At 45.8% G+C, this 253,288-nt stretch overlaps 5 protein-coding genes across 5 annotated transcripts; 2 read left to right on the forward strand and 3 right to left on the reverse strand.

Moving 5' to 3' along the window:
- Positions 1-28,084: 28,084 nt before the first annotated feature.
- On the reverse strand, positions 28,085-50,922 carry LOC137675865 (unconventional myosin-VIIa-like). Its single transcript, XM_068422119.1, has 17 exons — positions 50,806-50,922; positions 50,658-50,723; positions 50,444-50,574; positions 47,045-47,147; positions 43,300-43,402; positions 42,683-42,839; positions 42,235-42,337; positions 41,840-41,968; positions 40,490-40,598; positions 39,179-39,295; positions 38,639-38,739; positions 38,100-38,186; positions 37,860-37,925; positions 37,416-37,529; positions 33,522-33,587; positions 33,123-33,242; positions 28,085-28,195 (listed from the first exon to the last, which is right to left on the reverse strand). Exons 1-17 carry the CDS (start codon positions 50,920-50,922, stop codon positions 28,085-28,087), a joined length of 1,800 nt encoding a protein of 599 aa, XP_068278220.1.
- Positions 50,923-52,931: 2,009 nt separating this feature from the next.
- Positions 52,932-63,936, forward strand: ARHGEF39 (Rho guanine nucleotide exchange factor 39). The gene is made up of 7 exons (XM_068423973.1): positions 52,932-53,078; positions 53,667-53,761; positions 56,212-56,332; positions 57,384-57,502; positions 59,101-59,171; positions 59,966-60,094; positions 63,644-63,936. The coding sequence occupies exons 1-7, from the start codon at positions 52,932-52,934 to the stop codon at positions 63,934-63,936; spliced, it is 975 nt and encodes a 324-aa protein (XP_068280074.1).
- A 2,755-nt stretch (positions 63,937-66,691) lies between these two features.
- On the reverse strand, positions 66,692-67,690 carry MRPL17 (mitochondrial ribosomal protein L17). Its single transcript, XM_068423473.1, has 3 exons — positions 67,484-67,690; positions 67,335-67,403; positions 66,692-67,253 (listed from the first exon to the last, which is right to left on the reverse strand). The coding sequence occupies exons 1-3, from the start codon at positions 67,655-67,657 to the stop codon at positions 66,981-66,983; spliced, it is 516 nt and encodes a 171-aa protein (XP_068279574.1). The 5' UTR covers positions 67,658-67,690; the 3' UTR covers positions 66,692-66,980.
- Positions 67,691-72,056: 4,366 nt separating this feature from the next.
- Positions 72,057-173,933, reverse strand: CCBE1 (collagen and calcium binding EGF domains 1). The gene is made up of 11 exons (XM_068423582.1): positions 173,833-173,933; positions 173,628-173,708; positions 96,860-96,912; positions 88,860-88,994; positions 87,963-88,100; positions 82,618-82,724; positions 76,896-77,016; positions 74,804-74,943; positions 74,676-74,711; positions 74,077-74,112; positions 72,057-72,774 (listed from the first exon to the last, which is right to left on the reverse strand). The coding sequence occupies exons 1-11, from the start codon at positions 173,931-173,933 to the stop codon at positions 72,541-72,543; spliced, it is 1,182 nt and encodes a 393-aa protein (XP_068279683.1). The 3' UTR covers positions 72,057-72,540.
- A 65,790-nt stretch (positions 173,934-239,723) lies between these two features.
- On the forward strand, positions 239,724-240,440 carry LOC137676840 (phorbol-12-myristate-13-acetate-induced protein 1-like). The gene is made up of 2 exons (XM_068423907.1): positions 239,724-239,801; positions 240,141-240,440. Exons 1-2 carry the CDS (start codon positions 239,750-239,752, stop codon positions 240,251-240,253), a joined length of 165 nt encoding a protein of 54 aa, XP_068280008.1. The 5' UTR covers positions 239,724-239,749; the 3' UTR covers positions 240,254-240,440.
- The last annotated feature ends 12,848 nt before the right edge of the window (positions 240,441-253,288 follow it).

Here is a 253,288-nt window from a genome sequence, read left to right on the forward strand (position 1 = left end):
GTGTCCCCTGCCCTCAGCAGTGGGTGAGGGACCCCTCAGCAGTGGCCGTCCCTTCTCCTCACCAATGGGTGAAGGATCCCTCAGTGGTGGGTGTCCCCTCTCCTCAGCAGTGGGTGAGGGACACCTCAATGGTGGGTATTCCTTCTTCTCAGCAATGGGTGAAGGATCCCTCAGCGGTGGGTGTCCCCTCTCCTCATCAATGAGTGAGGGACCCCCTTGGCCATGGCTATTCCCTGCCCTCAGCGGTGGGTAAGGGACCCCTCAGCAGTGGGTGTCCCCTCTCCTCACCAAAGTCTGAAGGGTCCCTCAGCAGTGGCTGTCCCCTCTCCTCACCAAAGGGTGAAGGATCCCTCAGTGGTGGGTGTCCCCTCTCCTTAGTGCTGGGGTTGGGATCTCTCAGTCATGGCTGTCCCCTCTCCTCAGCAATGGGACACCTCAATGGTCGGTATCCCTTCTTCTCAGCAATGTGTGAAGGATCCCTCAGTGGTGGGTGTCCCCTCTGCTTAGTGCTGGGGTTGGGATCTCTCAGTGGTGGGTGTCTCCTCTCCTCAGCAGTGAGTGAGGGACACCTCAATGGTGGGTGTCCTTTCTTCTCAGCAATGTGTGAAGGATCCCTCAGTGGTGGGTGTCTCCTCTCCTCAGCAGTGAGTGAGTGACACCTCAATGGTGGGTATCCCTTCTTCTCAGCAATGGGTGAAAGATCCCTCAGTGGTGGGTGTCTCCTCTCCTCAGCAGTGGGTGACGGACACCTCAGTGGTGGTTGTCCCTTCTTCTCAGCAATGGGTGAAGGATCCTTCGGTGGTGGGTGTCCTCTCTCCTCAGTGATGGGTGAGGGACACCTCAGTGGTGGGTGTCCCCTCCTCTTGATGCACAGTTAAGAAAAGTATTTCTTTCTATTGAGGCTAGAGGATGACACAACTCCACCCTGGGCAGAAGTCTTGCCTTTCTGCTGCTCCTCAGAGGTGGCGGGAAGCATGTGGGTGCAGCTCAGTGTGTGTACATAGTGCACCTGGATCCCAAAAAGCTTTCAATAAGGTCCTGCACCAAATGTCCCTAGTCTGTCTCATGCTATAAGATGCCGGACTCCATGGCTAAGCAGACAGGCAATGGAAGGTAGGATGGTAGGTCAGTTTTCAAGGGGGAGGGAAGTACCAGAGATACCTTCCTCAGGAGCTGCACTAGGGCTTGTGCTTTTCAGCGCTTGTGCTTTTCAGCATCTTCATAAATTGTCTGAAAAAACACACAAGCAGCGATGGGACAGAATTACCTGCAACACTACTTCAGGGCAGTAAAGGACTGAAGCTGCCTTGAAGAGTTCAAGGGGGCAACAGTGGTGCTGAGTGACCAGGCACATCAACAGCAGATTGCAGTCCATGTTGGTAGATGCAAAGTGATGCACAGGTGGTGTAATCAAGGATGCAGGGCACGAGGGTGGACTTAATTTAGCTAATGCAACTCAGGGAAGAGATCAGAGAGTCATGGTGATGTCAGCTCACTGCTTGCCAAGAAAAAAGTGAAGTAAACATCAGGGATTATCAAGAAAGAAACAAAAAACAAAACAAAACAAAAACCCTTCTGCTGTTGTATAAATCTTGGATGAAACCTCCTCTCAGTTATTGCCCACAGTTTGTTTGTCCCATCACAAAAGGGTCAGAATCAGAAACAGCATGTATGGGGCCCCAGGGCTGTTCGGGGGCAGGGGTGGTTTCCACGCAAGGAAGGAGCAAAGCAGGCATGGCTGCCCAGCCTGGTCAAGTGAAGTCTGTGCCCATAGTGTCCCAGCTTGTACGGGATTGAGGAGCAGGGAATGAGCACTTACTCTCTCGGAATAGTGGATTTACGGCACAATCAACTGAAATCACCAAGCAGGAAGTTTGAGTCCAACCACCAAGATATTCTTTCATGCGCTGCAGAAGGGGATGAGGGAACTCCTTTTCCCAAATATTCAATCTGTGCACACGCCAAGAAGGTACTGGACAAGTTAATGGACTCCTCGCTCTGTGGTGCTGCCAGAGTCCCAGCTCTGTGCCGTGCCCCATGGGCCCCACGCCTCTGCTAAACCAGTTTGCCCAGCTGTTTCCCAGCCCAAATCACTGGTCATCCCAGCACCTTCCTTTATGAGTGTGCTCAGTGTCGCCCGTGTGAATACATCTGCATCCACGGACTTGCCAATCACTGCAAGAGGGCTTGAGACCTGTCAAGCTGTACAGAAGATCCTGCTGGGGCTGGATTTTGTGCAGAGCAGAAGGAACCTCTCCCAAAACCCTGGCAGCTGGGAACACAAGCTGCTGACCCTTGGCAACCTGGCACTGTGGGCTCCTGCCCTCTGCTGTGCCAGAGATGTTCCCTCACACCTGGCCTCTCCAGAGAGCCTTGTATCTGGTGGTGACCTGCAGGTAGGATCAATGCACTCCTACCCTGCAGACTTTATCCTGATTCACCTCGGTCCTTCCAACACCAGATAAACTCAACCATCAGATAAGAAGACATTTATCAAGACTCGAGGAAACAGGACTGTGGGGGGAAAACAAACCATAAAACACAATTCCAGTGCTCTTTCCTTCTCCTGTTCCTGTGGTTTATCTTGTTAATGGTCTTTATCCTGAATGAAAAGGAAGGAGGCAGCAGGATATGGCAGAGGGAGGACAGGCTCAGTCTATCCCTTTTTCAGGACAAGCCCCACGTGGTTCCCACTTCGCACCTGAGTATATCCCTTCTGTTCGCTTCCCCAGAGAGGCTGCCCTCCGTTCCCTGCTTCCACTCTGCCCAGATGGAGTAGTTGTGGAGCCGTCACCTCTGCTGCCCTGTCTTAGGTTTCATTGCCCTCCCTCTTCATTGCTCTTTGAGGTGGAGCGTATCATATCACAGAAGCTGTAATCGCACGTGTCTTCTTTCCACCTGTGATCCTTTATACTTTGTCAGCCTTTTTTTGTAGAGATGATACTCGGCAGCTGGGGACACTGTTAGAATGAAAGGTCACTCCATCATCAGGGCACTGTGTCTGGATGTGCCTTCTGGGAACGCCGGTGGTTGTGGATCACAGCCCCATCCCACGAGCCTTTCAGGCCAAGTGGAAGAGCACAGACTTTGTCCTCCTGTACAAGGTTCACACCAATGTAATATGCTCACCAAAAGGTGTCCCCTGGACTTATGTGGTAGCCTTATGTCAGAGGAGATCTGCTCAGCTGGATTCCAGCCCCTGTAAGCAGCCCAGCTCTGTTCCCTTCTTTGCTATGGAGTATCTTGAAATGCACAGCATCAAACCTCTGCTCAGCTCAGCATGGATCCAGCCTGAGGTACAAAGCACTGACGTACCAGGGAGCTTCTCTGATCTTCAGCAGCACAAGATGCACTGGGCTGAGCTGGAGTGGATGCACTTCTGGAAACACTGGCTGGTGTTGTTTTAGCTACAGCGCTGTGGGGAGGGATGGCCTCTAAATGCTTGTAAAGGGTTTATTCTCAGGAAAAAGACGTCATTCCCAGGAAAAATAACTCATGCTAAGGAAAGGCTTGGTTGTCTAGAAGAACTTGGGGACTCTGGGCCTGGTTCAAATTTGTACTAGTAATCCTTTGCCATGGAATATACTAATGAATTCCTGAGGTCTTTTGCAGGCTTATTGTCTGCTATTTTAATGCAGCAGCAACAGGCACTAGTTCGTCAGTGCTGTTGTTGTTCCTGTTCACGATTTAGAAGTTCCCTGGATGACTTCCAAACAAAACCAGGCTGTTCTATGCCATTCACTGAGGTGAATCCCAGACACTGGCACCTGCAGTTTGTATTTCGTTACTGAGATTTGGTTAGAATTGACTAAATAATTATCTTTCCTTCAAGGTTTGCAATTGCAGAAGTTGCATGAAATGTCTCCTACCAATTGTTCTTGTTTTCATCTCTGTAGCTGTACGTTCGTTGTGCTGGTGCCGTCAGCCACCCAAGCCCTATACCACTACAGTGCATAGCTTATCTCCAGCAAATAGCCAACTTGCAGTGCCTGAAGGTAGGATGGCAAGGAATATTTTGAGGCCAGAGTGTTAATTAGATTGTTGCTGTCCCTTGATTTTCTAGCATAATAGTTCCTAATTTCAGAGTAACCCCAGCACCTGTGTTATGGGGCTCTAGACGCAGCCTGGCCAGATCCTGGTCTGCTCTTCTCTGTAACCAAACAGTAGGAAGCAAGTAGCCAGAGGAGCCAGTTGGCCTGGGAGCTCCTGGACCAGAGCCACCCCTATGGTATGGCAGCTGCTTCGGAGCTATGAATTCTAGCAGCTCTAGTAGGGATGGTTATAAATTGTACATTTTTGTGTTTCTATATGCAATTATAATGTGTAATATTTACACATCCATTGTTACCTATTGGTAAAAACTAAAAAAAAGAGAAAATGAGTAATGAGAAATGGAGTTTTATTTTAATTTTAAGAAATTTGCTTCCAAATATGAGTTTCAAAATATCAAAACTTCTGGAAACTAGAATGTCTGACTTCAGACAAGGTCTACATAGGAGCCTCTGGATCCCTGTGTCAGTCTGTTCCAGGTAGGCTAGCAACCTCCCCAGCAGCTGCTGGCAAACACCAGCTATAGCGTTGTCCCAGCAGGATAAAAATGTGGAGACTCGGAGCTGGCAAACACTTCCAAGAGCACTGAACTGCACCACAATCTCTCTCAAGCAGTGAATATGTCAATCTTCTTAATTACAGCAAACAGAACAAGATTTTACGTATAGCTATGTGCAAATTAGGACTGACAGCACTTGCCTGGGCACCGAGTCTGATCCCCCTTTGATAAAAAGCAACTACGTGGCCTCCTGCACGACTTGATCAAGCTGCATGTGGAAAGCAGTGGTCCTCCTCCTGCCCTGTACTTCCTTGGGCTTATTACAAAACCTCAGTGTTTGTGAATCTTCTTTTTTTTTCCATTAAAATGTATTTATTTGTTCCTATGTGAAGGCTGCCCTTTTGGTAGCTTTTATTCCCTGATATATTTATAAGCAGCAACTCTATCCCTTCTCAAACTGGGTTTTGAAAGGTTAGACAGAAGTCCGCAAGATCTTAGTTTATGAGACAATAAATGCCCCTTCTTCTCCCGATCACGTTAACCCTCTGCACCTCTTCCAAATTTTAATTAACCTTTTCTGAATGTACACACGCTAAATTATACATTTAACCTATATGGAAAATACTTCTGCTACATGTGGAACTGCTCATACTGAGCACACGATCAGGTGGTTTGCCTGCTCTTCTTTTTCATTTTCCTGCCGTGGTTTATACCTGGAGTTCTCATTAGCAGCTCGTGAGCGCTCAGGAATACGAGGTTTCGTGCTACTTACAGTCTTCACAACCCTGCTGCAACAGCTTGATATTCAACTGCAATGGCAGTGTTTCCCAGCTTCATGTCACCGACACATTCTTGCACTTTATGAAGGTCCCTAATGACAATATTTATGAAAGTGGGTCCCAAAACCCACTTCAGTGCGTTTCAGTAATATCTTCTTTACCGCACAGTGCCTCTTTTCTTGAGATGACCTATTATTTTTCCCTGTTTTATTGAATCTTTACAGTCCTTATCCTCTTCACTTTAATTAATACTCACACTTGAAATTACATTAAATAACTTATTGAAATCCTGGTAGAGTAACCCAGAACAATTCCTTTGTCCAGACAGATACTAGATTAGTTCGGTACAAAAAAAATTTAGCAAATATGTATTCCATTTTATCCTTCCTCCTGCTTATTCTTTAACTTCCCTCCTTCTGAAGATATCCAGATCCCTTTTCTCCACTTGAAGTGAGGTACGTTTATTAGTCTCTCGTGTGGCACCACCTCCAGCTGGACACCAGACCTGCAAGCTGATGGTTGCTTCTTTCAGCTCTCAGGTTCTGAACTCCAAGCCATTTGAATACCTTAATCTCCGAGCTTTATTCTAGATGGGGTGGCCTGTCCTTATACTTGCTTTTTTGTTGGGTCCTCTGCTTCTATTCCTACGTCTAACAGGGAGGTGGCAGATACTTGTTCAGTTGTGGCGTCACAACTAATGTTTAATTTTTAATCTTTACATAGGGGCCATCTCTCCTCTGTTGTTCCCTCAATCTCCTTCAAATACTACTAAAGACCCTTTTGTGGAATATTAGAGTTCCCTCTGCAGGGTCTCAACTGGGAGCAATTCTCATGTTTTCCATGGGGATCTTCATCTCCAAGCCACAGCATCCTTTGCTGATTCACTGCTTTTACTACTGCTGGCACGTTTTTTGTTCATTCTCAGTATCAATCACCATAGTCATACAACTACTGAGGGCTGGAGTTGCCTCCTAAAACATTTACACATTATGCAGGACAAAAGTTTCAGACAGCTTTTCTACTGAGTGAACAAAAAATTCCATGCCACTCTTTATTCCATGCCAAGTCCTCGTGCTTCTCAATCCATGTGACTTCATTAACTGGTTTCTGTAATTTATTTCTCTAGCTGCTGTCCTTGAAATTAAGAATCATGACTGTAAACATTTTTAACCTTCTACTTTGTGTAATTAAAATTTTATCACTCAATATAAGGTTATTTTCTCTAACCAGCTTGTATACAATAATTTCGCCACATCTAAGCAACAATGTTAATGACCATCAACTCAGGCTAGTTCCCTGGATGTTTAAATTGAGCAAGCAGTGGCTGGTGTTAGAAGCCACTAGCAAACCCTGCGTTGTGTTATAGTCACAGGAAACTACCAAGCTACTCCCCTGTCTGTTGCCACAGTGTGAAGTGGCATTAGGGAAAGAGAAACGACGTCTCAATGAATAAGAGATGAGCAGAGTTGATGATCTTGTCTGTAATTTACAGAAAGTTGTGAAATGCTTTCTGGTAATCATTTTCCCAGAACTGCGAACTCCATACCCCTAGAAACCAAACACGTTTCACTACTTAGAAGATACTCGGTGCTGGTTAGAGCTACTCAGATCACTGGCATCAGCAGTGACTGCGTGGTGTCCTGTGTGGTGACTTTTTCTTCCTTAAGAGCTTCTCCAAAAAGGGAAACGGACTAACAAAGCCTCTGTTGGGGCTGTAAGACCACAAGCCAGATATCTAAAGGAAGGGGAATTCGTGGGACAGCAAGTTAAAAATAACCACTCTGAATTCCTGTGACAGTGTCTTATTGACCTAAAGCAGTTAAAACAAAATAGAGAGTACCTGGGATGGGGGATTGGATACCCCCATGGCAGAAAAAGCAGAGGAGTTTGTGGTTACAGCCTTAGAGCTGTGAAAAGACTCACTAGACCATTCTGCCTGGCTATGCATCACCTTACACCGTCACCCCTGGCACTGAGCCCAGCAGCTTGTGCATGATTCAATCTTTGCTTCTGGAAAACACATGGTGTGATCAGAAACTTTCAAACGACAGAGCTCCAAAAACTTAAGATTTCCCTTAGGAATCTCCTCCGATGGATGATGAAATGACGTGCTTTGTCTCTGTTTTTCATTAGTCTGATCATAACCCTGTGCTGCTCGTTCTCCTTCTCCTGTGCTGTTCGTCCAGGATTCTGAATAGTCCCTGTGTAGTCTCCCATATCCTACTTGAAGAACCTCTCAATAGCAATCTTAATAAATTAATCAGATGAATCCCTTTAAATTTCTTTCTGGAGGGCATCTTCCCAGCCTTACAGCAGTCTGTAATTTTTTCCTGTACCCTCTCCAATTTTCCATCAAAGTTATTTCAAATATGTGGACACCAGAACAGGACCCTTTATGTCAGTCACAGCCTCACCAAAACTGCTCATGGAGGAAGAATCGCTTCCCTCTTCCCCCTTACTGGTCCATGCTTGGCTGGAAAAGCATTGGCTCCTCCTGGCACAGCATCCTGGTAGGAATTCATACCATTCTGCTTATAGGACTCAAGACCGTGTTCCAGTTGCAGTAAAAGCTCCTTCGTTTCCTAAGGCTGTCCTGCTACCTGCCTGCATGCTTGGCTTTCATGGGCCATGCTTTCGAAGAGATCCAGGCCACTCAGGCCTCACAGTAAATCCTCTCTTTACCAGCCTTTGAGCGGAGGGGACCCTGGTATTAACCTGCAAAACAGAGATTACCCCCACCTAGAGCCAGTCTCCGCAGAACTCCCGACAGTCAGCTCGGCAGGGCACTTCGCAAGGGGAAGGACCTGTTCAGCTGTCGAACATCTCCAGAAGCTGAGCTCTGGCGCTCAGATGCCCTGAGCATCTCTGGTGCTGCTTGTGTGGAAGCCAGCAGACAGAAAATAGGAGAGCAGGGTACTGTAGGGTCAGGGTACTGCAGGGCCAGGGGAGATCCGGTATGCACTTTCATCTCTGTTCTTAATCACCACCCTCTTCAGAGATGAGCTGGCAAAACAGGCTGAAGAAAAGGAAGTTGAATTCACCAGTGATGCTTGCAGGGTTGTGACAGAGGAGTGGAGAGCCAAGAGTGCAGTCAGAAAGCCGCACAGAAATCTTGAGACTCTGCCATAAGCCGAGCAGGCTTCCCCGAGGCAGCGTGCTAGCGCAGCCCGGCACAGCCCAGTGCTCCAGCCCCGCGGGGTGCCTGGCTCCAGCCTGGCACCCAGCACCCATCCTGCCCGTGCCTTAGTGCCAGCTGCAGACGCGCAGCCACGGGATGGACGCTGCATCTTTCACCGAAGGGCACTGGTCACATGCAGGGAGCTGCAGCACACAAACAAAAGAGATTTTACTCATGCCCCCCTGGCTTAATTGCCCGAACCAGGCTTATAAAAAGCTAATGGGTCTTAAGTCCCGTCAGCACATGCTACCCTTGATCTCCTGCAGCCCGTGCCTGGGGGCCAGGCCCTCCTGCGTGCAGTGGCAGGCAGCAGGAGAGAAGGCAGGCAGGGATCTCGGGAGGGATTTGCAGCCAGAGCTCCCACTGGCAGGACTCGCTGCAACGCGACGGTTACCGGGCAAAGCCCACACCCATGACTGCTGCACAACAGTGCAAACATACAAGCGCGACAGATCAAACAAGCCAAACGGCTCTGCCCAGCACAGTGGAGCTGGCGGGGCACACCATGTCCACCATCACAACGGGATGAAACTTTATTCATCTTGCCGGATTCAGGGGTGAGGAGAAGGGGGAGGTGAGCCTGCCCATCACAGCCACAAAGCATCGCGTTCTACCACGCAACCCAGTGTGGGCACCACAGGTCTGCCCTGCACAACACCCGTGGCCAGTGTCCAAGCACACATCAGCTGGAAATAAAATCACCCTGGAGAAGGGCTGGGAAAGCGCTTCCACCAGGCAGCAGCCCCAGGGCCAGCCTTGCCTCCTGAGAGGGCTCTGTGATATTGCTGGGTGGCAAACTCAGCTGCGAGGGGCCGTCGTAGAAACATATTTCTTAGAACACAAGCAGTATAGCCAACAAAATGGTCTCCTGGGCTGAAAGGACCAGTGCCCTGCTTTGCAAACACTGTACCCTCACTCACCTCCTCTTCAGACCATTTCAGATTTTATAAGCCCCAGGCCAGTCCTGGCCAAGGCTCTGTGGCAGCCTTACACCACCATGGAAAGATCCCAGACGTTTCTATCTTCTCTGGTTTCTGTCTGCTGCTACCTCCTGGCACGTGGCAATGCTTCGCCTCTCACCTGAAGTGACGCAGCTCTTTAGGAGACAGGAGAGCCCAGCACCTCTGGGGTGAAGCCCCTGGGGAGCCGGCAGGACTGCACAGCCAGACCGTGCCTGCATCAGTTGCATGACACTGGGGCACTGTTCTAATTCAAAATGGATTAGGCTTTGTTTTCTTTCTAGCACAATAACATTGCACGCATTGTTGGGCGATAAAGCCCACAGATAACTGTGCCAGTGGGGTGTTGGGGTGGACGTGATCAGCAGCACAGTATAAGCTGAGATGGCGAAGAGCAGGGGGGGAAAGCCTATAGAAATGTGCTGCTGCTAGCAAAGACAGCAGCTCCTGGGGAGGCCCTTGCACAACCCCAAATAGCTCCTTCCTGAAAGAGGGTGGAGGGGCCCGCTGCCCAGAACTGGGGTGACAGCTGGAGCAGGACACGGGGTGCAAGGCAGCAGGGACGCGTGCGAGCCGGCTGTGCCTTGTGCCACTCCTACTCGCAGCCATGCGACGGTGATGGCACTGATGACTCCTGGGAGGATACAGGGAAGAGGTGCGGGTGTCTCAATTCACCACAGCATCTATTACTAAATTGCTGTTTTTCCCGAGCTGGTTCTGCCCCTCCCTGCCTGCCCTCCTCCTGATTTTCCTGGGCTTAAGCTCTGCGTTTAGTGCTGGCATAGAAGGGAAGCACTAACCGACCAAGGTGCTCTGGCAAAATCATCTTGTTTCCCAGGCTTCTTGGCAGGACCTTGGTATCACATGCACCAGGTTCCTGCGCTGCCCTAATCCGTGCCTTTTGGCTGGCAGCAGCGCAAGGCAGAAGGGATGTTACACAGCAGCGCTGACCCTCAGCTGCAGGAAGCACTCCCCGAGCACAAGGGCTTTGGGGTGCCCCTGGGCCACACAGCTCAGTTTGGGGACACCTATACCCCACCATTGTGTTAGAGACCTGCCGGTATTTCTGCCTCCTGCAGAATCAGAGGACTCCCTAACAAATCCTCCTACAGCCCCATTAGCTCACCACAGCAGTGCTGTCCACCAAGCTGGCCCTTGCAGGTCTCTGACCCAGTTGTGCCTGGATCTCCTCTTCAGTCACGTTGACTCCCGGCACATGTGATGCCCGAGGAAGCTAATGCTGCCAGCAAAATGCAGTAAGAGTGCTCCCACAATGCTCATATAGCCCCTGGGGACCAGCCCCTGTGCAGCTCTCTGCACAGTATTCTCCCAGTACTTTCTCACCTGAAACCCTTCATAACCTCTCATGGCTATTTTTAGCATCAGTTTTGCTGCTGACGTGCTCCAGACCAGGCACCCCTTGCTTCAAATGCTAACAGAAGGCACCGGGCTCCCCTGGGATGTTTTGTCACTGCTAGAGGGACTGCATCTCCATGCGGGCAAGGACAACAGGAGCTCCTGTGGACATGGTTGGGGCTTAGGGCATGCTGCAACATACTGTGGTAAGCATAACCAATGCTGCTCCCCAAGGCAGAAATGCAAGTCGGAGGGAGTCGGGCAGCATGAGAAGACCCACAGACCCACACGACACCCGTGTCCATCTGCCCTGACCTGCCAGGCAAGGGGAAAAGCCCAAGAGAGCAAGACTGCAAGTCTGTGCAGGCACTGTAGTAATGTGCTCCCAGGAAAGAGAGGGGCATGGGTGGTACCAGCAGGCAGCCGCAGCTGGCAGGAGCACAGCTGCCCAGAGGAGCAGAAGTAGGGCAGATGCCCTGCACAGTGCAGGTAGGAGCAACCAGTTCCCACAGCTGCTCAAGTGATGCCAGGACAGCCCAGAGCCACCACAGCAAGAGACTGTCCCTGCGTGGGGAGGTGGCCCAGGGCACTTGGCATAGGCAGTTGCACCACCAAAGCCTCAAGTGGGCAGTCCGAGAAGACAGAATAATGAGCTGGCATAAGCCACCAGTGATCAGCAGCAGAGCCAGCATGCGCCCCGGGTCCTCCTGAGCCCTGGGAGGAGGCCTTGCACGATGTGGTGAGGACTGCATGAAAGCCTTCCCCTGGACCGTTTGAGAGGTCTGGCCAGGTGATCCTGTGGTCTCTTGGGGGCTTAATACACCATGAATTCACAAGCCCTTTCCTGGTGGCAATTTAATTAGACCTTCTTGTTATGCAGAGACTCTTCTCTAGCAGGTATAATTACAGCAGGAATGCAGAGAGTACAGCTTTAGTTCCATCAGATGCTGGTAATTCCCTCCTCCCACAATCAGTCTTCCAGCATTTTATTTGTCTGACACATCAGTTCCCGTTTTCTTAGAGGGAAAAAGAGTTAGCAAAACACTTAGCAATAACAAATTAAGTGTCATTAAGTCAGGCAATGACATAGCCGAGACTTACTGCCCTAATTTATCTAGCTCTTCCTGCAGAAGATCTCCTCGGTGCTATATCCAGCTGTTGTTGCTGACGGACATTATATGCATCCAACACTTGAGAGCAATGGAGACACTTTGCATTTGATCTGGACTGACACTGTCCCTTCCAAGGAGCTCCAGACCTTTCAGGTCCTACCAGAGATAGGACTCTGCCAAGCCAAAGCTCATGCTACCAATTCAAACCTAACGAAAGTCCCCAACTGCTGAAAAAAAACCCTCTGCAAATAGTAGATTCTCCCTTGCTACCCAAGTCCAACTAGATGAACCATCTCCTTTGGCAGCAGTCCCTACAGAAAGGGATACAGTTTACACAAAGGGGACAAAGGAAGATCAACTGGGCTGTTTTGGACTGGGGAGAGGCAGGGAGGGAGTTATAAGTGCTAATTGCTCTTGCACACAGTATAACAAATTGGCATGAACACAGTGAGAACATAGAATTAAACAAAGATGTTAAACACTGAAACTTAGAACACAGAGCTATATGACTATTTTACATATATACGTGTATATACATGAGAAGAGGAAGCAGGAAAGATCTGTAGAACACATCACACTGAGTCTGGCCAGTGCAGGCAGAATGCTCCAGGTGTTAAGTACAAAACCTGGACAACTGCAAAGCCATCTGCACACGCCACACGGAAACTTAGGCCATTTATTATTCAACTGCAGACCAGCCACTTTCTCAAACTGTATCTTCTACAGAGGATAAAAATCAGTCACAGAGAAACTGAAGTTAGCAAACCCCAGCAAAACAAGGAGGAAGCCCCATCCCAGAGGCAGGACTCACAGGTTCCTGTGAGGTGTCTGTGGGCAGGGCAGCCTTGGCACTGCTGTCCTTGCTGTGCTGCCCGCTGCCTGGGGCCAGCCGTGGAGCCCACTGAGCGCCCAGCTCAGCGGGGACCCGGCCCCGGCCTCTCGCTCCCGCTGCAGCAGAACCACGAGGGGATCAAAACGGGATCAAAAGAGCAGTAACGAGCTCTGGGAACTTGTCAGACAAATGTGTTTTTAACCGAATCCCAAATGAGCCGCTGAAGGGGAGCATTAGTGCTGTCACGTGGAGCACATGATTTTGGAATTCATTAAGCCTTTGATGCAGGGTTAGCACCGCGGTCCCCTGTCCCGGCCGTTAGCCATCTGGCTGAAAAGGGGCCAAGTTTCCTTCACCCCAGGATGGGAGGAATGGCCTGCGTTTGCAGCAGGTCACAGGAGCTACAGAGCTAGAGGACGAACACACTAGACAGGCTGATTGCACCAGTCTTGAGAAAAAATGGTACCTCTTCACGGAGCCCTTGGCACAAACACGCCACTGCCCGTGTCCTCTGAGGCTTCTTCAGAGAAACCAGATGCTTCCAGAGAAGCTTCCTTTCTTCTTTTTCTGAGACAGGTTACAGAGGAATGAAAAATTTAGTTATGGAGAAGTGGAACTAGAGCTGGAAGTCCTGCATTTAGTTACTGAGAACCGGAACAGAAACATGTCAATTTGGATGAAACCAGAACAGAACTGCAATTGAAAGCTAAAGGCAAATGTTACTGTGTGTTGCTGGCTATGGCACAGCATCATGTTTTGCAGCACTATCTCAAATACAAAGTCCTCTCTGAAACTCCAACTCTCCCTTGTTTGAGGACAGTTTGTAGATTAACCATGCTGTGGATGTGAAGACACAGAAGTGGCTCCATCCATAGCTAAGACATAGTAAACATCTTTATAGTTTGCTTTCCAGGCTAGAAAAAGCTCAGCCGCTTTTTCACAAGAGCTGAAGTAAGTATCTGTGCAGTTCCACCTCAGAGCACTGGGGATTGTGCACCAAGACACCTTGGTGTCTTGCACGTCTGTGCAGAGACATGTGGTGCCCCACGCTCCTGACCGATGTAAGCAGTGTGGTGCAGAGCTGGCTTGGAACTGGAGAGGCACCCATGATAATACCCCCACGCCTGGTACAATTTTCATAGAATCATATCTTAGACTCACAGAATGGTTTGGGTTGGAAGGGACCTTAAAGATCATCTAGTTCCAACCCCCCTGCCATGGGCAGGGACACCTTCCACTAGACCAGGTTGCTCAAAGCCTCATCCAGCCTGGCCTTGAACACTGCCAGGGAGGGGGCAGCCACAGCTTCTCTGGGCAACCTGGGCCAGTGTCTCACCACCCTCACAGGAAAGAATTTGTTCCTAATATCTAATCTAAATCTCCCCTCTTTCAGTTTAAAACTGTTACCCCTTGTCCTGTCACTCCATGCCCTTGTAAAAAGCCCCTCTCCAGCTTTCCTGTAGGCCCCCTTCAGGTACTGGAAGGCTGCTAGAAGGTCTCCCTGGAGCCTTCTCTTCTCCAGGCTGAACAGCCCCAACTCTCTCAGCCCGTCTTCATAGCAGACGTCCTCCAGCCCTCTGATCATCTTTGTGGCCTCCTCTGGATTCACTCCAACAGGTCCATGTCCTTCTTATGTTGGGGGCCCCAGAGATGGACACAGTACTGCAGGTGGGGTCTGATGAGAGCGGAGTAGAGGGGGAGAATCCCCTCCCTCGACCTGCTGGCCACGCTGCTTTTGATGCCGCCAAGGATACCGTTGGCCTTCCGGGCTGCAAGCGCACACTGCTGGCTCATGTTGAGCTTCTCATCAACCATCACCCCTGAGACCTTCTCCTCAGGACTGCTCTCAATCCATTCTCCACCCATCCTGTATTTGTGCTTGGGATTGCCCTGATCCACATGCAGGACCTTGCACTTGGCTTTGTTGAACTTCTTGTGGTTTGCACAGGCCCACCTCTCAAGCCTGCCAAGGTCCCTCTGGATGGCATCCCTTCCCTCCAGCATGTTGACCACAGTACACAGCTTGGTGTCATTGGCAAACTTGCTGACGGCGCACTCAATCCCACTGTCCATGTTGCCAATAAAGATTTTAAACTTTGGCATTAGGGAGCACAGTGGGCACATTAAAACAGCTCTGCAGGAAACAGCTAGTGGTGGGTGTAATAGCTCTGGATCAGGGGTGACCATGCCGAATCTGGGCTCGCTTCTGCAGAAGTGTTTCTGTGTCCTTGTGCTGACCAATACTTGCCATTACCTAACCCACTGGGATTGCAGCCCATTCCCTCACTCCCCATCCAGGATAACAGCAAACTTGTAGCCGTACAAATACACAAGTTATAGAGATATATACAGACTTAAAATAGAGTGGTAACTGCCTCCTCCTGACTGGGATCTGCATGGTGTCACGGCCTCCGTTCCTCCAGAGGAGCCACCACGCTGTCCTTGGGCTGTGCAGAGCTCCTGCAGTACCTGCCACCTTCCCCCCACTCTCCTTCCAGCACAGTGCATGCAGCAGGGTGAGGCTGGTGCAGCCTCAGCTTGGCAGGCCCTTGCTGTGCAATCTCTGTCATTCCACCCCAGACAGGATTTGGGTGAGATGATGCCTTTGGCAGAGACTCAGCAGCTCCGCTGATGCCTGCTACACAAGCCGCAGCAGGGTTCAGTTGCTGGCGGACACCTGCAAGGCACAAAAGCAGCAGGAGAAACCCTTTGAAAAGCTCTCCCAGCTCTCCTGACACTGTGAAGTGGTTTTTCTTCCTAATTTTCCAACATCCTAACTTGCCAAATCTTTTTGCTTGACTGGAAGCCAAGCACAGCTTTGGGAACAAATCTGTGGTGCAACAGGGGTTCCCCCGGCTGTCAGCTGCCAGGATCTGTGATGCTAAGAGCTGACCCCAGACACGGCAAGCTTGATGCACAGACCAAAACGCAAGTTGAAAACCCTCCAGCCTGGCCTGCCCTGTCCAGAACGGCTGTGAGCCTCAGAAACACCCTGCTTTCTCCAGGGACCCTGCTGTGAACATGCCCCCGCAGTCAGCAGCATCCCAAAACGCCATGAGAGCGGGGTCAGTAACTGCCCAGAGCGTCATTAAAGTGTGAATGTATCGCAGAAGGAGCTAAAGACTGGCCATAACTCTGTGGCTGGACTCACGTCCATAGTGCGGCTTTGGGCTTTAATCCTGCACCTTCTCTTGATGCTTCATGTCCCAACCTCCTCCAAAGCATCTCTAAAGGAGCTCAAGGTGAAACTGCTGAAATCTCAAGTGATGTGTAACCTCCTGTGTAAATTTGGCTGTGAGAAGAATCAAATTAACATGCAAAAGGATAAATAAGACATATTGGAAGAGACAATGCACCCTTTGTCATACCTCAAAACCTCCTGTAATTCTCTGAAGGAGAGTAACCACAATAAATTAAATGGAAAACCATAACAGAGTCCTTTAGAGTGATAAGCTGAAAAACTGAAAAAAAACCCCACCAAACCACCCCAAAACAAATTTTCACACTGGAAGCTTGCCATAAAGTGAACAGGTAACAGAGGTGTGAAGGACCATTCAGAGAAGACAGAGGCCCAGCAGAAAAGCACAATGAGTTATCCACACTAGCAAGGACTGAAGGGAAATTCTCATGCTGCAACCTCCTTTTGAAGGGATGAATGAGACAACCTGTTTTAAGTGAAACCATCAGCAGGGTATGTTTCAAAACTAATTTATAACACAAACAGTAAATGATGTAGATGGCATTTATCTAAGAGCTCTGGAAGAACCCCAACACAGATCTCTCAGCTGCTATGGGACATGCAACCTGTTGCTTAATTCAGCCTGAAACCAGAGGAATGACTGGAGGCAAATGAGATGCCGGGGTTGGGCTTTTGTTTTTTTAAGACCTTTGGGTAAATCTGTGGACCTATGACTTGTGAATCTGAGTTCCACACTGGGAATTAGCAATAGCATTCCTGGGCACGTAGAGAAATGGGATTAAAGGGGAAGAAACAACCCCACTCTAGCAGAAGGGACTCATGTCTCACTCCTTAAAGGAGTGAGGAATCCTGTTTCATGAATGAGGCTGGAAAGATGGATGTACTTGGATGCCTAAAACACTTTCAGCAAGGTCCCACACCACATGTCCTTAATAGCTCTTCTCCACAACATGTTTATTTCCATGGTTAATAACAAGGCAGAAGATAGTGAATGGAAAATGGTCAGTGTTTAAGACAGAGGAACAGACTAGTGCTGTCCCACCAGGATCTGTGCTAGGGCTTTGCTGTATTCATAAATGGTCTGGGAAAGGGTGTGAGCAGCGATGGGGCAGACTTTGCCGGTGAGGCTGAGGTATGCAGTGTAGTGAAAATGAGCACTCAATGCAGAGTTCAAGAAAGATCTCGCAATGAGTGGCTGGATGATAAAATGACAAATTAAATTCAGTGTTGGTAGATGTAATTTACAAGGAGAAGCTCTACCTGCACAAAGCGAGAGTTCAGACCAGTTATCCCCACTCAGGGAAGTGGCCTGGGCGTCGGCTCTGTGTTATCTCCCTTCCCTCTCAGAGAAGATACAGTGGAATTAAGAAGAGGCAGAAAAGCGGAAAAGGAAAATCAAATGCATACGACAGAGAAGACGGCCAAGGGGGAGAAATGATGTATATCAAATCATGTGCGAGGTGTTTTGGAAACGATTGCTTGTGATGTTTTATTGTGTAGAAACAAGGGCATATTGCTTAAATAATGACACAGCAGGTTAAAGACCAAACAAATTTAAGTTCTTCACTATGCATCCTAAGTCTGAGAATTTAATCGCCTAGGGTTGCTATGGAGGCAAAATAATCAAATGCTTTTATGGAAGAGCAACCCAGCAAGGACTGCTCTTCAGTCTGCTCTAAGCATATCCCACTGGTCACCTTCGCAGACAGGATCCTGTGCTGGTTTGCCCCCTTCATCTCAGACAGTAGTTTCTATGCTCTTGTGATACACCAGGAGGAGCAAGTTGATAAGCAAAGCCCTGGTTAAGTAGCCTGTCCTAAATGTTTCTGCAAAGGAATGGCACATCTTGCAAGTATTTGGTGTGGACAACAAAGTTAACTAGAAGATAGAAAAGATGGTATCTCAGAGATGCTGTTACAACACTCCACAGTCACCTGACATAGGCTGGAGTGAGGCTAAGAGCAGCGTGGAGAGCCTTGTCTGGGCTGAGGGCCAAACAGGTCTTTAAAACACATTTGAGGAAGGAAACATGTCAACATACACCATAACATTGCCCAGGAAGAAAGCAAACACCACGAGGGCTGCCAGCATTGTGAAAAGAGATTAAGAGCCATACTGGTGATGCTAAGATCTGCTGGAGCGTAGGAAGGCCCTACAGAGGGATTTGGACAGGTTAGATAGATGGGCCGAGACCAACAGCATGAGGTTCAACAAGAACAAGTGCCGGGTCTTACACTTCGGCCACAACAACCCCATGCAGCACTACAGGCTGGGGGAAGAGTGGTTAGAAAGCGGCCCGGCGGAAAGAGACCTGGGGGTGCTGATTGACAGCCGGCTAAACATGAGCCAGCAGTGTGACCAGGTGGCCAAGAAGGCCAATGGCATCCTGGCCTCTATTAGGAATAGTGTAGCCAGCCGGTCTAGGGAAGCGATCGTCCCTCTCTACTCGGCACTGGTGAGGCCGCACCTTGAATACTGTGTCCAGTTCTGGGCCCCGCACTTCAAGAAAGATGTTGAGGTGTTGGAGCGAGTGCAGAGGAGGGCGACCAAGCTGGTGAAGGGTCTGGAGGGTCTGACCTATGAGGAACGGCTGAGGGAGCTGGAGTTGTTTAGCCTGAAGAAGAGGCTCAGAGGTGACCTTATTGCAATCTACAACTACCTGAAGGGAGGTTGTAGTGAAGTGGGAGTTGGCCTCTTCTCCCGGGCAACTAGCCATAGGACAAGAGGGCACAGTCTCAAGCTTCGCCAGGGGAGGTTCAGGTTGGACATCAGGAAGAATTTCTTTACAGAAAGGGTCATTAGACATTGGAATGGGCTGCCCAGGGAGGTGGTGGAGTCGCCATCTCTGGATGTGTTTAAGAAAAGACTGGACATGGCACTTAGTGCCATGGTCTAGTTGACAGGGTGGTGCCAGGGCAACGGTTGGACTCGATGATCCTTGACGTCTCTTCCAACCTAGTTGATTCTGTGATTCTGTGGTCCTTGGGTCACAGGTTCATGTTCCTAAACCTCAAGTCTACATCCAAGATGATGGCCAGACTGAGGAGAGGAAAAAGCAGAGCTGGGAAAAAGGGGAACAAGGAGGGTTGAGAACGGAAGGAGAGGAGAAGGAAAATTTCTGTTTTAGCCAGGCTGACGGGGAATTGCTGGCCAAATACCTCAAGGGCCAAATGCAAGGCAGAGCTCAATTTCGGACAGAACGAGACTGATCTGGAGCAGGTCTTAGCCTAGAGGTGATTAGCTAAAATGTTTGCAGTCAAGATTGTTCAGATGGAAAGCATGGAGGGAGATAAGAAAGGGACATAAAACCCTTCTGCAAAAACAGGGAAGCAGGTTAGGGAAGTTCTCTACAGGATGCGCTGAAGCACCAGTTGAAGGGATGGAGTGGAGGGGGATGACGAGGAAGGCATAGATTATGAAATAAAATTCCTCCCAAGCCTCCAAGCCCACAGGTCCCTCTAGCACTTCCAGTTCCCACTCCTGTGGACTGCAGATCGTTCCCGCTGCTCTTCCTACCTGCCTGGGTGCCGGCTCTGCCCAGCTCCCCACGCCTGGGCTTCTTTTCATAGCCTTCCTCTCAGAGCTCAGCTGAAGTCCCATGGGGCATGAAATGCAGCACTCAGGGGATCTGCAGCTGTCAGGCCCTCTTCTGGGTGCTGCCCCTGCTGATGCAGCCTGATACAGCCCGGTATTTGCCTTTTATGTGAGTACATCCCATTCAGTTCATCACACAGCAGCTGAAGTGTAACATGATGTAACATGAATGGCCTTCCCGCTTTGGCGTACGCTATTTGCTCTCTGCTTTTTCTAAGACATAACTTTCTCAGTGCCACAAGGCAAGCTGCTGCTGTACAAAATGAGGTAGGGCTGCTTGTGTAGCTGCTCCTCTTCAATGGATATAATCTTTAGGGAGAAGATGAAAGAAATGCTTAGATAACTCATGCTTTCACACAGAGCTGAAGCTCCAGTGCCTGACTTCGGCCATGAGCTGGAAGCATGAAGGCAAAGACCACGCTAGAGATGTCAAATCTGTATTTTATTCTCCAGCAGCCTATTGTATTCCCAGATCTTTTCACAGCTTTTTCCCATTGCTGGCACACATTTCTCCCCCCGACAGCCCAGCACTAGCCAGACTGCTCTCTAGAAGCTTGACTAGACCTTGAATATAGGCAGAGCATTGAGTGTTTGCTAATGCTTCTGCAAACCAGAGCCTTGCAGAAATCATGCCAATGCCTCCCGCACTGCATAACCTCCTCAGCCTAGCAGCTTCTCACCCTCCTCTTCCCCTGGTTTCCTCTTGCCATGTCACAGAAACAGCAGAAGTAGCAGACATGGAAGAAACCTGACCTGCCAGCACAAGCATGCTGCCCAGGTTCATGCCAGGCTCCTGGCTGCCCACATTGTGATTCTACTTCCCACCCATTGAATCAGGGGTGAAAGAAATCTGTGGTTGATGTGCCCTGGTTTTGGGAAGCTTGCCAGGAGATGTGCTATGCACACCCACCAGAGAATTGTCCTGACCCTCCCCCGATGTCGTTCCCTGCAGGGTCACTTGTGAGCTGTGCCTGCAGCAGCACCCAGGAGGTACCAGAGGTGGCTGCTGGGGGGAAAGCTCTTCACCACCCTGCTTGGTTCAGCATTATCCCTGCCAGGCTACAGGAGCGAAGAGTGTTTTGCAGCTGGATCTTAACCCTGGGCTTACACCCACAGGAACTAGGGAAGAGTTAGAGAGCAGCTCCGTTACTAAAATGCATTTCTCATACATGTCCCTGTTCTGTGCATTTGTGGGTCCTTAGAAATGTTTTGGCCATGAAGTGTTCTACGTGCTCCCCCAAAGACAGGCTTTCCTACTGCCCAGCTCCCCAGGGAGAACACTGGCACAGAGGCTAAGGCTGCCCAGCAAAACGCCCCCGGGCTTAGCCAGGAAGACTCTGCAAACAGCAGCCTTTGACTGCCCGGACTGGTTCTGTCCTGAACAGCCTCAAAGCAGCTGCCAAAACCCAGCACGAGGAAGAGAAATGTGTGTTAACGCTGCAAGGCAGCGCTGGGGAGAACCAGGACGTCAGGCTGGAACAGGTCCATGTCCTTCTTATGTTGGGGGCCCCAGAGATGGACACAGTACTGCAGGTGGGGTCTGATGAGGGTGGGGTAGAGGGGGAGAATCCCCTCCCTCAACCTGCTGGCCACGCTGCTTTTGACGCAGCTCAGGATACGGTTGGCCTTCTGGGCTGCAAGCACACACTGCTGGCTCATGTTGAGCTTCTCATCAGCCATCACCCCCAAGTCCTTCTCCTCAGGGCTGCTCTCAATCCGTTCTCCTCCCAGCCTGTATTTGTGCTTGGGATTGCCCCGACCCACATGCAGGACCTTGCACTTGGCCTTGTTGAACTTCACATAGTTTGTACAGACCCAACTCTCCAGCCTGTCAAGGTCCCTCTGGATGGCATCCCTTCCCTCCAGCGTGTCAACCACACCACACAGCTTGGTGTCATTGTCAAACTGGCTGAGGGCGCACTCAATCCCACTATGTCGCCGACAAAGATATTAAACAGCACCGGTCCCAGTACCAACCCCTGAGGAACGCCACTCGTCACTGGTGTCCACGTGGACATCGAGCCATTGACCGCACCTCTTTGAGTGCGACCATCCAGCCAATTCCTTATCCACTGAGTATAATACATAACAAGTAGCATGGTCCTGTATGTTCAAAACCCTCTACCCTCAGTGTAAAGTAGCATGTTGTCCAGCCCGGACTTGTAGTGATTCCAATCAGGATGAACAAGAGGGTTTCACCAATGATTCCCTGACTTGAGCTTTGTCTAAGGACTCGGCAGCAGCATGCCAGCACACTGATGCAAGGGCAGGAAATTCCCTCTGCAGAAAGATCTTCTTGTCCCTTGTCTCAGCCCCTGTCCAAATGCTCCTGCACTTAACAAGAAGGATGCACCAGTTTTATTGCTTACTTCCCAAGCCCAAGCCCAGCTTCCCTTGGCACCCAGAGAGGTGGATACACAGGACCAAAACAGAGACAGAGGACTTCAAGAGAAAGAGGTAGGAAATCAGTACAGGTATCTGTGAGAGAACAGGTTGTTGGGAGATACCCAGTTTGTGACTATTAACAGTTTGAGGTGAGGGGTCTCCAGGCACTGTCAGGCACTGTGGGTCTGTGCAGAGTGTGACTGTTTCCATCCCCTCCCCTCTGCCAGAACAAGACTGGTCCAGATACTGCAGTCTCAGCCACTGAGACCAGCTGAGTGCTGATGAAAGTTCATTTCTGCAGCAGTCCTGTCTAAGGCACAGCGCCAGCTGAGTGCAGCAAAAAACAAAAAACAAAAAAAAAAAGAAAAAAGGCTGCTGTATGTCTGGATATGTTCACCCAGTTAGGCAAGGCCCAGCAGCGCTGGAAGAGGATGGGGCTGAGCCACTTTGACCTGCAAGAAAGTCAAGAAACACAACTCAGTGGAGGACATAAAAGGAGGGCTGCGTTCAGCAATCCCAGTACAACACGCTTGCAGTTATCTATGCAGATCCCACAGGTTTTGTCTTTCTTCTGCCTAACTTCAGACACAAGGAGCGTCCCCTGGATACATCAATACCCACATAGGGGAATGGAGCAACTTAGTCAAACACTTCAGGGAGAGGATTTTCTCCGCCATTAAGAGGGAGACAAGAGAGGCCCCAGCTAAAAAGCTTTGCTCCAACATGAATTCCTGGGAGCAGAACCACACAGGGAACTCAACAATCCGGTGCAGGGCTGCAAGCCCCACAGTGGGTCTGCAGCCAACAGCATGGTCCTCTGACCCCTCTCCACTTCCAGCTGATACAAATCCAGGCTTTTCCAGAGGTGTACAACAGCACCATTACTGCTTCTTCCTGCCTTCAACAATGGAATGGGACAGGGATTTACCCACTGGCTGCACAGGGGAGCTGCGCATCCATTAGATGCTTCAGACAATTAATGCATGGGGCATAGCTAGCTGTGTCAGAAGACCCTTCCTGCCCTACTCCATATACTCCTATAACCCACCCCGTATATTACAGCCTCAGTAACCAGCTGGGTTTCCAGCTGCTGAGACCTTGTTTGAAGTCCTCACAGACTGCTGCCTTTTCCTACATCCTCAGCCTTGCCTTCAGTTCATTGCCTCTGCTACCCCCCAGGGCTCTCTGCCCAGCACCCACTTCTGATATGTGCCTCTCTCCACAACATTAAGCCACTGCAGCTGACTATTGTGGCGTGTGGGTATGCTTTCCGATAGTACTTGTCCTTCCAGCCCCAGGCCTCTAACAAACTGGGAGCTCCCTCCAGCAGCCTTGTTATTGTACTGCAAGCACACTGTGCACCACAGGTGCCGAGAATCCAACCTTATGCTGATTTTTGCCATTTTTCCTGGTCTCTTTGCAGTCCTAGAATGGAACCTGGCCACTGCCCTCTGTTTTTCCTGCTCTATTTCTAGGTAGTTGGTGGCCAAGAGATGCTCCAGGTGGAGCATGAAGGGAAAAGCCCCTTTACTCCTCCACTTCCCAGGAAGCTGCAAGTGCTGTCTGCCTCCCTGTGTGCTGCCTCCTCTTACCGTGTCACTTGGGCTCTCCGTCCTCACTGCTGAGCGCTTGACAGCAGCTCCGTAGAGAGGTGTTCAAGGGGTTGGAAGAGAACTGCAGCAAGAAGCAGAGAGACAGCATTAGGGGACCAGCGACTGGGATGCTGGCCACATCACAATGCCTTCTGTTGTGGACTTTTCTTTGGGCATCTCAGCAAGCCTCTCCCAGGGTCTCTCCCAGTGCAGCACTTCCAACGAACACAGTCTTGACCTAAGATCACCAAATAAAACCTATGATCCAGGAGCTAGGAAACTGGGCGCTACTTGTGGAAGCCTCCTCTCTCCTGCCCCTGGGTAGGGCAGCTCCACGTGTCCCACAGTGGCTGTGGGTGGTAAGGCTTGGCAGAGGATATGCCCCAGCTTACCTGCTGGATTTCCTGCATGGCCAGGCGTATGGAAGAGTGGAGGCGAGGAAAGGCTCGTTGGCTGTCTCTCTCCTTGCTTGAGCTTGGCTTTGTCTTACTCTTCTCTGAGCTCTGTTGCTTTATGCAATTCTTGGTCCTTGGGAACCACACACGTCTGAGAACCGAGGCTGCTCCTGACTGCAGAGCAGGTCTGCTGATGGAAGGCCTGGAGGGGCAGAGCTGCTCCTCTGGAGGGGTCTCCTCCTCTGCTGCTGGTGGACCCAGCCTGAGGCACTCCAGACTTTCATAATCCAAACTCTCACTACGTTTCTGGGGGGGGGTGGGGGGAAAAGAGTGGATTCAGCAGTGGCTTGCAGACCCTCCACACAGCCCAAACAGCACAACAAAGAGGAATACCCTGCTGTGCCCGCTGCTGACATTCAGGGGGCAGGGGCGTGTCATCCACCTACCAGGGCCTCTCCCCCACCCCAGGACTACCCAGTGCCCAGCTAGTAGTATTTCCCAGTGCATGCAGAAGAGGACAAGCTGTTTGGCCAGAATGGGACACCCTCAGCAGGAATACAAAAGAGACAATGCTCTATCAGCTCAGGGCACAGTCCACATCCCATCCCCTTTTCTGGCTGCAGATCCTCGACATTCACCTGCCCACAGGGAACAGTCAGTATCTCCACGAAAGGCTGGATGCCCACACTCTGGTGATACCGAACCAGTTCGGTCAGTGAGGCATGAGCCCGGTCTTCCCCCAGGATGACATAGCGTGCATTGGGCTGCACCTGGATCATGTAGTGTCTGCAGCGGCCTTCGCCCCTGGGGAGATGGACAGACAGAAACAGTCATGGCATGGGGCTGCAAAGTCTCTCCAGAATCCAGTCATCGCTCTCTGCACTTCTTGTTTCAAAATGCCAGAATTGATCAGGGGCTACTGTAAAAAATATCACAAAGATGCAGGAGATACACCATGCTGGAGTGTCACACACTGTACTAGTAGGTGCTGGAGGAGCAGCAATTTCCCCAAAGTCAGTGACAGGAGAACTCCAGCAGCCGGATCCAAACCCCAGCAAACTGTACCACCTCCCACTCCTGTTGTCCACATTAAAACTCTGCCCTACCCCTTGCCTGAGGCTGTACAAACACCATGTCATTATAGCACTGTGATTGTCTCTCCTCAAGCCCTCCTCTAGACTCACCTCTTCTGCTCCAGCCAAAGCTTCTTCCAACCTGGTTTGCCCCCTCAGCCATATAGCACAGCCCAAGCAGGACGTGCACCCATGGAGCTGCAGCACCCCACCCACAAACAGATCTAGTTTTTGGCATGACACAGACTCCACAGTGTCCTGTCCGCTACTCCAAACTGCCTGAGGCACCCACAACAGGAGAGGCTGAGTATCATCTTCACTGGATGGAGATTAACTCCTCCAGCCATGCATTTAGGCTCAATTTAAGACCTTCTTTCTCCTTCTCTGCAAGGCTTACTACCTACCTGTACGTCAAGATGTAGCCCGGTTGGCTCTGGCTGATCCGAACAAGGAAGCAACCCAAAGGCTTGTCAATCAGCAAGTTTTCGGCTTCCCTGGAAGGAGGAAAGAGTTTTTTAGTGGACAGCGAGAAGCTGCCTCTGTGCAGGGATTCCCATCCTATCTCACGTGCTACCACGGTAGTGCTTCTGGTCCACAGGGAGGCCAGCACCTGCCCCATATGTTCCTAGCTAGAGGTTTCCAGATTCAGGCTTGCTGATGCAAGCAGACACTAGCAGGCTGAGGAGGCACAATACTCTCAGCCAAAGCCTCTCCAAGCAGGGCTGCTCCAAACCTGCTTCAGCGGTCTAACTAGTGCAATAGCAACAGCTACCTTCCAGCACAGAACACATTACAAAGCATTGCTGAGATGAGGAGGCTCTGCAGACATGTACTTCCTATGCTCCAGGGCTGACTGAAGAAGTCAGGATGCTGTGGGGTAGTGGTGCCCAGCACAAGGTAAGCCCAGTGCCTTGGAAAAACACCAACTTGGATTACATCAGTCTAGCTCTCTAAAATTCCTGCTGGAAGGGGGTCTTCCCCCTCTCTGCCCAATAGACAAAGCACCCCTTTGTGCTTGTCATGTGCCCTGCTCCAGGCTAAAGGTGACTGCAAATCACCAGTGCAGTTTGGGATTGCTCTGGCTGCTCTGTTACATGAGGCTGAGCTTACACTGCTGCATGGAGACTTAAATCCAGCAACAGGAAGCACCACTTCAAAAGTATCTAATCGTTAGTGTCTTTGGGAAGGATCTGCTATGTCCTTCATTGTGAAGTGCTCATGGCTAGCCTATATTCGAATTCAGTTAGTTTTGTCTTCCAGGTGCTAGTTCCTCTCCTGCATTCTTGGATCTGTAGACAAAAGCATTAATGCAGGTGGGGGCCTTGTTAATTATCTTAAAAATAGAAAAACACGCAGCTACCAGGGAGCTGACAGCTATTGTAGTGTCCTTTACTAAGCTAACGTGCTGTATAATGTGTTTGAGTAACATTCACACTGATAAACTGGCAAAATCCAGGAACTTGTGATCTAATAAGACTGAAGGAGACTTGCAGCTTTAACAGAAAAAAGTTACAAACTGGAACAAGATGATAAGGGTGTTCAAATGACAGTCACGCTTGGCAGCAATGCCCACACACAAGTCCCACCAAATAAGGGACACTGGCAGTTAGCAAGCATGCAGCACCACAGATTAATTTGCACACAGGGGAGACTACAGCTAGAAATTCTGATGTCTATCTGCTAACCCCACTGTCTTGCTCCTATCCGATCACTGGCATAATCAGCATTTCTGTGATTATCACGCTGCTTGGAAAGTAGTGCTTGGCTCAGCCAAGAGAGAGAAGTGCAAGGCGTCCCCAGTAGCAAAATTTCAAGCATTTAAATAAAGGTTTTCCCAAAAAAAGCTTGAGAGTTCACAATCTTGTAAACAGCTCCATAAGGCAGGGCTTTGTGGATGTCTCTCCCAGCCTGAAGGAATCTAAATTTCACCTATGCTGCATGTTCCTTAGATGGGCAGAGGCATCAACAAAAAGCCTTCCTTTTCCCATCTCTGTGGGATTTAGGGGAATCTTGCTATTGGGTATCACTAAAGCCCCTCTTAATACTCTTTTAAAATAAATGTACACTGAATTCTATATCCTCTTGCTGTAAACTGAGGTCTCCTCCTGACCTAAGCTGAGAGATATGAGAACAGTCATAATGAGTCAGACCAAAAGTCCATTGTCATTCCATATCACGTCTCTGCAAACGGTCCACAACAGGGTAAACACATGCATGTATTTCCTCTTCAAGTACTTGCCAAGCCTGCCCCTCCTGCACAGGATCTGTATTCAGGAACCTGCAGTGGACTTCTTTCCTATAAGTTTCAACAGTCTTTCCCAGGACCCATGTAAAGTTTCAGCATTTGCATCCTGTGGTGGGGAGCTCCAAGCCTCCTCCTAAGGGTTTGAAGCTCACAGACTAAAAGTGAAAGGTTTTGCAGGTCACTCCCATTCCTTAAGGAGGCAAATCCTGGCATATCCAACCTATGCAGTCCTCCTAAGGACACAGCAGCTTCTGCCTGCCTGCCACAGCCCAAGCTGCAGCCACTGTGTCCAGCCTGCTCACCTTCGGCTGATCATTCCATGCAGCCAGCTTGGAAAGGCCCCATCATCCTGCATGACCTTCTGGGCCTGTGTCTCTTTGAACCAGCGAAGAGTTGCTCCTCTCTTGAGTTTCCTCATTTTTGCCTCTTCTCCAGTCTGTTCGTCTGTCCCCAGAACAGGGCGAGTTGCAGAAGGGTCCAAGAAGTTATCGAAAGGAGTGGACTGAAAGTGGGGAGAAGGGGAAAGTGGGCTTGAACGCAAGGTCAAAGGCAGGGGACCTTGGAAGGGATCATTTTGGTAGTGACCCCATTCCTGAGTCCTTTAGGACAAGATCAGTTGCATACTAGCAAATACTGCTTTCAGTTCCTCAAAGGTCCTGACCACACTTTTCTAACTAACCACAGTAGGAAAGGACTCTCTCACTTCTCATAATAAGAACGACAGTGTTCTCCTGGGACCACATGCAGGAGAACATGTGCATGCAGAAGGTGGAAGGAGCAGGGAACCAGCACAACTGTCTGAGGGGCTCCAAGCAGAGCCAATACCACTACCTCTGTTAGTTTGCTGCGTGGCCGTGGCACTGGTGGCTGTGGTAGTTTATCAGGAGGATGGGGATGAGGCTGAGGGCGCCTCTTTCGCGGCATGGGGACTGGAAGGGAGATTCTTTCTGCAACAAGAGGAAAGAAGTAGATGAAATCCAGTGTCCAAGATCCACGAGATCCATTCTCCATGTGCCCAGGATAGGGAAAGGCTCTGCTGCATGAAGTGTGTGGGAAAGACACAGCTTGGCACTCCTCCCAACACAGCCAGGCAAACGACCTTCCCCACGCTGCTTCTGCTCCCCACAGAAAAAGCCACGCTTTCAAAAGGCAGAAACACCGGCACCTCCCTGCCCACCAGATCGGTGGAGCCTCCAGCCCCAGGAAAGCCGAGGGCAGGCCATCATCACCTGGAGCTTACAGCACTTCGAGGTGAGTGGCCACACACAGGGGCAGTGGGAGTGGGAACAACTCACTCTGTGCCTCTGCTTCCACCGCCAGCTGCCGGCTTCTTTCTCTCTCTGCCTCCTCTTGTAGTCGCTGTGCCTGAGCTCTCAGCTCAGCCACCAGTTTTAGGTACCTCTTCCTGTATCTGAATCCCCTGAAAACTGTTCAGAGAAAAGCTGTAGTTAGAAAAAAAATGCTCATCATGCCTTTGTCACTCCCTGGGGGAAGCACACTGCGTGATATTCCTTCACCCAGTGGAAAACCCTCAACACTTCAATCACGTTAATAAAGAGCAATGCAGACTCTGCTTGAGCAGGCAGTCAAAACCACGTGAGAACTGTCTTCTACTCTCTAAGCTGCCAGATCATGGATTTAAAAAAATCAAATTACAGATCTAAGCTCTCCTCTCTAATGCCAAAGCACGGGATACCTAAAAGCCAAAGTCTCACAGAAAGGCGTCTGTTAATCATCTATCTCCCCAGTAGCCTTCAGACACTACTCAGTAAAAACAAAGCTCTTCCGTGCAGGAGACGGGATTTCCTTGGCATCAGCCCACAGGATAACCTTTCCTATAAGCAGCCATCACAGGGTTCATCAGGAGCTTTAGAGACATTGCAGTATCCCGCCTACTCTACCAGGTACTAAAGCACATGAACTGAAAGCCGCACTCCCTCATTTCCCACTACCCACACATCTTCCCCACTGATGAGAACAAGGCACAGCATGTGACAGTCTGATGTTTGTCATACTGCACGGTGCATAGCTGGAAGCTGCTCAGATGCTTCAGCAGTGCAACAACCCATACAGAAGAGAAGTACAACAGAGAGGCACCACGCAGGGTGACAGTCTCCTCCTCCTGGTTGAACAGTCCTCATGGAGCCTGTGCAGAGGGAAGTACCAAACTGCCCACAGTGCCTGCTCTGGAGAAACAGGCTGTCAGAGCAGACACTACCTGGAAAGCAGTATCCAAAACACATCAAAACAAAACTTTATCCCCTTCTGCCTGTCTCTGAAAGTAGGGATGAGATCTGCCTCACTTTTCTTTTTGTTCTCCTCAGTTCAACACTACTCACAAACAAGCCCTCACTTCAGAGGATGGTTACCCAGATCTTCAGGATACAGCCAAATCATATGCCTGCCCTACTCAGCTCAGATCTCGTGTGCACGTGCTTTCCCTTTCCAAGGCTCACACTGCCTGATGGCTCTCCCTGATTGAGGATGAGCACTGAGGAGGTGGACATTTGCAATAAGCACTCTGACCCCGCAGGACCTTGACATGGAGGTGGCGCCTGGACTGCCTTTCTGTCATCTGCAAAGGTGCAATGGTGGAGCAGGGACAGGAGAAAAGTTTTTCCTTGCCCTGGTATGAGATCAGAGTTGAAGAACTGTTCTGCCCCAGTGCTCACCTTTCTGTATGACAACTGCTGCTCTTTCCAGTCGCTCCACATACTTTGCCAACTGTTCCTGGTGCCAATATTTGAAGAAAAGTCGTGACTTCCTGAGAAGTTGGAGAGAAAAAGAAGCACTGAGAAACAGTTTGTCTAAACTTGCATCCATTCATCCTTTGGACAGGCCTTTCCTACAGCCAGAAAGTTCTCCCTGAACAGAACCAGAAAACAGTCTACACGTACAAAGTCTCTGCAGTTCAGACCCCTCATTCCCAGCAACACTGATCCACACCTACCCACATATCCAGCCTGTCAGCTCTGTACTTTGCAGTATCTCCAAGCAGCTGAAAGAGAGGAAAAAAATGAAATAAATAATTTTCCACCCAAAGTGAACACCAGGCAGCCAGTGGTTTTAGGTGCAGAAAGTGCCTCAATGATTCTGCATTACACTCTCTGTCCCCTGTCACCCGATCACATTCAGTAACTGGCTGTCACTCTGTAGTGCTCCCTGAGGTACAGCTAGGATCACACTCGGGAACATCAGCAAACCATTTTCCTAGAGGCAGATTTCCCTCCAACTCCCTGGAAGGCAATTCTGCAGAGCCCGTTTTATTCTCAGAACTGCTTTTTCTCATTTCATTTCCAAGCTCTTTGGAGCACACAAGTTGCAAGATCAGCACAGCAAGACTTCCGGGAGAAAGTCTGTTTTCCAATTCCAGTTTCATTTTGCAGACTCTAGTGATAAAATTTGGGTCATTCAGAAAGATTCACCAACACTTGGAACTGAAAGCAATACTCTAGCTGCATCACACAGACAGCTTCCTCCCTCTGCCTGCAAATCCAGGCTGTGAAACCATAGTGGCACTTTTTGCTAATACCTCACATTGAAGGAAAACCACTTCTGCTTTGCTGTCTCAGCCAGCTTCCACTGTGCCAGAATCTATATCCAAGGTAATTCTTTTCTCAAAAGCATCCTATGATTTTTGTGTCTGAAAACACACCGTGCTGCCTGTCTACCATCATCTTTCTTTCACCCATGAGATTGTCTGTTGACTTGGGTCTCAACTGGGTTCGCACTGCTTATAATTCAGTATCATCAGTAACTTCAAGGAAGCTCTGTGAAGGCTGGAGGAGCTACTGCCAGAAAAGAACTTTTCCAAGAGAACATTCAAATCCTTTTCTTAAGAGACACACACACACACAAAAACAGCTGGCTGCCCTACATGCTTCATTTTCACTATCAGTCACAATTGGCCATGGCAGGAAGGAGGGACTGGGGAAGTGGAAAAGCAGAGATGGGGAGTTGCTGCCCCAGATGTAGGAAGTAAAAAGCTGACAGGGAGAGACTGCAGAGCTGGAGGGACATTTATGTGTGTAAGGAACGGTCAGGATCTGAAAGTGCTGGGGGTATGTTATGCTAGTACATATAAAAAATTCTTGGACCAGGAACATCCTCTCTAGGCTGGGAGACATTCAGTGCTGGCTGCTTGCTCAGCATTGTCTTTACCTTCTTCTTCTCCCATGAGGCCATCAGGAAAAGCCTAGAGAGGCATCTGGCAACTGTGCTGAGCCCCTGCCATACTGAGTTCAGTGGACACCCTTGACCATTATTGTGACTCCCTAAACTGAGAACATTAGCCATTTCTCACTCTACAGCATAGCAAGGCTTTACAGTAATTGAATTGAATTGCTACATAGCAATCCAAGAAAGATTTCGTTCATCATTGTATCAAATGGGTTTTAAACACTAACTGTCCTTGCCTAGGGATTTGTGTTCCCCATCACCACAAAACAGTGGTGTTGGGTCAAAGGTTGGACTTGGTGATCCCAGAGGTCTCTTCCAATCTAGCTGATTCTGTGATTCTGTGAAAATCAGAGAATTTCACAGAAATTCTCTGTGAAGAATTTTGTTCCTTTTAATCAGTTTGCTATGCTACTCTGAGAGCAAAAGTCTCTGAAGAACAAACCGGACTGCATGTAACAAAGGAAGGGTTCCTACCTTTCTTTTGTGAGGGAAACATCTGGTTTAACTAGAAGAATTCCATATCTGTGAAAAACAAACCAATACAGCAAGGTAAGAGCCACATCCTTGGTGTGCTGAGCTGATCCATGTCACCCTTACAGCAAACAACAATAAATCACTGTCTTTCCCACTCTGCCTCCCACAGCAAACAACCCCATGATCTCAGGCACATGAACATTAAAGAGGCTGTTTCACTCCTTCCCCATAAGTGGTCACCAGGGTTGCTTCCCTAGCAATATCTAACAAGGAACATACAGAGGTTTTAACAAACCTTTCAGCAAATTCCTCAAATGAGGGTCTCCAGGAAAAACCATCTCTTCGGATACGGATTGTCTCCAGCAGTCCATTGTACCGGAGCTGAAGCAGCACCACAAAGAGGATCAGAGAAACAAACAGAAACAGGTCATTAGGACATCAGTTTGTTCCTCTGCAGCCAGAAATGCCTTCATTCAGGCCTAAACTTCTCTAGTTCAAAATGAAAAAGATTCTTTCTGAAAATGCTTCCTTGGTTAAAGACTGAATTTACCACATCCTGTAACTCTGATGATTAACCACTCTCAGTTAGAACTTGGAAACCATAAAACCCAATGACTGAAATAACTTCGCCTTCCAACCATGGGTACTGTTTTGCCTCTGTCTCTTAGGGAATAGCCTTTTACTTCCAAATCTGGACAAAGAAGTACTCTGAGGCACAGATGAACTTTCTTCTTAATCCTATCCTTCCTTATATACATTAAACAGGCCACAGAACTTTCTGAACTCTTCTAATAATTTTCAGTATTCTTTAAAGCGTCTGGATCTCAGACCTGACACAATATCCAAAGACATATCAGCACATTTCAGCTCCTATCAAAGTGATCCCATCTTGGCTCCTATTCAGAGTTGCCCTGGCTGATGGGTGAGAACAGTCTCTTCCAGGAAGCATCATTTTTTTCTGGAGTATTGTCTGTACCAGTCCCCATCCAGGAGATCCTAGTGCTCGACAAGCAGATCTCTCTTGAAAGAGAACTAGGATTGCAAAACCTGGACCTATCAGTCTGTGACACAAAACCAACGAAGTACCCAGAACTTTCGCATGCACAAAAAGTGTGCCCACTCTTTCTCTTGCAAGGAGAGACTCAGACCAGTCACCTTTCAGCTCTCCCCACATGGGCAGACGTGGCAGAATTACCTGTAAAGGACACTGCTGTTCCTCACCTGCAGCAGCACCACCTGGTTGTCCACCACACCTGGCTCCTTCTGGCTGTTGGGCTTTATACAGCGCACAAAGTGCGGGTTGGCAGAATACATTCTCTCCATGAGCACCATCAGGGAATGCTGGCAAGGGCAGAGAAAGATCAACAGTCCAGCAAGCCAAAGCACTGTCAGGAGCCCAGCATACAATATCCTGCAGCAAGAACTGTTTTCCCACCCCACAGCAACTTCTGAGGCTCTGATAACGACTGGGTCACTCCCACTGTGACCAGCTGCTCTTGGCACCCAGAAAAAACTCTGTCTACATGCTGGATGCTTTACTTATGCTTAGCAGCCTGGAAGCTCTCACTAAAATATCACTGCACTCATCTCAAGGGGCACTGCAGGGCAGCAATACTTTACCCGGAACTGAGCTCCGACAGACTGTTTTCGAGTGCTGTTGAACTTGTCATCTGCTCCTGGTATGACCTGAAACCAGACCCAAACAAAAGATCACCCCTGGAAGAAGTGCTTGATTGCCATCCAAAGAGCTCTGCTGGAAGGCAGATGGCAAAAAGGCGAGAGAATGCATTTCACAGGAGGGAAGACAAGTTAAACGTATCAGCAGAAGCAAGCAGAAAAGCCGGTAAAAAACAACGGAGAAATTGTTGCAAGCAGATTGCTGTCTGCTCTTATTTTGAACTGATTTCTGTCTGCTCTCATTTTCAGCCTGTTTCTCAAATAATAAATATCAGGTAACTATGCCATCATTTATCAATTGCCATGTGGACCTGAAGTGCAATACCTTGGCTTTCACATGAGGCATCAGTGTCCCTGTCCTGGAGACAGTGGCTGGAAGAACAGAGACAATAGTTAATTTTGTACCTTTACCTGCAAGCAACCATATCTAAACATTCAAACTGCCCCGCACTTCAAGAAAGATGTTGAGGTGTTGGAGAGAGTCCAGAGGAGGGTGACCAAGCTGGTGAAGGGTCTGGAGGGTCTGTCCTACAAGGAACGGCTGAAGGAGCTGGGGTTGTTTAGCCTGGAGAAGAGGAGGCTCAGAGGTGACCTTATTGCAGTCTACAACTACCTGAAGGGAGGTTGTAGTGAAGTGGGAGTCGGCCTCTTCTCCCGGGCAACCAGCGATAGGACAACAGGACACAGCCTCAAGCTTCGCCAGGGGAGGTTCAGGTTGGACATCAGGAAGAATTTCTTTACAGAAAGGGTCATTAGACATTGGAATGGGCTGCCCAGGGAGGTAGTGGAGTCACCATCTCTGGATGTGTTTAAGAAAAGACTGGACATGGCACTTAGTGCCATGGTCTAGTTGACAGGGTGGTGTCAGGGCAAGGGTTGGACTCTATGATCGCAACAGTTGGACTCGATGATCCCTGAGGTCTCTTCCAACCTGGCTGATTCTGTGTGAAACCTCGCTTCACACACAAGTCTGCCTAAAAAATACTGAATCATAGACAGAGCGTTCAGTTTCACCATGTGGAAATACAAGGAAAGAGCTAAGGAAAGGGAGCAGAAAATGCAAATATATGAAGCATACAATGCAGGCAATATTATTTTCTGCCACTGAGAAGACAAGGCAATCAGGTTATTGAGCAACCTTAAATGACCTTCAAAAGAAATATCATCAATGGGCACCTAACAACACAGAAAAGTAGTAGAGATAGCAAATGGGAAGCTCACCTACAGCAGTCAAGACGGGAGGCTATATAAAGTCAGACAGCTTAAAACTAATTCAGTGACAAGATGAAAAGTTCACCATGAGCCAAAAATGTGCCCTTGTGGCCAGGAAGGCCAGTGGTATCCTAGGGTGCATTAGGAAGAGTGTGGCCAGCAGGCCGAGGGAGGTTCTCCTCCCCCTTTACACTGCCCTAGTGAGGCCACACCTGGAGTACTGTGTGCAGTTCTGGGCCCCCCAGTTCAAGAAAGATAAGGAACTACTGGAGAGAGTCCAGCAGAGGGGTACAAAGATGATCAGAGGACTGGAGCATCTCTTATGAGGAATGGCTGAGGGAGCTGGGGCTGTTTAGCCTGGAGAAGAGAAGACTGAGGGGGGATCTTATCAACACTTAGAAATACCTTAACTGCGGGTGTCAAGGGGATGGGGCCAGACTCTCCTCAGTGGTGCCCAGCGACAGGACAGGGGGCAACGGGCACAAACTGAAACATGGGAAGTTCCATCTGAATATGAGAAAAAATCACTTTACTTTGAGGGTGACAGAGCACTGGAACAGGCTGCCCAGGGAGGGTGTGGAGTCTCCTTCTCTGGAGATATTCAAAACCCGCCTGGACACGACCCTGTGCAACGTGCTCTGGGTGACCCTGCTTTGGCAGGGGGTTGAACTAGATGATCTCCAGAGGTCCCTTCCAACCCCAACCATTCTGTGATTCCGTGAAATTCAGGGGAGTTGAATTTGCTGAAGGATCTAATGACAGTCTTGCACACCCTTGATGTAACAGTCTCATGTTAATTACAGAATGGTTGAGGTTGGAAGGGACCTTTGTAGGTCATCTGGGCCAACCCCTTGGCTCAGCAGGGCCACCTAGAGCCACATGCCCAGGACTGGACAAGCAATCTGAGAACAGGTTATCTCTGCTGTTCATGAACCTTCAAAGGGTTGGGACTAGACTAAGTACCTTCAGTAATACTGTGGAAGTAGTAATGAAGAAAGATACTCCTGAGCAGAAGAGCTGAAAAACACAGTGGAGAACAGAAATGAAATTCATCAGTTACTTGTAAATCCCAGAAAGTGGCACGGACTGAACAGGACAAAAAAAAAAAATTCTGCACCAGAAGCACTGTGTTCAGACAGACAGATTCCAAGGAAGCATCCACCTGACTTTTCTTTAAATGTTTACTTTCATAGAAGCCTGGGAGACTCTGAGGGCTTATCAATAACTGCAAAAAAGGGAGTGTAGTGGTGGAAGAGAAATAATGCATGACCATAACAAGTTGTACCTGAAAAACAAAATATGTTTGAAAAGGATAATCTCTACACTCATTGCTTGTGGCTTTACAGCACTCTGTTTTCAGTGTGAAGAGCTAGAAGCTATGACCTTGTCCAGCTTCATTTCTAGATGGGAACAGAGCATATGGAAAGGGCCAGTGGAGACAGTCCTGCACTGGCTCTGGAGAAGATGGGCTATCTGATCTGAGGGAAGACATCTGAGCAGTGGCTAATTCTCTGGAAGAGGATACAACCTGCCTTGCTTTCCAGAGGGGAATGAACAGCTCTGACAGCTCTGTATATGCCAGCAGCCCCACTCCAGGGTGCACCCTTCCCAGAATCTCTCTGGGGCTGCTAGCTGTGAAACACATTCATAGCACACGAGCCTCATCCCCACACCTAACTCTTGCCAAGGTGGGCCTTGAGTCATGTGGGATGCCCTATTATAGCAGAAGGACTTACCTGTGAACAGCACACTGAGCAAGGGGGTGACACTGTTGATGAAAAGCCCACGGACATTGGCTGGCAAGGTGTCTCTGTTCTTCTCTAGAAAGCCCCCAGCAGTATATTGTACCTAGCCAAAAGGGCAAGTCACTAAGGCCAGCAGTGATCATAAGCTCCCTTCCTTTCTCATCTCCAGCCTGCCACTCTCCTTTCTATGTTAGGTGCTAATTTTTGTAACAAAGAATGTCACAAGTAACAACTTAGTCAACAGTGGTGAGACGAGATTACTAAACTGCATATTACAATGATCTGAATCATCATGTCTGCTCCTGCTCCACAAATTATCTCAAATTAATTCAACCTATTTGGGCCAATGCTTTCAAAATTGGTGGCAGTAAGGTTACATGCAATAGTCCTGAACTCCAAGCTGCTTAGATACCATTTGAATGTATAAATAAGTGCCTCCACTTTCAAAACATTCATTACCTGGCTGCTCTCACTGTGTTTCTCAGTGTTTGCAATAAAATAGTCACTGCTATGCTCTAGAATCCAATAGGTAAAGGTAAAACCTCTAGACTGTCCTTTGGTGCTGCACAGTGGGTGCAGAGCTTTTATTTCATAAAGGACTATTTTAAGACTAGAGCTGCAATAGAATGATGATGAGTACAGTGAATTCTTCTAATAGCCTTTGCTTCCCAGAGGTAGCCCCACGTGCCTCAGGGGTCTTCTCTTCCTATACCTTCCACTGAAATTCCAGGGAATCCTAGAAAGCAACTGCCTGGGAACACATCGCTTCTGTTATACCATCATTGGACCATACACTCCTTAACATCAAAGCCTTATTTGTCAAGCAACACATTTCACTCCTCCTACACACAATAGCATTCTTCCTGCAAACAGTACATACTTTCCCAGCATAGTGAATGATGCTGAAGCCCAAAACACGGCCTCGGCTTGGCTGGAATTGTAAATTCCCCTTGAAGCTGCTGTTCAGTTTATCCACAAAAGTCTTATCAGTTGCCTGCAAGAAAGCAGATTTCATAATCAAACGATAAGTCTGCAACAGAGACCTGATCAGGGCACATGGAAGCAAAACAAAGTGCTGGAAGTGTCCTTGGCTGTGCAACAGTTTTGTACTGTACTCTCTCCCTGACTCTCCACGGGGATGCCAGTTTCACTAGACTGTCCCTGATGTGGGTGTCCTGTCTCATTAGTCACACATGGGGACACCTCTGTTCATCCTGCTCTTTAAAGTCACACTCCAACATAAGAGCTCTCTCTGCAACCCAGGTATTTATCGCTACATCCCGCCCCCCCCCGCCATTTTCTCTGCCCTTGATCTTGTGCATACCTGAGGGAATGCACTCTGCTCATCCAGAAGAGACAGGAGCCCAAGTGGCTTGGCCAGGAGCAGATTCTGCAGGAAAGGATACACATTACACATATCGAAAGCAGTACAGGGCATCCACTCTCAGCTAAGCCACCCTTTGAAGAGGTTCTTCCCAGGTGCCCCTCCTCCCCATGACAGAAAGAGCAAGACTCCTCTCTTGGCTGGATGGAGCACTTTTCTTCTGTCAGTCCTCTCACTCACCAGAATGGGTTCATTATTGTTGAATGTGATGGTCTCCCAAGGCAGCTCTTCTTCCTTATAGGCAGCCTGCTCCAGCTGGAAAATGTGCTGCAACAGAGAAAAAAAGAGGTTGGAGCAACCAGACGACTTGGTTAGACCACCCTGAACATCTTCCTTCCCACCCTGAACAGGGGACAGAGGCCTGGCTCTCTCACCCATGGCATAAGAGGGCCGAGATGGTACTGCTGTTCTGCATGCTCATCTGTAAGCCTGTCCCTCACTCATGCTGGCACATAAAGAAGGAACACTTTTCAGAGTGTAAGTGTCCCTGCTCTGCCAACTTTGGTTACCGCTTGACCCTTCTACTTCTTCCTTCCCTGCCCTAGTGGCTCCCCTGCCACAGCAGAGAAGGTTGCTGCTCTCTACCCTGCTTCACTAATCACCATTTCTGTCCTGCCAGGCAATAGACCTGTTTTTCCCCAAGCTCTCCTTCATACACCACATAGATCAGTGCTCTGCTTTCTCCACCCCACAAGGTGAGATCACTCACAGAGACTTACATGGTTGAAGAAGTGCTGCAGTTGCTCATTGGCCAAGTTTATGCAAAGCTGTTCAAAACGATTCACTGCAAAGTTTTCAAACCCAAAAATATCCAAGATACCTAAAAGAGGGAAGATGAGCACATCATGGACCTGCAGACCATCCCTGCAGATAGCTGCATACCCCAAAACACAACTAAATCTCCTGTGATCCAGCTCTTGTGGCACAGGGAAATCCCAGTCAAGTCACCAGTGGTACCTCTCCCATAACTCCCCTTGGAGAACTGGCTAGGAGAAGCCCCACTCCCACCCCTGGCTCCTCTACAACGCCAGAGTGCCCCAAAATTACAGCCTCACAGTTGCTTAAGACCAACCAACTGCTCAGAGCTAGCCAAGGCCCTACAGACTTCATGATGCTGACTAGTATATCCAACATGATTATGTCTTTGATGATGGATCCCTGCATGCAATCTCTGTGAAACCTCATATTGTGCCTTTCCTTGTTGTGGTTGAGGGATGCACATCTGAGGACAGGATAGGAGCAAGGCAGGCAGAACTCACCTATCTCCCTCAGTTCCACCTGAGGATCCACGTTCTCAGCCAGCAGCTCATTGATCTTGCAAACGATCCAGCCAAATACTCGGCCATATGCCACCTTTGCAATGGAGTCCCGAGCATCTGTACAGAGAGAACAACAGCAGCTCACTGAAGGGCTCAAAGGAGAGTAGGGAACACAGCACACAAGCTGGCTTAATACATTCACCTCTAGCAACAGTGTCTACTGGTTTATGAAGCTATTTTAAAGACCAGATGAACATTAGATATCTGTCTGATCATCCCTACCCTCTCCACGCTCACACAGAGGATTTCATTCTGAAATCTTCACATTCTTTCTACAAGATCAGATATGGCATACTAGGGCACTTGTGAGACCACCTAAAATGGAAAATGTCATTTCCAAAAAAGTCCAGCCACTTTTTAGAATATCCAGAAACTTCTTTCCCCTCTGCAGGTCTACTGAGTATGGATACCCTCACTGATAAACCAAGAAAGAGGCTCCAAGTTATACTTGGGAAATTGAGTGGTTCTATTCCTCCCAGCCCACAGCTGCAAAGTGTTTAAATGCTGTAGGCAAGAGCAGGATGCAGCTGATGGAAGGAGACCAAATCAACATGACCTAATGCATGATGGGAGATATATATTTTATTGTCCAGAGAGACGCAAGAGAAGACATTTGGGAAACAGAACTAGCTAATTCCCCATTTTCAGGTTTTTCTTTCATTTATTTTAAGCAACAATCTAGAAATCCTGGTATTTCAAGGTTTTTTAATTTATTTTTAAAATCTTTTATTTTAACTGAACCTTTTTGTGCAGATTATCTTGGATTATTTTCTTTTCTCATTGAAAGGGAAGATAACACCTTGTGCTTGCTACTTCAACACACTCCGCTTTCATCTCACTCCTTCCCTGATACTGTGCTATCTCAGTCATTCTCTCAGTTATTTCTCTATCTACTACCTGGAGCTCTGCACACTGCCAGCACTCTGCAACAGGAGCCTTCCCCTCTTTTGTGCAAATAACTAGAGCTTCCTTCTAGGCTGGACTGAGGGAGAAAGCAAAACTAATTCCTCGGTTTCTCATTTGATCCCTGGAGTCTCCTGGAGATCAAACAAAAGCAGCATTCATGGTCCTACATGTCAGTAAGAGACTAAAGAGATAAACTTTGATATACTTGCTTCTGTGCAAGAGGAATGAAGCGGCACAGACAGACATCTTTGTTCCCAACAAGACGCACATGTGTGGACATACCCTTCCATCAAATACGTGTCAGTCTTTCTAGCCAGCACATCTGCGGTTCATTATGTTTCTTACCTTCTGCCTGCTGCTGAGTGTGAAAACGCTGAATCTGCTCGCCTCGGGTCACCGACATCGTACAAATAAGGCATTTTAAAAGTTCATCTTCTTGGACTCCAAACTGACCCTGGGAGAGAGGAGATAGATGAGGACAGTCAATAGTCAACCCTTATTCTGCTTGTGGGGATTGTATCTCCTTGCGTCTTGACACACCCAGTGTAATGGGGTCATGATTCAGATTAAGGCCTTTGAGCTCCGCTGTAAGGTAAGTATGACTGTTAACATCTCGCAGAGCTGGAGTCAGATGTGGGCTCTGAGATCTGCATTCTTGCACTGTCTCTGAAATACCTTCTGTTTTGCTCTCCCAGTGCTGCCACCTTTCACCTTCTTTGGGAGCCACACCAGTCCCTGCTGAGTGGTTTAATGACTAACTGAACAGCACCACACCGAGGTGACTGTGCAGGTGCTGAGACATCTGAGCTTCAGAAGACACCACAGTCACATGAACCCACAAGAGACAGGAAACCAAGGGAGTTCAGACACAGCTGAACCCCTCAGTGGTTGCTTTAACAGGAATTCCCCTCCCGTGGGCAAAAAACAAGGAGCAGACTTTAAGAAGTAAGACAAAAAGAAGTTGGCTGCTGAACAGATGTAGGTGGTTGTTTCAGGTATGGTGTAGGAGGGAAACAGGCAAAGAGATGGGATTGAAACCAAAAACCAAAGGTGGTGGGATTTCAAATAGGTCAAAATAAAAAGACACAGAAAAGGCAGAAATACGTTATACTTCCCTGTTCTGTACTGTTAAAAAAAACACAGGATAATGTATCATCACATGTAATAAAAATGCAATGATCCTGGGGAATATATACTTCTTAATCTGTGATAATTCCATGTGAAATAGTAGAACATTTAGTTCCTGATAACCAACCAAAATTGATAGCAGTTCAGGTGGTATCCTTGGACAAGATCTGTTGAAAACACAGAACTAGCGTTCAGATACTGCACACCTGAATTTCTCCAAGGCATCATCACACTTAGTAATGTATAATGCTTGATATTAAAAAGATTGCATTATATGATGACAACAAGGCACATGTGATATCACCATATGCAAGACACTGGTTCTAGACACACAAGAAAGAGAAGCTGGGAAGTATCTCTTTGGGCTTGAATAGTAGTGAACACAAATGCAGTCATGGGGTCATACTGTGCATTTCTGGAAAAAACTCCTTGCTCTTCAGGAGTCTTCACACTCTGAGGCAGAAACGTCCTCTGCCATCTCTGGCAGGAGAAGCTCCTGCAGTCACACTGTCAGTGAGAATCAGCATGACATCCGTAAGGTTTTTTTCAGCTCTTCTTGTGACTCACCGCTGCAGCCTTCAGCCATCCCCGGGAGGCTTCACTCACTTTTACAGATCCATTGCTCTCCTCAGGCTCAAAGGTCACATTGCCCAGAGACAACACACCAGCCAAGATAGCCTGCATGTCCACTTGCTCCTAAAACACACAAGAAGAGTGACTGAAAACCTATCAGCGTGTAACACAGACAACACGGAGGCCCCAGAAGTCGGAGAGGTGAGGGAAAGGCACAGGCAGCCTGTGGAAAAAGGCTCTACACAAAGTCTGACAGACTCAGGTGGTTTGGAAGCAACATGGAAAATCCAGAGAGGCGAGAGATAGGACTGAGCCTCAAAACAGCAGCCAGAAAGAAACCCTATGCCTGCAGGAAGCAGAGATGGAAATTAAATGACCCTAGAACTGACCTGTTCTTGGAAGCCCACCATGTCAAGGGCATTGCACACCTCTTGGTATTTGTGCTTCCAGCGCTGAGCTACATCCTGTGTACCAAATCGTCCGCTTATGTACCTGAGAAAGTGTACATCCCATACAAAACTGTCACACGATCAGCACAGCAAGTCAGTCCTACCCCAAAGGAACAAAACAGATAAGCAGCAGTGGAGACATGAAGGGGAAAGAAACTTTTCCAAGGTAATGCAACAAAGAAGAGACTCCAGACCTCCCAGCTTCCATGATGACCCATAGAGTCTCTTCATGTAGCTCCCTTCAGGTCCCACTCCAGCTTCCATTCATTTATTTACCTGTACCAGGCTCCACAGGTAGAGCCACAGGACAGAGGCATAGGCTCCATTATGCTGCTTTCCCCTCCACCCCCTATCATGAAGACTAAACTAGGGTCTGCCTTTGAAGTACCTGTAGAGTGAAGGATCCAATAGCCCATACATCTCCTTTTGCTCTGAAGAGAGTCCAGCAAACATGTAGTAGAAGATATGGAAATTCCTCTCCCCGGTATCTTGTTGCACTACCCGTGACTTCTCTAACAGGTACTCACTCAGCTTTGCACCTCGCACTGCACACAAGAAGGTGACAGGTTAAACTTTCCACCTGGGGACATGAAGCTGACTGAGCTGTCCCACATCTCTTATTTGGTGATAGGAGCACGGAACTGTCAAAAATAACTTTCTTGTGTGCAACACCCTCTAGGCTGCCCAGCACCCTGGAAATGGCCTTCTTCATGCTTCCCATCATCTTAGAGATGTCTGCTCACCTCCTTTAGCAGCAACCAAGGCTTCTGGCACCACAGAGTATCACTGATACTTCACTTGCATTGTCACCCCCATATCCTTCCTGTACTCCCACACCGTTCAAACCCAGGCCTTATCCTACAGCTGTTAAGATTCTACTTAATTGCACACCCTTCCCACAGAGAGTCAGGTGTCAAAATTTCACCCTCCACAAGTTCTGGCTACTCAGTCCACTCTCTCCGGTGCCTAACCATCCCCCAAACTAGTAACTGCCCTTGACTTTACCTGTATTCTTCTGGAAACGCAGCTGTATGTATTTTCCAAAGCGGCTGCTGTTGTCATTCATCACAGTCTGGGCATTGCCAAAAGCTTCAAGCAATGGATTTACCTAAAACAAGTGAGCAACCAGAACAAGCATTCTTCAAATTAAGTGATCCAATCTAAATTACTTGGAAAAGTTTAAACTTTAAATAGCATTTACTATTCATCATTCAGCTGGAATAGGAACCTCTCCATGAGCACCCAAGAGCACCTATTTTAACATACCCTGGATAAAGGAACTGAAAGAGACAAATATAACAAGGAGTAAGCAGCATGAGATTACTGAAAATAAGCACAATCGAAGTGATTTGACCTCAGTAAGATCATTGACTCATTTGTTAAAAGATAAGGTTGATATAACAGATTTCCACAAAGCATCTGACATGGTATCACTAGATTGTTTCACTGCTATGCTACAAAAATAAACAAGGTAAACACGGCACTCAGTATATGTAAACATGGTAACTTAGCTACTGAAATTTGTAGACAGCATAAGGCTCAGGACAGTGAATTACAAAGAAACTAACAGAATGATTAGACCAGCTTGGTAAAAACTGGATGCAAACAAGGTGAAATGACAATTTTTCGGTATTTGAGCAAAGCATGCCTGCTGACTGGAAGAACAATGCCTTAGGGTACATGCTGGGCAGCCTGCTGAACATAGCTTTACAGCATGACACTGTAATCCCAAATGAGCTAACTTAGCCCTTGAATATATCTACAGGAACCAAATAAGATGACTATTATTTCCTCCATCACCTCTAGGTTTTCCAAGGGCAGCTCACCTGGATTGAATTGAACTTCCAACGGAGGCATTGCAGGCTGGCTACAAGCATTGCCAGTCAAGTCTTTCAGGGTCCATTAGGCCAGGCACTATGCTGAGCAAACACAGCTATCCTGCTTCCTCAACCTGCTCAGGTTAGAAGCAGCTTGGCGGTGCAGCCCAAGACAGCTCTAAGCAGAGCCAGCAAGTATATCAATGCCACATTCCCACAATGGAGCACAGGCAATCACCTCGGATCCACCGTGGATGATACCACACTGAAATAACGTGCCATTCCAGAGCCCAAAGCATAGCAGTGTATTAGGTTTGTATAGCAAGGTTTTGGTAGCGGCGGGGGCTATAGGGGTGGGTTCTGTGAGAGGATGCCAGAAGCTTGCCCCGTGTCCGACAGAGCCAGTGCCAGCTGGACCCAAGACAGACCCACCGATGGCCAAAGCTGAGCCCATTGGCAAGACTGGCAGCACCTCTGTGATAACATATTTAAGAAAAGGTAAAAACCGCTGCTCAACAGCCGCTAGGGAGAGGAGTGAGAATATGTGAAAGAAATAACTCTGCAGACACCAAGGTCGGTGGAGAAGGAGGGGGAGGAGGTGCTCCAGGTGCTGGAGCAGAGATTCCCCTGCAGCCCATGGTGAAGACCACGGTGAGGCAGGCTGTACCCCTGCAGCCCATGGAGGTCCATGGTGGAGCAGATATCCACCTGCAGCCTGTTGAGGTCCCCACAATGGAGCAGGTGGAAGCCCAAAGGAGGCTGTGACCCCATAGGAAGCCCGCCCCAGAGCAGGCTCCTGGCAGGACCTGTGGACCCGTGGAGAGAGGAGCCCACGTTGGAACAGGTTTTCTGTCACCTTGCAGGGCTCACACTGGAGCAGTCTGTCCCTGAAGGACTGCACCCCGTGGAAGGGACCCATGGTGGAGCAGTTCATGAAGAACTGCAGCCTGTGGGAAGGAGTCATGTTGGAGAAGTTCGTGGAGGACTCTCTCCTGTGGGAGGGACCCCACAATGGAGCAAGGGAAGAATGTGAGGAGGAAAGAGCAGCAGAGACGTGTGATTAATTGACTGCAACCCCCATTCCCCCATTTCAGAAAAATGCCCTAATCCCTTGTCACAGAGAACATGATAATGATTGCAGTAGCTTTCTATCATTTCTATCACTGTAGGAGAAGATCAGGTTCGAGACCATCTAAGGAACCTGAAGGCACACAAGTCCATGGGACCTGATGAGGGAACTGGTGGATGAAGTTGCTAAGCCACTATCCATCATATTTGAGAAGCTGTGGCAGTCCGGTAAAGTCCCCACTGACTGGAAAAGGGGAAACATAACCCTCATTTTTAAAAAGGGAAAAAGAGGAAGACCCAGGAACAACAGGTCAGTCAGTCTCACCTCTGTGCCTGGCAAGATCATGCAGCAGATCCTTCTGGAAACTATGCTAAGGCACATGGAAAATAAGGTGATTGGTGACAGCCAACATGGCTTCACTAAGGGCAAATCATGCCTGACAAATTTGGTGGCCTTCTAAGACAGGGTTACAGCATTGGTGGATAAGGGAAGAGTGACTGACGTCATCTACCTGGACTTCTCCAAAGCATTTGACACTGTCCCACACGACATCCTTGTCTCTAAATCAGAGAGACATGGACTTGATGGGTGGATCACTTGGTGGATAAGGAATTGTCTGGATGGTCGCACTCAAAGAGCTGCGGTCAATGGCTTAATGTCCAAGAGGACACCAGTGACGAGTGGCATTCCTCAGGGGTTGGTACTGGGACCGGTCCTGTTATAACATCTTTGTCGGGGACATGGACAGTGGGATTGAGTGCACCCTCAGCAAGTTTGCCAATGACACCAAGCTGTGTGGTGTGGTCGACACACTGGAGGGAAGGGATGCCATTCAGAGGGACCTTGACAGGCTGGAGAAGTGGGCCCGTGTGAACCACAAAAAGTTCTACACGGCCAAGTGCAAGGTCCTGCACACAGGTCGGAACAATCCCAAGCACAAATACAGGCTGGGCAGAGAATGGATTGAGAGCAGCCCTGAGGAGAAGGACTTGGGGGTGTTGGTTGATGAGAAGCTCAACATGAGCCAGCAATGTGCGCTTGCAACCCAGAAAGCCAACCCTATCCTGGGCTGCATCAAAAGCAGCGTGGCCAGCGGGTCGAGGAGGGGCTTCTGCCCCTCTACTCTGCTCTCATGAGAACCCACGTGGAATACTGCGTCCAGCTCTGGGGCCCCCAACAGAAGAAGGACATGGAGCTGTTGGAGTGAATCCAGAGGAGGCCACGAAGATGATCAGAGGGCTGGAGCACCTCTCCTGTGAAGACAGGTTGAGAGTTGGGGCTGTTCAGCCTGGAGAAGAGAAGGCTCTGGGGAGACCTTCTAGCAGCCTTCCAGTACCTGAAGGGCCTACAGGAAAGCTGGAGAGGGGCTTTTTACAAGGGCATGGAGTGACAGGACAAGGGGTAACAGTTTTAAACTGAAAGAGGGGAGATTTAGATTAGATATTAGGAACAAATTCTTTCCTGTGAGGGTGGTGAGACACTGGCACAGGCTGCCCAGAGAAGTTGTGGATGCCCTCTCCCTGGCAGTGTTCAAGGCCAGGCTGGATGGGGCTTTGAGCAACCTGGTCTAGTGGAAGGTGTCCCTGCCCATGGCAGGGGGCTGGAACTAGATGATCTTTAAGGTCCCTTCCAACCCAAACCATTCTGTGATTCTATGATTTAAGATACCACTACATTCCCAGCAAACAGAATTACTGACATATCAATGCTTCTAATTTCTGGGCAGCTATTTCACCATCCTTACCCACTATTTTCTTATGCGTCTTATGTTTTGCTCCCTGACTTCCAGTGGTGATACATCAGCAGGCTTCCTGAGCAGCAGTGTTGCTTCTGCATCTTCAAGTACCACCCTGTAATGACCTACCTGAAGGATCTGCTGCTCCAGCTGCGAGTTGCCTTTGCATAGGTTCATTATGTGCTGCAACAATAGCTTCGTACTCTCTGTTTTCCCTGCACCGCTCTCTCCACTGCCAAGAAAAAGCAAAGGAAATTCCAGCAGCTGTAAAGTATAGTTGTTCTGTCCTTTATGCCCTAGTGTCCCATCACTTGAGAGTGCTCTCCTGTCCAAGAGTTTCACAACTTGTTCATCTAAACTGCATGTGTGAGTACAAACTCACACTGCAGCTTTACACAGTGGGTCCCATGAGGTCCTGATCCCTCCCCAGGGGAATTTTTCCCTATCTGCAAGGGAGTACATCTGTACTCCGAGCTGTCACTTCTGGATGGGGTGCACTGGACAGACCATTTGCTCTGCTTCTTAAGAAAAAATATATCTAACTTGTGGAAGACAACCTCCTTCAAAAGTTATCTGATACATCAACTCCCTCACATATGCTGGAGTCGACAGCTTCCTCTTTCTTCAAAGAGATTTGCCCCATCCATCTCATATCCACAACGGAGTACTGGTCTCAAGACACTGCGGCAATCTCAAATCTCAGGCACTTCACACATTCACATGCATCAGCCGGTTGAGAACGTGGCCACACCACCACAGAGCTGCGCACACACCCCAGCGGCAGTGCACGTCACTCTGCTGTCATGCGTGCCCAGCACCTCCACCTCCAAGTCAAACAAGCAGCACTTGGAAAGCGCACTTTCCCCAGTCCTGGGAGGGGGAACGTACAATCAGTGAGACAACATGTCCTTGACTGACATCATCATACCAGCAGAGAACTTCAGCGTATGCATAGAAAAAAAAATTGCAGGAAATGCAGAAGGTATACTTGAGGGCAGGTCTCCGTTTGCACACCCGACCTTTGAGCATCTGGTGTGGCTTTACTGCTTTGTAGCTCCCAGTGGCTCCGTGCATGGGATCAAGTATGTGTCATGGGTGGCTAAATACCTCAAATAGTACAATGGATACCTGATCTCAAGAACAGATCAGGCCATCGCCATCTGAATATGCACAAACGAAATAAGACCATTTTGCCAGTCAAGAACATGCTATCCAGACAGTGCCCCTGCTCAGTATATAAGATTGGGGTTTTTTTGTTTTCAGTGACTTCCTTCCTCCACAAAAGCACTATCAGTCAGCTTGTCCTTGTACCCACGGTTCAAGCTTGTCCTTGTACCCTCCAACAAGCACAACAGCTTCACCAGGTCCTGCAAACACTATCCAGCTGCAGGTGTGTAACTGCCCCAGGCTGTGAAGAAAAGCAAAGTCATCTCCAGGAGACCCAGGTGCTGTACCACAGCATACCCAGGCTGTGATTAACATCTGCTGGGATTTGGAAGGCAAGAGGAGCCAGTAGAATTTACAGCACAGGACAACTTGATTGCAACAAGCATTTATCACATGGCGGCAGCTGCCGCATTCAATATCAGCCTCTAAAACATGCCATCCAGAGCCCCCAGACTAAGCTAGAGAGACTAAAGAGACCACAAAGACTAGTAGAGCCTGGTGCATTCCCATGTTGATCTGATGAACTGTGGTCTAACAGGAGTGACTTCCTCCTCCCTCTCTGCCCCAACTTTGCTCGTGCCTCTTATTAATGAGCATTTCACCACTCACAGAGAGCAAAACCATGAACTTCCCATGAGAGCAACACACAGACCAGTTAATAGGGTTGCAAGATGCACAGAGGTAGGTCAGACTCTCACCTCAGGGACCACAAACTGCTAGCAGAAAACAATCAGACCACTGACTTCTTGGGAAATGCCCACAGGTTACTCTTTCTTGTTTTCCATCTCCCAAGACAAATACTATGACTGTTCTCCACCCTAAGAGCCCTACCAGCAGCACCTCTTCTACCTGCTGACTCCATGGCCACCACTTTATGAAAAGCACAGGCACTGACAACTTGCAGGCTAGAGAAATAAGTGGGGCTCGAGTGACCCTCAGGATCAGCTCCCAGTCCCACCAGAACACTCAGCAGTGATTCAGCAAGTCACCTCCACACCATGTAGACTGAAAATACTGACAAAATGATCAGAAGGCCAATATACAGAAGGAAATATTAAATCAAACAAGCTGGCAATTAACATTTCAACTGATGCGACATTTAAACTGTTCTCTACAATACCCAGAACAGGCAGTCAGTGGTTTGAGGCTTTCTCCTCAATGCTGTTGGAGGCTTTCTCTGCTATTTGATGCTTTTTGAGGCTTTCTGTACTAGTTGATGCTATCTGCTGCCCTGCACAGTTTCAGCAGAACAGCAGTGACATCATGGAGTGAAATGCTCATGAGACTGGTACGTTCTTTGGTTACACGAGCCCATTTTTTTTCCCTTCTAGTGCACAGAATTTCCCATAACAATAAGATTTTCCCTGACCAGATTCCCAAAGGTCTTGGGCAAAAAAAGCTTCTGTTTTTCTTTCTGCTGCTCTTTGGTTATACATGGGAAACTCCACTTTGGGAAAAGAGGTTCCTTTCATTATTTATCACACTTATCACAGCAGTTACAGTGGGAGTTGTTTTGCCAAAGAAGAGCACCCTACGGCTTTCCCCCGAGCTGGTTAAATCTTTTCAATGCCACATCTCTCCAGGAGCAAACCCAACATATTTAGCTGTGTTACCAGAACTGGCAGCCGAGCTGCTCCACAAAAGCCAGCTTTGTTTGCCACAACACCTCAGTTCACAATCTGCCCGCTCTCCTGTCTGAAAAGGGGACAGTTTGGGAAGAGCGATGCATTGCCAGCTGTCCCGGTTTTGCAGGGATAAAATTTATAGAATCAATCTTCTGTTACATTTTGTTTCAGTTTGTGGACAGATGTGGTATGGTGACCAAGGCCATTAGCAGTAAGCCAGGGCAGCTGACCCAGGCTGGCCCATAGGTGTATTCTGTAACATCAACATCACGTTCACCATAAATGGGAAAGCTTGCTGGGGATCTGGGGCTCTTTGCTCTGCTCTCCTCTGCCTCCCTCTCCTCAATGATTTCTATCCCTAGAGTAACTTGCCACCATTCTACAAACCAAGTATAATCTTGTGTTTTTTGTATTAGTATCAATATTGGTTTTCTTGTTTTATGAAATCTGTTTAAATTTCAGCCCATGAGTCTCCCTCCTTTTCTCAATTCCCTTTCTCAGCCGGGGAGGGGTCTTGGGTGATAGAACAACCGGTTATTCTTTAGCCCTTGGTGCGGGCTAAATGGAGACACAAGTGCAGCTGGGTTTTGGCTCACCAACAGCACTGGAGATGAGCTTCGCCTGAAACTTCAGCGGGGAGAGCCCAGCGAGAGCTCGCTGGCCGCCCCCGGGACCCCCACCTCTGCCTGGCTCTGGTGAGCCCCCAGCCCGGCCCGGCCGCCCGCCCAGCCCTCACCTGATGACAATACACTGGTTCTGGGGCCCACCGCCCCGGCGGCCCAGCATGGCGTGGTAGGCCCGGCTGGCCACGGCGAAGATGTGGGGCGGCAGCGTGCCGGTCTCGTGGCACCGGTACCGCTCGGAGACCTGCGGGGAAGCGGTGGCGGAGAGGTGGCGAGGGGGCTGTGGGAGCAGCGGGGCCCGGCCGGCGGGGGCCCGCGGGGACTCACCTCTCTCCCGTACAGCGGCAGGGGCTGGAAGGGGTTCACGGCGATGAGGATGTCCCCGACGTCGGTCTGGCGGCGAGGGGGAGAGCCCGTCAGCCCAGCGCCCGCCGCCGCCCCCCGCCCCGGCCCGGCCCCGGCCCCCGGCACTCACGTAGACCTGCTGCCCCAAGAACCGCTCCCGCAGCCCGCCCAGCAGCGCTGCCTCGTCCAGCTCCGCCAGCGCCGCCAGGTCCCCGGGCGGCGGGCGACGCTCCCCCACCGACACCATGTCAGACCGCTCCCAGCGCCCGCACCGCCGCGCGGCCCGCCCGCCTCCCCGGCCTCTGCCGCTCCGCCCCGGGACCGCCCGCCGGGGCGGGGCCGCCGTTTGAACGCGGGGCGGCGGCGGGGACCAGCAGGTAACGGGCGGCGGGGGGCAGGAGGCGGCCCTGCCTCTGGTCTGGTGGCCGGGGGGGCACCCCGGAGCGGCATCGAGCCGCCCCCCGGGTGTCGGGCCGCCCGGCCGCGGTGGTGGGGCAGGGGGGTGGCATGAGGGAAAAGCCGCCCTGGGGCCTCTTTCACAGCGTCCTCAGAGCGGGGACGTGGAGCTGTGCGGGCCTCGGAGCTGGCCCACGAGGTGGTTACCGCTGCTGGGACACCAGGAGTGTCTCTGCTGCGAGAATAAAGGGAGGTTTTGGAGGATATTCAAAGTAGGAAATTTAGAAACGTTGCAGGGAATATTGCTGATGGGGCATCGTGTGGTATTAACTGTACAGGAAGCGTTCAGTGGTCTCTGTTCTGAGTCTGAGAAGACAAGGCAGCTGGAGAGCTGCTGTCACCTGTAGGTGAAGTGTTTTCTAGTCTCCAGACAACTCACCCTACAGACCTGAGACAGAATGTAATACACTTTGGAATAATGAGAGCATTTACACCGCTTTATATGAGCAGATGGTCAAACCTGGCTTAAGTTTTTTCTTTTTGTCTCTATTTTTTCTTTTAATTATTATTTCTTAAAAGAAATTGGGCTGCAAAATGAAACTCATGACTGCAGCCTAGCCTGGCTAAAGGCGCTCTGCGCATGGTAGCATTTTAGTCTATTGTTGCTGAGTACTTTGCAACTGCACGCTAATGCTAAGCTCTTGCACTGTATTCCCTGCAGTGCTGCCTCTCCATCCACAGGCATGCCAGGTCTGCCCTGTTTGACCAAGACATGGCCTCGGCTAGGTTTGTGGTTGTGTCGTGAGTGAATATGAGGATAAACCTCTGGAGAAGCTCCTGCTAGTATAAAACACTGCACGTGTGCCTCAGCTATCTGGACTTCTGCTAACTCATTAAATGAGTCTTGGTACTCAACTCGATGTGAAACTTTTGTTTCAGACATTGATATAGATCTCTGAAATGTCTCTGTAAGACTGTATTTGACAAATTCCCTTCTCTATGATGATACATCTTTCTGTATTAGTGTAGCTTGTCCATGTGGGAGACAGAATTTTTGTAGAGGCAGCTCAGCTTCCAGAGAAACGGCAGACTTCATGCCATGGCAAGTGTACAACAGCCTGCACTGCCTTTCGATCAAAAGGCAGAGCAATACTTAATGAGCACTGTGCTAAAACGTGCCCCTTTCTCTGAGAGAGAAGGTGATAAAAGAGGGAGTGTTTTTCTCTGTAACAAAACCATGATGCTCTTGCAGAAGAGAAGAGCAGCAGCGAAGGTGATTAATAAGTGGATAGTGTGTTTCACAGCAGTTGCTCAGGCTCTCTCACCTCTGAAACCACAAACTACTCTTAGAAAACAAGAATGCAAACCGCTTGCTTCTTAGGAACCTCCATGGGAAAACAAGCAAGAGTGCGTTCTCTGTCTCTCCACCTGCCCCCCCTTCTTATGGCTGTTTTCTACTCCTACCCGCAGTACCTCTTCCACCCACTAACTTCCTTGGGCTTATTGAGAATTTTGCACAGAGAATGGGGCAAAACACAGGAAGTAGTGGTTTGTGAGTGGGATTGTACACTTGAGATTTGCTTACAGATGTATCATAACATATTGCTTTTGCTTTCACGGTCTGGTCCGTCTAACACTGTTCCTCTGGCTGATGCAGGGCTCCTGTACTTGTGGGCAGGAATGCAGAAGGAAACTGTTAATAACAGTTGCTGGCAGCTGACTTCCCTTCTTTCATAGTAAAGTGTAGAGTTTGTAGCTCGGAATCCTACCCTGCAGCATACGTTATTCTTCTGTTGTGTGTCCGTCTCTCTTGGCTCTTCAGGATCGGTTACCTTTCTGTATATCAGCCCCGAGGCCGCCATGAATGACTCGTCCCTGATGTTTATGGCTGGAGCAAACACTGTGGAAGAGCAGAGGGCTCGCTGGGAGAGAAAGCGCAGCCGGACAGCCAAGGAGCTGCTGGAAACCGAACACAAATACCTTGAGCAACTGGATTTGGTGGTCACAGTGAGTGTTTTGGCCCCTTCTGCTATGTGGATACCTTCAGGCAGCACATACTTGCTTTTGTTGTCATGGGGAAGGGTGAAGAGCAAGACTTTGATATGTCCCTACTGCATGGGACAAGTACTGGGGCTGAAAGGTTTCTTTATTGTTTTTCTTTTGCCTCCCCTGTAATATCTGATAGCTTGTGGTTTTGGCCCCTTGGTTTTGGTCCATACACAGACGTAAATCACTAAGTTTTGATTGTATAGGGGACTCGCCTTAAGATGCCTGATGTGTATTAAACGTAGGGGCACAGACAAGGCAAAGATGGATTATGAACAAGGTGGTGAAAAACAGATGTGTCTAGGAGTACTGAAATAGACTCTATCAGTGCTGTAGTGCTGTTCCACATGTTTACAGTTACGGTCAAAGTTGCCAAGAAGGCTTACATCTGATGATAGCTATCTTAGGTAGGCATTCACAATATTTTATATCCTTTTGAGCTAAAGAGTGTGCAGGCTGCAACTTCTCGCTTCTGCTGTGTGCCACGAATAACCTTTGAGCAACCTGTGAATTTTACCTGTTTGAAATTCTCTCTTTTTTCCTCCTTAGTTCTTTGTGACAATTTTAAAGGCCAAAGGGACGCTGAAACCTGCTGTGTTGGAAACCATATTTGGGCCCCTGGAATCCATATATTCAGCCAGCCAGTAAGTGAACACACCGATGTGATTCCTGTAATTGTATGGGGAGGACCCTATTGATGAGAAAGTAAGATTTCAGGAAATAAAGCTAACACCTTGTAAAAGAGGCATTCACTTCACAGAATCACAGAATCACAGAATCACAGAATCAACCAGGTTGGAAGAGACGTCAGGGATCATCGAGTCCAACCGTTGCCCTGGCACCACCCTGTCAACTAGACCATGGCACTAAGTGCCATGTCCAGTCTTTTCTTAAACACATCCAGAGATGGTGACTCCACCATCTCCCTGGGCAGCCCATTCCAATGTCTAATAACCCTTGCTGAAAAGAAATTCTTCCTAATGTCCAACCTGAACCTCCCCTGGCGAAGCTTGAGGCTGTGTCCTCTTGTCCTATAGCTAGTTGCTCGGGAGAAGAGGCCGACTCCCACTTCACTACAACCTCCCTTCAGGTAGTTGTAGACTGCAATAAGGTCACCTCTGAGCCTCCTCTTCTCCAGGCTAAATAACCCCAGCTCCCTCAGCCATTCCTCATATGTCAGACCCTCTAGACCCTTCACCAGCTTGGTCGCCCTCCTCTGCACTCGCTCCAACACCTCAATGTCTTTCTTGAAGTGCGGGGCCCAGAACTGAACACAGTATTCAAGGTGCGGCCTCACCAGTGCCGAGTAGAGAGGGACGATCACTTCCCTAGACTGGCTGGCTACACTGTTCCTAATAGAGGCCAGGATGCCATTGGCCTTCTTGGCCACCTGGGCACACTGCTGGCTCATGTTTAGCCGGCTGTCGATCAGCACCCCCAGGTCTCTTTCCGCCGGGCCGCTTTCTAACCACTCTTCCCCCAGCCTGTAGTGCTGCAGGGGGTTGTTGGGGCCGAAGTGTAAGACCCGGCACTTGTTCTTGTTGAATCTCATGCCGTTGGTCTCGGCCCATCTATCTAACCTGTCCAGATCCCTCTGTAGGGCCTTCCTGCCCTCCAGCAAATCGACACTCCCACCCAGCTTGGTGTCATCTGCAAATTTACTGAGGGTGCACTCAATCCCTACGTCTAGATCATCTATAAAGATATTGAACAGCACCGGCCCCAGAACTGAGTCCTGGGGAACACCGCTAGTGACCGGACGCCAGGTGGACTTTGCCCCATTCACCACGACTCTCTGGGCTCGGCCATCCAGCCAGTTTTTAACCCATTTAAGAGTCCACACATCCAAGCCCCAGGCAGCCAGTTTGTCTAGGAGGATGCTGTGGGAGACAGTGTCGAATGCCTTACTGAAGTCTAGATAGACTACATCCACAGCCCTGCCCTCATCTACTAAGCGGGTCACTTGGTCATAGAAGGAGACCAGGTTGGTCAAGCAGGACCTGCCTTTCATGAATCCATGTTGGCTGGCCCCGATGCCCCAATTGTCCTGCATGTGCCGTGTAATGGCACTCAGGATGATCTGTTCCATCACCTTGCCTGGCACCGAGGTCAGGCTAACAGGCCTATAGTTCCCTGGATCATCCTTCCAACCCTTCTTGTAGATGGGCGTTACATTTGCTAATTTCCAGTCAGCTGGAACTTCTCCAGTTAACCAGGACTGCCGGTAGATAATCGAGAGTGGTTTGGCAAGTTCATTTGCCAGTTCCTTCATCACTCTGGGGTGAATCCCATCCGGGCCCATAGCCTTGTGGGTGTCCAACTGGCACAGCAGGTCACTAACCGTCTCCTCCTGGATCATGGGAGGTTCACACAGCCCCCCGTCCCTAACTTCAGGCTCTGGCGGCCGAGTCTCCTGAGGACAACTGGTCTTGACATTAAAGACCGAGGCAAAGAAGGCACCTCTGCCTTTTCCTCGTCCCCTGACACTACACTACCCTCCTCATTCAGCACGTGGTGGAGGCTCTCCTTGACCCTCTTTTTGCTGTTAATGTATTTGTAAAAGCTTTTTTTGTTATCTTTGACCGTAGCAGCCAAATCAAGCTCTAATTGAGCTTTGGCCCTTCTAATCTTCTCTCTACACGACCTGGCCACGTCCCTGTAGACCTCCCAAGTTACCCGACCCTTCTTCCAGAGCAAGTAGACTCTCTTTTTTTCCTTAAGTTCTAGCCTAAGTTCTCTGTTTAACCAGGCCGGTCTTTTTCCGCGATGGCTTGTCTTTCTAAAAGACTTCTAGCACTGCTAGCCTTGGTGGCACTTGCAGGCATACCCAGGAAACTGCTGATCTGTATCCATGGATCTGGATGCCCAGTTGCTCTTGGGATAGTGGTTTAAACCCAGTAAGTCTGCTCACGGTATTTTTAAGGGATATTTTCTGTAGCTTACTCTGTGACCACCAAGCATGTGTTTGGCACAGAAACTGGATGTGAGGTGGGGACTGACAAAGGAAGGCCCGCATAGGAGTGAACCAGAGGGAGCTGTGAAAATGCCATCAGTAATGTACCCCTCACAAGCTGCCTTTACTCCTTGTGCACAGTGTGCTGTCGCTTCACCTGGAGAGAGGGAATTTGGGACCAGGACTGGAACACTTCTGTCAGAATCTAGAGCTTTATGGCCACTATGCTGAGAATTTGGAGCAGGCAAAGGAAACCTTAAAGGTAAGTATCTCCTTTATTCTTCATGTTCTTTCTTCCTTCTTTCTCCATTCTGTGAAACAGATACATCCTTCCCCTTTTCTTCTGTTTCTGGAGTGATCAGTTTTCTTCTTTTTTCTGGGCTGCTGCTATTTTCTCAGTCTTTCTTCCATAATAGAATGGTGAAAACTTCTCTACTTATTTCAAGTAGAGAAATTCAAATTTTTGAAGCTTGTTTCAGGTGTTTGTGTATGTATGTGCATATGCTGAGCACAGCTTTCTCAAACAGAGTTCTGTATTTACTCCCACTCTCCTTGGCTGGCAAGCCTGGAGAGTTTGCAGTGGGAACACTAGGGGACAGTGATCTCTTTCTAGAGAATTATCATGTCTTCTAGTCTTTCCCACTACCACTAACTGTATCCTAACAGTGGGATTTCCTTTTCCTTCCCGTTTTCTTTTCTGTGATAGAAGAAGAATTTTTCATTCCCACTTACCTCTCCAAATACAACTTATCTTCCAAGAAATTTCAGAAGGGTATATTTTTATTTCAGTCCTGACAGCTGTATCTGGAATTGAAACCACCCGACTTCCAGTTTTTGTCTGTGCTTGTTCCCAGCTGCAGGATGTACTGGGATGTTTCCCTTTTGTTCTGTTTGCATGCATACATTCACACTTTTGATTTCCCAAGAGAAAAAGCCATTTTGGATACTTGCCTTGAGGTGATGGGAATGTGGGGCTGCATTGCTTTGTCTTGAAATGAGTGGCAAAAAGCCATAGGTGGACTCCTTGTTCTCCTATCTGAGTCAACCTCCCTTTTTTTATTTCCATTTGCTGAATATACTAGTTTTATACTGCTGTGCATGTACGAAGAGGGGATATCACTTCCGTTACCCGCTGTGAAATGGTGATCAGGAGAAAGGAATTACTTGCCAATGGCCACAAAGAAGTTGTTGATGCTTGCATTTAGGACTGGAGTCTTAAACTCTAAGTTTAAGAGTTCCAAGCTCTGGTGCAGACTAGAGCACATATTTCTTTCTACAGTCTCAAAGCTATACATCTTTTCTGCTGCACACAGGAACAATTGAGGAAAAACAAGTCATTCCGACGGTTTAAGAAACTCCAGGAGACCCGACCTCAGTTTCAAGGGAGGAAGCTAGAAGATCTGCTTCCTTTGCCTCTGCAGAGGTTGCACCAGTAAGTAAGCAATTCTGAGTCTTAAAGGTGTTAGTATGAGAGGGAAAATGGAACATAACAGAGTCTTGGTTGCTGTGGGAGGTAAAGATACTTAATGTGTCTCAAAATCAGAGCATATAGACAGCAATGAAACAGACCTGAAGACGTGCCTGTAAAGTGGAATCAGTGTACATGGATGGGAGACGATGGGGAGAGGTAGCTTCATTTAGCCCTGGCTCCTAAGCCTTTCAACGAGCTCTCAGGTAGAATTGAAGTGGAGGCTTTCTGTTGTCTTGGTAAGCTACTGAAGTTAGGCCCTGAACAAAAGCAAGCTGTCTGAAGTGCTGCACAAGTTGTGCTCTCTGCCAGAGATGGTCTCACTCCACTTTTGTGCAGGTTGCTGACCTGGAGAATTGTGACTGTCCTCTCTTGTAGATGGTTGCTTTTGGAGAGAGGTGAGGTTAATAAACGCGGAGGAGCTTTTCTCCCCTGTCTGGTTATCAGGGCCGTATGCTTTCCTCAGATTTGGTGCCTGTCGCAGTTGTCTGAGCCTGGACACATCCAGTATGGATTGCTGCATTCCTCCCTTGAGGCATCACCTCCCTTTTGAAGAGGCAGGCTGACTGCACAAGGCGAGTCCTGCATGCACTCAAGGGCTGCCCTTTCTTGAGGGGGTATGTAAGTAATACAAAACACAGGTAGTTTGCTGGGAACCCAGCTGCTGCTGCTACGATAGATCAAGTAGCTGCTCTTCAGCCATGGTCTTATCCATGCTAAAGCAAATCTGAGAGACTTAAAGCCTCATTTCTTTGAAAATAACTCGGAGTGGGCACACCACAGTCTTTCAGGTAGCTTTATGTAATCATTTTTATCAGCTTGGCAGATATAAATGTAAGCTTTTTTTTACTGCAATTCTTTGTATCGTTCCTTTAAATTTGTAAAATAACAGTATATTTGTTGCTGTCCAACTGTTTGGAAAAATGGTGGCTTTTTAACAGAAGGTCTAATTTTTTCATTAATCATCTCTTTCCTGTTCAAGTTTCTCCGAAACTCTTGTTACCTCTACTGTAGATCATATGGCTTCTGCCATTTCGTGAATCTATTCAATGTGATATTTCTTCTGTCATTTCAGACTGAAAATAGTTTGACTCTATTGAGAGAAAGCATTTGCAGAGATCTGATCCTTTCTGGTAAAGAGTGGAGAGGAAAAAAGAAAAAAGAGCCTTATAGTCTTGTGTGGGCAGGAAACATATGGTATGAATGCTACCATTCAGACACAAAAAAACCAAACAGTTCAAAGAGAAATCTATTACTGAAGGCATTTTTATATGAATGCTAAGAGAGTCTCATGAACTTAAGTAATATGTGAGGTTGCTTTTATCAGATCTTCAGGAAATGCCAAACGCTTTCAAATGTATAAAATACTTGGGTTAATTTAGTTGATAAATTTGAAGATAAAATGAATGTGATCAAAGCATTGTGACCAAAAGCTGCTTGGTTAGGCTTAGAGGTGTGTACTCCACCTCATGGTGGCGTGTTGTTCATCATTCAGTCACTAATAGGAGATGCTGCTGTTCCTGGTGTCTTTTTGTGAAATAAACTTGCGCTCTCTATCTTAGGTACAAGCATTTCCTCAGAGACCTGCTGGAGAACACCAGCCCAGACAGTGCTGAGTACCAGAAACTTGCAAGTATGTTTCCACCTTTAGATGCTGGCACTTTCATCAGTGCTAGCATCCTTGCTAATAGTACTTGGATTCTCATCTTATGTCTACTTCCACAGGAATAAAAATCTTCCTCTCTCTGGGGTTCTAGTGGATTACTATTTCCCTTCTCCATCTTGATCAGGATGTCCCTGAGAACACACTGGGAATAAAAATGTAGAGTAACTGATTGGGAAAGTGGCCTAGGGGTTAGGTCAGAGAAATGGCAGCTCTATTTTTTACAATGATGGTGGTGAGACACTGGAACAGGTTGCTGAGGGAAGTTGTCGGTGCCCCATCACTGAAAGTGTTCAAGGTCAGGTTGGATGGGCTTTGAGCAACCTGATCTAGTGAAAAATGCTTCTGCCCTTGGCAGGGGAGTTGGACTAGATGATCTTTAAAGGTTCTCTCCAACCCAAACCATTCTATGACTCTGTTGGTCACGTGCCTCAAATTTCTAGGATAATTCATGTCCGTCATGCCGTACTTACTAGTGGTTGACACCACTTGTGGGGGTATTTTTCCTGTTTTTGCTTCCAACTCCAGGAAATTATTCCTCTGTCTAATGTTTCATTGGCAAATAAATGTTTTCTAGAACCACAGAAGTGTTGGTTGGAGAGAGGCCTCTGGAGGTCATCTAGTCTGCTCTCCTGCTGAAACTACTGAATAGATCTGTGGTTGATACCTGGTCTTAATTTCATCTTATCTTTTCACAGCAACATAGATAAAGCCTAATACATACTAATTTGTGATAACCTCGGAATATGCTGCTATAATTTCAGAGGCTGTGAAATCTGTTTCTGAGGTATCTCGATGGGTCCAAGACATCATTCGTAAGAGAGAGAACTCATTGCAGCTACTTCGGGTTCAGAAACTGCTCAAAGGACAGAGGACCCAGGTTTTGACTCCAGGTGGGTCTTAATGACAGCTCTGTTTTTCTTCTATTGGGCTGAGCTAACTGGAGATACGCTCACCTTCATCTCTGACTCAATTTATATTAACCAGTTTTCCCCTTCTGCCCAAATTCCATAGATAGGTGGTGAAGGAACATAACTAGTAATTCAAGAACTTTTTTTTTTTAATTAAGAATTTTTGAGTAAGGATAAGCAGCAGCTTAATTGCCTGACATTCAGATCAGAGGAGCTGATCACATGTAGTTAGAAAGTTAGTAACAGGAACCTAAGGAAGTCGGGAGTATATGTCTTGGGTGAGAATGAAAGACAGACATTAAACAATTTTGGAAGAGTGTAAGTGGTGGTATTGTTCCTACTCCATTGCAGGAACCATAGATTTCTGAGTGTCAAGGGCCCAAGGACCGTGGTGTTTTTTTACCTTAAGCTACAAGCTTCATGGACTTCTGCTCACACCCTTCACAAGAAGAATCTTCTTTTATCTGCATGGTTAAACTGTGCCAGAAATCAGAGTATTTATATTGATAGCTGAGATATATGAAATCACAGTCACTGGCAAGTAAGATCATCTGATTGGGTAACAGGTTTCTTTGTGAACTCTTGTGTGACTGGGTGCTCTCCATGCTCAGAGCACACCCCAAGCTATGTATGGAATATTGTGAGAAATGTTCCAGTCTGGGCAATTATGAAATGATCACTTGGGGCTTCACCTGTGCCCTCACTAAACACTGCTATTGCAGAGGTCATCTAACAACAGTGCTGCAGCTGGAGAGGAGTGTTAAAGTCATTGCATGTAAAGGTCTCTAAGGCATACGTCCAGGTACTTGTGAATGTGGTTGTAATTCATACATGTGGATTTTTGGGTGAAAAAAAAGTCACCTGGTGGGATGGAGGAGAGAATCGAAAGGGTAAAAGTAAGAAAACCCATGGGTTGAGATAAAGACAGTTCAATAGGTAAAGCAAAAGCTGCACGCACAAGCAAAGCAAAACAAGGAATCCATTCACCCCTTCCCATGGGCAGGCAGGTGTTCAGCCATCTCCAGGACAGCAGGGCTCCATCACACGTAACAGTTACTTGGGAAGACAAACGCCATCACTCTGAACGTCCCCCTTCCTTCTTCTTCCCCCAGCTTTATATGCCGGGCATGATGTCATATGGCATGGGACATCCCTTTGGTCAGTTGGGGTCAGCTGTCCCAGCTGTGTCCCCTCCCAACTTCTTGTGCACCCCCAGCCTACTCACTGGTGGGGTGGGAAGCTGAAAAGGCCTTGGTGCTGAGCAGTGCTTACACAGCAATAATGAAAACATCCCCGTATTGTCAATGCTGTTTTCAGTACAAATCCAAAACACAGCCCCATACCAGCTACTGTGAAGAAAATTAACTCTATCCCAGCTGAACTAGAACAGGTAGGAAAAGAGGTTATTTATCAGAGGTTATCATTCTCGAAGATGCTCAGTCAATGGGCAGATTAATTCTCAATTCTCATTTCCATTCTTAGAATCCTTTTGGTGATGCTAGCTGAAAGGGAGCTAACGCAGGTGTCCTCTGCTCATACTGAGCATGAGCATGTGTGGGGGTGCCTCGGCACATTGGGGTAGTGCATAAGAAAAAAGGTAAATCAGTTATCCTAAATGACAGAACTAATACAGTTACCCCATGACAAAAAAACCCTGCCCCAAAACAGTATCGTTAGACCAGAGATGGCCATCGTTTGAAAGCATTGGGCCCACTTTTTTTTTTTTTGTCTCCGAATATTCTGAGACAGGTAGCAGGACAAGTGTTGAGGGTCTATAGACACCTTTCCATTATCTAAGACAGAGGATTGTGATGGTCATGTTTTTCATTAGCTGGAATAAAATAGGTACTATTGGATGTGAGAAGCAGAAAAGTAAGAGGTAGCTGGGGCTTGCTAGTTTTGGGCCAGCTTTCCAGAAACAAGCTAGCTTTTGCAGAACTGTTAAGATCACATCCTGTTACTAGGAGGGAAGAGGTGAGAAAACATAATGCTATAGATTCAGAGAAAAGGGGTAGCTTTGGAGTTGGGCATCTCGTATTTGTCGGTGTCTCTGAGATGTACTGCTTCCAATGAAAAGAGACCCTGCTTTCCTTGCTTCCTTCCATATACAGGCAAATACTGTCTTAGCCAGAACAGCCTCCTTAACAAAGCACGCTCTTCTGTCATCCCTCGCTTCCCTACGAATATTTACTTGCCCTCCTTTCACAATCCTGGACATGGATCTACATCCCAAGACTTCCAGCACAGTCCAGATCAAACTGTATGCCAGGGAGTCTGATCACAGCTCAGCCTTAGGGGAATGGTTCCTAGTCCAGCCCCATGCTGCTGACACCTTCCTTCCATTTTTTTTTTTGAACTTGGACTAATTTTTGCACTTCACCTTTCTCTTTTTCAGTTTCTTATTCAGGTAAGAGGAGTTGTTCCTGTGGAGTAAGCTAAGCAGGAATTCACTTGCCTCTGTTTTGTGACTGCAGCATACTAAGACAGACATAATCCATAATTAAAACAAAATTATGTTGTTTTCCAAAAGGTACTTACTAGCTCAGCCAGAAGCTAAAGCACGAAAAACAGTGGCTGAAATTCTCTGGCAGGTGCTTCCCAGACCAGGCCAGATGGCAATACCTTGTTATGGCTTTAAATTTTTACAAATAATCTTCTTACTGGCAGGTGTCTTCATAATTCCCATGAGTTGATGGCTACCTTGTACAACAGTCCTTCTAGTTAGAGGCACTGCTTTAACTATTCCATTTTATGTAGATGCCATTTTTTTAATTGCTGCTTACACCTAGGTTTATCAAATTGTTTTGATATTTTTGCCTGCTGCTTTCTCTGCTGCCTTTTGTTTTATTGCAATGCATTCATGGGTAGATGACATTGGACCCTATTCTGTAAGACAAGGTTGATAAGGTTGCCTTTTCAGACCTTCCTCTTAATATGTTGTTTTCTATTCCCTTTGCTGTCTTCTCATTAGGTAATCTGCATGCTACAATCTGTTAACTACTGGAGGTCCATGTACAGTTAGATGACCTGTTGTTTTTTTTTTTTCATTGACATGCACAAGCAAACAAAACAAGGGAAAAATAATAAACGTTCAAAGTTTAGGCTATGTTCTGTTTCACCACTAATGACAAACAACTGGGCACCACAGTTCAAGATAGTTCATGGCATGTTTTCTGAAGGCTTATGTTAATTTAAAGGTATGCATACCACTTTCAAACCGTGTTTTTTGTTTTGGTCTCTTTAAACAGACTTGCATATCATAATACCCTCTTAATTTACACAGCAGATTTATAACAACTTCAGTCTGCTCCTCCTATACTAAAAGTTTTGGGCTGATTCCTGCTTCTGCACGGGTGCTATCAGTTCTGGTGAGCTGGCCCCAGTTGATAGTGCCTTCTAGTGGTTGGAATTGATGTAGAACCTGGTAACCTACAAGGATAGCTCACTACATTCCTGTTTTGTCTCATTACATCCTTTTATTTTCCTCCAATGATGATCTGACAACTGTCTTTATTTCCCTTGCATGCCTAGGGCGCTGGTATATCCGGGAAGGCTGGCTTTTGGTGGTGCCTTCAAAGGGAGAAGAACTGAAGCGCAGGATGTTCTTCCTTTTTTCTGATATCTTCATTGCAACAAAACCCTGCCACCCACTGCACCTGCTGAACTCGAACAAATTGGCGTGCCAGGCTGTCTACCCGCTTCACCAGTGTGTAGTGGATAAAGTGTTCGGCCACACGCAGAGCCAGGGAGGTCTCCTCAGTGTAAGTCTTCCCGCTTCTTCCTGTCAGAAGCATCAGTGGGGTCAGACTTGGAAAGGTGTCTAGCTGTCTCAGCAGCAGCAGGACTGAGACAGCGAAGAGTGGTGACAACGGTAAATCACAGAATCACAGAATGTTACGGATGGGAAGGGACCTCGAAAGATCATCTAGTCCAATCCCCCTGCCGGAGCAGGATTACCTAGATCATGTCACACAGGAACGTGTCCAGGCGGGTTTTGAATGTCTCCAGAGAAGGAGACTCCACAACCTCTCTGGGCAGTGAACTAGTCTGAGTTAGGGCAACCTTTCTCTTGGGTGATGTAGGTCCTTTTTCCTTCATGGTGTGGGCCCTCTTGTACCACTCTGGGTTACAGGCTGATGGTTGTTTCACTTAGCTCAGGTGAGGAGGGTCTGGTAAGACTCCGACATGCCCTCATCAGAGCCACATGTTTGGGGGGACAGCCCCACAGTCATGTGACAATGAATATGTACCATTACATTGACTGTGGATTGAGCTTACAGAAAACCCTGAAAAACAGAGAATGCAAAAATATGTGTATATTATCACAACAGATATTGCTTGTGCATCTAGCTCCCTGAGGGCTGCAGAGTCTTTGACTGGGACCGATGCCTTAGGTAGGGGTTTCAAGTTCAGGTCTTCCTAGATTGCAGTACCCTCCTTGTGAGCTACGACAAGGAAGACTCTGGGCAAGCTGTGATCTGTAGATGGTGGTAGTGGAAGGACCCCTAGGGGCAGCTTGGAGTACGGGAGAAAACTGGATGAAAAGCTGCTGGGAACTGTAATTGCCCACTTCCAAACACCCTATTAAGTTAAAGTGAGCTGTCATCTGTGGCTGGAAGGAATGGACAAGACCGGCACTTGCTCTGTACTGTCCAGCCTCAGGCTTCTCCCAGGGCCAATGCTAAATTTTTCTATCTGGGGGAAAAAATGGTGGAAATCAGCATGCAGGGCTGGGCTGAGTTCAGTGGTGATGGCTCTCCTTTTATCAGAGTTGCTACCTTGGCAAGAAATGCCACAGCGTGGCACCAGGTTGTTTCCCTTTCAGCTTTCCTTTCCACACAAGACACTGTTGTTGATGTCCAGCAACCAACAAGATATTGATGATTGGTATCGGAGTCTCACAGCTGCAGTCAGGTAGGCATCTATTTTCCAGAGGTGGAAGGGGCTGAGGGAAGGGAGCAGAACATAAAAATGGTCACATGGACCTGTATGTTTGCATGTATTACATGGTTATAAGGCTGATAAAGAAAAGCTGATTCTGGCAGCCAGGATACAAGGGAATAATAAGAACAGATTTCATGTATTAACATGTTTGTTTTCCTCTACAGGCAGCTGAAAGCCTGACCCACCTGAGTACAAGACAGACAGGCAGGACAATTGCCCCTCTTGGTGGAAGCCTACACAATCTTAGGAGATGTTCAAGGACATATAGTAGAATTGCATTTAGAGAAACTACACACCATGCCTGTGAACTTATGAATGCTTTGTCAGCTGCCCCAACATTAATATGGATATTGCAAAAAATAGGTATGCACGCTAAGGATTTGTATATAAAAAAAATCTGTATCAAGGTTCTTACCCAACTTAGCTTAGAAGCTTCTAGCTTTTCTACACTTATTTTCCTCAGATTATTAATTTAAGGGCAAGAATAAGACAGACTGATTTGCTTTCCCTCATTAAATGTTTTTATCCAACTCTAAACCAGTGTTTTAACATTTTTTTGTCTACATATATGTCTACCTGCTCTTGCTTCTGGGTCCTTTTATCAAAACCGATGTTTTGGATAACGGTAACGTGGGCGTAACACTGTATTTTTCAGCTACTGCTACAGGGCCACAGTCATCTTCCTCCCTTGACATACTTTTATCACTCATATCCTTGAGTTTTCTGCCATCTTGGTTCATCTCCTCTATTGCGGGGGGAAACATGTTTGAACAAGATGCTAGGTCAACTGCAAAGGGCAATTTCAAGGTCATTAGAAACATAAAGATTAAGGTCTGTCTGAACACTTGACTTTTTAGTAGTTTGACTGTTTTTTTCTTTAAACAGGACCACACATCTTTAATTTCTCATTGGAATTCATTAAAACAGGAGTGGTACTGTGTGAGATAAGTGTCCTGAAGAGAGAATTATCGAATTTTAAGTTAATATCACTTCATTGTTTTTTTCTTTCCATAGAGATAACTTGATACATAGGATCACTCATTTTTCTTGTGAAACTGGGGAGGGAGGAACCCAACATGTCTTGTGTTTCCCCATCTGTCCCCTCGCCGAAGCTACAGCTAGGACTTTCAAGTACTAGCTGTACTTGAAATCAAAGACAAAGCTAGCAATTTAAGTTTCTTATCTCTCCATAGTTGTATCATTCTCTGAAAAAGTTCTGCTACTATCCCTTTTTGTTCTAATACGGCAACACAGAGATTTCTTGCAACTCTATATGCGAGGCTGAGATGTCTACCAAGGTCTTTGTAGAAATGACTATTATTCCTGCCCACATTGCCTCCTGATTGTAACACAAGTCCCTTTGGTACTGCCTCTTTTAAGACTTATCTCACTGCTACCATCCTGTTTGCATTCAGTGCTTCTGAAACAGCAAAACTAACTTGATTTTTCACTGAATTTCCTGCTCTTAAAGGCTGCTCGCTGGCTTCTAGAAAACATTGTAGCTCTGTCACAGTGAAGTGGAGATGCTGCCCCAGAGAGCAGGGCTGTTGGACCAGAAGCTGTAACAAATCCTGTCTTTGCTGGAATAAGTTACTAACTCATGTACACAAGAATATAACCCAAATAGAAGCAAGCTCACTTTCTGAACAGAGTTTATTTACACAGAGAATATAAACCATTAGCGCTCCCAGCTTGATTTCCTTCTCTTGCCGAGTCTCTACTCAAACCCCAGGAAGACGCAAGTAAACCTTGAGCTTGTGCCCCCATCATGGCATTCAAGGCTAGTAATCAACCTTGAGACCTGCTGAGACATCTTCCATTCCTGTGCTCCAGGACAGCAACAAGCTGGCTTGTGCCTGGGCAGCTCACATCAAGCCCCATCCAGGTGCACGCACGGGGCCTCCCTCAGGGCAGAGGGGGATGCCTAGACAGGGGTGCTCTCGGGGGCCTGTGGGGCTGCTGCCCGCTGCATGTCTTCCCTGTAGCCCTTCAGGAGCTGGTTCAGCAGCGTCTTCTCACTGTCACGGTGTGGGCGTATGAGCGGTGGGAAGGGGTTCCCCTTGAGCTCGATGACCGCCATCTTCGCACGGTCAAGGCCATCCCGGTTGGGGATCTGCAGCAGGCGGGTGTAGCTGCCGGGGTGGGGCTGGAACCGCGGTGCCAACACCTTGAACAGCTTGTGGATGAGGTCCTTCTCCTGCGGGGCGGCACGCTCAGCTCCAGCAGTGGGGCTGTGGGGGGCAAGGAGGGAACTGCGGGGGGGGTGGGGCTTACTTACCGTCAGCCAGAAATTCGCCATGCGCATGGCGCGCTCGTTGGTGTCCCCCAGCTTGGCGTACTCGATGAGCTGCGGGGAGGAAGAAGGCAGCGCCGTTAGGGTCCCGCGGCCACCCCCAACCCCCGTCCCGGTGAGGCCCGGCCGCTCACCCGCTCTGCGTAGCCCCGCATCTCGTCGGCCCGCGCCCAGGGCGCCTCGATGCGCTCGTGCCGCACCAGCGCCGTCACCAGGTTGCGCAGCAGGTCGAGGCGCGAGCGCGGGCCCAGCCCCAACCGCCGGTACACGCGCCCGTGCGAGATGGCGGCCGCCACCGACAGCCTCATCCCGCCGCCCTCCCGCCCCGGCCGCCGCCACCGCCGCCGCCGCCGCCGCTGGGCACCATGGGAGGCACCTCCCGGCAGCCCCCGCGCGCCGCGCAGCACGCCGGGAGTTGTAGTTCGCGCCCACGCACGGGCCCGACACACAGCTGCTGCATAGAGCGGGTCAGACGGCCGCCGCCGGGACCGGCGGGGCGTGGAGCCCGGAGCCGCGCACCGAGGGGTCTGAACGGGGCAGGGAAGTCAGGCCTGGCCCCGCGGAAAGAGCCCAGCGGGCCCCCGGCCGCCTCGGGGGGGGCCTGCTCGCCGCACGTCAGTGACGGACGTAGTGCGCAGGCGGGAAGGAGTCGGCTCGCCCTGGGAGGGCATCCCGGGCGGGTGCGAGCCGCACGGCATGCCGGGAGATGTAGTTCTGCGGGGCCGGCCGCCATCTCCTGCTGCAGGCAGCCCCGCGGGATAACAGCCCCGCTGCCGTCTCCGCGGCGCCCCCGGAGCTAGCGTGGGTGCTGAGGGGAGGAAGGAGTGTGGCCGGCCTCCCTGCTGCCCCTCACCACAGCTAGAGCCGGGGTGGTGGGACACCAACCTCACAGGATGCTCCTGGGAGGAGCTGAGGCAGCCGCCAAAGGCGGGCGAGGCCTGCCAGAGCCTTTACCTTATTCCCCCTTTTCCCCAGTACCAGTGTCGGGATGACAGAGGAGCCTCGGACCGCCCTCTAGCACCCCAGGCTGCACAGAAGCTGCGTACACCTGAAGCACGGGGTAAGGCTGCTGGATCCAGCCTCCTGTGGCCCTCACAGGGTGCTGGAACCCCCACCCTAATAGTGGAGGTGGGTGCATGCCTTATTTCCACAAAGACAGAAACCTGCCCTATTCTGGAAGATGTCATGCTCCCATAGTCCTCCTGGCAGTGCGTATAATTCAGCTCCAAGAAAAATGCTAAAACGAAGCATTAGGAGGTTTCCCACTGCTTGTATCTTGCAGCCAACATTTCTGTATGTCAGAGAAAGGATGTGTAACAAAAGCAGCTACCAACAGCATAAGAAAAAATATCTTTGTTATTATGAATACATCATAAAATCACAATCATTTTATACACATTTTAGTATTTCATATATAAATAAAGTGAACAGTATAGTTATTGGAATGTGTAATAGGAACAAACATACAGATTTTAATGTGAAATTAACAAATTCTTGGACCCCACCCCCATCTTTTGTCCCTTCCGTGGGGCTTCATGTATTAACTCTGAAATACGTCTAGGAAGAAGGTTATTCAAGCTGTGATACCAACAATAACTCCAGGGATTACCTTAATTCCATTTACAATCAATTTTCCTCTCCTTTTCCTCGTTTAGCCTGACCGTATAGCAATTCTTCTGTGTTAGTATTTCAGCTTTGCAAGAAAGACTAATCCTGTATGTACTTGGCACAGTGTTGAAGGAAAACATTTTGCAAGCTTTACGATTTTGTTAAGGACAAAAGGACCCATTAACAATCAGCATATCCCCATCACTACACACTCTTGCAAATGTTTCCATTAAATATATTTCTAATATTAATAAAATAACAAACTCTTTATTATCCTATATATCCTATAACTTGATGTCTTAACATCAAAGTAATATTTCTTTCTAATAAAATTATACATAATATTTATATGAAACAAAGTTGTCATGTGCAGGAGCCTAGTATTGAAACTAGGCATGAGTGTAGATGTTTCTACATTCTTATTTTGGATTCTTGGCGGGGGGAGGGTGTTGTTCTTTTTGGGGCCACAGGGTAATAAATAATTTACAAGGTAATGACTTCCCTGGCTCCCCAGTAACCAAACTTAAAATTGGAAATTATTCTGGCTTTATAAAACTTCAGGTATGCTGAAGAAAACATCACTTTTCTACCTATCTTGATTGTCTGTATGTGTTTATCCAGAAATCTTAATGAAATACTTCTGATACAATGTGTTATGAAAGTTACCATAAAGTTAATCAGAAATAACATGAGAAAGGTCTGTGCAAAGATCTTAGCTGAATGCAGACAGAAGGCTGAACCTTCCCAGCCAGCTGTGCTCAGAGGTGCTCTCCCTGCTGGAGGAATTTCTGTGTCATGTTGGGTGGACTATCTTCACCATAGTGTCCCCTCCTTGCTGCTGGGATTCAGCCAACAGCTTTGGGGCAGGGGGTCTGGAAAGAGGAGGGTGAAGCACAAGGACAAACCCAAGGAGCACTTTCCTTCATCTTTTTTTATGGAGCAAGCATGTCTGTTGGAATCCCAGCTGTAGGCTGTGAAAACCAATGATGCAGACTCCAGAAAGGGAAGTTACTGAGGTTTCCATTCAGAAAGGCACGTAAACATATGCCACATTTTATGCTCAGGAGTCTGTAGGAAAGCTTTCTGTACTTACAGTGAGGCATGTATTTTACCTACTTTTCTGGTCCAGTCTCAGAATTTCCCTCCCCTGGATACTTAGGCACAGCAGGGTAAATTGTCACCTACCCCTGAATCTGATGGTCAGACTGTAGGAACTTCTCATTTGGTATTTGTCTACATTTAGAAAAAGAGCTTAGAACTAAAATAAACGCCTTTTTAAAAACACATCTTCCTGTGGGTAGGGGGCAATAGAATCTAGCTAGTATGCAGGAAGTCACTCATCTAACTCATTATTTACTATCTGATGGTCAAAAAAACCTGCAGCTACTAATTCTATAGTGGGAACCAACCTGATCCAGCAGGTGAGGGGGTGTGGTGGTAAACATATGCAAGAGTTACCTAATTTGCAAGAGTTACAAATAAAACATTTGACGTTTAACAAATTTACTTAAAATTGCATATTCTTGAATGATGTTATTTATACCTAGTTGCCTGCTTGAAATTAAGAAAGTAAGACATAAATGCCTCAGTTCGTGCTGTCCTACAGGTTTCTTTCAGCCTGCTGCATATAAGACCATCCCTCTTTTGGCCACAGGTTCCTTCCACAAATCTTACTGATTTCCCTGTTACCTAGTTCACAAGACTACTTGGATCTGCAGCTGCTGGCAGAGCTCCTCCCAGAGGAGAAGCCCACAAACCACAGGGTGAGAGCACTATCATTTTTTCTAAGCTATCCCAGTGGCTTAGTCATTGCTTTGTAAATATTGATATACATATAACATGAAGAGGAGTACAGAACATTAATGTTCTTAAAGCTAATGCCCTTCTTGTGGCATAGTGATAGAGAGGAGTTGGGAAACAATTACAGGAATGAACATATCCCCTTAAAATAATATACAAAAGATATGAAAGATATAGGTAGCCAGCTGTTAATAGAACATGACCTGTACCGGTGATGTAAGGATTACACCAACTATCTTTTGGCCCAGAGACTATGGAAGGGAATCCAAACCTTTACAGGTTATCTGAAAAGGGCCTGCTTATATTTTTACCTGTATTTATTCTATTAGAACATGCAAGCCCTGAAAAACATGGCAAAATAAGTTGTTTTTCTTTGCGTTTGTAACATGGACATGACCCAGCACTAAACATACTGTAGAAGTAGCAGCTACACAGATACAACATTGAAGTTTTGTGCTTAAAATATTCCTTTATCTTCTAAGCATGGTAAAGTCCTCAGCAGCTGTGGTAATCTGAAAGAAATGGTAACATACATCATCCATGAGGTATGGTCTAACTTGTGCATCCAATTTTCCAGTGTAAAAAAAAGGGCACTCCCTTTCATCCCTTTTCACAAATACAGGATCCCATGTGCAGTACCTCACCTTAGCCGTCCTCGTACCAGTTGAAATGTTTTGTCATGTGCACTCCTGCACCTACTCATACTCCTCATACACCCAGCCAAATACACCGCAGCTCTGTGTTCCAGTTCCATGCACGCCATTTAGGTCACTCTCACGCAGCAGATGAACAAAACAGATGGAATCTCTTTGCAAACATGACGCCTTTCTCTAGTCTCAATTTAACTTGGCCTTCAGCATTTCACCAAGGAAGACATGCACCTACAGGAGGTCAGAATCTGACTCTTTTTGCAAGGCTGGGATTGATTTTGTGCTTGCCAGTAAGCCTACTTGATTCACTTATGCTTGGCTTTCCTGCTTTATACATTCCCTGTTCTCTTGCTCATCTTTGTGTAACATAGCCAGCATTAATCTGTTAAGGTAGGGGACTGGCCTTCACACTGAGCAGTGAGAGAATGGTAAGGGAAAAGTAGTGTTAGTTTAGGACAAACACATCTTCTTGATTCTCTTTGAATGATACTCTAGCAACACAAAGACAAATAATTTCCAGATCAAGAAGCAGCACCCTTGTAGCACTGCTTCTTTGTATTTTTTCTTCCTTTTTCTGCCTTGGTGGGGCCTAATAGAAGAAGACATTTCACTTACAGCTGGCCTCTGCTGTGAAACAGGGATCCACTTTTCACACTCTCCTAAGCCTGGGGACAGTAGCTGGAGACTTGAGCTCAGTGGTGTATTTACATGTATGAAGTAACTGTGGACCAAGGTTTTCATTATTGATGTCATTCAGGGATGATGTTCAGCTACCCCTCTACCCCTGGCAAAATTTGGGTACTGGGTCATTTGGAAATAGAATGCAAGGTAGGCAGATGAAATGCTGTGATCTGCACCACTAGCTAGAGCGTGCCTTAATTGTATTATATACTAAGAAGGTTTTCTTGATAGACAGGTACAACGCACAGCACAGGCTTGACAGTATGGAGTTACTGTGAGGAGGCCACCATGAACTAGGAAAACTACAGTACAGGCAGCATGGTTGGAGAAAAGCAGAGAGAAAACTGGGAAATTTTATATATATATATATATATATATATATATGTGTAACATTATCAGTGCATTTTTATATTGAAGAACTCTAAAGGGGCTCTATTTTTCAGTAGGTGTAGCTAAGGATGGGCTGCCTTCTGTATCCTGGAGTCTCTGGGTGCCGCCCGTGGTTTGTAGTCTTCTCCAGATCCAAAATCTACTGTGTCGTGATAGTTTGTAAATTCCTGAGGTAATGGAAACTCCTCTGTTGATGAATGAGTCCTGTGTCCAAACACTCTCTCTTGCAGCTCAGCGATGTCATTTCTGATGTCTGCCATCATCAGCAATAGGAAATCAAATGAACCTGGTGGGCCCTGCAGTCACAAGGCATGGTCATTAATAATAATCCACTTCAACTCTTATAAGCAGGTTGATATGATTACTCATGCAGGGGTAACTCAGTAAAATACTGCTTCATATCAATTGCCAAAAGCTAACAGTCTCTTTTTCAATCAACCTGCTCAAGAATTTTCAAAAGAAGGCAAATGTTTTTGCAGACAGAGCATACATTTACCAAATGCTCAGCCCTTTTGTTACTTAACAATTCCTTTGCCATATCTGCCTCATAGAATCACAGAATCACAGAATGGTTAAGGGTTGGAAGGGTCCTCTGGAGATCATCTAGTCCAACCCCCCGCCCAAGCAGGTTCACCTAGAGCATTTTGCACAGGGTCGTGTCCAGGCAGGTTTTGAATATCCCCAGAGAAGGAAATTCCACAACCTCCCTGGGCAGCCTGTTCCAGTGCTCTGCCACCCTCAAAGAGTATCTTTGCCTCCTAAGAGTATCTTGACACTTCACGGAAATAGAGGAGATAAATCTTGGTTCCCTGTGTTCCTTCTTCTAAGGAAATTACATTCTTAGAATGACTAATCAACCAATAATCATTATTTATTTTTAAATTTTTCTCAAGAATGTTGGTATTTGGAAGACATCTTTTCAATATGGTAGCCTCGCTGCCATCCGTCACTTACTAAATATACATGTAATTACAATGCAGGGAGTATCCATCTAGTTTTATCTGATTTTAGAAAATCATAATTTCTTTTTAGCTGACTTCACACAGTAAAGTACACTGTTTAATACCAAGGACACCCTGCTGGACATGCTCTTAAAAATCCATGCCACCAATGAGAAAACACTGTAAGAAATAAATTTTTAAGCAATTTCACCTGAAAACTGATTGTAAATACCCATCCTTCTCCTGATGACTTGCTCAAAGCCTATAGCTTGCCAAATCTCAGAGAGAGACAAGGGGCAGGATTTTAAAAGGTTCCAGGAATCCAGCTCCCATTAGGAGCGGTGGCTGAACTGTACTAACTAGCACTCTGCATGGGATCTCATGCTACTGCCCTCTGAGGATGTCCCACAGCTGTTGTAGGGCTGAGGTGCACTTACTGCCTTCAGTGTCACACCCAGCAAGGGAGGAGGTGTGTAGGCAAAAATGCTTGGATGAAAACAGATAATTACTTTCTTTCCAATAACATTTTCTGTGCATGTAAAGTATCTTCCACTGTGCGGTTGACACAGGAGAGGTTTTTTTTTTCCTTTTGGCTGACGTGTTGTTAGTCGTCAGCATCACTCTGTTGTGGAAATTCCTCCTGTGAGCAATACTTACAGGTATCCCCTTTGGTCCTGGTGCGCCTCGCTCACCCTGTAATCAATACCACCTCCGTTAGTTTGCTGCGACTAAAGGAAACTAAAGAAGTCATAGTTTGCCTCTGCAGACTCCCTCACTTACTGTCCCCAGATCAAGAATCATCAGCTTACGCTTGCTCAGAAAAAGAAAAGGAAGTGAAGGAGGAATGCAAGGAAATTGCCACTGATTCTAGTGGGAGCAGAGTTGGGCACTTCTGATGTTTCTCCTAGACAGTAACAAGCAAATCAGTTAACAGAAGAAATTCACACAAGAGCAGTCTAATGAAATGGGCTAAAGCATCTACGTTTCTTCACGGAAAAGCTAAAAGAGGTGCAGAGAAAGGAAAGGAGGCTGCTTGACGGATAGCCTGGCAGGGCTATTTGCAAAACTTAAGGAATGGCATGCACAAAACAGCAGAAGGAAGACATGAAGGTACAGGACAACAGGACGTTTTCAGCTTAGCAAAGGAAATGAGATGGTAAAAGGGTGTGACTGCAAGTGTGTAGAGGGTCTGTCTAGCAAGCCTGCACTTCACATGTGCATGTGCCCACATTATGAAAAACAGTACCTCTCCTCACCTTGCTACCATCTCTCCCTGGTGCTCCTGGTGGGCCCTGCAAGAGAAAAGAAAGCGTTCATAAGGATGTGACAGGTTGTGGAGCTAAGGCCAATTGCGCAATGCATGACGGGAGGTGAGAATACTGACCACGGGACCCCGTCTGCCCTGCTTAATATGTGATATGTCTGGAGATGGGCCCATAGGTCCCATTGATCCACGAGGGCCTGGTTGTCCAGGAGGTCCAGGTGACCCAGGAACTCCTTGACTCCCTTTTGGTCCTGGAGCCCCTGCAATCGACAGCAAAGGTTACTGCCAGGGAAAGCCTTCAGGACATTTTATCAGTGCAAGCAGTACAGATGGACTATTTTTTGAACCACCCAATGAATTGGTTGCCTTAACACACCCAAATACACAACAACGCAACCAACACAGCAGTCATCTGAGACATTACTCCTTGTCACAGTGGCTACAAGAGATCTTCACAAAACAATCTGTGAGTACAAATTCTTGTGTATACGAAGAAGCCAAGACTGCCACTGCCAGGTGGTTAGGGACACAGACTGGGAATGAAAAGAAAAGCAGAAATGCCTCATTTTCACACAAAGAACTAAAACCCAAGTCACATCTGAGAAATATCTCATAAGAAGAAAACCTCAGAAAACTCATGGGAATGTTGGGTTGAAGGTATCTACATGACTGGCACAGAAGCAAGCCCTTTTCAGTGGTGGGTTGCACCTCTCTTTTGCGCAGTATGGTAGCCAATGTTTTAGGGGCAAAAAAGGCTTTGTTCTTCCATTTTGCTTTATAACCTTTTCAATTTCTGCTCATTGAGCAGAGAATGTTAGTTTTTAGGAAGCACACAGGCAACAAACCATATGTTTAGCTCAAGAGAAACACTATGAAAAGCAAAACAGAAAATCAGGCACCTGAAACAACACTTGCACAAAGTAAATACCATGGAAGTGTCACTAGCTGAATTGCTTTATAATTAGAGGGGAAAGCACTTTTCTTCATACTGAAGGCATGTGAAAGACATAGAAAATGAAAGGCAGAGAGTATAAAGGTTCAGGAGGACAGAATATGTACAGTTAGGGTTTTCAAAAAGAGTAAAATCAAGTTCAGTGATGAACATCTCGGGCTCCTCCTGAAGACCCAGCCGCACTGTTGCTAACGGCAGGGCAGAGGAGCAGGTGAGCAGGGATGGTTTTCAAGAGGAACAGACAGTTCTACAGTACCTTGGACAGCTCAGTCATGGGGAAACCAGATGGAAGACATGCAGAGTCAGGCCTACGTTAGAGAGATTGCAAGGCGGCGCACTGTACTTTTCAGAGTCTGACGCAGAATCTCTAACCACATTGTCCTTGCACTTATGATATACTGAAGACTGAAGATACTCATCCTCCAAGAAAATGAGATAAAGACTCAAAAACCAAAGCAAGACTGCAAAAGTGGGGATAAATGGGGGACAGTTCAGTAGGAAGTAAATCAAACTTCATAAGGAATATCTGCTAGCCCTCTGTAAGAATATTCCTGAAACCCAACACAATGCTAAAATTCCTTGGATTTATTGCTAACCCAAAATTAGATCTGCATTCAACAGAGTTTGCAAAATTTTTATCATCACTGGCTGCCACTTGCAAGGTGTCTGGCTTAATTTAGAGCTTTAGAAGCTCTCTGCTTTTCTCATTGTTTCAACCTATACCTTAGCAAAGAAGGTGTGAGTGGAGTTTTACTTTTCTTTTCAGATTCCTTTGAATCTGGAACACACATAAACCCAACAAATGAATCCTTGCAAAACCAGATGAGGAAAATTAAAACAGTTGGCACAAACCCCCGCAAACTGAAAGCACATTTTCTGTTCTAGTAATGACAGTGAGCTAAAGCAATAGGTATTCCTGAAATGAAATGGAGAGTGTTTTAAGACAGAGGTCAAATACAAGAAATGACAACTGAAGCAGGTGAGATATCCCAGGGAGAGGGAGAAATTTAACACATACAGGAAAAACACAGCTTGCACGCCAAGAAACACATGGAGCCTAAGACACAATGGATGATGTTAGACAGTTGGCAGAGGCTGACCATAATGACCAGAAAGTTTTTCAATTTAGTACAAATGCAAATATAATAATAACAATCAAAATATGAAACACATGAAATCCTGTCACACTAAAAGACTGAAGCTTATAATTTTTATTCATGGCACTATTGCACATTCACATCCCTCTGGTCTGTATCTTACCTGGAGGGCCTTGTTGTCCAGGCTGGCCTGGGGGCCCAGGGATATATGCATTAGATGCAAGCACTTTTTCACCAGTGATTTGCTTGCTAAGATCAGCAGCATTATTTGGTAGCAAAGCAACCTGCCAAAACCAAAAATCACTGTAAGCTCTTCATCGTTCACCTGAATAAATTACATTCTTGGATAAGCTTTCATGTGGACAAACAGCACATTTAAATAGTTCATTGAAATCATCAGAAAAGAGTGTGACTATGTTGAAGCCTGTGACAGCAGTTACTCCTAAGCTGGCCAACTTGATTCTTTTCAAGTATGGACAAGAAGATTGTTTGAAGCTCCTGCCTTGTTTTGTGGTCCCAAGGAAAACTGACTCCCTGACCCTGCAATGGGACATCCTTACAGGTAGTTGGAATCAGCTGGAAGGATGCCTGGGGACTCTTCTTCTCACCTGTACATCTTTCTGACCCACCACCTTGCAGAAATCTGATGAGGAAACATTGTCATGGAGAGTAACAGTCTACAATGCCTTTCCACAGGATGTTTTGGGTGACCCATGGAGACAAGTCAGGTTTTGCAGAAATGGTACCCTCCTCTGTCTTCCACACATGGGGTGCATCTGTGTGTGTGTAGTATGAGCTCTGGGTAGGGGATCCTAGAGATGATCCACACGTCAGGTATCATATACCCAGGAGGTTGCCCAGGCTTGAAAGATGCCACATAAAAAACATGACACCATTTTATTTTAAGGCATTTATTCATTCTGGTGCCTTCCTTTCCCTGGAACCAGCACCCTAGTAGGAACCTGGATGTTTCCTGTGAGGCTGGTCACCTTTCAAGTCACCATGGAAATACTCCAAGACAATTCAAATGGAAGGTAGGAGAAATTCAGGAGACACACAGCAACAAGTTGTCAAAAACTTAAGTCTCGTAACTGCTTGGATCTTCTCAGGAAACCTAGTTCTTCTTATTTGAATTTTCCTCTATTCATTTATTGCCCTTTCTCAGGCCAACATTTGCTCAGATACTTAAGTTCTCAATTGCTGCACAAGCCCCTAACTTTTCATAGGTTTCAGTGAGAGCCCCAAATCCTTTGTGGATCTCACCCTTTAACCATACTATTTAACCCAACAGATCTGGATCTGCATAGAGACACAAAGCTAAAGTAAGTGAGAATGTAAGAATAACTGCACACTATGGTTTAAAATGCCGTTATCCATTACATCAGATGTTTAATTATCCATTAAACACTATTTTTCTCAGATTGAATATATTTAATAATTACAAATATTTAGAAATATTCTGCAAACATTTAGTCTCTTCAGAGACAGCTGAGGGGAGACGACAAGCCAGGAGGCTGGTCTGCAGCGAGGAAAGAACTTTACTAGTGGTGAGTGGCTGCATGTAGAGTTGGGAATTTTGCTCTACCAAACAGAACTGAAGAGCTTTTTCAGCAATACCAGGGCAGATCTATCCCTGGGTCAGCTTTGTTGCTCACTGAATGAATTTGGCTCACTGGATAATTGGATACTGGATTCTGCAACACTTGTGTGGGAGAGCTGCATTAAATAAAATACATGATGACTCCTGCTATCTGACAATGCTTTTAATCAGCTATTTGGAATTCCCTGCACCGGACTGTTCTTAGGACTCCTGCTTGTGTAATTATTTGATATACACCCTCCTGCCCTTGGTGCAAACCTACTGTTTGCAATGCACAGAAAAAAATAATGCTATGCACTTGCAGTACATATTGTAACTGGGTAAATTTCTTTTGGCAAACAAGTTATTACTTATGGAATGCACTTTAAGGGCAGACAGTGCTGCTTGCAGTTTGGGGTTGGATGCACAGAACAGTTCCGAAGGAAGAAAAAGTGAGAAAAAATAAGTTAGAAATGCTGAAACAGTTCCTGGTGGCACTTCCGAAACACCAGTTTGATTTTTCAGACTGGAATTGAAATGCGATGACAGGAATACAAGGATTTATCAGCCATTTGTGACTCAGGTTTTGGAGAGCATTGCTGTTCCACAGACAAGATGACTGCACTAAAGGCAAATTAAGCAACATGATGTAAGTTTTAAAAGAATTTGGTAGATTCACTCCGCCCCCACAGAAATCGGTGGCTGGATGAGGTCAGCACTTCACAGAAGCCCCACAGGGTGTTTCGTACGTGCTTATTCCATGAATCTGCTCACATAGAAAATGGGGATCCAGCACACCTACTGGTGTGCCCTTGTGCTGTCATCTTTGGTTTTCCAAAGAAAAACATCTGCTTTGGTTACCAACGACTCTGCAGCTTTCTCAGACAACATCCTGGCCATTGCAGCACAGACCAACACATGGGATTGCTGAAGATAAAGGGCTACTCCATGGGTCACAGCACCTTACACCTGAGGCTGAAGAGGAAAGTTCAGTAGCTGGGGGCTCTCATAGCCACATTGGCCAGGGACCAGCACGAGAACGTCCACTGGCAAGCTCTGCTCAGCACACTGAGAAGTTTTGTTTCCTGGAGCTGTGTCCACCCTGTCCAGAGCAGGGTCCTGCCTGGATATGAATGGAAGGTTGCAATGACTGCCATGCTGCAAAACTCCCATTATGTGACACAAATCAACCAAGGGCTCTGCAGTGCCAATGCTGCCATGCTAAAATCGAGACACAGAGTTAAATCCTGTGACTACCTGAGAGCATTATATTTTTTGGGCAGTTTTTGTGAGAATATTTGCAGTGTCATCAGTGAGTGTTTCTCCTTAGGGGTGGCCACTGCTGAGTGACAGATTAATTGATGTCCTCTTTAGAGCTTGTACTTAAATTTCTGACCAGATCCTACTTTGGGGATCTATTGCTATCCCAGCTGATAGACATCACTTAGTATACAGTCCCTGCCATGAATACTCTTCCACTTATATTGCAAATGGCCAGGCTGGAGTGAAAAGGCGCATTTAGCGGCAAAGACTCATCATGAAGAAGATCTGGAAGTGTATTCTTTTCTGTTGCTTAAATAGTGACTTGTTCCTGCCAGCAAGGCTGTTTTAACGACTTAGTAAGTTAAAAGAAAAATCACATAGCTGCTGTGAAAGCAGCTACGTATGCTTCCCCACTGAGTCAGCTGGACTTGAAGCATACACTAGGAGTGCCAAAATACCCAGGCTCTCGTCTAGCTCACTGCTCTTTGGTATCTTCTGGCCAGAAAATGGTTGTTACATACACTGGGGCCAAACCATGTGGTTTTGATGTTGACTCACATCCTCTTAGGAACTGGCTATACTCACTGGCCTGATTTCTATTTCACCTTTTAACTGAACCAGGATCCTGGTCCAGAGCGACCTTGGCTTTCTCCATCCCCAGCTCCAATGGCCATTGGAAAATATGTTGTGTTGCATGCTGCATCTGGAGTTTTGGGTAGTTTCTAGGAGATCTGCGGTTTAGATGACTTTGACAGTGCTTCACAGGAGTGATGCGCAACATGGCTTTCTAATTAAGATGTTTAAACAAATCTGTGCAGTAGGATCCAGAAGTGCCCCAACTCCAAGTGCTGAATTGCTTACTTGATTTTTTTAAAATTGTTGGCTGTGTGTCAGATAGATTTCTCCTAGTTTTCTAGTTTTCCAGTTTTCCACTCTTCTTTCTTCCAGCAAGGTCAGAGAACAACCTAGGACTGCCCGCAGTCCCCTAGTATATGGGGACAGACCATGCATAATCATGCAAGGCGGCTTTCTGTTCCTGATCCAAGAACTACTCTGTCCTGGTCTGGAATGGATGTTGCAATCCTCCAAAAAAGGTATTGGTGCCATCACCAGAGGTAGCAGGACTTCAGTTCACCTTGTCCTTTCCTAGGGAGACACAAAACCACACCTCCCACTTCCAGAAGCATACCCCAATTCCCAGTTGTACTGTTTGCTGGATTGGATCCTGCACAGGGTCTTCTGCTAAACATAATTTTGCATAAAGTTCATAAAATCTCAAAGCCTTAACCACAAAACTAAAGACTCATTTCCATAAACTGTCTCTCTGGCAGACAGAAATGATTTTTTTCTGTACAAAACAGAACGACTTCTACCGCAGATACGGAAAGAAGTCCTCCCCAGAAGAACTTGGCCATGGGGAGCAGCTGGTGAAGCATGACGGTTCATGTCTCCCTAGGCAGAAAAGCAGCAGGAGGCCAGATCTCCTCTCAGTCTAGACAAAAGCTCTCCTCTCAGTGGGGTAAAAAATGCTGAGGCTATCAGGGGAACACCTCTTCCAGCTCTGTCTGTGTCAGGCACAACCCGGTGGGCTCCCTCTGAGGATGCCAAATAGATCAAGTCCCACTAGGAAGATACTTGGGGAAAATTTAGGCTATGGATCATGACAGGACTTAGCAGTGAGGCAAGAGTGAGCTGCTTAGTTTGGCTTCTGAACAACAAGTGCCCACAGCAATTGATGGTGTTAGTCTTCCAGGACTGTGTTAACACAGGCACCTAATAGTGGAAGTTACACACAGAAAACTTGCCATTAATTAAGGCCATTGGTTTCCATCAGTCCTTGCAGCAAATGACTTGGCCAACAGCATGACCCCAGATCACTCCTTGGGGGTCAGTGTGAACCTGCTCAGCATCACAGACTGCAGCTGGACAAACAGCCACTCAAAAACACAGGCCCTTTTTTAACCTGTTTGCTACTTTTTGTTTGAAAACCACAATTTCCATCACACATGAAATTCTGCCACTTCCACATTTATCTTCACACTAATTCAGAAGGAAAACATGACATTATGACATTTTTGTCATAAAGAGTATCTCAAACCTCATTGTATTTCATTTTAGTGAAGAAAGTTTCTTTTTTCCTAATATAAATGATATTGAATGAATTACATTGAATTACGTTAAAGTCAACAAGTGAATATACCAAATTGTGTTTTGACACGAAATTAAATGAGCACCCTGGGTGAAATAATTGCAGCCTGTCAACATGCATTTCTGCGAATATTCCTGCAGAACACTTCCATTTCAGAGAACCGGAATGCTCAAAAGAGGTGTCACCAGAAAAGGCATTACACCTGCACTTGACTCTCCAAATCCTGGGCTCAGTCTCTGGGTTATTTCAATCCTACCCAAGTGCAAAAGGAGGCCACCACATATAGGAGCAATTAAAGTTAAAGGCCAGGGGAAGTTTTTAAGCGCATTATTTTCTACTTGTAAGGACAAAGGTGAAAACAAATAAGATGGGGGCTGAGGGGCTGAGATTTTTTTATTTTTAAAAATCAAAGCTAATGTACCTGCTAGTGAAGTTTTTGTTTAGCCACACACCTCCTATTTGGCAAGAATCCTGAATCTGCACCCCATTAATGCAAAATCATGTTCTCCCACATTCCTGCATCTGCAGAATGTCTTGCACTTGCATACACTAAAGGTGGATCAAATCCAAAATCCTGTGCATTCAGAATGAATGAAAAGCTGAGGCCAGCATAGATTGCCAAGAAACCTGGGCTCAGACTGGGATGGGTGTTTGCCAGATTCTGTTACCAAGGGCCTGGTAACACAGCTCCAGGAGCTTGGTTAGCAACCTGCCTACAAGCAATACAGAAGCATAGGGAAGAGATGCCATTCCTAGATGGTTGTAAAATATGTTGCCGTCATCTTTATGGGCACAAGAGCCACATGGCAGTGACAGATCCAAACACTTAAACTTAACCTCAGTTGTCACAGAACATGCATGTCTGGTAAAAACATGACTGATCAATGTTCATACCTTTTGCTTCAGTTGTAAAACTGCCTGCTTTATTTGATGAAATTCCTTACAAGAGGCACAGCATGTCCCCGGTTTCGCTGCATTTTCAGATTTGTCAGGTAGCCCAGCTGAAAGAAAGCAGTTTCCAATACAAATATAAAGATCCAAAGGAAAGAAATTCATAAACTGATTGCAAAAGCAACTTGAAGGTTGTTACATTTCTCCAAACTGTGAAAAGAGGAGAGAATCTTGCCATTATTAATGCTTTGACTGCGAATTGGTATGTAAGGCTGAGAAACTTTGCAGGGACAGCTCTGAGCTCATTTTTAAAGCAGCTGTTTCCAGTTAACAATCCCCAAAGAATTTCTTTTTTTAATACCTGGAAAAGTTTACACCCCTTCTTTTATCTTTGTGTTTAGGGTAGACTAACACTATAGATCTGAATTGATTTACAGTCCCCTGAAGGGCAAATTTTCATATGCTATAAATTACAGTAAAATCCCTCATTTCATTCACTTTGCACAAACTGCTCTGTATCATCGCTGGCTGTTCCTCCATGTGATGTAATCAGCCTGAGCAGAGATGGGGATTGAGATTAATGACAGGGATTTAAATCCACACAAGAGAAAGGCTCACACCTGTTGATACTACGCATGAATGAGACCTTTTCAAGAATCCCATAAAATTATTCAAACTGTAAGAGATACCACAAATGTTATTTTTATCCTTTTCCCAGTCCCATACACACTGAAGCACTTCTGTACTGCAAACAAACAAGCATTGTTTTAAAAAATGTCCGCTTAAATAGAAATGTGGTTTCCAAAACACAGGGTGACACGTATTGACAAACTCTACGTGAGCTTTTTTCCTTCCACATATAGTTGTTGAGAAGCGTGAAGTGTACTGAGGCTATGCATATGATGTGTGGCCTTGTATGATGTTACCTGGAAGGGTTATTGGACATATTTGAACACTGCCCTTTCAGAGAATGTCCTGTAATGGAAAAACTCTGCAGGTGCTCCTGGTTAAAGCCAGCAAATCTTCAAAATCTTCGAAAAAGATCAACTACCATGCGCTTAGTTATTGTGTTATACTTCTCACTTGGACACACACTTTAATGTCCTTCATCTTTTCAGAAATGTGTACTGATTTTGAAAACATCTGCATCATTTTAAATAAACCCAGAAGTTTCTAATGCTAAAGATATTATGTGGTACTTGACTTTAAATGTTTTCAGGGTCCAGTAAGGAATATTGCATCCACCAGATGATTATCTATGGACCACCAATGCACAAATGTAGGAAAAACTGACTTTCAGTACGTTTAGTCCATTGGATATAATGCCACATCAGCTATGCTTTCTTTTAGAAGACAAAGATTTATTTCTCTTATCTTCTAATCAGGTAGGAGAGGGCTGTAAGGGCAAGATGCTGGAATGACCAGCAGCATTAAGACTGGTATTAGCACTGAACTGATCAGAAGATTAGAAGGTGAAGGCTTGGGGGTTTTCCCCACTCATCCGCTGCCTGCTCCCACAGCTGCACTCCAATAGCTTTACAATAACACACAAATTATTTAACGCTTTTATGGCAGTAAGCACACGGCTGTTTGACCTTCCCAGCCCTTCCTGATAGCACACAGCTTGCTAATACCTGAACAGCTTTCTGTACAGTGTTCAGATGGGTCAAAGATTTAAGGCTCAAAGATTTAAGGCCAAGTACTACTTGCGGTCTTCCAATGAACTCTGCATAAGATATAATAGAATTTCACCAAATCGCAGCTATGCTGGCTCCAAGACTATTCGCCCACAACACCTCTCAGAGGGACTCCAGCCTTTTGTGTCAAGATACCTGAATACACAGCATCTGCTGGTTTTCTTCCTCACTGCTGTATTTCTAATGCTAATCATTTTGCCTTTGACTCCTTCCAAAGCTTCTGTGCCCATAAGCCTTTCTCTGATAGATGAAAGAATCTGCACCATGCAGGGTTTTTTTCCCTTAATATGGAATTGATATGCTGTAATCAAGACACCTCTTGATATTTCTATAAGGTAAGTTTTCTCCTGACCACAAGTCAGTATTGTGGTTCTCTCATGGAGTTCTCCCTCCCTCTCCAATTTTTCAGCTTCCTTTAAAAAAATTAGTGTTTTGACATGCCTATTTTTGGACCTGTGTAGGATCTACAGATGCACATATATAGGGCCATTAGAAAAAATGCCTTTTTTTTTCAAACTCCAGTAAAGGTTGGGTTTGGTACTAGTCTTAACCAAAATTTCTTTTAATAGCTATCTTACCAAATGAGTTCCCTCATAACATGCACACATTGTGTTAAGAAATGTTGCTGAAAGCAACATACGGTCATAGGGAGAAACTGCCAGAGGTTCTGCTATTTGAAACCTAATGTAATCCCACTAGAATCAGTGGAATTATGTGCAGATTAAGAAGCGGTGAATTTGGCCTCATGTTTCATCACAAAATCCAGTTTATCTTCCAGAAGGATGTGGTACACGGGGCTGACAAGTATAGATAAAACCAGGCTGTAACAATCCATGGAGATGAATGCAAGGGCAGGGGAAGGGTGTCAGCTAATGTTTAGGAAATATCATACCAGTGAGATTTCTGCAAATCCAGTTGGATTGACTTGTTGGAAGAAGAAGTCCAACAGCATCACATAACCAAGTGTGAGCTGTGTCCCAGGAGAGGCATGGAATCCCCCTAACTCATACCAGACAGAGGTGATGATTTGCCCAGGGAAGGAGTCATCCATCAAATATTTGCTCTACACCCATCCAATCCTGTATCAGGACCAAACTATGAATAAAGCCAGAATAAAGCATGGATAAAGCCAGAAGCCACCTAGGACAGGCCAGAGAGGGCAGGAAGCAATTAGATGGAGCCACCCACGCACAGTTGCAGATATGAAGGTCACCTACCAGGGTCAGTTTGGCCAGCACTGAGCAAGGCACTTACATAGCCTATTTCCATTGCACGGACCTACACCAGGAAACTACAATTATTTCAGAAAAGGCTTAAGCCAGCCCCATTTTATGAAGACTTTCCAAAGCACGAAGTCTAGCTCACGTGTGACGCTGCTGTCCTGACAGGGGTCCTTTCATCTCGGTGAGACACCAGTGAGCCCCACAGCGCCTATCGATATGAGATCTGCTCGGCGCAGCAATGTGTTTTCTTTGCATGTGCTCGAAGGCTCTGTCTTGCTGATGCTGGAAGAGAAGGAGATGCTGGCGGGGGAGAGCTCTGCAGGGAGCTGTGCCGTGGGCGGTCTTCGCATGGAGACTGTTGAGTTGATCATCTGTGTTGTATTATCTGGGCTCATTCTGCTGAGATGGTTTCATTTGCCTACTTCAGTGCGGGTAGCTGTATTGTCTCCATCAAATGCAACATGACTGCGTATGCGGGAAAAATGCTCCCTGTTCTTGTGCCCCACTCACAAACCCAAAGCTCTCAGTCAAGGCCACTTACAGAGCCAAAAAAGTGCATGGATTGCAGCCTTCAGGCGTGGCACGACAAAAACGTGAATAATAATCCCCTGGGAAACGTGCAACATGGTTAAAGCTGGAAAGGGATCCATGTGTTTTCACGTCTCTCACATTAAACTTTAAAATAAAATTGAAGTGTTCCAGCTACCATGAAAAGCAAATAATGTGTTTTTTAGGTAGCAATTCCAGCGTGGATGCGGTGCTCTCCGGGGTGGTGCAGGGCTGGAGCTGACCACGGGGTGGTGCGTCGATACAGCCGGTTCCTCACAACTGCCAAAAAAACTTGGTTTTCTTTGGGATGAGTTACAGACACAAGCCTTGTGAAACAGCAATGACCAGCTCCTCTTCCATTTGCACCAGAGGTCTGGCAGCCAGTAACATTAACCTGGAGTATAGCAGGCTAACGGAGCAGAAAGTGTCCTTCTCTGCTTCACACAGCTGCTTTGGGAAATGTCTTGGTGGGTATTTCATTCCAGATTAACTACTGGCACTGGAATTTTTATGTGCCGTGTACATTCAGTGTAAAATTGGTGTTTTTCAAATATTAGAATTATTTCCACAGCCTTGAATATTTTGAATGGTCAGTTATCCTGGATGCTTTGAGCATTACCCTAGCCAGAGGAAAAGTTAACTAAAAAACCTATTTGCAAGGGGATTATATAGGTTATACCTCTGTCCTTTATGACTCCCACACACTTATAAGGAAAAAGAAAACATTTTAAAACTACAAGGAACAATTAAACTTAATGGAGTGGCTCCAGTTACACATTTTCAGAGGAAAATCAAAATTATAAATTATTCTGGCCATCCAGCAGGATTTGCAGCACCCAATGATATATGTGTTCAGGCATTAACTGATGAACCTATGGTAAGTCACCATTCATGAAAAGAAGTTGGTTTTTTTTTTCCAGAGCACTGGTTGTTCTCTTCCTCCTTTCTTTTTAAAGTTCCATATCAGTATTTAATGTGCAGTACTCTAAATGCTGTAATTTAATAACTGGGATGAGGTCAAAAACTTTAAAATCATTTATACACAGCAGACATATATACTTTGAAACCAACAGTGAAAAGCAAGAACAAGCCCTCACTTTTACCCCTTTCCCATCACATACTACTTTCATAAAAAAAAAGAAAAAAATCTGACTGCAGTCATGAGACAAACTAATTCCAGATCAGCAGAATTCAGTGTTACTCAACATAATTTAGCAATTGATTTAAGCAATGCTTGAAAGGTGTGTGGAATTCCCAGGCACACCTTTTCTGAGCCTCTGAGTGCCCAGAGGCACTAACCACCCAACCCAGGGACATTTGCTAAGCTCAGATGTTGGCATGTAAATACAAATTAAACTCACTGAAATTAATTTAATTAACAGATAAAATTAATGAAGGCTTATAAGAGTCAGCATCTGGCAGGTTTTTTTCCGATGTCTCCTGAGCTCTGGACTGCAAACTAGGTACAATACGGGTTGGTATGGGAGCAAAATATGGTTTTTAGCAGATGGATCAAGGAGAAATGGTCTAACCACAGCTTTAATGGCAAGTTTCACTGATCAGCCGCTCTGCCCCTCCAGGGAAAGATGCTTTCCACATCCTTCAGTGTACTTGTGCTCTTTCTTTATAGACGTGACTACTGATTTACTGCTGCGTGTGTGCAGCTCATAAACCAGGGAGAAGGAAAGCGTGTGGTAGGACTGCTCCACAGGTGCTCAGGTGCCCAGTGAACAACCCAGTCTCTCCATGGGCATCGCCTACACCCCAGCTTCAGACCCCCACCTGCAAATGTAGCGTGGGGAGCAGTTCCTCTTTATGACAGATCAACCTTTTAGACAGCACTTTGGCCCAGGACCTTTATCCCCCAACTAGCACATACCTTTATCTCCTTTGGTGCATGTCTTGCCGTCCTCCTCCCGGATATAGCCTTCACGACACTCGCACCTGTAGCTGCCCATGGTGTTGACACAGATCTGAGAGCACAGTGTCCCATTGCTCGTGGCACACTCGTCGATATCTGGAGAGGAGCAACAGCTGAAAATGTCCTAAAACCGGAGGTTTCAGACCTCAGATACAATAAAAGACTTCCTTTAAAGGCATCACAGGAGATTTTGTGGTTAAATAAATGAGTAATTGCAGCACCACTTGTGCTTTGGGCTGGATCTCTGTGCAAACTGCACTATTATTATTAACACACCTGGCATTTTAGCGGTGAACACCGTGTGACCGTTTCTTTGCATTGCAAAGCTTCCAAGCAAAGCTCGATCCTGCAGATCTTGGCTCCCTGGCACAGCAAACCAGGCAGGGCAGGACTATTGAATCAGGGGGGACTAGCCACACAGGGGCCACATTTAAGTGATCAGTCCTGAATTAGATACTGGCCACCTGAATCAAACCCCAAGGGTTTATTTTCATCATTAGGCATGGTTATAGTGCTTCAAGGGTTACTGTTAGAATCATCCCTCGTCTCAGGCCAAAACCCCAGATATGACTCAAAACCTGCAGGAGGAATTAATAAAGGGAAAATTACATCAGCCCCAAGACTTCAAAGTGTTTGGGTGCATATGTCTTGTTTTAGGTAACACCTCCTAATAATTTCAGGGGGATTTAGATCTCTTAGTTCTGGGAACCAATCCCCCACATAGTTAAACCCACATTTATTCTGTAATAGTAAAGAGAACAAGAAAGGTTTCAGATCTAAACTGACTCCTAAAAGACCTGAGGGAGCAGGATACCTCATTAACCAGAGATGAGCTCAACATGTACTTCTACCCACCCAGGCAATAAGGCTTCTCTCTGTTCCTGTGCCTCTCACGATCATAGCGGTACCCAGGGTAGCAAGTGCATAAGACTCTCCCAAAGTTATCTGTGCACTGCTGTTCGCAAGGAGCTTCGGCACAGACATCATAGTCTAGGGAGAGAAAAAATGTGGTTAGGAAAATACCGGTGGCAGTACCTGCAAGCTACTATGACAGGAAATATTTCACCTCTCTGCTAAGTAATAAAGTCAAGTTACATTATTTTTGAGGATTGAAGAAACCTGGAAATAACACATTTGTGAGACACAAGCAAAGAGTTATAGTAAAATTGTAGTTGCTAATTACAGCTTTACAGCAATTAGACTATGTCTTAAAGTTGGATTTTAAGCAAGGGGCACTTTCCCAGTTTGCAGAATTTAATTCTTCTTCTCACAGAAATATTAAATTACCTAAAAGCTTTCTGCTGTATTCTTCCACACATTTTTAAGCGCTGATAGCAACATTTCCTAAGCAAAATGCTGTGAAACACTGTGAGGCTAACGGCCAAAACTGGGCAGAAACTGTATCATAAGGAAAAGGTAATTAAAATAGCTCATAATTGTTCAAAGCCATATATAACCCTCGTAGCAAAGAAGACATTGTTACAAAACCATCATCAGTCTTAATAATAGCAATGTGAAGATTAGGGCATGGTAAGTCACTGGCTGGGCTTGAAATCCCAGAAGAATGAAGTCCCCATTTTAAACCTGAAGGCGGGTGAATCTGTTTCTGATTTCACTGCTATGTAGCAGCAGAGCTGCAGGCCAGGGAATGGACACGAGAGTGAAAAGGGGTCTGACCAAACCTAAGTGTTTCAGCTGAGTTCCCAGCAATGCACTGTGTTTCCATATATGCAGTACAAAATAATTAAAACCCAAAGTTGTTATTGACTCACAGTAACGACTTGCAGACATCTCTGGGTACGATGATTTTTCCAAACAATTAAAATGAACTAATAGCTGGTAAAGCAAGTGAAAACACATTTGCTGTGCAAAGTATATAAAGCACATGCGTAGCTCTGGGGGTAGAAGAGACAGTGTGCCAAGGTAAAGAGGAGCACCAAACGAGACTTAACAAGCTGCTGTATGTCACACCAGAGCCCCTTAGACCAAAAAAATACTATTGTAATGGTGCCAAGCATTTCCTCCCTTGTGCTGGTCACCTTTTGAATAGCAGGCGTCCTTTCTTTCCTCCTTACTTCATAGCTGTGTTGATTTTAACTCTTGAAGTCTGCCCACAGTGCTGTGTAGGTGAATGGCAGTGCCAGGACCCCCAGCAGTAGCCAGGCTTGAACAGTGCGGAGCCTTGCACAAGCGTGGAAGAAAAACATGGCCCTTGCCTTCAAACATGGTCAGCCTGGGGGCTAGTTTGGGCTTTTTAGGTGATGCTGGGGCTGTAGACTCCTGTTACATTTGGCACTACTAAATAGTCCCAAATATAAAGCATTGCTGGTGTTTTTCCTGGGCACGGTTGCAATTTTTCATTTTCCACTGAAATAAAATCAGGTGGAGAACAGGCTAGTATGCGCAGCACTGAGGTGAACATGCCCGCTCCTTAGCCAACATGCCCTCACAGATGCTGGATTTGGCCTGTGCCATGTTCAGCCTATTCAGAGCAGAGGCAAAATGAGCTCTGTCCACTTCACACTTCAATTAATAGATGTGCCTTAATAAAATAATAACAAACAGCGCTGGAAGGGACCAACATCCACCACAAGCAGGATTAGCTATGCATAAACCTTTCCTGACAGACATTCATCTAACCTATACCTAGAAATCCCTGAGGGATGGAGATGCCCCACCATTCAGTCTATTCCCAAGATTAAACATACTTGCAGATAGAAAGCTTTTTACTCATATCTAATCCAAACTCCCCTTATAGCTGTTTAAGCCCATTATTTTTGTCCTCTTCTTCTTGGCCGTGAAAAACTGTTTACCTTCCCCCTTGCAGCAAGCTTTCACATACTTAAAAGCTGTTATCACATCTTTACTCAGCCTCCTTTTCTCTAGACTAAACAACGCCAGTTCTTTTTAATCATCTCTCTTTTGCCATATTTCATGTAACTAGTCTTTAAATATGGTTTTCACATCCCTTAGCAGAGCTCCATCAAGACCATTGCTTCATTTACTCTCATTCAAAGCTAGGGGAGGGTCCAGGAGGTGGAAATCTCCTTGTTGGTGGTTCCCACACAGTCAGCTCAAATCACACAATGGCTGTGGACAGGTCCCATGTCACATAGCTGTGCGTCCCCAGGGCTTTGGTCCCAGGTAGCACAACTCCCTCAGGAACAGTCCTCTCAAATGGGATGAATCTGGGCAAAAGCTCCTGCACCGCTTTTGCGTGCTCTGCAGAACCGAGGGTGCATGTGCCCTCCCATGTTCAAGCCCCTTGTCTGCCAGCCCAGCCTAAGAACCATGGTTTGAGGATGAATCAAAGCCACACGCTGAGGATCAGGCTGTTCCAGAAAATACGAAAAAACAAGGCAGAGTAACAAATGTCTCTCTATATATTTCATACAATCATAGAATCATTTTGGTTGGAAAGTACCTTTAAGATCATCGAGTCCAACCATTAACCTCACACTGCCAAGCTCAACACTAAACCATGTCCCTAAGCACCACATCTACACATCTGTTAAATCCCTCCAGGGATGGTGACTCCACCACTTCCCTGGGCAGCCTGTTCCAGTGCTTGATAACCCTTTCTGTGGAGAAATTTTTCCTGATCTCTAATCTAAACCTCCCCTGGCACAACTTGAGGATGTTTCCTCTCATCCTATCACTTGTTAACTGGGAGAAGAGACCAACCCCCACCCCGCTACAACCTCTTTTCAGGTAGTTGTAGAGAGCAATAAGGTCTCCCCTGAGCCTCCTTTTCTCCAGGCTAAACAACCCCAGTTCCCTGAGCCGCTCCTCACGAGACTTGTTCTCCAGACCCTTCACCAGCTTTGTTGCCTTTCTTTGGACTCTCTCCAGCACCTCAATGTCTTTCTTGTAGTGAGGGGCCCAAAACTGCACACAGTATCCAAGGTGAAAACTCACCAGTGCCAAGTACAGGGGGACCATCACTTCCCTGGTGCTGCTGGCCACACTGTTTCTGATACAAGCCAGAATGCTGTTGGCTGTCTTGGCCACCTGGGCACACTGATGGCTCATATTCAGCTGGCCATCAATCAGCATCTCCAGGTCCTTTTCCACCAGGCATCTTTCCAGCCACTCTTCCCCAAGCCTGTAGCAGTGCATGGGGTTGTTGTGCCCCAGGTGCAGGACCTGACAATTGGCCTTGTTGAACTTCATACACTTGGCCTCGGCCCATCGATCCAACCTGTCCAGATCCCTCTGCAGAGCCTTCCTACCCTCAAGCAGATCAACATTCCCTCCCAACCTGGTGTCGTCTGCGAACTTACTGACGGTGCACTCGATCCCCTCGTCCGGATCATTGATACAGATATTAAAGAGAACTGGCCCCAGTACTGAGCCCTGGGGAAAACCACTTGTGACTGGCCGCCAACTGGATTTAACTCCATTCACCACAACTCTTTGGGCTCAGCCATCCAGTCAGTTTTTTACCCAGTGAAGCGTACACCCATCCAAGCCATGAGCAGTCAGTTTCTCCAGGAGAATGCTGTGGGAGATGGTGTCAAAGGCTTTACTGAAGTCTAGGTAGACAACATCCACAGCCTCTCCTTCATCCAGTAAGAGAGTCACCTTGTCATATAAGGAGATCAGGTTAGTCAAGCAGGACTTGCCTTCCATAAACCCGTGCTGACTGGGCCTGATCGCCTGCTTGTCCTGTACATGCCCCATGATGGCACTCAAGATGAACTGCTCCATAACCTTTCCTGGCACCGAGGTCAGACTGACAGGCCTGTAGTTCCCCGGATCCTCCTTCTGGCTCTTCTTGTAGATGGGTGCCACATTTGCTAATTTCTAGTCACCTGTGACCTCTCTGTTTAGCCAGGCCTGCTGATAAATGATGGTAAGTGGCTTGGTGAGCACTTCTGCCAGCTCCCTTAGTACCCTTGGGTGGATCCCATCCGGCCCCGTAGACTTGTGCATGTCTAAGTGGCGTAGCAGGTCACTAACCATTTCCCCTTGGATTATGGGGGCTTCATTCTGCTCCCCATCCCTGTCCTCCATCTCACGAGGCTGGGTACCCGGAGAACAACTGGTCTTACTACTAAAGACTGAGGCAAAGAAGGTATTAAGCACCTCAGCCTTTTCCTCATCCTTTGTCACTATGTCTCCTCCTGCATCCAGTAAAGGATGGAGATTCTCCTTGGCCTTCCTCTTGTGGCTAATGTATTTGTAGAAACATTTTTAATTGCCTTTTATGGCAGTGGCCAGATTAAGTTCTAGTTGGGCTTTGGCCCTTCTCATTTTTTCCCTCCATAGCCTCATGACATCCTTATAGTCCTCCTGAGTCGCCTGCCCCTTCTTCCAAAGCTCCTAAACTCTCCTTTTTTTCCCGAGTTCCAGCCAAAGCTCTGTTCAGCCAGGGTGGTCTTCTTCCCCACCAGCTCGTCTTCCAGCACATGGGGACAGCCTGCTCCTGCGCATTTAAGATTTCTTTCTTGAAGAGTGTCCAGTCTTCCTGGACTCCTTTGCCTTTCAGGACTGCCTCCCAAGTGACTCTGTCAACCAGGCTCCTAAAGAGGCCAAAGTTTGCCCTCCGAAAGTCCAGGGTAGCAGTTCTGTTGACCCCCTTCCTTACTTCTCCAAGAATCGAAAACTCTACCGTTTCACGAACTCAGGAATGACAACGCAGTACGGAAAATTGTATCAAAGAAATTTCTGAAACAGCATTAGTGAGGAAAAAGCAGATCTGATCAGTGTTTGCCTGTCATAGAGTATTTTGCTCTGAATTAATCCACAGCTAAGAAACTCAAGCAAGAAAGCCGTGGTAGGGAGGGTGCTCGCCAAAAGAAGCTGTTTCAGGTTACATCTGTCCCTGCTTTACTTTTTGTGACAACACAAGACAGGACCTTGTTGGAGCTGTGAGTCTCCAAAGCAAAGAGGAGATCATTCAGGAGAAATGGGTGAGGGGCTCTTTTTTGACTGGCTTCACTGGTCAGGTGGAGCAGGAAGAGGTGCTACAGGGGCAATCACACAAAGCAAATGCCTCTCAATGTTTCCTGAGGATCATTGCTCCCTGTTCCTGCAGCTGAAACCCAGAGCAAGAAGGTAAGTCCAAAGCAAATGAAATGCAGAACCTGGGGGCATGGACTCATACTGGACCGCACTGATTTCTGTTGCTTTCCAAGGGCAGACGAGAAATAACAGGACAGAAACCAAAGATGGACACGGACAAAGACACAACCCTTTGGGAAAGAGTCTGTTTAAATAACAGCTGTCCAAGAAGATCGGTGTCTTCCTGCGTCAGCCGTAAGAGGGTGGACAAGGGAGGGTCTATCCCTCTCCCAACCCTCCTCCCTGCAGCCACTGCTAAATCACGGAGAAGACAGGGCTGGAACTATTTCTCACGGCTTTGACTTGCCAGTACTGTATTAAAAGGTGCAGATGTGCTCTAATAAGCTCACATCTGTAATGTATTAATGTGCCTGTGTCGAGATACGCTTTTCATACAGCTACTCTGTCAAGATTATGCCAAAAAAATGTGTGAAGAGCCAAGTGATGTCTTGTGACAGAGTGAAATGAGTGCTTCACTGAATCATGTTTCTCATCCCTATACCAACAGCCCAAGATCGTCTCAGATGTTATAGCAATTGCTGTGGCCTCTGAAGTTCAAGGCAAAATATAGATTGAGCTGAAAAAGGAGGAATGGAGATACAAAGGGAGAGAAGCCACAGCTAGCAGAGAAATTCAGTTGGTGGCAGAAACTCTCAGGTTACTGAGGTGCAGTTAACAGACAGGATTAAGTGAAGTCTGCAAAATAAAAGCTGCTTTCATAATCACCTAAAACCTCAAGAGATGAAAATTAGAAGCCTAAAATACTATATTGCCAGGGCTCTCATTTTAGTTTTGCTCCTATTACTTCTGCTGTATCCATTATATTTCGTGAATAACCAGTGTATAAAATTGTTACAATCCATAGGAAAGCTGGGGGTGAGATTGTAGAGTCCCGACTTCTTTCCACCCCAAAAGGATTCAGGGCTTCTGCCTCCTACGCACACAACCACATTGTACCAACACAGCACAACTGCCTCCTCCAAGTGTCCGTCTCCCATTGGATCTGTCATCTCATGACACACACACCGAGACAAAACTCATTCAAAAACCATGGGACGAGGAACTCCTTGTGACCATCAATTTCACTCAAACACTACCCAGCTCCCCAGGGCTTGGGCTGGCATCATGAGCCATTTCTTCACAAGGAAGCAGCAAATGCACAATTTCTGCTTTGAGAAGATACGTGGGGTTTTCTTTTTTTTTTCCTTTTTTTCCCAAGCAGTGTTGTAGTATTTCCAGCCAGCAGCACGGAAGATAAAAATTATGAAAAAAGCAGCAGGATGAGAGTTTGGGTTACAATCCCTGTTGGCTGGAGACTGTAACTCAAAAACCAGCTGACTCTCTCCAGCATGTTAATTTGTCACTTTTCAAAACATCACCATCCCAAACTGGGAAAACTGTCAGGTCAGTTCGAGGCTTTCCACATGTCATCAAATAGAAGGGCACATTACCACAAACCAACTTTTTAACCTGCTTTTTGGAGCATACAAAGTTTATTGGCTTGTTGTCTCTGGCCATTTGCTTCTGCCTGACAGTTCCTCTTCTCCTGTAACTTCAGAGCCAATTTAATTCGAATCGGGCAAAGCGGTGAGAGCAACCAAAGAAGTCACATTACTACTGCTTGGTGAAGCCATCGGCTGGGTGGACCCAACAGAGGCCTCCCCCAAGGTTAAGGCAGGCAGAGCTCAGCCTTTTCCTAAAGGCTGAGGGAACTGGTGTTGTTTAGCCTGGAGAAAAGGAGGCTCAGGGGAGACCTTATCGCTGTCTACAACTACCTGAAAGGAGGTTGTTGCGAGGAGGGTGTCGGTCTCTTCTCACAGGTAACAAGTGATAGGACGAGAGGAAATGGCCTCAAGTAGTGCCAGGGGAGGTTTAGATTGTATATTAGGAAAAATTTCTTCACTGAAAGGGTTATCAAGCATTCAAACAGGCTGCCCAGGGAAGTGGTGGAGTCACCATCCCTGGAGGGATTTAACAGAAGTGTAGATGTGGTGCTTAGGGACATGGTTTAGTGGTGGACTTGGCAGTACTAGGTTAATAGTTGGACTCAATGATCTTAAAGGTCCTTTCTAACCAAATCAGTTCTATGATTCTATAAATGAGATCTTGTTGCAGCAGCCTCTGGCCATTGGGACCCCAGAACTGCCTTTGCAGAGCATATGGGCAGCTCCCCTCTGCCAGGAGGGGATAGTTTCCTTTTCACTACTGCATGAATTACCCCGAGTAATTCCCCATCTCCCTCTCCCCTGCTGACAAGGAAGCCATGCCCATGACTAGGAGAGGTGGTGGGAGAGAGATGCCATTTGGCAATGCTCTCCCCTCACTGACATCTTTGGGAAACAGGTAACTGAAGGCAGCACTAACTCACCTAGTCACCCACTCCCTGTGTACTTACAAACCAAATCAGCTGTGCCAGATGCAAGGGGTACATGGTGAAAGCCATCAGCCAGGAAGGGTGTGCTCCTGGGTGCACAGAGGGCTCTCATGTACCTAGCCAAGAGCAGAATGCATCCCTCTGTTTGCAGCAGGTCATGGTACAAGATCTGTGCAGCCATGTGTACTTAGGGAAGGATCAAGGCTTGGCACGCTAAGCAAAACTTTTGGAAGACGCTGATCTTTTTATTTCCCCAACAAGTTCTTGGAAACAGTTTCCCCACTGACACATAAGTTATGGCCGAGCCCACAGTCATATCAGGATGCTCTTCGAAACCGGCAGTCTGGAGAACAGGGCAAACAGGCAAAGAAAAATGCATGGGGACACGAGGGGTAAGAACAGTGAAATCACATACCTTCAGGGATGCACTGTCCAAGAACAAACTTATAACCCTTACAGCATTTTTTCCTGAAAAACAATAAAATAAATAAATGAATAAATAATGAAATAAATATTTCTCTAAATGTTGGTGCTGCCTTTAAAAACAGTCATGGGTAGATCATGGATGTGATGAACCAAACAAGATGAGGATCCTGAGCTTTACAGTTGGAGGTATCTCAGCTTTAAAGTACGCAACATGGAAACCCACCACTCAGTCCATGAGGCATTTTAAATGACAGCATGGTCAGCCACCTCAGAAGCCTGGGGCTAGGTACCCCAACGCTGACCCACTCAACATCCCAAGTAGTTTCTGAAAACCCAGCTCCCTTGTGTTGAAAGGATGCAGCACACCTCAGTGCTATCCATATACACAACTCAGGTCATAATTTTCATGATACAGTGAAGGGTGTTTTCAAAAATCCATCGTTACAATGTAAACTTGCAGAAAGGGGTAAGTCTCAGCAAGGAGTATGTGCAAGATAAACGTTTTCAGTCATTTCTCATCTTTTAATAAACCTGGAAGGTGATAAGTGAAATATATTGGGTATTTCAACTGGAGCAAGGGACAGTATCTTACACAGGCAGGGGGAAAAAACTGCAGTGAAGAGTCAATAGGATGAGATATTTTTTATGTGCCTATGATATGAACAAAGCCTGAGTGCTGAGAAATTAACATTTCTTACACACTGGCTTGTAATGACATTTAGGTGTTCAGCTATATCTGCTTGTTTTGCTTTCTAGGCAGCAAACCACATCAAGTCACCAGGACTCCCAGCAGTGCTGAGGAGCCTTGACAAAGGGCTGTGTCCCTTGTCACCCTCAGAGCTACTCGCTGCAGTGGCCAGGCGACCTTCAAAGGGTTCCAGGGTGGTGGCTACCAGGACTGCTGCAAGAGAAGCAAACTGCTGCTCAGTGCATGATTTTATCAAGTCTACATGAGTCTGAGTGGAAAAAAACCCTGTATTTTACAAATTCACAGTTCTTCATGCCTTGTGGACATGCTGAAATATCTGCAAAACTGGGAATCCATCCACTTACTCTTATCCTTCAATTCAATAACTGACGCAGAAGAGTGCTAAAGCCATGGCAGTCAATGACACAACACTCCCCTAGACAACACGCAGCCATCACAAATCATCATTATGTTGAATTTACATCAACTATCAGTTGCAACTGACCACTTTAAACAAACAATGCATTACTCCAAACTATGTAAAAACAAACTTTGGCTCCATATTTTACCCTCTTCCAAAGATTAGCTGGAATATAAATTATGCTTAATGAAGGTTGAACATCTGAAGAGGAAGCCTTGCTTTGTTATGCAAACACTGGTCCCTCATTAGACTTTTCTCCAAACACTGCTGTGAAGTTTTATCTGCAAGACAAACAAATGCAGGAGGAATGAGTTCAAAGGTGCATCGGGGAGGCTGTTCATATGCTGCAAGCCATGCTGATGGCTTTCCAAGTGCACATTCATCTCCTCCTGTCTGCGGAAGAAGGGAGGCTGATAAAGGTTTGCTTGTAGCTGCTCTTCAGAGGAAGATAAAGCCCAGCCTGAGAGAAGGCGGGGAGATGGGAAAGGAGAGGAGGGCATCCCTGCCATGAGATGCTGACCTGTGGGGTTGTGCCAGCCAGAACCAACCAGAAAGAGGGAGCAGCAGCTTTTCTAACACACATCTTTTCTAACCTTCTCCCTGGGAATTCCCACTTGATTTTCAAGCTTAGGACCCTTAGGACTCCCACCCTTGGAGTGGCTTGTGGCAGCAGATGCAAACCTCAGCCGGCAGAGCCTGCTCCTGGCTAAAGGCTTGCCTGCTGGGAACCTTGCAGAAGCTGCCTCTCTCCTCTCAGCTTGGCCAGTGATGGCTTTTGGCTGGGCTTGTTGGCTTTCTTGTGGTTAAACTGTGGTTTTATCTGCCTTCCTGGATTCACCTGATAGCCAAACCACTTGCCCTGATCAAACCCCTCTCCCACAGACACACACTGAGAACCCACCACACGCTGAGTTACAGCTATCAAACACTGCCCTGGCACCCCGAAGCAAGCGCAGCCTCGCATAGCGTTGCCGTGGGTTGCTCCAGTTAAAGCAATGGGAAAATCATGCTGTCGTGGCAGATATCCAAGCCCCTGCTGAAATCTGTCTCTTCACTGGCTTCTTGCAGCAAGGAGTTCCACAGCAGGATGAGACATTTTTGAAAAATAATTTCCTTGTTTTCAGTCTCCCTTTCAATTTTTGTTCAATTTTCCCAGGGTTTACTGGTAAGGAGATGTGGAAATATTTTGTCTAAATACTTGAAGATTTTTCCACATCATGAAAGCTTTAAATCACACCTGAAGAAGTGGCTTAGAGGAGGGATGCCCTGCTTTCAGGATCACACTCCAGAAAACAATTCCCCACGATAATTGGTTCCCAGTTCAAGATTAGAGCTCTCTGTACTAGCACAGCCCATACTCAACAGTAAGGCTGAGCCATCAGCCTGATGTTGCCAGAGAAACTGCTACTTTAGGGTTAATGCACAGGAAATACAATACAACAATACCCGTTTCTCTGAACTTTACATTGCAACCTTGGGATTCCTGCACGCTTTAGCTTTTTACATTCTTAAAAGAGAAATCTGTCAAAATGATGGACACATGAGTTGATCATTAGCAAAGGCATTTTAATAGAAACTCATTTTCAGATATCCAGCTCCAGGTTGACATGTCTAATCAACGTTGCACAGCAGCGATCTCGTTATACATAATGAGAGGTAAGAGGGGGTCCCCACTGATAATTTTAGCTACTGAATAACTTCCAGTGAGGCAGTTGCTATGCAGCTGTACATGTGAGCATGCATCAAACACAGACTGATACACAGCTGTGTAAGAAGCTGAACCAGTAAAATCTGGATCTAGGGGAAAATTAAGTTGATTCGTTAACTTTAAATCTGGTTTCCAAAAGGAGAAACTTCTGGCAGACTTATCTGTTACAGCTTTTAATGGGGTGCTTCAGCTATTAAAAATATAGCCACTTCTGATTCTCGTGCAGTCTTCACTCAGAAACACGCACAAGCCCAAATTCACAGAGGGTTTTGGGCACCATGATTTTGATCACTGCAATGTCTAGCTTTTGTGTTACCTGTAAGAAAATCCATAGTGATAGGGACTCTCTCAAAGCAAGGTCACCCTTTTTTTCTGACAGGTAGCAGCAGGAGAAGCAGGGAGATGTTGAGCTACTCGTCTCTGCTCTGGAGGTCGAGGTGCTCCTGGATCACCAAATGTCTGAAGATGGGATTTAGGGTCAAACCTTTGATACCAATAAACACATCCGTGACTAGGCAAGCAGCAGATCTGCCTTTGTCGCAGGCTTTTTTTGGCCCATCACCTTGCAGACAGAGAGAAGCTGAGCTTTCCAGGAGCAACTCCATGTCCCATCGCCCACCTGCTCCTGACCTACAGCGGTGCACCAGCACAGCACCCCCTGCCCCATCTTGCAAAGTGGTAGCTGCTTGATAGCATCTCCCCAGACAGGGAGGACAAAAGTCAAGATGCAAGGAATGTGGCTTAATTAAGCCACCACTTTATTAAGTTAGCTTATCTGGCAGCTATCAGCAGTAACTCATCCAGTGCAGACCACTTTTTTTTTCCCATAATTGTTTCCACCTGGTGCAGGGCTGACGTTGCCCCCAGCCCACCTCGTGCTCTGCACCAGGACACTGCAGCTGGCGGTGGTATCGAGGAGACCAGGGTGTGCTGAACAGAGAAAATACTTCACAGCAGCTGAAATGTTTTGGAAGTGCAAATAATAACAGGATAAAGATTTAATGTGAGAATTAACCTCTATCTGTCCGCAGAAACACAGCAGCGCTTGGTACATGGTGATGGCTGGCTTTGAGCTGCTTGATGCATTATTGAAGTTTTGGTTAACTTCAGCAAAGAGGCAACTCTGAAACTCTGTCATGACAATTATGTCCAAAAAGATATATGATGGCCATTTAATGATTAAAAAAAGGGAAGGCAAAGGAGAATTTTAAAGGGAAGGGTGAAAGAGGAGTTTTATACTGGTTTCAGATGAACATAGTATGTTAAGGAAACTCTTGCTCAAGATGTCAAAAGCAGAAAGAGAAGAGTCCACTCTAGGAAAGATTTGCCTCCTAGGAGGAAAGCAAACACAGAAATCCCTACGCTGAGTCAGTAAGTGAGCTCTTAGGATAAAATATTACCCGTACTTTATCCCTACAATGCTGGGGTTCAGACAGACAGTCAGCCTGCAGGATGGCTCCACCCAGACAGGGATAATTCAAGCAGAGGCACTTGAACTCCCATTCATCAGGGGCAGAAGAACACGCATGGACAGTTTCTATAGCTCAGCTGATGCCTGAGGTAGGTTCACTGGGAGATGCAGCAGCTCCATAGGTGGTCAGGCAGGCCAAATCCCTCCTCTCTGACACACTATTTCTGACCCATGACTGCCAAGAAGAGTCACAGTTCAGAGGGCATAAGAGCTGCTTAACATTTTATGTGGGTTTAAATACATTGACACTGTTCTCCCAGGTCGGTGCTGGTAGAAAATAATGATAACACAGTCAAGCAAATGTATTTAATCAAAAAGCCAATTTCCTGTTGGGAAAAGATAGAAAAAAAAAATTCATCCAAATTTCTTCAGACAACGTCATAACATGAACTCAGAAGAACTTGTGCCATATCTCAAAGACCTGAGTCAGCAAAGGCCATAGCACGGCTGTGTTTAATTGCACAAAGGGGTCTTTGTTAACGTGCCTCCTTATTGTGCCTGCCCAGAGTGTCTTTTTGATCACCCTGACTTTGAGAAATACACAGTGCAGCAAAAATACAAATACAAAATACAGCAATTAACTTACAAAAGGTAATTAGACAGCTATAAAGGCAAGCCAACAAGGTAACTTAAAAAAAAAGAAAAAAACCAACCCTTGTTTTTCTCATAGTCTACATAAAATTCAAATGAGGGCTAGGTCTGTCTGCCAAAGCATGCACAGACAAAGCCCATCTGCAGCACAAGTGTATTAAGGAAGCAGCTCAGTAGCTGTGCACAGCTCCGCCGTAATTCACATGGAGAGAAGATTTATGGCAACGTGGTGTAAAACTGCATGCACTTTATTTTTGTTTGCCTTTCTGTGGGATACATACCGAAATCTTGAGTAAGAGAGGACGGCCTCCCTGCAGACACTTGCTCAGCATACACTTTGCCACGATTTCCAGACTTAGTCCTTTTTCACAGTTTTGTAAAGAGATAATTTATCTTCGCGTTGGGTACAACACAAGGTCCAAGGCCAACCCAAACCCTTCCAGTCACCGTCCCAGCTGAGACTGAATAACAGAGGGTACGGTGTGTGTCTTCCACGGCCTAGGAAATGCTGCAGCACCTGTGACTGCAGTACGTGTATGTGTGCTTCTTTATTTCTCTTAACTGACTGAATAAAGCAGGATTTGCCTGAGCAACCGCAGAGAGCTATCCTTCACCAGCATCAAGCTGGAACTCGTACCTCTGACAGCAAATCATTGCAACCTATTACTTGATTTTTCCGAAAGTCAGATTTTCAGTGATTAATGCCCTGCCTGAGTCTAAGCCATGTTTCTCGTCAGCTACTTAAGTCAAATAAATTTACCCACGTATAATGGTTTTCTTAGGAAAAAAAAAAGCCCTGCTATCTGCTTTTTTTGCTTAGCTCTGGTTATTAAGACAGATATCAGAAACGAAATCCTGTTCCAGTTATTGCTAATGGGAAGGTTTTGATAAGATTCACAGTTCCTGGGCTCCTCTTCTCTGAACACAAGCCAGGGACCAGATCCTCCTTTGGCAAAAGCCACATACCTCTGTTGACCCTGGGGAACCGTGCCAGCGCTTACCCGGGGAGGCTCTGGCCAACACTCTCGAAAGCTCTCAGACACGCTCCTTGGCTGCTCCTTACTGTAATGTATTGTTAACTGACTCCTTCTCTCCTCGAAGTGCTGTTTCATGTCATCTTTTTATGGTCAAAGGAAGTTTTATGGCGCTGGAGTATAAACTGTGGTTCCTTCTTCTCAGAAAGGACCATCCAAACTGATATGATGATTTGCAGCCCCTGCAGAGCGCAGTATTTGTGGATGTGTGAAGCTCATTCCTCTATAAAAGAGCAAAAAAAGACCTCAAAGGGTGCAAGAAACCCTCCACCCTCTGTGGGATTGGTGGGCCTTGGAGTTACGATAGGCGGTGACCTGCATGGAACCGGAGAATGAACAAAAAGCAAAACTTCACAGGTCTGGGCAATTTAAAACATCTGTCCAACGTTCTTTTTGTAGCAGCCCCTGGGCCTCTGTTCTCCATGGACACAGCACAGGACATCTCGCCATGATGGGGTTTGTGATTTCGTTTAAGTAAATGAGATGTGATGAGGTGTTCATCGGAGGTGTTCAAACAAAATCTGGGCAGGCAGACCACTTCCCCAAGTCATCCCCCTGTGTCAGCAGGTCAGCAGTCCCATCTCTTTTGGACTGTTTTAGGACTTTTGGGATGTAGAGAAAGGGGTTAGTATGAAAACCCTGCAGGAAGCCCCACAACCGCAGGAAGAAGTGGCAACTAAAACTCAGCTTTTTGGGTCTCTTCTGGGCAGAATACAGACTTTTAGAAATGTGTCCTGTGATGTGTAACGAAAGAAAAAGGTCATATTGGGATTTCCATGTGAACCATCCAGACTAGGACTTCACTTTTTCAGGGAAGCCATAACACTGTGCTGCAGGGTCAGAACTAACGGCCCTTGTCAGTCCCTAGCCCAACCAGAGCCCTAGTGCTGCAAACACGCTGACTAACCACAAACTAATCAGCAATTTTTTTTGGTAGCACAGACCAGCTGGTGGCACTGGTAACCATCAGTGCTTGTATCTCACTTCGCATACCAAGGTCCAAAAATGACCAAGTAAAAATCTGCCTGTGAATGTTCTCTAAGCAAAGAAGAAAACTCTCAGAAAGAAAATATTACACAACTTCACAAGGTGATTGACCCTGCTGCCACTGGAAAAGCCATTTGTTGGATATTTTACATGCATGTGAACATCATCCTCAAAATCTCATATGTGATTCCTTCAGGGCTGGACTGTACTTTTTTCCCCTTTTTCTTAGATTTTTATTTCATTGTTTGGTTTTTTTCCTTAATGCAAGGGAATGCTCATGTGGTTTATCACTAGACAGCATGTCAAAAATAGCAGAATGATTAAATAAAAGACTTTTGACTGTTCTCATCTGCTTAGACTCAGCTTTATATACCCGCTGTCAGCTTTGTCTTGCTCTCTTTTCTTACAAATTTCTTTTCTTTTCTGGCATTGTACCAAGACAATGATTTTGTTTAGTTTTGCAGGTGATGTTAGTATGGATTTTGCAGAATCAAATTAATGTTTGACAGGTGTGAAATTTGAGGGGAAGAAAAAAAAATAATTTTATACAAAGATAGCACTGTTTGCATTTACTATATAGTCCAATGAACTGGCAAAGTATAATGCATCCTCATAAATATATTGCCATGTCTAAGAACAAGGAGTCTTCTAAATCTCAACTGAAATTATTCAACATTGAGCCCATGTTTTAAAATAACTCACCGCTTTGAGATTTAAAGTACGAAAAGCGAGCAAAAGTCTTTTTTTCCACCACCTCTGACTTCAAATTAGAGGACTGCAAGCCAAATTTCCTTCCAAGTCTGTAAATAGTATGTCTTGCTGACAGCACACATTCAATTATTTATCTAACCCAAGGTGAGCCAGAGTACAGGACTAATCACAGCACATCTGTCCTGTCTCTTGGATTTTTTTTTAAACTTCCATGACTCTTTATTTTGTAGTTCCAATTTCCTACCAAATATCCATGAGAGATAGAGAGTAATAAATTCCATTTCAAGATGGAAGGCAGAGCCAGAGCAGTGCTGCAATAAGCTGCGCTCGCTTGCTGGCTGCTGTGCTGGTGCTCGGTCACCGGAGTCAAACAGCAATAAATTGCTGGCAAGCTCTTAGACTTACTGAATCCAGTCCAATCCAACTCCATTTATACAGCATCTTTCATCAACAAGATCACAAAAATGCTGCATAAGCAATGTCTAGTAAACTCCTTTCGATAAACAATAAAAGGCAAGCGCCTTCTACACACGCGTGCACAGAAAAACACAACATAGAAACTATGCAAGGAAGTCAGAATTCTAAAGCTAGTTCTCCAAACAGAATGTAAATCCCAATTAACCTTCAGAGACAACCTAGGAACTCGGTCTACGTTCACTTAGGGGTGAGCTGCCATGCATGGGCCTGATCCTGATTCTGCAGAAATCCCTGGCAGCTTTGCCATGAACACATCAGGTTGGGAACAGGCTTGGACCAAGACTCAGGATGATGGGTGAGCATATGCTCAGCTCTGAGGATGTGCTACAACTGGGCTTCTTGGAAGAACAGTTTCAAACAATCACTTGTGGCATAAACTTAATCAAGTCTGGCCAACATTTTGTCATTGGAAACTATTGCAACCTCTTCCTCGTTTTGATGGATTCAGGATTTGACATGTACCCCTGCTCCTGCACTCCCCCCACGACACACCATCCTTCTATACCCTAGACCATCCATGCACACCCCAGACACAGACAGAGATATTTAATCCAGATATTTAACAGATATTTTAATTTGTGATGGTTCTTGAAATTCAACTCCGGGAAGAAAGCAAGCAAATAAGTCCAGCCAGGCTAACACTTCTGTTTTAAATAGTCTAGAAGTTTGGAGAGCCAGACACAAAGCCACAAACTTTTAGGAAAGTCAAATAGCACAGAAAAAAAAATTTAACATAGATGCACCTCTGAGCACCTCGTTCTCTGCACTGGCTACCCACAATGTCCAGATGACACCTTGGTTTCCAGCACTGAGCTAGAAACTAACATCATGAGCAAGATGTCTGCTTTTGGATACTTTGCCTCTCTGCTTTGAAAAGCTCCTACTAAAAGGACAAGACACCACACAGGGCATGGAGATTTATGTGAATTGTCCCAGATTAATGGGAAACCAGGCACTCTCTATAAACCATCGACAGACAAGGTGTATGAAATGGCTCCTATCTTCAGAGCACACACTTTACCATAGAATCATAGAACGGTTTGGGTTGGAAGGGAGCTTAAAGATCATCTAGTTCCAACCCCCCTGCCATGGGCAGGGACACCTTCCACTAGACCAGGTTGCTCAAAGCCCCATCCAGTCTGGCCTTGAACACTGCCAGGGAGGGGGCAGCCACAACTTCTCTGTGCAGCCTGGTCCAGTGTCTCACCACCCTCACAGGAAAGAATTTGTTCCTAATATCTAATCTAAATCTCCCCTCTTTCAGTTTAAAACTGTTACCCCTTGTCCTGTCACTCCATGCCCTTGTAAAAAGCCCCTCTCCAGCTTTCCTGTAGCCCCTTCAGGTACTGGAAGGCTGCTAGAAGGTCTCCCTGGAGCCTTCTCTTCTCCAGGCTGAACAGCTCCAACTCTCTCAGCCTGTCTTCAGAGGAGAGGTGCTGATCATCTCGTGGCCTCCTCTGGACTCGCTCCAACAGCTCCATGTCCTTCCTACTTTGGGGCCCCAGAGCTGAACACAGTACTCCAGGTGGGGTCTTACGAGAGCAGAGTAGAGGGTGCAAAAAGCATAGCGATCTAATTTTATACATTATGAATCACATAAGGGTTCTTAACAGCCACTTATGCCTAAGGATTTTTATCCTTCCAGTACTGGCTTGGAGTAACTGGGGCATGACTCTGCTTCAGCATAGCCAAGGGAATTTTTCAGGTCAAGGTTTCAGCCATCCTATAAGCAGCAGAGATAAATCCTAGGAAAAACAGCTCCATAATTTTAGAAAAATAGATTCGCGGCATAATTTTGGTTGCAAGGAAACCTTTGGAAAACATCTGATCCAAGTGCACCTCACAGCAGGGTTAACTGCTCGGAGGCTCGCCCAGATGAGTTTTGAATGTCTTCAGGGATGGAGATTGTCTCACTTCTCTGGGATCCTCTTCCAGTGCTTAATCACTTCACTGTGCATTTGCCCCCTTTATGTCTACTTTAAATGTCCCTGCTGCAACTTGTGGCTTTTGTCTCATGTCCTTTTGCAGTGCACCTCTGATGAAGGTCTGGCTTTGTCTTCTCCATATCTCCTCATTAGGTAGTTGGAGACACCAATTAAATTTGCCCCTTAGCTCCCTCTTCTCCAGACTGAGCAAACAGAGCTCCCGTGGGCTCTTCCTGAATATAATGTGCTCCAGCCTCAGAGCATCTTAGCTCCAGTTTGTTGATAAGTGTACAAAACTGTAGGTAATCAATCAAAAAGTATCACTAGCAGATATTCTCTAAAAAATATTGAAGAAATGTGAAACAAGCAAACAAAAACAAACACCAAAAAAAAGAAGTTATTTTCTTCTTCTTCTAAATGTAAATTGCAATGGAATAGCAGCTTTGGTCTCCTCCCACTGTTTTCTCTCCCCTCTTCTCTCCATTTTAACAATAAAATTTTAAAAGGAGAAAAACTGAAAAAAAGAGTAAATCTTGAATGAAATACAAACAATGCTATTTGTCATGACAGTATTTTCAAACAAAAGAGCTGGCCAGCTCTGATCACTATCTAAGCAACAAGACTAAGTTAAAATTGTACTTCTAATATATTTTCAACATCAATAGCAGCAATGGGATTAACTTCTTAATGTAAGCCCTTGGAAATCTCTATAAAGACACTAAAAAAGATATTATTTCAAGAGTGTTTCATTGATCCAGGTGTTTGTCTCATTTTTTCCTCTGTTTTATTGTTCCCAGAGAAGAACCTGTAAAAGCTGAAACTGCTTATTAAGTATACAGACTTAATGAATTGGACAAGGAAAGAAATAATTCTTAACATAACATGTTCACAGGTCAGATCCATGTTTATTGTCCACAGAGATGATAGCAAAATACTCTCTATGTACAGCGCAGTCTCTGTTGGGACAGAATCAGTCTCCATGAACCGCTTCCAGCATACAGAAAAGATTCATTTTTAAAGCAACGCAGCACAAAAGTTTATTGAATTATGTAGTGATGTTGTACCACAGCCCCGATGCCAAGGATTATTTTTAGAGCCACACATCTGCAGGTTATTTGTTGCAGGGTAGGGTGGATGGAGTAAATCCCGAAACAATTCGCTAAGCAGACAAGCATTACTGGAACGAGCTGTTATTTATATGGTGTCACTGGAAGGCCTGGTGTCTGGGACACGGCAGTGGTATCTGAGCTGACTGTGCAGCCGATGCTACTCCACTTAGACCGCAGTCAACAGATGATGGGAAGTTCACGAAGCAGCTTTTTGATGCGGCAATTAGCTTCTCTGTTAAAAATGGCAGGAGAAGGAACGCCATCCGTCCCGTCTTCCTGCCAACGAATGGGCAGCGGTGACTTTAGCATGGAGTGCACCAGACCGGTGGCACCCCCTCAAAGTCAATGCATCCTGCTCCTCTTTAACTTGTGAGCAAATGGGTGGCACGAGGCCAGTTTTAAAAACAAGAAGCAAAGCTGTTTTCAGAAACTTCCATTTCCCCACCACACCGTGTCCCACTCAGGGCTCAGCTTTCACAGAATCACAGAATCACACAGAATCACTCAGGCTGGAAGAGACCTCTGGGATCATCGAGTCCAACCATTGCCCTGATACCACCCTGTCAACTAGATCATGGCACTAAGTGCCATGTCCAGTCTTTTCTTAAACACATTCAGGGATGGTGACTCCACCACCTCCCTGGGTAGTCCCTTCCAATGTCTAATAACCCTTTCTGAGAAGAAATACTTCCTAATGTCCAACCTGAACCTCCCCTGGCGAAGCCTGAGGCTGTGTCCTCTTGTCCTATCAGAAGTTGCCTGGGAGAAGAGGCTGACTCCCACTTCACTACAACCTCCCTTCAGGTAGGTGTAGACTGCAATAAGGTCACCTCTGAGCCTCCTCTTCTCCAGGCTAAACAACTCCAGCTCCCTCAGCTGTTCCTCATAGGTCAGACCCTCCAGGCCCTTCACCAGCTTGGTCGCCCTCCTCTGGACTCGCTCCAACATCTCAACATCTTTCTTGAAGTGCAGGGCCCAGAACTGGACACAGCATTCAAGGTGTGGCCTCACCAGTGCAGAGTAGAGAGGGACGATCACTTCCCTAGACCGGCTGGCTACGCTATTCCTGATAGAGGCCAGGATGCCATTGGCCTTCTTGGCCACCTGGGCACACTGCTGGCTCATGTTTAGCCGGCTGTCGATCAGCACCCCCAGGTCTCCCTACCCTGCTGCTGGAAGATGGGTTTAGCCCTGAATATCCTATGGCGGTTGAACATGAGATTTTTATGAGATGCTGAAATGCTATCAATCAAGTCAACTCAACCCTCATTTCACTCTACATGCTTGCTATTTGCAACTATGCTCCAGCTGAAAGAAAGCCTCTCCTCCCCCCCCAGACCCTATCTAACCCGCTGCCCCAAATCTGGGGATGGGATCTGCTAGCAGGCATGATGCCTGGATAGACTAAGACAGGACCAAGAGGCACTTTGCTTTGGCCAGCTATGAAACACTGAGAGCAAAGGGGTGGAAATGAGCCAAAGGAAGAGTGGACTCACTGCGGGGCAGACCTTGCTGCTGGGATGGGGACCTGAAGGCAAAAGCCTTTGCGATGTGCAAGGGAGCTGAGGGGGAAGGTCACAAACCCAAACCTAGACCCTCCCATCCTCAGGTGGCCAGTGAAGATGTGGTTCTGACTTGGTGGGGATTACTTGGTGGTGACAAACGTATGGGGAGCCTCAAGTATGATGACTTCTAGGAGGAAATTTGTACAACTCACACTGCTGCTTGATACTGGAAAACAACCACCACCCCTCCCAGTCCTACCCATCTTTAAAAAAATTTGCTCATCTAAAACAGATCTTTCCTGAGAAAGGAAAATTGCACCATTATGCTGCTTGGGAAGAAAAAAACAGCTTTAGCTGGTTTAGCCTCTTAACCAGAGAAACTAAGCTATATGACTTCAGCTTGGAGCACAGCTGGTAGTGATGGTATGTGCTTCACTCAGAAAAATGTATTTTTTTATTACTTTATAAGTTTTATTCTCACTTTACTTATTAAGAAATAAATATTTCCATGTAAAGAAATGGAGCATATAAATTTTAGACTTTTGGCCCACTGTGTAATGTTTTTACTCTTTTTTTATTTTTTTAATAGGAGGGCAATATTTATAGTTGCAAAGAAATTATCCACAAAGTTAAAAACAGACCCAATATTCTTGTTGTGGTTTGAACTGTGGAGTATGCTGGGGTGTGCTCCCAACCTGCTGCCATGCTGTCCTTCAGAAGTGGGTGTATGTCCTCAGTGAGTAAATACCTGAGAAAATACCCATCGTGTCCATTTGTAAAGCACTTTGGGATGAAGGTGTTTTACATCTAAAAGTTATTGCCAACATGTAACTGGTGGGTTTATGGACAGTTGTGTGGCCCATATAAAAGCACATTTAAACCTTTTGCATTATAGTGTGCTTTGTTCTGGGCTATTTCACTTCATCCAAAAAAGAGTAGTTCCATTCCTCTGTGGTGCTCGTTTTTCTCCTACAATTTGTCAATGTCACTGTTCTGTTGAGGCCTTTGCAAAATAACAAGTGATTCTTCTAGCTGCCGTTTTGGTATTATTGGTGCAAAACCAAAGATCTTTTTTTAATTTCTTCCCTGTTGGCTTGCAGTATTGTGCAATTACCCTTGTATTAATTACGCATCACAATTGAAACAGGGTTGTGTTTTCAGATACTAGTGCCTGCAGGCACATATTGAATTTATATTGCTATACCCCTTCCTAAAACCAGTGCAAACTGGGGATGACTCTGCTGGAGCTGGTGGAGCAGTTCCAGTTACAGGAAGCAGTTCAGAGCTGCGATCACTGGAGCAACTTCGGCATTTGAAGCATCCAAATGGGCTCAAAGTTTGGGCTCAGAAGCAAAAAACAAGTGAGACCAGAGTGAGGTCAAAATCAGAGTTACTGACCAATTTACTCAGAAGATGATGGGGTAGGTGTTATAGTAGGACATAGGTAGTGCTGTTGTCTAGGGCTAACAGTACTCCTGGAAGGCACACACGGAGGACTGTTGGCTTCAGACTTTTCCAACCTGCCTTTGCAGGCACTCTGTAAAAGCTCATCTGTACAGGATCAGAGCCTTTCCTTGCATCAGATGCTGGTTTTCTTTACGAACGTCCCTCAGTTTGCCACATTTCATCAAGTTTCCCCTCCCTGCAGATCACCCTGAACAACCATCCTGGGTGCATTCAGTGGTTTTGTCTGCCGCCGCAGGGTCTTTTCAACTCACTTGCAAAGGTTCATTTTCTTCTGGCGATCAGATTTTGCTTTGTCTGCCTTATTTCCATGAGCCGCGATGAAGGCAAGCATCCTGCTGGGTGTCAGTTTTAAGACGCGCTCGCTGCTGACCACGTGCTTGTTTGCTTGTGGGAACCCCTCTCTCCCCATTGCTCTGCCGTGGGCTTTCGGCATTTCTCTCACAATGTCACTTTTTTGTAGGCTAATTTTGATGCGTCTGGGCAAAACCCCCTTCTGAACAGCTCAGGCTACTGTTTCTTGACAACTCTCAGCACCACGTTTCTTGTTCTTCCTTTACCATTAGCACATTTAAGGTATTACAGAATAAACGTCTCATTACTGTAATGCCTACCAATACCTAGGAAATACAGGCAAGGCTGGATCCTCGTGGAGGGACCTGAACCTGCCTGCACAGCCCTCGCTGGAACCATACCATAAACCTGACAAACTCAGGGTTGTTAACACAAAGGTTTAACAACTGCTACAACACGCACATTCATATCTGCTAGTGCTTTATTCTCTATACAGTATTTAAATAGCATTTTCACGCCACAGCACTCATAGCTGAGAGGAGACCATCTTCCTTCAGGACGTCCTCACAGGCACAAGGAGCATCTTCTCGTGCTGGGGTGAGAAGGTGGATCATTTGAAAAGGAAAGACCTCTTGCTTTCAGTGCAAGGTGAAGAGAAGACAGGCCGATGCAGGTAGTCAGGAGATGAATCTTGAAGGTGCACTGCAAGGGGTGCCCGACGTTCTCATCTGCCTCAGCCACAGTAACTGCATCAGCAACATCTTAGGGTCACCTACCGCTTTAAAAATCTCCTTTTCTCAGATTAATTATGGGAGAAGTGCCAATTGAATGTGATGTAGCTTGGTCTCTTAAAGTCTGTTTTGCAAATAAAATGAATGACAGCACTAAGAGCTTTTTGCAGCAGGAAAGTTACAGCTGGAGACTCGGTCAGCAGCAGGACGTGGCCCCATCACCTGCAGGAAGCGTTGACAAGCAATGGCAGATGCCACCCTGATCAACTGCCCAGGACAAACCACAATCCTGGTCATAGGCAAGAGTTGCCACCTTCACCTAAAGCAAACAACTTGGGAAAGTTCGGGTGATTTCTTTCTCTTAACTCATGGTCCTCTAGTGGTATGACCATCATCACTAAACTTCCAGGCATTTTCAACTTGATGCTGTACTTAAATAAGTATAATATATAGTGACTGCTAAGGAAGTCTGGAAGATAAGGGAGTAGCGTATTTTTCTGCCTGGCTTGTCATGACTGGCGTGACCATGGGTGGCAGTCGCTTTTACACTCCCTGAGTTAATTTTTGCTCTCCCTGGAGAATGCACATTGTTTCCAAAAAGTGATATCACAGGTAAGTACATTTTACGCTCAAGGCATCGGTCTGTGTTAGCCTGTAGAGACAATGATAAATTTAGATCTGAGGGTAAATCTGTACCAGCAAAGACAAGGTTAGCATTGCAAGATTCATAGTTCTTTTCCTCTCAGAACATACATTTTGTGTCAATTAGGACTGCTTCTACATTCCCACCAATTTATCTACACGTAATGCCTGTGCATTGTCTTTGAGCCCACTCCACGGTTCACTCCACTGTGCTTTTGTGAAGGTAATATTTTATGCAGAATAAAAGAAACTAGTTGTTTTCTTTCTTACTCTGTTCACAAGTCGGCTTTTATTCCCAAAACACTCCAAGGAAGAAAACTCAACATTTTTACAGCCTGAGATATCAATCTACAAAGTTGTCTGAAAGTGCTATATTATATCTGGCACTCTCTGATATATTTGGAATAAAGGTTTGGCATGCGGTCTAAAGCAGACTCCCCCAAACACATGCATGCAAACCCCAAACTGAAAGGAATATCACACACATTCCTTGAGAAATTTCACTTCTTAGTTTGCATTTTTTTCCCCCACTTTTCTACCTAATGAAGTGCTTGTTCATCACTGTTATAACCCGATGGGCACAGTGTGCATTATAATCTCACCATCTCCATCATTTACATTCCCAAATGTGGAATCTCAGCCAGATGTCTGACTTATCTCCAAGGCGATGAGTTCGGGCATATGGTTTTTATTTAAATGAATCACAATACTAACAGAAATCCATTATCTATTATCTATCACAACTGCAGATAATAACAGAATAAATTTATCTTGGGCTTTTTATTGTTGCCCACACAGACACTTCTGTGGATGATTCTCCTAAAATGCAACAATAAAAAACAAATGAAAGGTAAGGCAGGATGTTAAACAGAGTACTTCATTTTAGATGGAGTTTGCAGACTGCATTACGAGCAGAAGAAGAACACACAGCCCTTAGTAACATGGAGATACCGAAGCAATCCAAGTTATAATGACACTGAGAAACTAGGGGCGGCAGTAGGTCACCCCAAGCTTGTATTTCTGTTTGTGCTTTGAAGGATCCAGCAAAATCCATAGCACTGGTGCTCAGCTATAATAAATGTCATCATGTGCAGGGGTTCCCTAACCTGAAAACACCACCACGCTCTCCTGCTTGCACATAGAGCTTGCAGCTTCTACTGAGAACTCGCATGGTGTTTGCTGGCACAAAAATCCCCACTTTTCCTTGAAATAAAAAGTACACCTTCATTTAACAATGTGTTCTATTACATGTTTTTCTTTGACTTGGTTTTCTGGACCTTTCCACACTCCTAACTAGTACTGGTAGTAGTAATAATATGTTTTTACTTCCATGATGTTAACCACTAAAGTATGAGTGCTGCAAATAGAAACTAAGTTCAACATAAAGAGATCTCCAAGAAATCCAAGAGTTCCTTACTTAGATTTCTTAGACTTCTCACTTAGATAATTCCTTAGATTTACTACCAAATATATTTTCAAGCCACAGCTATGACAGGGCACAGAAGGCAGATACGTATGGACCAGGACAGAGTTCCCCACATTAGTGCATTGTGAGTGCAGGATAGTCAATGCCATCACATCCCTTGTTATAACTATAACTATCACTATACCCTTGTTATAACTATAACTACACGACTTTCTGTGAAGTAGCTGAATTTAATCTCAAATTCACCGTGCCAGTGTGCACCGTGAAGGGCATGGCTAAGGACAGGTCCCTCTGCATTCAACAGAGAAGGACAGACACTTCTGGAGAGTGGCTCAGCCTGGCAACGGCATGGCAAATCTCCTAACTCCGGTGCCTTGGTTAAGTGATAAAAGTAGGTAGGGAAAACTTGGGCTTTAATGTCCCAATTTTCAGCAGGCTTATCCAATTTTTTTAAAAACTCTTTCACAGCCTCACTGCTATGGGAGGTGGTCAAAGAGCATGAAACAGGGAAATCTGCACCAAAACCAACAGGAGGAGGTTGCCTCCTTGCTCACTCTGCTGATGGTCTCTAGCCACAGCCTGCAGCCCTCCTTCTGCGGTGGGGTGGGAAGACCCTGCGGAGGTACCTCCTTGAGGGAGACTACCCGAGCAACCCCACGCACAAATGCATCACCCCCACGTGGGAGGTTGGGCGTGCGCCTGTGGTTTGACAGCCAAGCGTTGTGAACCAAGAGCTTCTAGAGAGAGGGGCTGGCCTTGAGGGAGCTCTTAGGGGAACTCTGTTTGCAGAGCTGCAGACAAGGGCAGCCGCCCCCTCAGCTGCATAGCTCCAGTGACCCTCCCTGTGGATTAAGCTGTTTTGTAAACCAGGGAGATGTTGCAATACTAAAACCTCATTGCGTTCAGACCTCTCAGGAAACCCTTCCAGAAACAGAACTACAAAAAAAGCCCAAACTACAATCATGTAATTAAATGCTGAATCATAACAGAGAACAACAGAAGTCCAGGGAAAATTATGCTGGCATGTGGTTAACACTGGCTTTTCTTAATTTGTGAGCACTTTGCATGTTCACAAGGTCACTGTTGCATGCAACGGTGACTTTATTTGATCACTGTTTCCAACACACCAAATTCCCCTTCAGCGCTCCTTAAAGCTGTCAGACATGATGTTTGTCCCCCTGTACTTCTCCAGTTAATGTCCAACTTCTACTTCATCTGCCAGAATGATTTAACGGATGCAGTCCTGCAGAAGATGCAGTCAGAGCATCACAGCGCAATGCCATGGGCTTCTGCAGTGGCTCAGTGCCAGCCCAGGGACCATGCACAGGCCAGGAGCGCTGGTGGATGTCTAAGGTTGGACAGATGTAAAACACAGGCTGGGGTGAAAAATCATGGGAATGGGCACTCCAGTCTCTAGGTTCGTATCTTTTCTAGCCCAGTGTGCAGTTCCTACACTGGTATCAGGGTCCTTGACTTAAACCCCTTGAGGAACCAGCTGAGGGTGCCCCACCACCGAGCACAGACCCTCACTTGCCCGATGGTCCTCCAACAGCTTGTGCCAGGAAGCTGCAAGCACTGTCCATGTTCAGTGCTGGATGGCACAGGTCCTGTTCTCGCTAGCACACAACTCAAATCCCTGAATTTTAATTAATTCAATTCACTGTTCATATGCGATATCGTGCAGGAGTGTTCAGAGGTGCCCAAGCCAGTTTTGAATGTGCTAGCATGGGCCTGGCAGTGGGACAGCTGCCTGCATCCATCACTCTGCCCAGGCATTGCTCTGCTCTGTGTTGATATATTCCCCTGTCCTACGGCTTTGGGGATAAAACAATGGGACTTTTATTGCCCACTGGGATGTCCCCAGTAAACCAGCAACTGTGATCAGTTCTTCTTGGAAGATCTTTGAAGGAAATGCTGCTGGGGATTGATAAAAATGACTGATGATTGTGCTTGAGGAGGAAGCTCAGTGGCTTTAGACCATCACCTTTTAACCTATGTGATGCAAACCTAACAGGGAGTCCAACAGAAGCCTCCTGCCCTTGAATGCATCTGCACAACTGTCTAGGTGCTACTTGATCACGCCACCATTGTCCCCTACAGAGAATGGTCAGGACCCATGCAATGAAGCAGTTATGAGAACACCTGAGATCTTATAAAAATGATTAATTCATTTTCCACAAAGGCCAGTAAGTTTTATGCTGCTACCTACAAAGTCATCAACTGCACAGTTTCTGACTGGGATTTAACTGTTGTGTTTTGACAGAGAATAGCAAAATGGTCAAGACGGCTCTTGTTAGAGCTGGGCAGTAAATTACATGCTCTGCTCCATCCACAAAGAAATGTTTATAATCTGTTGCCAAAAACCACAGCGCCCTGGTGTTTCCTCGGGCTGCCTTTTAATTTCTACAGCCACCGAGGAGGCTGTTACCCTCGGGAAGTCTCATTTAGAATAAACAGTTCTTTATGTTCATTATCATAATTCCCCGAGAAAAGGCTGGAGGGAGCTAATTAGCAATTAAGCATGACCGATCAGGCAGCCTGGAAGCATCAGGCTGGACCCAGCCTGATCTGCAAGTGCATCTTCCAGGCTGAAGAGCCACAGCAAACCTTGTGATTCTTCCTCTGGCCTCGAGGACACCCGGGCTTTGAGCTGGGGAACGTCTGCTGGTTTTGGGTGACAAACAGTTCACTGGAGGTGGCCAGGGAAACCTAACAACAGTGCTGTTTCAGAAAATGATTGATTTTAAGGAAAAACTAAGAAGAACCTGAAGGCCACAATGTTTCAGTTCCTCACTGAGAAGCAGTCTTTGCAGATCAGAAGTGACCGACTGCTTCTTGAATGCAAAAAGGAGAGTCCACACCTCCAAACACACGTGTTTTGGGGGAAGACTTGCATTTCTTGATTTTTTTCCAGTTCAGCCCTTGAACCTCAGTTCGTCCCCGCTTTGACCTCACCCCCATGATGATGGCATGGCCAGCTGGGCTCAGTGAGCTTGGAGCTGGTCACCGGCATGCTCGGCCAGGAGCACCCAGAGATGCTCACAGCCTCCCCAGCTGCACAGATCGAGAGCATCGGAGCAAGACTGCAGCTTGGTTTAGGTTCAGCTGCTGGGGCTGGGGACCTGCACTCACTGTTGCCTGGCTCATCTCTCTCCTACCAGCACATCGCGGGGGGGTCCTGGACCAGGCGGCTGCGGTCCATCATTCAACCAGTGAGGGGAAAACAGGTCTGATAAGCAACCCTCTTCAGAGCAGGTCTGTTTTAAATCCAAGCAAGAAGAAGCATTTTGCCACTAAGGGAGTTACTCACGGACTTTGCCAGTGGCACAGATTTTTGGTTCAGCTTAATGCCTTCAGATTTAGCTCAAATCCTAATAATAGGGGTTAATCTCCTCCTGTCATCATGGCTTATTAAAAGATCACAGTAATCCCTCTATGGGTTCAAAATCTACAAGTTAAAAATGTATTAACATACTCAAAGTGATGGCAGGTTAAAAGAAATCATACTCACGCTGTGGCCCATCTGTGTGCTAGAGGCTGGATTTTGTTCTGCTGGTTGCACTACCTAAAATAGCTGTTTGCCAAGATACAACTTGATTGCTGTCTGATGTTTTGTAACAGGCACAGAGATTGTCTCACTTTTGAAATGTCCAAGATTTCAAAGTCCCACAAAGACAGTCTTCCAATTCCCACTGGCCTGCAGGAAATGCTCGTAACCCATGAGTTTGAACCAAAACAGCGCATTTTTATCAAATCTTGTTCAAGTTATTTTTTCCATTACCAGTTTCTCCCCCCCAAATCATTATTTACTTATACATTCTTTGCTACTTAGAAACACAGAAGGAGAGAACAAATGCATCAGCCAGCAATGCGCTGAGGATCATCTCTGGAAACACTAATGGCTTCTCACTCAGCAAACAGATTTTGATGTAGGCATGTCTGGTTCAGAGAAGGAAGCTGAGAGAATGGCACCATTTCACACGAAAACCCACAGAGATGGCCAAAACCCTTATATAACACAATGGAATCATCAAGTTAAAAACAAAACCATCACCGTGGTGCTGAACTGCACTGTGTACACGCTGCCCCAGAGACCCGCCTGTCCTGGGTTCAGCAGGGCGTTCAAATAGCTGGGCTTTTTAAATAGGCAAGGAATCGCATCCAGATTTCCCCCGCGTCCGCAGATCCTGGGTTAGCCAACGTGCATTGGACGCGGAGGGAGCACTTGGCAACTGCACCAAGCAGAGTATGTGCTGGACGGTCCTGTTTGCCTTCCCCAACTCAGCCTGCCTGGATATGTCCCTGCGGGCCAGCAGCAGAAAGTAAAGTGAGGAAATAAGGTCTGGCACAGCATCCCCACAGAAGGAGGGAAATAATAATTAATAAAAAGCAACATTTAAGTTTTCTGTTGAATGGAAAGCAGGGGAGCACATGCAGGATGAGCTGAAAAGGCAGGTCTTGATCTGCACAGAAATTCAGCATCTCCCTGCTGCATGACCGCACAAGGGTCCTGGAGGGCACTAACCTACTTTCTTTGCTCCAGTGGTCCCAAAGGAGCTAGCACTGCATGGCACTGTCTTGTGAAAGCAGGACAGCAATGAGGCAGCCCTGCAGCTGGGGTGACACCACGGAGCTGGTCCCTTGTCACAGTGACCTGCTTCCCCTGCCACGGAGGGGTTTGGAGCCAGCAGTCCCGCTCCCAGACAGTACAGAGGGACCTTGTAGGGACATGCCCAAAGAGCTGGGCAGAGCCTGGGTACCCCTTCCTCACTCCTCAGCTGACCACTGCATGCCCAGCACCCAGTGTCACCTGGGAACCCCAGGCTCCAGCAGCCCTCCATCTGCCGCGGCCCCCAAAGGCGTTATGGGGTCAACCGGTCTGTAACCCACCAACTTGTGAGCAGGTGAAAGGGGCTGCCAGGATTTACAGCTCTGGGACAAAATCCCTGAAGGCAACTCTAGATCTAAAATGAATTGCATCCTCAGCTCCCAGCTTTCAAGAGGGCACCTGTACAGGCACACTCTTGGGGGGAACTTCAGATGTAAGAGGTCTGGAGAAAAGGGACAGGGATGTTCAAAAGCATGGAACAGTACTGGGAGGGAAACTAGAAAATAAGGCAAGGTCTTTCCAGTGAAAAGAAAAAAAGGGACAGTGAAAGGGAGGTGGAACAGAGGGCTGAAACTCAAGAACAGGAGTGAGTAGGCGGATAAGGAACAGCGCTGCGCCATGTCTCACTTTGACAAATCCAGGGCGGACTCAAGGAAATGATGAGGCAGCAGACTTAAATAAACCAGATAGATAACAAGTATTTTTTCTTGCAACACTAAACTGAAATATTTGGGGTGAGGTGGAGGCTAGAGGACTACAGATGTTCACACAGGACTCAGGCAAACTCAGGAGGACTGGCTCTGGGTGGCACCGCAGGCAAAAGTCTGCCTGTCTCCACCAGCACAGGCAGGTGTAGAGATGCTGCCAGCTGTAGACAGGAGGTAGGCACAGCAGAAGGCATCACAGAATGGTTACAGTTGGAAGGGACCTCTGGAGATCATCTAGTCCAACCCTTCCCAGCACTGCTTTTGTGCTGCCATCTGCCAGTGTTTTATGTAAGCTCGCACTAAGTTGCCCACCACCACGCTATCTGAGCCCCTTGGAAACTGCTATCAGCTGAACGCTGGCGGCCCGAGGCTGCATGGTCTGCTTTGACTTGCTTCAAAGCTCTTGCTGTAAATGGGAATGTCAAAAAAGAGCAGCTTGCTCTCAGCCTGCCCAGCTACCTGGGGGCTCATTTGTAGGCAAGATAAAGCAGCCTCTCGAGTGTTATGACAAGAAGCCTTTTAGCAAAAATGAAGCAGAGAGACTCTGTTTACAAGAACCGCTTGTAAATGGAAACCAAAACCCAAATCTTAAAGAAAAACCACATGGCCATAATCTCTCTCCCGTGAAAGGAGTAGTAATTCCAATGTCACCCTGCAAGCTAAATGGTCTCCTCTAACCAAACGAGGATTACAACTGCATTTCTGGGTCATACCTGACCCAGAGAGCTCTCTGAAGTGTGGGGAGAGGAAAAGGCCTCCCCCCTTACTGCGTTACATGCCCCTGGCACAGCCGGACAAAAGGTTATGGATCAGCTCAGTTAGTTTACAGAACAACCCAAATGGTTTTCCTGGAATGAAACCTTGACGTGAACGTTTCCAGCAGGGATGGATACCAGCCTGCTTCTACTGCTCCATTGTCAACAGGAACCATGTGGAGTATGCGATGGGATCCACTGCATTTCGTAATTCAACCTATAGGTGCAATGTAAATGTGGATTTAGGAGGCTGCTGCAGTATTTATTTCGCCAGCAGATGTTCCATGCAAAGACTGAACTTCAGCTTGTACTTCATCCCAGCTAAACGATGGGCTAGGTTTGGATTTGTTCTGAATAACTGTGCAAGATGGGACTCACAGTGGGCTAGTATATGCCTACATATGTGTGTATGGACAGACAGATACATGAACCAGCACTTCTACAAGCAACAAGCCTTTATACCAGGGCTTTTAATGCCTTAGAGCTGCAGCAAGGAGATTTCACCCAGGGGCTTCTGCACCTCCATTCTGGCCACTGCAATATGAACCAACTTCAGGGCTGACCTCCTCCAAAACCCCATCTACTTCTGGCATGGCACCCATGGAAATGTAGAGCTGTCAGAATGCCTAAAAAACAGCCAGCGGTGGCAATGCAACTGGCAAAAAATTATGGGGTATTGGGTTTGCTAGCACTGCGTAATGTCAACAGGGAATAAGAGACAGCATCAAAAGACCATGGCCAAAACCAAAGTCTCAGTTAGAAGGTCTTTCTCAGCAGCTCTCAAAAGGAGGCAGCAGCGTGTACTAACACAAGCCATAAAGTCAGTGGCATAGATAAATGTATAAGAAAATAGGCAAGTCCTTGTTCTCCTTGAGAAAACTCAGGAGACAGACGACTCCTGTACCCACACCGTTAAGCATCCTACTGCACAGCCCTGCAACACGATTCTCACGGGTTTTCACAAGGTGGGCATGATGAAAAGGCTCACTGCAAAGCAATCACACCAGCAGAGACCTCCCTTACTCCAGATGGCCCTCGAATACAGCCATCCCCTCCTGACACCCATGGTCACCAGTCTTGGTCCTCAGGGAAAGAAAACAGCACAGCAAGTCAGTAACCGCACGCTGCTGAGCACTGCGATGGGGAGAGGCAGCGGCGCCTGCTATTCACAGCACTCTCTCTGACCAGCACTTTGTGTGGCAAATGCTCACATTAAAGTGCCTGAAAAACCACTGCAATCAGCGCTTGCCCAACCCCAAATCCCAGTCAGCTCAGATCCCCAAGCTGCTGATGTTTTTCCCAAATATTCGCAGCTTTCAGCTTTCGCTTGAGAATGCAACACGCTGCAAATTCCAGGAAAAAACTGCTGATATTTTTAGCAGCATCACGCTCAGAAACCAAAATCAAGGAACGATCCTTAAAGCATCACCCAAAAGCAAATCATTCAAACATTCAAACATTAGAGGAACTAACAGCTGCACTGACACCCTTTTCTAGCTGAGCCCTGGTTATGCCCCAATATACTTCTGCTAATTTAATGGAGGCACGTGGCAAGCTTTCCCTACATCATAAACACAGCAGTCATTTTTCAAGAGCTGAAATTCCACCGGTGGCCCTTGGTCACTGTGCTAACCATCACGACAGGCTGGCTTGTTGCAAAAGGGAGTTGTTTTCTTAGTCAATTATGCCATTACTTCCAAAAACATGCTTTACATGACAGGATATAAATCTTGGTGGGCCTCTCCTGAGCACACTCTGCCCCACATAAATATCAGTGGTGGAGAACCGTTTAACAAAAGCATTAGACCCAAAAGACGAACAGGGCTGGATCGTGGGAGAATGCTGGTGAGAAGCACAGCCCCACGACAGCACGGCAGCCAAAGAAAACAGGGCTGCTTGGGGGCTACCCTTCATGCAGATGAAAAAACAAGAGATAAAAAAATATTAACCCCGCAGGTAGCAGCCGTGACATGACTAGCACATTTCTAATTCCAGGTGGTGTTTATTATTTCTCTTCTTTCAAGGGGCTTGGAGCATCTTTAGACATCCTTGCAGCTTGCAGGAGACACAGTGATGTACTCTGGAAGTGCTGCACAGGACAGGGAGAGGAGCATTGCTGTTTTTTTCTCAAAATTGAAAATATTTTGTAAGATTGTGCTATTGGCCCTGCAATATGAAAGTAAAGCTCAGACAGGGGCAGGATAAACAAGACAGGATTGATTTGCAGGAGGGAAGAGGGAGGTAGGAGTGCTGCCGGTCACTACCGGGTGCTGGGGGAGGCAGCTGCTTCACTGCTGGACCTACATGACAAAAAGAGCTTCAGAAAGAGACAGGAAGAGCCTGCAAAAAATAACCCTATCCAGGACAGTGAATGGATGAGAATGACCCCAGAAGCGACCAGGCAATGTGTTCACCAAGATCAAATGATTCATTCACTTTTTCGGTTATATGATCTGCAGGGTATTTACAGACTTCTCTGTAGCATTTAACTGGAGATCTGTGGTTTTGCATTTTTGGAAAAGACATTTCACCTTTTGCAATAAATTCTTGACCGATGCAAGCACAAAGAGATGCAGAGGAAACACTGGAAATGATCTTACCAATGGGCTACGAAAACACATGTCAGCTAAGGACAGATTCATGTGCAGCACGTCCTTATCTGTGCTACAAAGTTTTTTGAAAGCATTACTGCTATGAGAGATAAAGACAATTTACTAGCATGCATACATTTCCAGCAACATGCCTACATTTCCAAAAAGCATTTTATAAGATTCAGATTGGAGATCAGCAACTGAAGCCAAGAGGAAAGATTACAGGATTAAAAACACTGCATTGAGCACAAAAGACAAAACACAACTACTCAGTCAGGATCAGGATTTTACCAGTGGGAAAAGAAAGATGAGTGAGTTGTCCAAGAGCTATTTCTTTTTATATAGCTATTTTTATGTAGTGAGTTAGGTACACACTCTTCCAGATACACACAAAAATAAGCAGTTTCTGTGAAGTTAGTGGACAGTTTCCTCCTTTCTTTGCCAGGTAGGGAGCTGAAACACAGGGAGACTAAGATAAAAAAAGTCTCCACTTACTGTGGAGCAATTTGTGATGACAAGAGGCTGAGTTTTCAGAGGTTTTGCACCATTCGGTGTTTGTTTGAAACCTGGTCCCCACTGACTCCGGGTGCAGCTGCAAGTGCTCACTACTACTGCAAATGCAAACCAAGGTCCCCAGCCAGGCATCACCTGAGAAAAAGGCTTGAAATATTTTTGCTGCACCAGAAGGAGCTGGAAGGTGAGCTTCAGATCTCCCCAACCTTCCCTTCCTGCAGCCCTTGCTTCATTTTCACATATCCTCCTCCAGCGTTCCCAGAAGCAAAGGGTCATACAGATAAAAGCCTCTCGATCTTGTCCTTGAGAGGAGGGAAGGGGAGGGAGGGGTGCAAGGAGGAAGGGGGATGCTGGGGGTGCAGATAAAAGAGGATTTCTTCTTCCACCCCACCTTTTCCCCAGGGCAGACACCCCTCCTTGGGACACTGGCTGGGGGCAGAGATGACCTGGCACGGCCTCATCCACCCACCACCTCCACAAAGGGCTTTCCTGTGCAACCATCACGTGTGGGGACACCAGCACCGGGTACCTCCTGGTGCACAGCAGGGGATAAGGGGCGGCCTTTTCCTCCCTGTCTTCCTCAGACACTTGCACGTGGAGGGCTGCCAGGCATTGCTCCCCATCTCCTTTCTTTCCATGCTGTTGGACATAGGGAAACCATAAGCCATGGGACAGTAACTTCTCATGCCAGTGGAGTGTTTTGCAAGGTAACAGCTGACTATGTGTTTCTTGTTGCTTTAAAAGCTCAATAAAATAGCTGCTACCTCAAAGTGAATTTAAATAAGGTCCTGCTTTGAAGCCTAGCAGTTGACTCTGTGCTAGAATATTATTTAACTTCACTCTTCTTCAATCTTTGGCAGAGCCAGAAAGTCAGCTATACTATTCTGTTTCTTTTTAGTTTTCTTTTAAAACACATCGCCACAATGCTAAGCAAATCCAGCGATTGTAATGAACTCTGTTTTAGATGCAAAACATGTTTTGTAGCTGTTAAAAATCAATCAAACTGCCAGGGATTGCTAAAATAGCTAGTATGAATTCCCTGCCATTTTCTACATGTGAAGGTCAAGTCTGGGAGATGAGCAGGCACTCTTGAGCCTGCAGACTGGCTCCATCTGTTACACATAAAGTTTGGGTTTGGCAGTGAAAACGCTAGAGGGAGGAAAAAACCCAAGTCTTATTGTCTGTGTTTACTAACTGCAGGGCCCGATCTTGCAGGGAGCTGAGTGTCTCAAGTGCCGGTGGAGTGGAGGGGACATGCTGATGCTCAGCCACCTTTGGGGACCCGTGCAGAGCTCACCCTCTGCTTGTTTTTATTAAGTCACAGAAATCTGTGTCTTCATTGCAAACTCCCTGCTCCAACACCACAGAGACACACGGAGTGTTAAGACCCTTCGCTTTTCTCTTTGAAGATTTTACCTCAGCTTTCCCCATGTCCGCCCCGCTGCCCGGGATACCCATGGATGCTCTGGTGTAGGACACTTGGCTCCACCTGTGGAACCCCTCATGGGGTTGTCCTCTGCACCCACAACTGAGAAACGGGGGTAGCGAAAGGCTGAGGCTGTTTGCACCTCCAGATGGCTGGCGCTGCTGCTGACTGCAGCTGTACCCTGTCTGCAGACAGTGATAAAGAGGGAGTCATGTTTTTAATACCAGAACGTGAGAAGACCTTGTATCAGCAAGGACATGAGAGAGGGAACTGCACAACAACTCCCTCCCCGGCATTCCTCCCAAGCGATGATTAATGAATGCAAACCGTCAGCTGCACGGCCATAATTGAGGACGACACGCCAGCGAGACTCTGTGTTTGTGTAAGGAAGCAGGCGGCCGACAGCCACGTCGCTGAAGAGGAGCAAAGGGGAGTCCTGGGCTGGCAGGAGGCCGGGGCAATCGCCCACCCTTTGGATGCTCGGCATTCCTGGCGCTGCCAGGCTGCGTGCTTTGGCTTATAGAATCATAGAATCACGGAATCGTTTTGGTTGGAAAGGACTTTTAAGATCATCAAGTCCAACCATTAACCCAACACTACCAAGTCCACCACTAAACCATGTCCCTAAGCACCACATCTACTCATCTATTAAATACCTTCAGGGATGGTGACTCCACCACTTCCCTGGGCAGCCTGTTCCAGTGCTTGATAACCCTTTCTGTGGAGAAATTTTTCCTGATCTCTAATCTAAACCTCCCCTGGCACAACTTGAGGCCGTTTCCTCTTATCCTATCACTGGTTATGTGGGTGAAGAGACTGACCCCCACCTTGCTACAACCTCCTTTCAGGTAGTTGTAGACAGCGATAAGGTCTCCCCTGAGCCTCCTTTTCTCCAGACTAAACACCCCCAGTTCCCTCAGCTGCTCCTCACAGGACTTGTTCTCCAGACCCTTCACCAGCTTCCTTGTCCTTGTCTGGACTCGCTTGGTTTAGATCGCTACCATGGATCACAAGATGAAAGCCATCTCTGTTCATCTTCATTTCTACCTTACTTTCTGATCCAAAGGGTTAGGTGTCCCTCTAGTATTTTTCTCCTGTTATCTTTTATCAATCAAAGCCAAAATATCTATATATCAGGTGAACTGCAAGCCCCAGAGAAGCCACAGAGTGCCGGCAGCAGGGGGGATCCAAGGGACACAAATATACCTTGCAATGCCCTGGTGAGGCTGGAAAGCCACCACCCATACGGGGTAAAGCTATACTAGGGGCATTCTTCCGAGGTGAGTCACAGCATGGGCTGGGAGTGCCAGCCTGCATTACCGACTAAGCTACAACTAAAAACAACCCGATAAAGGGAACAATGTTATTGCATCTTGGAATTACGCTTGTGGTAAAATGAAAACCTTTGCAAGAAACACAAAAGTCTGCTGGAAAAGAGCAGAGGGGAGGAGGAGGAGGAGGAGGAGGAGAAGGGCTATTAAATGGAAGCCAGATCTGAGCTTCTTGTCGGGATGAATTCTTTGCTGTGAATAATAAGCTTTTACCACAAAGAGAAAAGAAAGTTTGTTCACGAGCTGGGATTTTTCCAGAACCCACACAACATCTAAAATCCTACAGGCTTTCTTATCCCAATGAAAAATAATTACTCTAAAGAATATTCTTCAATGAACCCTTAAGGGACAAATTATGATACTTCTCCGAAAACACACTGTTCTTTTCCCTTTGCAAAAAAATGTTCTCGTGCTTGTTTCCAGGAGGTAGGCAGGCGAGAACCACAGCCAGCAGGAAGGCGCTTTGGTAATCCATTTCACACCACATGCTCCCTGGCACCTTTCTTCCACTGCTCACGATGGACCTGCTTCAATTTTGTAAAATCCAGCGAAGTCAATCAGAAGTCCCACATAGGAGCATCCCTGCAGAAATCCCCAGCAAAGGACCTTTACTGTCCAGACGCAAGCACTCCAGGCACTTAAGAGATGTGCATGCACATTAATCTGTGTTTTTCTGTATAAATCTTCCTATAAGCGCTGGGGAAAGCTGGCCGGCAAATTCAGTTTTAAGTATCCAGGAAATACAGCTTGTACACAACAAAACAACTATTTTAAACAGGAAGCAATAAGCTTTTCATGTAGGATATTTATGTTGCTGCAATGTTTTATAAATAACAGAGGAAAAATAGTAAATAAAAAAGGATTGGACTTCTGGTGAACACACAGACTGTTTCAATCATGCCAGAGGTTGCCAAAAATGCTACTTTCTCGTCCTGCTGTAGCTGCCAGCCGTCTAGAGTTTCATGTACACCTCAAAGACTAAGAAGTGTGATACAGGCCAACAATGCTGTGTACAATCTTTGTTTTCAAAGATGGTAAGGTGCATTTTTTAATATCTCTCCCTGCTTCATCTGAAGAACTCTTGACATGGTTGTCAGAACCATAACTGCTTCCAAACATGTATTATCACTAAAAAAGGAGGGAAAAACCACTACACGCATTCTGAAAGTTCACAACCCGGCAGGATGTTCAAGGACTGATTAATGCCTCATTTGGTATGCAACAATTAAAACAAAAGTTCAACTCCACAGCTACCCTTGACATAATTTAATTATTACCAGTGGAATTACAGCAGGGAAGGGTTACCCCTAATGCCTCTATATTATCAATATCAGATTTTTGATTGAACACCACTGGCTAGAAAAGTGCCAGAGTCAGTCCCCATGGAGGGAAAAACCCAAACCAGAGTATTTTTAAAAAGCAGCATTCCGCAGATTAAGTATTCTAAAATAGCTACAATAGGAGTTATTTTATTTACTTTTCCTTTCATTATGTAGAACAATGGTGTGTTCCAGGCTCCCAGGAAAATTATTAATAGCACTTTGTTGATGCTGAGATTGTGAAATATGCTGCGTGGGGCAGGCAGGGTGCGTTCACAGGCTTCTGCCCCGACTGCTTCACAGTGATGCTCTGCAACTTGCTCTATTCCAAACTAGACTCTCCCACCATCTCGTGGAGCTTCTCCTCACCATCATCTTCATCTCTTACTTGATCCTGACATGGTTATTCCCCACAACATGACTGGTGTGTATTCACTCATGTAATGGCAATAACTGAGAGGATGAGGTTGCTTGAAGTATTTGCTGTAATTTTGTTCCACAAAGAAGCGAGACTTTATGCTGCGCTATATTGCAAAACAAATTAACACAGCACTATTAATTTTCGAAGTCATGTGATCCTAGTGTCATATAAATATATCTATGTATGTGCACAACCATTGAAATGGTTAAATGATTAGCTGTGTACAATTTACCAGCTGAATTTTGCCTTTGCATCATCACATGTAAACTATGGGATTTGAAAATGAAATCCCACTTTTTTTACTACCTCTCAGGGGCTCCCTGCTAAGTGGCTTGTCTCTGACTTGAACAAGCCTGGTCGAAAACTCAAGGCAGACCCATCCAGCACTGGAAAATGCTGATTAATCATAATTCAAGACTTTTCTACGACTATGTCAATTTTGATGACATTTTCAACCGAAAAAAATCCCCGGTAATTTGAAGAGCATTTCAAGCTTTCTTACACAGAAATGTTCCAGGCAACAAAATATTTTGAAGCTCTTATTTTATACCTTAAATCAGGAGAAAGCATGCCCCAAGTATTGTTATTTCCTGTTTTCTGACACATCTGTTTGTGAACTCTTTGGTATAGTTAGTCTCTGCTCCTGACTTTTGGTGCACAAGTAACCCCAAATCCCTTGGGTTTGCTTCCGACAGGATGAATGGCAAGTCTTGCTCTCCAAAGCACTGAGAATGTACAACTGCTACCAACCACAGCCAGGCTCCTGGTGCTCACAAATATCTCAGGTAACTTCAGTGGCAACAGTTAAGAGATTAATTTATGCTTGAATGTCATATCTTTCCATTTAAAAATGGGCATCTTTCATTTTACTTGCAAGAAGAACCTGAATAAAGCGAGCATTTGTTTTCTGCAAACAATCCATTTAACTCTGTTTTCCTGCTACTTGCAGTGCCTGTATTTTAGCTGTGAGCTCTCCTACTGATTTCAGCAGAGAAACCATCCGTGCATTCTCCAGCACTGATTTGGCCAGTTTGTTTGCTACAATTTACTTTTACATATTCAGTTAAATAACAGTGTCCTGTTCCCATGGGTTATTTTTGATCCAGCGATGCTTCATTTACACACCACAGTCACCAATTTTTCTCCATGCTTCTACTTCTGGTTTGAATTTCAAACGTGGCAGAACAGCAACAGCAAATCACCAAAAAATGCTACTCATTACAGACATCAACTAGATAAATTGACAGCACTGAAAACATATCTCCAGCTTTCGACCTTGCCTATGAAAGGACAATTTAATTTTGGTAAGTTCATATGGCAATAGTTCAGGCCATGCCATGCTTTTGAACATAATATGTAACATGGATAGATACCATGTGTTCAATCTGAGACCTGAAATTAAGTAGTTCTGTGAACATATTTGCACCAAAAAAGCATTAAACAGCTCATTGCCACCTGATGCTGGGGCAGTCCAGCAGCGAGCTGCCCCATCGCCGCTGTGCAGCTAACCATGTCCAGCTCCAAGTGCACTGCACATTCGCTCCCCAACAGCAGGCAGTGACTCATGGCACAAATAAACCAATTAATCCCTGGGTAAACGAGCACGGAATCCGAATATTAGAAAGGGAGCTCTGTAACTTAATAGTGAATAAAGAAATATGGCAAGCCCTGCTGTGATCTCCTTATAGCAGCAGTTAGAAGGAGTTCAACTCTCCAAGCCGTGCCAGTCTGTGGTTTGACCAGACATTGGGCAATCTCTTTTCTGAATAAGGCAATACCAAAACACCCAGCCGATGTCGGGAGAGGGGTTGTCTTCCTGCCCCCTCTGAAAATACAGGAGTCCCAAGAGCCTCAAATTCTGTAACAAGTCCCCAGCCTGCCCCGAGGAGGGACAGGGATTGGTGTCCTACACAGGGTCACTGTACTGTTTTCATCCATTATTAATAAACCACAACCTACAGTCTGCATGGTAGAGGTTTTACCCGCTGTTTGCAAAAGGAGCATTTGGGTCCAAAAAGCTCTCTCTTTTCCTCAGTTATCATTCATAAAAGTAATAGAGCAGGCAAGGCAGAGCTGGTGTCTCTATGTTCAAGATGCCCAGGAGCTCAGGACAGACTTTCCTTCCTTGAATTACATTTTCTTCTAAAGTCTTGTATACTTTATAATCCATGAACCTACTACCTGATAATTTTATTAAACATGTAATAAAATGCATCTACATTTTGCATTAGGAAGAGCAGTGCACGATTCACTCCTGACTTCAGAGACCTCTATTACTCCTCCTCCATTGCTTCTTTTCCAAAATAAATCCTTGGCCATTCAATCCCTCCCCATATGGAAACTGCTCCATACTTCTGATCAGCGCTGTTGTCCCTGTGAGCAGCCCAGCCGTGGCAGAAATCCAGGCTGAGGGTTATCTTAGTCTTGCCTGCCTGCAGACATGGTGGTTTCTGATGCTGGAGCGGCAGGACAGTGTTTGGACACAAGTCTATGAACTCCTTGGAAAAGTGTAGGAAGAGAAGATGTCCCCTCTAAGCAGAACTTTGCTCCTCACGAAATCCCTGCAGAAGAAGAATGCCTCCACATGTAGGTAGAGAAGAGACAATCACATTCTTCTCTAAATACACAGCGCAAACATTATCAGAGGAAATGAATAGCAAACACTGAGCTTGTGGAATCGGGTCAGGCAAAGGAAAGAGAAATCCTATGTGAGTCATGTCACAGCCTGGAAAATGATCCTTCAGGATCAGCTAAATGGCAGCTGATGCAGAGCATGAACTTTACAGGCTGTGGAAGAGCACGCAACAGTGTGGACACGGCTTGCTGTTTGCAAGTCTTTCATAATGAATTGAAAATAAAGTAGTCAGAGACCATCCTCTTCTGGAGCCACTCTAGGTACCAATGGGTGTGACACAAGGAGCCTGCTGCTTACCCTACTTTCTCTTCTAATTACCAACTAGCAAACAAGCAGTGATAAAGTAGACATCTGCCCTGGATCTGGAAGACAGCAGCCAGTGCTTGCCTTTCAATCCAGAGGCTGCAAAGCACATCACAAGATCTATGGAATGTAAGTTATAATTGTGATATAAGGATAAAATTCAAGCATGTGTTATAGTTGCAGCTGTGGTGCAGCCAAGCACCAGGGCTGTGCCTGTGCGCACACCCACTATGCTTAGTCATTAATTTCCTGGGTGGTCCTGGGTCTCCCCAGAGCATCTCTGCATGGTGGGGCAAGAGCCCGGAGTGAGACCTGGGGATGGACTCACCTCCTAGCTGGCTTCACGGTACAGCATTTGACTCTGCTGCAGAGGGGCTCCAGGTGGGGATTTTGGACAGCCCAGACATTCCCCCAGACTGTCCCCACTGTGCACAGGCCAGCTGATAGACCCTACGTGTATGCTTCAATGTGCTGATTAACGTCAGGGTGAAGAATGTGGCCGTCACAGAGGCTCCCCAATGCAGCCAAAGCTGAAAGTAGGAAAGGTACCTGCAAATGGCCAGTAGAAGTTGCTCTTGCAGATGCAGAAATGGTCATGAAAGAGAGTCTTTTGTATATTTTTAAGGCAGTTAGATGTTTTGTATGTAGTTTTACGATAATTGGTAGCAATGGATCATGCATGCACTGGAGCATGGCTAGCAGGACTGAAAGAACAGCAGTTCAGCAGTTTGGGGAGTCTCAACTCATCCCATCGAAAGGCCACTGCAAGGACCCCTGCAATGGTGCCTCCTGTCACCATTTGGGCAGTGACCGACTGTCCTGTTTGAGTGGTTTGATTCCCTGTGCGAGCATTACCTTATGCCAAGACCCCAATAATTTAGTTTTGTACGATTTTTTTTAAGCAAGCACTCTATCTGTAAGTGTGTGTGTGACAGGTGGAAAAATGGATTAGAGGAGGCTAAAACCCCACATGTTATAGAGAACTAATCAGAAAGTGAAAAACAAGGAACATAAAGAGAAAGCAGAATGCAAAAAATACACAATATATTCACTGACAAGGCTGAAAGCATCCACGTCAAGCTACATACAGCAATGTTAGACCAGTTCCATTATATGTGGGAGAAACATTGAACACTACAGGAGAGCTGTTGAAATTGCTTCCCAGTTAAACGATCTACGGAGATGACAAAAAAGGTGTCACATAGACACTGCATACCTTAGTATCAAAGGTGTCATACGGACACCAGTGACTCTCACAGGTGAGAGAGCTGATGCTACTCACTAGCACGGAGACCTCGCACAGTCTTGGTTGAGATCCCCGTGTCTGACCCTTGGGAAGCAGCGGCTGCTGTGTAGTCCCTTGACTGGCTTCCTTTGCTGTTACAGGCACCAAAGGCTTTGGAAAGGGTTCGCTGCTGATGTGCCACCAACACCATCGTGTGGCTTCGTTGCACTACCCCAATGTCCTGCATCCGCATCTTGCAGCCCTTCGATCTGGACCCCAAAACACAAACGTTTTGGCCCAGGGGCTGTTCGTCCTGCTGCGTGTTTGTACAGTGACTAATGGAATAGTGTCCTCCGCTGGGGCTGGGAATGCAGGGCTCTGGGGCAGCACAAATAACAGCAATCCAGACCTCACTTTCTATTTCCTTAGCTTGTGTAAGAGCAGGCGTGCACAGGTTGAGGAAGGAAGGATAATAATCAGCTCCTTGCTCATGGATTTGGACACTTTCCTATTTTTACTGACCTCTGTGTTCATAACCAAAAAGTAACAGGGCATCACTGCATACTGACAAGTCATTTCCATTGTTGTTTTTTTTTTATTATTTACAACATTAAATCAGACTCACGATCAGAGCATTGCTGCGTACAGTCCGGCTGAGGCAGTATTATTGTAGCTGTCGAGAATTAGACAGGTTTTAGAAGCTGGAACCAATTGCCAGTTACAATGAGAGAGGAACCTCTACATAAATGGCTCAGGATTTCCTGTTATTGCAGATTGATTTTTGTGATGCAAGGCAAGATTCACTTTTTTCCCCCCAATAATTAAACACATGTGAAGTAGCATTCTTTCCAGTCCACAACAATGACTTTCCTGGAGATTGTTTTGACAGCATTTTCAACTGAAATATTTTTCATTAATATAAATAAGTTTGTTTCTCAAAGTCATGACTCTGCAATGATATCACAGCACACCAATACACTTTCTGAGGAAAGAAAGATGTTATTTTAAGAACAGTCACAACACGATTGCTTGAAAAAAGTCTATCTTAATCCCTTCCATTTGCTTGAAAGCTTTTGGGCTTGCTTGCAAACATGAGGCAAAATGCTTTAGCACAAGGAAAAATATTTTGTAATATAAGCTTTTAAAGTATGTTACTGTTTTATAAAAGGGAATTTAAACATGACTGTGATTCAAGTCCACTGATGTTTTTTTCCTATATGGCACTACAAAGGTAAACTTCTCAGCCAGTTTATTACAGTTCATCTGTACAATAACTGCTTTTGATAGAAAAAATGTGCAGTGCTTATTACTGTCTGGAAGTGGACTATGGCCTCAGTCCAAAGCTTGTTGATGTTAGTGGGGATTCTTCCACAGACTTTAGTATCTTTGTTAGCAGGAAATGCAGCATCAAGAAACTTGCTTTTCCAAAAACCATGATCTAACCACTGGAGATAACAGTTTCAAATGAGAGTTGAAAACACTAGCAGGATAAGCAAAAATTATGACCAGGTTGTATTACTCCTACTCAAAGGGAACAGAAACTCACTCCACAATAGCTCTGCTCACTGCTTTTCATTGCAAAGCCTGTGGTCCTCACAGTCCTGCCAGGCATCCCACTTCTGCTGAAAGCTGTGTGTGCTCTGCATCTCACTGAGCCCGGGCTCTGCTTCACCCTGCAGCGTCCTCCTTTCTACCTTACAACCCAGGGTGAAGTGCTCGTCAGTTTGTCCTGCCGTCAGTACACATTTGGGGGCTCATCCAGAAGCCTCCCTGCCCTCTGCCTTCTGCAGAGCCCTCTGCCACTGGAAAGATGAAAGTGGATCATATTAAGCAGATTTAGCCATAAAACAGCGAACGGGCAACTGGCCACACAGCCCACATTTCAAATGGCAATATAGTTCTTGGGTCCCAGTCCCAGCAGAAAGGGCTGCGTGCAGTAAACATCAGATAACCAAAGCCTGAAATGAGCTCTTTGTATTTTCACTGTTGCTTTTTATTAAATGTGGGATAACATATCTTTTATTACCTCCACTGAAGCAATTCATTTGTACCCGCAATGGCTTCGGGTAAAGACCCAACTTCGTTTTCACCTTGACTAAGCCTTTCCACCCCCTGCCCCCCCTCTTCACTGTTGCTTTTTGTGCCAAATGAATGAATGCTCACTCAGGCTTCAAAGTACATGGCAGTTTAAAAGGACTTGTTTGTTAAGATCTCCCAGCCGTCTGCTGGGGAATTCCTCATAAAAGCAGATCTCCCTTTAGGGATTATTTCGCTACCTTTGAAGACCGTTTGCCAGCATGGCTGCTTTTTATTTGAAGAGGTATTTCAGCCTTGCGAAATGACAGAGTGTATTATGCATTACGGACAGTTTTGTTAAAACAGCCTTACAGGCCAAGCATCTAAATGTCAATTTCCAACATCTAGCTTCCACGAAGCTTCTTTCATCCGGCCCAGTCCTTTGCAAAGCAGTCGGAGAGAAGAACCAATCCCCTCCCTGCAGCTGAGATATATTTAAGGACTAAGCGTGCAAGTCCAGCACCAATTCTGACACTGGCAACCCCCCCGCTTGCCTCCTGGGCCCCTAACCCTTCTGCTGGGGTGTGCAGCAGAAGGGCACCAGCATCTTGCTCCTGCCATCACCAAGCCCCCACGCACCCAGCACCTGAGGCAAACCTCCCACTGTCACGCAGGGCTCATCACAAGGGTCTCTCTGCTTCCCCTGTGAAAAACAGGTGCCTGCAATGTGGTAAGCACGCAGCTCCCGGAGAGGGGTCCTAGCAGCCACTGCTGCACTGAGCAACATCTTAACACAAATCCCCACTGGTTTGCTCACGCAGCACCCCCCATCTCACGGGCTTTTGTTGTGCTCCCTCTCGAAGGCCCTGTGTTTTCCCTGGATGTGTCTGGATGTCTGACTTTGGGATCTGGACTTCATTAGGTGGCCGGGTGCCTAGAAGTCAGCCACTGCAATACCGAAATCCCTTTGGGCTTAGCCCAAAGCAACATGCCTAATGACACCCAGCAGCTGCAGCTAAGCCAAGAAAGAGCCAAAATCATAAAATGTGATTGAAAGACCCACTCCTGGACCAGTCTCCTTTCTAAATATGTATGCAGTATATTCCTCAATATGACACAGATGCATCCCATCTTCTAAGCACTGAGCACACACATCTCTTTCTGACTCCAAACTGGGATTTAGGAGCGCTGAGAAGTTCTGAAAAATGAAATGCAAAGTCTGAGTCCAAAAAAACTCCCAAGCTGACTGCTTTAAAGCTCACGATCCGATCGCTGGGGGCCAGCACAGCATAACCAAGTGAGATAAAAGACGGAGACCAGGAGACAGCCCAAGGCACATCCTCTGTGTGCAGTCAGTGCAGGCAACCCATGCCTCCCTTTGCCAAGTTTGCTTAATGTGTTAGAGTGCATAGATGGTCTCCATAACACGTATCACATTCTTCTCCAGCAAAAGAGAAGGGAGGGGAAAAAAAAAAAGAGAAGATATGTAAAAACCTTCCCACTTTAAAAAGATCAATTTGATTGTAAACACATGAACTTAACATTTATTTTTAAATCAGTAAGTTTAAGAATTAGTTCTGGGCATGTGCTGTAAAACAACATACAAATAGGGTTTTTTTAATTCCATAGCTAGGATAATGTAAAAGCTGCACAGAACAGCTATAACTGGACCAGTGTTCATCAATCATTCATCTAAACCATTGCCCTAGTTGTCTTAACTTCATTTTTAGAAATTCACCAACTAAACCAAAACATATTTCTGAGGCCAAACTGGAACAAATTGAAGGACTTCTCCCATGAGGTAATCCTGTAGCGGAAGACTGGTTCATCCCATATGCAGAGCTATTACCCAAATATTGCCAAGACCAAGTCTTAACTCTAATTGTTTGCGTATGTTCAACTGGAAAAGTGTACGAGGAACGGCACGGATTAGCTGTGCTTGCTGTTACACATGGGGCAGTGCAGGCATGTCAGGCCCATCGCAGTACAGATTACAGATACTCGTCTTCAAAAAGCTGCATCTCAACTAAAGGGTAGAAACCCCAAACAGACCCAGAGGGAGAGCAATATACTTATGCCTGCAAAAAAACACAGGCCTTGGTATAGCAGAGCTGAAAGACTAAGGACCAGCAAACCATGCCTCCTCACTATGTCACATTTATTGTGATGTAAAAATCAATGAGTCACTGTTATTACTGGATGTTACGTTATGGAGTGAGAAGTTCAAAAACAGTGAAAAACGTTGAGGATGAAAAAGGTAGCAGTTTCCAACACGGACAAGGTGAAATAGTAGGACAAAGACCTTCTTTGGCTGTTAATAACGACTAATGCAGTTATCAGCTGCTTAAGGTGGCAAGACCCTTGGCTGACAAAGCGTTCTGGAGAGTTACGTTCACACAAGTCCAAGAGACACCAGAAATCCAACAGACATCCTCGCGCCCTGGGAAACTCGCTGGGAAGAAATGCAGTACATCCCAGAAGGAGCTTCTACGCATTCATAAATTCTAACTGAATGTAAAACATCCAGGAAAAAGACCTCAGAGATGCGAGGAATCCAGTAAAAACATCTGTTCGCTGCACAGGAAGATGGGTTACATAGCCAAGAAAATATTACACTGACTCGAGAAAGATAAACTAGTAGTGTTAACATTCTAGCAATAGGCTTGAACCTCTAGAAATAATAAAAGCTAACTCTTGTTTAGGGGAAGACATGATTCAACTGTGTGTACTGAGACCTATCCCTGAACTTTTTGGAAAATGTGCTCTTCAGAGGGGTGTTTGTCCTTTGTAATCGCAAGACAGGATGGCCACATGAGCAATCTCTAGATTGCTGCTATCTGGGCACCTGGTGAGACCTGCTCTGCAAGTCCCTGTAGGCACATCAGCCCATGTCTATGGCACTCGAGATAACAGGGATCGGGATAAGAACCTACTGTCAAGGTCAATATTAAGCATTAGCAGAACTTAAAAGATGCGGTCAACAGCTTAAAAAAATACACATTTTATGTCTATGATGTCAAATACTTGTAAGAAAGTGAGAGGCTCTGTAAGACGAGAACTGGTTTAAATCTTAGAAGGGACAAATTAAAAAAGCCCACAAAGACTGAAGGAGCTTTGGCACCAGACTGTAGGTATCCATCATCTTAAAAACACCCGGCCTGGCAGCACAGCATCCGTGCTGACAGTGGGAAAATAACATCACTCCCAGCAGCTGCTGGAGTCATTAGCATCCAGCCTGTGTCTCCTCTCATAGCCACCCCGAGGACATCCCAGAAAGCACAGAAATAAACCCTTTTCTCAGCCCCCCACATCTCCCACCCAAACGATGCCCTCAGTTTACAGATACTCAATCTAAGTAGTTCTCTGGGGAGTCATTTACAGGCAGTTTGGTTAAAAAGCACACAGCTGCTTAGCATGCTTCATGAGCTTTACCTTTGCTCTTCAGGACCAGCCTCTCCATTAGTACTTGGTGAAAACTGTAATTTATAACCTGGGTTGCATGCCACATCACGCAGAGATAAGAAGCCTTCATTTCGCCAGCTCTCCCTTTTCCTACAGTTTATCAGTAAACCCCATGATCCCCATTCTGTGTAAATAAGTCACCAAAGGAAAATGACTGTGGCAGAGTCCACGTCTCTGGAGAGGCCACAGCACTCGCAGGCTCGCCTCCTCTCTCCAAGCCCCCCATGTACATCCATCCCAGGTCGGGGGGTCATTGCACACCCAGCCTAGCGACCAGCAGCTGATTCACTGGGTTCCCACCTCTCTGGGAAGCTGACAAAGGCCAGAAGCCCCCATGTTCCTTGCCCACCCCAGCATGGCGATACACCAGCCTAAGCAGGATGACTGAAGAGCTGCTCCTTGGCATCAGCAACGTCAGGCCCACCAGCGGGGACAAGGACCAGGCTACCTGCAGGTTACCTGTGTGCCACATTTTGGGTAAAGGGGAGGTGAGGATGAGTTTGTTGCAAGAGCCAAGTCGTGAAACAGTTTCCTGGGGTCTCTGAAAACAGCCTGGACAGGAGATCTTTGCCTTCATGCCTAGACCCATGTAGGTACTGGCCCCAGCTGTGACCACACAGGCAGCACTGCCCCACTGCTGGCAATCAAGCCCTGGAGCTGGGCTGTTGGCACACTAGAGCCTTTCACATGTCAATTCAAAGCAGGTGAGGCACTTTGGAGATCAAGGACAGGTTACAGCTCTTGCACAGAAACTACCAGCGGGGCTGAAGAAACAGCTGTAGGAAAGAAGTGCATCATCTCAGCAGTGCAAGGCGGCCAGAGCGAGCCTGGAAATCTGCCACACACCCATAGCAATGACATAGAGGGCAGCTAAGGAGGTTTTGGGAAGCCACAGCAGTGGTTAACCATCCCTGTGCCAGCAGAAACAGGCTCCAAGATTTGCAGGTGCTGATCTGCCTATGCTAAATCTGGCCATGATTCCTCCCTGCTTCTACAAACAGGCAGTCTCCTGAGCAGAGATAAGCCCCTCAATAATTTATTTCCTAATTGACTACAAATGAAAAACATTTTACTCAACAGAAAATATATTTTAAGAGATGTTTGTCCCAGAAATCAGATTTAAGAAATATGAGGGATTAGAAACAGAGACTTTATAGAAGGAACTTTTGTGCTGGAATAACTTTTACCAAGTAAATGTCCATAATGAATATTGGAGTCTGCCAAGCTGAAAACCCTCAAAATCCGTGACTACACTGTACCGTCCGATATTACATCACTGGCACATTACAAGAAGCAGGGAGCATCAGATGAAGCTCTAAGAATCAGGTACAAATAAAATAAATGTAAGTCTCATCCACACAATGGCTATTTGAACTGTAGAGCTACTTGCCAAGGGGTGATAAAGTTTTCATTCGTCAAAGGGGAAACTGAACAAAGTCACAGAAGAGAAATGTATTATTTTGACTAAATATATAGAAACTGTCCCCTGCTGTGTGAGCCTCTGAGTCGAAAATGGTTGAAAACTGGGGGAAAACTACAGGGAAGTACTGAGGAAAGTGACTTTGGCTACTCATGAAGATGACATATTGGGACTGGTGGATCATCAGCATCACCCAGCTCAATGATTCTGTTGTTTTTAGGTGGTGCTTTAGGCTGTGGCATTGCAGCTTGGTGGATAGGAGGTGCCAGAAGTGCAGAGTTAGTATTATCATTGCACAGGGCTGTGTGGAGCAGCTGCAGCCTCCTCATCCCGTCCCCCTGAGTATTCACATCACATGCATGTTTACCTGGGAGAGGGGAGGATTTACCAGCAAACACACACAGACCATTTCCGTGTACAGGAACCAAAGAACCTGCTCCATTTAAATAAGTGAAAACATCTTTACCTGACATCACAGTTCCCACAGATCCCACAAGTGAAGCCCATGTCCACACCAAGCATTTTCTTCAGCTCTTGTTGGTGTCACCTCTGCTGCCCTCGTTGGGGTGAAACACAGTGAGCCTCCACCGTTGCAACTTGCAAAGCCCTGGCTTTCTTGTGGTTTAAGTCTCAACATTCATGTACTTATTGGCAATGGTTTGCACTGCAGTTCTGTTTTGCTTCATCAACTGACTCGTAAAAAGCAAATCATTCTCTAACAGGCACCCCTGGAAAAGGCATGGACATGGGACTACAATGCTGGCCCCACACGGCCAAGTGACAGGGAGGTGGTTAAACACAGGACCTAGACTGATCCCAGGCACCAGCTGCAGCTGCAGGTATAAAAGATTTTCAGCTGGCACAACAACAATAGCATTATTGGGGAAAAGAACAGAAATTACATTATGTAGAAAAGAAACATCTATAATGAGTTGACAAGAGACTTGCAGGCAACCAACTGATACCTTCTGCTTTTCTGGACAGATGCTGCCATGGAGTAACCCATCCCTTTATCACTTCCACACCAATCTGACCACAATTCTGAATATTTCCCCAATACATGTTACGGGCTGTCCACAATCACAACCCTCTAGCTATGGACACTTGGCAAAACCAAGAATGTAGTTAGCTAAAAAAAAGGTTAATGGTATACAAACTCACTAAACTATGAAGTACAATTCTTACTTGCATAATGTGGGGCAGTGCAATGTTGTTTTAATCTTAAAATAACAGAGCATCTAAGGTCTTGCATTTTTTTCAGCACCACAGGGAGCACAGGGAGGCTATTTGAACTGCGAGCTAAAATGGAGGGGATAGGTGACAAATAACAGTTTCAACAAATCCGACTAAATGTTGCCTCCCTCCCCACCAGAATGTGGTATTTTGACAGCTGAATGTGTCTTGTTGTCCCAAGAGATGCAAAGATACAGACTGGGACTTGACATCACCAGTCGCATCAAGAAAAAGCAATAAACAGCTGCACACAACGTCTGCCACAGCGATTGCAACTGAAGTGCTCCTTTACAGATAACAGTAGCGAAACTCATAAAGTACAGCCTAAAATCACGGTGGAAAGGGAGGCTGCAGATTTCAGTCTGTTCAGAGACTCGGTTCCCAATTGCACAGCCTGGTGTGCAAGGTCTGCCCTCGGCAGAGCAGCCCGGCATCCCCCTCCTTCCTGAGGTATTGCGATTTTCCTATTATTTTTCCAAAACAAAGCTTTATATAGGCTTCATCCCTGCAGGACCCCTCGGCAGCCCACAAGCAGAGCTGCGCACCTTGCCAATGGCTCGGCGAAGGCACCTTTTCTGAGCCTGGAACAGAATGCGTTGTGAAGAACCCACTCCCTTGGAGAAGAGTGGGAATTTGGAGATAACGCCAGCAGAGGATATAAACAATGGACACCCAGCAGATTCGCACACACAGAGGGAAATGCCCTTACACAATAGAAAAATGTATAAAGCACATTAAAATGCCCACCCAGGTTTGACAACACTGCAGTCAGTCTCCCATTCTTTATCCTCTGGAGTCAAATACAAAACAAAGGCCTGTTTTTTTAAGATTAAGACCAGAGACAGTGGGATTACATAAAAGATTTGACAAAGTGTATAATGGACAAACTCAGCATGCAAATGGGTTTGGGTGGGTGCCAAAGGCTCAGGTCACAAAAATTACATTGTTTCTTCTTTTTTCCCCTTTTAAAGTCTTTATAAATAAGCACTGTTGGACACAAGCTATTTTTCTTCTTATTTTTAGGTATTACAATGATTTTTTAAACTTGGGAAGTACTTCAGATTAATCTTTTGCATGACAATCAGAAGTTTCAAATTAAATATGCTTCTGATTATAAAAACTAATGAATTAAATATGCACTTCTGCTATTTGGGGTTAAGGGAGAATACTTCTTGGTATTAAGTTTAGCGACATGAAGAGCATTGAGTCCATCCAGCTTCCAGAATGCCTTCTGGCATTAGCAATGTGCTTAATGTATATACACACATGCACACGTCTTCCCTAAATGAATATTAGTAACCTTGGTAGCTCCTGCAATGAGATATACTTGTTGCTTTACCACACCAAAGGTAACGCTCACATTCACGCTAATAATTGGAATTAACTCAGTTGTCTCACATTGTTCACGTCAGGACTGGCATAAGGAGGGTAGGATTGGACACACATCATTTAGGGGAAAATTCACAAAGCTCCAGCACTCTGTTGTAGCCAGTGAATTTTTGGTGTGCTCCCTGCAACGCTCTGGTCGCTCGCAAACAAACAACAATGCACTTGCAGGTGAGGTTGGAAGTGTAGGTTTGCTTCTGAAAATATTAAAAAACCAATACTTTAGGAATCCTTTTCGAAGGCACAAACATACGACTCCATGGGTAAATGGCAGCAATGACACTGTGGGCACAGCCTCCCTGGCAGCCTTGCTACTCGCAGGGGATTCCCTTGCACCCGTTACGGTGTTTCCCCAGCCCAGACACAGGCCACTCCAACAAAATGAAGGAAAGTAAAGAGAAAAAAATCCCAAACCCAACAACAAAAGGGCAAGATCTGTTCCCTGACCCAGTTCTTGGTGTCAGCCTGAAGCTGCCGTGCAGGCAGAGCTGAGGTAGTGCAGCTATAGAGAGGGAAGTGATCTTCAGCCACAGTTTCTTTCTGCACCCTAAAGCTGCAAGGGTTGACCCGGGCTCGCAGGGATGTGATACTTCCTAAGCTGGCAGAGCCCCACAGGTTTGACGTGTTTCCAGAAATCCACAAGCACCAGGAAGAGCTTCCAGCCTTTCCTTGTGGTTTTAAGTTTCCTTGCTGATCTGGGACGACAGGGGCTCATTCACACCCTTACAGCAGGAACCATGAAACCACCTCGATTGCCACAAAGACAGCAGCTCTGGGGTGTTACATCCCCCAAGGGAGTGGGATCCCACTGGAGTGGGACCCCACCAGTGTAAGGTGTCCAGAGAGGCAGCCTGCAGCAGGCACACGGATACTGCACAGCAGAGGAGTTCCTTCACCTGATGTTTTTGACTTTGTTCATCTTCTTGAGTCCCTCTGCAGACAACAGCTTAAAAATAACTTACAACGACAACAAAAAATCCATCTCTTCCCCTCCAAGCAGAGCTTTTTCACAGGACAGCCGGGTTATCGGCAGCTCAGGTGTTAAGCAAATCCTTGGACACAAGATTCCCAATGAAACCGCAAGGTTGAGCAACTCTGCCATAGCAGCCAAGAGTTCCTGTTGATAACTGTGCAGGTTGAGAGTACTGCGCTGGCCTTTCTCTATCTAGCAAAATTTCTAGCTGTTTGATTCAAAGCTTCCCTCATCCTCCAGGAATCCAGATGCAGCTTTCGGCATGATCCCAGCTCAGATTATCTTTAAAACCCCTCTGTGCAGTTAAAATTACACGATAATTAAGATTAGAAAACAACAATCAATCCAGAATTTGATAATAACACTAAAAGCCTAAGAAAGAAAAATAAGATTCGTTTTAATTGTGCAACCCATCTGTAGGATGAATTTGTTAGAGACAATCTGGATAGGAATCTTTTAAGTAAGCCAAGAAGTTTAGGAGGGATAAAAGGAATGTATTAGCGAATCCAAATTGTCAAAGCAAATTTCAGAGTGTTTTGCCATTTTTAAGTGCAGCATTTTGGCTCTTCAAATCTTTCATGATTTTTTGAGAGGTTTTTGGTTGGTTTTTTTTTCAAGTTACTGGGAAACTAAATCAGACCATCACCTCACTAAGTACATGCATGTGTTCTCCAATTGCCCAGAAAGATGAAATACTGTAAACCAACACTACTCTCGATATTAATAGACACAAGAGCAGCCTAAATAACCAGTGATGATAAGACCAGAAAACGACCATAGGTAGGTCGAAACAAAAGTCCATCTATCCTAGCCCTGCCTCCAGCAATAGCTTAGGGAAAGAGTATTAAAAATGGCCAAGCACTGCATGGTTTCTTCCTCTTGCATCCCTCTCCTCTTCCAGCAATAATGAGGTGGCAAACCAAGAAGGTGGCATCCACAGTGTGGAGTCTAACAGCTACTGCCAGAGCTGTCTTTTCCCATACAGGTGTTTTCAGATGACAAAACGTGCAGAGTTGGGGCACCCCTGAGGGCTCTGCTCCAGCCCGACGTGCAGCCCCTGGATGTTGTGCTCAGGGACAGCGTTGCTCCCCAGGGAGCTGTGCCTTGTCTGCCTAAAGCACCCCAAACTGCCCTTTATGGTCAATGGAAAGCCAACGCACATGGCCAGCAATAAACCTGTCATCCATGCCTGAACACTCAGGAAAGCTGGCCCTCAGGAGGTCTAGCACCCAGTCAGCTCTTCACCTACTCCGGCAAAGAGTCTGTCTGAGGACCTGAGATGTCTTTGTGTCCTGGCTCCCATGGTTTGGGTTTCAAAACGTTCCCCGCTCCACTCCAGAAGAGTCAGACTCCTGTCAGCCACCACGGACCCAAAAAATTAAGCAAACAGACTTCATTTGCCTTTGAAAAATCTTGGCTGCATCAAAGCCAGTGAGAATCATCTCCTTTTACCGCCCCCGCCAACCTGAAATATCCCATAGTTTTCTTTGGCACAGGATTTATTCAATATTTTAACTGACCAGGACAATGAGGTAGACAATATCTTTTCTAAAAGCTCTCAATTATCTAAACACCTCAACTATTTTTGGTAAATCGCTGCTGGTTTAAAAATTGTGAAAAAGAAATCGCATAGCAATTATTATTATAATTATACAGAAAATAATGACAGTATTATTTTTTGATTAAACAGTGCTGCACTCGAGAGATTACAGGAAAAGGTCAAACAAAGGCTTTGGTGCATTAACAAAGCTGCTCTGAAATCTTGGAAAGACCTCAAGTGTCTTATCAGTTTTGTCCAGGATTTGGGACTAAACTGCAGCTGCAAATATATGCTGTGTCAGGGAGCAAAGTGCCTCTCATGGGGGTGCCTCTCCTGAGATGGGAATTTGTATTATCTGCTACCAATTCTCCTGCCTCTTATACTCCATGTCCCTAGTAGTGTGATAGGACTATATCCCTATTCCTGTCCATCCTTCTTTATAGGGATGTACCTGAATTGTATAATCCTGGGACACATAAAATAGCTGCAGCATGGTGGTGGAGAGGGGGACACGCTTGACTCAGAGTGCATTAATTCAGGCTGGATAAGTGACTTCTCACTGCTGGGGACTAACGACAGCCCAGGGTGCAGGGGAACGAAGGAGATGGTCCACGGAGGCAGAGTGGCAGGGACCAGAAGGAGCATCACACAGCACCCCCGTCCACAGGGCAGATGGGGAGGGTCCACGCCACTGGCACTGCTCCTCATCTGTGCCAAGGGAAGTGGACCTGGCACAACGAGAGGTGCACTCTGCAGTAATGTGGCTTTTTATAAACACAGAATGTTTCCTTGGACAATTTTTTTCTCTTCCCCCTTTTTTTTAAAACCCCTCCAAAAAAAAAAATTGTGTTCTGAATTTTGGCACACTTAAAGCTGTCGTTAGAAAAGCTTATAACAAGTTATCCTCAGATAAATTAGCCAGCATTCTTTATTCCTCAGTGGTGTTATCTCATCTTCAGGTCTGGCCATATATTTTGTTGTTTTCAGACCCAACTCCACAGGATATCCACAGGATAACAAAGAGAACCTGAGTAAGGAGAATTTAAGTCCACGTGCCATTGACTGCTTCAGGTTCAGGACTCAGACTTTCTTATTTCTAAATATTTTGTTTTTCATTTATAACTGATTTCATATCATACCTTCACAGAAAAACATTTTAGCTGCAGAAATGTAGCAAAATAGTTCCCCTCTCCTATGGACTGCAATTTTTAAAATATATTGGTGTTTCTGTCAGCTTTAAGGAAGGGTTAAACTGTGAAGATGCTAGAAGCAGAACATCTGACATCTGCTGTGACAGCTTGGGAAATATCTCTATGCAAAAGTCTGGGAGCACAGACTGATTTTAAGGAATCTTTCCAGGGTTGAATGATTTGGTGTATACTGAATGAGATTTTTGCTGGCAGAGTTTGTCACCTGGAAATCAGGAGGCTGGGACAGGAACATCAGGAGTTGAAGAAACAGCCTCAAGCTGCACCAGGGGAGGTTTAGATTGGATATCAGGAAAAATTTCTTCACTGAAAGGGTTACCAAGCATTGGAACAGGCTGCCCAGGGAAGTGGTGGAGTCACCATCCCTGGAGGTATTTAACAGACATGTAGACGTGGTGCTTAGGGACATGGTTTAGTGGTGGACTTGGCAGTGCTGGGTTAACGGTTGGACTTGATGATCTTAAAGGTCCTTTCCAACCAGAACAGTTCTATGATTCTATGATACCCTGAAAAACGATCAAAGCAGAGTGCTGGCCATGCACGTGGCAGCTCTGAATTGCTGAACCACTGCTGCTGGGGGGGACCTTCTACCCCTGGCTTTGCTAATAAGCTTTGCCTTCCTTGGTCCTAACCACGGCAATCGCCATCTCATGGGGATTGCTCCTCCCCTTGGAGGTCTGGTACAGAGCTGCAGTCAGGTCAGAAACCCTGCATCTGGGTCGGCACCAGTGCTGGTGGTGTAACAAACCCCCAAAGGGGTTGCTGGCTTCTCACAATCTCTGGTGTGGAGCCCATGCAATATGAACCGAAAACCTGCAGCCTCTATTAAGCACGGCTTATTAATTCCCTTCTGTAGTCCACACATTACCAGAGATGTGCCATCATCTCAGTCATCATCTCAGACTGCACCGCTGTGTGAGCATGGACTGGACTGCACACCTTGCTTGGGCTTTTGCTTGGCCTCCACAAGAAATCTCAGGAAACAAAATGGAAAAAAGGTGTCCAATATCAGCCCTGACAACCCAATCCTTCTCCATTTAGCAGTCCTCCTCCCTGCATCAGGGTTTGGGTTGGTTTTCTAGACACATTATTTGCTATCTACTTGGAGCATCACAGAATAAAAAATAAATAAAACAATAAAAAAAAATCAGGGGGACATGACTGATGAGTGAAATCAAGCGCAGTGGAATTGAGATGTATTTGCAAAGCATTGCTCTCATACCCATGTCAGGGCTTACACACCTCTGCTCCCAGGGAGTCCAGTGACTTAACTGAGCTTAAAGTAGGGCAAGAAACACAGCCACATGTGGAGGTTTAAGCCTCCTTTAAAGGAATTTAGCCATAGAAAACATGGCAGTGCTACACCTTTCTCCAGAGATCTGGCCTCCAGCTCCAAACCAGTTCTGGATGCAGAGGAAACAGCGTTCGCACAGCGCAGGCACCCATTAAAGATCTCAGGCAAAACATGCAAGCCATTAGTATGCATGAGAGCTCCCTGATTTCTTTGTTGTTGTTCAACAGAAAGTACTGTGGAAACTCTGCAACTGAGTTTTAAAGGGGTAAAACAAAGGATAACTGTAGCCAAATGAACCCTGACAAATGTTCCTCGGCACTACTAGATGTGAACGGATTACATATCCGCTTACAGGAACACGCAGGCCTGCTATTACACTTCAGAAGGCATCTCCATTAATAATTTCAAGTATTTGGAAAAGTTCATGCACTCCGGCTGAGGAATTTTTGATTAGGTAAAAGATTTTATTTTCTCCTGAGCCAAGTATGTACATTTGGCAGAATGACACACACCCAGCACCATACTGAAATTGTATCAATCTATCTTGGGGTAATATACCCCGAGTTTTTCCTGTTAGAAACTTCACTCAGAAAAAAAGAGGACAGGAACATAGAATAGAAATGGCATTGTTTTGAGGGAAGAAAATAAAAATTTCCATGAAGAGGATAAAGCATGTCTGTGTTCCAGCGGAGGAGGTCATAGGGCAACAGGTGGAATGAAAGCCTCCAGCAAAAACCTCTTCAGAGGTTTCTTCAGACAGGTTTAAATCATGCTGCTTTCCAACGCACTGGCCTTTGACTCCTGCTATCGCCTGCCGCGGGGCACTTGGCCACACAAGCTTTCTGAGGCCGGGTTATGAGACGTCTAAAGCATCCTGCTGAACGGGGAGTACAGCAGCCGGGCTCTACGGCGGGGAAGGGCTGATTAACTGGCTGGATGAAAAGCCCAATTAGCAAAACACGCATCAAAAAGGCAACACAGATTGAGCCATGCCAGAAGAGTCTTGTGGAAGAGATATGAATTAAATAAGGAATGGAGCTAATTAGGTTTTTGGAGAATAATTATGGATCATACAACTTAACTGAAGAGTGAAATGCTTGTCAAAAGTAGCTGGGATTTACTTAATCTTTTGTGATTAAATCTCTTCTATAATTCTAAGCTTTGGAATTACTCCCTCAGCACCAAAGCACAAATTAAACATTGTAAACGGAGTTTAATTATACTCTGATGGCTGTCCCCACTCCTGCTAAAAGCTGATACAAGCCTTTGGTGTAAATACTGCTACTAAACCATAACCAAAGTGAGGTCTCGAATTCATAGCAATTATTGATTTACTGTTATTTTCATGCATTTTCTTTTCCTTGAGTATGAAATATCAAAAAAGAACCCACAGCAGCAAGGATGCTGCACCTGCAGCCCTCTTCTGAAGACAGACTGCAACCTCCACACCGATACCACCGAATACATATCGCTATGGTAAATCAACAGGAAAAAGAGAGTAAAACTCTGCTGAGGTCAAACATGCTGTGCTGTCCCAGATCTTTAATGCAAGAAAGGCTCTGTATCATAAACTTATAAATCATATCAACATCATATAAATCCTTGAGGAAATAGTTAACTTTGGAGATGCAAATGTGTTCATTTACCATCACTGGGAAACATCAAACTATCACAGCATGTGTGATAGTTGAGGTCTCTCTTAGAGCTTTGAACGTCCAAGCAGTCAGTAATCAAGTGCCAATCTCATCCTCAATTAAAGAAGGACAAAATTCCACTGTTGTTCCTGATAAGCCAACCACAGTACTGCTCCTAACTGCAAGAGTGCTGAAAGCACATGGTTTTTATTTTGGTTTACACGTGCAATCACTTTCGTAACCGAATTGTCAAAGCTTAAGATAATTATCTCAGAAAATACTGGATCAATTAACTCATAGGCCAAAGACAGGCCACAGGCAAGAAAAGCATGTAAGAAAATGGCTTGTAGGCATCCCCGCTGACTTAGGGTGGGCACTGAATGGGCTCTATTCCTTGCTGCAGTGTCATTTTACCAAGCATCATCAGCATTAGAGGCTAAAAATGTCTTCAAATACATAATCTGAATTTGCATGAGAAATAACAGCCGAGAGATCACGAATCTGTGAGGATTTGCCTCCCGTAGGAAAAGTATTAGCAGACTGTGTAATGGACATAATTTTATCCAAAAATGGAAAGACTAACATCATTCACATCAGGCAAAATTTAAAAAAGCAGCACTTGTGACAGGAGGATTATGGATCTATTTGTAGCCTCAATTAATTGTGTGGTATTAGCGAGCCCTTTGGGTAACACTACAGCAGCTAAAATTTGATTTTGCACCTTCCAGTGTGACCAAAGACCTCACAAAATTGGTTTTTAGCTAGTGTTGGCTAACACCTTCAGCGCAGGGAGTCCGCTTCCGTTTTCAGTTTGTACACTCATCTACTCTAAGTTCATTGATGACTACTGCATTTCCTGTGGCTATATTTAAAGCCACAAAGTTCTTACTCACACAAAAACCTCCTAGTCAAGAACTTAACCCTGTATTAATCCGGCAGTACCGGGAAAAGATCAGAATCTTGGTTATGCCCAAGGAGAGGATGTCCTGGCTTGCCTGGGACACGACCGTATTTCCTATTGCACACGTCTGTCAGGCAGTCATTTATCACCACAAAACCAAAAACAGGTGTTACAAAGCACCTGCTGTGCTTCAGCCAAAAATAAATAATCTAATCGCACACCCTTTAAACACCTATATTCAAAATACCATGCAGACTGTAAAAATACTGGGCCCTCACCTTAAAAAGAAGAAACATCTCATAGAAACATCTCATTTATAGCAAAGCAAATTTGTAATCTGGAGAAAATGTGGTTGCATTATTAACACTTGAAGCACACACAACGTATTAGACCTGTACTAGCTCAAAGCTCTCAGCCTCATTTTATTTACAGCCCGGGACAGTGCTTGGTTGGCTGGGGATGTCCTGTAGATATGCACAGTGCAAGTGGAGAAACAGACTTTCTCCCCCATTTCTGGTCATGGCATCCTATAGAAACAGGAAACTACTCTAAACATTTATTAACTTTAAAATACTTATAAATGACAAAACTTCAAATCATGATTTTAGAGTTAAGTAACCTATACTTTCTTATAGATCAAAGATGAAAAAATGTGTTTAAGAGGCAAATACAAAATGGTTCAAGGATGCTAGTTTTGAGCACAATTTTTTCATCATCTTCAATGAGTTTATAATGTTGATGTTTAATCACATTTACCTTTCCACAGTTTAGGTTGGTGTTTTTTTTTCTAGTAACTAATGTTTTTGGAGCAGTACTGAAAAGAGATTATATAAAAACCACAGTTTAATAGTAAATATTGTATCAGCATTATAAGCAATCATGTAGAAAGAATTCTGTTAAGACTAGTAAAACACAGACTGCAGAAGGACCTATTCACAACTCCTTGTAAGCTTGAGGATAAAAGTCGCTTCTAATTTCTGTGATCTGGCTGATGCTCTATTTCTACCTAATGTGATACCCCAACTTTTTCCACAGTGCACATGTGAATTAGTAGAGACTTTTAACAGAACTTTTACTTTCCCCGTCATAGCTACATGACCAAGCTCCTCTCTCAGTTATGGCTGTGTAGACTCCAGACCGAGAGGGTTTGAAAACAGAAAAATATGTTCTGTGTTTTTGCTCTATGAGAAGAGGAGAGCAGTCAGCTCTGAGAAATTTTAATTCAATGAATTGTGACTTTGACAAAACACACTCCTGTAGTTTTGTGTTGTTTGGAGCAGAATTTTCCTTTAGTCAGAGTTTAAGCGGTTGCCTGCACGTTCATTCAATATTTCATTTGTTCTTGATAAAAGTTTGTAGTTTGGGAAATCTCTTCCCAAGCACGAAACTTTGGAACAATTTCTTCTCTGCTGGCCAGCTATTTTAAGTCACTAGAAAAGAAGCCAGGCACTCTTGAAAGGTAATTATGTCCTGCTGGGCATCTGCCATTAGCACAGAAATTACAAACCAGCCTCTCAGCACTACCTGGAGGCTCCTACGGAAACAAACTAAAAAAAATTTGTAATATATTCCTTCCCTCTAATGTGTAAAATACATTCTAACAATATGAAGTTGTAATACTGGCATTTGTTTTAACTTCTTTTTTTACAGTCTGTTACCCATAACTATGCCTTTTCTTTGGAGAGGATCTCAGAAGTATGGGGACATGGTGGCAGTAGAAAAATAACGTGGTTATCACCCATCTGCGGGCCATGCCGGTTTCCCAGGGGATGTGGAAATCTCATTAAGCTGTGCAACGAAAGACAGTGTACAAGGATATTTGTGGCTTCCCCAACTGTGGGGCAATTCACACTGAGCCGCAGATGCACAGCTAGACCATGGCTATGGAAAACAGCTTAACGCACCATCAACTAGCGGGATGGTTTAACGCTTTAGGATACATATCGTTTGAAGACCATGACGCTGTTAAATGCAAGCAGAGCCATGAAACCAGCTCTAGCTCACAGCTTATCTCACATTTACTCAATTAAATGGTCATTAGGATTTCAAAAGCCACAGCAGATGAGCCAAGCCGCTCTCAGGAGGCTATGGGCCATTTACAAGAAATGTGTGTTAGGGCCATTTTGAGCAATAAATCATAAGCTAAGCAGAGAAAATGTGAGTCATGGGTTTTACTGAGAAAAATCACCACTTTCACAGAGCCCAGCTGAGACACCTGGCTGTCAGGAGGAGAGGGTAGTTTTAAGGCAGTCCCCTACGCCACAAGCCACCACGACCGCAGAAATGTGACATGCCGTGTGTAGATGAGGCATTCGACGCCTCACCACCCCAGGTTTCACGAAGAAGTCATCCGAAATGTAAGTGATGCCAAGAGGCAGATCTGATGCTCAGCAGAAGGGAGCAGATGGAAAAAGTCCCCTTGGTCTGTGAGCATTTGTTTCTACAAAACCGATGTGTGAGTGTTCTTGGACCACAGTCATGGGACACACAGTGTTGTTAAAAACTGCCAATAATACAGGTGTTAAAGCTGTTAAAAAAATGCATCCCAAAACATGCATCCCAAAACCATCTTTTTCTAAGTGTGCGATCTGTTATTTACTACGTGTTTACTGAAACTGCTGATGTGAATTAAGTACAAGGTCCCAACCACAGCACACTACCAGGGCTGAGTGAACGAAGACGGGCAAAGTCAGCCAAAAGAAAAAAACAGAACAAAACCAAAAAGAACCCAAGTGTTCCCAACCACTCTGCAAATTCCATCTGCACGCAAACAGAAAGAGGCATAAATCTGTCTCGAAGCTGCCCCCTGGACAAGCACCTTCCAGCGTGGGTTTCCAGCAAAGGCCTTGTAGACATCTCTGCAGTTCCTCGATCAGCAGAATTTATGTTCACAAACGAATGAAGACATAGAAGTAAGGCATTGCTTGTGAAACGTTCCCATATTATAGCAGTATGGATAGTAATTTTGGCAGTAGTTACCACCAATAAACCAACTTTCTAAGTATCTTTTTTCAGGTGAATGCTTTAAAAAAGAACACATTCCTATTTCCCTTATTATTAAAAAAAAAGAGAAAAAAGATTTTTTTGTGTAATTAACATTGACATGCTTTAAAAATAATACATAAACAAGAAGAGGTAAAACAGCACAAAGCAAAGCTTGTCACAAAGTCAATGAAACTTATCTGCAATTTTCAGTTGTAATTGCACTTCTAATTTCTCATCTCTTTTCTCAGATTCTTTCTCCAGGATGCAGGCATATTGAAATGGAGTAAGCTGGGAAAAAATCCTTAACTTCAACCTTAGCCAAAACCTAAAAATAATATATCTCTCTGAAAGGAAGCTCAAAAAAAAAAATCATTTTGTGTTCTTTCTTGAGCCAACAAAGATGCAAAATAAGATACAACTAGAATGCAGAAATCATTGTGTTTCATCTACAACAAAACAGGTCTTCCAGGTTTTACAGACCAGAACTAAATATCTGGCCTTCTGTCATCCAAGAGATAACATATTTGTGTCACATCTGAAATCATACATACACTGAAATCTCAATTAAAAAATAATTTTCAAGATGCTGCAGACTTCAAACTGTAATCTCACCTAAAGAAACCTTTGCTACACTCACACAAATACAATGCTATAAAATGGTGCCTTAGGGAATGATAAAGAGATTTTATTTTCTTATATATAAAATATTATATATATTAAAAAGGTACAAATACATATGATTATATATGTATTATACAAAGTTTATTATATACATTAGAAAGATTAGACTATAAATTTTAGCATATTTTAATAAGTTTATGTTAAAAGCAAAGCTTGTCTTAGGAGCATTTTGCTAAAACCAAACCTTCTCTTGAGTAATCCATAAAGCAAGCTTTCATATCTGAATGTGTAAAATCCCACTGAGTACAGTGATACTATCAATACTCCTATCAGTTTCCAAGTAAACTCTATTTGCCCAGATACTTATGGGGGCCAGCAATGATGAAAAGCCCACTAAAAAACCCCTTTGATCATCCTCTCTAAGCAGAGCTTAAAATTATGCCTTACCTACATTTTCAACAATATTTGACATATTTTTAATTTTCTTTCTCCTGTTGAACTGCATCAACCATTTGGGTTTGCCCAGCTGTTTATACTCCACAAGCATGCTAATCACACAAGTGATAAATGCGATCACTTGGGAATTTTGCATTTTCAATTGACTCTCAATAACTCCTACATTATAAACATTAGGTCATAGTCTCAGAGTCTCTCTTTAAGGAGGCAATATATCCTGGAACACCATTTTGCTTGTGTGGTCTGAGCTCTAAAACGCCACTGGCAAAATGTCAGTGAAAACGCAAGCAATTTAGGTTTTCATCCCACAGCAAATATCACTTTGTTCCTCAGAACAGATCACTGCTAAGGCTTCGCGGGCACTTAACATAACCTCCTACCCACATCTTCCCCACCCAGTAAGTTTTAATGCGAGCTGATGGGAGACGCTGATATTAGCAGGAGCTGGCTCCTATTATCAGGCACAGATATGGTTTAGACTTGTTGCCTGAGAAATAAAAAACAGTGTCCTCAATGAGACGCATCCAGTCCTCGCTGTGCATTCCATGGACAGCAGGGTTCTGCACACCCAGACCAGAGTTTGTATTTAGGGAGGCTCGGGATGGCTTTCCTCAGACTACAAGTTCCGCTGAATATGAAACACCACTTGTGTCCTCAGGGCCCCTGTGGTGCTTCCTTTGTTTCACCAGTGCTATGTAACAGAAATTAAAAATACCAGCCTAGTTTGTGGGGGAAAAAAAACCAAACAACTGAACAACTGAATAAATGCCATATAAGCTTCTAAAAATCTTTTACATGAACTAGATTGTGAGATGGTAAAAACCAACCTATGTTGGAGGAAGAAGCAATTTTAATACCAGTTAGCAAGAGAGTGATCTCTTTCCCCTCAAATCCTGCGTTGCTTGGGGATTTAAGAAAATGTACCTAGTTTCCATCTAGAGCACAGAGCTGCCTGTGCTGATTTCATTCTGCAGCATGCATTGAGATCACATTCAAGTGGAACAGAGATCCTAAAACCCACTAAAATGATGGCTCTTTCCTCACTTTGTCTTTTCTAAAAAAATTACAGCAAGCTTATAGCTGTCACAGCTTAAAATACTGTTTCCCATTTCCCTGTAACCTAGGTATAAATTACGGATATCAGGGATTGTCAAGTTCTACAAAGTGCTTCCCAGCCCTGATTTTACGTTTGGATTTTCATTTCAGTGGATAGATACGAAGGATCATACAATGCCTGAGAAAACCTTACTTCTGATTCCTCTCAAGAGATTAGAGATAATTTGTGTTCTTCCTATCTCTCCCACAATCTTTGGTCATTTCAGACTCTTCCAAGAAAGTTAACGTTTCTTGAGGTCTCCACCCATTTTTGCTAAATTGTACCCCCTCTGGAGATCCCTGCCAAAATAACAGCATGAGCTACAGCTATTGGCTTTAGAACTGGAACTGTATTTTCAAATCCTGAAGTAGACATAGCAACTACTCTTAGCCTGTAACAAGTAATTACAGCAAAAATATCTGGCTTATTTCTAGCTTTCTTTGGTAGGTGCCACAAAAAATACATATTCATATTCCTCTCTGTACTCGGAAACAGAATAATAATTAAAAAAAAGGTAAAATTGGAGGATGAGATAGGATACAACTGTGAGAAGCATTTCCAGCCACCTGATCCATATGAAAAGGTGGCCTGGCTCCTCAGTGGCACTGAAGTGTCAGCTGCTGCTGGCTCGTGTCCCCACGAGATCCAGGGGCAGCAGCCCTGGCAAAATTCAGGGGATTTAGGCATGGGATTTGATTTAGCTCGACATTACAGTTGGGAACACATTGACCCACAGCAAGTAACTTCATTATGTCAGCAACCTAATTTTTTTAAAAAATAAACATGCAAACAAAAAACCCCCACAAGCTAAAGTCCTCTAGTTTACTTTTCTGTAAAATGTTTCATCTAGCTCATTTTACCTTCTGGCCTTAGACTTCTCAGGTTGCTAAACTGACACAAAGTGTTACGTTTCACTTAACAATTTCACCAGAATCTGGAAAAAGTCGCTGGTATTGTTTACTTGTATTTTTTCCATTCTGTTTGTTTTATATATTAAGTTACAGAACTCTCACCACGTGGCACATGCCTAAAACAAGTACCCATGTGACTGCATTACTGTAAAATTACCTTCCAGTATCCCCGAGCCCTCCTCGCAGCTAGTCATCAATTCGTGTGGTGGCTATTTCTGAAGAGCTGTGCGTGACCGTATCTAGCAGTACACGTGTCAATAACTCTCAAATATTCGACACACTTGGGCTTCTTTCCATTAAGTGATCAGAACGCCTTCGGAGATGGTCTGCCACCATGACTCACGATTGAGCTGTCCTTCACCCTTGTCCCAGGGGCTTCAAAAATAATAAGAAGGGCAGAATCTGCCCCCAAACCTCTGGTATTTGTGGTAATGACCCTTAAATACAGAAGGTCAGGAGAAAACAGCTCCAAATGTTGGGTTGAAAGTTAAGTGGACGGTTGGGACATGTTTGCCTTGAATTCATCCTGTAAATCCTCATTCCACAGTAAGATCTGGCTCATGGTAAAAAGTATCTAGATTGAGCAATTTCTACACACAGTGGAAAGTACAGCCATAGCCTTTCTCTTTCTGGCCATTGAGTCATTTCAAACTTGCTGCAAATTATTTTTTCAAAGATTCTTCTGTTCTTCTTGGCTGAGAAATACACGGAGAAGTTCCATGAAGCAGAGAGCTCATTCTAATAATGCTAATTATCCTATTTCAGATCCCTGTTTACAGTAGTATAGAAAGGATGTATTTTTTCTTCATGTGCCCTTAAGCAAACCCAGGGTCTGACCTTGCAGCCTCTGGAACACAGTCACGTCTGTTGGAGAGATAATATCGCTCACGTTGCTCCTGTATCAGCTTTCTGCTGGCATCGGTTCAGTTCTTCGTATAAGCAACAATTTCCCTTTTCTCCGCCCTCAGCTGATTTGAAGCTTTTATTGGTGCACCTGCTGCTTTCTCAGTTATTCCAACTTCAAGGGTCACTGGAGAGTCAACCTCCAGGTCAAGTCTTTGCCCTGCTACTATTCGGTAACAAGCATTTGTGAAAGTCACCTAAACAAGAAAACCCACCTCTTCACTCTCCTATTGAAAGAAAGCAAAGCCAAAATATCACAACTTGTACACCAGCAGCCTCTGGATTGGATTCGAGCAGGCAGCACACATGCAAAAAGTTCTTTTTTTACACGTGTCTTGAGACATCTAATCCCAAAACTGCCACTTGGAACAACTTCATGAAGAGCAGAAGTTCTGTTCTTTGAACACCACCAGGGGCTATTCCCCAAAACTGTATCCCTGGACATACTATATGATTGTTGCTCAGATCTGTGGATCAGGTACTGAGAAAAGCCTACTCAAACATTTCTCTCCACCCTCAAAAATGACTACAATAAAATACTGTTAACTAATTAAAAATCTAATTTTTCAAGAATTCATGCACATTCATGACCTTAAGGCTCTAACTCCATTTCAGCTTTTAAACCATTCTGTACAAAAGACTTATCATGATTTAGGTCCATAAAAGAGATGCTGGCATTTAAAAAGACCCCACATTATCCCACTAGGATTCAGAAAGAAAAGTCAACATTCAGGGCTAGACAAAGCATACTCTGCTCTAAGCATATATTAGTAAGCTCCTTAGGAAGACCTTCAATTTAAATACAATTTTGTTTTATAACAAATATTTTCTATATTTCCTTGTTTTGTTTGTTTCCAGGGATATTTGTTCCGTGTTAACAATGACAATGGAGACGTTCATAAAGAGACAGCACCATCGCAGGATGTTGAGCACAGCTATGGAAGTCTTTCAGACAAGCGATAAGATTTCCCACGTTCACCACTTCCAATAACAAAGCTAACAGCCCAGCCAAAACGCCAGAGAGGAAGGAGCACCCAATTCTAAGGCACCATGCTTTGATTTGTGAGACTGAGTATTTCCAGCCTGCAGAAGAAGTCAGTGCACATGCGAGGGGTACAGCTGGTGTCCCTAACAGCCCGCTTGTGCTGACCCCAAACACCTCCAGGCTGGAGTAAGCATGACCGTGGCCTGGGGATTGCTGGTTTGCTAGATGTGAGGATGGCACTAGCACTTCCCATGTGAGCTGGGAATACGCTGGCTCAGCTTAGCCAACTAGACAGGTGGTTACATGACATATGTAAGGAGGAAAATTACTCTGCACGCAGTTTTGCAAGGTAGTGAAAGCATCTGAGCTATGCAGCAGAGGGGAGACAACTTCTCCAAGTTAGGTGCTTGCATATAGATGCCTGCAAGGCCCCATCACCATGTCCAGACTTCCCAGTACAAACCAGTGCCAAATCCAGAAGCTGTAACTTTCACATGAATATGGCACTACACCCAACAAGACCAATGTCTTAAAGCTTTGTACTTCAGACTCATCAACCCTCAAACAGCTATACAACTTTCAAACTGGGACTGACTTGTACCTTTCCAAGAGGGATGTGGCTTCTTTGCATCCCTAAACTACTTCCCTCTTCCCATCACATGGGCTGTCCATGTCTCTGAAAGCCTTGACAGCCCTCCTCTTCGTGTCCCAGATGTGGCTCCTCATCCTTGCAAGTGAACGACCAGAACTGCACAGGTGATTCCAGCTGAGGTCTCGCCAAGGGTTTGCACAGTAGTATTAAAATTTTCTCACCACTGCTGAAAATACTTCACTGCATACACTGTGGCACCACACCTGCCTTTCTCATTTCCAGTTCTCAGCTGTCCTGTAACCAGACCTTTTCTCCTGTGCCTTTGCCAGCTGATGAGTCTCTCACTTTCAGCGTCATCTCCTGATAGAGACAATTGCCCTAATAAACCCACTCGGCCAGATAAATTTATTTTACCTACAACAAGCTGCCTCTTTAAATGATACATGGAACAGTGAAGGGTTTAGGTAATCCCTGTTGGAGATCAATTCCTGCCAAGTTTTGACCACTATTTATTTTCTCTCCTTCCCAAACATCTAAGTACGAGAGGCGATGATCTACCAAGCAAGAGTGTTAGAAAAGCACAAACATTCCAGTGATTGCATATATTCCTCTAGTAAAACACTGGAGAAAGTCTGACCGGAGCGACATTTCTAAAGCAGACAGAAAATGTACATTTTTTTCCCCTGAGATGCACACCCAGTGGCTCTTTTGAGACCACTGAACAAGGGGGCATTTCAGAGTACCCTCTCACGGTTCTGGATGCCCCAGGTAAAAGCCTGCCTCAGCTTCTCTCTGAACTCTAGCAAAAAATGCAGAGTTTTCAAAGACATTGTTTTTCCCTTATTTATTCAATTTAATGGGCTTTTTCCTCTTCGCCACCATGCTTTGGCAGATTGGGGGCTTCAGGGATGCTCATCCTGTATCTCTGCACTTCCAACTCCACACACCCCAGCATGGAAATGGTCCAGGATTAATTTTCTGTTCAAAGTCTATTCATCTTTACATTTGTGATCAGATCCATGCCTTTAATTTCCTCTCAGACTCACCCCACGGTACCATGTCACACAGCACGGTCTGAGGGACTGTGGGGAGGACAGTGTAATCCTGCCATGCCCTGGTGCTGGCAGGGGCTTCACCCTTCTGGGCATATCCATTTCCTGCTTTGGCAGACCTACACATTCTCCCCAGACTCCTGATAAGGCTGAAGTGTTTTCCACCTCTATGATTACTTGCAGCACTGTTTAACAAAGTTAAAATATTTGCAAGCAAATAAAAAAGAAAAACTTTGAGGCAACTTTGCAGCTGTCTGAACAGAAATGTGTAAGAGTTAGAAGTCACACATCTAGGAAGGAAAAATGCAGCCCTGTAATCAAAACCACTGCTGAGACCCTCGGATAATTAACAAGGGAAAAGAGAGGGTATGTTCTGCCTTGGCATTTGGAAGCAGCGCACATAAGCCTAAAATTAAGCATCTTTTCTGCTCTTTGCAGTTCAGGAATGTTGATAAATGCAGGAGAGTTCAGAGAAGAACTGGGAAAGTGATCTGAGGGTGAGGGAATACATAGCATCATCCTGGTCAGCTTATCAAAGATACTGAACACTGACTTGATCATATTCTAAAATGAGATTTGTAGTCTGTTCTTTCTCTTTTTCCACGTCAGTAACTTACAAAGTGCTACCACATACAAGAATTCACCGATCCTTACTAATATTTTATCCCATATACCCTCTACTTAAGCGCAGGTCCTCAGATGATATGTAGGCATCTGACTCCTACCAAAATCGATGGAGTGAAGCATCCAAATGGTTTGACAATCTGTCCCTTAGGGCATCACAGGGCTGAGAATAAAGTTATACTGATCTTGACAAGACAGAGCTATAAATACAAAGGCCTGCTTATAGTTTCTAGTGAAGATACACCAGTCCATGGAAGACTTCTGATATTTTTTAAAATTGCACATCTTTTATTTATTTATTTACATGGAGCCCAGAACCACTGACTATCCAAACAAATTATGCAAGAAACAAGCTGGTTTTCGTTGGGTTTTGTCTGGATTTTCTTTTTTTTTTTTTTTAAATCCTCTATTACCCACAATCAAAAATAACTTTAAAAGTGTTGAAAAAACAGAACTTTGTTGCCTATACGCAACAACTGCTGAGTTAGACAATTCCTTGTAAAATACAATCAAATTACTTCATCCTGAAGGGAACTGGGAGACACTTCACAAAAGCTGAATTCCAGCGCCTCATCTGATTTTCACCATCACTTAAAGCAGCATAAATCTAGAGAAACTCAATCCAAGCCAATGGAGATAGATGTAATTTGCACTCGTGCTGCAAAACAGGTTTTGATTCTAGCTAACTTTTTTTGTTCACAGGCACTAGAAAACAAACATGAGGCATTCTTGCTGTCTTGGATGAGACAGTAATTTATGTAGCATTTTTATGTGTATATGCTGTCATGTCTCAGCCTAAATTTCTTCCAAGAGAATTCATGCTCTGCCATTACAGACAGCTAAGTCATTGCCAGAACCTTCCTAACTTCAACAGTTGAGATGCTAAATCTATAAATAATTTCCTTTTGTTATGATTTTCAGCTATATGCTGTGAAAGGAAAAATTAAAGGCTCTATGGCTAATCCTCCATCTAAACATTGACTTTATGAAGGGAATGACTGAACATCCAACTGTAGCCTATGAACTACCTCGGAGCATTTAACACAAAAGTACATTGTGGAAAATTTATTTTTTAAGAAGGAAATTAAAAAAAAGATTTTGTAAACAGAAGTAATAAAGGCTTATTATAAACAATGCAAACAAAAAGCAGTAGGTGTCTGTGCCTCTCAAAGTCTTTTAAAGATAGTGCATTTAGTCTGAGGATAGCAGGCGAATAAGCTGCCATGCTCTACGGTTCTTATTATTTTTACAGCTGCTACCAAATAATAAAAAAAATGCATTTACATGTAAAACTCATACTTCAGTAAGAAGGGGTGCCAAAAAAAAAAATTCTCTCCAAGAGACTAACAGTTACACTTCATAAAGATATCATGAAATGTTTCAGGGAGTCTTCCAAATGGGGAATGTCTTCCTGCTATGAGGTAAAAGATGGGAAAGTATCTTCAAAGACAAACAATTTCATTTTGTCTCCAGTAACAAGGAAAAACTTGAAATTATTTAAAGTCTGCAGTTTAGCCATTTTTACAACAAAAACTATTTCTAACAGAAGCTAGCATCTACTTCTGCATTTATCAAGAACCTGCTCCTCCAAAGAAGCCTTCCTTGTAAACAGACTTTTTTCATGCTATATAAATAGCTCAGGAACTACAGTTTTCCTACAAACAAAAAGCAGTGAAGTAGCTTTTCATTCAGTTATTGATATCCAGCTGCAGAACACCCATTTGACAGTTGACCCAAATTTTGGAAGCCTCTGCTTCTCTCTGCCATTATCACCGTGCAGCTTCGGATGATGTAAGGATTCACGGTCCAGGTCTTCCCCACAGCAGCCCCATTTAGTTAACAGGGCAACTCAGGGATGGAAGGACCACTTCTGAAACTCATGTTCTCAAGCGTTCCCACAAATACCAATTGTGTGCCTCCAGAGTGAGACACGACAAAGATTTTTCCAGTTCTTTGACGCTGCTTTGCAGCTTTTTTTCCACGTGCATCCCATTGTAGCAGGCAGGATACTGAATAGTTTGAAACAGTTAATCCTCTTGCAACTGAGACCGGATTTCAGTAATAAACACTTGCTGTAATTTTTCATCCTCTGTGCCATTATATTACCAAGAAGCACGGTCAAGATGGCATTTAATAAAAGGATTGCTATATTTGTTTGGTTCTTTCTTCCAAAAGAGAAGTCCTACAGAGCAAAGCACCAAACAGGACAATATAGAACACAGCCAGGGTCTTCAGTCCTAAGATACAATTAAGAGAAATCTGAACACAGAAAGTTTCGTCTCTATTTCCATCCTGAATATATATTCGGCCTGCACTAAATCTTTGTCAAATCCTTAAGGAAAATTTCTTGGAACAGTTTTCTTTTCATTGGAACCACTTATAACTGTAATGGCTGTAAGGTCAGTGAAAATGTTTGAAGTCTCTTCTTCCTGGTACTTAAAAATATCCAGCAGTCCATATTGCAAACAAGGATGTGTAAATAAATATATTTGTACATGTTAGCCATTCTTGCTCCCGACTACTTTTTTTCTGCTGGTCTTTTCACTCTGCCACAGCTATTTTCACTGGAGATGTTCCAGTGATGTACCATTAGCTTACTCCCACTGTGGAAATACTCTGGATATTTTTGCAACATAAGAAAACATCACAAAAATCTAATTTGTCTCTCAGTGGATATGAAAAAATATACTTAAAAAAGGGAGCACTTTTTTCTTCTTATCTCAAACAGTAGCATTTTGTTGAACTGGAATGACGGCAAATCACCATAAGCAAACAAAGTCCAGCAAGTTATTTGAAGATTCGATTTACGGCGACCTTCTTTGCTATAACAGGAGCACTACATCTTCAGAGTAAGCTATCAAGTTGTTTTTCCTGTGATGCATAAATTAGGCTTTTTCCTCCATTTTATAGCTGGATAAGTAGCCAATACTGACATCCTGTAGTAAACCTTAATGGGTAACTGAAGGCAGAATTTGGCATGATACGGCTCCTTGAGGAGCACAGAAATTTAGCCCAGGATCTAGAACTACAACTCAACTCCTGGCAAGTCCATTCTAAGGTTAAACAACATTGCCTCCCAGTATCACTGTGCTCCTGCTGATGTAAATCTGGAGGGGCACCGTCAAGGACCCTTCCAGTCATGCTCACTAAAACTGCAACTCGAATATGGGTCAGTGCGAGGACAAAAACCAGCACAAACAAGACTCTGGCCGATAAACTCTGCTTGGAAAGCGAAGCAGAGAACTCGCTTCGTTGGTAAGATGTATTCAATCTGCTTTAACAACTTTTTGTGATCTTTTTTTCATGGAATGCTAAGAAGAATTATGAAGAAGAATTCCCAAGCTGACGCACTTTGGTATAGGACCAGGGAAGTCAGTAGAGCTATGGAACACAACCCTCTGCAAATCTTTTCAAACAGCATCTTTAGTGCCCATGCAGGGGCCCAGAAGAGCCATCCTTTAACACAGGTGAACTTCTAAGAATAATCAAGAAGGGACCAGTCCTGCCAACACATTCGTGCATGCCAAGTAGTTTTCTTGATCCCCTGGGCAACGCAGAGAAATTTCTGCAGGAAAAGGACGTAATTTAAGATCAGATACAAGGAGGAGGTTTGAATGCACTCTGAATCTACTTCAAACCCAGAGGAGGTGCCAAGAATGCAGGCCTGTCTTTTATAAAAACTTCTGTGGGTAAAGTTTTTCACTGAGGTTATATCAAAATTAAATTTTAATTTCTTTTTAAGAATTTTAGAACAAAGAGGAAATAGGATGTGTTAACCTGGCCTGAAGGTTAATTCTTTCCCTTTCTCCCCATCGACCGTATACAGAGAGAGCAGACTGAGCCTGGACTCCTAAAGTAGACTCTTAACAGAAAGGTCTGAAAACCAGGATGTGTCAGGTTGTCCCCTCTTTCCCTCCCTCATCCCTAATTTACTGGGTTTTTGTCTGGAAGAAAGAAATGTGGGGAACTGAAGGGTGAGAGGGGGCAGGGAAACATGCTCAGAAGTAACATGTTGAATATCTTCTGTTTTGCTATTAGACAAGCTAGAAGGCAAGCTGGAAAACGTAGAATAAAAATGTATCCCACATTCTCCATTTTTAATCACATTCCATTTTGTGTTTCTTCATTTTAAAATCAGAAAACCTTGGAATGAGAATTTTTCCATGAAAATTCAAAAAAAAAGAAAGCAACAACCCATTTTTTACAGGCTCGTCACCTCTCAATTTTGAAATTTATAGCAGTCTCACCAACTGCTCTCTGGATATGCATTTGTAGCCTCCAGGGAGCAGGAAGTCCAGTGGACATACATTTTCTTCAGGAAAAACAAAACAAACCAAAAAAACCTAATGAGCTTTTTAAATCCAAGTATACATCAAAACAACCTTTCTACATCTGCCTAAGCAAATATACTATTTTCCATATAAGCAACATATTATGTAATCTATGGAGAAGCCATCATCTGAGGCACCACAAGGGTCACAGTCTGAGAAAAGACTTGCCTGTAGACTGTCTGGGCCATCATGTAGACCAACAGTCCAACCACGGTTGGGTTCATCATGCTACCGATTCCCAAGCAGCGGGCAGAGATCAGCCCAGGCTGTCAGCATGCCTGTCTGCTGCTGCTCCTTGCTCCTGCCTTAGGAAGCTGCAGTTAAAAGCATGTATCCCCAGGAGGATCAAGCATTTACCAAACAGTAGCTCTAGTGACCGCTGGTCTCTCAAGTCTCTCTCTCTGTCTCCACTTCTGAACCACTAAGATCTACCAAAGACTCTCAAACCCATTTTCACCGGCTTTTTTTCTTCCCACAGATGCTATTACAAAGATTAAATAATTTTCCCTTTGGCTATTTTTGTTTGAATTATAACGCATTTCAACTCTCAACGGCAATAATGTCTAAACTAAGGGTCTTGTCAGAATTCCAGAGAGCAATGTTTAGGAAACGACACCACTTCTTTGGTGCAGCTATGATAATAAACACTCTAATGAAAATTGAGTATGATAATAACATCTTGTTGAATAGGCAAGATGTCAGATTTACAACGCATATTAAATGTGTTGAATGTGATCATAGAGATATTAACGTTCCACTGAGACATCGGAGTCCTGGGAAGGAAGTTATTTACAATGAAATAATGCATCCAATAAAGCTATTTGCTCTCTTGTATAAAAAGAACTGTGAGCATACTTTTTATGGTGTGTTTTCACAAATTTCTAAATTGTCAGCATTTACCCATTACTCATAAAATATTACGATAATACTTCATGTAGTTCCTCATCCATTTTACAGACTGCACCATTTAACTCCTTGGACATAGGCGTCTTGTTACGGAGAATTAGGTGGTCAACCTTCCCCATCGACTATGAAGCCAACACGAACACTGCTGTTTTACATCGGAAGCTATGCACCACTAATTTCTCCATAGAAAGACTATTGTTTGTCATACATTTGCCAGTCCAGATGAATATTGTCCTACATTTCTCCAAACTCTCCCTCTAACGTAACTTGCCTTTGACTTATAATAAGCCTATTCATTCTCCAGGAACAATCCATTTAAAAACTCAGATTATAGCTTTGATTTTGCCTCTCTTTCCCACTTAAAACATTGTGTATTCACTGCTTTAGCTCCTGTCCCATTTGAAAGGGAAGGAGAAAAATTCCGTTTGATGTGCATTTACTACTGAATGGCTGCTTATATTAATACAGTGAATATAAACACTTTGTATTTCACTTTATTTAAATTCCAGCATAGATCATCAATTAAAATGGATGTGGTTAGAACTGTTTTACTGAAAGTTTAACAAAAAACACAGAAGTACATCTTTTTAATAGCTGGGTATACACGAAATGCTTTACGGTCTCGTACTTCACTTTTTGAACACGGATCAACAATGAAATCAACACAACATGATGGAAAACACTCTTTAAGTGAGAAGGATTTTCCAAACACAACTAAGCTCTGAGATTAATGTCTGCAACTGAAATTCTCTTTGATTGTTAAACAAAGCTACCCTCAAGGAGATGCAAACAAATGGCTTTCTTTTCCTAGGCCAAGAAGAAACCGAGTCAGCACTGTATGGATTCTGCTCTCCATTGTTTCTGCTTACAATTGGAACAGCGTAAAAGAAATGGCAAAGTAGAGCAGCAGAGTGACGTTTGCTACTGTTAGTTTACAAAAGAAGCCACCATTAGTTTGAAAACTGAAACCGAGCAAACAGAAAATGGACAACAGAGAGAAAAAAATTCTGAGCAGAACTTGGGGAAAGTTCTTTTTACTGTAAATCAAACGTCAGCTCTGCTTATTTGGATGGTTGGCGTAAGCCTCAGCCTCTCAGTAAGCATGAGTTTTAAAGGGAGGAGCCCTGGAGTGACCCATACGAGTCTGTAGGAGACACAAGCAAAGGTCTCCAAAGCAGATCTTCTCCCTGTCATTGACGTAGCACAAAGCGATCCCACTGCCATTCCCAAGAGCCCCAGCTGAAGTGACACTGACATTGAACACTCAGCAATGACTCACACATTCAGAGAGAAAAGTCATACCAGGACTGGGGGCACTTGCGATGGAGACAAAAACAAAAGATGAAACTCGACGTTGTGAAAATTCAGCACAATCTCAACAAAAACCCAAATCACACATGCCCCAAACGACCAGCACTGCACAAGAGCAAGCTCAGTCTGAAACGTGACACATCCCAGGTGAAGTTTCTTTGCACATTGGTAAATCAGCAGTACGGGCCACACCAGGTGTCTTGCGCATACCTGCTTTCTGTGACCTTGTTGCACACACACAGTAGCTGCTCTCCCAAAGATGCAATGACATAAAAATAGGCAAGCACGGCAGAAGCCTCAGAAAATGTGTTACCCACATGCTCTTCGTACTGGGCAATGGCTTTCACAGCAGAATATGGGCAATCCCATCTTACCTGGGATGTCTAGCACACTTGATCTATTTTTCCAAGTGTAGTTTAAATATTTCATGTCCAACTACTTCCCAGTAGTTCTGTGCTATCACAATGAGTGAAGGCAACATGAACTGAGCAAAGACTGAATGGGCAATTTAAATATCTGCCTGTAAGGTGTTCCTCCTGCCCCCACACAGATCCGCACTTTACACAGGGGGAGAGGGATTTCCCAAACTGAGGAAGGAAAGAAGGGGAGAGGCTGTCAAGAGAAGATGCAGCAGCTCCTGTAGCTTAGCTCCAAGTCTACTTGGGAGAACAGGCATCCTCCCTGGGGTGCGTGTATGTGTGTTTTTGTTCGGTTTTGGCTCATGTTTTGTTTTCCTGGGGTCTCCTTAAATAGAAGCCTGGAAGCATTTAAATTACACTTCTTTCGGGAGTGATTACCTCCCTTCTATCACATACGTATCTGTCATACAAACCACCAGCAAGATGGAATTTTCCTCTTTTTATGTCTTTATTCTTTTTTTTTCCTGCCTGTCCATGTCCCTGTTTTTTTTTCCCCCTTTCTCTTCCTTGCCGCTACCTTTATCCTTCCATTCCTCCCTTTTCTGTCTTGCCTATTTTTAACTACAGTAAGTACAGAACAACACAGCTCAATGGGTCTCTGTCACAATGGGAGCAGTAACACAAGTATTAATAACGTCCTGCTGTTAGCAAGAGAGACTGCAATCACTTTTTTAAGGACAAAGCAGCCTGAGCATATACAATACTCAGGATAATTACAAAAGTCATATTCCCTTTGGCGGCCTATTTTTATTACATATTTTGTATCAGCCACAGGAGGCCCTGGGGCTACTATTTTGTTTGTCTGGAGTCTCTGTGCTAGACAACATGCCCGGGAAAATCAGTCCATATTTAACCCTCTATTCTGTAGATGAAAACCATAATGCAATGCACCTGGATTTCATTATCGATCAAACCACCAAGGAGGGCACTTACCATAATGCTCTTGGTTTGCCAGTTGTAAAATTCTCCAAGCTGCTTTGATGTGAACATCAAAAACTTCTGGACTACATGAACGACCATTTGCCAGACCTCATCCTTTAATTGTAGCAAGTCCTGCCTCACTGCACCACTCACAGTAATTACGCAATGTTCAGAAAGATCATTAATTTTATTGGTTCATTTCAGAGTGAACCAGCTGTACAGAGGAGACGCTGCACCGTAAACCCACAGCAGCACCACGTTTTGCTGCACGAGGCTTTGCTCCAGCCAGTGACATCCACGTCTGCTGAGATCTCAAGTGTCCCTAACCTCACCAAAAGTCAGTAAGAATTAAGATTTGTAGCCCTAGGACCTGAGACAGCAAAGTGACCCCAAAAGCCATGGCCACCCAAATGCTGTACAGAAACCTATGGACATGTGTGTGGCATTAGTGTTACTCTTACCCAGCCGGTATTCACAACATATCACAGAAACCAAGAGCAATCTGTTCCCTTGGCAATCACAGCAAAGGAAGTTGAATCAAACTAAGGACTGACTGCAATCAGGACCATGATGCTAGAAGTCCTACTTTCAAAGCAATAGTGAGAAAAAAATTCTAGGGAAGCCAGGAAAAATGTTCTTGCATCATTGTAGCATACATGGTTTTGTAAAAAAGTAATGTACTGAAGCAAAATTTTATTTATTCGTATGTACGGAAGTCTACCTGTGCTGACAAATTCCAGGAAGATTTTTTTTTAAAATGTGTATATAAAACAGACAACAAAAACTTTCTAACTAGGGGAACACTCATGTTTGTTGTATCTCTTCATAAACACCGTGCTAGCCAACTAATTAGTAGAATTAGTACTAGCAAGACTTGGAGAGCAGCACTCCTTCCACGGACGTGCCACATCGCAGAGCTGCTGAACACATCATTTTCATGATGATGGTTTGATACGGAGCTCAAAAGGCCCACTACTATATGCGTATTCACAGGTTCTGGCACTCCTCATTTTCAATCCGATCACCAAGTAGCATTGCTGCAGCTCATTTCAGTAGCCCCCACTGTCTGCATGGGCATGTTTCAGATGCTGATGCTGCCCTGAGTGATGCACAGCGTTAGCAGCTCGTGGCACTTCACCACTGAACTACATGCAAAAGAAGAATTGTCACTTTATTGAAATATAAAGAAACTCCTTTGGCAGACATGGAATTACAGCTGTTGTGTATGCTTAGTTTTCTAAAACCAAAACAAAATTTGAAATCATATCCTCTCTTAAATTCCCAGCAAATTCCAGCACGGAGTGCATTTCCCTGGAAGGTAACTGGAGATCAAGCAGTACTTTGCTCTAATCGGATAAATTTATTGTTCTTACTGTTATATCAATTGGGGCTCTTTCAATTCTATTAAAACTGAAACGGTCAGCAAAACTTCAGGGAGGAAACACAACGGCAACAATAAAAAAGACATCTCTAAAAAGAAAAGTCAGAAGATAAGATGACAAAATGTCATCCTTGCTTACTCCAGCTGAAAGCTTCAAAATTGTATACAGCAATTTTTCTCCTGTTGGAAAGCTCTGTGACATGCTCGTCAACTGTCTGGGAACCAGGAATTGCATATGGTCCCCAAGGGCATATTAGTGAAAGTGCTGCTCTTTGTGAAACAGCTACAATCCAACTTACTTGCAATTACTTTTATCTTTTAAGAATGTGCAAAATGATACAGTCTATAAAAACAGTCGGCTCCAGCAGCAATATCAGCATTCAAAAGAGTAAAAAGAAAAGCTTTTTGAGGCATGCGATCTCTGGTTAGCATCAGAATTAAGTAGAGTGTAAGTACACAGGCATTCTCTTCGGCAATACATTTGAATTGTCTTTTTGTTATGAAGTGTAGAGCAATCTTTCCCAGCAAAATTTAAAACCTGAAATGTAGGGAGGGCCTCAGTAAAATACTCGCAGCTGCTAATTATCAGATGAAGAAGCTGACAACCTACATTGAAACAAGTTCATCCTATTTAAAAGTCCTTTTGCTTGCGAAATACTAGAAAAAAGTTATTGAAGTTCTAAGCCAAGACTTAAGCCCCACAACATGGCCCCATTTGCACATATGACATGTAAAGATTTGGCTCTACAAGGATTTTGCCGTCATTAGCTAGGACTATTCTGCCAAGCACTCTCATTGTAATCCTCTTACTCCTTGCTAGTCCTGCAGAAGGAAGGAGCAGGAGCATCCTCTGTCACTACACACACAGAATTAGGGCATAATCTGTTCCTTGAGGAACTTGCACACTTTATGTTCAGCAGAAGATGCAGGAAATAGAGGATGCTCACCACGATCTCAGAGAAAGATGGATAATTTCTCTCACCAGGTCAATAGGCTATTTATTTAAAAAAATCAGTTTCATCAACTAATTTAGTCAACTTTATTTGCAAGTTCAGAGGGAATTAGACTAATAGGTTCAGCTGAATAAAAGGAAAAAAACCCCTTCTCTTTGCTGACAAATGCAATAGTTAAAGTGTTCTTCCAGGATATGCAGACCCAGTTTCAAATTTTCATCCGCCTGATTCATGAATACTGGTTTCCTTAATTTAGCCCTTTATTTTTATAAAAAATTTCTGAAAAGGAGCAAAACCATTTTTTCAAGTCAAATCACAACAATATTTAAGTGTCTAGTAGACAAAGAGATTTGCACAGTCAGGGGATACGAATATTCTCATTTTCCCATCTGTTTCATGCTCAAGTCTTCCTACAACTGCTGATGGGCAAACAGCTTCCCACGAGCAAATGTTTTTGTTAAGTCTGTGTACTGTCCTTCTGAATCATTTTCACTACGCTCACTGAATTCTAAATGAATATAATATTTATCTCTCCTAATAGACAATAGTTAATTAGGTGATCAAGTTTTCCTGGCTTTTAAAAAGGGAGTAACTCCAGTTAATAAATTGTACCAGATTAGATGTGGAACATCCTGAACTTGGAAGTGACATAACCACTACCATCCCCTTACGGCAACACAGCTACACTATCAAGATAAAGCGAGGTGATGCCCATTCCAGATGCTGCTTTTCCTTCTGGACCACGGAAACAATGTACGGTAGCCCTGTTTAAAATGAAAATGGAATGAAGGACTGTAATGAAAAGGACTGCTGCTGAGATGTACAAAATGAATTGTCACATGCAAGTGATAACACACAGAAGCATTGAAGAAAATGGCAGCAACATTCATCTAATTTATCATGCCAAGAAATTGTTTAAAAGTCTATCTGAGAGTGAAACAGGTTAACATCACATCCAAATAGCTGGAGAAGACAGTAACATGTAATTGGGACTTCACATTCTCATGCTGCCCAAATTTCATCAAATTTGATGAATTTTGCATATGGTAGGAATTCAAAGTCTTACTGGACTGTTACATTATGAACAAATCTGCAGAACTTATTCGCTGTACCTACATGATGAGGCCATTAGTACCAGGTACTTTGTGCAGTTGCATACAAGAGTTTTAATGAGATTTGCACTGAAAAGATACCGTACAAGCTCCCCCTGCTTTTTGCATCTGTTCCTCTGTACTCTTATGAAAATAAATACAGAGAACATCTAAAAAAATACAAATCAAACTAAGCCAAGGGCCAGACTGCACACATTCAAAAAGTAAAAATACATCTAATTATGTACAAGGTTGCTATGACCACAGGGAAAAATGCCAATATATTCTCAGGGCTTGGCCCCGCTTTTGGCTTGGCCCTCTGTTCAGCTCATCTTTATTCATGAGTAAATCTGGCTAAAGAAAAATTTCAAGAAATATTGGGTTTTGTGATGAAAAGATGCTATTTTTATTGAAGTGCTCTGCAAACATGCTGATTTTCATGAAAAATTCCAGCAGGAGGAATAAAAGGATGAAATTGCTTTCAGTCAAGAATTGACACTTTGGAAGACTGGTTTTGCTCAGACATCTGACTTCAAGTGTATTTCTTTTTTTTATTTAATTAATTGCACAGCAGATCATTAGTAGTGGTGCATGTTTCCTTATGCCTGACATGTTATGACACGAGATAAAGTTTGTAACAATTTGTTTAATTTCTACACAAAAGGTACTTTGACCTAGACAAGAAATTAGGTGTGTACGGTAATAGTAAATAGCAGCTGACATTAACTATCCTTTTAAACTACCTCTAACAATGTATATAAATTACTATATTATCCATAACTATTGTCATTATGAAATACTTTTAAAAACTGTCTAGGAAGATTAAAAAATAAAATTTTGTAAGAATAAATATTAGAACACCAAAGGCAAGTTTCTCAGAAATGTGGAGTGAAAGTTTCCTAAAGGCACAGCTGAGTTTCTGTCCAGCTGAAGTTTTTTAAACATTTGCTGTCATTCCAGATGTGAAAACTGAATGCTGAAGTATCTGAACATCCTGCGGAACAAAACCCATCTCAAGCCATCACAGGCTTAGTCAACATTTGCAAGTTTCCTGTCATCTTGTTAACAGCCTCAACCTCAAAATATTCATGAATCTTAAATTAAAACACGCTCTGCTGAGGTTAATCCCATGTGCCTGCTGGAAGCACACCTTACTACTAGCAGCAATGGGGATGCTGCTCTTCCCCCAGGGTTCACCATCATGGGTGGTGATGCTGCTGGTCTGCATCAGAGCATGTCACATCTCCGAGGAGCAGGACTAGCAGCACATCAAAGCACGGGTATGTCCTCCGTGCAGAGCTGCTCTGCTGAGCTGCACACCTCCGTTTCGGAGATGCTGCCCTGCTCTTGCGGATATGGACATCACGAAAGAGAGCTCGCAGAGCAGGGGATGAAGCCCTCCTCACCCAATCCTAAAGGCTAGACCATGAAAACACACAATTACATGGAATTTTTTTCTTTCTTTCTTAAAGCAAAGCAGTCCTAGCAGTCATAGATACAGAAAAGATTTGAAAACATGAACCGAAACAACCTAGGGTGCAATGCAGGAATTTGGAAACACTCAGAGTCTGTGCTGGTTTGGGATTGTGCAGGGGGAGAGGAGGGCTTGACACAACTGGAACCCAAAGATCAGAAGTACCTCAGCAAGGATGAAAGAAAGTACCAGAGGAACTTGGCAGCCAGACAGAGTCCCACTTTCTTTGCACGGTGGCCCGCAGCAGCCAGTGGAGCCTGGGAAGTCCTCACCCGTTACAAACAAAGCAGACCCACTTTGCTCAGATGGATTTTGGGACACGCAGTAACTAGCAGGATGGTCATGTGTGTGCTGATTTATGCAGCTCCTACTCTGGCTTTCTCCTGCAGTAACTCCCCACGCAGCACAACCTTGTTCACCCCATTGCTCTGCTCCCAAACCAGAGAAACACTGGAGGTTCAACCAAGTACTCTCCTTCCCTGCAAAACCTACACACTGCCTCTCCCCAAAAAGTGCTGCATGCTGCTGTGTGCTACACAGCTGCTTAAAAGTGGGCTCTGCCTCACCTTCACAGGGAGAGGAGGGAGAAGATAAGGGAAGCAGGGAAGGGTGGTCTCTAATCCCTGCACAGTCCTTCCCAGGGGATGTAAGGATGCTGACGCTGACGAGAACTGGGCAGTGGTGTGTCACCTTCCCAGGTGGCTGTGGGTGCCGGAGGGCATGAACCAGCCCTGAGCACGTGAGCGAAGCACACCATGTGTCTGCAGCTCTCTGGTACTTACGCCAAACAAAAAAGCCTCTTACAAGAAGCAGCTTTTGTAGACGAAACATCTCATCTGCAGGGACGGGACTAATCAGAGGACATCACTAAAGGGATACGTGTGTGCTCATACTTTGTGTATGTTTCTCTGAAAGCACATCTACTGTCAAGTGTTCTGGACATTTGTCGTCACTAAAACAGCTTTAAAATTCTTGTGAAAACAGATGATGTTTCTCAAATACACAGCTGAAAAATGAAAACTCAGGGCTAGATTCATCTTACTTAATTTGGGAGGCCTCTGCTGAAGTCTCTCCTAGAGCTGGTTGCTGAAGAAGTTACTCATTCTGAGGGTATGATTCATCTACCTAAATGTAAACGTCTTTCGGGTGGCATGAATCCGGTTACCTCACTGACTATCCCACAATTGATGCAGCTGTAGCTCCAATGCACTCCTAGACATCCAGGTCAGAGGAAGCCTCTCTCACTGTATCAATGACCAACACCCAGAAAGCGGCAACCCAAACCACACGCACCCTCTCCAGCGATGCCTTTGAGGTGACAACGGCCGCGAGTTACCAAAACCTTTCGCTGGGGCAGCGGCGGGACTTGCCAAGGGAGATGCCGCAGGCGAGAGGGACGTGACCAAGTTATCCGTTCGCCAGAGCGTGGGGCGGTAGAAATGCTTGGGTGGGCTAGTGCAGAGCAGGGGGGAGGCAAACAGATGCCACTGCCGCGGCCCCTGCGCCTGCCACCATCACGCGTGTGTCCCCCGCACTCCCCCCCCTCCCCCGGCGCTCTCCCCGCGGGCAGCGAGCCCCGAGCCGCGGACACGCGTGTTCACGCCCCGCGGCTCCGCACCCCCCCGTCCCGACCCTGCCCTCCGCGGCCGCGGCGCTCACCTGAAGCAGGTGGTGAGCTCGCCCGTGGGCTTCAGGCAGGGGTACCGGGTGGTGGCGATTTTGTTCTCGGAGCAAACCTCCCTGCACGGCGGGGAGGCGGATTATTTAAAAAAAAAAAAAAGGAGAAAAAATAAAAATAAGGTGGTAGATGAAGGGGAAACGCACAGAAACAGGAGCGCGGGGGCCCGCGGCGGGGGATACCCACCTGTCGCCGTCCTGCGGCTCCTCCCGGTAGCTCCAGGCGTGCCCCAGCGCCAGCAGCAGCAGCAGCCGGAGCGGGGCCAGGCTGCCGGCCGGCCGCCCCATCGGGCCGCCTCTCCTCCCCTGCGCGCCGCGCCGGCTCTGCCCGCCCCGGCCGGCGGCGGGGCTGCGCCGACCCGCCGCTCCTCCCGCCCCGCCGCGGGGCCGCCCCCCGCAGCCGCCAGATGTGCCCGCGGGGAGGGGCCGCGCGCCGCCCAGATGTGCCGGCAGATGCGGCCCCGCGGCGGGGCGGGGCAAGGCGGGGTGGCAGCCAGATGTGGCGGGGTCGCGGCAGATGTGCAGTGGGGGTGAGGGGACATCACCCCCCACCCCCGGTCCCTTCCCGCCCCTACCCCCCCCCCGGCTGGAGGGAGCCCGGGGAAAGGTACGGGGGGTGCCCGCCCCAGGGTGAGCCGGGCAGAAAGTGACGGAAAGGTCCGAAACCGCGGGGGTGATCCGCGGCTCTCGGTGCGGCATCACTGATGCTTTCCAGATTCGGCGTTATCTTAAATCTCTTTCCCAAAGGAACAGAGCAGTTCAAAGCATCTCTGCTGCGACGGTTGTTTATCCTTGTGTACGGCTGCCACTTCCCCGCCATTAATAAAAAGGAGATTAACGACAACAGACTTTGATAAAGTAGTGCATCAGGCCTGACCCGTTGTACCCTATGCTGTTTTCACGGTTAAAATGCCTGGGACCAGGGGAGCAAACCTGCAAAGCAATGATGCCTTTGCAAAGCGTTTGGCTGACATGTTGGCTTTGATCATCACGAAACTTCCTACAAGTTCGAAAGGCTCCAGGGAAATGAAGGTGTGCAAATCAGCCTTACTAGGACTTTCACCTGTAGTATAAATAACCTCATTTTACAGCCAGAAAAGTCAGGGATATGCAAGCAACAAACAGTAACCCCTCTATTAAACCAGCACAGAAGTAATAAAGGGGTGTAGGATGACTCAACCCACGCCCCTTCTATTTTTTGCTCTGCCATGGGCAACATTTGAACAAGTCACTTAATCGCTCTGCACCTCAGTTTCCCCAGTCTGTAACACAAAGACCCTAATAGTTAAATAAATAAATAAATAATGCAGATCCCCATATATGAATCAGCTACAATTAAGCTGTTAAACCCTCTGGTATGTTGTCCAGTACCCAGAAAAAAGCTAATGATAGATGGACTCTTACTTGGGAAACTCTGGGGATTGTCAGAAGTTTTCCCTGACTTTCACAGCATCTGCTGTCACCATAGTCTGCTGTATGTGCTGTGAACTTCCACCTTCAAGGTATTTCTCTGCTCTAGGTGCTGCTGCATATTCTCTCTGTTCCTGTGCTCTGTTAAGCAAAGGAGTTCTGCATGGCAGATTTTTTTTTCCCTGCTTATGTTTGCTTTTGCTATTGAGAGGATGTTTTAGATGTTTATTCCTTTGTAATCACTTCTTTTCCTTTATACAAATAATGAGTAACCAAAGACAGGACTTGCTGTCTTGAAGCCAGTGAAAACTGTGGGTGTTTCTTGCAGGGCTAAGTTCTCGTCTCTCTTACACATCCGCTCCTGATTCAGAGATAAGAGGAACAAAAGCAGGACCTGGGTGCTTGGACCCAAGCGCTCAGAAGACACCTGTCTCCACATCATGTTCTTCACCCTCCAGCCCCAAGTACAAAGCATACAGTGACAAGGTCTGAAATGAAGAGAGGTTTGCACTGCTGCAACCCCTGCGATATCTGTCTATAGGTAACAAAGGATTTAATTTACTGCATTCCAGAAGTAGTCACAGTCCCTTCAAAAAAGCTCATTTTTTTAAAAAAAAAAAAAAGAAATTGAAACATACCCAACCACAGAAATGAAATTCTTTGGATGATTTCCAACCAGGACCCAAGTGTCACGGCTTCGGAAGAACTCCAGTTTTAAAAGGATCCTATATAGGCCTGGGATAAGTATGCATCCAGAAAGTTTTTTCAGAACTTTTGCCATTCAGTGCAGATCTGATTCACTACCTGAATTGCTCAGCTCGGCTCTCTGCCTTTTCTTTAATGCCTGCCACCCACATAGCACTGTATCAACACACTGTACTACCTTCTTAATTAAAAATATTACAGCAGGTTATATATGTATTTATTTAACTCATGCGAACAGCCTTGTTAATTTAAACAAGGTAACCTGCAGGTGAAGCTAATCCTGTACTCAACTCTGCCAAAGCAGGGCCCAAAGGTTTATATATGAGAGAGTTTAAGTGTGATCAACAGTAGCTAGAAAACAGAGAGGTTAAACAGCACCATGCAAGAACATCCGTGCTTTGCAGTTGGTGATCCTATTACCACTGAATACGTTAAAGTTGAGAGTTTCATCATTTTACTTCATCAGTTTCATCTCAGCTTTAATGACCGTGCAGCCAGGGCCATCCTGAGAACACGGTTTGCTTCCTGGAAAGTGTTGAAGGGTGGCGGTGGTTAAGGAAACACTGAAATGTTCCTGTTGCCTCAGGGAAGGAATGATCTGGGACTGTTTTCACATATAATAAATAAGCAGAATGTGGTTTCTCGTGCGAGGGATGCTTTTCCTTGTGCAGGGTCATGTTAGTTTTGACTTGCCCAACTCAACCACGTATGAAGTTGATTAAGCTGCACACTAATTTTTGGAATGCTCTCAAAGAAAAGAATGAGGAATTCAATGTAGTAAAGTGCTTATCAGAAGTATTATTTAAACTGTTTATGTAGGAAGATGCATTGTTTCCTGCAGTTCATTCATAATGATGTTGTTAAATTAATAATACAAATTCAAGTTTATTTTCTGGATTCTGCTGGTAACTGGAATAGCTCACAAGCAAACTTTGGTCACAGACTTTGAAGAGGCTCTTTCAGAAGCCCATTTCCATGGCAGAAAGGCACAATCTCTGCACACTGCAGAACAGGAGGAGAAGGGCGTATAGAGGGCACCCCTGAGTCTTTAGAAATACACTGAGGTCATTTGCATCCATGAAGATCTCACAAGACCTTAAGCAGTTAAAATATTATCCTACTACTCATAGACCTCTGTCAGAGCTATTGCATTAGGCTCAGTACAAATGAACAGAGAGGTTTGCAAGTTTAATGGTGATCCTGAACATAGGAGATTGTTTTTCCCTACTTCCTACCCCCACCTTTAAAAGAACTATGACCATCATGTTGGGGTGGGAGGTTGGGGGTTTTTTTGTTTCTTTAAGATGTTTCACTGGAGTCTTCAGAGGTATGCACTGCGATTTTTCTTAATCCATTTACAACCGACGTTTTCATCAGTGTGTTTTCCATCTGTTTCAATTAAAAAGGGAGTAACCAGTTACTGTAAATAGTCTTAATCCCCCTACAGCATTGTGTTTGCATCAAGTGCCTTGGTAGCGACTCCACCAGATCTCCAGCTGTCGGCATTGACATGTTCAGGGAGATCAGAGCAGGATTGAAGGTGTAAACAAACAGAAAAGAGAGGTTTTAAAGAACACCTTGGGCCTAGAATACTCTCGGGATTTGAAAGGCCTCATGTTGGTCATTTGTGAACTAGGTTCCATTCCACGTGAATGCCCAGACTGAACCTGTCTAGATCCAGCCTTGTACTTCCAAGGAATATTGCACAATCCAAGCTCAGCTGCTAAACACTCACCCACACTTGGGCAATGTGGGGATTTCCTGCGCCATTTCGACTACAGGAGGCATCTAGAGCAGTGTCCCATCTCAGAAAAAAGCCAGAACCAGATAGGAAAGAACAAGAACTATGTCCTGAATAATTATATCTAGCTCCTTGGAGAGAGGTGGGGTTTCTTCCTAACCTCTGTGATTAACAGAATTGCCTGGTCTGTAAAGACTGCATGAAGCCGGGAATAAATAGGCAGAGCAAAGGCAAAGAGTGAAAGAAAAGCCATCAGAGATCATCCATGGGTCCACAGGAAGCATATCTGGGACTATAAGGAAGAGAGAGAAAGGGCAGGGAAAAAAAGAAAGAGGAAGAAGTGGAGGAAAACCAGGGAAGAGAAAGGAGCTGAAGAAATGCCAGGGAACCTTGCAGCAGGGGCTGAGATCTGCCCAGGTCTAAACAGGTATTATGTCCTGAAAAGGGATGGTAGAGCAGCCAGGAGAGCATCTGTCAGAGCAGGAAAGAGATAGGAAAGGATGCTGAGAAGACAGTGGTATGGTCACAGCAGCACGCAGATATGGGTCACAGCAGATATGTTTGGATGCCAAAGAGCAGAGGGCGAGGAGAAGAAAGGCTGAAAACAGGGGGGAAGGTGGTTACGCTTATCTTTTTGTTCCAGCCATCCTGTGTCGTATCTTGAAAAGATGAGAAACTGTGAAAGAGAAAGTATCTTCTTTATTTCGCCTAGTAGGTACAAGGTGTTACCTTACATCTGGAGCCCAACATATGAAATATGCCACAAAACATGCATTAAATAAAAGTATTGAGGCAGAGGGAAGATACTTCTCATCACAAGCACTGTTATGGGCCTTAATCCATCCAGGAGACAAAAAGTCTCTGCTTTCTGTCAGAGGCGTTTTTAGTAAAACATGTCAATGCAGGATCAAGGTAGCTAAAATGTGATGCAGTTGTTTTTCAAATAGCTGTGGAAAAAGGCACCTCGGAAAACATGCAATGTTTCTGGAGGCATGGCCTCCAGAAAGCATCACAGCTACAGAAAGGAATTGCCCCAGACTGCTTCTTCCTTTTCACAGATAATTACAGGGCTCATCCTAGATTAGTAGCAAAAATAAACACCTTTTGAAAATATCAGCTAAAACAATAGCTCTGCTGACCAAGGAGAAAATAGGTAAATGATAGCTCTAATCCACCAAAAGCAAATCCTGATGGATACATGGGACGTGGCATGACACTAACCAGAGCTGACTTATTTTCTCAGGGGTTAGGTTTGAATTCCATTTTGTTATAAGAGATTAGAGCTGAAGAATGTGAGATCTTCCATGACATCCTGGCTATCAAACACCATCGGTCTCTGAGGTGCGTATGTGCTTCTTGTCAGCCTGGGCTCCCTTGACAAGGCTTGGGCGATCACTCCAAGTGCACGAACAGCAAGATAAATAGATCCCTTTTAGCCAGTCTTTGTGACAGTTAGAACAAGGTCCCTGTGCTTTTGAGGTTTATGAGGTTTTCCACCTAAAGTAGCAAGTGCTCCTGTGATGATCATCCCATGGCAGTGTTGTGCTCCAGAAGCTCTGGGTGGTGAGGAAGACTTTGGAAGGTCACTGACCAAGAAATCACTTTTTAACCACAGACACATGCAAATACCTGCACAGTTCCCACATGTGCATACGAGAAACAAAATAGCTGGGAAACTATATCTGATGACGCAAACTGAACTAAACTTTGAGCACTCGTTCTTTTGTTTGCAAATGCACATCATGGTGGCAGCACAGAGGAAGATGGCCCTGGGAAGTACTCATTTTTTTTCCCCAAACAAATTAGGTGGTCTTTTGATTAAAAAAAACTCTGGGAGCCCTGTTTTAGCACACAAGTTGCTGGCAAAGAAAGCACAGCACTCAAGATTGTTGCATGTGCATGCCACCAAAACAGCTTGTAAACGGCGAGGCCCTAACATCCTCTCCTAATTTTGGATCACCATGGATCCCCAGCAAGGTGGGGGAGTTGTCTTTGAAAACTGCACACTGAAAAATGCAGAGACTAGGCATAAAGGCTTGAGCAAGAGGAGACCTTAGGGAAAGATCTGTTAACAGAAAATTTACAATTAAAGGGCTTTTTTAGTTTGTGTTTTTAAAAAAATATATATGATTAATCAACTAGCCTGTATTTTGGAATATGGAAGACTGCACACAGAGGAGCAAAGACGTACCAGTTTCAGCCGATAGTTTGCAAATGCTAGGAAAGATGTTCCAGTGAGTAAGGCATCAAGCCACATATATGGAAGACATCAGAAGAGAATGGATGAAGCTACTGTCCAAAAAATGTGCTTTTCAGTGTGCTCATACACACACACACACGTAACTCCCATGCATACGAGCAATCAAAACAGTGGAGAAAATGCTTTCAATTACTTCCTCTGCCTCAAACTGCTTGCGTGACCTTGGGTAAATGACGTAGGCCCAGACCTTCCACAGTCTAAACACCTCTAAGAGTGTGGGTCCTAATCTCTGAACCTCAGCACACCATCTACAACACGACCTAATCTCTTCTTTCCCACCTTTGGTCAGGTTTGCTTATGTAAAGTCTAAGGTATTTATATGAGGGGCAAAATTTAACCCTGATCATAGTATCAAAATATAAAATATACATCTCTAAACGTGCAAAATATACATGTTATGTATGGAAATAGGTATTTCACACTATAGAACACATAACTGTAGTTTTCTACTTGCTCCTGATGCAGATTTCTTCGAGGAGCACTGCACACTGCAGTGCTAATTTCACTGTGCTCTTCCAGAGCTGCTAAACCAAAACTGCACCCTCATGGACCCATCCGCAACAAGTCGCGGTAGGAGCAGGTATCCACCGCGGTCTGGTCCCTGCACATGGAGCCCCCCCCGCAACCTGCGATCAGAGCAGGCAAAATTAACTCACTGTGCAGCCGGTTTGCCGCTACGGCTTGGCGCAGCCCAAGGCAGCTCCGGTAGCTGTGGTTACACCTGTGGAATAGCTGCTTTTCCATGGCTCACCTTAGCATCATTTGAAAGCACTGCCCGTATTCAAAGCTATGCAGGGAAGCTGAGGAAGGTCTGTGATGCGGGGGGGAAGCAAAGAAGCCCTCGTGCTCTGCAGGAGCCCGCGCCAAAGCAAATGCAGCCCGGAGGCTCCTTACACATGCCCCTGCTGTGGCATCTCTCCCCAGCTGTATTTTCTTTGGCTCGAGCTCCTGCAGAGCCCCGGGCACTCTCCAGTGACAGATGCATTAACACGGACATCACTGGATGGAAATCCTAAAGGTTTCAAGCCCTCTTGGAGAGCACAGAGTCCTTGTTCCTATAGTTATGGGCCAAGCTGGATGCAGGGAGGCTTGAGAGATGTATGGGTATGCCATGGACTTTGACATCTGCCTGTCCTGGGGTGCTAACTGCACCTGCCCTCCTTGGAAGAGCCGGGACACACACGGATGCACACACACACACCCCGACCCTTACCTCAAAATCTACTGAGGAAAGAATGTTTCAATGTGCATGTAATTTGTAAGCGGACAAATGGAGTTTACCCAAACACAAAAACCCTCCACTCACAGACTGAGGCAGGTTTTTTAAACTGAAAATCAACCTGGCATGACAGCGGAAGCAACAGCTTTGCGCTGACAGCGTAGTTTTCCCTGCCATGGAAATAACAGTATATTTCATGCTTTTCATCTCCTGCATGCTGTTTTTGTCACCTTATTAGTACTGATACGTTTTTTTTTTCCCCTCCGATTTCCTTCTAAATGAGGCAGCTTTTACTGGAGTTTCGCTCTGCCCTTTGGTGCGACACACGTAACTCATCACAGAAATGGGCTCAATTCAGACCAGTCACCCGTTTCATTGAAGTTAATCTGCCAAAACACAAGCGAAAAAAAAGAAGAATACGACCTTCACTCCACAGCTTGTGACAGCTCACTCACTGCTTATTTATTCTGCACTCCTTGCAAAAACACTCCACACATTCAATCACTTCTCAAAGAAAGGGGTCAAAAGGCAAGTGTTTTTAAACTGTCTCAGTTAAAGAGTCCCTTCCCATTAAAGCCATGCTGGTTGTGTCAGAGATAAAAGACTCTTCTCTGAGGACTGACCACTCTGACAAATCAACGATAAATTACTCAGAAATAGTCTCTGGCACGTTCATTGCAGGAAAATTAATTTCCAGGCACCCTCCATGATCAGCAGTGAACGCTGTGTAGTTCTGCTGATGTGAAAAGTATACGAAATGACTTAAATCTTTTAGTGCCTATTTCAAGAGCAACGGTACTGTTTCTGGCCTGATCCCTACAGTGGATGGCCAAAGACGAAGTTTAAGGCAGTGGCATGGGACACTTGTAGGGAAGAAAATCAATGACCGAAAAAAAAATTCTATCTTTTGGAGCTTGTAAAGTGCTGACTTTTAGTGATTGATGATGGATGAGGGAGACTTCAAAGTTTGTCAAGCACAGGCAGGAAGAAAACAGAGCATGATGGGGAAGATAATTTTCCTGCCAGAAAAGGGGAAAATCCACATTCAGATGTCCATCTACTGAAGTGTTAATTGTTAGTATAAATATAGAATTTTGCCTTGAGAAGGACCTTTCTCTCCAAAACAAGCAATTTACATCTGGTTTGACTTCAGGCTAAAAGTGTCCTAATCTTTGTCTATCACTAGAAGGCTGATGGGCCTCAGCAAGAAATCGTGGTTGCTTTACACCTGCATTTACCTCTCTGCAGGTCCTTTAATATCACAAGCAGTCAGAGCCTGATCTCCTGCGCGCCTTGCATCTTGCCAGAAGATCTTTCAGAACTCATCACTCTAACTCGTTATACATTCACCCAAGCACCAACGCTGCCTTTTGCCATGTGGCTTCTGCTTCTCCTGTTATCTTACCAATTGCACAGCTTTATAGCAAACGTTAGATTAAATGGAGGAGAAGAGCATTTCTGGAGACAAACCCCACAGTTCTGTTCCCATTCTCCATCCACATATCTACATTGTGATGCAAAGATGTGATAGGAGGAGTGTCCATGCTAGCTCAAAACACAGGTAACCAAAAACTTAGGGTCTCCTCTCTGGCCTTCACTTCCCAGTGTGCAAACGGGACAGAGCAAGAGCCTGCAGCAGCATAGCAGCAGCGGTGAAGGGCTTGCACCTACCTCAGAGCATGACTTCGATATCTTCTGTGTTGCCTTTTGCAGGTGTTTGTACTTGACACAGCTAAGAACACAAGCTGAAAACAGAAATCCTTCTTTCCCCTGCTGCTCTTTGGATGGAAGGGCTGTGCTGAGCAGCCCTGATGTTACCAGTGCTGCCCTCACTGATCACTACAAGTTTCCAGCGGTGATGCTCACAGCTTGGGTGACCACTATAAAATAAAAGCAAATAGTTCCTCTGAGGGGCTCACCAGCACCGTTGAATGCATGGGGTGGTGCTTTCCATATGGCCCCAGGAACAGAGAGATCTAGGTTCAGGCATCTGCTTCCTCACAGCTGGTGGGTGAGCCACTGGGGTGCAGACCCCCAAAGCCACAGAGGCTCCACATTGCCAGGGAAGACAGCAGGCATTAGACATGCCAAGACCTTCTAGGATCTGCGCCTCACTCCCTTCATGCCCCCTACTATCAGACCCCACAGGGGACTGACAGTACCTGGTGACTAATGAGTACAGAGTCAGGTCTTTAAGACCTCAGGACACTGTAATAACAAGGATCCAAGTACTTGCGAAAGACAAAATAAGAAGTCAATCAGCTCTATTAAAGCCCTTAACAATGTTCATCATCTCCAACAGAACTCTGGAAGGGTCAAAACACTGGAGAATTAAGTTACTTTGTTCATGTAATTCCAAATGGTCCTTTGCAGCCAGCAAACTGTAGTTCTCTTTTTTTTTTTGCTGTGTATCAAGTAATAGCTTTTCCAGGTCTATGCTTCAGGAGAAAAAACAAAACAAAACAAAACACAAAAAACATATAGAGAAGACAAGTGTCTGTTGAATGATATTTACTTTGATTTCTCAAACAGGTGAGGGTGATTTCAATACTCCAGAAAATTAGATGGTTTTGTGTTATGACTCTGCACCTATTACTTACCAAAGTTCGGTCAACTATGTTCCTGCCTAAAAAGTAGTGGTCAGAAAAAAAGAGCAAACAAGAGAACAATCCTGACAGCAACTCATTTCTACAGAACAACAAGGGAAATTACCAGTACATACCTTGGCACTTAGCTGAACCAAGCTGCCTTTCCTTACTGACTCTTCCTTCAGGCATTGCATCCAAATATTTCCTTGGAATAGTGTGTGCACGAGCTATTTATAATCTACAACACTTATTTCTGGATTAAATACATCTAGGTGGCTAGTTGCCACGAGAGCAAAGGGGGTTTCAGTGAATTACAAGAATGTGCATTAAATACTACACTTGGGATAAGGGGTTTCCAAGCCGAGCAGCCCGTACAAGCAAACAAGTTGTCAGACGTGGCGTGAGCAGGCATAGCGCAGAAACTGGCTGAGCGATGCATCAGCGTGGCCTCACTGCCCTGGTGTCTTCTGCCTGTTTTGGTGAGGCATCCCTCCAGATCCTCTTCCAGGGCTCAGGCCAGTACTAAAGAGCAGCCAAGGAGCAGCTCAGAAGGGCTCCTCTGTTTATTTAGTACTTGCCCTGATTTTAGACAGTGTGTCCTGGCTGAAGTCAGTCCCATCACCAGCCAACTGCCTTCCGCAGAGGAGGAGAAATGCTTGAGGAGTGTCTGTCTGACACCAACACCTCTTGTCAGCCACTGAAGTCTCCCACCTTCTCTTAGATGTGTTGTTTGTACGAGACAGCCCTGGCCTCTAAGCCATTCATTCCCAGGCTTGCTGCCTTCTCCCCCAAGCCTTTTTCCTCTCTGTCTTTCTTTCCAACCACCTGTCCATCCCAAGCTTCCCACACCCCTGTCTGGGTTGGCATCAGTGCCTCCTTGCCCACAGCAGCACTGGTTTGGAGCTGGGGTGCCAGTTGCCCAGCGTAGCATCCCAGCTCTGACACGGTTAAGGCTCCCTCTCCAGGGACTGATGGCATCAGTCACTCCACAGTGGACACGATTAATGCATAACTGTAACAGCACCTTCTCCCTTAGCGGTTCAGTCTGAACAGAAGTGAATGCATTCGTTAGCTAATGGTTAGACATGCCAGCTATGCTACTCGTGCTGCTCCGTAACGAAGGGTGGGTAATCATTAATAGCGCAACAAACTGGTAAACGAGTTCATACATGTTTATTCTTCAGTCGCTCCCGATTTACTGCAGTCTTTACCAATGTCAGTAAAATAATCCGGACATTCAGCAATTGTCGTGCAACCCTAGCTTGTGCCGACAAAGCCCGTGGTATAACTAACATCCAGATGCTGCCAAAGCTCCAGTTAGCCCTTCACAACTGAAATACAGACTGGCCAAGCATGCCTTTCCGGACATGAAATCCTTTTACTCCCAAAACATGCACTCTGGTGATGAATTCTATATATAATGCTACCTATCCCCCTGGCCCAGCTATAATCACTGCTCTGTACTCTCCGGGTTGTCCCAATCCAGAGTTTTCATGACAAACGTGCTGCTTTCCGCTCTACAGACAGCTATATGAGTACGTGGTAAGCTGTGATCTTCACGGCACCGGTGCTTGGATCTTGTGGCCCCCCTTCAGGCCATGTTTGTTTGTAATGGAGAGATTTCTTGAACGTTTCCAGCGAGAAGTGCCATGGGAAGTATGTTACTAACAAGGCGAAAAATGCCAGGGTTGGTTTCTGCCATTACAGAAATCAATGGCAAAGCTCCTGCTCAGGCTTCTACCAAAGGAAAATTGAGTTGACTTTTACCTGGATGTATGCCACAGACTGTCAAACCTGTGAGTTATTTTAAACAGCTAAAAGAGCATGTTGGGAGCAGCTATGGCTGCCTCTTACTCTAACAAGAGCCTACAACTGGAAAGATTTTTTTCCACAGGTTTGTAATTCCCAGGAGAGGACTATGTTAAAAGAGCTCACAGACCTCCATGCCTTCAGTTGTACTAACCCTGTTTGTGGCTGGTTTGTGCACATTCCTCTCCTTTTTCTGGCCAATTGTCCAAGTTATCTGCAGCCACTGGGGAAAATGAACTCTGAATCTGTGTAACATGAACAAGAGTCACCCTGACGAAGTCCCACAACAAGTACTTGGGGACAGGTAGGATTTCTCATGTGCGGACAGCAAAGTCAGATTGTCAGTCTGAGTGAGCAACGTCAGGCTAAGGCAAACAGCAAAGCACGGACCAAACCGTGCTTGGCACCGCAGAGCAGAGAGACAAAATGTCCTCTAACACAGTTTAAGCAACGCAGTTTCGAAGGCCAGATCTACACTACCTGGAGGATGTCCCAGTCAGAGCCCAGACTCATTCATGTGCACACACAGATTGCAAGCCAGCACTTAGTGGCAGGTTTGGGCTAACCTTTGGACCAAAAGGTAGTTAGGAGTGTGGTTGTCTCAGAAATATACCATATCTCATACAAAACAGCCATCATTAGTGCAGCAAGATAGCAATAATTCATAAGTATGAATGAATTAGACCTGGTTCAATATTGCTTTTCTCCCTCAGTATTTCTGTGTTAAAAGAAAAGCATTAAGGCTGAATAAGGTCAATATATGGCAAAAAGAGCCATAAGCAGGAAATGTTCAGCAGCAATTTTACTTATGCAAGAAAGACACTACAGGATTTTGTTGCTCCGAAAAATTAAGACTTTGAACTAAGCCACAAGTAAGTAGGGGAAGGGAAAAGCACGAGATGGTAATTTCCAGTAGTATCAGCTTCCTGCTGGAGGCTCTGGGAAGCTGCCTGCTCCGGTGGCTGTGAGTCGGGGGGGACGTCACACCAGTGAGAACCTAAACCTGCGGCCAGCCACAGCCAAGCCAAGAAGGCTGAAGGGAGGAGTGAGAAAAAAAGGAAGGAATTCCAAGCTATAGGTTGAACTATATAATAATATCAAGTATGTATGACAACCTACCCTTGTGGGAGGACTGCTCTACAATAACACAACCAGGCTGACACTGTAGCAAAATTCTTCCAGTGTTAATTTGTGACAGAATGACAAGAACATGTAACCCAAAACTTTCTCATTCAAAATATTTGGATCTGTGCAAATGTCCAGGATGTGCATATCTGGCTGAGCTGCAGAGAGCACAGACAGAGCAGAGGAGAGAAAGGGAGATGCAACAAACCTCTGCATGACAAAATTTCTGCATGAGCATGAAACACACAGACTCAACTAGGCACAAGGGCAGCGGAAAACTGCTCATTGTACTCCAGCATCTGTGCGAACAACAAGGCACGTAAATAGAGGGAAATATATACATCTTCAAAGTCTTTTCTGTCACCCCAAAAAATAAAAATTGGAAACAGAGACAAAAGCAATAAATTAGGACTGAACACAACATGGATGAATTTTTTTTTTCCTCCACAACTCTATGAAAATGTCAAAGTTAAACAACTGTGACTTCTTTAGGCACATCTTCCCAGCACAATGCCCAATCCTGTGAGACTCCATGTATGAAAATCTCTATGGCAATGATGTCATCACTTCATTTGCCCATTCAGCCATGGGCTGGGGGTTGCCAATAAGCTGCTGGTGGCATCTGCCCTCAAGTGTAGGTGGAGCCAGAAGGGAAGCAAGCTTCTGCTCAGGCTGGTAAGGGATGCTCCTTTGCAAAAGCAAAGAAAGCACTGTATGGGAAACCATCTCTTCTACAGCATCTCCTCCTCTGCTCCAAAATGGTTGCTTGTGGTTGGGAGGCAGAGGTGGGAATAACCTCCTTCCCCCCACAACTTAGTCCAAACCAGTACATCCCAGCAGCCCAGCTTTCCACCCAAACCCCTTTTCACTCCCTCACTCATCACCATAAACCACTGCAATCCTCAGGCTACAGTGGTGGGAAGAAGACCTCTGCTTTTGGCAGCATTCACAGCCTCTCAGCTTCAGACAAAGACCAAATTGAACCAAAAGCTCTGCCAACTTTCTGATTCAGCTTGCTTTCTGGCTGCGAGATGTGGCTGGCTCTGCTTCAGAAAGGCTCCAATGACAAAATCGCAAGGTCTTTCCCACAGTGCCTCTCTTATACCAAGAGGCATTGCAGGTTTTGCAGAAGTTCTCCTCATCTTTTCCTAGCACTCATACATTTTATTGACCTGCCCCATTAGTGCACCACTGTGAAGGACCAGCTGCCAAAATCAAACAGCTGAGGGAAAAGCCAATGGCTTCATTTTATCACATGTGGATTCGCACAGCACTCAAACAGCATTTTGTCCACAACGTAAGAAGGACATGGAGCTGTTGAAATGAGTCCAGACGAGGCCACCAAGATGATCAGAGGGCTGGAGCACCTCTCCTATGAAGACAGGCTGAGAGAGTTGGGACTCTTCAGCCTGGAGAAGAGAAAGTTCCGGGCAGACCTTCCAGCAGCCTTCCAGTACCTGAAGGGGCCTAAAGGAAAGCTGGAGAGGGACTTTTTACAAAGGCAAGTAGTGATAGGAGGAGGGGGAACAGTTTTAAACTGAAAGAGGGGAGATTTAGATTAGATATTAAGAAGAAATTCTTGAATGTGAGGGGAGTGAGACACTGGCACAGGTTGCCCAGAGAAGCTGTGGATGCCCTCTCCGTGGCAGTGCTCAAGGTCAGGTTGGATGGGGCTTGGAGCAACCTGGTCTAGTGGAAGGAGTCCCTGCCTGTGGCTCGGTGGTTGGAACTAGATGATGTTTAAGGTCCCTTCCAACCCAAACCATTCTGTGATTCTATGATTCCCATACGTAAATGGGGAAAAAACAAAAAGGGAGGGGAGGGGATAGGAACGAGAGATGAAGACTCTGTTAGAGGGACTCCAGGCAGAAGCCACAGTGCACAGGTAACTCAGATAATGTGGAGAACATGGTAAGATAAGGTGAGCAAACAGATGGGCTAAATGAACAAATTTATTTCTGAAAGGGACACAGAGGTTAAACTGATGTGAGCTTAGCTTTACCTCAACTGCCTGAGTAACGGCGTTCTCCACGCCAAGAACAGCTGAGGTCTATGCTTGGGACACCAGCCTAGTGAAGAAGCCACTCATAATTAATTCATCAGCTCAGAACATCAGTATTGTAAGATTTAGCAAGTGCCCATACTCTTGCTGACATTTCTGTGTGGGTGTGGGCAAGAAGCAAGCACAGAGGATGCGGTAAGAGCCCGCAGCTGTGTATCGGTTCAGGAGAGGCTGTCGACAACTGAGGTTTTAGGTTGTAAGCAGAAGTTTTGATGACTTTTGCTGAATGGAGATTTCTGTGCACATTTTTAATGTTTCCTTTACCAGAAAGGGCTGCTGTCTGCAGTGACTGTCCTACATGATCTGTTGAGTGAGAAAGTGGCTTTAAGTGAATAAGAGCACTAAGCTTGATTGCAGAAGAGATTTTTCCATCGCCCCAGGAAAGGCACAGTTGGGTAGGAAGAGCAAGGCAAAATACAGCACAAGTTGCTAACTCTATTGCATTAAATTAGGATTGGGTTGAAATCAATCAATCAATGCTAAATCTAGCTACAACTGAGCTGCTAAGCTGTGAAAAGGGCAGAATTTACTAGCTGATGTCACTTTTTTTTTTTTTTTTTTTTTGAGATTAAGACTTTAAAAATAATTCCTGCTGCCTTATCTCTACAATGGAAACAGAAAAGCTATTTGTCCCACTTTCCCTGTCTCTTCCATAGTGTAAAAATCCCCTTGCATGAAACGTTACTCTTCCTCCTGAACTAGCTTACCATCTCATTAATTGCTGTTACACTGTACAAGCATTTTTGGAAGGACTTTCAAAAGCTAATTACTGGAACAGTTACTGTATTTGGGCAGCAGCGCTGTGCTTGCTGGAGTCAGCTCAGAGCAAAAACAACCTAAGGGCCATTTAAGATCCTGTTTTAAAGTTCAGCTTGGGCTAAATTCATTAAACCCTAACTGATAACTTCCTTTACAAGCTTAAATTACTTCCTTTGACCTCCTGTTGGCAACTGACATTTCGTTTGAAATGATCAAAGTTACATGAGATTTAACAGAACTTTGTCCCTTGTGGAATTGCGGTGTCTGAGTGAAAAACTGAACTTCTCAGTTGTGCGTGCACTACCTGACACAGGCATAGAGAGCTCATTTGGATGTAGGAGGATAAATCACTCTTAGAACAACACTGTGACTGTTAGGTATGCAGGGCCTAAGCCAAAGTGACCTTGGGTGCAAATCAATTAGGACCAGGGGTGATCCTAGGCCAGGATTACCCAACTGCAAGCTTGGAGAAGCTGGGAAGAAAAACGTAAGACAATGTGCCAGAACCCTCTTGTCCTAGGGTTCAGGCCAGGGTTCAGGCAAGCAGGCTGGTAGGCAGAGGTTGTGTCTGAATAGCCTCATCTCACTCTTTACAGGAGACCTTGCACACATTGACAAACTCCTGTCTGCACTTCTTGGTCACTGGTCCTCTTACCACAGAGCAGAAAAACTTCCGCTTTTGAAGCATAACTCTTTTGTACACGCCTTCCCTACACACAGGGCAGAGAACAGTTTTCTTTACTATATATAACTTCCTTGTGCATATTTCCAGAATGACTTTTCTACTGCCAGCAGTTACTTCTTTGAAGGCTGCGCAGGATTTCATTTCCCCAGAGGAACAAGTCCATAGAGCCGATCAATCAGGGGGCTATAGCATTAACTAGGGATGCACTCTATTGGACAATAACAGAATGATCTTCATACGCTTATGAGAGTTTTAGTCACTTAATTCAATTCATTTGCACTCGCAGAGGCTGTCATTATGCACAGGTAACTTAAGCACAACATTGTGGATTTTTTTTTTTTTAAAAAATATTTATAAATACGATATAAATATATTAACTGTTTATGCCAGAGAATTTGAATGCAGATTTAAGTCTTCAAATCTTAAGGGAATTAAGCAATTTAATCTCATAGCTAGAACTTCTACCCCGTTGTGCCACTTCAAACATGTCTATTTCTGCAACTATTGCATTTTTATGCAGTCATACCCTTCCCACCCCCACCTTCAGTTAAGCTTGGGATGTGAACCATAACAGATGAGGGACACACTGTGTTTTAAGAGCATCTTCCATTTATGCATTCTGGATATCAGACATTCACACAAGACTGCCACTAACAAAACGCATCAGGAAGGAGAAGTTAAGATTCCCCACTCCTCCTGGGGTCATCGAGGGAAACACAACGGGATTAAGAAACCATTTGCAACGCTGCTTGGACAGTTGCACTGTGCTATGCTCCTAGTACTACACAGGGCTGTTAAGTGATGCTCCAAGGGGTGGTTTAACAAATGATAATCAGTTTAAATTGATCAAGGAAGAATTCTAAAAGTGAGGCCATTCCCTGGATGTTGCAGAGTTGGAGAAAAGATGCTCTGGAATGCAAAATCAGCTGCAGGGCTGCTTCTACCCCAAGATCTCCCCCTGAGCACAGCCAACCACACACACAAGGGTCCCTGTACCCCTTGGAAGCCCCTGGGATGGTGCTGCACCAGCAAAGCAGCATCCAGTGCATGGCTCAGGTCAGGCACACAGGGACAGGCACTGAACAGAAGGAGGTTGGGGGGAGCCAAATACAGGTCCAATGAGAGAATCAGGGTGTGCATGTATCTTCAGGGGAGCTCCACAGAGGGGTGGACAGGAACAGAGCGAGCGCTGCGGCTGCAGAGGCAAAGGAAGACACTTTCACATTGTTAATCATTCACCATTTTTTCCTGTTCGAGTACAAGAGCAACAATCCCACTATTGTACAAAGCACAGGCAGAAGCGCAGTCCCCTCTGTGGGATTTCCCACGCACGGTCCCCATGGGCTCCCCAGTGCACCAGCTGTTCTGCTGACTCTAGCCAGCAGCTAGTGGCTGTCGAGGCTCAGGCTTCAACATGGCTAAATTGTCAGCAGCAAAAAGAAATATGTTTTCCCAGTAGAAGTATTCAAAGCCTCGCTGGGAGCGGGTATTGTTTCCATGCTTAGAAGAAATCATGGCAAAACGCACCAGGAAGGCTGTTTGGGAGGGCATTCTCAGCAGAGGATGTGAGTGATGGTCCTGACAAACTCCCCTTTTTCAGAGTGCCACAGGCTGCATTCATTTATTCTCTTTTGCCACTGAAAGAGGTCAAGCCACAGCCAGAGGAAGCCCTCTCTAAAACAGGTATTCAAAAATGTTGTTGAACTTTTAAGAAGCACGATTAAGTTTAATGACACAGGCTCAAGAATTCTTCAAGTTACATGTCAGTAAAATACAAATGTGTCCCTGTACTTACTTATAGACTCCTATAGCAGACCACAGCAGGGATGCAAAAGACCGCAGCACCTTAAACAGTGAAAAAGGAGCAGAGTCTGCACACTTTCTCTTCAGCAATGTACTTTAAATACACTTTTCCATATTGTAACTGAAAACCTTTTCATTTTTCTTTCAGAATCTAATGAGCCAAGCTTTCATTTATGCTTCCTCTATTGTTAGCAAAGCCATTAGATGGCAGTACATCCTAAATTATCCTTAGCAATGCCAGTGTTTTGTGGGTGCTACAAATAAATATATTCCGTCATGTGTTGACAATGTAGTTAATGAACTTCATCAACATTTAGCATGAAACATAGTTGCCATTTGTCCAGATAACTGGAAATCGAATGTGAACAAAAAATTATTTATAATACACACAAAGAAAGGAAAGAGAGGGAACTAAATCAGAGCAGCAGGTTTACTCTGCTGTGATAGGAACCAAGTGTCCTTCACTCTCCAACTGGAATGCAAAAAAAGATCCAAGCTTAAAAAAAAACCAACAAAAACACCACAGTCAAGCCAAGCAAATCTAAAACAGCCCCATAGCCAGAGATATTTTTTAGTATTGCCACAGAGTCTTTGAGTACCAGTTATAGACTAGGATACCTATTGCACGAAGGGTTTTACAAGCGCAGGACGAGGAGGCAAGCAAGGGGGAGCAGGTCCTGCCCCGCAGCTGGAGTTGGAGCCAGCCTCCGCGCAGACGGCAGCACTGCACCGCTCCCACAGGAACTGACGGGATCACGGAGTCGTACACGTCTGTGTTTTGGGCACATTTCATCACCAGCTACTTCAATGTAAATTACACTGATGTTTATTGTGTTGCAGAGAGGAAACATTTGACCAGCAGATTTATACCACAGAGGCTGTGCTATCGTAATTCTGTGGGAGGTCACCACCCGTTAACCCATCCTTGCAAAATGTGCAGTGGCTTTCGTGACATTTTCTATCCATAAAATACTATGAGGAGTTACTAATCATGGTAGAAACATTCTCATCCTGCCAGGCTATGAAAAGTCACTGCTAAATATAGATTTGAGAGAGTTTAGGATGCCCAGCATCTAGAAGAGAGAGGCTCTTCATCTGTTCCTGGTGCCACTGCCACTGGGGTCGATTGCAAAACTAGTGTCAGAGAAGGAGAGGACGAGGGAGAGAAGATGGGGTCTTTCAGAGGACAGAGGTCTTTCTGCTACTTTCCAACACGGACACACAAGTATTTCCTTGATGAGCTGTTTGGTCACTGAAAACTGCAGTTTTAGTTCATCTGAAACGATTCCTAAGTCTAAGCTGAATTTGCCAAACACTTCATGTGTACAGATATAAAAAAGAAAAAAAATATTTGAATTATCAATATTGAAAACACAAGCTACTGAAATAAACTGAGCCAGAGAAAGAAAACTTGTCAGTGGGAGACTGGAGTCTTAGGTCTTGTAAGTCTCATCCTTGCTTTTATTAAAAATGCCTTCCTTGTCCCATAACCCATCTTCAGACTGAGCAGCTATTCACTTCTAAAACCTGCTTATAGAGTACCTATTGTTTATCATATCTCTACTTATATTAATCTGAAGGCAGACTGCAAAACCTCCTTATGCCAACTGACACACTGGTGTCTTACCTACTAGCCCAGCCACCAGTGACAGGACTTGACTGAAGGTCTCTACTGTCACTGTGTGATGGCAGAATTTCCAGTACAAGCTGTGCCTTTCAGTTCTTCCCCAGGTGCACAGGAGATAGGCCATGCTCTTGGCCATAAAAAAAAAAAATAAATCAGTGTGAACATTACATAGGTATGCCACAAGGTTTGTGTAGTTTATCTATTATTGCTTTAATTACTACAACTCTAAGAATGTAGGGAGCCTTTGTGTTTGAGACTGCAGCAATGGAACAGCTAACAAAGCATTAGCAGACAACGTGTCATATGTTAGATTGTATATTATTATAAGGGTATCTCTTGTATATCATGCAGGAGGCATTTAATAATGTTCTTCCTTGCTGTTACTTTAATAAGACTTTGGAAAGCCCGTCCACTCTGCATCATGCCATAACCCTTACGTACAGTGCCACATCCATGCATGTCAGTTGGGACTTATCACCATCTCCTTTTATTCAACATTTCTGGGCTGCTTTTGAATAGCAAATCTGTTTACAGGATCTCTGAGCAGGAGCTACATGGCAAGCAGCTTGAGATGCAGTGCAAAGGCCAGGAAAATCTCCATCTTGAGCTGGCTTCTAGGGGCAGATGCACTGAAAACCAGATTTTAGAGAGACACACCAAAGGGACTGCTTCCACTTTGATCCTTTCATACCTTGAACTGGGCCCTGTCTTTAACTTAACCTCATTAATTAACCTTGGAAGGGGTGAAAACTCTCAGGGACTAAGAGAGAAGGTAGGGACTTGAGCAGAGACTAAGGCAGAGACCCGGGACAAGGTATAGGAATGAAACAAGATTTTTAAAAAAAAAAAATTAAAAAGAAGGGTGATGATTCAGAGGAGCAGCTGATGAGAGGAGGTCTCTGAATCCTGTGAAACCTTTGAAATTCAATGCAGTTTTGTGACTTTATTTCTGGGCTGCAGAGAGCCCTCCTTTGAGCTCTCGCAAGGAGAACTGAAGTGGCTGATGCCATGCAGGAAGAGAACAGATCTGACTGCAAAAGGCCCCATGAGAGACGCTCACAGCATCCCACCTGGCAGCTCCACGCTGAGGACCATCCTGCAGGAGGACTAGCACCAAAGCAGATTGAGGAGCATCGTCCCAGCAGCCAACCTTGCCTCACACCCCCACCGTGGCCAGGACTGACAAGGGTAGTGTGCCTTGCTATTGCTGAATCACAGGGGTGAAATCCTGTCTCATCAGCTATCTCGTGGGTGCTTTATGCCAGGCATACCCTGGTACTGCACAGTACCAGGCCAGTATGTAGAAAATTTGGTAAAGGAACCACTACCAGGTCAGCTTTGTTTTTCAGTCCTAAGACATCTCCAAACAAACAGCAACAGCAGAAAGCTGGAGGGATTTGCATTTGCCACAATAGGGTTCCCTCCTCTCTATCCAGCACCGCATCTTACACGTGTAAGACCTCAACCCCTGCCTCATCCCTGGGCAGCACAGCAACAAGAGCTTGTGTTTCCCCAGCAGCCTCCTGAAACATCTGATTCAGCTGAAATGTTACTGCCCAAAAAGCTGTGAGCCCAGTGCATAGAAACAAGGAACCACCTTTTCTTTTTCACCCAAACAGGAAAACACTTCATTTTGAGATCAAAGCATAACCTGGCTGGGCAATTTGGCATTCGATCGGCTACAGATCATATAACCTTAAGCCATTATCGTATACCATGTATCGATGGTGAACTCATCCTGCCAACACCATCTCCTTCTAAGGCCACCACCAAGAGCCACATTTGCATTTGGGCTTGCGACAACAGTTGATTGAAGAAGCCAAATGGCAAAACTTCTTGTGGGAAAAGTAATTGGTCTTCCTTTGCTGGGCACCATAGCAGACAGACCCTGCCTGCCCCAAACGCCCTCCTCTGTCCTCTTGCCCTCCAGCAATTGTACGTGTCCAACGCAGTCCTGGGATGTCATTCCCACTTCCCAACCCCGTGTGTGAGATATAGCCAGTTGGCTCATTTTCAGAGGTGCTGATGGTAATTGCAGAGTGGGAAGGAGGCCAAAGCCTATGCTGCAAAAGCAGGGATGTGTTTCATACCCTGCCCAGCCACCGCTTTGCCCCACGGCTCCTCTCTGGCCACTTAATGAAGTGAGATCTCCTTCAGGAAAAAGCCAGTGCTGAGACCTGCCACAGTGCCTTGACATCTTGAAAATGTTGGGACTCTGGTAGAGAGGCCAAGGGATGCTTGAATTTGGCACCTCCCCGATCAAGCACTGCCAAGTATGCTTCTAAGGACTTTCTGCTGGAAATTAAAGCTATTAATTCACACTCAGAAACTACCTGTGGAAATATAGCATATAGCCCATCTATTCCTGAAAGTAAATCCCCTGTCTAACAAGGGTCTCTTCAGCAAAAGCAGATATTATCGACACACAGGGAATGACGCCAGGCTCAGATTTAAGCCCTAATGTGAAAAAAAAAAAAAAAAAAAATTAATTCAAATATATGTGCTCATTCTGAAAGTCTCAGGTTTAACACACGCAACTCAGGCTTCTGAAATATCTACGTCTGGGCACCCGGGACAGAGTCACACCTTACAAACAGTGTTCAAATGGATCCCTTTCATATAATGTACCAGGTGACTGCTTATGGTACTAAGAAGACAAAGGGAATGTGTCTTTTCAGTTGCTAGTGAGCTTATTTCTAAGCTTGCCCAACACTTTCGAAACAAGATGAATCTCCCAGACCCCCTTGCATTGAAGACGCACAGTGATTATGTGTTCCCCTATTTATTGCCAGGAGGTAGCTGAATAACAAACACATAGAAACTATGCGTGAAAAAGCAAATACAGCATTAATAGCTATCGCCTTATTACTTGAGAATGGACAATAGGACATCCAGTCTCAATACCTTCCAATAATAACATAAAGCTGAGGTCAAGTTTTTGGATCTCAGCTGTATTGGCATTTGTTCCTACAAGGAAGAAGGAGAAAAAAAAAAGTTAAGTGATGTTCCCACAGACCTTAAAAAGCAGAAACATCTGTTGCTGCTATGAACAGCTCAGATGCTGAGTTCAGCAGGAGAATGTCCAGCGGATAGGCCAGGTCTCTGCTTACCACCACATGCCTCTGTGCTCAATGGGAAATGATCAGACACAGTTTCAAGAGACATATCAATAATTCAAAACAGCCAAAACTAGCCTAAACAAGTAAGAATTAACGCTCTCTTTCTTCTCCTGCCAGCAAGACTGGAAGATGTTACTGATGCCTTAATGGGCAGTCTTGAGCATCATTGTCAGAACTGCCCCCAGCTGATGAGTTGCTCCACATTGTGCATTTTTTTCATTTTTTAACAAACAGTTTTGAATTGAAACATTGAGCAGAAATTCCAAAGAAGTGAGGTTTGTTCTCAGCAATACAATCTTCTGTGGGGCTGAGGGAAATGGCAAGTTCTCATGGGCTCGATTTTTCTGTTTGAGAAATGAATCTCCATTTCAGTGATCTGCTATTCACTCATTTCCCAACAACTCTTCATGCTTTGGGTTTGTGATTTTTAGCTTACACAAAAAATACATCTTCTAACATATGGTGACATAAAAGGGTCAGAGATGCTGTTTTGCTAGTGTACTGATGCAAACTGTGCTCAGTGAAACTCTTTCTGTCAGAACCTCTTTTGTAAGCAAAACCTTTTGGCAAACCAGAGACCATTCATAGGGACTGAGCTGCACAGCTCTAAACAACTGCTCTGCAAGTAACATGGGTAAATATCCACAAATAAACTCCTGCTCCTACTTGGAAAGCATCGAAATGCATCAAGGCTGTAGCAACCAGGAGTCCAGAAATGCAATGCTGATAACTTGACATTTTGTACTGCTTAATTTCTTAAATATTCTATATGGGAAGGCTCACAGAAGTAGAGTCCTGTTGAAGGAAAGAACCTCTGTACGCCAGATTTCCGTGTAAAAACACATTCCCAGATACAGAGCTTTATTTTGTTTCAAGTTCTTATGTAAAAAACCCTTCCAATGTTGTGCAGAGCTAAAAAGCTAAAATGAAGTCAAGACCTCTGGACTTGAAGGAGTGAATCTTGGCCCTGCTTTCTCCTTGATTATGTGCTGTCATCAGTCTGGAGTCACCCTTCTGCCTCCTCGCATACAGCAGCACAAGGAGACCCTAGCCCAATTTCCAGGGAGAACTGACTGAGTAGACTGGAGGAGAGGGGTTTGGAGGAGCACCGTCTTTGCAGCTCAGATTTATTCCTTAATTTAGTTATTGCTGTTACGAAAATAAACTGGGCTGTAAACAGACAGATTTTCTTTCATTAAGTCCATTCCTTCAATGTGTTAAAGATAAGAACACGATGACATGCAGTTTAGATCCATACCATCGTATTTATGAAGACATGGGGTGAAACACAAATATGCCAAAAAATAGTGCTACCAGATGTGCACCTTTGACAGTTTGACATGTATTTCTTTTGGCAATGTCATTGTAAGAAACATCCCCCTTTTACTTCCTTTTTTTTTTTTTTGCTAGTTTAAGAGTTCCTTGCGCAAACACCAGCTCACACACAGCACAACACGCAGCACCTTGTGTGGTACAACACAGTACAAGTGTAACTAAGGACGTTAGAGGTCAGAACTGAGGAGACGACTGTAGGCAAGGGCTGCTCAGGCACAGCTGCTGAAAGGCTAAGTTCATAAAAATTACTTGGGGCTTCACTTTTAGGTCTTCTCCAGAAAGAAACATTAATGCTATACTATGCCTGCCTGCAGACCTGCCCTCCTGACAACATCATCTCTTGCAGGACTCTCCATCTCCACCTGATCCAAACCTGAAGAACAGAAGGTAGGCTCAGTTCTGCAGAACAGCTGCAAGGGACACTTGAAGAGACCAACCCACCTATGCTGCCAGGCTCAGCACTGTTTGACAACTCTGTCTTTGCATAGCTTGGAAAGCAAGTAAAGACTTACAGGCACTGCCAAGTGGTCCAGAGCCACCTTTGTTCATGCAGCTTGGGGCTCGCCCTCTCTAACGTAGATTGACATGTCAACTTTCATAGCAGTTGCTTTCCTTTGGTAAACATACAGTGTTTCCACTGCCCTAAAACAAATGGTTTGTGTGGGAATGGAAAGAGGGATAGAAAAGATGGTCACATAAGCATCTGAAATGATGTAAGGGCTGTGTTGTAGCCCACCAGAGTTCTGGTTTTATTGTATGAAGTTAGGATTATATGTTGCATGCCTTCAGGTATGGCATAAAGGCCTTTTTCAAGATCCTGGCAGAGTACTGGAGAACTACCTAGGATAGGGAGGAGAGCTAAGTGTGGCCTGGCTTGCCTTGCCCATACCACCTCTCCAAAATGGATGAGTTAGTGTCACCAGCGAGGAAAATAGGAAGTCTCTCTCTGCATCCACGTTATCACCGAGACCAGCATGGGGTGGGAAGCAGTTTTCTGACAGCATAGACACAAGCTATGGCTTTACAAAAGACTTCTGACAGTATCACTCACCAAACACTCTACAGAAACTAAAGAGTCCTGGGACAAAAGGGAAAGATCTCACATTCATACATTTGGGAAAAAAAGTGTACAAATAAACAGGTTTTCTCAGTGGAAGAAGGTACCCAGGTGGGTGTCTCCAAGATTTGTGCTGCCCTACCTGTAGATGACCTGGAAAGGTGGCAGGCACAGCTGGCAGTACTGCACAGGGCAGTAGAAGACCCCCACAGCCCTGAGCAGGTGAGTGTCAAAAGGGCAGAAGAAATTAACTGTAGAGAAAGAGTCAGCTTCAAAGTGAACAAAAGGAAACATATCTTCACACACAGCCTATTTAAACTGAAAATTCACTGCCATGAGAACCCTGAATGTTTTGCATGGATTCAAAACCCAGCTTGGTAGATCTACAGAATAAAAATCCTTCAGGAGTTTCTCAAGACAAAGATACCATCTCTGGCTCTGGAAGTCACCGTGTACCAAATTACTGGAGCTAGAAAAGTATAGCAGAGGAATTTTCACTCTATGCTTGCCTTATTAAATTCTTCCTAAAGTGTCTGTTACATTGTTGTTAAAGAGAGAGTAGGTGGCTGGATAGACCTTCATCCTGACCCATTACAGCTGCTCTTCTTGGTGCATATATGTTGTAAGGGTAACATTTTCTTAACACATATGTGCCAATCCTGGAACAGACTTGACCAATAAATGAGAGGCCACCGCCTAGAGACCTCAGCCTCATATCAACAAAAGGTTCCCAGGAAAACAACTCTGTTCTAGCAAACAACTTCAATCAGAGACCAAAGTGGAAAGCAAAACTCTCCTGCCCTTTGCCCAATTCCCATTGTGCCAAGGAGCCATGCCTAGTCCAAAATTAGCAACACAGAGTCAGAAGTCCTGGGTAAGTGATGAGTCTTAATGTAATATAGATACACTAACAGTGCCCTCTTCTGAGAGCTTCTCCTTAGTCTGATCAAAACAGCACCTTCCATCCTTTCCCTTTCAGTGAGGAACAGAGACATGGAGGTGTAGGGTACTTTCCACCTCATTCTTCTTTAGTACATGGACAAGTCATATTTACGGGCTGTAGCCTCCTTAAGGGGGCAAGGAAAAAGGAAGAACTTTGCCAGAAGGGGAGGGAAGAAGGGCAGAGGGGGAAGGAAAAACCTAAAAAGCAAGTACAGTGGAAGTGGAGTCTTAACTGTTCCTGAGTTCATTGTGTGAGAATCATTGCAGTCAAGCCATTAAGATGGACGCTGCAAACTCACCAGCTGTACATCGTGGAGATAAACATTAAGGATCTTCTTAGGACCATCTCACTCTGTACTGCCACCTTTCACATTTTCTTACCCATCTTACCCGATTTAATGTTTCTCAAAGTCCCACCTCCTGAAGACAAATGGTTGGAAACAAGAAGAGCAGGATGAAGTGCCCTAAAAGTTTCCTTCTGTTTTCATTTCAGAGAAATGCCAGATATTGTGATCTGAGCAGTACTAGCTGGGAGCTCTCTCAGAAAAGTGCTTTTTTCCTGTTAGGAAATGCTGACTTGTCAAAATTTAAACCCTTCACAGAACTGTAACAGTTTTGACAGAAGTTCTCAGATCCAGACTAGGTCACCAGATAAAAGGGATCCCAAAAGCAAGTCGTTTGGAAAAACTGCTTTGAGGCACACACCTGTGGATATGTGATTAGACAATAAGTAAGACCAGGATCCAGCAGGACATGCAATTTACTTGAGGTCATCAAAATACGCAAAGGGAGAATTCAAACCTGTTCAGCATGCTCGCATGGGACCATTTTCCCATGTCAGGCTTTGGGGAAGTCTGAAGCTAGCAGATCCTCTTTATTTTTGGACAGAGCCTAACACATTTGGGCTGTGTTGGAACTCATCAGGACAGCAATAAAGTTATCATGGGCACCTCTACATAACTAGTTTCACTTTAAAAAATCCTTCTGTCATTTCTCTCCTTCCCTTCCTTTGAAGTTCTGCCACTGACAAAATTTCTTGTTTCTGGCAAGTGCCAAAACTTTTTCGAGGCAAACTTGCTGACATACAAGTTGTGCTCATTTTTGATTCTTCTGGTTGTTAGTTTCAATATAGATGATTCCCACTTGACCTAGACCTCTTTTCTTTCTGTAGCTAATTTTGTCCTCTATGAAACTGCATATCCTGACTTCCACTGACAGAACAAAGGTTACTGGAGAAAAAAAAAAAAAAAAAAAAAAAAGGAGATTTCACTTAAATGATGGAAAGTAGATAATTTAACACAAACTACACTGTAAGCTAAAAAACAGCCAAAAATTAGAGTACAGGGCAGAAGATGGAAGACGACTATGTCTTCCCTTTTTGGGCTATATTTTCTAGCACTGGTATGATTCAGTTGTCTAATCCTTGCTGGTCAGCAAAATTGCTCAGAGCAATAGTGCTGCAGGAATGTGTTGAAACATCATTATTAGAAGTTTTAAAGGATGCCAAATACTGGGGGAGAGATGTGTTTCTGTAGTAGAAATTAGAACTGAGCATCCCATTCCTGAACAGACTGTGGTTATTGTTCTGGTAGTGCCTGGTATCTCAGAGGTAGAAGTAGTGATTTTGGTAAAAACATCCCATGTTAAGTCCCAGCTTGCCAAAAAAGCCTTCAACCAAAACAAACACCACCACATATGGACATCACTGGAAGTACACACACTTTCACACCAAGGTTGTGAGCAGCAGTCAGCACTTGCATAGCACTGGTCTCCAGACCACTTAAAGGACACAGGAGTCTTAGCATCAATTTAAATGGTGCCAGCCTTATTCTCCGCTCAAGTATTGCTTAGAAAACCCATGTAAAAAGCATGATGTAATGGCCAGAACATAGGCTGAAATTTAAAGTTTTGGCAGGTAGTCAAAGTGGAATATAGAAAATAAGAATCACCTCTTTTTTGCACTGAAAAGATCAGGAAAAACAGCTGGGTCTCATGAGATCAGCATCTATTCGGTGCAGAGTCATGCCTCTTTGGGCAATCAAAACAATTAATAATGCCATATTTCTACTGAACAGCCAAGAGAAAGATTCAGAGAATGGAAAGTGCTGGTACAAAGGAGTCAGGCAGATATAACAAAGAATACTTGGCTAAAGAAAGTCTTAGGAGTTTTTATGGAAGTGTGAAGAAAGGAGCCAAAAATCAAGTAGACATGCACTCACAGTTTTATGGAATCAGTACAGAGAATGCTCATCTCCCACCTCCCAATAAAAGGGAAACTTCTCTGTGAGCTGGTGTATAGATCTCCAGAAGACCTTTATTCACTGAACAGACTTCAAGCATACAACACGCATATAGCTGCAACCCCACAGTTAGTCATTCAAGTCCTTTAAATCCACAGCACCTACTATAAACAAGCCTACTTAAAAATAAGCCATTATAGCCCTGACATACAGTCAAAGGCATACAGATGCCACAGGAGTGCTCTTGCCTTGCAAGCAAGAGTTGACACGCAAGCAAGACTGATCTTATTTCATTCTCATGCATTTTATTTTTACATGAAAATACTTTCACAGAATCACAGAATGTTAGGGATTGGAAGGGACCTCGAAAGATCATCTAGTCCAATCCCCCTGCTGGAGCAGGATTACCTAGACCATATCACACAGGAACGTGTCCAGGGGGGTTTTGAATGGCTCCAGAGAAGGAGACTCCACAACCTCTCTGGGCAGCCTGTTCCAGTGTTCGGTCACCCTCACCGTAAAGAAGTTTTTCCTCATATTTATGTGGAACCTCCTGTGTTCCATCTTGCACCCATTGCCCCTTGTCCTGTCAATGCATACACACGCAGAGCTCTGAACAGTTTCATAATGATTTATTGTTTTAAACAAATTTGTTCTGTACTCATATAGCAGAATGATACTTCAAGTGATTATGAAAGCTTTCAACATCAACTATGTTAATCTATAACATACGCTATACAGGATGTCGCTGATGTCTCAGACATTAGAATCAAATATTTTATTCGCATAAATGAGCCAATTATTGCCATGGAGATGGCAAATATAGTGAAGGAGACAGATGTCGCTCATTAAATAAAATTCCTTTCTCAGAACTTCGTTATTGCTTTGGATGCTGCAGACAAGTTTGGCAACATTTCCCAGTCAATGGGGTTTGCCCATGCACAAAAACTGGGAAGAATTTGTTATTGCAGATTATCTCATCATGAGGATCTTCAATATCAGAACAAAAAATCACTCTTAGGCTAGAACTGACTCCATATGGCAAAGATTTCTCAATATAAATTCATTACACTTTTTCCCCCTCTCCCTCCCTTAGGTTTGTTCTTCTCTCAGGCACTAAGCTTGATCCATGCACAACCTACTGAGCAAGCCCAATGATGGAATCAAAATTGACTCTCTCCTCCTGAATTTAAGAGATCGTTTAAGGAGTTACGCTATGAACAACGACACTAGCTTCCTCAGGGTCTTTTATAGCTGGATCAAATCACTCCCAAGAGCTCTCCAGCTGCAACTGCTTGTGCTTGTATTGACCATCAAATCAACATCAGAGTGCACAACAGTGACTGCAAGTCAATCTCTGTCTCTATCTGCAGACACAAATTAATAATAATATTTTTAAACAGCTATTGGGAAGGAATGGCAAAGTCCACCAAAAAGACCCACATCAAGTATTTATCTGGCTTTTCGTAGTGTAGAATCCAATCACCTCCCTCCTAAAGCTACATGTATATCATTTATCACCACAATAATCTGATGAGGCAAGGAATTATTGGTGTTCCCCTTTGGAGGTGTGAATTAGAAGAATTGATTAAATAACTCAACCAGTGCCATGGAAAGATTCTGTGGCAGAGCCAGGTACTGAATATGTCTTTCAAGCCCTTGTGCAGGACCATAAGATTGTTTCTGAAGAGGAAAAAACATTACAAAGACTCAGAACATTTCACTGAGTTTTAAGAACCTTTTCAGATTTCAAAGTATGGAGAAAAATTCTTAAGAGTCCTCATTATTCTACACAGGAGAGTTGTTTTGCATTTGGATATACCTAAGATCTAAGATACTCCTTTTAGAAGAGATCTTGAAGAGCGAAGATATTTAACACAAAGGGAGCTCTCCGTAAGAAGGGAAGGGAAAAAAAAAAAAAGGAAAATGGTAACACCTTTTCATAGAGAAGCCACATTGCACAGGGCTGAAAATGTTATACCATATCAAGGAAAGACACACCCCAAATCAGTTGTGACAGGATTCTTCATTTTTCCCATGTGCTTTCCATGGTGTTTCAGCTTTAAATCAGACAGCAGCCTTTTTGTTTACTTCTTCATTGAAAAAAAAAATTATCAGGATAATATAGTCATGCTTCTTCAAGTACGAAGTGGTGAAAGGCCTTGTGAAAAGAGAAAGTGGGAACCTTATGTCTCTGGCAGTTACAGTTCTCCCACTCAGTGGACTCATATCTTAAATTCAGCTTCCTCACTGTGAGCAGGAGTACAGGACAGGGTATGGGGACAGTTAGGGTATACCCACGGTGTCTTCCAAGGCAAATGTTCACTTTCAGTCAACCCTATCTGCAAAAGAGCAAAAACCCTGTGTTAAGCAAAATAAGATGCTTCAAATTTGTTACACATCCCACTGAAAGGCCTCTGAGAATATCCCTCGGAGCTATTCAGAATACCCATCAGGTGGATGAGAAAACTACCAGTGTCCATCTCAGTGAGAAAGTTCAAACTTTTTGCAGTGAAGTACTCCCTGTCTTCCTGAAGCACTGCACAGCTTGGATGATTTGTCACCACGGCCTGAGATACAGGAAGCAGCTTACATGATGGTTTCTACAGCTCTCTCTTTCACTCATGAACAGACACATCTGTAAGCTGCTGCTTAACTAAGAGGTCAATATCTCTGAGTTCCAGATGTGCATTGAGAAACACAGCCTGACCTGCCAGCCCAGGCTCTGCAAGTGTTTGGTACAGAGGCTTTTGGAAACTGTTCTTTGTGCTTGTGAAACCATGAGAAGACAGTGTGGGAACTACCCAGAAAACTCAGATTTATTACAACTTGGTATCCCCCAGTCAGAAAGTATCCTCTAGGAAACACACATGTTCCTCTCTTGTACTCACCAAGGCCTCCTACACAAGCAGAAATGAAGACAGAACAACCCAATCTGCTTTCTACTGAAGCCACAACCTTTTTGTGTTACCACAAATATATCCTATAATTGAATTCTCCATTGTGATTTCCTTAAAAAGATTATAGCAACACCAAGAAAAAAGCATAGGTCATATAATTCCACAGTTATATGCATAAACCACAAGAAAATATCCCTTGCTCTATGGGAGACAAGCTCCAATGTAGGCTAAGACTATCCCCTAGGAACCACATTCTTTTTTGTCCTCACCAACAACCCTCTACACAAGCAGAAAAGGGAATGTAAGACACAAATGAGAAACAGATGTTAGGAGAGAAAGAAAGAAAGAGAGAGAGGGGAGAGAAAGAAAGAAAGAGAGAGAGGGGAGAAAAAGAAAGAAAGAGAGAGAGGGGAGAAAAAGAAAGAAAGAGAGAGAGGGGAGAAAAAGAAAGAAAGAGAGAGAGGGGAGAAAAAGAAAGAAAGAGAGAGAGGGGAGAAAAAGAAAGAAAGAGAGAGAGGGGAGAAAAAGAAAGAAAGAGAGAGAGGGGAGAAAAAGAAAGAAAGAGAGAGAGGGGAGAAAAAGAAAGAAAGAGAGAGACGGCAACAGGCACTCCTATCATTCATCTACTAGTTCAACCAATGACCCAAAATCAACCTCCTGAAAGAGCCATGCAACAGCACACAAAATGCTTCCCCCCCCCCCCCCCCCCCCGCCACCTCCATGCACTTGAAATGAAAACATGTTGTGGAAAGCGTCATTAAACCTGAATAAACTGACCCAGAGTTCAATAAACAAGCTTTAAGACATTAATGATAAGAAGTGGAAACATCCAGTACAAACAAGAATTTCACTGCACAGTGAGAACCCTGAGCTACATGCGAGCTCCCTAGCACATAGAGAAACACAGCGACAGCTCTTCCAAGCATTTGTTGTTTATTTCCTCTTATCTCTTGTTCAGGTACAACACACCTATGTCATAGGGACAGGTTGACACATACGTTTACTCTTTGGCATGTTTCTGATTACAAAGATTTGATTACAGACCTACGCTGCTGCACTCCAGTCGAGGCCTCTGATTGACTCCTCTTGGTATTAACAAGAGCTGCATGTCCTTAAGTAGAGAGCAAATACAGAGCTTTCAGTTCTTACCCCCGGAAGGAAACATGAGTTTGCATGGCATCTGCTTTCTAGGAGGTCTAATGGTTGCCAGCGTACAACAGTGCCCAGAGTTCAGGTAGTAGATGGACACAGCCCAGGAGAGGCACTGGGACACGGGCAGAGCAAACCACAGATGAGTGGCAGACCTAAGACAGAGCACTTCCAGGGAGACCGGTCACCCTTCTGTTTTTCCTTTGTCATCCATTGCTCTTCCTGAACTTCTTTTTCTTTACCTTTGGGAGGGAAAAGAGGTCCTGGACAATGAGCCAGGCAAAACTGCAAGAATAAGGGATACTTGGGCTCAAAACTTGCTTCCTCAAATGACTTGAGACAGCAACTTCCCAACAGCCAAGACTGTGCACTGAACTTCACACTGTTGTCTAAATTAATCCCTGAGGAACCCCTCCAAGGCAAAATGTGAAGTCTCTCATTTGTGCAAATCTCACTGCCCCAACAATGGCTGGGGACAATTCCAGCCCCAAAGAACAGAATCCAGCACACATCAGCTGTCTGCTAAGCTGGACAACAATACCAAGGTATTTTCAAAAGCAGAAGTTGTCTGCAGACCTCTTCCCTGCCACAATGTGAGGACTGCCATGGAAAGAAAGAGCCTCACAAGGAGGTGACATACAGGAGAAAACATTTTTCCTGCTGGACCACGAGTTCTTCTCTAATCCACCTGCACAGCACCTAAATATTATTACTGTGCCAGTCCAGCTGCAGTTAGTCTAGGTCTGATTAGGTTAATATCGCATTTAACATATGCCTTTGTAGAGACCAAGGCAGACACCATCTCAGGAGGGTTTCAGATACATCCTGCTGCCTCTCACTTCCGCGCTAAGGACCTCCACACTCTCTCACTGCTTTTCCCTTTACTTTTGGGGATCCTCCGTGCTTCATTTCCTCCTTTGTGCTTATCTCAAGCAGCAGCTCTGTGGCTGCCTCATCACAAACTACATGATGGACTGTTTACCCTGCACAGCCCAGCCCAGCATCATCTGCCACCTCTCTCCAATCTTGTTTTCCGTCTGATGTCTCACAAGGTGAAAGCCTGTGATTTCCTTCCTCCACTTCTTCCTTCCCCTCCCTCCAGAAGCATATTTTTGTGTCGAGTTTTATTGCTTTCCTGTACCAGCAGCAGGTGCCCTGTACATTAAGATAGCCCTCGAGCATCACGTTACCTGGAAAAAGCAAGGAGAGCCCTTAGCTCTCCTCTTACTCCCTAGCTGACCCCAAACACCACTGAAGGATCGGGATGCATTTTTTTCCTCCTCTTCCTTGCAGCAACAGCACCACCTTTTGGCTCCCGGCACGATGTTGTGATTTCTCGTCAGCGACGTCTGTACAGAGCACTGACATTTCCCAAAACAAGCCCTCGCCTGCCTTAGCTGTGCCCATTTCATCTGCAATATTATTGCCTGGAGAAAAGAGGATCCCACAAGACCCTGAAGTGAGGGGTCGTCCCCTCAGCCAACCACACATCACCTGACTGCTGCTTCTCCTAACTCAGTGGCTTTCCAAATAAGATAGCTGGTTAGCAATTAATTCCACCTCCACCCAGCTCTGCACTCTGGGTCCAGCAAAGCAGATAGTAGCACAGCTCAAAGCACACAGTCATTTTCAGCCTTGAATGTACATAAACATACCAATCCTTTGACCCTTCTCTAATTGCCCTACAAGCATGAAGTAATTGAATGCAAAGGAATGGTGCTCATAAACCCAGCTTCTTAGAAACAATCAAGACATATTCATTTGTCTGGAGCCTCTGGTACATCTAGCAGAAACACAAGAACTGGGGAGTTTTTTGAGGCAAGACAGTAAGAATCTGACATAGGAGAAGAGAAATGACAAAGCACACATATTTAAAGTAAAAGCTCACCTTCAATTTTCAGTCATACTTGAAGAAAGACCTGAAACCTTGGATGTTTGCCTCTTTTATTGGTGACACCAGTCCTACAGCTACAACTCAAAAATTGCCCCTGCTTGGAGCAACGGCTGCGACACAGACTTTAATCACACACCAAATTTCTCTTTCCCCTTCAGCTCTGATAAATCAGTCTCACTTTACTGATGTGATTCGCACCAGCTGGTCTCTGATCCTTCCGCTGAGTGACACCAGCAGAGGTGAGCCTCTCCTAATCAGGGATAAAGCAGAACAGATACAGTCCTTTAACAGTGCAAATTCAATCCAGCTCCAGAAAGGAAAGTGTTTGCCCAGAATTCAGCAGAACCTACTTCATTTTGGGGATTAACCTTTCTGTTACCCTACCTGGTAAATCCCCTTTGGGAACATCTGTGACACCAGAACTAAACCACTTCTTAAAGATCAACAAATAAATGCACCTGCAGGTGTCTGAAGATGCAGAGCAGATTACTACTGTCCTTGAAGTCTGAGATTAAAAGCAATTATAGGTTGACTCATGTTTCCTTGGACTATGACTGTGTGCCTTTGCAGTGGTAGAAAGTGAAGCAGTCACTTTTATTTAAAGATACACTCACAAGTATCTACATTCTGATTTGTAATGTGTTCCAGTAATCTTGAATTTAATCTGGCATATTAAATCAAATGAACAGTCATTTGCAACACCTTTCAAAATCTAAGCATAATTAGGCAGCAGTTTTCCTTCACTATTCTGATTCACCTGTAAATCACTCTGATTTCTATTCTTTTTTGTTACTTTTCTCCTACAAAGCCCAGGAACATAATTCTACTGGGGTAATGCTAAGGATAAAACACCAGGGGACGCAGACACCTTCGTGAACTTGAAGTCCCTATCGCCTATGTTCAAATGTTGGAAGTCTCTAAAAAGCTGGTGTAAAAGAAGGTAAAATAGCTTATACGGTTTTGCCTTTCCCAATTCATAGAATCATAGAATGGTTTGGGTTGTAAGGGACCTTAAAATTCATCTAGTTCCACCCCACCCTGCCATGCTCAAAGCCCCATCCAGCCTGGCCTTGAACACTGCCAGGGAGGGGCATCCACAACTTCTCTGGGCAACCTGGGCCAGTGTCTCACCACCCTCACAGTAAAGAATTTCTTCCTAATAGCTAACCTAAATCTACCTTCTTTCAGTTTAAAACCATTGCCCCTTCTCCTATAGCAACAGGGCCTGCTAAGAAGCCTGTCCCAATCTTTCTTATAAGCCCCTTTTAAGTATTGAAGGGCCACTATAGGTCTCCCCAGAGCCTTCTCTTCTCCAGGCTGAACAGCCCCAACTCTCTCAGCCTGTCTTCATAGGAGAGGTGCTCCAGCCCTCTGATCATTTTCGTGGCCCTCCTCCGGACTCGCTCCAACAGGTCCATGTCCTTGTTATGTTGGGGACCCCAAAGCTGGACACAGTACTGCAGGTGGGGTCTCATGAGAGTGGAGCAGAGGGGCAGAATCCCCTCTCTTGACCTGCTGGCCACACTGCTTTTGATGCAGCCCAGGATACGGTTGGCTTTCTGGGCTGCAAGCGCACGTTGCCAGCTCATGTTGAGCTTCTCGTCCACCAGTACCCCCAAGTCCTTCTCCTCAGGGCTGCTCTCAATCCATTCTCCGCTCAATCTGTATTTGTGCTTGGGATTGCCCTGATCCACATGCAGGACCTTGCACTTGGCCTAGTAGAACTTTTTTCGGTTCACATGGACCTGCCTCTCAAGCCTGCCAAGGTCCCTCTGGATGGCATCCCTTCCCTCGGGCATGTCGACCACACCAAACAGCTTGGTGTCATTGGCAAACTTGCTGAGGGCGCACTCAATCCCACTGTCCTTGTTGCCAACAAAGATGTTAAACAAACAGCCCCTGTCCCAATACCAACACCTGAGGAACGCCACTCGTCACTGGTCTCCACTTGGACATTGAGCTGTTGACCGCAGCTCTTTGACTGCGAACATCCAGCCAATTCCTTATCCGCCGAGTGGTCCAGCTGTCAAGTCCATGCCTCTCCAATTTAGAGACAAGGATGTCATGTGGGACAGTGTCAAATGCTTTGCACAAGTCCAGGTAGATGACATCAGTTGCTCTTCCCCTATCCCGCAGTGCTGTAACCCCATTGTATGAGGCCACCAAATTTGTCAGGCATGATTTACCCATAGTGAAGCCATGCTGGCTGGCACCAATCACCTCCTTGATTTCCGTGTTTCCTTCCAGAAAGGGCCCACAATTTCAGTAGTCTTCCTTTTATCACCAATGTATCTATAGAATTCAGCCCTTCCAAGAGCCTGCTTCAAAGCGTCTCTCAGTGGTTTTTCAGGGTCATAGTCTGGCTAATCAACAGACATCTCTGGAATGAAAACTTGGCTGAAATGAGCATATTAGCCTTCCTGTCACAGTATCTAATCTGAGTTCAAATGAAAAACAAATATGCAAAGACTGGAACAATGTTTGTCTGTTAAAACAATCTAGATGAATACAACATAGGAAGGAAATAGCAGAGAGTTCAGGTATTTACACAATAAAGTTGAACACAGGCTTTGAGGCGGCTTTTTTATGGTCTCTCCCACCTAGACATAGCTGTACCTGGAGAGGAAATTTCAAAATATTCTGCATTGCTCAACAGCAGCTCCTGAAGAAGTGAACAGAGCTTTTGCAAAGGCCATTGCTAACTGCTGTCAAAAGTTTTCCTCTTAATCATTTACAGCCTGATCCCAAACTCAATGCAGTTGATAGAAAAGAGTCCCATTGATTGCTTTTACGCTTTCATATGGATTGAAGCCCTAATGTTCAAATGGGGCTGCTTATTAAAAGGGGAGGAAAACAGCTTGTCCTTTATTTAGGCACCTGAGGGTGGGTTTGAGTCCTGGTCATTAACAGCTTTATGTGACAAACACAACCTGTGCCGGACTTCAGACCAGCTGGACTTGTTCTAGGGCAGGGGAAGTTCTTAATAAGTTTTAATTTTATTACAGTACAACTTGGAAGTATCTGGGATGTATTATGCACACAAACCCAACAGGAATTGAAGATTTTTCTGCTGATAGCTGATTTTTGCCAGCAACTGGAAGCTCGAGCAACCTCTTGTGCTGACTGACCCCGTGGTAATTCCAGCTGGAGCTGGCAGAGACTGTCCAACCCCAAATCTGTTTAATGTATTTTGTCCTCTTAACTTACTGAGCAGAGTTCACTTAAAGCAGCCCTAGAACACTAATTACTCTAATTCATAGGAGTGAGGCTAATGAAACCACTCACTTCAAATGCCCTGGAGGTACCTTTGATAAGATACCTGCCAGTACACAGTCATCAGGAGTTTGTTCTCAGCCTACTGCAGTGAGAAGTACAACGTGATCATGAGAAGGGAAACTGATCACTAAAGGGAAACTGAAAACCAGCAAGGCAAATAAGGAAACATGCAGGAAAATGCTAATATGTACATTATCCATTAGGAGCAAACAACTCCCCTAGCAATAAACAGTGCGAATGTTACAATGTTCTTTTATTTTATATTAAGTTGTTTATTTTATATTAATCTGTAAAAATAATTTTATATTAGCAGTGGGAAGAAAATTAAGATCTTCTCATGTTAAACTGGAAGTGTCAGTCTCCTAATAAATAAACTGGGCTACAAATGTTGGCAGCGGTCTGCTTGGCCCCCACTCCCAGCACCGTAAGTGCTGGTGGAGCTGCTGGGGGCTTGGACACCACCAGCAGAAATACAGCGAGCAAGGTAACAGCCTGGCACATTTTGACACAGGATTTCCTCTAACCGTTTTTCCCTGAGCCCCCCCTTTGGTTTCCGTCATAAGCCCATCCAAATCCTCCTGTCCCAGCCTTCAGCTCACATACACAGCAGAGGGAGCTAAGCCACCAGAAAATAAAAAACTCTCCCCTGCTCCTCACTGAGAAAAGGGGTATAACTTGGTCAGTTCTCTGCCCTAAAGCTCTGATTATTCAGTATTGAAGCTCCCCTGTGGTGAGGGCCTCTCTTCCAGCCCAAACCCCTCCCGAACGCACAGCTGATGAGCAGGAGTTCATATGCAGTACTTCTGACTGCACCTCTGGGACTCTTTCATTTTTCAGGGATCTTTTTTTAAAAGGAATTTTTTCTCTACAATTTCCCTTTTACCAGCATGTTTTATTCTACACATTGGTTTATTTGCCAACAAGCTATGGGGCTCAGCTGGGAACCTGTTCTCAGTTGGTGCTGATGTCATCTCTATCCTGGCCTTGGTCAGACTTCTCAGAGAAGAGAATTTCACATCATAAACCCACAATTGCTTCTCACAGTAGCTACATTGCTTGCAATCTCCCCCAAACAGAGAGAACATAGAAACATGACTTCCCTGTATGAGGCACTGGTACTCATGGGGCAGGACAATATGTAGGACAGCCTTATTATTGCTGCACTGAGTTACAAGAAACTGATGAATAATCTTGCAGCAGTGACAAACCGGACAATTAAATGGCAGATTAAATTTAAGACGGGTAACTATGAAGCAGTAGATATGGAGGAAAAACTCCCATTGGTTAAAAATTCAGCATCTGTCTTAGACGGTCATGCCAATCCCCCAGTTGAATATCCTCTCTTTGTCTCAGCACAGTATTTTCTGGAAGAGTCAAGTTCACTTAAATAAGATGACTTCAGTCTAACAGCCTTATGAGAATTATGAAACACAGAAGGTATAACCCTCTGTTCTCACCATCATTTCTACCACCACCAAATCCACTGTCATGCAGTAGGTGAGCAGAGTCATTTGTAGCTGAACCTGGCTGAATGTCACAGAATCACAGAATGTTAGGGATTGGAAGGGACCTCGAAAGATCATCTAGTCCAATCCCCCTGCCGGAGCAGGATTGCCTAGACCGTATCACACAGGAACGCGTCCAGGCGGGTTTTGAATGGCTCCAGAGAAGGAGACTCCACAACCTCTCTGGGCAGCCCGTTCCAGTGTTCGGTCACCCTCACTGTAAAGAAGTTTTTCCTCATATTTATGTGGAACCTCCTGTGTTCCAGCTTGTACCCATTGCCCCTCGTCCTGTCAAGGGATGTCACTGAGAAGAGCCTGGCTCCATCCTCATGACACTTGCCCTTTACATATTTATAAACATTAATGAGGTCACCCCTCAGTCTCCTCTTCTCTAAGCTAAAGAGACCCAGCTCCCTCAGCCTCTACTCATAAGGGAGATGTTCCACTCCCTTAATCATCTTCGTGGCTCTGCGCTGGACTCTCTCTAGCAGTTCCCTGTCCTTCTTGAACTGAGGGGCCCAACTGATGTCCCCATCAGGAATCAGCTGTGAAGTCCAAAAGGAGGACTTAAATCCAATCTGAAGAGCTGTGTGCTTTAGTAAAGGCTTATGGAAGTACACCTTGCATGCTCCTTCTCACCCTGCATTGCCCAAGTGGTGTTGGCCTTGGCGTACCCACCTGCATGAGGACCTCCAGCCCAAAGGCCACTCTACACCAGAACAGCACCTTGTGACTTGGTAGTTTGGGCCCCAGAATCAACATTTGTCAGGATTAAGAAACAACATTTAGTTACTCTTACCCTATTTCACACGAAGTTGCTTTTGTATCAGAATAGTTTGGCATGATGAGCTTTTCTCTGATAGTATAAGAATAAACATGCTGTCTTTTCCACCTCCATCTCTTAAATTTCAATCCACAAACGATCACAGAATCATAGAATGATTTGGGTTGGAAGGAACCTTTAAAGGTCATCTAGTCCAACCCCCACCCCCACAATGAGCATGGACATGTTCAACTAGATCAGGTTGCTCAGAGCCCCATCCAACCTGACCTTGAATGTTTCCAGGGATGGAGCATCTACCACCTCTCTGGCCAACTTGTTCCACCCAGTGTTTCACCACGATCATTGTAAAAAATTTCTTCCTTACGTCTAGTCTGTATCTACGCTGTTTCAGTTTAAAACCGTTACCCCTTGTCCTATTGCAACAGGCCCTGCTAAAAAGTCTGTCCCCATATTTCTTATAAGCCCCTTCAGGTACTGGAAGGGTGCTAGAAAGTCTCCCCAGAGCCTTCTCTTGTCCAGGCTGAACAACCTGAACAACCTCCAGGCTCTCTCAACCTGTCCTCACAGGAGAGTTGCTCCAGCCCTCTGATCATTTTTGTGGCCCTCCTCTGAACCCGCTCCAACAGGTCCATGTCTTTCCTGAGCTGAGGACTCCAGAGCTGGATGCAGTACTGCAGGTGGGGTCACACCTGAGTGGAACAGAGGGGCAGAATCACCCCCCTCGATCTGCTGGCCATGTTGTTTTTAATGCAGCCCAGGACACGGTTGGCTTTCTGGGCTGTGAGCACACATTGCCAGCTCACATCCAGCTTTTCATCCACCAGTACCCCCAAGTCCTTGTCCAAAGCGCTGTTCTCAATCCCTTCATCCCTCAGCCTGTATTGATACTGGGGGTTGCCCTGACCCGTGTGCAGGACCTTGCACTTGGCGTTGTTGTATCTCATAAGGTTCACACGGGCCCACTTCTCAAGCTTGTCCAGGTCCCTCTGGATGGCATCCCATCCCTCAGGCTTGTCAACTGCACCAGTCAGCTTGATGTTGTCTGCAAACTTGCTGAGGGTACACTCAATCCCACTATGTCATTGATGAAGATATTAAACAGTAGTGGTCCCAATATGAACCCCCAAGGGACACCATTCATCTGATCTCCATCCAGACACTGAGCCATTGACCACTGCTCTCTGGATGTGACCATCCAGACAATTTCTCATCCACCAAACAGCCCACCCATCAAATCCATATCTCTCCAATTTAGAGAGAAGGATGTTGTGGGGGACCATGTCAAAGGCCTTACAGAAATCCAGATTGACAACATCCATAGCTCTTTCTTTGTCCATCGATGTAGTCACTCCATCATAGAAGGCCACTAGGCTGGTCAGGCAGGACTTGCCTTGGTGAAGTCATGCTGGCTGTCTCAAATCACCTCCCTGTCCTCCATGTGCTTTAGCATAGCCTCTAGGAGAATCTGTTCCATGATCTTCCCAGGCACAGAGGTGGCAGGTCGGTAGTTCCCAGGGTCCTCCTTTCTACCCTTTTTAAAAATGGGTGCCATAAGGAGTTTTAAACAATAAGTTTTAATCATTCTTCAGCTCTAAAATAGCATTCAAGGACTAAACAATGCAGTCCTGATGTAGCAGGGAAAAAACACAGGACTTCCACAATTTTGGACAAGGGAACTGAATCACAGAAATTGTGCAATTTTTTCCTGAGAAACGTTAGTCTTGTTCTTAGACATCTTGACTTTGAACGTACTTTGCTATAAATATAACAACAATATCCTGCAATCCTGTTAGAAGCCAGGAGGACTTAGGCTCTCAAGCCTCAAAACTAGCCAAGTCATTGTAGTCATCAGATGCTTTAAAAGACCTATATTTTTAGATTTAGAGAGATCTGCTAGAGAAAGTACCCAGATGTACTCAGAAGTGTCCAGTAGGTGTCATTTTTGTCCACTATTGCTTGCTGTACTAAAGGTTAATGAGAGTAGCAAGAAGGCATTTTCCTTGGAAAGTCAGAGGTATCATTGCTTTCCTATGGAAATGGATGGTATTTGGGAGATGAAACTATGTCATGTGAAGAAATGATGGGTTTGACCAGAAAACTCTCCAGGCTGAACGGGAATGCTCAGTATCAGTTTGGTGCCTGGTCATTTCTGGACTGAACTAAAGACCGGGGCAGGCAGGTCCAGATTTTACTCAAATTCCAGTTCTGCAGGGTTTGGCACTCTGAAATAAGGACTCTCCTCCGTGATCCTGTCTTTTCCACTTCTACATATCCTCAGCCACATTAAGACACAGCAAACCCTCTTGGTACCTTCCCCTGTACTGCTGGAGATGAGAGAGACACAGTCCACCCATGGGCACTTCTGGTGAACAATTTCTTACCTCCTCCCCCTGCTACACAGAAAACCAGAAAGCACTGAAAGATAAACTTCCGCAGAGGGATGTTAGGCCATGGCTGCTGGGATCAGGGTGAAACCAGACAGGGATCATTTCCTGTCTGGCAAATATGCCTTTTCTACATTGCACAAACCTCTGGAGCAGGACTGCAAGCACCTACCCCCACCATCAGTCAACACGAGGTCAACAGCCCTGACAAGCAAAATCTGGCATGCCTCACTGTGGCCAAGTGTAAGATGTTTTATTAATTTTATAAAATTTGTGATAGTTTTTATTAATTGTCCCCTTTGTCCCAGCACAGGGAACTTCCACCCAGAGGAGACGTAGCTGGAGGAAACCTATGCTTCCCCCAGGACAGTGTAGAGCAAGGCCTGGCATCGGTTGCCGTCAAAGTGTTTTAGACTGAGAGACTGCACTTTGGTTTGAGGTGCTGGAGCTCCACGCAGATATGAGTTTCCCTTTGCCCATTTGGCTGATGTGGTGGTAACCTCTGCCAGAGTGACATGGCAGTGAGCAGAGAAGCCCTTGCTGCTCCCTGATCCCAAGCCCAGAGGGCCCCGAGGAAGGAGATACACAGACACGTGCTATTGGACACCCACACACACAGGAACTTATCGCTGGTTTCCCACAAGGCTCACAGGTGGCATGAAGCCCAGATGTGAAGTTAAATCAGCACCAGCAGCAGAGCTGCCGCCGGCTGTGCAAATGCCAGGGGAGCTGCACCCGTTTGCTTCACGTGGGCGGCTGGGGCCAGGGCAGGGGGCCTTGGCTGTCACACAGACCCTGCCAATGTACAGGTGCCATGGATGTTCCTCCTCTTGGTCCCTGGCCTGCTTTGAACAGCACAGCTATGGAAACCTCACCCTGCTGCTGTATATTCACAATGACCCAAAAAAGGCCATTTTGCATCCATCTTCCTTCCTAGTCAGCACTCTGGTGAAGTTGGAAAATTCATCCCTAACCGAGTGAGCCGCAAACTGCAACCGCACATCTAAAATTTCTACACAGGCACCTTCATGATGTTGAAGCACTACTTATGGCAGAGTTGCTTTCATGTGAAACAGAAACAGCGCCACAGCTGTCTCCAGCTCCTCTACAAAGCTGTGGCATCAGAAGCAAAAATTTCATTTGGTATTCCCAAATAACTGAAATTATTTTTGTTATTAAAGACTATCTGACTAAAGTGAATCCACGCTACCATGAACCCACATTAGCTATGAGCCATCAGTGCTGCCAGTGCCAGGCTCCAGAGAGGGACGTGCAAACCACAAATGAGCCAGGTTGCTCCCAGCCCTGCCCCATTGTGCCTGGGACTGCAGGCTGGAGACTTAGGGAGCAGTCAGAAAATACCATTTTGATAGACTTAACTAGTTTCTCTGACCAAGAAGTACCCCTAAACACATTGTCCTATTCCAAAATCAGTTTTTCAGCTCCAAATAGTCAGAGGCTGTTGTTGCCTCTTTCTTCTCTTGCAGAGATAACTTGCAGCTGTTTGCAAACAGCTGGTAGGAATTTTTGGTCGCCTGACTAATAGCACGGTATTGTGCCTGCCTCCAAACTGGAGGTATTTATGCTACAGTGTGAATTTCAAACATGTAATATCAAATTATCTATCGGGAAATATTTCTGTGCATGGGTGAGCTGTGTCTGAAGGTCTCACACAGTCACACTGGAACTCAGTTTTCCAGGGTGGGATCCAGCCCCTCAAGTTGTGTTGCCCAGACTCCAAGTACATGCTAAGTTTCCGAAGGAACCTGCTGCTTTCTCATAACTGGCTTGTAGGCTCTTTCTTCCAGAGCGCTATTTCTCTTGGTAACTGCCATTAAGTGAAAGTGTGGACCCTGAGGCAGGCAAATGGGATCTCACCTTCAGATGACCACTGCTTCTTCGACCAGCCAGCAATGATAAAGCAAGATAAGACGCACTTAGAGAAATCCAGGTAAATGCAAGTGTTCCTTTTCAGCAGCTCATTCAGTCAGATAAACTCCCATCAGCCACACAGATGAAGTTCTTAGTCAGACAACACCGATCTTTGGTTACACCACCTAGTAACGATGAAAAGGAACTGCTCAACCCACTTTGCCCAAAGGGGTCTGTTACCAGTAGCTGGTCAGAGAAAACAGGTTTGTCACCACAATCAGCCAGGGCTGAAATACAAGGTGAAGAAAAACTCAGACATCAACAACCACGTTTAAACCAAAGGGATATCTGCAATGAGAAAAACTTCAAGGTGAGGTCTGAGGTTTTCAACAAATTATAAATAGAAAAGATAAGTGTACTGGGCTTTGGGGACCTTTCAATATATGTGGTTACAGAAGCGTGACAAAAACAGGGTGACTGATTTCAGTGTGCTTTGAACCAGGGACTTTTTCAGGATTAAGCCTTTCATCCAGCAAGTAATCTCTGAGAGGTTTGTCACAGAGTTCAAGAATTTAGATACTTATTTTCTCCCAGTTTTGAAAGAGTGTGCTTTTTTTGTGGTTTTCAAATCAGTAACTTCAGGTTTGGTTTGTAAAATGAGGGTGACTTGATACATGACCTGAGCAAAGCTGGACGGGTAATGGACTGGAATTTTATGGGTCTGAGGGCTGCTTTGGCAGATGACTCACTGCTCTGCTCAGTGACTTCTGGGTGGCGGTGACGTGCCCACTCATGCAGAGCAATAAGTTAACCCTCTGTTGAAATGATGGGATACCCATTTTCTAGGTTTCACAGTCTCCCCCTAAATTATCTCCTGCAAAGCCTACATTTTCACAGGATTTTCTGAATGCTCAGGCTTCAGTTTCCATTAGTTTCCCTCTCTGCAGTTTCCACACCAAGAGACCAGAACAGCTGTTTTCCAGGAATTAGCCTGGGAAAACCTTTGGTAACAGCTTCCTGCACTAGGCTCCGTGCACCACCTGCAGGTTTTGCTTTATAAGCTGTAACACAACAAGAGACCACTCAGGTTTTGAGGGTCCTCTTACTGTTTCCATGGCCACTTGTCCCCAGCACATGGAAATGTCATACTTTTATCCTTTACCTTCCTCTTCACTCCTTGTCCTTTCTTCATTCATCCCAAAGCAGCTTCAAAGGCTCTGGAAACTTCAAAACTTCCACTCCCCCAACACTGCCCCCTTCTTCCGTTGCATCTTTCACACCTAAGTCCCCAGCACATCTAGACGGGCAGCATATCACTGGAGATGCAGCATGGCATAATCATGGGTTTCTCAGGACTGAACTGAAGAACATCCTCAATGAGCACCTGTTCACCAATTCTTTTGAGAGCTGGAAAGGCATTTTGGAGGACTATGCTCAAATAAAAGAGACCTTGTCTCCCTTCCTCCATTTGGAGACTGTAGGAAGGTGTCTAAACGAAGGCTGTGTTTGGAAACACGTTGCACAGCCATCACATCTGTCTGTGTAAAGTCTGGGCATCGTCCTCTGAAAATCAAGCTGTTTTCTGTCTCTTGTTCATTCCCCTATTTTTAAATAAACCCTTTTATGTAAGCTTGACTGATCATTATTCTGGCCTTGCTAATAGAAGGAAGGAAATTGGTAAAATGAGTTTTACCATGCAGAGGACAAAACAGAGTATTTTAAAGCAGTTTTCAAAGCACTCTTTACTCTGGCAGCACCTTTGCTGCCATGGATCAAACCATTGAACAGGGTGTCTACAATCATAGAATCATAGAATTGTTAAGGTTGGAAAAGACCTAAAAGGTCATCAAGTCCAACCATCGATCCAATGCCACCATGCCCACTAAGCCATGTCCTGAAGCGCCACATCTAGACGTTTTTTGAACACCTCCAGGGATGGTGACTCCACCACGTCCCTGGGCAGCCTGTTCCAACACCTAATGACTCTTTCAGTGAAGAAATTCTTCCTAAGATCCAGATTGAACCTCCCCTGGCATAACTTGAGGCCATTTCCTCTCATCCTATCACTGGTTACCTGGGAGAAGAGACTGACCCCCACCTCACCACAACCTCTTATCAGGCAGTTGTAGAGGGCGATAACATCTCCTCTCAGCCTCCTCTTCTGCAAACTAAACACCCCCAGTTCCCTCAGCCGCTCCTCATAAGACTTGTGTTACAGATCCTTCACCAGCTTTGATGCCCTTCTTTGGACACACTCCAGCAGCTCAATGTCCTTCTTGTAGTGAGGGGCCCAGAACTGAACACAGTTCAATCATGAGGGCGTCCTCTTCAAACACAGGGTCAGGCACAGACTGTGTGTCATTTCAGGTCCCTCTTTGAGCAAACCTGAATATCAGGCTTTTCAGGCCACATCAGTGAGCAATTAAATGAAATTCTGCCAAGAGCTGTCATCTGCAGGTTCCCTCATGCTGAGGCACAGTACAAACATTTTTTTGCAGGTATCTCAGCAGTCCAACCATGCAAAATGCTGAGGTGTATCAAGGTGGTATACAAAAAAGAAAAAAAAAGAGAAAGAAAAAAAGAAAGAAAAAGAGAAAGAGAAAAGGAAGAAATATGTAGGAAAAAGGGAGAATGTAAGAAATCAAATCAGCCCTCTAGTGAAGTCTGTTGATTGGGAGCTCATGAAACTAACACAGAAAGTCACGCAACACTGAGAGTTCCTGTGATTATTTCACTTTCCTATGGGTCAGAAACTTTCACCGATACATGGTGGGCAGCAGAAGCCACCACAGAGTGGGGATCTGCTTCTCTGAGTAAGTGGCAGGGGTTAGCACGCCACTCCTCTGGGCATGTACCCACACAGACATGGAGCAGTGGTAGCACCTTTTAGTGCATCTTCAATCCCATACCCAGCATCCCTAAAATCAGGATGGGGATTTGAGGGCTCTGCCAGCCAAGCTAATGGCAGAGGAGGAGGAGATGTTGCAAGAGGAGCAGTTCTCTGACCGTGCTGCTGTGGTCATGCAGGTGACCCACCGGGGCAGCTCTTCAAGGATAACCAGTAATATTTTAAGTCAAGAGGCCATTATTAAGGGAAGGGGTAGAATTCAATCAATGCAAGTGTTAAATTGGGTAACTGGGTTTGTTAAATTGAGGCAACAGACAGGAAGATGGTGTACCTCATCCCCATCACGCATGCTTGTCCCAGTGCCATGAGCCTGGCTCAGTCCCCAGCTCTGGGGGCCCTAGAAAAGAACTTAGGAAATGGGTACAATTATTTAGCTGATGATTAGCTTCTACCCTGTGTGGCAGAATCACAGAATCAACCAACCAGGTTGGAAGAGACCTCAGGGATCATCGAGTTCAACCGTTGCCCTTACACCACCATGTCAACTAGACCATGGCACTAAGTGCCATGTCCAGTCTTTTCTTAAACACATCCAGAGATGGTGACTCCACCACCTCCCTGGGCAGCCCATTCCAATGTCTAATAATCCTTTCTGAAAAGAAATTCTTCCTAATGTCCAACCTGAACCTCCCTTGGCGAAGCTTGAGGCTGTGTCCTCTTGTCCTATCGCTAGTTGCCCGGGAGAAGAGGCCAACTCCCACTTCACTACAGCCTCCCTTCAGGTAGTTGTAGACTGCAATAAGGTCACCTCTGAACATCCTCTTCTCCAGGCTAAACAACCCCAGCTCCCTCAGCCGTTCCTCATAGGTCAGACCCTCCAGACCCTTCACCAGCTTGGTCACCCTCCTCTGGACTCGCTCCAACACCTCAACATTTTTCTTGAAGTGCGGGGCCCAGAACTGGACACAGTACTCAAGATGCGGCCTCACCAGTGCCGAGTAGAGAGGGACGATCACTTCCCTAGACCGGCTGGCTACACTATTCCTAATAGAGGCCAGGATGCCATTGGCCTTCTTGGCCACCTGGGCACACTGCTGGCTCATGTTTAGCCGGCTGTCGATCAGCACCCCCAGGTCTCTTTCCACCGGGCCGCTTTCTAACCACTCTTCCCCCAGCCTGTAGAGCTGCATGGGGTTGTTGTGGCCGAAGTGTAAGACCCGGCACTTGTTCTTGTTGAACCTCATGCCGTTGGTCTCGGCCCATCTATCTAACCTGTCCAAATCCCTCTGTAGGGCCTTCCTACCCTCCAGCAAATCGACACTGCCACCCAGCTTGGTGTCATCTGCAAATTTACTGAGGGTGCACTCAATCCCTACGTCTAGATCATCTATAAAGATATTGAACAGCACCGGCCCCAGAACTGAGCCCTGGGAAACACCGCTAGTGACCGGCCGCCAGGTGGACTTTGCCCCATTCACCACCACTCTCTGGGCTCAGCCATCCAGCCAGTTTTTAACCCATTTAAGAGTCCACCCATCCAAGCCCCGGGCAGCTAGTTTGTCTAGGAGGATGCTGTGGGAGACAGTGTCGAATGCCTTACTGAAGTCTAGATAGACTACATCCACAGCCCTGCCCTCATCTACTAAGCGGGTCACTTGGTCATAGAAGGAGACCAGGTTGGTCGAGCAGGACCTGCCTTTCATGAATCCATGTTGGCTGGCCCCGATGCCCCGGTTGTCCTGTATGTGCCATGTAATGGCACTCAGGATGATCTGTTCCATCACCTTGCCTGGCACTGAGGTCAGGCTGACAGGCCTATAGTTCCCTGGATCGTCCTTCCGACCCTTCTTGTAGAAGGGCGTTACATTTGCTGATTTCCAGTCAGCTGGAACTTCTCCAGTTAACCAGGACTGCCGGTAGATAATCGAGAGTGGTTTGGCAAGTTCATTTGCCAGTTCCTTCATTACTCTAGGGTGAATCCCATCCGGGCCCATAGCCTTGTGGGTGTCCAACTGGCACAGCAGGTCACTAACCGTCTCCTCCTGGATCATGGGAGGTTCACACAGCCCCCCGTCCCTAACTTCAGGCTCTGGCGGCCGAGTCTCCTGAGGACAACTGGTCTTGACACTAAAGACCGACGCAAAGAAGGCATTGAGCACCTCTGCCTTTTCCTCATCCCCTGACACTACACTACCCTCCTCATTCAGCAAGTGGTGGAGGCTCTCCTTGACCCTCCTTTTGCTGTTGATGTATTTGTAAAAGCTTTTTTTGTTGTCTTTGACTGTAGCAGCCAAATCGAGCTCTAATTGAGCTTTGGCCCTTCTAATCTTCTCCCTGCATGACCTGGCCACGTCCCTATAGACCTCCCAAGTTACCCGACCCTTCTTCCAGAGCAAGTAGGCTCTCTTTTTTCCCTTAAGTTCTAGTCTAAGTTCCCTGTTTAACCAGGCCGGTCTTTTTCCCCGACGGCTTGCCTTCCTACAGACTGGGACAGCCTGCTCCTGAATGTTTAACAATTCCCTTTTGAAGCATGTCCAGCCTTCCCGGACTCCTTTGCCCTCCAGGACCGATTCCCAAGGGACTCGGTCCACCAGCCTCTTAAACAGGCTAAAGTCAGCCCGCTGGAAATCTAAGGCAGAAGTTCTACTCTTGCCCCTCCTTACTTCCCCCACTATCGAAAACTCTAACATTTCATGGTCGCTACTCCCAAGATGGCCACCGACCCTCACATCTCCCACTAGTCCTTCTCTGTTCACAAACAACAGGTCAAGCAGGGCCCCTCCTCTAGTGGGCTCATTTACCACTTGCATGAGGAAGTTGTCCTCCACACATTCTAGGAACCTCCTAGATTGCTTCCTCTCTGCCATGTTGTATTTCCAGCAGACATCCGGCAAGTTGAAGTCACCCACGAGTACAAGGGCCGGCGACCGGGCGGCTTCTGACAGCCGCTTGTAAAACACCTCGTCCGCCTGCTCATCCTGGTTGGGTGGTCTATAACAGACTCCCACCATAATGTCCGCCCTGCCGACCTTCCCCCTGATCTTCACCCATAAACATTCAACCTTGTCATCCTCACCATCTTACTCAATTTCAACACAGTCCAAGCACTCCCTAACATATAGCGCTACCCCACCGCCTCTCCTTTTTCGCCTGTCCCTCTTAAAGAGCTTATAGCCATCCATAGTTGCACTCCAGTCATGAGAGTCATCCCACCACGTTTCTGTGATGGCAACCACATCATAACCTTCCTGTTGTACAGTGGCTTCTAGCTCTTCCTGTTTGTTGCCCATACTGCGTGCATTGGTGTAAACGCACTTCAGCTGGGCTAGCAGCCTTGCCCCCGACGCAGGCCTGTCACCCCTAGGTTTATTTGTGGCTGCCCTGGTCTCATCCCCCTCCCCCATCGAACCTAGTTTAAAGACCTCTTGATCAGCCCTGCCAACTTCTGGGCCATAACCCTTTTCCCCTTCTGACTCAGCTGTTCCCCATCTGGCATAAGCAGGCCCGGTGCCATGAAAGCCGCCCCATGGTCAACAAACCCAAAATCCCACCTACGGCACCAGTCTCTTAGCCACATATTAATCTGTTGTACTTTCATAGTCTTTTCCCTATTTTCACCAAACACCGAAGGAATTGAAGAGAATATCACCTGCGCACCTACCCCCTTTACCAAACGCCCCAGGGCCCTGAAGTCGCTTTTGATTGCCCTGGGACTTCTCTCTTCAATCTCATCCCTACCCACCTGGAATACTAATAGTGGGTAGTAGTCAGAGGGCCTCACCAGTTGAGGAATCCTCCTGGCAACATCCCTTACCCGTGCTCCTGGGAGGCAGCAGACTTCCCTGTGAGTCGGGTCTGGCCTGCATACGGGGCCCTCCGTTCCCCTCAGCAGGGAGTCACCTATAACATTTACTTTTCTTTTCTCCTTTTTGGAGCTGGTTGCAACCCTCTTACTCGGTTGCTTCTGTTCACGTAGCCCTGTAGAGAGTCTTTCACCTAGATTTGTATCTTCCTGACACTCAGGAAGACGCTCAGGCTCCATCACCTCATACCTATTCTGCACGGGGACGTGGGGAGGGGAGGAAGGTCGGGATGGGATTTGCCTGCCACCCTGAGAAGGGACCTGCCTCCATTCCCCCCCATCCCCTAGGTCTCCTCCTGCTCCTTGTGGAGGAGGAAGAGGATCCTCCACTACCCGGGGAGCATTAGGCCTGTCCGTTTTCCCCAGGACAGGCAGGGAACAGCACTGCCCGCCATCCTCTTCCTGGGATGCTCTTGTACTCCTTAACCTTTCCACCTCCTCCTTGAGCTGGGCCACCAAGGAGATCAGGTCGTCGACCTGTTCGCACCTCACACAGGTGAAGTCTCCGTTACTCTCGAGTGCCAGGGCCAGGCTCTGGCACTCCCTGCAGCCTGCCACCTGCACCTCCGCATGCTTCCGCGGCAGGTCCGTTTGCGTTGCCATGTCTTTTCTGGCACCCGCAAGGGACTTAGGGCCCCGCCGAGTGGAAACCATACCTGCCTGCCCGCCTACCCTGCTCGCCGCCCTGCCTGCGAGAACTGCTGCGCAAACTGCCACGCCCCTGGCGTCTCCTTCAATCTTTGTCCTCTGCACCAATGGCTTGCGAAACCCCAACGACTTCCACATAGCTTTTGTACAATAATTGTCAAAAGAATAAAGAAAGAGAAAATATTACCTATTGGAGATTTCCATTGAGAGGCTGTGGGTTAGGCTAAACCTCCATGACAGAACAGAGGGTAGAAAGGATCAACATTAAACAAAGAGTGACCTTCCAGCACACTATCTAGCAATTTAATCATGAGCAGAGCATCTGACCCCACATAACAAGACGTGGCTACTTCTCCAGTCTCTACAGAAGGGAGAGAGGCAAATATATTGATTCCCATAAGGGGTCCTTAGAGGTTTTTTGTCTTTTTTCCCTTTATTTTCCCAGTTTTTGCATTTTCAGTCTATTTGAGAACATAGTTTAGTGGTCTTAGTTAAGTGCAGCTTTCCCCACGATCCTGTTCATCACTATGCTTCATCACCTGGAATTAAGTAAAAATTGTCAGCGCTCTAAAACTTCTAAACTTTATCCTTTAAAAGGACCCCTTCTCCCTATTCCTAACATTGTCAACATCTGCAATATCCTGGGCTAGTCTACACCTAGAAAAGCAAGGATTCCTGATAATTCTCTGATAAACAATCAGAGAAACACTATAAAAACAGATTGCAGAGAGGCCTCTTATCCTCTTCTCTATACCAGATATTACTGAACTGTTGAAACATCAATTAAGGCTAAAGGAAAGACACATGAAGACAGATTGATTTTAATCATGCTGGCTATTGGATGAAGAACATTTTAAACATAAGTTTAAAGTTGTTCCATTTCCTCTGCTTCAGTAAATATAAGATGTGTATAGCCCATGATTACATAGACAAGTTTTGATGACTGCTTCCTCTTTTGCACAAAGGTTTTTCTAGTTTTGTTCTTAAACAGACTCTCCCATCAGCTGATTTTCTATGATGATAGGCATAAATTAAAAAGACAATCAGACATCCTTAGGGATGCAACAAACTTGCCCTAGGTTTATTTACGTGAATGTGTGTCACCATTCCTGGATTTCTAAAGTTTACTGCAGTTATCTAGCTCACGTGTTTTGCAAATGATCCAAATAAAGAATGAGTCAGACTGGCAGAGCTAGCACAAAAATGATTAAATGATGATTTAGAGCTATGATAACCAGCCTGTAGGTCAGTAACCCCCACGCAGAATTTAGCCACACTGCCAAAGAACAGTGTCCAAGTCAAAAAGGTTCAGAAGAAAACTTATTATTGTAGGATTAAATATAATTAATTATATTTAATATTTATACAATATAGATAATATTCTTCATTATATTTATATTTAAATATAATTAATTATATTTCATATATAGCCCTCAAATGTATCTTCTGAATCAGGGAGTCCTTATTCCTGTAGATTGCCAGAGATTGGTAGAATAAAAGAAGGGGAAGATTACTTTATGCCCATCCTGTTTTCAGTAGTCCAAGCATCTTTCTCAGGTGTCCCATAAACACCATCACAAGCATGTACCTGAGCTGACCCTGCCTGGCAGTGCTTGATGTGTTATGCTGATTCTCCCTCATGCCCAGAGCATGGGATCAAATAATTTATAACCACAGGAAAATGCACCAATCCCACTAGCCCAGAGAGCACAGTGACTTTGATCAACCACTCCAATAATATTCTTGCCAAATACTCCTCGACTCACATTGAGGATCTCCCTCCACCACATTTGCCACTCGGAGAGGCCATATACTGTCTATTGGTGGGGATGGAAGAGCAGCCAGATGCATTCAGCAGGAATGACCTCAGCTACTGAGAGAACAAGTATGAGAAAATCTCTCTCTTCATGGTTGAGCGCACAGCATCACTTCAGTAGCAGGCTGCCTTGAGTGCTCCCTCCAAAAAGCTCTGTTCTGCACCATGCCTTGGCAGCAAACTCCTCGCTGTGTAGAAGGGAAGTAAATAGAGGAAAAGAAATAGCAGGTGGAAAATACCTGTATGTACCACAAATGCAACTCTTACAAGTTCTGCTCTCTTGTGAAACCTGTCCTTCTCTTTGCTCTACAAACAATACACCATGTTCTGCTCCTGGGAGAGGTCTGTAACCACCAAGGCCTCTATTATGATGGGAGATCACAGAAGCAGCTCCATTTCCTCGCTGCCAGCTGCTTGATTTTTTTTCCCATGCACATAGAAGCTGGGTTTATAGCTTGTTGGATTTATAAGATCCCGTTCTGTTGGGAGTATATTATAAGTAACTGAAGAAATTAAATACCCACATTAGAATAATATAGGAAATTCCAGTTAAGGGTATTTACAATGTTTCTCTAGTCCTGGCCAATGAATCCTCAAAATACACTCATGAAAGAGAAGTTCTCTTTCATGCTGTTGCTTCAGTGTTAGAAGGGAGGCTGTGACTTACAAGTGAAACATAGTGACAAAGGATGAGGAAAAGGCTGAGGTGCTTAATACCTTCTTTGCCTCAGTCTTTAGTGGTAAGACCAGTTGTTCTCCAGGTACCCAGCCTCATGAGCTGGAGGACAGGGATGGGGAGCAGAGTGAAGCCCCCATAATTCAAGGGGAAATGGTTAGCGACCTGCTATGCCACTTAGATGCACAAAAGTCTACAGGATTAGAAAGGATCCACTCAAAGGTATTGAGGGAGCTGGTGAAAGTGCTCACCAAGCCACTTTCCATCATTTATCAGCAGTCCTGGCTAACCAGGGAGGTCCCAGGTGACTGGAAATTAGCAAATGTGATGCCCATCTGCAAGAAAGTCTGAGAGGAAGATTCGGGAAACTACAGGCCTGTCAGTCTGACCTTGGTGCCAGGGAAGGTTATGGAGTGGATCATCTTGAGTGCCTTTATGGGGCATGTACAGGACAAGCAGGCGATCAGGCCCAGTCAGCACAGGTTTATGGAAGGCAGGTCCTGCTTGACTAACCTGATCTCCCTCTATGACAAGGTGACCCACTTACTGGATGAGGGAAAAAGTGTGGATGTTGTCCACCTAGACTTTAGTAAAGCGTTTGACACCATCTCTCACAGCGTTCTCCTGGAGAAACTGACTGCTCATGGCTTGGATGGGTATACGCTTCGCTGGGTAATAAACTGACTGGATGGCCGGGCCCAAAGAGTTGTGGTGAATGGAGTTAAATCCAGTTGGTGGCCGGTCACAAGTGGTTTTCCCCAGGGCTCAGTACTGAGGCCAGTTCTCTTTAATATCTGTATCAATGATCCGGACGAGGGGATCGAGTGCACCCTCAGTAAGTTCACAGATGACACCAAGTTTGGCAGGACTGTTGATCTGCTTGAGGGCAGGAAGGCTCTGCAGAGGGATCTGGACAGGCCGGATCGATGGGCCGAGGCCAACGGTATGAGGTTCAACAAGGCCAAGTGTCGGGTCCTGCACTTGGGTCACAACAACCCCATGCAACGCTACAGGCTTGGGGAAGAGTGGCTGGAAAGCTGCCTGGTGGAAAAGGACCTGGGGGTGTTGATCGATGGCCAGCTGAATATGAGCCAGCAGTGTGCCCAGGTGGCCAAGGCAGCCAACAGCATCCCGGCTTGTGCCAGAAATAGTGTGGCCAGCAGCACTAGGGAAGTGATGGTCCCCCTGTACTTGGCAGGGGGAACTTAAATCCCTGGAGGGATTTAAAAGATGTGTAGAAGTGGTGCTTAGTGATATGGTTTAGTGGTGGACTTGGCAGCGTTCGGTTAACGGTTGGACTGGATGATCTTAAAGGTCCTTTCCAATGAAAACAATTCTATGATTCTATTCTATGTTTCTAAGTTTTCAGCTTACAGGTCACATGGCCTATATATATGTGAAAGAATGTGATCTTCCTTCTACCTCTCGTAAGTATCAAGTGAAACACGTTATTTTGGCAATTCCTCCAATTACGCGTATACCTCACATTTCCAACTATTTTATTATAAATGATCTGTGTAAATTAATAGTGTAATTTGATCACATATTAATAAAATTAATAATAATGTCAATCCAGTATCATGAACCAATAACACTCATCTCAAGTATCTTACAACCTAGGACTACATAGGCTACAATAACAACAAAATCAAAAAGAAGAATAGTATGGTTACTTTTCACCAAGTCTGCTTAAATTCCAGATTTTTTTCTTTAATATAAGGATGTGGTTGGTTGGTAGGTCTTCATTTAGAAGGAAGAGACAAACAGTTGTTCCAAAGCCAGAAGCACCACAATTTTTAAAAAAGTGAAAGAAGGGAAAGCTGGGGACAGGGAAACAAACAAAATCAGGAATAGGAATTGCAAAGAGTATCATGGATAGAAAAAATGATGATCAGAGTTGCCAATAGCAGATTCAGTGCATTGCTTATTGTGCATGCTTTGTCATTCGGGGGATAAATTCATAAATAGGGATTCTGGAGATTCTCCCTTGAAGGTTTCCCAGAACTGCAGGTCCCACAGGACGTTGACTGATTGCCCTCGTGACACTGTTTTCCCACATACAGTACCAAGAATTTTTTAACTGAGGTTTTTAAAAGCCTGACAATGTATTTTACTTGTCATTTTTGTAGGTGACATCATTTTCTGCTTTTTGGCAATTACTGAGATACCACAAAAAAATGTGGTTTTCGTAGTGATTCAGCCCTGAGCCAAAATGAAAGTTTACATTATGTACTTTGACTAAGTATCCAAACTTTTGTGGGCTTCCCTGGTCTGAGCCTTCTGCGTTTTCAGACTGGACAGAATCACTGCCAGATTTATTGGCCAAATGCAGAATTCTGTGAGACTGTGGACTCCTGGGCTGGAGACCCAGATGCCATCATTGCTAGATATACAGTGACTTCCACCTCATGTGGCCTCTGCTGGGCAGTGGGAACCTGGAGCTCAGGGGTGCGATGATTGCACCGACAGCCCTGAGGCCAACTGGTCCCATATTCTGCACCCTTGCATGACTTCCCAGCCTGAGTGATGGGATGTGGGACCTTCATTCCCAGCTTGAGGAGGAGGAGGTGACACCAGGTCTCCAGAGAAACTGGAGAACCCATGAGAGGCCAGCAAGTGAAGGCTTGGGGCTGCAAGGGAGGCAGCCCCATGCTGCTCGCCCCTTTCCCAGCCCAGGGATGCCTCAGCATCCATAGCCACCAGGGACACCCCAGGGCAGGGGTCCCTTCCCAGAGGGCCACCAAGGTCACGCCAGTAGTTCATATCCCATGGGATGACCAGTGTCACCTGAGGGGGTCACATGCCACAGGATCATAAGGGACATCCGAAAGGGGAGGTCTCATCCCATGGAGTCACCATGGTCACCTGAGGTAGTCACATGCCATGGAGATCACATAGTCACCCCAAGAGGATCACATCCCATGGGATCACCAGGGACATCCCAGCAACCACAGGTTCAGCAAGGATGCCTGAGGCAGAGGAGGCAGCCAGCCAGACACTCTCCTCCCAGCAGGAGGTGAACCCCACCAGTGGGGTGCAGAGCACCAGCCCCTGAGGTATCCCTGCAGGTGTGGGTGGGGACTCATGCGGCAGCCTGCTCCAGGTGCCCCACAGAGGAGGCTGCTAGCATTCTCCTCTTCCCTGTCATGCTCAGTGGGTCCCTATAGCCCTCCTGGCATGGGACATCCCACCCTGCACCTGCTCCTTGGTGTACCTTCTGGCACACTGCCAGCTCCTCTGAGCACTCAGGAGGCACTTTCAGATCAGATCCCTCTGACATCTGTGCCAGCAGCACTGGGATGCAGACAGGGAAAGTGCCCGTAACACCTTATCAGCAAACCACCACACAGGCTCTTGTCTGATTTGTCAGGTTTCTGTTGACTCCATATTGTAAAACTGTCCCCAGCATCCCCTAGAGCTGCGGGGAAGTGGGCAGTGGCTGGCGCCTATCCAGGGAGGCTCCTCCACCGCTCGACCCTTCCCCAACCCTTTCTGAGGTCCTCTGTCACCTCCTCGGCACAGCACTCCGCTCGCCTCTCCCGGCCTGCTACTGTGCTCTGCTGTAACCACAGACACAGCCTGGTCACTCCAGCCATCCCCTGGCAGACTCCTGCTACCACCTGACCAATTGCCATGTGTTAAAAAAAATAACAACAGAAAACAACAAAAAAACCCCTGACTTCATGTGTCTTTGCAGATTGAGATCTCCTTCCAGATTCACAGCCCTTGTGCTCCCCCCCGCCAGCTCCACCTCATTGTCCACTGCAGGATGATGAAATAGGGAGGGAGGATGGCATCATGGCCACAAAGGATGATGCAACCCAAGATGCTGCCATGTGAATTTGACTCCCACACCTGCCTGTGGGATGCAGCTCACACACTTCCTCACCGTGATCTACCCCTCTGCTTCCCCCTCCCCAGGCATCCATGCTCCTCTGCTCCTCTCCTGCACATGTGGAGCTGGAGGGGATGGTGACAGCCATGCCGAGGGGCCCAGGGCATGCACACAGCACCCAGTCCTACAAGGGAGGCAGAGAGCAGCTGACACCGGGACCTTCCCAAAGCACAGAGGACTGAGAGAATAGAAACAGGTTACAAAGTGCAAAAAATACTTTGTTGTTGTCAAGTGCGAAAACCTTTTTCCTGTTTCCCCATTTACTTCTCCTTTATGCCCCTTGGAGTCAGCCGGTGCATCTGCAGAGAGATCTCTGGTGAGGAAGAACACGGTGTCCTAACCCTCGAAGGGAGACTTCTTATTTCTGACTTGTTCGCACTCTTAATGCCAAAGGTCACCCCAGCGGCTTTCCCTCTCCCATCAGTAACTAACACCCCACAGCGGCACACCCAGGGCCAGAAGCATGCCTGCAGATGGTAAGGACTCTTCACATGACTGTGGATGCATGGGAGAAGCTTGTCCCCATGTTCAGAGCCAGAGTGGACACCAAACGTGTCCATTTCTGTGCTGGTTTTGCTCTCCCTGATGTCACCTGGAGACAAAGCAGGATCTCAAATGTGCTGTTCGTTTAGCAAAGGGATTATGTCTGCAGGTTGGTGGTGCCATGTGGACCTGCTCCCCATAGAAGGACTTCCCAGAAGTCAAGAGATAGATGGATCAAGCCCTTAGGTCAGCATGGTAATAGACAGGTGCTCAGGGAGGACAGCACTTCCACCTGCACCTGACCACCCTGTCTCACCACTTCCAGCATGTCCTCCTCTTCTCTACGAGCTGCTCACACCTATAGAGAAAGCACTGAAAGCCCAAAGGGAGCACTTTTTGGCAGGAAGGGACAAGCCTCCTTCTGTTTCCATGCAAGGTCATTGCTACCAACACAATTATTCTTGTGCATTGCTTCGTGCCTAAAGCTCCTGCGACGAATCTGCAGAGCAGCTGTAGGGGAATTTCCATCTCCAGGGTGGATTTTCGTTTTGTCTCCCATTTAGAACAAGCAGTAAAAGTCACACCCTGCTCCCTCCCTGTATGTTTTTGTGTGTGAAAAACAAAACCGAAAAGGAAATTAAGTCATTTCAGTGCAATCAGAGGCAAAGCTTTAAAGTGAAACTACCTCACAACATGGGATGCCGTCAGCCCTCTCATACCAACTCTGTAGTCAGTCTAGCGATGAGTCAAGTGGTCCCTCTGACTTCACAGTCTGTGGCCATCCTGCCAGCATTCACCAAGACATGATTTCAGTCTGCCCCGCTTCTCAGCCAGCACAACCTGCATAGGGACCGTTCGTATAGACAGAAGGGCCACAAAAATGATCAGAGGGATGGAACACTGCTCCTATGAAGACAGGCTGAGAGAGTTGGGGCTGTTCAGCCTGGAGAAGAGAAGGCTCTGGGGAGACCTTATTGTGGCCTCTCAGTATTTAAAGGGGGCTTATAAGAAAGATTGGGACAAACTTTTCAGTAGGGCCTGTTGTGATAGGACAAGGGGTAATGAGTGTAGATTCAGACTAGATATAAGACAGAATTTTTTATGATGAGAGTGGTGAAACACTGGAACAGGTTGGCCAGAGAGGTGGTAGATGTCTCATCCCGGGAAACATTCAAGGTCAGGTTGGATGGAGCTGTGAGCAACCTGATCTAGTTGAAGATGTCCCTGCTTATTGCAGATGGGGGGTTGGACTAGATGTCCTTTGAAGGTTCCTTCCAACCCAAACCATTCTATGATTCTCTGATTCAACTTGTAGAGGAGACCTTATACTTTCTTGTAACGTTAAAGATACCATCTGGCTTTTCCAAATGTAGGAGTCTTATCTTTACAGTGAATGAAACAGTAAAGTCCTATAAATTTCAAAGCAGAAGGTTTCACAAAAGATATTGCGTTCCACCTTGGCTCAGTCCCCACCGTCTGTTAATTCTGTTCACCTTTTGCCCTAAGTTCCCCGGTTAAAACATTTTCCACTTTAAATCTGCTTCATGGAATTTAGGGTCACTAGGTGAGTCTTTATCCAACTGGAGATCATACAAAGAAGGCTCTTCCAAAACCCAGCTCAGAGAATATATTGTTCAGAATAGTCTGAAAAGCTGCTAACCATGCAAAACAGCTCCTGTCCCAGCTGAAGAGCATCAGAAGGGTACAGGGGAGACATTGCAGCACTGAGGAGCAGCTCAGTGCCAGACCAGGAATCCCAGGTCACCATGCCGGTGTCCAGCAAAGCTCCTTTGGATTCCCTGATTCTCTTGTTAGACCTCAGATTCACAGCAAGTGACGGATAATGAGCCCTGCATGGGTTACCAGATTGCTGGCTCAGCTGCAAGGCATGCCAGGAAAGCGCCAAGTGTCTCACGCATGGGATTTCCCATTTTTTTTCAATCCAACATCTGCTGCATTGACTATACACAGAAATTCTGACAAAGTGCAGAGGAGGCGTGAGGAACAGGGGAAACAGGAGGTAGCAGAGCCTGAAAACGATCTGGCAGACCAGCAAGCAACAATGAATTCCAGAAATGGAGCACATGCAAATTCTCAACAAAGATAGCAAGACAGAAAATAACCATAGTCGCCATCCAAGGAAGGACTTCTGCAAAAACCCAGCGGTGATGGCACAGCTGTGCTAACAGTATGCTTGGCATTTGCAAAGACACCTACGCACACAGGGGAGAGTTCTTCAGCAAATACCCTACCAGCCTGACAAGCAGTGATGAATGCCAATATTCACTTTACCAATACCTACTTCTTCTGGATAGCAGTTGCAGAGACTGGCCTTTATGAGGATATTGTTATCTTCACGGTGCTAAAACTCAGTCAACAAACTACCTAGTGACTTTTGACCTCTCTTACATCCTTTTTAGCTCTTTAGAAAGCTTTTCGGTGACTACCAACACGCTGAATCAGGAATGACCCTACAAGGAGCCACCTGCAGTGTCTTTGCTTTCTGCTTTCACAGAAGATTTAGCTCACCAGATAATGTGCCCTGGCTAATTTAGAATTATAACAACCTAAACCCAGGAAAATTCAGTCAACAAAGCTTTCTCACGGTTACTCCTTGATTAAAGAGCACACAGTCAGTACAAACTCTCTTACACTCCAGACGTATCACAGAATCACAGAACGTTAGGGATTGGAGGGGACCTCGAAAGATCATCTAGTCCAATCCGCCTGCCGGAGCAGGATTACCTAGATCATATCACACAGGAACGCGTCCAGGCAGGTTTTGAATGTCTCCAGAGAAGGAGACTCCACAACCTCTCTGGGCAGCCTGTTCCAGTGTTCGGTCACCCTCACTGTAAAGAAGTTTTTCCTCATATTTATGTGGAACCTCCTTTGTTCCAACTTGCACCCGTTGCCCCTTGTCCTGTCAATGGATGTCATTGAGAAGAGCCTGGCTCCATCCTCATACACTTGCCCTTTATATATTTATAAACATTAATGAGGTCACCCCTCAGTCTCCTCTTCTCCTTATCAAGGAGGAGCTCTGATGTCCAAACCCATCCTCAACCATATGTGATCGCTGTCAGTAGGAAAACTGCTGTGCCCACCTTGGCTTTGGTGGGCACCAGATCAAACACATGCGAGTTATCTTTCAGAAGCATTTTGCAAATGATTAATTAATGCAGCCTGCTTGGCACACAGGTGGTCGCAGAGGAAAAGATGGCTGTTCATCCCTCTGCCAGTGACAGAGCACTGTGATATATGAACAAGCCATGCAGTTCACCTTTTAGCTAAGAAAAGTATATGTTTAATCTTTCAAGGGAAGTAGGCGAGAGAGAACAGTGTTAGGGAGGGTCTAAGAATTAGTGATAGGGCCATTAGGTAATATTTAAACAGCAGATAAGACCTGTGCAAGTGGGGGTTACATCTGAGCAATGGGCAGGCAAGTCTCCTTGGTTTCTTTTCCTGTCTGGTGCTGGATCACACCAGCAACTCAGTGTCGATTTAGCTGGAGTATTTCACTTAACTGTTTAAATCTGCATTAACCTCTTGCCTCACCAGGGCGGGGGTGTGGGTAGCGCAGCAGCAGCTGCTGGAGGCTGAAGCTTTGCTGCGGTTGCCACCAGGAAATGGCTAACACAGAACAAAGCCGTTTCCTTGAAAAGTGAGGTTGAGATTAATGCTTAAGGCTTGAGGATTTATGAAGCTTTGCTCATAACAGTGAGAGAGATCCCTGGAGGAAAGGTGTCAGAGAAGAGCAAACCAGAGTTAGAGTGATTTAAGAAATGAAAAAAAGAAGGAAAAAAAAAGCCTGCCGAGGCCATCATCACCCTCGCTGGGTGCGGCCACACCTTGCCGCGCTTTCCCGAAATGACCTTTGGTTTGTGCTCCCGACAATAGAGCCGAGTTTCCTGCTCAAGTGCTGGGACCCGCGAGGATCAACAGGAACCGCTGACTCCGCAGTCTGCAGAAACGGGAAATGGGAGAAACAAACAGCTTCTCAGTTAACACAAGAGCTGTCAACACCGGGCAGCCTCGGGAAGATGAGAAGACGAACTCCAATAACCAAGAGATTTATTTAAGATCTTACAGGGAGGCACAGAAACAGCTTGAAGCTGATTCAGCACAAATAACCCAGTTCAGGAAAAAAAAACAGCTAGTTTCCTTTCTCTCCTACTCTTGATTTCGTTTTGCAACATTCGATTTCCTTTCAGCAAGTTGCCCACCAAGACTGAGAGTCCGTTATGTGTTGGCTTTCAATAACACGTTCCTGGTTACACTGCATCACCCAGACACCGGCAAAGCTCGGGGCGTGTTATCGCAAGGTGATTCTCGCTTCTCATCTGTGTAATTGTGCTAATTTTAAATGGTGTTAAACAGAAATAAACTGGAAGAGTGCTCTGAGAGTCCTGTGCTTTTTCGGGCTGCTGCTCTGCTCCCCCGCCACAGCTGTGCCCACCTGGGGACCTGTGGTCCTGCTCGGTGGAGCCACGGCAAGAAACAGCTTTTTGTGGCTGGTCCGGTAGAGCAGCTTCCCAGAGGCGTGTGCTTCCCACAGCTACACCACTTTTTTTAAGGGAACCGAAACAACAAAACGTCAGAGCTCGCTGGTGGCTTGAAACCACAATGGACTTTTTTCTTTTTGCTCTGCCCTTGTTGTGCAATCCTATAACCGGCAGCGGCCCCACCGTGCGCTGCTCACGCCGTAACGTACTGTGATTTGTCACATGCCAGTAAGGCCCTCACACACCAGTAAAACCCTGTGGGGAGGTGGGCCGGATCTGGAGATGGTGCGAGTCAGCTCCCCTCTAAGCAGGGGGGCTTCCTGCCTTACACCACGGCGCTCAGATACACGGCTCTGACCACAGCGATGGGGCAGATGAGGACTTCAGATACTCTGGCTCACAGGAGGGTCTGCTACCCTGTTTTGTACCCTAAAGTCACCCACCGTTCTTATTACCCTATTTTAAAATAAAATAAAGAAATAAATTAATGCCTTCCACTCTGCTGTCCCACTGGTTTGTGCTGAGCTGCCCTAGCAGGGAAAGCATCTCCTCTCCCCCATGTGCCCAAAAGATGAACCCGTCTCTTTGTGTCGCTGCAGAGATATAGAGAAAAGTTGCCTTTAATGATTGTGCCCCTTTTGGGTAAGGAAGTGTGGCTAAGCAGGACAGGATCAAGGTTAATTTGGTTTTGGCCTCACTGGGGGAACAGTCATTTAAATAATTTGCCCAAGTATTACGTCCGTCTCCGAAATCACAACGAAGAACAAGGCCCAGAGCAAAATAAATGAGCAAAACAACACGCGTGTGCCCAGCAGCCCAAGGGACCGGCATGCCCCTCTTCCCTGCAGCCTCAGTTCGTGAGCACTTTCCCTGCATTTGGGACTGCTGAGCACTGAGAGCACTGGGGGCACACGGAGGTCTCGGTAAGCACCCTGGCCCCCCACGCTGGCATCCTGGAGGGGCCGCCGTGATTTATGGAGCAGCTGTCAGGCTATGGCTGTGAGATGCAGCCCTGAGCATCACACGCTGCAGACCACGCCAGCTCCACCGCGAGGAACGACACGTCATGCAGCCTGACACGCTCCTCAGCTGTTTACCTGCCTTCCCGCCACCAAAACCCAACAAACTTGTTTTGAAGAAACGGTTTCTTATGTAACAGGAATGACACGGTCAAAGGGCGGCTCTCCCTGCATGGGGCTGGCTTACAAACAGCGGTGTTCACACAGCTGAAAAGAGACCCTAAAAATATCAAGTCAAGCAAATAAGCCTATATGCCGTACCAGTTATATACCAAAGGATGAGAGATGAAGGCAATACCTTCTCAAAAACATCAGAAATTCCCCCGAGGCCAACCTAGTGCACTGTGGGATGCCGCTGCAGCCAGCACCCAGCCACCACCTTGTGAACGGCTGTGCAAAAGCCTCATCCAGCCGTAGCCTTCGTTCAGACATCTCACCCTGAGAAATGCCCTTGTCCGTGAGCTGGCACCACTGCCTCTGCTACATGTCAGCCCCACGGCACCACTGCGCCCGCTGCCTTCTGCCAGGCTCCAACGGGGATGAGGTTTCCTACACAGGGAGAGAAATCCCAGCCCTGTTTCAGGTGTGCCATCACTTCCATGAAATATGTAGGGGAAAGGGTTTCTGAGATGAGCCAGTGAACTTTTCTTCTAACAGACTTCAAAGTCATCGGTGTTTCTAGACACTTGATTTCAAAGGCTCCCATCCCACAGAAAGGAGTTTCTTGACAGCCCCTTGTGGGTCTGTATTACATCTTTTCCTTCTTGAAGCTGTGTTTGGATGGGAGAGGTGGGCATTTACTGGCTTTCAGCTGCAAATCAGTTCTTTGTTATGTCTGGCCCATCTGTGCTTTCTTTACATCAAGCTGTTTTCACTTCCCGCTAAAAACAAAAGGCCATCCTATGTGCCACCACACCAAATATCAACCCTCCGAGAAACAGGAGGCACATCAGTGACTCACATACCACTGGCAGCTTGCCCAATGCTGTGCAGCCATCACAAAGTCAGGAGGGTGACTTTATAATTCCAGCTCTTGTTTCTTGTAAAAAACATCATCTAAAATGACAGCAAGCGCAGGTAAGCATGTCCCAGCGCCTGTCAGCCAGCGACACGCCATGCAGGCACTGCACTGCCACGGGGAGGATCCAGCCGCAGGAGGGAGGCCGTAAATCATAAATGGCACATGATATGGGCCAACTCACTTCCCTATGGTTTGCTCAAGGCCAAGGTCACCACAACCTTGAATAATAACACAGCACTGTGTCAGGAGCATCTGCTGGCTAACAGCAAGCAGATCCATCCTTCCACGTCTTTTTGCTCACCACAAGCGTACCCCATCCCTTGCTTCTGCTTGTCCAAGAACACCCCATCACTCCACCTCTTCTTCCTCAGGACAAGCACAACCTGTCCATCTCTCCTGGTCCACCACAAGCACAGCTCACCCTCCCATCCCTCCTTGCCTAGCACAAGCCCATTTCACCCCTCTGCCGCCTTCTTGCCCAGAAGATGCAAACCCCATCCTTCCGTGTCTGCTGGCCCACCACACACCCATCCCACGCGTCCATCTCCATTCCCTAAGCACATCCCATCCCTCCACCTCTTCTCCCCCAAGCATGCCCCATCCCTCCATCTCCTCTTCCCAAAGCACACCCCATCACTCCACTTCTCCTGGCCCACCACAAGCCCATCCCACGCCTCTAGCTCTTCCCCTCAAGCACATCCCATCCCTCCATCTCCTCTTCCCCCCAGGCACACCCCATCCCTCCACCTCTTCTCCCCCAAGCACGCCCCATCCCTCCATCCCCTCCTGTTCCAGCACACCCCATCCCGCCGTTCCTTCTCCCCCCGCAGAGGAGGCGCTGTCCCCGGCGCCCGGCCCCCGCCCCGGCCCCGGCCCCGGCCCCGCCTGCCCGGGCCGCGCTCCGGCACGCCGCCGTCTGCCCGGCGCGGCGGGGGCGGGATTCCCGCGCCGTTTCCGCACGTCACGGCGCGGGAAAAGCCCCGCTGCCGCCGCTTCTCTTAGAGCCGCGCTCCGCCCCACCTGCCCGCACTCCATCGCAGCCGCCGAGCCGTGCCGTGCCGTGCCACTGCCAGTCGCCGCGATGATGCCCGGCAAGACCCTGCGCAAGGCCGCGCCGCCCGCCGCTCCCGCAGGTACCGGGGGGTGAAGGGAACGGGGTGGGGGACGCGGGGGGGGGGGGACACACACACGCTTCTGCGCTCGGACCGCTGAACCCCCATCCCCGGCACCAGCACCCGGGGCGGGGGCAGCGCCCGCTGTGCCGCGGGCGGCGGGACGGGGCTGCGGCCGCCCGTGTGAACGCGAGGTGGGTACAGCCGCTGCTCGTAGTGAGGGGGGGTTAATATTGAGAGGAAAAAAGGGGAAAAATTTTTTTAAAAATACTATATTGGAAGATGTCGTTACAACGCAGAGGGGCTGTGGGCGGTCAGGCGGCGGTGCGGGTGGGTGACGGCCGTGCGTGTGCCCCGCAGAGCGCGAGGCGGCGGCGGAGTGCGCCCTGCTGCTGCGCAGGGTCGGCGACAAGTGGGACCTGCGGCAGAAGATCCTGAACCTCCTCACAAAGCTCTTCTGCCCGGAAACGTGAGCTGCCCTCGGACGCGGTGCGCTGAGGAGCGGGGGAAGACCTTGGCTGCGTGGGTTTGGAACGAGAGACTTCACTGACACTGGGAGATGAAGAGAGCTCTTTGCGTTGTATTTGATGCCTGTAGCCGCTGAAGGATGGCTGTCACGACACGATTTCTTTGGAGAATGCTACAGCACTATTGCCGTATGAATGCCAGGTGGAAAAAAAAAAAGGTAGCGATGGGGAGAGCACCTCACCATGCGATGGGGAGAATTGGGGCAAGACAGAACTTGCCTTTCAGCCTGGTCCAAGGGGACTTCCAGGAGCCTGGTTTCCCTAGTCACCCTCTGGTCCTCATGTCCTGTACCTGCGTTTCACTGAGGAGCTCGGACCACCTTCGGGAAGAAGCCAAAAAAAAGTGTCAGTGTCTCTGAACTTGGGATCGTATATCACAAGGCAAAAGCCAGTTGCTCGGTTTCTGGCTGCTCTTATTTTCTAAAGCCTGGATTCTGCTGGACAGGGATCTGGTGGTGGGATTATTTCATTTGTTAAGTAAACCGCTATCTTTATTGAAAGGTTATTTGTTACAGAATGTTGCTTTGTGGACTAAAAATTACATTTCTATGAATTAACACGATGTTGCATAGTTCTAGTCTATATTTTATGTATATGTATATATTTGCATATATATAATATATATAAAAATATAAATATGTGCACCCCATATGTATGAAATGAGTATTTCACAGAAGTATTAATTGAATGCTACTTGTTAGACTCAAAAAGTAGTATGAAAAAATGTTCAAAACATGCATAAAAATACATTATATTAACTAAAAGAAAGCATGATGTTTTCTGATAATAAAGGAAACACTTCGTGCAATACAGAGGGGAGCATAATTTAGTATAGCATTATATAAGATATATATATGAATATATATTACATAAATACAGATATTGAGGTATGTGTCTTTGGTGGAAGGATTCTTTCAACATTACAAAGAATTTCTTGAGAACAGTACAATACTGTGTCTTTATAAGTAACAAAATAACTCTTCAATAGAAGTAGATCTTCAAGTCAAATCCGAACTGAATCTCAAGTTTTCTTGAGAATGTTATTTGTTCAAAGAAAGCAACTACCTGTCTTTGAAGAAATAATATCAATAGAGTTAAATGTTACAGTCAGTACAAGAAAGTAGCCTTGCATTTTTGAATGTTTAACTATACTTACGAGTTAAGGTTCTTCCCTTTACTTTATTTCCATCTCATTTCATGGCAACCTCATTCCAGTTCCGGAATGATGAAGCTACTGTAGCAGATCCAGTGGATGGTGATGCATTGTGCCCATCTCACTGAGGGCTTATTACCCTTGGCTGGCTTCAGAAGAGCTGAATTAAGCATGCTGATTGCTGTCAAGGCAAACAGTAACTCTGCTGGTCAATTCATGTCAGACATGAGCCTAAACAGTATTTTTTCATGGGTGCAAGCTAGCAAGAAAATGGCTGGAGCTCATCATGTTTTGAAGCAACCTCTTAGGTCAATGGTCAGAGTTCCTTCTCTTAACTAACCTTGTATGTGAGTACATTTGCATTGTATAAGGCTGTATAGTTGCACTTTTTGAATTCTGTGTCTGTTCAAATTATGTTTTTTCCTGCCTTTTAGTGAATTCTTGTTTGTATTTATAATTATTTTTTTGGTTAGCTCTTCTGAATCTGCCTTTGCAAAATTGTCATTACATAGCTCTGGTCACTCTGTCACAACCAACTGTGTATGGCTGTTACTTGTTGTCACTGATTTCACTAAGCAGAAGCTGACTGACTTTGCCTGCTTTCTGCATGGAAGACTTAACCTCGTCCCAGTAGCGTTATTGGGAGCTTTGCCATTGGCTTGAGCCACATGGACGGTTCCCTCCTCCTCTAAGCCAGCTAATACCTTTTCAGTGAGAACTTTATGTTTCAAGAACAGTTGTTATTCATCTTAGTACTGCAAAGTAAAGTGTTTTGCTGACATGTACAGAGGTCATTTTTTCAGGTATTAAAAAGTAAATGCAAGGAGTTTCTGCTCAGCTAAACACCATCTCCCAGGCTAGCACCACGTGCAACTGGGCAAAGCTGTTCATCGAAGGCAGCCCTGACTTCAACCGAAGGGCTCCCGCTGTATGTCCTGGGCTTGATGGAGTCTTGGAGTCTTCATCAAGGACACTAAATAATGATCGTGCCTATCTGGGACTCTCAGGAAAATTCAGCATTAGCTCTCACATTAGTAGCTGAAATGTATTTGAATAAAAGTGTAATGGTTAATGTATGCTGCTTTGAAATTCAATAGGAAACGAGGTGCGGGCTTCATAGAGCCTGCCCAGTTCTTCAGGCAGTGGCACACATCAATGTTATGAAAAAAAGTATTACCATAAATGAATTGTCATGGGGATATCTGAGTTAAGTATTAGCGCAGTATTTTTCTGTCTAGAACTGCAAAGACTATTTGCTTTCTGTGAAATGTTTTTATGTTGCTCTGAGCATTGTCAAGACTGCTACCAATCACTGGGAGCTCAGGAAAAAGACCTAGGTCCAAGCAATCAGTGCCAGTGTATGACCGCAAGAGCTTGCTGATGTCCTCCCTAGGATTCCTTTTGTTGCTTCTGCAAAGGATCTGCTATATGACTGTATCAATGGGAGTTTGTTTTTCTTAAGGCCTGTTCTGGATATGGGCTAGATGTTTTGCTCTATGCCTCAAGCATGTATGTCTTGAATTCTTGCTGAGATAATAAATACAAAGCTTTTGCAAGAAAAAATGAGTCATTGTTGTTATAACTCATGGGTTTTTTTGCAGATTCTGAATGCGTGATTGTATTATGCAAATTCCTTCCATACTTCCAAGTCAGCAGGCACACACCAGGGCAACAGCAGAGTGCCAGTAGGTGTGCATTGGGAGATTAGGCTTGTGCTTCTGTGTTTAAGAGGAACAAGACATAACCATACCCTTGAACTTCAAAATGGGAAACTGAGACACCTGTCCTAATATTTTCTAGTAACTACTGCCCACAGAATAGTTGGGTGGTGTCAGGGGCTCCGTTACCTCTACCAGAGCTGTTGCAGTTTTGAGGAAGAGAGTCCTTGGGGGTCAGGGAAGGATAACGGTCCAGGTTAAGGGTTTTGTCTTGGATGCAGGCAGAAAGGAATACAGCGTTTTGCCAAGGTCAGATTTTGACTTTCTCCAAAGTTTGAAGCTGGAGTTTTAGAAAACGGGGACATGATACTGCTTACCACAAGGGAATAGCAAAGGGATAGTGCAGAGCTAATGCCTCCTCCCTAAATCTGGGACCCAAAGATGTGTCTGTGGAGAGGAGAGCCCGACATCCTCACCTGCTATGCCATGCACATCAGCAGGCTTTCCCCTGACTCATCGTGCTACTTCTCCCCAGCTTCACGGGCAGGGTGCACCATGCCTGGGGCATGTGGTCCCACTGAGAGAAGGACTAAGAACTTCCTGGCCAAAGGCTCTGGTTTCTATTAAATGAAAAAAGAAAACAAAGGGAAGCAATTCCCTGTCCTTTCCCTGTTAGGTACCAGCAGAGGATTGGAAGAGCTTTCCAGGGGGCATCAGTGAAGCGGTCCTGAGAAGGCCCATCAGGCTGGTGCCAAGTGCTACCACAGGTGCTGCACAGTGCATTTTTGCACAGCTCCACCAGCAAATTACACTCGTAAGACTCATCAGCCTTGTGAAAACATCCAGACACACTCACCGTCTGCCTGCCGGAGCCTGGCCCCTCTCCAGCCAGATCACTGTCGGAGCACGATGCTTGTGACCTGCTCCTCCCTAAATGGCAGGGGAAAAAAAATCCCATCACTGGGGCATGGCGTTGCTGTCTGAAGGCACCTGACTCACCCACAAGCACCTGATATCAAAAAAACCAAACCCACCTGCCGAAGCAAACTGCCCAAGTTGCCGCCCTGTAGCATTCTCTATTAACCACGGCCTGTGGGCACCTGCCAGAGCAACAAGTGCAGCCCCAGGTCATGTCCGCTGCCCCGGGTCTCGTCCGCACTGTGCTCGCCCAGGAAAAAAACAGCCTGTGCCCTCGGCCAGCGCAGGCTCTCGCACCTGAGACAGGATGCACAAATGGCATTTCCTGAAGAAATTGCTAGACAACAGACACAATCTCCCTCCACCTCTCTCCCGCTACCCTGCAGGATGTTTTTTTAAGTAATCTGAAAAACAATGTCTCATATGCTGCTCATTATTTTTAGCACATGCTGCTGGAAGGGACTAATTTTATCATTTTCCTCCTGTCGACACGAGATGGTGCGAAGGCATGACGTGCATCCATAGAGGTACAAAGAGGCTGGACAGGAAGGGCTGGGTATACGATGTGTTGTCTATCAGTCTGGCAGGGTTTTCCATGAAGCAGGTGACTGTCTGATGGCGGGACTGTCAATGAGAAAGAGTCCCAAAAGCTGTTACAGCTGTAAACAAGGGTCTTTACACAAGTGCGTCACTATATTGTCTGGACAATGACGTAAGAAAGCGGCCACGCCAAGGCTGCCCTCCCTTTTAACGCATGGTCTCTTTGCAATGCAAATCTCGCCAGCCCTCCAAAAGCACGGAGCCAGGTGTCGATCCTTGAGCAGCAGGAGATATCCCATGAAACAGCAACGACCTCAAATAAAACTGTTTCATCCATTTCATCTTACAGGGGCTTTGGTGACATTCCCTCCTCCCCATGAAAGGACGGTGGGAGCATCATCTGGCTCAGCTCCTCCAGCTCCTCCGTGCCACTGCCACCACTTGAAGGGCCAAGGCACCTTTCTGCAGGGGACAGGCCAGCTTGCAAACCTCGACAAAACCAGTTGCTTTCAGCAGCACTGAATAAGGCCAGTGAAGGGGCCTTGGAGCTGCCGTCAGGATGGCAGCACTCCTGTGTTACCACCATGACACCGCTGCAGCGCCCAGCCCGGGGGCTCAGAGCGGAGGATGGCACCAGAATGGCACCTATCACCAGGCTTTTGTGCTTTTGGGCCTTTCCCTGCTTTATCACGCTCTGCCCAGGTCAAGGTACCATGTTTGCGCCTCCTTCCTCAGCTCCTGGGATCCGAGCCGGGATCGCAGCCGCCTTTGCCACCTGCTGCGTGGCAGCGATTAAGGGCAGATTTCTGCTTGCAGCTTCCCCTTCGTGCTCCCAAAAGGGATGTGACCGAGCCATGTCAATTACATGAGGCCACATCCAGGTCCCTCCTGCCCAGGATTAGGAATTAGGGAGGAAATTTTTGATGAAAGCAGCTGGGCTTTCCCCAGCACCGCCATAGCATCAGCAGCACGTCAAGGAAATGCCTTTGCTAGATAGGGAAAAATCCAAAGAACTACAGCTTCAGGTAACTTGTTTGCTTAGCACAACCGTATCAGACTGATTCAGTCGCACAGCGAGGTGAGGCCAGCGCCTACGGGACTATCAATGGAAAGGCGAAAAGGTTCTGGTTTTAGTACTGGCTAACTTCAGAAAATACCCTGACTGCCAGAAAACATCCTGCTAGTCACAGCTTCACACACTGCGGGATGGAAGGGAAACTTTTTTTTCGGGAAAGATGTTTATTTGCATCAAATGTCTTTCTTATGATCATTTAATGGGGGATTTTATATTTTTAAAAGGAAAAAAGCTTTATAAATTATTGCAGTCATCATTAATTTGTGAAGTCTTTTAGCTGAGCCAAGAGCTTTGAGGACCACGACTACATGGAAAGAGCAAGACCCGGCTGGCTTTTTCCATAAAGGCAAAGTCTGAAATGGGCTTTTGCTAAGAGCCAGTGATGGCAGTCCAGTGTCAGCCATAATCCTTGACAAGGAGAAATGACACAATATCACCTTTACCAGGAGCAGCAGGGATCAGCCCTAGATAACGCAGCATCACTTGCTTTCCGGGCACTTACTGATACGGGGGGTGCTGCACACAGGGTGGAAGTGCTGAAGAGCACTTATACGACACTATGTTGCATAGGAAAGAAAAAAAAAAATCACCAAACTGCTGGACCAAAGCTTTGAATCTCCCAGGCCAGGGCAAGGGGAGGGCAAGGGGCTGGCAGCGTGGAGGTAGCGGGGTGGAGATGCCCCCACGGCGATGGCTGGCTCTGGGGCTGAGCCTGCGTGGCCCTGGGCACCGGGAAGTGCAGCTCAGGGCCATGGCCTGGGCTGGTTTTGCTTCTCCTTGTCATCGCAGTCACACACTGTCCTGCGGCATCACTTCCCTGAATGCACAGGCATCGCACCCAGCCACCGCATGCCCTGCTCCTGCCTGGCCACCGGCTCTGGGAAGGGTCATGGGGAACCACCCCCTCAGGGACTCTCCTTCACACCACCCCTGCATGGGGACAGAGACGGCGACCATCAGCCTCTGGTCAAATGTGGTAAAAGTGGCAGTTTTGACACATTCCAGGAAACATAGATGAGATTTTGGAGCTGTAAACAGCCACACCAGAGACACACAGGCCCTATTCAGACATTAAGTTGTGCTGAGTGATGCTAAGAGGGAACAGGAGAGCAGCAAAGACGTAAAAAATGAGAAATAAACCATAACTTTTCAGGTAGAATGATAAACCTGACTGCAAACAACAGAGTAGGTGTCTCTACTTCTCTCATTTAGATCTGAGCTCTATATATTAACAATACGTGAATAAAAAAAGCTGTGCCTGAAACTGCGAACTTCTGCCTTTTGTGCCAAGTTCCGCATTTGCTGATGCCTCAAGGCCTTCAGAAAAAGCTCAGTCCCCAAAAGGCAACAGAGTTAGGTAAAACTTAAATGTAACTTTCTACTGCTTCACACATCTTAGTGGATAAATGAAGTCGCATGTACTAATCCATTTATGGATTAAATCCATTGTGTCTTCTCTCTTGTATTCCTCTTTATGTAGCCACTGTCTGGGGAAATCAAGATTTTAATTAAAGATGTTCAAGACTGGTTGTGTAAGAGGCACACTGCTCTGAGGCTTGAGCCCTGTTGACCCCAGCTCATGCCATGTGTTAGGAGAAAGCAGAAGGACAGACAGAAGGATGGATACAGGGGAGTCACTGAAAGAGGGGAGAGGGCTGGGCTAGCCCAGCACTGAGGACAGCAGGGGGGAGTGGAAAGCAGATATATTCATGGCTAAAAATGTCTTTTTGCTTTTCCTCATGCAGCCTTAGGGGAGAAGCCAGGCCCCAGCTGTGGACAGATGTGCCAGAGCAAGCTCAAGGTGTCCGTGTGTGCTGCCCCACACCTCCCCGTCCATCTCGTCCCACACTACTGGCTTTACGCCTTGCACAAACTCATCTGTGCAATGACACAGGCTCCATAAAGTGCTGGTGTCACATCACAGCTGTTTGCAAGGGAGAGGGACATGGGGAGAAGGGGTCCAAATGCAGACAGGAGACTGGGATACCACAAAGCTCCTCCTTTTCCCCTCCAGCCCAGGAAAGGGCCCCGGCACCCGTGGGGCAGGCTGGGAGCCCGATGTGCTGGCCTTTCCCGTGGGGTGAGTCAGCAGAAGTGCCGGGGCTTTTCCCTCCTTCACGTGACTCTTGCTCACTCGCACCCTCATGGCGTGGCACCCAGAGAAGGAAAGCGAAAGCAAACACAGCAGCTTTTGGGGCACAAACTCGGCGATGAAGGAAATGTCTTCCACACCACGGGCACAGGAAAGCAAACACCTTCCTCTGCTTGCAGAAGAGCCCACCTAGCCCTTTGGGGCAGCACTGTGCACCAGAGGAAACAGCAAGGTTTGCAAGGCATGGCATGTGTGTACACAGAGGAGAAGGCAGGACTGCGTCGTGCCATGAGCCGGGTGGGAGTTTCCAGCTGTGCTACTGCTGCGAGCGCCCAAGCCAGCACTCAAACACAGAGCAACGCACATGGGCTTGCAATGTGGGTATAAACGCTTAACCCACAAGCTCCTTCCTCCAGCTCAGCCTACCCTGCAGCGACTAGCTGACATGTCCGTGCGCTGCCAGGCAGTGCGGTATTTTGGGCGCCTCTGACATTCCCCATGTCAGAGCAGCTGAGAGGAGGGCGCCTGGACCATGCTTTCTGGGCTGACGCATGTTTCTCAGAGGCAGGCTTGCTTCGAGCTGCCATGCAGCAACAGTGAAGCCAGCTGTGTCTGTAAAAACGTGGACCACTTGACGCAAACTTTCCCAGTTTGGACGCTGTGGCATCCACCTCCCAATATGAGCTTCACCATAGGTCCACTCCATCCACAGAGAAGTTATCTCCAGCCCAGCCCACACTGCTGTCTCAGTGGGATTTTGGAGGGGAGTTTATGCCCAGGGTAGGTGGAAGACAAGAACAAATACCAGTTTAGCACTAGTTATATATACATATTCCCTGCTCATACAACCTGTTCCCTTATAGCACAGGGGCTGGGCAGGAGGTACAGTTTATAGGCGATGCACTCCAGACTGCTGCTTGTGATGAAAACTCTACATTTGATCTTTGCCATCCACATTTTCCTTCCAAAGGGGCAGGAAAAAACAAAGCACATCTTCCAAGATACAAGGCAGGCCCTACAAAACACCTTCTAACACTTCTTCACAGAATCACAGAATCACAGAATGTTAGGGATTGGAAGGGACCTCGAAAGATCATCTAGTCCAATCCCCCTGCCGGGGCAGGATTGCCTAGACCATATCACACAGGAACGTGTCCAGGCGGGTTTTGAATGTCTCCAGAGAAGGAGACTCCACAACCTCTCTGGGCAGCCTGTTCCAGTGTTCGGTCACCCTCACTGTAAAGAAGTTTTTCCTCATATTTAAGTGGAACCTCCTGTGTTCCAGCTTGCACCCGTTGCCCCTTGTCCTGTCAATGGATGTCACTGAGAAGAGCCTGGCTCCATCCTCATGACACTTGCCCTTTACATATTTATAAACATCAATGAGGTCACCCCTCAGTCTCCTCTTCTCCAAGCTAAAGAGACCCAGCTCCCTCAGCCTCTCCTCATAAGGGAGATGTTCCACTCCCTTAATCATCTTCGTGGCTCTGCGCTGGACTCTCTCTAGCAGTTCCCTGTCCTTCTTGAACGGAGGGGCCTAGAACTGGACACAATACTCCAGATGCGGCCTCACCAGGGCAGAGTAGAGGGGGAGGAGAACCTCTCTCGACCTGCTGACCACACCCCTTCTAATACACCCCAGGATGCCATTGGCCTTCTTGGCCACAAGGGCACATTGCTGGCTCATGGTCATCCTGCTGTCCACTAGGACCCCCACGTCCCTTTCCCCTACGCTGCTCTCCAACAGGTCTGTCCCCAACTTGTACTGGTACATGGGGTTGTTCTTGCCCAGATGCAGGACTCTGCACTTGCCCTTGTTATATTTCATTAAATTTCTCCTCGCCCAACTCTCCAGCCTGTCCAGGTCCCTCTGAATGGCTGCGCAGCATTCCGGCACGTCAGCCACTCCTCCCAGTTTTGTATCATCAGCGAACTTGCTGACAGCGCACTCTAATCCCTCATCCAAGTCATTAATGAATATATTGAATAGAACTGGTCCCAGTACCAACCCTTGGGGGACTCCGCTAGACACAGGCCTCCAACTGGACTCTGTCCCATTGACCACCACTCTCTGGCTTCTTTCCTTCAGCCAGTTCACAATCCACCTCACTACCCGATCATCCGGACCACACTTCCCCAGTTTAGCTACGAGGATGCTGTGGGAGACCGTGTCAAACGCTTTACTGAAATCGAGATAGACCACATCCACAGCTTTACCATCATCTATCCACCGGGTAACATCCTCATAAAAGGCTATCAAGTTGGTTGAGCAAGACTTCCCGTTGGTGAAGCCATGCTGAGTGCCCCTAATGATCCCCCTATCCTTGATGTGCCTAGAGACAGCACAAAGGACAAGTTGTTCCATCACCTTTCCGGGGATGGAGGTGAGGCTGACCGGTCTATAGTTACCCGGGTCCTCCTTCTTGCCCTTTTTGAAGACTGGAGTGACATTCGCTTTCCTCCAGTCCTCAGGCACCTCTCCCATTGCCCACGACTTAGCAGAGATGATGGAGAGTGGCCTAGCAATGACTTCCGCCAGCTCCCTCAGCACCCACGGGTGCATCCCATCAGGGCCCATGGATTTATGGACGTCCAGATTGCCTAATTGGTCCCTGACCCAGCCCTCATCAACCAAGACAGATTCCTCCTCTATCCTGACTTCTTCTGAGGCCTCAGGGGTCCAGGGCTCCTCAGGACAGCCTCCAACAGTATAGACAGAGGCAAAGAATGCATTTAAAATTCTTAAATGCATTAACCCTCTTGACACTGAATGACAGTTTTTAGAGAGTGGTATTTTACCAGCTTAGATTTAAAGCTTAGATGGTATTTAACAGCTTAGATGTACATCTGGACAGCATTAACACTTAGGTCTTTGACTGTGCTCTTGAGGACAACCTCATCCCTGCAATGCAATTCCAACTGTGGACCAGACAGACATTGCTGTAATAGAAAAAATATCTAGAGGAGTACTAAGGATACCATTTATTTTCAAAATCACTAAAAAAACCCAAACAAAACAGTTTATGGCAATACAGATTTACATAACAGAGACAGCAAACTGAAAAATGTACAATCTATTTCATGTTATTGCACTCACTTTTTTATAATATACAAGGCATATTAAACAGTTTTCATTAAAAGAAGTTTTATTTATATAAATAAAAGTGTAAATATACAATATCATACAATAAGTGTATCAGCCTAACACACAAAATCTACCTAGAGTGGGATCCCAGTTTCTCACATGATCTAGTCTACTCCTAATCAATATTTCCACGTATACATTTATATGCCCTAAATGTAGAAGCAGGTAAATATCCCCATCTGGGAACAGTTCCTTCAGATTTTGACAAGAACCACTGCAGAACATTAACTAGGGTTAATTTTAAGTGAGAATCATTAGAAAATATGTTTATTAATACTTTTCTGCCCTCATTTTTTCTTTTAGCAAGAAAATGATCAGATATTGCTCCCTCCCTAATTTAGGCATAATCTCACAGTTTTTAATACAGATGCAATCCCCACAGAAATTGGAAAGAGCTTCCAGGTACACAAGGCTGCAGAATATGCAACAGCAGTGTTGCACCAGAGCCCACTCTCATATCCAGGATGCGCACCCTGAGCTGCCCCAGGCCTAGAAGCAGCAAAGCCCTCCACCAGACCTTCTCCATCTAGGAGCAAATTCACCTTATCTGGAATGCCTTCAGGTCCCTGATAAAGAGTTGTGGACCAAGTCTGTAATTTTACCCTGATTTTTTGGTCTTCCAAGATGCAGCTGCGAGTCTCTGGAGAGTCACCGCTTTCCTGGAGCTTGGCCAACCCTCCAGCATGGCGAAGAATCACCGTGGGGACTGATATGCAAACAGCAAGGCCAAAAATGCTCATGAACCTACTGAATACTGATGAACTAATGCAACGCCCTCTGGCATTTTGGTGCGACCAGGCTCTCAGAAAAAGAATATTTACTTTGCCAGGTTGTGCAACCAAAGGTTCACTACATCTGTTTAGTCTATCCATCCTGTTTGTAATAAAGCAGACCCATGTTGCATAAATCCTGGGGCTTTTATGGGGAATGTCACCCCCACAGAGATGTCAGGAAATGCTACTGTAATCATATCAACACTGGTAGCATCAGTAAAGATGTTTCTTGTTCTTTCACAAAAAAAAAGTATTTTCAGGAACAGAAACAATCAGGGTTAAATACTATTCTTTTTCTTGCTGTAATGTTAGTAGAGAAGTGTTATCATTCTAACCCATAGCAACTATCAGACTTAAAACATCAAACCTATCTTTTAAATTATAGCCACTATTGAATCACACACAAAAATCCCCACCTCTCCTTGCTGTTACTCAGCCAAACACATATCTACGTGCATGTAAAATAAAATACTGAACAGTATTCGATTATTGAAAATTGAAAGCCTTCTAAATCACTCACAATGAACAGTATCTGCAAATAAGCATCTGAAAATATTCACTACATATCATCTTAAGACACCTCAAATTAAGTGTAATTTACAAAATGAAGATTTTACCTTTGAGCTCACACTGGTTTAGGAGCGAGGGAGACATACGCCTCCCTGCATTGGAACCTCCAAAATTTTAAACTGTAGACTGAAAAAAAACGCCATTTCCTAAAACACAATTGTGATTCACCACATTAAAGTAGCAAAAACTCAGTACTGCACTTGTATGTATTATATGTATACAGGTATGTATTCACTATGCTGCGTTAAATTCCACATGCATTTTATGTATCTATTATACACACTATTACAATCAGATTTTGGTCATTTCTGAACAAGGCCTCGCCATTTAATTGTCATTGCCAAATGTCTTCTCCCTGTTTTTCAGCAAATATGCGGGGGTAACCTCTCTTATCCCAGCACAGGCCTGCAACCTCAGTGTGGTCCTCCAGCCCCAAGTGCTGCATCCTCCTGAAGCCTCTCCCACCACGGAGGTGACCGGAGGCAAGGACCAGTCCCAACAGAGTGGCTGAGCTTTGGGGTCACAGGGGACCCAACTCCATAGTCATTTCACAGCACTGAACCTGAATCAGTTTCAACAGAAATCCTACAGGCAAAGCAGCTGTAGGACTATGTGCAGTATTGCCTTTCCTGTAACCAAAAGCTGCATCTCTCCCTGGATTCACATGCTATTATGTCACTGAAAAAGAATTAAATCTATTAATTTTTAGGCAAACATTGCACAGCTTTTCTGCTCGCCTGGTCTTGGGTTCCCTTGCAGAACTGAATTTTCCTCTGCAAATCACAAGTTGCATTCTAATGAAGCCGTCACAGAAATGAACCAAAGCGAGTGCTCCACTAACCTGGAAGCAATTGCTTCAAGCACTGTTGAATAAATGTAAAAAAAATGAACAATAGTATGATCTGGGCGTAGGACCAAGCGACAAGCCCAGACCTTTTTGTGACAGCTACGCAGTGCCTTGGCTCACTATAAACGTAGCCAGCACTTCAGATCTGGACCGGCTCCAGGCTGAGAGCTCTTCACCCCGGGCACGCTGGCTGCAAGCAGTCTCCAGCCT

Source organism: Nyctibius grandis, chromosome Z (assembly GCF_013368605.1).
Source record: "Nyctibius grandis isolate bNycGra1 chromosome Z, bNycGra1.pri, whole genome shotgun sequence".
NCBI classification, from domain to species: Eukaryota; Metazoa; Chordata; class Aves; order Nyctibiiformes; family Nyctibiidae; genus Nyctibius; species Nyctibius grandis.

What these genes read in the sequence shown, in the direction of transcription:
- LOC137675865 (XM_068422119.1), bottom strand. Translation starts at nt 50,922, where the DNA reads ATGGTGTCGGTGGGGGAGCGTCGCCCGCCGCCCGGGGACCTGGCGGCG. An exon ending in AACCAGTGTATTGTCATCAG is followed by an intron (nt 47,148 to 50,443) that starts GTGAGGGCTGGG and finishes TTTTCTTGGCAG; the next exon opens with TGGAGAGAGCGGTGCAGGGA. An exon ending in TGGAGCAGCAGATCCTTCAG is followed by an intron (nt 43,403 to 47,044) that starts GTAGGTCATTAC and finishes CACTTGTTTTAG; the next exon opens with GTAAATCCATTGCTTGAAGC.
- LOC137676840 (XM_068423907.1), top strand. Translation starts at nt 239,750, where the DNA reads ATGATGCCCGGCAAGACCCTGCGCAAGGCCGCGCCGCCCGCCGCTCCC. An exon ending in GCCGCCCGCCGCTCCCGCAG is followed by an intron (nt 239,802 to 240,140) that starts GTACCGGGGGGT and finishes TGTGCCCCGCAG; the next exon opens with AGCGCGAGGCGGCGGCGGAG.
- CCBE1 (XM_068423582.1), bottom strand. Translation starts at nt 173,933, where the DNA reads ATGGGGCGGCCGGCCGGCAGCCTGGCCCCGCTCCGGCTGCTGCTGCTG. An exon ending in ATGCACCAAAGGAGATAAAG is followed by an intron (nt 82,725 to 87,962) that starts GTATGTGCTAGT and finishes GCTTTCTTTCAG; the next exon opens with CTGGGCTACCTGACAAATCT. An exon ending in CAGGGAGAGATGGTAGCAAG is followed by an intron (nt 74,113 to 74,675) that starts GTGAGGAGAGGT and finishes TATTGATTACAG; the next exon opens with GGTGAGCGAGGCGCACCAGG.
- MRPL17 (XM_068423473.1), bottom strand. Translation starts at nt 67,657, where the DNA reads ATGAGGCTGTCGGTGGCGGCCGCCATCTCGCACGGGCGCGTGTACCGG. An exon ending in TGCGGGGCTACGCAGAGCGG is followed by an intron (nt 67,404 to 67,483) that starts GTGAGCGGCCGG and finishes TCCTCCCCGCAG; the next exon opens with CTCATCGAGTACGCCAAGCT. An exon ending in TGGCGAATTTCTGGCTGACG is followed by an intron (nt 67,254 to 67,334) that starts GTAAGTAAGCCC and finishes GCCGCCCCGCAG; the next exon opens with GAGAAGGACCTCATCCACAA.
- ARHGEF39 (XM_068423973.1), top strand. Translation starts at nt 52,932, where the DNA reads ATGAATGACTCGTCCCTGATGTTTATGGCTGGAGCAAACACTGTGGAA. An exon ending in CCTCTGCAGAGGTTGCACCA is followed by an intron (nt 57,503 to 59,100) that starts GTAAGTAAGCAA and finishes TCTCTATCTTAG; the next exon opens with GTACAAGCATTTCCTCAGAG. An exon ending in TGAGTACCAGAAACTTGCAA is followed by an intron (nt 59,172 to 59,965) that starts GTATGTTTCCAC and finishes CTATAATTTCAG; the next exon opens with AGGCTGTGAAATCTGTTTCT.